Source organism: Pelophylax lessonae (assembly GCF_965119305.1).
Source record: "Pelophylax lessonae genome assembly, chromosome: 5".
Classification (NCBI taxonomy): Eukaryota; Metazoa; Chordata; class Amphibia; order Anura; family Ranidae; genus Pelophylax; species Pelophylax lessonae.
In genome coordinates, this window is record NC_138772.1 from 94857079 (window position 1) to 95119578 (window position 262500).

At 44.1% G+C, this 262500-nt stretch overlaps 2 protein-coding genes across 4 annotated transcripts in view; one reads left to right on the forward strand and one right to left on the reverse strand.

The window, feature by feature from the left end:
* Window positions 1-62374: 62374 nt before the first annotated feature.
* PITRM1 (pitrilysin metallopeptidase 1) lies at window positions 62375-196594 on the forward strand. The gene is made up of 27 exons (XM_082258265.1): window positions 62375-62522; window positions 74684-74786; window positions 83752-83858; window positions 88573-88724; window positions 89079-89193; window positions 89299-89395; window positions 93512-93672; window positions 104325-104451; window positions 105114-105202; window positions 108197-108325; window positions 108415-108528; window positions 109950-110046; window positions 125897-126031; window positions 127869-128007; window positions 139710-139826; window positions 142309-142438; window positions 150570-150690; window positions 152508-152584; window positions 153768-153933; window positions 164314-164414; window positions 166205-166325; window positions 174490-174546; window positions 178020-178132; window positions 178832-178957; window positions 179053-179198; window positions 191046-191148; window positions 196362-196594. The coding sequence occupies exons 1-27, from the start codon at window positions 62485-62487 to the stop codon at window positions 196453-196455; spliced, it is 3075 nt and encodes a 1024-aa protein (XP_082114391.1). The 5' UTR covers window positions 62375-62484; the 3' UTR covers window positions 196456-196594.
* A 17177-nt stretch (window positions 196595-213771) lies between these two features.
* Window positions 213772-262500, reverse strand: part of PFKP (phosphofructokinase, platelet) — a 166522-nt gene continuing 117793 nt past the window's right edge. The window contains exons 13-23 of one of the 3 annotated variants that reach the window (XM_082257731.1): window positions 261901-262047; window positions 258765-258835; window positions 254876-254963; window positions 249270-249422; window positions 238691-238843; window positions 225422-225586; window positions 223918-223979; window positions 223029-223140; window positions 219312-219411; window positions 216683-216788; window positions 213772-214508 (exon numbers count right to left, since the gene is read on the reverse strand). In XM_082257731.1, coding sequence (XP_082113857.1) covers window positions 214355-214508; window positions 216683-216788; window positions 219312-219411; window positions 223029-223140; window positions 223918-223979; window positions 225422-225586; window positions 238691-238843; window positions 249270-249422; window positions 254876-254963; window positions 258765-258835; window positions 261901-262047 — 1311 coding nt within the window. In that variant the 3' untranslated portion in view covers window positions 213772-214354. The remainder of the gene's footprint in view (window positions 214509-216682; window positions 216789-219311; window positions 219412-223028; window positions 223141-223917; window positions 223980-225421; window positions 225587-238690; window positions 238844-249269; window positions 249423-254875; window positions 254964-258764; window positions 258836-261900; window positions 262048-262500) is intronic. The other 2 variants (XM_082257730.1, XM_082257729.1) reach the window with 2 other exon arrangements.

The following is a 262500-nucleotide window of genomic DNA, read 5'->3' on the forward strand; positions in this document are numbered from 1 at the left end:
CGCAAGTCATCTCCAAATTGACTTCCACACCTTCCACAGTGATTTGGGATTTTTGGGGGTACAGGGGAAAATTTGGCTAAACTTTAGTCGAGCTTTTAGCTGGCGTGGTTTTAAGTCGCGCTCTGACCATATTGCATCTTAATGAATCTCACACTAGGCGCTATTTTCCGCCCGCCGTTCTTTGAATGCCAATTTCAGACTTAAATAATCGCCGCTTCGCAAAATCACGCCGATAATGTCGGAACCTAGAGTGTCTGGTGGGTTGGACGGTTCATAGGGTCATAGGAGTGCTTAGGAACACCAATCAACCAGAAGCCCTCAAGGTGGCAGTGCTTCACGTCTATATTACTTTATATTGCTCTCGGAGTGACTAGAGTTGCTACAACCTTGCTCTATTTCCCCTCAGTGCCTATGTTCAGTGTTTACTGCATCTGAATACCTTATAGGATTGACTTTTAAATATGTGTGTCTTTTCTAATTCTTGTTATGTACTGTGGACTGTGTTCTTTCTGTTTTTGTTCTTCCACATGACCTACCACCGCATCCAACTTTGAGGAACATCCATCCCACTGTATTGATCAGTATTTCTGATGACCACCTCCTGTCGGCCTGTGCAGAACTTATTGTAAGTTCCCAGTTAATAATTTTGGTCAAGTTTGTAATGGAATCCAAAATTCTATCTCTTAATGTTTATGGCTTAATTCACCCTGCCAAACGGTCTTCAATGTGGCATGAAGCCCATAACTTACAATGTGACATTCTTTGTATTCATGAAAGCCCATTTTGAAAGTAATGCCACAACTAAATGCTTCCACAAAGATTTCCCTAAACCAAACAAAAAAAGAGTCATACTTGCTATTAAAATTCGATCTCAGCTAGACTCTGACTCCAATGTAAAATCTGCAAAATCATCTCTGTTGAACAGGGATCTCTTATGTTATGTGGAGACTTTAATTTTACTACCCACTGCCAAATTTACTCTACAGTCCATAACAATAAACCTTTTCCCTACAATCCCTATTTCACATAGAGGAAGTATATGATGTCTGGAAATGCCAACATGACCATGAAAGGGATTTTACCTTTTTCTCCTCTAGCTAAAATTCATACTTGCAGACCGATTTGTATGCTGTTGGGTATTGCAATGAGTCTCCTCCTCCACTATCCATGATTTCACATGCCCTGACCATGCTGCTGTTTCTATATATGTAATGGAGAATGACATTTGTACACCTGTATATTTATGGCAATGTAACATTCACACAGTACTACTTTTCTCTCTCAGCTACTTCTGGAGTATTTTAATGTAGCACTACTCCCTTGGGAGCTGCTGGTTACGGGTTTCCCTGGGTTACCATTAGCAATGACATGACAGTTCAGCATTTTCAAAGTGTGTTGGCTCAGTCAGGAAACAGTCTAGAAGCTTTGATTTTTGTGTTTCTATTGAGAACTTGGATGGGAGAAGGGAATGAGTGGGATACTCCAATTTGACTGAACTAGTATGCATCATTTGCTGGGACAACTAGATATCGCTGATTGTGGCAAGGCCGCTGCTTCACCTTGTCAATAGCAGTGAAGAAGTATTTAATGTCCCATCTCTTCATATAATTCTTTAAATGCTAAATTATGGTACATCTTGGGCAACACAGTAGCTGGGAGCCGGTTGATGTTTTTCATCTCAAAATTCCACCATTGTCGAGGTAAAGTTTGACACACTGTCTCATGGGTATGGAAAGATCAGAGGGTTCACCTTGACGTTCATGCTTTGATGGAAACTTGTTTTGACTTTTGTACTTCTATACTTTTCCGATCACCGGATCTTTGTGCTGTTCCTATTGTCTCTTTGGCAGGGCTTTTTTTCAGCGGGAATGCGGAGGAACGCAGGTCTGGCACCTCCAGCACTGACTGTATGTAATGGCAAGGGGTACTGGGGTGTGCTGCAGGGTCTATTGATGCTGGCTGCTGGGGGATCTATTTTTGCAGGGTGGGGTCTGTTGTTGCTGGTGGTGGACCTATTGTTGCTGGGATTGGATCTTATATTGGGTCTTATATTGCTGGGGGGTCAGTTATTGCTGGGAGAGGTCTACTGTTGAGGGAGGGGTCTATATTTGCTGGCTGATGGAGAGTCTACTTATGCTGGCTGTGGGGAGATCTGTTGTTGCTGCCGGGGGTCTATTGTTACTGGAGTATTTATTGTAGCTGCAGGAGGGGGAGGGGGGCTAAGGTGGTCCATTGTTGCTGGGGGGGATCCATTGTTGCTGGAGGGGGCTCTATTGTGACTGGCTGCAAGAGATCTATTTTACTGCTTTACTTGTTATCATTAACCTATTCCTTACAAATTACTTATCACCACAAAATGATACTTGGTTGTGTGTTCTCCAAAAGGACAGTAATAGCAGGTGGGTAAGTGGAACAAAGGAACAGTACTCGGAGGTGGGTAGGGGTGGAGAAAAAAGGTCAGAATGGGAGAGTTCCTGCACCTCTGAGAAAAAAGGCCCTGCTCTTTGGGAATTTGAGCTACTTTCTTTATTGCACCATGTGTTTGATGTTGCACTGGCGATTGTCATCAGGCACAGCCAAGGCATTCTTTCTTCCTGGTGTACTTGAATAGCTTGGGTTTTGCTACTGATGGTTTTAGGATCTACTTCTTGTGAACATTGTTGCATGCACAGTTCAAGACTCAAGGACATACAAGAAAGTACATCTGCATCAATATTTCTTTTCCCAGGACTGTACTTAATATTAAAGTCAAAGTCGGCCAATTCTGCAACCCATCTATGGCCTGTTGCATTCAACTTTGCGGATGTAAGGACGTAAGTTAGAAGGTTATTGTCAGTGTATACCACAAATGACAGACAGTAATATAGGTAATCTCGAAATCTGTCACAAATTGCCCATTTCATTGCTAGAAACTCTAGCTTTCCTGAGTGGATGTGGTATTTCTCCTCAGCAGGTATAAGAGTTCTAGATCCATAAGCAATTACCTTTAATTTTCTCTCCTGTTCTTGTTATAATACAGCACCTGGTTCTTCTTGAGAGGCACCACAGTGAAGTACAAATGACTTAGAATAGTCTGTGTAACAAATGTGGGAACAACAAAATTTATATTGAAGGTATACTGGACAGCCACTGAAATATCTAGTGAATATTTAAAATGAACATACACACCAAGAGCAGTTTTGATAAAAAGCATAAAACAAAATTTTACTGGACATCAAAATACATAAAGTTCTTACACATAAAATTTACCATAAACATTACACAAAATAACACAACTTAGGCCCCATTCACACTGGGGCGATCCGACTTCCCGGGGCGACCTCACAGGTCGCGGCGCGCTGCTCGCACCGCGACCTCGGAGTGGCCGGCATGGACTTCATAACATTGAAGTCTATGCAGGTCGCTCCGGGTCGCCCCAAAGAAGCTCCGGACCCTTTTTCTAAGTCGGAGCGACTTGTGTCGCTCCTATTAGAACGGGTCCACAGCTTCTCTATGCCAGGCGACCTGACAGGTCGCCCCAGTGTGAACGGGGACTTAAACATACAGTCCTATTCCCAATATCCCAAAATATCAAATAATACTTAGCCTTGGTAGTTGAATGTCAACAGCTTACACTGGATAGCTAGAGGAACAGGACAATAAGAAATCCTGTCTGCATGCTAGGTCTTTCCACAGCTCCCAAAAAAACAGACTATTCCTCATGCTATGGACTCTTTTTAGAGATGTAGTCATTCCTCTTGACCACTCAGAGATCATTTTGTGAGTGAGGTCATCAACACATGGTTGCACTTCCCCCCAAAACCACATAATTGGATATTCAGCAGCCATCTTTAACCAATTCCAGACCGCCTGCCGCAGTTTTATGTCGGTACATTAACGTTAAAAACCGGGGGTTATGGCAGCAGACAGCTGCCATAACCCCAGTATTTTTTTAAACTGCCGGCAGTCCTCTTTCTTATAATGGTAGTCCCAGTGGCAGATTCGCTGTGGGATCACCATTACTGTGCGGCGAGAGAGGTGGCCCCCCCTCCCTTCCCGGTCGTTTTCCCCACTTACCGGACCTGCCAGCAGTGGGGAAAACAATCCGGTCCATGCTCCTCACAGACAGGAAGTCAAGTGAGGGCAAGATGGCCTCCACTCGACTCTATGGCCTTGGAGGACTGGAGCGATGTCAAACTTCGTCTCCTAGCAACGTATTTAAAGAGCCCATTTTTTTTTTCTTTTTTAGTGTAGATGTCAGATCTGAGGTCTTTTTGACCCCAGATATCACAATAAAGAGGTCCTGTCATGGTAATTTTGAAGCATGACATGTTGGGTATCTATTTACTTTCACATTATCTTTTGTAACATTATCTTTCACATTATAGAAAAAAATTGGGCTAACTTTACTGTTTTCTTATTTTCTAATTCAAAAAAGTAAAACATGTTTCCATTTGGAAGACCGCTGCGCAAATACGGTGTGATAAAAAATATTTCAACGATCTCCATTTTATTCTCTAGGGTCTCTGCTAAAAAAAAATTATAATGTTTGGGGGTTCTAAGTAATTGTCTTCCAAACACTCGGTCAACACTGCAAGCTGCTCCTTGAGCTCAGTTTGGGTATACCCCTTTACCACTTCATTTAGTTCATCACGAGCAGTATCTCGCAAACCATTCTCTTCACCATGCTCATAATTTATTTTCCTTTTTCTCTGTTGTGTGATTATTGGACGTGCCTAACACTTATCCAAATCATCACTATAATCAGAATAGGACACATACTCATCATCTGAAAACTGGAGCATGTCTTCAGGAGTCCATGTGGGATCTGCAAGCATTGCTCTCACTTTACACTCTTCCTCTAAGGCACCTTCTTGACATGAATTATTTTGCATACATTCTTTTGTCATAACCAACATTTCTTTCACTTCCTGCAACTTCTTCTCAAGCGTTTCATTCTTCTGCACCTCGCGGCAAAGAGCCTGCACGGCTAACCACCCAGTAGAGGCAGCAGCTTTCAGCTCCTTGTTAGAATATACACTCAAATCTAAACGCAAAACCTGCATACAAATTTCAGTACCAAGGTCTGGATAGATTGGAGCAGCATATTTAATCAATTCCTCTGCAATGGATTTCCAGTACTCAGAACAGACCCATGTTGGAATCGCTCTATACATAGAAGCTGATTTCTTCCCTCCCACTCTCTTGCTTTTTTTAAACAGAGTATGCATCTCTACTTAAAAAAACAACAATCACAATCTTTATGTATTCTTCTGGCTCAAAGTGACTGTGCTTAGGCCTTATTCACTAAACTGCTGACTCTAGCAACAATTCAATGAATAATACTCATACATTCTCCATAACACAATATTTCATCCAAATATTCTATATTTAGTGACCATGCAGTCTCCCGCCGACTACATCAGTTGTAATAAATGTGGGAACAACAAAATTTATAATGAAGGTATACTAGACAGCCACTGAAATATCTAGTGAATATTTAAAATGAACAGACACACCAAGAGCAGTTTTGATAAAACTGGCTCACAACTTCCTTATGGTGGTTAGTCCAATCTATTGGATGATGGGAGGGAAGTTGACCTTTCGATTTTGGTACAGGTATCTTTTTCTTTCTGGTCTGGTTAGCAGGTGAGGAAGTCAGAGTAGGTTTTGAGTCTGCTGACAGTAAGTCGTAGGTAGGCTTTTTAATTATTGAGGAGTTTTGTACGTAGGGGTGGTAGTAGGAGATAAATCCCAATAATTTCCTGAGTTGTTCAACAGTCTCTGGTCTTTTATCTCTCAATGCAAGTATAGGTGCAATCTCAGCTTATTTGTTGACAAATTGTCAAGGTCTTACCTTGCCCCCTGTTGGCAGCCATCTTGAACATGTGCAGACTGCTGCCTCCTATAAACTCTGATTGCATCATCACTTGCCTGCTGCCTGGGTGTCACAGAGTGATGATGCTGTACACCTGACTATATCTGTCTCCTGATGGGTTGCAGTCCTTGCCCTTGTGTTTGTGCTCCAAGATGCATCTCTGCTAGCAGTCTTCTGTTCTCCGTGTTCCTCCTTGTATCACCTGGCTTGGCTGATGACTCTCCTGGCTCTCGACCCAGCATTGGCAGATGACCCGGCATCAGAAGATGACCTGGCAGTGGCGGCTGGTCATGCATCCAGGCCCCAAATCTACGTGCGGGGCGCCGGACGCATGGAGTTCAATGGGGCTTTTTTTTTTTTTTTTTAGCCATGTGATTAGAGCCAAAGGCTAAAAATAAGGTGGGCTTGGGGCGCAGAGCAGTGCACCCCGAGCCCACCGAGTTGTGTGACAATAGAGAATGAAAATTCACTATTGTCACATGAATCCTCCTCCTGGCCAATCAGAAAGTGGGTTTTGAGACCCGTTTCCCGATTGGCCGAAAGGAGAAGCCATGCCATTGGGCATGGAGGAGGAGACGCAGAAGACGGGGAAGAAGCCGAAGCTACCACCGCCTGCTGCTGCATCCAGGCAGGGTCAGAGAGCGGGGAGGTCCTCTCTGTCCTCTCCTCTCCTGTCTCCCCTGTCTCCCTGTGGTCCATTGGGGGGTAAGGTGTGCGGCCTGGTGTGGTCAGGGGGGGTATGGTGCGGGCGGTCTGCCGCCCCCCCCGGCCCCTGGAGCACCAGCCACCACTGTGGCCCCGCTTCTGGACTCAACCCCGGCTTGGATGACTACCCGCTTCTGAATTTGACCCAGCTTGTTCCTGCTCTCACTTTTTCACTCCTGCTGTGCATTTATTGTTGTTTGCTCCAAAAAAAGGCTTTATTTTTTTTGCATCCCCGTGTGGTCTAGTTTTCTGGCACCCTGATACAAATCTAAAGTTGTTTTTAGTACATCCACAAAACCTGGAATGGATTTCTTTCCCTCTGCAGATGGTTCTTTGAATATTTCTTCAATTGCGCTATAACCAGTGATTGGCTTTTCTGCTACTTTATCATCCTCTGATACCACAAGTGGCACTAATATCTGCTTTGTGTTATTATGACTGGATGGTTAGCTGGAAAGTTAGATACATTAGACGGAAGGTCCCCACGTCTAATCACAGAGGAGAGATAGTAGGAGAAAGGGGATTTTTAAGCGCCCAACAAAAGAAAAACCATAACACAATTACATAGTACTACACAGATGCATTCCTTTCCAAAAAACATAATCCAATTTGTTAGTACAAAACATCCTTAAAAAACACGTGTATTTTCAATATGTTTAGAATGCTATATCAAACATGTATCATAACCACCCTGTGCAGAAAATGCATTGATAAGTACATAGGGATCTGGATCAACGCATTTCACCCAAATCTAGGGCTTCTTCAGGATCCACGTATTCTGGTTTTAATAAGCTAGTAAACAGCACACGCAATATATTATTAACATTATTCATAATTGTAAAGGGAATACATCCCAGAAAAAATAATTAATAACAAAACATAACACATTATATAAAATATGTTGGAAAATCATGTTCAAACAGCAACAACAATGAATAAAAGGAGGGGGGCCGCAGGGTAAATGAGACCATATAAAGGACATCATAGATACACCGCTTTGGGGGAAATTAAGGCACAAAGGGGGGAGGGGAAGGAGGAAAAAAAAGGAAAGGAAGAGTAAAATAAAAACACAAATGCAAAAGACAAAAATATATACACTATATATATATATATATATATATATATATATATATATATATACCTCAAATATAGATCATCAAAAATATGTCTTGTAAAGCCATAGTCTCAACCGGGCCGTGTATATTCACAAACATGTAGAGGTCTTTAAAAATCAAGCGGAGATGAATCGGTGGATAACCACCATTCGGTAAAAAGTGTGAAGTACCATAATTAAAAATAAAATAAATACCAAGCCAACTATACAAACATAATTTAATATGCCTATTGGCAAAAATGGCAAAATCATTAAAAAAAAAAAAAAAAAACACTTACCTCTCATGTAAACATTACTAAAAAGTTTTAAACTGACACAGCAATAAAGTGAACGTAACTGTGAAGACTGAAAACTCCAGATGTATAATATAAGCACAAAAGGGTCCACAAAAGCAAAATCTGGATCATGTAGGAGCCAATGAAGGAAAAAAGACTATCCCAGTTTCCTAAAGCAACAAATAAGACCACAGGGAAAAGAAAAATAACTTGTGTATAGATTAATAAAATAAGCCCCATAAAGGGCAGTGTTATATCAGTCTTCCAAAAAGACAATACTGAACACCAGAGTACTGGCCCATAGGTAATTTAATATTCTCATCTGTGATATAAAGCAGAGTTATTCCAGCGTGGCAGCCGCCGACATCAGCTGCACCAAACAGGTAGGGCTGGACTGAGTGAGCCTTAACCACTTAAGCCCCGGAAGATTTTACCCCCTTCCTGACCAGGGCCTATTTTGCGATTCGGCACTGCGTGACTGTAATGGACAATTGCGCGGTTATGCGACGCTGTACCTAAACGAATTTGGCGTCCTTTTTTTCCCACAAACAGCTTTCTTTTGGTATTTGATCACCTGTGCAATTTTTTGATCATGCGCTATAAACAAAAAAAGAGCGTCAATTTTGCAAAAATAACAAGATTTTTCACATTTTTTTATATGAAATTCCTCAAAAAAATGTAAAAATCTAAATTTTTTAACATTGTAGGCCAATTTTTTTTTACCATATGTTTGGTAAAAAAAAAATCGCAAAAAGCGTATTTTGATTGGTTTGCGCAAAAGTTATTGCGTTTACTAACAAAGGGAAAGATTTTTGTCATTTTTGTTGTTTTTTTTTTAACGCGTAATGGCGGCGATCGGCGATTTTTTTCTGCGGGACTGCGACATTGGGGCGGACAGATCGGACCCTTGACTGACATTTTTGACACTTTTGGGGTTACCAGTGACATTACTACAGTAATCAGTGCTATACATATGCACTGCTACTGTAAAAATGACACTGGCAATGAAGGAGTTAACTGTATTGGAGAGGGAGGGGTTAAGTGTGTCCTAGGGGCATGTTTCTAACTGTGATTGGCTGTGGCTGTGTGTGTAAGAACAATGATCAACGGTCCTACATAGTAGAACCGTTTGATCACCATTCTTACACAGGGAGAACTGACAGGCGGCTTTGTTTACACTAGCCGCCTGCCTTTCTCCTGCTGTCACAGACGATTGGGAGTGCCCGGCGGACATCGGGTCCACTGGGCACACGTGCGGGGGGTCCGTGACCGAGCGGGAGCGCACATCCAGCGGCGCGCGCTCGCTCCCAAAACCCTTACAGGCGTCGCTCTGCCTATGAGGGGCTGACTGCCGACTTAAATAGTCGTACGGCAGTCGGCAAGTGGTTAAAAAGACAGTAGAGGCTGGACATAGGGGAAACCCCTCCCATTGCCTCCCCCCCCCCCCCACGTCGCGTGCTACCGTCGATGAAAGACGGTTAGCGCGGCGTCCCCCTGGCCTGAGGACGCACTTCTGGTAAAAAAACGGAAGTGACGTCGGGCGTCATGCGCAGATCCATAGAGAGCCAGAAAGCATCACAGTGACAACTCTACAACAATCGGCAAATGGGGGCACCAAGCCCTCCGTGAAAGACACACCAAAACTAGCATAAAGATACCCTGCAGACAGTTAACGTCACAAGGAACAACAGGTAGCCTGCACATGTGCTTCCAATCATATATGTATCATATATGTATGTATGTGTTTTTATTTTTCCCTTTCTTTCCCTTTTTTTTCCCTCCTCCTGCCCCTTTTTGTGCGTTCATCTCCCCCAACTCGGTGTCTCAATGATGTTCTTCATATGGTCTCATTTACCCTGCACCCCCCCTTTTTTTTTTTTTTTTTGCTGTTTGGACATGATTTTCCAACATATTTTATATAATGCGTTATGTTTTGTTATTTAGTTTTTGTATATATAAAATGCTTTTTCTTTCGCTTTGGGATGTATTCCCTTTACAATTATTATTATATAAGATTTATATAGCGCCGACAGTTTACACAGTGCTTTACAACTTAAGGGTAGACAGTACTGTGAGGGTATTCACCGTCACTGGAAGTGAAAAAACAGATAATTAATGGTTTGAATTGCTTCAGATGGGACAGTAATATCTGTCAGCAATATCTCTCAGGAAATATAGGAAGATGAATGGTTTGACTTTTCAGATTGTTAGATAGTGAGATGGGGTGGGGTTTGTTATTGGTAAGTGTCTGTATTCCTTTGTTCTATTGTTCCTGTCTGCCTTAAGATAAACTTGTTATGGGATGTATATGTGTATGTGGATTGGCTGCTAAGGGGGAGGGGGGATTGTCCCACAGTGTATATCTCTTTGTGCATGTGTTTGAATAAACAGTTTGTTTTTACCCCTTCATGGAGTCTCGACTCATGATTGGGGGAATCTACTACAGGCGATTGCTATGCTCTTCATGCTCCCTTGAATAATCACTAAGCTCTTGTAAGAACTTGTTCCTGCTTCACTCTCTGGGGAAAGAGAGGTTCACCCACTGGAACCTGGAGCCTTGTCGTAGGTCCAGGGTAGGTAGGAGACGGCAAGACCCCAACCAAGCTGCGGCGGTTTGTGGGGTCTGAGGTGGTTATGGTGTCTGGTGGAGTGCTTGGAGCCCTCAGGAAGCACTAGGAGCATCCGTCAACGGAGGTACCCAGTTGGGGTGCCGGATGATCCGTTACAAGTACAAATACAATACCCTTTAATACAGTAGGAATCAGAGGGCCCTACTCATTAGAGCTTGCAATCTAAGAGTGAATAATGTTAATAATATATTGTGTGTGCTGTTTACTAGCTTATTTAAACCAGAATACGTGGATCCTGAAGAATCCCTAGACTCAGGCGAAACATGTTGATCCAGATCCATATGTACTTATCTACGCATTTTCTGCACGGGATGGTTATGATACTAGTTTGATATATCGTTCTAAACCTATTGAAGATACACATGTTTTTTAAGGATGTTTTGTACTAATAAATTGGATTATGTTTTTAGAATTGAATGCATCTGTGTAGTATTATGCAATTGTGTTATGGTTTGTCTTTTGTTGGGCACTTAAAAATCCCCTTTCTCCTACTATCTCTCTTCTGTGATGAGACATGGGGACCTTCCGTTAATGTATCTATCTATTCTGGGATAATGCCGTGGTATTTTTGATTACAGAGTCCCTCCCTACTTATCTATCCAACTTAGCTGGAAAGTTACTTCAACCCATCCAGAGAAGGGAATTTCAGTCTCATTGGCTGCTTTACTGTGTAAAACTATTGGTAATCCTTCCAATGATCTCAGCACTGTATGTGGCAAGAATTGTTGTCTTCGGCCCTCATTGATTATACTAACCTAAGAGCCTGTATCCCATAAAATATAGGCAGGAATGTTGTCTATTTTACAGTTCACATAGCACCTTTTCCTAATGAGATACTGCAACTTACTATGATGTTTCAAGGTACTACAGTCCATTGTTGCTTACTGCCTATCAGCAGTCTGCGATGATTGCTGGGTACTCATTGCTGTGTGGGAATTTGCCTTAGTAGTTTCTTTGGTACATGGAAGTATGGGACCTTGGGATGCAGGTGCAGCATAGGTTACTGTCTGTCCCTCAACAGCAACCCTCTCCCATTTAACTCATTCTGTTTTGTTGCTCTGCATGCTTCTTCAAAATGTCCAGACTGACCACATTTAAAACAATGGTCACATGTGGTTCCTAATCTTTTCACAATACTCTCAACCTTCTCGTTCTCAGCATTGCTGCAGGCCCTTTAAATACAAGGTCATATCTACCTCCTAGACCTTGAAGAAGCTTTTTTTTATTTCTAACATTTGCAATTTTGCAGTATTATCTTTTCAAGGTCAAGTTTAGACTTCAGGGTTTGCTGAGTTGTTTGACTACTCACTTGTGATTGAGGCAGTGGTACTGTCCAAGGTGTGTTAGTAAAAGCAACTAGTTCTTGAGTACAATGTAGAATATTAAAATGGCACTTGCTGAGATTCATCAGTTTGCCAGCCTGAGATTTCTTTTGCTTCTGTTCTCTGTCAATCTTCACGTTAGCCGCTTCATTTATTTTTTCTATGAACAACACATCTGAAACTGAAGGGTTATCTAAATATTGCTTTTGTTGAAACGTGATATGGTCACTTCTCAGTCCAGCACCTACTGTCATTAGGAATTTTTTTCCTTATTAGTTCAGTCCCAAAGTGTTCATCTGAACCGCCTCCTTGTGAAACAAACAAAAGACAATCTTTCAATTCAATGGCTCTAAAGAAAAAGTCTCCTTGCTATTTTGTGAGATGTTAATCAGCTGTTGGTACAAATCTGAAACATTTTCATCCTTGTAGTCACTTTTTTGTATTCTTTTCAGTTGCACTATAGTCAGCTCATTCTCCATTCCTAACATGCCTCTAAGACTTAAACCGGGACTTATGGCCTTGACTACAGCTTCCACAAACCAGGACTTATGGCCTTGACTACAGCTTCCACAATCTCAGACTCTAAGTATTCTCTCTGTAGTCCCATATCAAGCTGGTGCATGAGTTTAGTATAAGATAGTTTGTCTTTCTGTTCCCTTTCACCTATCTAATCACCAATTTTAGAGCCTTTTCTTATTATGACTTCTGGCAAGTTACTATGATGAGGCGTCTTAGCAGCTAAAACAGGTTCTGATTGTGAATGGGTTTCCCTTGATTTTGTATTTGTAATGCTGAGTTCTTTAATCTGCTCCTCCATCATCTTAGCTGTTTCTTGGAATTGTTCCTGCATAATGTGGTACTGTCGTTTTAAATCTTCTACTTGTAGTTGTTCAGTTTGGGAATCTTTATCACTATCACTTTGTGCTTCGGCGTTATTTATTTTCTGTAATTTAGAGATAAATTTCCCAGTTGCCTGTAAGAATTCCATTAGAGCCTCTGCGCACTAAGTCTCTACCAATTCATCCAGCACCTCATTAACTATCCTCATGTAATGACGACGGGTTTTACCTCTTGCCATACTTTCTTCTGATGCTTTAAAAATTTGACAGGTTTCGATCAGCTCAATGACTGTCATCTGAGTTAGAGATCGGCTGATTTCATCTAGTAAGTACACTCTCCATCTCCATTTGTAAATGCGATATTTCTGGAACCACAAGGGTTAATTTATTATATATCCTTCACAGCATCGTAGGCTGTCTTTATTCCTTGTCTCTGTTCGCCTTTGCAGACAAGCTGTCTCCTCTCTGGGCTCTATCACTGGAATTGCAGCAGTTTTCTTTCACTCACTGTAGACAGTTCACATGCATGGATCACTTCTGTGACTTTTCAGCCCTCTATTCACCCACGCCCCACGTTGGGCACCAGTTTTGTTGCAGAAATGATGAATAAATTCCACAGTGCTATAGAGGAGGGTAAAACTGGGGTGTTAAATAAATGATAACTGCAATGACACAGAGGACATATATTACTCTGGGGGAACAGGGTGCAACTACACAAAACAAAAATAAAATATAGCAAACATACATAAAACTGTGCACATGTAGTTCCAAATGCTTCTGAGTAACATTTCAGTAATGGAGTGCAAAAATCACATGTCCTGCACACTAGAAACATACAGTATATCAGAAAAAATACAATAACAATCATGCAACTTGTTCTCATATTACACAGTGGCAGTATTTACTTGTCACAGGAACATACACTAGATGATTTTAGTGCTAGGTATGGCTCTGGATTTGATTTTTCTTACTTGCAATGACACCAAGGACATATATTACTCTGGGGGAATTGGGTGCAACCGAAAGGAAGTTCCCACCAGAAAAAAGTTGTATTGCATTTTCCTTTTCACCTGTTGTGCAGGCAGTGTTCTAGGAAATGTTTCCTCTTTTCACAGCAGGATTTTAGTTCCAGGCTGCATCTGCTGGACATATTATCTAAACTACATAATATAAACTGTATTTTTGAGGGTTGTCTATTTTTACATCCTTTACACAAAGGAAGCAATACAAAGAGGACAGATTTTTTTTTCATATGAGTATATGGTGCAGAAGGCACATACCTGGAATATGAAATGTTGGGTTTACATATTCTTAATAATCTTCTGCCAGAAATATATGCTTTGGGTAAAATGAATAAGGAAGTGCCTGACCAGGCAGCAACCCTTCTATCTTGACCAAATTTAGGCATGAATTGTGCACATTATTGTTTGAACAGCACGACAAATTCTCCTGAAATGTAAAACTTAATTAATATGCCAGCGGCCAGCTTGAAAATTCTTGGCTCAGAGATTTAAAACCCAGAGAACCAAGATTAAAATCTCTCATTTTATTTGTCTTGTTGATAAACATATTATTATGAACCCTAAGGAGATTGTAGACTTTATAATCTGCAGGAAGACACTCAGACTCTCCAACCATTAGACGCAAGTATAGCAAAATTTTTACCTACACTAAACCTGCCTAAACTCTCTAAAATTCATCTCAGTATTTAGAAATCAAGGACAACCCTCTATCACCCTCAAGGGTACCCCCCAACCAAAATTATTCCTTATACCAGACTTCAATAATATCTCACCTAGGATACGTAGATTGTTTAAGAAAGAGTTTAAAAACACTGTATAAAAAAGCTCTGGAGGCCTCAGATGCCCAGGGCCAATGGAATAAAAGTAGAAGTTTGACCTCAAAATAAGAGTACCAGACTTGCAACCTGGGGACAGTGTATTGCTATGAAATCTGGGTGTTCCCATGAAACAAAAACTAGCTGATTGCCGGAAGTCACAAACTTATATTGTCTGCAAACAGCTGCCCAGGCTGCCGGCCTATCAAATTCACCCAAAAAGGAAGACAGGCCCATTAAAGATCTGGCACTGAAATCATCTCTCACCAATAGCAGAAGCAGTTTGGATGCTCCAAGAAGTTTGGATGCCACCTCCTCTCGCACGATTTCTTGCAGACCCTGTCCACTAACTCAATCTCAAGACGCTGTCTTAAGAACAGATGAAGAAGATAGTGAGGAAGAAGAGATGGGCATAAACTGGTTGTGGCTCTCTCCATCTGAAGAGAAAACGGTGTCTTCTCTAACCAAGGAAATAGACATGGTGGTTCCCAGATCTAAGATGCCAGAGCCCAAGCCCTCAAAGCCAGGCCCCAGAGGATTTCAGAATGCCATCAGCAGCAAAAGATATAGAAACTGATGAAGAGCACATAGAGTTGACAAAAGGAACAGAAGAATCTGAACTTAATGTATCGCAGGAACCATGAACCAAATGAGCCATTCGGCCCCCAAAGAGACTGACATATGGCACCTTGGGAGAAAGCTCAGAAGAAGTAATCTACACCAGTGTTTCTCAACTCCGGTCCTCAGGGCACACTAACAGGCCAGATTTTAAGTATTACCTTGGGGAGATGCAGACTAGAATACTGCAATCACTGAGCAGCAATGATATCACCTGTGATGTATTTCAGTTTTCTTGGAAACCTGGCCTGTTAGTGTGCCCTGAGGACCGGAGTTGAGAAACACTGATCTACACTACTCAATGGCCTAATGATAAGCTGACCTTCACTACAAGTTTGGTAAGAGTCTACATACACTTACTTTCTGACACATAATAGTTGGGCCATCCCTATGGTCTATAGACAAGACAACCTCCCCTTTTCTGATAACTGGTGGGAGGTTCCCTTGTTGAACTCATATGCTAATTAGAACTATTTAGGCCTTTGTACAAGTTACTGTGTTATATGTATTTACTTGTTTAAGTTAAGCTAGCGCCAGGGATTCTATGTGTTTGAAGGATTTAGTCCTATCTTTGGGGACCAAAGATATCTGGTGGGGGAGTATGTAACCAGGCGCTGGACTACAGAAAAGTTGAGAAGGAGATATTTCCCTCTTTACAATCAGTTTCCTACATTTTCTACTGAGATGCTGATGTTATGCTGCACCATCTTCCTCTGGCCAGTAGGGGGAGAGCTAAAGCCAAGCAAACTCTACAAACCTCAATGCAAGGTGCTTGGAATGCAAGTAGGTGTATTCCAAAATGGCAGCCATGTAATTCAGAAACTGACTTTCTGAACTACAGATTTCAGTGTGCCCTGTGCTACAGTAAGAGGAGGGAGGAGAGTTTCTTTTTTTTTTAATTAAACTGCTCAGAAAAAAGATTTTCCTCTTGGTGCCAAGGAGTTAGAGAGAGAATTTCTGTCTGAGTATTCACCTGCCAGCGTGAATGGGAACCTGACACTGGAAGTGAGGACACCCGGGGGCAGCACAGCACCCCACACATCACTGCTCCTGCACCACTACCACAAGGAGACTTAAGTGTCCCTTCACCCTCTGCTTCCCACCGCTGATCACCAAAGGCTTTCGGGGGAGAAACTGAGGGGGCCCCCTTCCACAGCAAGCATCCACAGCAGCATCCTCGGAACTGGTGAGAGGGCTATTCACCCATTATTGACACTGCTGGCAGAGACTAAGCCACTGAAAGCAGGACGCCAAGTGCACCCAAACCATACTGCATCTATACCAACCCTATACCGCATTTTTACCAAACCTCTTCTATACCAGTATTAACCCTATACTGTGGTTATACTGAACCATCATTGCTTTTGACATCTACACTACACCTGTACCACACCTTGATTGCTTCTTTAATGCAGCTTTACTGGATTTTTACTGCAACTATATTGCATGTTAGTTTACTAAGACATTAGGTGCACCACTACTTCTTAAAGGGCTCCAAAGATAGCCAGCAGAAGAAAAGCATCAAGGGCTGCCCCTCCAGCAAACCCATCCTGCAATTTCCTTTTGCTCCCATTTCTTTCATTTTTACCAACAGTGCACATCCAGGGCCTAGCATGATCACCATTAATGCACTTTGGCAGTATAGTATCTGGTAAATCAAGCTTTATTTCTGCCAACTGTTGCACTTTAGGTGACCTTTCTATTGTTTATGCTGTACTGGATGCCAAGTGTCATCCTATGCCTAGTCCTTATTACTAATCACTCCTTATGCTAAATTGTGTAATTACATTTGTTAATCCATTTTCATGCTTGCCTCAATTACATACTATATCGGGTAACAATATATTAAGTTTGCCTTTACAAAGTGGTTTAGTGCCTGTTTCTTGGTAATATTACTGGTTTCAAGGTATTACGCTCGATAATTTTCTGTGTTATTGCATGCTTTGTACACTCAACCTAATGTGTCAGAGGGGAGGAATTTCTTATGGAGGCAAAGAACACAGGACCCATCTTAAAGTGGAAACCCAAAAGTAGAACTTCCGCTTTAACCACTCCTTACCCCCTTACATGCCACGTTTGGAATGTCATATTTTTTTTGGGGGGGGGGGAAGCGAGTACCTAGTTTTGACATGTACTCGCTCCCACTTTCCCTCAGACTGTCCAGGCGACTTTGAGCGGAAGTTCTCCTCTCCCCCTCCCTCCCTGCAAATTTCTGGGACACGTCACAGGTCCCAGAAGATTGCCTGCTTGCCGCAAGCGGTCACAGCCTGTTGCCCACACTTGTGATGCCGGTGTTGGGGAAAGACGAGAGAGAGGAGCGAGGCTTTGGCTAGCCACATCACTGGATCCTGGGACGGGTGAGTGTGTGTTTATTAAATTTTAGCAGCTACACTTTTTGTAGCTGCTGACTTTTAATAAACCTAAAAACAAGTGAAACTCCGCTTTAACCAGCAGCTCCTATGGGGGTAGCGATACACACTTTTTATTTTTAAGTTATGTGATGCCTCACGCTTCATGCCCACAGGCGCAATCACTACTTCCCTCATTCAACCCCACTTCTATAGATGAGATTGCTAAACTACTTGCTAACGATTTGGGCGGAAGGACAGACAATAGCGGGGCGTCCCGCGTCATCCGGCCAATCATTGCCACCGCCCATTTCAGCACAGTCAAATGACCGTTCCCGCGTGGCCACGCCCTCTGTTGAAGTCACTTGCTGACGAAACGCGTCAGGGCGTGGTCACGCGGTCACGAGGTATGCCTGCGTCAGACGCCGAACCCGGATGCTCGCTCCAGCTAAGGTACCAGCGGCGAACACTCAGCACGGGGACCGGCTGCAACACGCAGGTTACACCTCATAAAGCTTTTAATGCCTGTATTTTATATGTTATGTGTAAGTGCAATTGCTACAGGGGAATGTTTGTTTTTTGGGAAATAAAGAGGTTTCGGACAAACAATACTGCTCTATGAGACCTTGTTATTACCACATGCACTTCCTTTGATCGTTTGGGACGTATTTGAGATCACCACACATACGGCTATATCAGAGACCAGTCAGGAGCTTGTCTGGTGGAGGTCGGTTCAGAGGAGGTCGGATGGTCCTTTCTCAGCTGGCGATCGGCATATGTGTTGGGCTTTCTTTGACCTGGTGTCTGGTGAGTTTATTACCATAAGGGTGAACACCGTGGTGAGGTGAAGGGTCCTGTGTGGTGAACTTCTAAGGATATCTGCTTGCTTTGGACTGCCATCTCTGGAGGTCATTCGGGCACTGTGCATGAACTTTCATTGATCGTATTCCCCAGTGATTTGGGTTGCACTTTATTTCAGCGCTGCTAGTGCGTTTTCAGTTTGTTGCAGTTGAGCTTTGCAATCTTTTTATGCACCTGTATTCATGTACTTGCTAACGTCCACTTAACCACCTGCCCTCTGGATCCTGTTCCTTCGCAAATGCTACGTTCACCCTCTGGCATTTCTACGCTCTCTAACCCACATCTTCAATCTCTCCCTCTCTTCTGGCATCTTCCCCAACTCTCTAAAACATGCACTAGTCAGCCCCATACTTAAAAAGCCCTCACTGGACCCAACTGATCTTAACAACCTACGCCCTATTTCCCTGCTCCCTTTTTTATACAAATTCCTTGAACGTCTGGTCTACAACCGACTGTGCGACCACCTTGCCGAGAATAGCCTCCTTGATCCCCTTCAGTCTGGATTTCGGGCTAAAAAAACTCCACTGAAACTGCTCTCCTAAAACTGACAAATGATCTACTAACTGCCAAAACTAATGGACACTACTCTGTACTCCTACTCCTGGACCTTTCTGCTGCCTTTGATACGGTTGACCATCCCCTCCTTCTCAAAAAACTCTACGCCTTTGGTCTCCGTGACTGTACTCTTCACTGGTTATCTTTCTACTTATCCAACCGCACCGTTAGCGTTAGTTACAATTCTACTTCCTCCTCTCCTCTTCCTTTTTCTGTTGGGGTCCCCCAAGGCTCTGTTCTCGGACCCATCCTATTTTCAATCTACACGTCCTCTCTAGGTCAGCTGACGTATCACTAATCTACTATCTGATATATCAGTCTGGATGTCACACCATTACCTCAAACTCAATCCGTCCAAAACCGAGCTTATAATCTTTCCTCCACCACGTGCCCCTTCCCCTGATCTCTCTGTCAATATTGATGGCATTACTATCAGCCCATCCCCGCATGCCAAGGTCCTAGGTGTTGTTCTGGACTCTGAACTCTCTTTTAAGCCCCATATCCAATCACTGTCCAAATCTTGCTGCCTCAGCCTCCGCAACATCTCCAAAATACGCCCCTTTCTAACCAAAGACACAACAAAGCTCCTAGTTCACTCCCTGGTCATCTCACGCCTCGACTACTGCAATTCCCTTCTCATTGGTTTACCTCTACACAGGCTATCCCCCCTTCAATCCATCATGAATGCTGCCGCCAGACTCATCCACCTTACCAATCGCTCAGTGTCCGCTGCTCCTCTCTGTCAAGCCCTCCACTGGCTTCCGTTCACTCAATAAATTAAATTCTAAATACTAACAACATCTTACAAAGCCATACACAGCTTAGCCCCCAGCTACATCACTAGCCTAGTCTCAAAACACCAACCGAATCGCTCTCTTCGTTCCTCTCAAAACCTCCTGCTCTCTAGCCCCCTCGTCACCTCCTCCCATGCTCGCCTCCAGGACTTTGTCTGAGCCTCACTAATCCTATGGAACTCCTTACCCTTATCTGTCCGATTATCTCCTACTCTATTAGCTTTTAGACAATCTCTGAAAACCCTCCTCTTCAGAGAAGCCTATCCTACCCACACCTGACAACTGTACCTCCCTTTTTCTCCATCAGCTCATCTCCCACAGCTATTGCCTTTTGTTTCACTTGACCCCCCTTCTAGATTGTAAGCTCTAACGAGCAGGGCCCTCTAAATCCTCCTGTATTGAATTGTATTGTAACTGTATTGTCTTCCCTCATATTGTAAAGTGCTGCGCAAACTGTCGGCGCTATATAAATCCTGTATAATAATAATAATAATAATAAAAGGTTCAGGTGAATGGTTTAATGCAGGGCAACACTTTCGGTAGTTGAGTATTTTTTTTTTTTTCATAGAGGTCTACACGTCTGTCCACAAAAAGAGGGATAACAGGGGAGAAAAGAGGGACAGAGAGATTAAGCTCCAAAAGGAGTACAATTGGGAGGTATGCAGTCTGCGTCTAGTATCTCCTGAGAACAGGAAACGGTCTCCTTTGTATGTAACCATTTTCAATCATTCTAAGATGATGATTATCATTCAGATGGTGGATTCCAATGTGCAAGCAACTAACAAAAGTGGTATACCCTGCCCAACAACCGCAATGCCGAGTTCTTTATTTCTTTAATCTGTTTTTCAAGGGTGTGCATTTGCCAAAGGCTAAAATAGAAGATACCATCGCAATCTTGGCACAGTGGAATTTTGGCACAATGGATTAGTACGTGCAGTGGATCAGAACATATTAACCTTTCCAAAAAGTTCAACCTAAAGTAGAACTAAAGGCAAACCTTTTTTACGTTTTGGATTGCGATAATAGAGAAATATAACCCCTGTCTGTTTTTTGTGTTTTTTGTGTCCCATTGTGGATATTTTCCTTCACTTCCAGTCCCGTAGCCAAAATAGAAAGTGAGAACAAAATCCAAGGAAAACATGCAAACTCCATGCAGATAGTGTCTTAAAGCGGTAGTATAGTCATTTTTTTTTTACTTTTACCTACAGGTAAGGCTTACCTGTAGGTACAATTAATATCTCCTAAACCTGCACCGTTTAGGAGATATTTGCCCTGCATGCACCCGCTGATGCTAGCGGCGCATGCGCTCTGAAGATCTGGCGGACCTTCAGAGTTCCTTGCCGGGCACTTGCCGGAAAGTGACTCCCACGCATGCGCGGGAGTGACGTCATCGCGGAACCGGCCACTAACTCATTATGCCTTTGTCTTGCAGGGTTTGTTTTTTTGTTTTTTCCGAAAGTATACAACCGCTTTAACAGTCTCACTGTCACTCCGTCACACTCGAGCCAGGCCTTTCATTAAAGTATATGTAAACCCTTACCTTGTAAAAACAACCCATTCAGTTTAAAATAGAAAAGCAAAACATTTGTGTTTACATTTAAAAAACATTATAAATACATTGTTCCCCTTTTGTTAAGTGATTGCATACCCTCTGTTCTCAGCTGCATAAGGAGTTCAGTGTGGAGAAGCAGCAGCACAATGACCTTCCCACTGAATGGCTGTGCAGAGGGCAGGAGCATGCCAGCACAAGTCTGATCATTGGAGGAGAGCAGGCTGAGTTCCAGCACAGTCAAAATACTGACTACACTGTGCTCTCATGCCTGGTGTGGCCAGTTTTTTATAGGAAAGCAGAGAGACAGGTAGAAACACCAGATATTTCACACAAAGGGAGTAATACAAAGAGAACAGGATATTTTTTTATACAAGTACATGGTACAGCAGGCACATATCAGGGATATGAAATGTTGCGTTAAATATTCTCAAAAAATAATCCATACACACCTACTACTTAAAATGCTTCTAAAGGCTAAAAGTTCTAAAGGCTGAAGGTTCTTTACCTTCATACATTCAATGCATGAAGGTAAAAAACCTTCAGTGTGCAGCTCCCACCTCGGAGCACGGGAGCCTTGGCTCTCCTCAGTCTTTCCCTCCTTACTGGCTGAGATGCAGTAGCAGGAGCCATTGGGTCCCTCTGCTGACAATCAGACCTGGGTGAGGGGGGGGGGGGGGGGCAAGGATAAGCCTCACAGAGAACAAGCTCAGGAAGTGGCTTGCTATGGGGGCACATAGCAGAGCAGTTAAATATAACATGTTTTTTTTCCTTTACAAACACACAAACACTTTAGTGGCCCTGTAATTTATTTTTTATGAAATATTTTCCTACTGTGTTTTTCTGCCTCCTTGTAATGTCCTCTGTGAGCTCTTAAACCCTTTCTTTTCCCCTCCACTTCAATTTGTTTGGAACAAGCAGTGAACATTAGTTGCGGTTATGTACACTGCTCTATGCACACTACAAATCCCATAGTACATAGTCCATAGTATATCTCAAGAGAGAGCAAGCGAAGATGGCCACGTTCCTACATACAGTTTGACCATGGAGAACGATCATAGCCAACCTTTAACAGGAGGAATACATTCTTGAATAAAATATATTGTGAGGTGAAAATATTGTGTGTGAAAATATAATGTGAGGTTTTTGAAACATTAAAGCGGGGGTGTCAAACTCAATTTAATCGTGGGCCGCATCAGCATTATGATTGCCCTCAAAAGGGCCAGTTGTATCTGTAAGACTAGATGTCAAGAGCATCCCCTACCCTTACATAAGACGTCAAGAGCCTCTCCACCATCAAAAGTTGAGTCCCCCACCCTCCCTTACATCACAGTGCACCTCCCTTACCTTGTGGTGCTGCTTGGAAGAAGCTGGATGCATTGATGGAAAGCAGAAAGTATAAGGTCTGGAGGAGGACTGGAGCTCTCCTGCAGCTACAAGAGAGGTGCGAGGGCCACATAAAATGGCCTGGAGGGCCGGATTCGGCCCGCGGGCCTTGTGTTTGACACATGTGCATTAAAGGATAAAAAGTTCTTATTCTACAAATTCCAGTCATCTGACTGTCAATACTAGTTGTCATAAAATTTCGCAAATAAGTAATTTTTCACTGATGTTCACTAATGAGGCTGCACTGATTTTCGCTGATGAGGCTGCACTGATAGGCACTGAGGAGGCTGCACTGATGGGCACTGATGAGGCTGCACTGATGTGTACTGATGAGGCTGCACTGATGTTCGCTGAAGAGGCTTCACTGATGGACACTGTTGAGGCAGCACTGATAGACACTGATACAGCTGCACTTTTTAGGTGGCATGAATGGGCGCTAATAAGCTGACACTGATAGGCACTGATAAGCAACATTGATGAGCACTAATGGGCACTGATAGGAGGCAATAATGGGCACTGATAGGTGGCACTGATGGGCAGTGATAAGCGGCACTGAAAAGCTGCACTGATAGGCACTGCTGAGGCTGCACTGATAAATAGGATGTAGCTCTGTCCCCGTAGGGCTTGCTGTGTGATGACTTCTGGGGTCTCCCTCTGATTACCTGCAGACAGTCACTAGGGGATTATTCACACATCCATCGTTACTCCCAGTTGCTTGTTACTCAATAAACAGTCCAGTGGATTTGGTTTTATATTTATTGTGGAACTTGGATGGGAGAAGGTAATAGTGGGATATTCCAACTTGAACTATTCACAGTTAATAAGGACAACTCTCACTTGAGCTCCTTGATGATCGTCTATTGGTCGGGAACGCGTTGGGCGTGTCCAGGCGTGTCTTCCGGGTACTGACACCGTCCTCTGAGTTGTATCTGTGATCCTCTGTCTGTGAAGGGTCGGATCTTATGGAAGGCGGAGTCCGGGCTGTTATTGGAGATTTATGATCCCTGGAGCGGCTCTGATCATCCTGGAGGGATTAACCCCTTATGTGCCTGCTTCTACCATTTACCGTTTTCTTTTATGAGGATACCGGGGATGGATCTCTACCTTCCAGCAACAATCTTTTTATTAATTGGAGAAGCTCTGTGCAACAGTCTATTACATGCCTGCTATTAACTACTTGGTGGTAAGTAGATAACCAAAGGGGGAAAGCACAGATCAAGCACTCAAGCACTTTATGATTATTTTGGAAGGATTCACCTTTTCGGAAGGATGGATTAATGGACATTTAATTTAAAGCACTATTTATGATCACATTTGTATTTGATGAAGCTTATGATCTTTTATGAATTTTATGAATTTTTGATGTTTAAGAATTAGTATTATTAATCACTTGAATTTAAAGATTATTATAATTAATTTTAAGCAGCGCTGCAATCACATCTTTCAACTCTCACTTGGCCTCACCAGGTTATTTGTGGAAGCAGACACACTGCTTTGACCATACTGCCACTTGTATAGAAGAATTAAGTCTTCTTGCTCTCTATAGCAGCAGACTTGATGCAACTACATTATCTTCAGGACACTCTCTAGCATCCCCTTGACTGACACCTGTCCATTGACTCTTCTAGCTGAAGGGATGGCCCTCACAGGACAGGCCCCATGACACAGATCTGTACTCACTGTAGGCCGAGTCAGATCCTTCCCAGTGTCTCTCTTCCAGTCAGTTCTGCAGGACCTCTGGGTTGAGCTCCTCTCTGGCTCTCAGGCCCTCAGGTCGACCACATAAGGCCGCATGGCAGCTTCTACAGAGGAGGGGCAGCCGCCCCTCCATCTGGGACCCTGCTCTCCAGCTGAAAGACTTCAAGCACATGTGCCCTTGGCATTTTTACAGTATCCCAGCATGCACCAAGGCACTTTCCTCTGCCAATCACCAGGGCTATAGTATATGCCTGTGCACTCATTTATCAGGTTTCCACCCACTGTCTAATATGCCTCCCTATTGGCCCAGTGTGAACCACTTCGGACAAACTGAGCTGCACCTGAGCACAATGAGCAGACCTCACCAACAGATCCTGCTCTCTGGTAGGCAGAGAACAACATACATTTATCTGGAAATCTCTCTGGTAAGCAGAAAGACCCAAAATAATACTCTCTGTTCTAGCACCTACCTAGGAGGGTGCTACAAGGGGCTACCCTGATTATCAGTGCAAAATAGTGTGCTGACTGCTTTGCCAGTTATCAGCACTCCTTTCCTCACACAGACACAGCATGTGAGGAGTGGACTGTCAGTAACTGGAAAGTCTGTTTACATGTGATCTGTTGTGATTGGACACAGCTGATCTCAAGATAAAGGGCCGCTGTGATTGTCCCTTTACCCCTACCTCTGATCAGCTGTGTCCAAAGGACTCTATGGTAACAGAGCGTGTCCCCGATGCATGGCCCAGGGGACGCAAATGGGGGGGGTTTTGAGAGGAGGTCTATGGATACTCTCCCATCCCAGAACTATATTACCGTGCTGTAGCCATCTTTCAGCTATAGCATGGTACTGAAGTGGTTATAGTGTATGCAACCTCAACATTGAATTTCCCTTTTTTGCTTTGTTTGGTCTGAAAATATAATTTTCATTCCTGTGTCTGGATACACTTTAATTCTGACTTTACTGATATGCATACTTGTTATCTTGTTATAGGTCAATGACTCATCAAGCACTGAAGCCAGAAGGTCAGTATAACATCCAGACAATTAGCATTTTCAGAAGGAGGTTAGCAATGGCAATTTCCAAATGTCTCTTTGGAACAGTTAAAAGCATAGATTGACAAGGGTTAATTATTGTATGTTGCATCCATAACAATTAAATCCTTTTTAAATAACTATTAAAAAAAAAAGAAAAAAAGTTTTATTTTTCAATTATTTATTGTTAACAGAACAAACAACATGTACATAATAAATAATCATCATATAAAACAAACCCTGAAAAAAAAAAAAAAAAAGGTGAAGAAATGTGGCAGGTGATGTGTCCTGGACTCCACATGCGGCCTCAATAGTTTCCTTTGACTGCAGTGACTGTGGCGTGGTATTTCAGGGAGCAACTCCATAGGGTTCATTAGTGGACGATTAGCACACACTGATTTCCTGCAGTAAGAATCTGCGGGTTCCTGCATGTGGAATGAGGTGTGTGCTAATAGCCGTGGCCACTCAACCCATACAATGCAATGACAGACTGATGGAGGCCGCAGCTATTCATGTACAGCCAGAGATTATCTGTGATGATTGTGGTTGGATGCAGACAGAATGCACCCAGCCAGGATCAGTGCAAATAAATGCTGGCTGTGCAAACAGTCATGAATAGCTGTGGCCTACATCAGCCTACCATTGCATTGTATGGGCTGAGTGGCCTCACCTTTTGGCACACACCTGTCATTGCTAATGAAGCAATCCACAGGTTATTGTTGCTGGAAATCGCAGGGTGGGCTAATTGCCCATGTGAATAGACCCTTAAAAATAGACCCTTAAAAAAAGACCCTTAAAAAAAGACCCTTAAAAAAAGACCCTTAAAAAAAGACCCTTAAAAATAAACACAAAAATCAGTAGGTAGATTGTCTATGACACATGAACCCTGTTGTGTGTTTTTCAGAGCTGGCCATACACAATTAGTTTTTCTTTCATTCAGCCACCAGAAAAAAAACAAAAAAAAAAACAAACAGATTCCTCCATCCACACAAATGAGGTGGACGAAGAAATCTTCTCAGCCAGAACATTGTATTCTGACAGAGGAACTTGCCGGCATATTTTATTGTGACAGTTGCACTTGCTGCTGTCAGAATACACTTATCAGTGGCTGCAGCTTTTTGGCTGCAGACACCTATCGATAGAAAACTATACGATATATCTCTTTGGAATCAACTTCTGTGAGGCAGGGTGGTCCGTACACTGACTGAAGTTCAGCCAGTCCCTGCTCAACTGACTACATTTCTATCAGTATAAGGCCACATTAATCTCCTTTTATCCTAATTTATTCCTCTTTATAGTCATATGAAAACCATTGGAACTCCACTTTCTTTTACGGACTGGCGACAAGTTTAGCTGTTGAATGTTTCACACAAATAGATTAAACTGCATTAACATTCCAGTTCAATTTATGTTACCCTTGTCACACTTAAAGACTATGGATAGGGGAGTGGAGGAACAGGTAGGTAAAACTTTGTTTTCCAGTGACCTAGACCTGTACCAGTATTTATCCCTTGCAAAGTAGGTGCAGTCCCACTGCAATTGAGGATTTTTGTTTCCCCTGGAGACAGGCCTTACCGCTTTCCACCCACGCTGTAGCCGTCTTTCAGCTATAGAATGGGCTTCCAGTGCCAGAAGGGTGTTCATAGACATCCTCCCATTATCACGCTGCTTGCGCGCCCCCTGCGGCATGCTCTTTGAATGTCGAGTCCTTTGGACTTAGTTGATCACAGAACAGGGTAAAGGGCCAACCATTGCCACCTATCAGTGCCTACCAGTGCTACTAATCAGTGCCCATCAGTACTGCTAATCAGTGCCCACCAGAGCTACCAATCAGTGCCTCATCATCGGTGTCACCTGTTAGTGCTGCCTATGAGTGGCACCTACCAGTGCCTATCAGTGGCCATCAGTGCCACCTATCAGTGCCCATTAGTTCTGCCTAACAGTGATGTCCTTCAGTGCCACCACTCAGTGTCCTTCAGTGCCGCCTATCAGAGCGCATCAGTACAACCTATTAGTGCACATCAGTGCCACCTATCAGTGCAGCCTCATCAGTGCCTCCTTATCAGTGCCCACCAGTACCGCTTCATCAGTGCCCATCAGTGCAGCCTCATCAGTGCCCATCTGTGCCACTTATTAGTGCCCATCAGTGCTGCCTCATCAGTGCCTATCTGTGCCCATCAGTGCAGCCTATCAGCATCTATCAGCACAGATAGAATTAATAATGACTGGCGAGGGAAGGGTATGCGTAAAGCAGTGCCACAAAATGAAACATTTTGGATGTATGAGTTGGGTACTCATACAGCAGTCACAAGGCATGAATATTGATTTTGATATTAATTGCTTTATATCTGATTATTAAAGTACATGCTGTAACGGATACACTTCCCTGTCTTATCTGGACTAATTATACATTATGCTAATCCTATCTGGACTAATTAGGAAATATGCTAATCCAATAGATTATTAAATGTTGATTGCTACTAGGTTAATTTTATTAGTTTTTAATTAATAGTGCCTAAGGTTGTCACATTGCTATCGGAAGAGTAATGATAACTATTAAATATTACATTTTGAGTATACCTATATATTAATCCCTAACTATATGTTTAATGTTAATTTTAATTATTTATTATATTAAACATAGGAATTTATACATTTGATTAGACCATTAATTTTAATAGAATTGATTGTCGGCCTATAACTGGTTACTGAAGTACTGATTATTGCCCCCTAACTGATTACTGAAGGGTTGAAAGATAGCAAAGCATGGATGAGACCGTGAGGTATATCCGCTTTTCTTCCCTGGTGTCAGTGGAGGAGGAGACTTAGAGGGGAAGGTCCACCGGGAGGGTATAATATGCAAGTGAAGTAGCACGCCGTCAGCTTCCGAAGACGTCAACGATGTGACGAAATGCGTCAAGCTGACACGACACGCTGCCTCGTGGAACGCACGCCGGTTCACCTACTTCCTGGAGCAGGTGAGCTTGCAGTGTAGAGACTGGTGGCCTCTATGCTACTTACGGAGAACCTGTCTGTTACCAGTGACCCCTTTGGAGTGTGAGCGCTACAAATATATGAAAACTCGAAAAGTTAGCGGCATTGGAGTGCTGCCTATCATTTATTTAGAGTGTACTAACCTGCACAGTGCCATGCTGCATTCCTCATATTTCTGCAAAAACAGACACTGATGACACCAGAATGTGAAGATTTACTGTACTATAAGCTGTGTGTACAGGCCAACAAATGACACCATGAAACTACATAACCTATTCATTTCTTATACAGGTGAAAAGCACAAGGTGCAGGTAGGAGGGTTTATAATGCCTTTAAACCTTTAATTGGAGGTCAGTGGTTACATACCTGACCACACCCTCCCAAGCTGTTGCTCTGCATATACCATACCTTACAACAATGAAGGCATAGAACACACCCCCAGCCACGCCTCCCTTAAAATAAATATTTAAGAAAAAATGATTAGTTAAACCCACAAGTGCTTTTTTTTTACCACTACTATTCCTTTATACTGGCTTTTGGAATTTACAAATGCAGCAATTTAGAAAGGTTTAGGTTTAGTAAACACTTTTTGATAGATAAATAATGCATTTTATATACAACTCTATAGATCAGACCAAAATGAGGGACAAATGAGAAGGAAAGAGGGACAGAATTACATTGTTCCAACTGAGGGACAGTCCCTCGAAATCAGGGACAGTTGGGTGCTATGCATATACTGCATACCTCCCAACTTTTTGAGATGGGAGCGAGGGACACCTATTAGTAAAAGTATGTGGGCATAGGACACAGCCCCTGCCATGCACACTTAAAGAAGAATTATACAAAAAAAATGGTTTGGTAAATCCACAGGTGTTTTTTTTACAACTACTATTTCCTTTATAATGGCTTTTGACATTTACAAATGCAGCAATTTAGATTGGATGAAAGGTTTAGCACTGGGAAACACTTTTTGGAAAGCTAAAAAATGCATTTTATATACAACTATATAGACCAGACCAAAATGAGGGGCAAATGAGGAGGAAAGAGGGACAGAGGGACTTTGCACCAAATCAGGGACGGTCCCTCCAAATGCTTCAGGAGTTCACTTCACTCTACGGTTATTGGTGCCATAACTACAACGCCATAATTATAATGCCAAAACTATCATGACAGTTGCGTTCTAGCACTCAATACCTGTGTGCCGCTCACTCTGCATGGGGTTCTGGACCTGCAGGACAGTCCGTGGTACATGCAAAGTGCAGGACTGTCTCTCTACTAGGATCTGGGATACTTGGCAACTTTATAGATTTTTTTTCTATGCATTTTGCACTCATTGTATGTGCTTTTACATGGGACACATGTAAGTCACTAAAACACAGAACCATAGCTCATTTCTTTTTTTATTACAGTGTTCTGTCCCCCAGGGGACAAAGTACATGTGGTACCTTGTCATATCTACAGTACTTATGTGTTGTGGAAGGCAAGCTACATTGTCAGACAGGATGCCCCCTATGGCTTATTGACAATGCAGCTAGCGAGTAGACGGCTTCATTGATAGCCAGCATTTACCTCTGGCTCCAGGCACTTTCCCTTAGACAAGCGCCGGCAAGAGGAATGCAGAGTTTGGTGTTTGGGAAAGTGCCAGAGATAAATGCTAGTTATCAGTGCAGCTAACTCCTTGCTAGTTGTGTTGTTGGACAGCTATGGGGAGAAGGGGGACATCCTATCTGAAAGTGTAACTAGCCTTCCACAACTGTAACGGAATGTACCCTGTTCTCCGAGTCTGAGGGACCATCCACAAGCCAGAGCAGATAAGAGCACTGGAGTGAAGAGTGAGGTAAATATTAGCCTTTTTGTAATCTCTGGAGACAGGCTTTAAAGTGTATTCTGGCAAAACTATTTTTGTTTAGCACGGGAAAGGGTTAGGACCCCCGTCAGGTTTTTATTGCTGAAAATGAGAGGCAAAAAATACCGTACACCCACCTTTGTGCCTAATATCTGGTCCATTACCCTCTATATTGCCTTACATAAAATATCTCTAATGGGATCAAAATTTGTAATGTCTTATCAATACAAAGTACTATACTGTATATCTATTATAAAAAAAAAATTAAAAAAATATACAAAAATACAGTATATACAAATAGCCTTTAATATAACTCATGTCAAAAATGGGTATACCCATCAATACAATAGGTATCAAGTTTAAAAACAATTAAAGTACCATTGCCACACACAGAAAATAACAAAAGATGTGCTAAAATATATGGATCAAGTAACATATGCATGCATAAATTCTTCAATAAAGATTCCTTACAACGTATAAGTGAGTGGTATTCCAAAGAGACATGTGATATTATACAAATGTAAATCCATCATGGCCATTTACTGATTAGCCTAACCCATTTATGATGAAGATAAAACAAATCTTATTGTCTGAACACAGTTTTGAAACTTTAAGTAACTTTAACTCTAAGTATCATCGCAACTACTTTGTGTATCCAGCTGAATTAAAACTTTTTTTTTCAGGACAAACTGGCCTTTCCTTTGGTGGCAAATAGTAATGGATATGTCCTGATTTATTTTCATTATCAAAGTAAAACTAGCACAAAACAATAAAAAAATTATAGCTCTTTAAATATCGCTGTATATGTCTTGCTAATACTATAGTCTGCCAACAAACAACAACTCAAAATACATTTTTCTGATGACCGCAGCAATACAATATACGTGTATGTTAATTGTTGCTTGTTCCCATAGTAGGGCCCAGAAATAATATTGTGCATTTTGCTTTTTTTTTATCCTACCTAAAACATACTGGCTGAAACTGGGCTGGGTTCAAAGGCATTAAAAAAAGAAAAGTGTATATAAAAACTGTGATTATTCTATCTTTGTGTAGAAGACCTTAAAGAGCAAAAAAGTGGGTCAACCTATCAGATTTTACATGCTCTATTTCTCCTTTTGCCAAACCCCCAGGTAAGAATTCCACACTTACACAATTTAATTTAGAAGATGGATGATACAGGGCGCTGGCTGACACAGGGGAGGTCGCATTATCAGATCAGAGTGGCTTGAAAATAGATATATATCTTTCCTTAGCACAGATTGGTAAACATAGTTTTATTTTTTTTATTTTGGGGGGGGGGGGGCAGTTTTAAGGCTAGTTAGATGTAAGCTGAAGTTCTACTTTATATAAAGTCACTGAAGAAGCCTAAATGCATCTTATTTCATATAAGGCCACAGACCATCAAAGCTGTCAAGCGAGCTTGCCAACCAATGTGAGCCACTTGGTTATCCTGCCAATATGGTTTGTACTGTATTAAATAGTAAGCAGAAATAAACTACATGATACTGTATAATCAAGCAACAGTCATGGCACTGATGACATCACAGCCTCCGAAGATCTCCAACAATGCACAAATATCCATGATACAGTATGTAGTTATGTTCTATGATCACCTTATATGACTGGATGTCCAACGGGCCAAAATAAATTAATAATTATTTTGCTCACCCCTAGTTACCCACCCCTTTATAAAATAAAGGGGTGGGTAACTAAATGGCAAATGAGGTTTAATATTGAAACATTTAAAGTAATACACTTGGGGGATAAATATATGAATGTAAGTTGCTTGCTAGGGAGAGAACCTTTGGGGGAATCCAGGATGGAGAAATATCTGGGGATCCTAGTAGATTACAGGCTAAGCAATGGCATGCAATGCCAAGCTGCAGCAAGCAAAGCCAGCGAACTATTGGTATACAATAAAAAGGTTATTTACTCAAACTAAAACTATAATTCTACCACTTTATAAAACTCTGGTCTGGCCGCATCTTGTGTATGCTGTCCAGTTCTGGTCACCAGTCCTCAGGAAGGAGGTGCTGGAACTGGAGAGAGGACAGAGAGGGGCAACAAAACTAGGGGACTAGAGGAACTCAGTTATGACTCGAGATATAACTACAAACATTAAACATGTTCTCCCTGGAGAAGAGATGCTTGAGAAGAGATATGATAGTGATATTCAAATACCCCAACAATGATTCTAGCTTGGGGAAAAAACAATTTAGTTTCATGGAGCTTAAGAAGACACGTGAAATTGGAGAAGTGGTTTAACCCTAAACAGTGTAGGAAGTTCTTTAGTAAGGATGAAGTAGGGATGGAGTAGTAAGGATGTGGAACTCCCCTCCACAATTGGTGGGGTCAGTGGGAAGTATCAATAGCTTAAAATAACTCTTGCATGGGCATCTTAGCAAACCAAATATACAGGGATATGGGAAAAGGTTTTGACACACACACACTCCCACACCCACACAAGTTGAACTGGTTGACTTGGTGCTTTATTCAACCTTACCAACTATGTAACTAAGTAAAATTACCAAACAGTCCTGATGGGAATATCAGATTATGTAATTCGGGTATTTTAGTAATTCTGATGCAAAAATACTGCATTATAATGGCTCTGTTATCGAAGGATAATCCAAACAAAGTTAATGAAGATATGCTTCACCCATAAAGACCTGTAGTAGATATGGTAGATTCATCTTGGTGATGGAACCTTCTGCAGAGAAGACTACTGTAGTAAATGTAAATGTATAGTTTCTAACACTAGCCTTTGATGGATTGAAATACAGCCAGTTCAGCAGGGAATGGGGGAATTTTGATCCATTATGGTAATTCCCGCTCAACAGCAGTTGATCTAACGATTGACTTTCAAATTGAAATGTTTGAAAATTTTCATTCAATCAACGGCTGCAGAGCTGATCAGTGTTTTCTGACAGCAAAGAACTCCCCGGTGTCATAAAACAAGAGCACAGAAAGAAGAATTACTGTATCCAATTCGCTTGTGTGGATGGGGGAATAAATTCATATTTATTTCAATCAGGCCACTGATCCATCTATGGGCAGTCAAAGAAAGGGGGAATCCAACATCATTTTTTCATGCATAATACTGTAGCAGGTTTTCCAGGCATTGGGATTGATATGGGTCTGCCATTGTTACCGGTTACCTCTCCAGCCCTTGTGAGCTGCGACCCTGGGTGTGAGAACTGAGAGATTGACAACTCCGGCATCTTGGTTTTTGTGGTTTTATTGTAGATAAAGGGGATGGGAGAAGGGAATGAATGGGATACTCCTTTAGATACTCCTTTAGCCTCAACTAAGTACAACTTGGGACTTTCTCAGAAAATGTCTGTCAACGCTGTCTTGATGCCAGCCGACGCTAGCCAACGCTCACTGACGCTCAGAACACAGTGTAACTTAAAGAAAGTGCAGAATCCCCAACTTAGGGTTCAGAAGATCCAGGACTAAATAATAATGAGCTTCTAACACTGCTGCACTACAAAGTCACTGACTACTTCCTCCAGCCTTGCACTGGCTTGAGATAGATTGATATAAATTCCTGTATGGCTGCAACTCTCAACTAAGACACTGTACACTGTCTCTTCAGGGCCCAAACTGCAGGTGCCCCCTTTAACTCTTCAGGGTCCCCTGGCTAGGTACCCCTTCTGTCCCTTCAGGGTCCTCAACCTAGGTACCCCCTTTTCAGCTAGCTGATATCTGGATCCTAGAACCTTTTCCGGAGTGGTCCCCTCTAACACTTCAGGCAGACCCCCAGGGGCAATCCTCATTACTCCCGACCTGTGTAGGCTTTCCTGGGACTGGACCCCTCTCGCTCTCCGTTGGTTCTCGGCACACCGGATCCCCCTCAGCTCAACTAAGCACTCTCTGGATTCTCAGGCAGCACCCGAGACATCCTCTTCCTCAAACAGGAGGAGAGACAGACGTTCTCTCCCTCCTGGGACTCTGCTCCCGCCAAAGACACCCAGTCACACACTTCCCACAAACTTATACCCACTTCCAAAATCCCTTGCGGCATAATCTGCCTTCTGGGGTAGTTACAAGCCTGAATGTGTCCCTTGATTGGGTTTCCTTCACCGCTCTATGAGAAGCCTCTCAGAGGGACCAGTGGGGAGACTCCCCTCTCAGCAGGCACACCTGGAAGTCATGACACCCTGGCAAAAAGAAATCATGGCCCTGCTGTTAGGCAGACAAGGCCCATTATACATTTGCCTAGCACCTACCTGCAGGGTGCTACAGTACTATAGAGAGTCTTTGAGCTCCATGTAGGCACATATGGGTGTGGTCATCAGCGCTTATGCACACGGGGGTACCTTTCGTGCAGAGCATGCTCATCAATGCCTAAGATCAGGTGAAGACTGCGGTCATGTGAAGAATAAAACATTAAGGCAGTTCCAGTGGCGTAGCGTGGGTTGTCAGCACCCGGGGCAAGGCAAGTCATTTGCGCCCCCTAGCACTCGAGTCTCTTCCACTAGATTAGTTAAAAAAACCCTTACCCCCTAAGCCCTATATGAATATATACACACACACACTTTTATAAATAAATGTAAACAAACATTTAAGCGGTATTAAAACATTTTTAATTAAATAAACAATTATCAATGTATACCATAGATCCCATTTAGAGCAGGGTTCCCATAGATCCCCCCTTTAGAGCAGGGTCCTTATAGATCCCCCTTTACAGTAGGGTTCCCAAAGATCCTACTTTACAGCAGGGTCCCCTATAGATCCCCCTATAGAGCAGGCCAGGATCCCCATAGATCCCCCTTTAGAGCAGGGTCCCCCATAGAACCTCCTTTAGAGAAGGGTCCCCATAGATCACCTTTTAGAGCAGGGTCCCCATAGATCCCCCTTTAGAGAATGGTCCCCATATAATCTATGGGGAAATTTCTCTAAAGTGGGGAATCTATGGGGACCCTGCTCTAAAGGGGGATCTATGGGGACCCTGCTCTAAAAGGGGATCTATGGGGACCCTGGCCTGCTCTAAAGGGGATCTATGGGGACCCTGGCCTCCTCTAAAGGGGATCTATGGGGACCCTGGCCTGCTCTAAAGGGGATCTATGGGGACCCTGGCCTCCTCTAAAGGGGATCTATGGGGATCCTGCTCTAAAGGGGGATCTATGGGGACCCTGGCCTGCTCTAAAGGATATCTATGGGGACCCTGGCCTCCTCTAAAGGGGATCTATGGGGATCCTGCTCTAAAGGGGGGATCTATGGCATAGATCCCCTTTAGAGCAGGGTCCCTATAGATCCCCCTTTAGAGAAGGCCAGGGCAGGTCCCCCATATAGATATCCCCCCTTACAGCAGGCCAGGGTGAGGTGAGGTCCGGACCCTGGCCTGCTGTAGGGGGGATCTATATGGGGGGACCCCAGAGTGACCTAACTTCACCCTGGCCTGCTGTAAGGGGGGATCTATATGGGGGATCATGTCCCCCATATAGATCCCCCCTTACAGCAGGCCAGGGTGAGGTGAGGTCCCATCCCCCATTTAGATCCCCTCCCTTACAGCAGGCCAGGTTCCCCATAACATAGATCCCCTCTGAGGATCCTCTATAAGTTCCATCTAAATACACTCTTCTGTGCCTTTTATGTCCACCACATATAGTTGCATTACTATTCTTTTCAGTGTTCTTCTCACACTCAGTCAGTCTCAGTCAGTCACTACTACTAGCACAGGCACAGCCAGCCCAGTACTACTCCAGTCCAGTCCTGACAGTGACTCCTACCTTTTTTTTCACTGTCCCGGACCCGATCACAGCAGGCTAGGTTTTCCTCCTGCAGCACCATCTGACATCGGCTCTCTCCTCTCACCTGTCGCCGCTGCCGGATTCTTCTGCTGCTGCCTGGCCTGATGGTTCTCTCCTCTCCCGTCCCGCGCTCAGCGCTGCGCTGGGCGGCCGCTGCACCTTAGTTCCCCCCCCCCAGATAAGCCAGGCGTGCAGGGACTGTCTCTCCAAACCCCCCCCTCCTCCACCACAGTGGGCGACCCGGCGGCTCGGATCGGATTCGGGAGCCAAGCTGCGTACAGCCAGTGAGAGTGAGTGAGCCAGCCTGGCCAGGGGCAGAGTGCTGCGAGCGCGAGCGGGCGGCGGCAGCCAGCCTAGGCTATGACAGAAAGAGTGTGAGTGACTGACAACTGAACTTCATGTGCGGAGCAGATGCGCCCCCTCCCAGATGTTGCGCCCGGTGCAGCGGCCCCCCCTGCACCCTCCACGCTACGCCACTGGGCAGTTCTCCAACTTAGAGATGAGCATTCACTGTGTGCAGTAGTAATACAGAGATTCTCTGAAAAGTTCTGTACCATGTCACTACATTTTGTAACATTAGGAGGGATGTACTAAGCTGGTGTCCACCCCACTAGTCCCGTGTACCTCTGTTACCTGACCTCCATTACCAGAATGGGGTCCCGCCAAGCACCTAGCGCGGACCTCATACGTGCTCTCACTTAACACTTCACTTCCTGCTTCATGACCAGGCCATGGATCTCCGTAACGTAGGTTTAGATCTGGTTGCTATTGGATGCTGACCACTAGGGAAAGAGCCAGAACATGAGAATCCCCTCGCTACCAGAGGACCTGTCACCTTTACCAGCTTTTAATACGCCAGAACCATCATGCACCCCTTTGAATAACTTCAGGTCAGGCTATTTATTCTAAAATGAATGTATGTTTAAGTGCACTAATGTGCGCTACTCTGGCAAGGAGTGATGGGTAAAATATTTTTTGACAGCACAACGCATGGCTGTTGTAATATGTGTTGAGTGTTATTCAGAATGAATAGCACCAGATATGCGTTGCCTCAATGCCATATTGCATTGCAGTAAAGCCTGCAGTAATGTGGGGGGATGGGTTTTCTGTCAGCTAAGCTGTATGGAGCTCAATGATTTCTATTGGCAGCCCTGTTCACGCCTATACGCAGTGGATGTCCAGTGAATTTGATTCCTCATCATTGGGTGGAGGTGGTGTTCCTATCACGTTTTTAGGCTCGGTTCACACTAGGGCGACCTGTGAGGCGACCTGGTCGCCTCACAGGTCGCCGCAGGTCGCCTCCCATAGGGAAGCTGCGGACTCGTTCTAATAGGAGCGACACAAGACCTAGAAAAAGGGTCCGGAGCTTCTTTGGGGCGACCAGGAGGCGACCGCCATAGACTTCAATGTTATGAAGTCCGTGGCGGCCGCTCCGAGGTCGCGGCGCGCTGCTCGCACCGCGACCTCGGAGGTCGCCACCCGAAGTAGCGTCGCGGTAATGTGAACCGGCGCTTAGGTTCTTAAAGTGTTACTAAAGTCAAATATTTTTTTTAATTAAAATAAACACTTTATACTTACCTGCTCTGTGCAGTAGTATTGCACAGACTGACCCGATCCTTCTCTTCTGGGGTCCCTGGCGGCTATCTTGGCTCCTCCTCTTCTTTTTAGGACTACCATAGCCAGCCGCTGGCTATGGGGAGAGCGTAGTCTGCATGCTCCCGACCTTTGTGTCTATGGAGCCACACTGCATAAACTTATACAGCGGGACTTAGGCACACCCCCCACTTTCTCTTCACTGCATCCTATAGCTCCTGCTGCTTCTAGAATTCTGTGTGTAGCACTGTCCCCATAGGGCCTGCTGTAAGATGACTTCTGGGGCCACCTCGGATTACAGCACACAGTCACTTAAGGAATAGTATATATATTTCTCCTTACTACCAATGGCTCGTCACATAGTGAACAGTCCAGGGGTATTGGTTTTTAGTATTTATTTTGGAACTTGGATGGGAGAAGGGAATAGTGGGATACTCCAACTGTAACTATTCACATTGGTAAGGTCCAACTGTAACTATTCACATTGGTAAGGACAACTCTCACTTGGCCTCAATGGGTTGCTTGTGGAAACAGCAGCGCTGTTTAATCCATACTGCCATGTGTATGGAAAGGGTTAAGTCTCCTTGCTCTTTTCTCCCCAGCAATAGACTTGGTGAACTACATTATCTTCGGGACACTCACTAGCATCCCCTTTACTGACACCCGCCCACCGACTCTACTAGCTGCAGGGGTGGCCCCCCTCAGGTCAGGCCCCTTGACACAGATCTGTACTTACTGTACTGGAGAATCAGATCCTTCCAGTGTCTCCCCTTTCAGCCAGCTTCCCTGGACCTCTGGGTTCAGTTCCTCACTGACACTCTCTGGGCCCTCAGGTCAACCACCTGAGGTCTCACAATCCCTCTACAGTGGAGGAGGCAGCCACCCCTCACTCCGGGACTCCGCTATGCAGCTGAAAGACCCCAAGCACATGTGGTCCTGGGTTTTTTACAGTATCCCAGCATGCACTGAGGGACTTTTCCTTTGTCAAATCACCAGGGCTGTATCAAAAGCCCATGCACTCATTCCTCAGGTTTCCTCCCACTGTCCAATGTGCCTCCCTATTGGACCAGTGTGAAACACTCTTCAGACAGAACGAGTTGCACCTGAGTACAACGAACAGACCTCACTAACAGATCCTGCTTTCTGGTAAGCAGAGAACAATTTAGATTTACCTGCAGTCCTGCAGACAGGACCCAAAACTATACTTTCTCTCTAGCACCTACCTAGGAGGGTGCTACATGTGTGAAGAGGAAGTAAGGGGAGAATAGATGCAGCCGTGCACAGCGCTGATCTCTTCTCCCCTCTCTTTACACAGGAGAAGGGGGGCACAGAGAAATTGAAAAATGTTTTTTTACCTTAATGCAAACAATGCATTAAGGTAAAAAACGTGTTTAGGTTTAGTAAAACTTTAATAATGTCACTCGCGTGATCGGCGGATCGATCCCCCGCTGAGCAGAACGAACTCTGTCTGGCGCACTGCCCGTGTGAAAGGACTCTCATGCCTCGTACACATGCATCGATAGTTGGCCGTGAATTTTCGGCCAATGTCCGATCGGCCGATTTTCGGCTTGTTAGTATGATGCTTTCGACAACCGACTCCGAATTTTCGGCCGAACAAAATCTGGTGTGCAGGCTATAAAATTTTTGTTGGCCGTCAACAGAACGGCCAATTTTCCATCAGTCAGTACAGATTTCGGCAGACAAAAATCTGATGAGCAAGACTGGGCATGCTCAGAGAAGAAAAAACACACGGAAAGTAAACCAGCACATGACATCACTTCTGAAGTTGGTTTTTGTTGGCCGAGAAAATTTGTGTGCAGTCTAGAGCACATTTCAACCAACACAACAACACTGGTCAAAAGACGGCCGATCGGTCGGCCGATAATCGTTGCGTGTGTACGAGGCATTACACTAATCAGGCCACTTGATCATCAGTGCCCTAATTATCAGTGTAGACAAATTAGTTCAGCATATCAGTGCCCATCAGTGCTGCTTATCAGTGCAGCCTAATCAGTGCCCATTAGAAAAATATTTATTTGCAAAAATTTTTAACAGAAACAAAAAAAAGTGTGTTTTTTTTCCAAATTTTCTGTCTTTTTTTGTTTGTTTAGCAAAAAATAAAAAACCCAGTGGTGATTAGTTACCACCATAAGAAAGCTCTATTTGTTTGAAAAAAAATGATGAAAATGTCATATGTCTAAAGTGCTGCATGACCACACAATTGTCATTCAAAGTGCAACAGTGCTAAAATCTGAAAATTGGCCTGGGCAGGAAGGGGAAAGAAAGTGAGAAAAGCAAAAAAGGTGACTTCAAGATGCACTTTATTCCAAAAAAGACATCTAACATCATTAAGGAAAATTTACAGTAGCATCATGACATGCACGGAGGAAAACAAATTTCTTCGCTTAATCATAACCCATCAGCACTAATAACATTTACTCTTGAATGGCAAAAATGCAGCTGAACAATGTTAAAGGGCTGATTAGCTCATTCAAGATAAACAATTGTTAGGCCCCTTTCACACAGGCGCACCGTTCAGATCTGCCTGTCCGTTTTCAGGCGGATCTGAACGGATGTCCCATGCATCTCTATGGGGCATCGGATGTCAGCAGAGACATGCCCGCTAACATCTGATCCGTCAAATCCGGACGGATGGAAACCCTATTTTCCATCAGTCTGGCAGATCGGATCGGATGAGAATGGACAGACGGCCCATTCTCATCCGTTTCCCCCATAGAGAAGAATGGGGACCTGACAGCTCTGTCTCCGCACACAGAGCGGAGACAGAGCTGCCATCCGCCTGCTCAGCGGGGGATCGGTGGATCGATCCCCCGCTGAGAAAAATGGAATGCGCCTGACGGACTCCCTGTGTGAAAGAGGCCTTACATTCAAAATATTTTTTTCCTTTTTCTTACATAAAAACAGCAATATAGATCAGGCCTCGACAAAACCCGGGCGCCAGGTCGCATTTGCGACTAGAATTAGCGACCTGGCGCCTGGGGTGCCCTGCAGAGGGTGTCCTGTCATTTTTGTATGGACTTCCGCGCACGGAGTGCACGGACTTCCGGGCCGTCCGAAAATTGAGGCCCCGGCTTTTCGGCCTACTTGAGATGAGGCTTCCAATGGGGAACTGGCGCCCTCTTGTGGTGGCCAGGAGTAATGACTGTTGTAATTACTGTTTCCACTGTTTGTTCACAATGCATTACCATCTCCCTGTCCAGTTAGATACCTTTGACAGGGAGTGTGGTTATTTATTATTAATTTAATTTATTTTTTTAATGTAAAAACTAAATAATATTTTTTTCTTTTTTTTTTTTAATTATTAAAAAAATATATATATTTTTTCCAATTATTATTATAAAAAAAATATATATAATATATATATATATATATAATATATATATTAATATATATATATATATATATATATGTATATATATATATAATCTTTTTTTTTCCCTCATCGCCATGCCACAGCCGAAGGCCCCTTTCACACGGGCTGTCTGATCAGGTCCGCCTGTCAGTTTTTCAGGCAGACCTGATCGGACCCTTCATTCTCCTCTATGGAGCAGTAATCTGCCGCCATCTGATCCTGTCCGCCAAAAGCAGACGGATGGTGGTTCTATTTTCTATCCATCCCGTGGATCGGATCAGATGGCATCGGATGGAAAGAGACAGACAGTCTGTTTTCATCCAATTGCGCTAGAGGAGAGTGGGGTTCTAGTCGTATTTATGTGTAAATTTAGTATCCGTTTTATTAAATAAAGCTTGGCTGTTAGTTTAAAAAAAAAACTGGCTCCTAACTTTTTTAGCTGGCTCCTAGATTTCAGGAAAATTTGTCAAGCCCTGATATAGAATATATAGAATATAGAATAAAGTGCCCCGTAGGCAAGTGGTTAATGTCAAGGTTAGGATCAAAAGGTCAATGGCAGAGTCAAAGGTCAGGGTCAGTATATTTTAAGTAGGGTAAAAAAAAAAACAGTTTTATCAGTGCCAGTTACTGTCAGTGTATTTTAAGTAGGATTAAAGAAAGGCATTTTTAATTTAGTATTTGTGTAAATCTATTTTAGGTAGAAACAAAATGCGCACTATTGTTTCTGGACCTTACTATGGGGACAAACAACAAATAAAATTCACATACTGTACGTGGTATTGCTGCGATCGTCAGGAGAATTTATTTTGGGTTGTTCTTTGGTGGTAAGTTATGGTAATAGCAAGAAATATACGGCTACATTTTCAAATACATTTTTGTATTATTTTGGTATAATTCACCTGCATACCTTAGTGATGATACCATTTACTAGCACATGTCAAACATTAAAAAATGGGTTCAGATGAAAGTGGAACTTTAGGCCTAAAATAAAAAAAGGGCGAACAGGCAGGAAATTTAAGGCAGAAAAGATATGCTTTGTCTCTTCAGCATTAAAGTTACCTACCTGTCTGTCCACCCCAGTACAGGGAGCCATACACGCACAGCTCACTGTACAAATCCAGCAATGCAGAATCTTATTGAACTCCTGTGCATGCGTGGGAGTGACGTCATCCCCCCGACCGGTAAAAGTGGCCGGCAGTCGGGACCCAGACCCCTGAATATATCAGCAGCCAGGCAGGGAGCTCCAGGACACTGCTTCACCAGAGCTGAGGTAGGTATAGTTCTGCTTAACCACTTCTTGTCCAGCAACGTACCCATAGGTCGCTGAAATTTCGGTGGTTATACCAGGATGATGCCTGCAGCTGCAGGCTTCAGCCCAGTATTGTTTTTTAAGAGCCAGCTGTCCGCTCTCTTGTAATAGGAATCAAATCGGCTATTATAAGCAGCGGAAGGGGAAGCCCCCCTTATGCCACCTTCTGCTGCTCTTTCAGGCTCTCTCGTCCCAGAAGGAGAGACCCAAGTGACCAGCCGGTTCATCTGCTGGCTGGCAGGACAGCCAAGCAAACCCAGGATCGGCTTAAGGCCCCTTTTTGTGCAACTTGTCCTGCAACGTGGGACTGCAAAGTCGCATGATGAGTCATACCTCATGATTTCCAATGAGTACCATTCATATTTGTGCGACTTCAATTCGCAGCGACTTCAGAGTAGTCCCTGCACTACTTTGGTCTGACTTTGATGTGACTTGAGGCCCATAGACCTCAAGATTACACAGGCATTGCTTCTAGTCGCGTCAAAGTTGTGCATCAAAGTCATGTCAAAGTCGTGTGATCTTCAGGTTGTACAAGTGTGAAAGGGGGCCTTAGTCACTGTTCGTAATAGTAAACTGAACCGAAAGCGATGACATGACTTCACTTCTAGTTTACTCAGAAACCATTGGCGTCATTTTTAAAAAATCAGAAGCATTCAAAAACAGTGATTTTTTGGTGTTTTGGATGCTTTTAAGGGCAGAGGAAGGGTTTGGGGTCTTGCAGACCCCAGATCGCTCCATAAAGAGGACCTGTCACATGCCCATTGCTGTCACAAGGATGTTTACATTCCTTGTGACAGCAATAAAAGTGATAAAAAATAAATGTAAAGTGCCCTTGTCCTCTATTGCTTGCACAAAAAGGCGGATGCACGATTTGGTCCCGAAGGCGATCGTTCCACACAAGTGAGGTATCACTGCAAACTTCAGAGAAAGGGCAGAAATTCTAGCACCAGACCTCCTGTCTAAATCTAAAGTGGCCTCTGTAGAGGCTTTTAAAGTGTTAGGTGTGTGCAGTTCTAAAGTGTGACATGTTTGGTACCTATTTACTTAGCATAAAATCATCTTTTATATTTTACAAAAAAAACTGGGTTATGTATTAATTAAAAATTAATTTTTCTACAAAAAAATTGCAAAAAAAAAAAACAAATTAAAAAAAACTGCTGCAGAAGTACCGTGTGACATAAAAAATTGCAAAACCCAACAATTTATCTAGTGTCTCTGCTTTAAAATATTTAAAAATATATTATATATATTTATAAAATATTTGGGGGTTCTAATTAATTTTCTAGCAAGAAATACTGATTGTTACATGTGAACAAAAAGTGCAAGAAAAGGCCTGGTCTGGAAGTAGTTAAAGCGGAACTTTTCCGATAACAACTTGATAAAAAAATATTGTTCTTTAGCAAGGAACATACATTCCACAATAATAATTACCGTATATACTCGAGTATAAGCCGACCCGAATATAAGCCGAGGCACCTAATTTTACCACAAAAAAGTGGGAAAACGTATTGACTTGAGTATAAGCCTTGGGTGGGAAATGCAGCAGCTACTGGACCCAACTGGACCACCACGAGACCCAAAACATGGGCTGCGGGCATGGTACAGGAGATGCAGGGCTGTGGGCATGGTACATGAGATGGTACAGGCATGGTACAGGAGATGGTTCAGGCATGGTACATGAGATGGTACAGGCATGGTACAAGAGATGGTAAAGGCATGGTACAGGAGATGGTACAGGCATGGTACAGGAGATGGTACAGGCATGGCACAGGAGATGGTACAGGCATGGCACAGATGGTACAGGAGATGCAGTGCTGCGGGGATGGTACAGGAGAATCTCCTGTACCATCCCCGCAGCACTGCATCTTCTGAGGAGATGCAGGGGCCACGGAGGAGTCTCACTTACCTTTTAAAAATGGCGCCGCCCGGCGCCGACACGTCACCGCCAATGCGCCGTCTGCCCGGGAATAGCCGAACGTGTACAGGCTTTCCCGAGCGGCGCATGCGCACTGACCGGGTAAAAGGTAAGTGAGACCGTGTCTCGAGTATAAGCCGAGGGTGGCTTTTTAAGCATAAAAAAACATGTTGAAAAAGTCGGCTTATACTCGAGTATGTGCGGTATGTTACCAATATTAGTGTGTGCTGTAAATTGTCTCCAGCGTTGCTTCTGTTTCTTCTTGCTGGAGGCTGCCATTTTGCTGAAGCCCTGAGCTCCAGCAGTAAATCATTAACTGGAACTAAACCCATCAATTTAACCATTTAAAAAAAGTTACATTCCTAGAATGCCGGGATTGCTAACTGTTACATTTGCTTGTGTCCTCCACTAAACTGTCAAATCATTAAAGGGCTGGCATTAAGACTGATTAAATGGGCAGCATCATGGCAGTTGCAGATTAAACAGAAGCAGTGTCCTTAGCTTTAAATGATAGGAGGGTTTAATTTAAGGCTATAGAAAGAAATATCCAGCGCTATGGGAAAAATTATTTAAAATGCATTCAAGCTGCTGCCCCTATCACAACTACCATGGTTAGTGGAGTCTGTAAGGTTTGTTACGGGAAGAAATAAGTGTGGCGCTGCTTGTTAAATGTGTGCCCTACATGTGTCTGTGTATAATCCAAATAAATTACCAAATAATTCATACATGAATATGTGCTAAAATATATATAAATTTGAATATGTATGTAGCCCTGCCCCCAAGGGGGTGGCTTGTTGCATGGGTATCCTCTTCCCTTCTTCGGCCCTGAGCCTGTTCCAACCCAACTGACACTATTTGTTCTGTCATTCTGAATAATTGAGACCACAAGTATGGCAGAGAAGAATCAGTTTACTGCTTTTGACTTTTGAAATAAACAAGAATATACAAACAAAATCAAAGAGATAATGCAAATGTTGGCAAGGAAGTAGATCCTGAATTCCCAACCAAGAATTTAGGTTTAGTTCAGCACTCAGGAATCAGGATCTGGAACACAAGCCGCACATACATATGCAAATAAATGCATATGTATGCTAGAGGATTGCGTTCAGCAACAGTAAAAACACATTGAATTGTAATAGTGTACTTAGAGAGTGACCACAGATTAGAATAACTACACTTAGCAACTTAATGTAGAATAAACAGTATAACAATGCTAGATTGCTATCAGAGTGCACTCTGTGTACTAACGGGGGCCCCCTTTATGCTGAATTGCAAGAGTCTCCTGGAAAGTAAGGCCTTACTAGTCTTCACCGGCAAGGAAATCCCAACAATCCAAGGAAAGCAATTGTAATCCAAAAAAAGGTAATGATGATGAACTGTATTCCCCAAAGCAATCAATAATTGTAATCCACAGAGATGTAGGTAAAACAGATCCTGATACGTCTCAACAACTAACAGCCTAGGACTGAATAGAGGGCTTGAGGCCTAGTTCACCCACCTCGCACTATATGTATAACTGCAGTGTCCAGTGGTTTAACTATATGTCAGTATGGCCTTGTTGAAGTAAACAGTTTGGTAATCCTGCCCTCACTCAGCCTAAATCTGTGATTAATGCAGATGTAGATACTGGATGTCTCTCACCCAAACTGGGACCTCCGCTCTCCACTGCAGCCAGACCCTGCTAGGTTCAGCGTCTCCTTCTGCCTGCCAGCAACCTTCCGCTCAGTCACGCGGCTGAGACTCCTCCACACACTCATACCGCCCGCCTCAGCTCCGGTGTCCGCCACTAGGCCTCGGCCTGTTCTCCTGCGCTCAGCAGCAGCTCTTCCCCTTCCTTCCAGTGCTCTGTCCTCGAGGCAAGAGAGCGAGAATCGATCCCGACCCCTTTATAAAGACACTTTCAGCAAGCTCCACAAGTCCCATTGCTCCCTGGGAAAAGAGTCTCTCTTACAGCAGTCTATGATCCTGGCTCCTCCCGGACTACATCTCCCATAATTCCAAAGTCACTGTCTTTGCAGAACTTTAATAACAAATAACAGTTTGAACAATGCCAGCCGTGTGACCCGGCTACATGTATAATAAAGTGACTTCGCTATATTTGCAAATATTTTGGTGAATAAAGTGACGTGCTAAAAACTTCACAAAAACAAAATCAAAAACCAAAATCAGTCCATAAAAGTTATCCAAAATTATTAGTGAGTCTATAAAGTGACAGGTGCCTTTAAGAGTTCCATATCCAGTGACAATAAAACTTTATAAAGGTAATTGGTGGTGTCCACTCATGTTCCCCCTTTTCCACCTCACTCACCAGAGATTCTCCCCTGTTTAGGGGCAAGCCGGCATTCACAGCACTGTGTACACAATCTCCAGATGTATTCCACTCCTCCAGCTGATTTGTATCCAGATCCCTCACATGCAGAGACATAAATCAAGCAAGCCCCATTGTGTAGGACACTTATTCACTTTGATGAACTTTATTCACTATATACGGTATATTTTTATTTATTTATTAAGGGGGATCCTTTTTCCCTTTTTATCAGTCTGAATGTTGCATCTTAACATTTAGCTGCTGTTTGCACTGTATCAATTTGCATGCAGGCACTTTAATTGCACTTTTCCGAGTGGGTGATATCAATATTGGAATTGCACAGGTTGAACATATGTATTTATTGTTTATGGAATTATTGTAGCATATTTTTCACTTGCACAATTTGCACACTTTTTATACATATATAGAGGGACACGCACAGATATAATTTAAAGTATGGCTTTGCACACCATTCATATATGGTAACACGTATATGTGATGTATTTTAGCATTTTTTGCACTTGCACTTTTTGCACAACCTACTTTATATAAACATAAGGACACGCACAGACATATACTTTTAAGCTGGATACACATGTAGCAACCTTCTAGGTAGGTACAAGGAAAAGTATAGGTGTGGCCCTGTCTGCTTATCAGGGGGGCCTGATCAGTTAGTTAGGCTGTCATGTGTTTCCAGGTGTAGTCTGTTGAGTCTCCCCACTGTGTCCAATGAGGACTCTTGTTGGACGGCGGAGGAAACCTGGCCAATAGTGCACCAGGGTTTATAGCTGTCCCAGTGGGCGGAGTTTGCCACAATGCACCCTGGGATTGGGTATAAACCTGGCGGGAAAATGTGACAGGGTGTCTTTAGCAGAAGAGACAAAAAAGAAAAAGAGGGGCGCACCGACCTAGTGCATTACCATAAAAACTTTTATTAAAATATTAAAAGGTGTACAAAATACTCACAAGACTGGTGTGGTACAACACACATCAAGAATAGCATATACAGTCTCCAAGGTAGCCAGGTCCCAATAGTGACAAATGAGCATGCAGATAGTCGCATGGGGCTGCTGTGGCTAGGCTGACGCGTTTCAGGGGCGAGCCCCCTTCCTCAGAGCCAGAAAAAATGCTGCTAGATCACAAGCCGAACGGCCAAAGACTAAATGGGAGTAGGCCCCACCTCTTCCTGCTCCGCCTCAACCCTAAGGGCGGGACAAAGGGGAGGGGGGAGGGAAGAAAAGGGAAGAAGAGGGGAGAAGAGAAGGGAGAAGAATACAACGGACACGACAGCAAGAAGGAGAAAGAAGGGAAGGAAAAGTGGGGATGCTGGGGCTCCCTTCTTTCTCCTTCTTGCTGTCGTGTCCGTTGTATTCTTCTCCCTTCTCTTCTCCCCTCTTCTTCCCTTTTCTTCCCTCCCCCCTCCCCTTTGTCCCGCCCTTAGGGTTGAGGCGGAGCAGGAAGAGGTGGGGCCTACTCCCATTTAGTCTTTGGCCGTTCGGCTTGTGATCTAGCAGCATTTTTTCTGGCTCTGAGGAAGGGGGCTCGCCCCTGAAACGCGTCAGCCTAGCCACAGCAGCCCCATGCGACTATCTGCATGCTCATTTGTCACTATTGGGACCTGGCTACCTTGGAGACTGTATATGCTATTCTTGATGTGTGTTGTACCACACCAGTCTTGTGAGTATTTTGTACACCTTTTAATATTTTAATAAAAGTTTTTATGGTAATGCACTAGGTCGGTGCGCCCCTCTTTTTCTTTTTTGTCTTTTCTACCAGTGGTTCTGGATACCCTTGATCCTGAAGGGGGCAGCAAGACCAAACAGCTCTCTTTACATCTGAGTTTGTAGTGCACCTCTTCCTACTCCATCAGACAGCACTTGAGCGCAGGAGGTTTTGTTTTTACTTGTCTTTAGCAGAAAGCAGAGTCCCAGGAGGAGGCTGATGGCTGTCTCTCCTCCTGTCAGAGCAGTGAAGGTGTCCTGGGAAGTTGGCCTGAAGGACCGGAGGTTGAGCTGAGCGGCAGAAAGGGATCCAGAGTGTTGCTGACCGAGTGGAGCTGCTGGGCAGGAGTTTCCAGGAACAACAGTGTTGTGAGTACTAGAAATCTGCCCAGGGGTCTGCCTAAGAGAGGGGACCACTGCAGAAAGTCAAAGGGATCCAGGAGCCAGCTAACTGGTAGTTGTGGCATAGAAAGGGGGTGCCAAGTGTTAAGCCCTGAAGATAAGGGAGTGAAAGAGGGCGCCTGTGTGGGCCCTGAAGCGTTCAGCAGTGCAGCAAAAAAGTGTACAAGTAGCTACCTCAGGAAGGAGTACCTAAGGCAGCTAAGAGAGGATTTCTTTAGTTGAAGCTCAGTTACAAGGAAAGTTCAGTGTTAACCGGCATCCAGCCAGCGTTAACCAGCATCATGTCAGCGTTAGCGGGCATTCTGCCAGAGTCAAACCAGAGTCAAACATTACTTCTTAGGCTCCATGCACACAGGGCGTTATAAAAACGTGCTCAAAAGCTGTTTACTTGACGCCGGGAAAAAGCGGCGTCAAAAACGCGCGTCAAGCCGCGTTTTGCATTGGCGTCATAGCGCGTTTAGGCGCGTTTAGGCGCGTCAGCGCTAACAAGCGTTTTTTAAAGTAAACACAACTTTTTACATAAATTCACTCACATATTACCCAGAATTCCATAAAATATGATAAATATCACATGACTATGCCATTTTGTGAGGAGAAACTGAGGAGAGAGCATTTGTTTTGAGGAAAATGGATCCTGTGATTCAAAAAATCGATGAGGCAATCCTTCTGATTGCTCTGCATAGGATGCGGCGGAGGAGACAGATGGAGGAGGAGGAGAGAAGCAGCAGACGGCGTAGATTCTGGGTACATCCCAGCGTCCTACGTTGGGGTACTTTCAGAGCATGTACACCCATCTTCGCATGCATCCTGAAAAATTCTTCAACTTTACAAGAATGTCAGTATCTGTCTTCGATGACCTGCTGGGGATGCTCAGGCCAAGGTTAGAAAGGATGGACACCAGGATGAGAAGCAGTGTGTCACCAGAGGAACGACTGCTCGTGACACTCCGGTAAGTGATATTTGCTTTGAAAGGGGGGTTAGTGCCTGTTCACACATATGCAATGTCACACATTGCATGACATTGCATGCATGCAATTTGTACCGAACTGCTATGCAAATCGCATGCGATGTCTGTTTATTGCGATTTCTTGCAAACCGATTGCATAGCTTATGTCGCATTGCATGTGTACAAAATGTATTGCGTTGTATTGTTTTGACACTCCCAATTTTGATCTTTTTTAGGTTCCTTGCTACAGGATCGAGTTTCGTGTCCTTACACCACCACTTTCTTCTTGGTGTCTCGACGATTGGCAAGATAGTCCGAGAAAGCTGTATGACAATATGGGAGGAGCTTAATCAAGTCGTAATGCCGGAGCCAACTGAAGACCTCTGGGAAGCAGTGGTTGATGAATTTTGGGAAAAAACTCAGTTTCCCAATTGTCTGGGCGCACTGGATGGCAAACATATCAGGGTCAAGAAGCCTCCTCACTCAGGTTCGTCATATTTTAACTATAAAAAATACTTTTCGGTGGTCCTGCTGGCATTAGCTGATGCGAATCTGCGTTTCATTGTGGTTGACGTTGGAGCATATGGCAGCCAGAGTGATGCCCGCATTTTTCGTGAGTCAGCGTTTGGACGTCGGCTAAACGAAGGAAGGTTCAACATTCCAGAAAGAAGGCCTCTACCTTGTACCGAGGAACCAAGCTTACCATTGGTCATGGTAGTGGACGAGGCCTTCGGACTTAGTGAAAATATAATGAGGCCATACAGTGGCAATTGTCTCAGCGACAGCCAAAAAATATTTAATTATCGTCTCAGCCGTGCACGCCGCGTTGTTGAATGTGCCTTTGGAGTCCTGACAGCAAAATGGAGAGTGTTACTCACCTGCATGCAGCTTGATGTGGAAAATGCCATTAGGGTGGTCCTGGCATGCTGTGTTCTCCACAACTTCCTGCGGGAGAAGGAGAGGAGCACCGTTGAACCGGAACCCCGAAACCAAAATCAACGGGTGCAATATTTGGACTTGAGGTCAACGGCACGGGTGATAGGCATTCGTAACCAGTTTGCCGATTTCTTCTTATCACCTGATGGAGAAGTTTCGTGGCAAAATGATTTTATTTAAAAAAAATGTTGTATCTTTCTAAGCTCTGCCTTCTTGTTTTTTTAGAAATAAAGCAATTTAAAATTTGGCAGTTCTTTTCATGTCTCCCATTTCTTCAGTTCAGCTGTGCCTTGTACCTTGTTGGGCAGAAGAAAAAGAGTCCTTTTCTTCTGCTTGAGGCAAGCGTATGATATCCCTTGTTGGGCTGCACTTACGCTTGCCCTAGGCAGAAGAAAAAGAGTCCTTTTCTTCTGCTTGAGGCAAGCGTATGATATCCCTTGTTGGGCTGCACTTACGCTTGCCCCAGGCAGAAGAAAAAGAGTCCTTTTCTTCTGCTTGAGGCAAGCGTATGATACCCCTTTTTGGGCTGCACTTACGCTTGCCCTAGGCAGAAGAAAAAGAGTCCTTTTCTTCTGCTTGAGGCAAGCGTATGATATCCCTTGTTGGGCTGCACTTACGCTTGCCCCAGGCAGAAGAAAAAGAGTCCTCTTCTTCTGCTTGAGGCAAGCGTATGATACCCCTTTTTGGGCTGCACTTACGCTTGCCCTAGGCAGAAAAAAAAGAGTCCTCTTCTTCTGCTTGAGGCAAGCGTATGATACCCCTTTTTGGGCTGCACTTACGCTTGCCCCAGGCAGAAGAAAAAGAGTCCTTTTCTTCTGCTTGAGGCAAGCGTATGATATCCCTTGTTGGGCTGCACTTACGCTTGCCCTAGGCAGAAGAAAAAGAGTCCTCTTCTTCTGCTTGAGGCAAGCGTACGATACCCCTTTTTGGGCTGCACTTACGCTTGCCCTAGGCAGAAGAAAAAGAGTCCTCTTCTTCTGCTTGAGGCAAGCGTATGATACCCCTTTTTGGGCTGCACTTACGCTTGCCCCAGGCAGAAGAAAAAGAGTCCTTTTCTTCTGCTTGAGGCAAGCGTATGATATCCCTTGTTGGGCTGCACTTACGCTTGCCCTAGGCAGAAGAAAAAGAGTCCTCTTCTTCTGCTTGAGGCAAGCGTACGATACCCCTTTTTGGGCTGCACTTACGCTTGCCCTAGGCAGAAGAAAAAGAGTCCTCTTCTTCTGCTTGAGGCAAGCGTATGATACCCCTTTTTGGGCTGCACTTACGCTTGCCCCAGGCAGAAGAAAAAGAGTCCTTTTCTTCTGCTTGAGGCAAGCGTATGATATCCCTTGTTGGGCTGCACTTACGCTTGCCCTAGGCAGAAGAAAAAGAGTCCTCTTCTTCTGCTTGAGGCAAGCGTACGATACCCCTTTTTGGGCTGCACTTACGCTTGCCCTAGGCAGAAGAAAAAGAGTCCTCTTCTTCTGCTTGAGGCAAGCGTATGATACCCCTTTTTGGGCTGCACTTACGCTTGCCCCAGGCAGAAGAAAAAGAGTCCTTTTCTTCTGCTTGAGGCAAGCGTATGATACCCGTATGCTAACATACTGCTGAAGTGTACCTTAACCCCAAAAAAAAAACATACAAATTCTTGTTTAAAGATTTATTAAATGAACAAGCTGGAGTAACAAAACAAAAAAGAAAACTGGAGTAACAAAACCAAAAAAGCTCAAGTTTATAACTGCTGATATTGAGCAGATTGGTCAGCAGGGCTCAGATGAGGTGATTGGGGACGGGGGACAGTGGATTCAGGGTGGGAATGGGTAGGTTGGGGCAGGCGCTCATTCCCAAAGTCCTGGGGATGGTAGGGTCCTTGGAAGGCAGGGGGTATGGCAAAATTGGAGCATGTTGCATGTCCTGGAGGAGGGGGAGGAGGAAATTCCGTGGGGAAATGTGGGGAGTAATAGGAAGGGTAGGAATTGCCAGATGGTGGCTGCCATCTAGGCTGCTGATATGAGGGGGGTGGTAGCATTGCTACAGTCCTGGAGGACATTGATAGATCCTGAAGAGCACTGGATGGATCGCTAGGTGGTCGCCCACCACTTAATTTTGATGTACGATATTGCATAGCAAAAACGTACATGCGATCCATACAGTGCCTCTCCTCGGGTCCACCAATCTCCTCCAGGACGTGGTACAGGTTCCGCAAGAATGAGGCGCGCGCATTCAAAGGATCCAAAAATGGGTCCACGACGCGCCTCTCCTGCCTCACTTCCTGCAGCAAGGCTACCACCCTATCCTCTGTTTCAGGGGCGAACATGCCACCCCTCTGGCGCTGATTGCGGCCTCTGCCACGGGTACTGCCATTGCCACGGCCACGAACTTCCACCTGGTATTCAGGTTCCTAGCGGATGCTGCTGGCAGGTGTAACCTGGCTCGTAGATTCCTGTGAACAAAAATGGGCATGTTCAGATTGGTACATAGACTGACAGACAGAAGAGACATAATGGACAGATAATTACCTGTGCTGGTGATGGGCTTTGGGAAATGGAGAGATTGGGGGATAGCACCTCCGCTTCTGTTACACTCCCACTTTCTATACAAGCTGCATCTGGAGCATCCACCTCCTCCTCGATAGGATCCCTGTGGTCTGAAATGTTTGATGTTGTTCTATAGAGAATTAAAACAGTGAATGTACATTTTTTAATTTTTGTTAGGGTATATGTGACATAAAAAAAAAAAAAATTAACTTACTCTCTTGCATTTTACAGCATTGATCGGCGCAGGAACGCTAGGTTGTTATGAAATAAATATTGTTTTCTGGGTGGAGCTGCTGCTCCACTCCGCTGAGATTTTTCTATTTCTGTCAAATCTCTCCTTACTCTGTCCCGTATTGATTTCCAGCGCCGTTGTAATGCTTTGGCTATGGAAAATTGAAAAAAGGGTTAATATGCTTTCTAATAAACATAGCAAAGGAATTAAAAAAAAAAAAAAAAAAACTTACTTCGTTCTTGTTTTGATGAATTGCTCAGCCGGGCCCAGTCTGGTATGAGAGCATTTGAAATTTCCCTCCAGATCTTTGTTTTACGTATTCTGTCATTATATGATGGGTGGGATAAATCCCAGAGCTCTGGATTAACTTCAATTGCTGAAATCAGCTCTGCCTGTTGAATGTCAGTAGCCATGCTTCTTTTCCACACTATCCACTCTTCTCAACAGGGGCAAAGGTCTCTTGGGTAATGTGGGCATGTATTTGCTGTTTTCCATGTGATTACAGTCACCAATCACATTTTTTCTGTATTTCCTGGTTTCCAGGTCATTACAATGACCAATCACAGTTAAAAAAAAAAAAAAAAACGCTTGACGCTGCTTGACGCGCGTCGTGCCGCGTTTAGCCGCGTTTAGGCGCGTTTAGTAGCGTCAGGCGTTTTTTGCAGCTTGACGCTGGAGCTCCTGAACCCACAGTTTCTGGGTTTTTTTTGGAGCTGTAAAACGCCTATGCCACTTGGAGCTCCTAAAAGCTCTATGTGTGCATGAGTCCATAGAATAACATGGATGGGCGTTCTGCAGCTGCAAAAAAAAACGTCTGACGCTGCTAACAGCAGCTCCAAAAACGTCCAGTGTGCATGAGGCCTAAAGTGTCTCCGCAAAATTGTGCATAGTTGAGTTAAAGGAGTATCCCACTCATCCCTTCTCCCATCCAAGTTCCTAAATAAATGAAAAACCCAAAGATACTGGACTGGTCATTGTCTCAGTGCTCACACTTGGAGAAACATGCTTAAATGTGCTGTTGTTGTTAGCGGTAACCCAGGGGGACCCATATCCAGCAAAACGGCTGGGAATTGTGCTACACACACTATACAACTTTTGTTGTTAGATTTCCTTTAGATTTACCTTCAACTATGTAGTGCAAGGGCCTCCCTGATTGCATACAAATTGAAAGTGCTTAGATTTGACCCCATATCATATGGTTTTGGTAAATCTAAAGGAAAACATCTAAAGACAATTGTATAGTGTGTATGGCCCATTAGAGTATGGTACCATATACCATTCATATATGGTGACATCCTTTAACCACTTGCCGACTGCTCAAAGTATATTTACTGCGGCAGTCAGCCCCTCACAGGCAGAGCGACGTAGTACTACGTCGCTAGCCTGTGAGGGCTCTGGGGAGCGAGCGCGCGCCACCGGAGGCACGCTCCCGCGCGGTCACGGACCCCCCCCCCCCGCACGTGTGACCGGCGGACATCGGGTCACTCGCCGATCGTCGGTGGAGAGGGAGAAAGGCAGGCAGCTGATGTAAACAAGCCGCCTGTCATTCTCCCGTGTGTAGAAACAGTGATTATACGGTTCTACTATGTAGGACCCTTGATCTCTGTTCCTACAACTCAAGCCACAGCCAATCACAGTTAGAATCACGCCCCTAGGGGGACACACCACCCCTCCCTCTCAAAAGAAGTTAACCCCTTCACTACCAGTGTAATTTTACAGTAACAGTGCATATTTATAGCACTGATTACTGTAGAAATGTCACTGGTAACCCCAAAAGTGTCAAAAATGTCAGTCAAGGGTCCGATCTGTCCGCCGCAATGTCGCAGTACCGCAAAAAAAATCGCAGATCGCCGCCATTAGGTGTTAAAAAAAAAAAATGACAAAAATCTTTCCCTTTGTTAGTAAACGCGATAACTTTTGCGCAAACCAATCAAAATACGCTTTTTTGCGATTTTTTTTACCAAACATATGTAGTATAAAACAAATTGGCCGAAAATGTTAAAAAATGTTGATTTTTAAATTTTTTTGGGGGGGAATTTCATATAAAAAAATGTGAAAAATATTGTTATTTTTGCAAAATTGTCGCTTTTTTTTTGTTTATAGCGCATGATCAAAAAATCACACAGGTGATCAAATACCACCAAAAGAAAGCTCTGTTTGTGGGAAAAAAAGGACATCAAATTTGTTTAGGTACAGCGTCGCACGACCGCGCAATTGTCCGTTAAAGTAAAATAGGCCCTGGTCAGAATGGGGGTAAAATCTTCCGGGGCTTAAGTGGTTAAACTAATAATAAGAGCACCCACTTTCACTCTCGTATATTCTTTCCAGATGCCACTTAGGTGGTCAGTTTTTGTAGGTGCAGCAGAAATTTTTATTTCTATTTTTACCTTTACCAGATCCATAGCGCGGAATACTCATATTCCTGTGTAAATCTGTTTGTGAACTTTAATTAAAATATGCCAAATTTGCACTTACATGTACATGATGCATAGCTCCCAGATGTCCCTAATTTGGAGAGACTGTCCCTGATTTGGAACAAAGTCCCGCTATCCCCCTTTCCTCCTCATGTGTCCCTCATTTTGGTCTGGTGTATATATAGTTGTATATAAAATACACTATTAATCTATGAAAAAGTGTTTCCCAGTGCTAAACCTTTCCTCCAATTTCAAAATGTTTTCATTGGTAAATTTCAAAAGCGAATATAAAGGAAAAGTAGTAGTAAAAAAAAGCCATTGCTGGTTCAACTAATCTTTTTTTTTTTTTGTATAATTCTCCTTTAAGAGGGTGTGGCGGGGGTGTTTCCTATGCCTACATTTAGTAATTGGTGTCCCTCGTTCATATTGTGAAAAGTTGGGAGGTATGCATAATGTAAGTGCATATTTTATTTAAAGTTCACATACGGATTTACACAATGGGGCTTGCTTGATTGAACGCATTTTAAATAATTTTTCTATAGCACAGGACATTTCTTTTTATAGCCTTAAATTAAACCCTCCTATTCTTTATAGCCAAGGAAGCTGCTTCTGTTTGAGCTGCAACTACCACGATGCTGCCCATGTAATCAGTCTTAATGCCAGCCCTTTGATGGTAAAACAGTTTAGTTGAGGATACAAGTGTAGCGCTATTTTGGTCACTCTTGGCGGCTACTGGGGTATGATGGCGCCACCTGTGTAGTATTTAGGAGCAGAGTATATAATCTGTGTGATCAGGACAGGATTTATAGTAAGCGCCAATGCCTCCACTCAATCAGGGCTTGTGATTAGCAAGTGAAATCCCAATTGAGAAAACATTTCCATATACACAGTAATCCACACAGCAGAGTGTTCAAATGTCCATGTATTGAAGAAATAACATTCAGTAAGCCATACAACATAAGATATTTTCCTCAGGAACATGAAATCATTAGCAGTGTCTCTGTGTGTCTCAGTGAGGGGATGTTACAGCACTTACAGTCTGTTCTCCAGCAGGAAAATGTCTGTGTCTCCTCATGTCTCTCTTTTCCCCAGTCTTACCCAGAAATCCTTGCTCTGCTCTTTTTGATGACCTCATCCTTCTTGCAGAGAGAGAAAGAGAGCACAGCAGCCATATTGACAAAGGGCAAAAACAAACACTGCATAACAGGAATACACACTTGAAAGATGGGCAAAGAAATTATCACATCACTACACAAGCAAATGTAACAGTTAACAATCCCGGTGTTCCGTGAGAATTACCTACCCCGTGAGAATTACCTACCCCTCGTCACTTCCGGCCAGAAAGAGCTGAGCAGCGCAGCACTGCGCATGCTCAGAGCCCCGGATACGTGATGGAAGAACAGAGGAGGTTACTAGTGCGCAAGCGCACTAGTATGAAACGATCACGGTGTACCGTGAGAAAAACCTACCGACGCGGCGCTTACATAAAACAGCTGTGCGGCAATACGAATCATCTCCGCTCCTGTCCCGGTCACTTCCCTGCTCTCGGCAAGTAAATATAAAAGCGGCTTTCGGCTCCGTGATTTATGTTTTCATACAGCCGCTGCCGCTTTTATATTTACTATCCGAGATCAGGGAAGTGACAGTGACAGGAGCGGAGATGATTTGTATTGCAGCCCAGCTGTTTTAATGTACCCGCTTCATTACATACAGTGCCGAGTACTGGAAGTGACGGGGGGTAGGTTTTTCTCACGGGTAGGTAATTCTCACGTAACACCGGCATTCTAGAAACGTAACTATTTTTTGAAACAGTTAAATAGACTGATTTTGGTTTTTGATTTTGTTTTTGTGAAGTTTTTAGCACATGTCACTTTATTCACGAAAATATTTGCTAATATAGCAAAGTCACTTTATTATATATATTCAAATGTATATAAATTTTAGCACATATTCATTTATGAATTGTTTAATCTAGGGCTGTTAGCAGAACGGCCTTTACAAACTCAGCAGTGCCTAAAAATGTTGAGCAACTGAGCATGTGCAGAGCAGGGTGAGACAGTATATTAATGCGTTTTAAACATTTTAGGCACTTATTTTTAATGTTTGACATAGCTATACCTGCAAAAGGGGCCAGCCTGAAGTGATCTAGCAGGACTTAAAGCGGAACCCCACCCAAAAGGAAAAGCTCCACTTGTTTGCTTTATCCCCCCGTCCGCTGCCACATTTGGCACCTTTTGGTACCCTCTCCCACTTCCGGGTAGGATCGCTGCAATCGTTGTGCGGCGATCTACGTAATTTCAGGCCCCTCCTCCTTCCCTTAGTGAAGATGACGGTGCCTGCAGCTGGAGGCAATGGACGGATCGGCTTGGGGTGCCGACATCGTGGGATCCCTGGACAGGCAAGTGTCCATATATTAAAAGTCAGCAGCTATCGTATTTGTAGCTGCTAACTTCATATTTTTTTTTTTCCCCAGAACGCCTCTTGAATTTTCTGATTAAAGTTCCACTTTAACCACTTGCTAATCACACGCCGCAGATGTACGGCGGCAGTCTGGCACTCCCAGGCAAAGTCCCGTACATGTACGGCGCTCGCCTGGAAAGGAGCTAGGGGGGCGATCGCGCGTCAGCGGGGAAGCTAGTGCGTGTGACAGGCGGCTCAGATGGCCACCGGCCACTCGCAATCCCCCGCCGCTGACAGAGAAGGATGGACGGCTGATGTAAACACAGCTGTCCGTACTTCTCCCTGAAGTGATCACAGATGTCATGTGATCCTGCTATATAGGATCACATGCCTCTGTGATGCCTTCACAAGCCATGCCCCCCCACAGTTAGAATCGCGCCCCTAGGGTCACATTTAACCCCGTGATCACCCATACTGTTAACCCCTTCCCTGCCAGTGTCATTATTACAGTAACAGTGCATATTTTTAGCACTGATTACTATAGTAATGTCACTGGTACCCCCAAAAGTGTCAAAAATGTCAGTTAGGGGTCCGATCTGTCCACTGCAATGTAGCAGTCCTGCAAAAAATCGCAGATCGCTGCCATTACTAGTAAAAAAAAAACAATACAAATGCCATAAATCTTTCCCGTAGTTAGTAAACCCAATAACTTTTGAGAAAACCAATCAAAATGCGCTTATTGCAATTTTTTTTACCAAGAATATGTAGCAGAAAACAAATTGGCCGAAAATGTTATACAATTTTGTTTTTTACATTTTTTTTGGAGAATTTCATATAAAAGAATGTAAAAAATATTGTTCTTTTTTCAAAATTTCGTTCTTCTTTTGTTTATAGCGCAAAAAATAAAAATCGCAAAGGTGATCAAATACCACCAAAAGAAAGCTCTGTTTGTGGGGAAAAAAGGATGTCAATTTAGTTTGGGTACAGCATCGCACGACCGCGCAATTGTCCATTAAAATCATGCAGTGCAAAATCGCAAAATAGGGCCTGGTCATTGAGCAGCCAAAAAGTGGTTAAGAACCGCCCCAAATACATTCACTGCGGCAGGGCGGCCCTTAAGCACAAAATCACGTACCTGTACATGATTGTTTCCTCTGGCTCTAGGGGGCGCGCACACCCCCCCCCCGGAGCCGCGCTTCCGCTGTTATTGGACACAGCAGGAGCCAATTGCCAGGCTGCGGCCACCCACGATCGTTCAGAGGAGTGACAGAATGGCGGTCTGTTCAAGGCTGTCTTTAATATTGATTGGAACCTGGGCACACATTTTCTTCGGGCCCACCCCCCCCGAATCCACTTATCAACTATTTGCGGGCAGCGTGGGCTAAAGGGGCAGCTGCTTGGGCCCCACAACAATGACTAGGCCTGGGACAGCTGCCCCTTTTACCCTGCTTTAAAGATGGCCCTGGGTGGGAGGGGGGTGGGAATCCTCCTGCAAAAATTATACCTAGATCGTCTGTCTATGTAAAAAAGGCAGGCTGTCATTCTGTCAGACAGCAAGACAAATCTTGTGTTCCTACTATTCAGAAACACGGATCTCTCTTCTCCTGCAGTCAGTCCATTCCCCCACACAGTTAGAAAGTACTCCCTATGAGCACACTTAACCCTTTCATCGCCCCTGATGTTAACCTCTTCCCTGCCAGTGTAATTTATGCAGTGACAGTGCATTTAAAAAAAAATAAAAATCACAGAGGTGATCAAATACCACCAAAAGAAAGCTCTATTTGTGGTTAAAAAGGGCATCAATTTTATTTGGGTACAGTGTTGCACGACCGCGCATTTGTCAGGTAAAGTAATGCAGTGCCGAATTGCAAAAAAAGGCCTGGTCATTAAAGCATTTGTATCCTCACCGAAACCCCCCCCCCCCAAAAAAAAAAAAAAAACCCTGCAGGACAAAGGCATAATGAGCTAGTATGCATTGCATACTAGCTCATTATGAATTACTTACCTTAAAGTGGAGTTCCACCCATTTTTAATAAATTGGATTACATAAATGTATGTAATCCCCTTTAAAACGACTTTTACCAATGGAAATTTTTTTTTTTCTTGTTGCTAGTAAATACCTTATTTTCTGCTTTATTTATCCTCTTCTCACTTCCGGGTCCGGTCGGCGATTACGTCATTCGGCAATTCGCAGTGTGTGCTGGGATGTATTTCAGGGCATGAAATCTTGCATTATTACACGGGAGATGAGCTGTACTGCGTGCTCTGCCCCACCTCCGCCCCGCCTCCTCTCAGTGAGCTCAGTGAGGATATAATGCTTTCAGTCCTCGCTCACTGAGAGGAGGCGGGGCGGAGGCGGGGCGGAGCACGGCCTCAATACACTACATACATACAGCTTACTGAGAGGAGGCGGGGCGGAGGTGGGGCGGAGGCGGGGCAGAGCACGCAGTACAGCTCATCTCCTGTGAAATAATGCGAGATTTCATGCCCTGAAACATCCCAGCAACCACACTGCGAATTGCCGAATGACGTAATCGCCGACCGGACCCGGAAGTGAGAAGAGGATAAATAAAGCAGAAAATAAGGTATTTACTAGCAAAAAAAATAAAAAAAACTTTCCATTGGTAAAAGTCGTTTTAAAGGGGATTACATACATCTAAAGTGACTAAAATGGGTGGAACTCCACTTTAAAGAGGAGTTCCACCCAAAAGTGGAACTTCCGCTTTAGGTAGTCCTAGCCCCCTGACATGCCACATTTGGCATTTAATTTTTTTGGGGGGGAGCGGGTACCTAGTTTTGACAGGTACCCCCTCCCACTACCGCTCGGAGCGCCGCGGTGCCCTGAGCGGGAAGTTCTCCTCTCCCCCTCCCTCCCTGCAATCTTCTGGGACATGTCAGAGGTCCCAGAAGATTGCTGGCCAATCAAGACATGCAGCGCAACTCGCGCATGCGCAGTGCGTACCCGGCTGTGAAGTCGCAAACTGTCACAGCCGGGTGCCCACACTAGTGACGCTGGCGCCGCCAAGACCAGAGGGAGAGGATCAAGGCTTCGGGCGGCCACATCGATGGATCGTGGGACAGGTGAGTGTGTGTTTATTAAAAGTCAGAAGATACACTTTTTGTAGCTGCTGACTTTTAATAAACACAGAAAAGGCTGGAACTTCGCTTTAACATGAAGCCCCCCAATGGTCGCCCGGACATCGCTGAGGGAGCTGTCATGTTCCCTCGGCGTTCGTCGGCTCCAGCGCTGTGAGTGGCCGGAGCCGCGATGACGTCACTCCCGAGCATGCGCGTGGGAGTCACTTTTTCCGGCAAGGAGACGGCAAAGAGCTCTGAATGTCCGCCGGACCTTCAAAGCGCATGCGCCGCTGGTTTCAGCAGCTGTATGCAGATATTAATTTTACCTACATGGCGTAGGTAAAAGAAATCTTTACCACTTCAGCCCTGAAAGGTTTTTCCCTCTTAAAGCGGAAGCATTGTCGCTTTTTTACCTTTTACCTACAGGTAAGAATATAATAAGGCTTGCCTGTAGGTAAAAAAGCGGCAATGCTTCCGCTTTAATCACTTGCCGACTGCTGCACGACTATTTACGTCGGCAGTCAGCCCCTCACAGGCAAAGTGACGTAGGGCTATGTCACTAGCCTGTAAGGGTTTTGGGAGCGAGCGTGCGCCGCCGGTCTCGGACCCCCCCCCCCCGCGCGTGTGCCCGGCGGACCTGATGTTCGTCCGTGACAGCGGGAGAAAGGCAGGCGGCTAATGTAAACAAAGCCGCCTGTCATTCTCCCCTGTGTAAGAATGGAGATCAAACAGTTCTTCTATCGCAAAACAGGCCCTGGTCAGGAAGGGGGTAAAATCTTCCGGGGCTTAAGTGGTAAAGATTTCTTTTACCTACGCCATGAGTCAATTAATAATACAGAGACTGCAAAAAACTGTCAGGGTTTAACCCCCTCCTTACTCTATCCATAAGTAAAGAAAATTTGGATTTAGAAAAAAAAGTCAGAAGAGAACCAACAGAAAACCAAACTGACAAAGAATCACTTCCAGCCAATCAGCTGCTCCTTTTCTTCAGTTCTTTAGTGTTTCATCAGTTTTAAAACAACTCAACACGTGATTGGTGGAGGGCAGAAACCAACTATCGGTCAGTAAATGAGTTAGATAACAGTAACACAGTATGGTAGGAGAGCGAAAAGGGGCGGGGTGACGAGGGCATGTGACGTTCAGAACACGCTGACAAATAAGCAGAGCGCTCTTCACATGTTCTGTGCCAAGTCCGGGAGGCCACGCCTCTCAGCCAATCAACACACTCGTAGGTCTGGCTCCGACCAGTGGTTATCCGGGATGGTAGGGGGTGGGGAGTTCATTCTGTAGAGTGAAGCCGGGCCGGCTGGGTGTACTGCCCAGAGATGATAAGGCAGTGCAAAGCCGGGCTGCTCCTAAGCAGGTGAGATAACAGCTTTTTATTGTATTCTTCTCTTCAAACTTTGTGTTCATGGGGTGCTGAGTGTGTGCTGCTAATTCTATTCATGTGTCTACACGTGCTGGACAGTGCATGCTTTATTACTGCTCCCATGCTGGAAAGGTAACCTCTCTGTACAGTGCCAGGCTGTAATGGCAGAGTCTGCTAGAACATGGGAAACTCTCATCTGTCCTACTATAGCAACCCTCACACAGCATGAGTCCAGCAAGGTCACCCCATAGAGAGAGAATCTTGTTTTCATAGAGAGAGTGAGAACCTAATGTCACCTAGAGAGCGAGAGAGAGACTGTCTAAGCCTACAGAACTGTGAGAACCTACCATCACCCAGAGAGAGAGAGAGAGAGTATGAGAGTGCCTGCTGTCACCGAGACAGAGAGAGACTGTCATCATATAGAGAGTGAGAACCTAATGTCACCTACAGAGCGAGAGAAAGACTGTCTTTGCCTACAGAGAGAGCGTGAGAGAAACTACCATCACCCAGAGAGAGAGGGAGCATGAGAGTGCCTGCTGTCTCTGAGAGAGAGAGAGAGAGAGAGAGAGACTGTCATCACCCAGAGAGAGAGAGAGAGAGGCTGTCCTCACCCGGAGGGAGGGAGAGCAAGGCTGTCCTCACCCGGAGAGAGGGAGAGCGAGGCTGTCCTCACCCGGAGAGAGGGAGAGCGAGGCTGTCCTCACCCGGAGAGAGGGAGAGCGAGGCTGTCCTCACCCGGAGGGAGAGAGAGCGAGGCTGTCCTCACCCGGAGGGAGAGAGAGCGAGGCTGTCCTCACCCGGAGGGAGAGAGAGCGAGGCTGTCCTCACCCGGAGGGAGAGAGAGCGAGGCTGTCCTCACCCGGAGGGAGAGAGAGCGAGGCTGTCCTCACCCGGAGGGAGAGAGAGCGAGGCTGTCCTCACCCGGAGGGAGAGAGAGCGAGGCTGTCCTCACCCGGAGGGAGAGAGAGCGAGGCTGTCCTCACCCGGAGGGAGAGAGAGCGAGGCTGTCCTCACCCGGAGGGAGAGAGAGCGAGGCTGTCCTCACCCGGAGGGAGAGAGAGCGAGGCTGTCCTCACCCGGAGGGAGAGAGAGCGAGGCTGTCCTCACCCGGAGAGAGGGAGAGCGACGCTGTACTCACCCGGAGAGAGGGAGAGCGACGCTGTACTCACCCGGAGAGAGGGAGAGCGACGCTGTACTCACCCGGAGAGAGGGAGAGCGACGCTGTACTCACCCGGAGAGAGGGAGAGCGAGGCTGTCCTCACCCGGAGAGAGGGAGAGCGAGGCTGTCCTCACCCGGAGAGAGGGAGAGCGAGGCTGTCCTCACCCGGAGAGAGGGAGAGCGAGGCTGTCCTCACCCGGAGAGAGGGAGAGCGAGGCTGTCCTCACCCGGAGAGAGGGAGAGCGAGGCTGTCCTCACCCGGAGAGAGGGAGAGCGAGGCTGTCCTCACCCGGAGAGAGGGAGAGCGAGGCTGTCCTCACCCGGAGAGAGGGAGAGCGAGGCTGTCCTCACCCGGAGAGAGGGAGAGCGAGGCTGTCCTCACCCGGAGAGAGGGAGAGCGAGGCTGTCCTCACCCGGAGAGAGGGAGAGCGAGGCTGTCCTCACCCGGAGGGAGAGAGAGCGAGGCTGTCCTCACCCGGAGGGAGAGAGAGCGAGGCTGTCCTCACCCGGAGGGAGGGAGAGCGAGGCTGTCCTCACCCGGAGGGAGAGAGAGCGAGGCTGTCCTCACCCGGAGGGAGGGAGAGCGAGGCTGTCCTCACCCGGAGGGAGGGAGAGCGAGGCTGTCCTCACCCGGAGGGAGGGAGAGCGAGGCTGTCCTCACCCGGAGGGAGGGAGAGCGAGGCTGTCCTCACCCGGAGGGAGGGAGAGCGAGGCTGTCCTCACCCGGAGGGAGAGAGAGCGAGGCTGTCCTCACCCGGAGGGAGGGAGAGCGAGGCTGTCCTCACCCGGAGGGAGGGAGAGCGAGGCTGTCCTCACCCGGAGGGAGAGAGAGCGAGGCTGTCCTCACCCGGAGGGAGGGAGAGCGAGGCTGTCCTCACGCGGAGGGAGGGAGAGCGAGGCTGTCCTCACCCGGAGGGAGGGAGAGCGAGGCTGTCCTCACCCGGAGGGAGGGAGAGCGAGGCTGTCCTCACCCGGAGGGAGGGAGAGCGAGGCTGTCCTCACCCGGAGGGAGGGAGAGCGAGGCTGTCCTCACTCAGAGAGAAACTGTCATCACCCAGAGAGAGAGGGCGAGAGACTATCGTAACCCAGAGAGAAAGACTGTCATCACCTAGAGTGGGAGAGCACCAGAGAGAGGGACAGTCTTTCTCTCTGTAGGTGATGACAGTCTCTGTCTCTGTGATGACAGTCATCACCAAGAGAGAGAGAGACTGTCATCACCTTGAGAGAGAGCAGGAGAGCACGAGAGAGAGACTGTCATCACCTAGAGAGCGAGCATGAGAGAGAGGCTGTCATCACCTAGAGAGCGAGCACGAGAGAGACACTGTCATCGCCTAGAGAGCGAGCATGAGAGAGAGAGGCTGTCATCGCCTAGAGAGCGAGCATGAGAGAGAGAGGCTGTCATCGCCTAGAGAGCGAGCATGAGAGAGAGAGACTGTCATCGCCTAGAGAGCGAGCATGAGAGAGAGAGAGAGACTGTCATCGCCTAGAGAGCGAACATGAGAGAGAGACTGTCATCGCCTAGAGAGCGAGCATGAGAGAGAGACTGTCATCGCCTAGAGAGCGAGCATGAGAGAGAGACTGTCATCGCCTAGAGAGCGAGCATGAGAGAGAGAGGCTGTCATCGCCTAGAGAGCGAGCATGAGAGAGAGAGGCTGTCATTGCCTAGAGAGCGAGCATGAGAGAGACTGTCATTGCCTAGAGAGTGAGCATGAGAGAGAGAGACTGTCATCGCCTAGAGAGAGAGAGACTGTCATCGCCTAGAGAGAGAGAGACTGTCATCGCCTAGAGAGAGAGAGACTGTCATCGCCTAGAGAGAGAGAGACTGTCATCGCCTAGAGAGAGAGAGAGACTGTCATCGCCTAGAGAGAGAGACTGTCATCGCCTAGAGAGCGAGCATGAGAGAGAGAGAGAGACTGTCATCGCCTAGAGAGCGAACATGAGAGAGAGAGACTGTCATCGCCTAGAGAGCGAGCATGAGAGAGAGACTATCATCGCCTAGAGAGCGAGCATGAGAGAGAGAGACTGTCATCGCCTAGAGAGCGAGCATGAGAGAGAGAGAGACTGTCATCGCCTAGAGAGCGAGCATGAGAGAGAGAGAGACTGTCATCGCCTAGAGAGCGAGCATGAGAGAGAGAGAGACTGTCATCGCCTAGAGAGCGGGCATGAGAGAGAGAGACTGTCATCGCCTAGAGAGCGAGCATGAGAGAGAGAGAGAGAGAGACTGTCATTGCCTAGAGAGCGAGCATGAGAGAGAGAGAGACTGTCATTGCCTAGAGTGTCATTGCCTAGAGAGCGAGCATGAGAGAGAGAGAGAGACTGTCATCGCCTAGAGAGCGAGCATGAGAGAGAGAGAGAGACTGTCATCGCCTAGAGAGCGAGCATGAGAGAGAGAGACTGTCATCGCCTAGAGAGCGAGCATGAGAGAGAGAGACTGTCATCGCCTAGAGAGCGAGCATGAGAGAGAGAGAGAGAGAGACTGTCATCGCCTAGAGAGCGAACATGAGAGAGAGACTGTCATCGCCTAGAGAGCGAGCATGAGAGAGAGACTGTCATCGCCTAGAGAGCGAGCATGAGAGAGAGACTGTCATCGCCTAGAGAGCGAGCATGAGAGAGAGACTGTCATCGCCTAGAGAGCGAGCATGAGAGAGAGACTGTCATCGCCTAGAGAGCGAGCATGAGAGAGAGAGGCTGTCATTGCCTAGAGAGCGAGCATGAGAGAGAGAGAGACTGTCATTGCCTAGAGAGTGAGCATGAGAGAGAGAGACTGTCATCGCCGAGAGAGACTGTCATCGCCTAGAGAGAGAGAGACTGTCATCGCCTAGAGAGAGAGAGAGAGACTGTCATCGCCTAGAGAGAGAGAGACTGTCATCGCCTAGAGAGCGAGCATGAGAGAGAGAGAGAGAGAGACTGTCATCGCCTAGAGAGTGAGCATGAGAGAGAGAGACTGTCATCGCCTAGAGAGCGAGCATGAGAGAGAGACTATCATCGCCTAGAGAGCGAGCATGAGAGAGAGAGACTGTCATCGCCTAGAGAGCGAGCATGAGAGAGAGAGAGAGACTGTCATCGCCTAGAGAGCGAGCATGAGAGAGAGAGAGACTGTCATCGCCTAGAGAGCGGGCATGAGAGAGAGAGAGACTGTCATTGCCTAGAGTGTCATTGCCTAGAGAGCGAGCATGAGAGAGAGACTGTCATCGCCTAGAGAGCGAGCATGAGAGAGAGAGAGAGACTGTCATCGCCTAGAGAGCGAGCATGAGAGAGAGACTGTCATCGCCTAGAGAGCGAGCATGAGAGAGAGAGACTGTCATCGCCTAGAGTGTCATTGCCTAGAGAGCGAGCATGAGAGAGAGACTGTCATCGCCTAGAGAGCGAGCATGAGAGAGAGAGAGAGAGAGACTGTCATTGCCTAGAGAGCGAGCATGAGAGAGAGAGAGACTGTCATCGCCTAGAGAGCGAGCATGAGAGAGAGAGAGACTGTCATTGCCTAGAGTGTCATTGCCTAGAGAGCGAGCATGAGAGAGAGACTGTCATCGCCTAGAGAGCGAGCATGAGAGAGAGAGAGAGAGAGACTGTCATTGCCTAGAGAGCGAGCATGAGAGAGAGAGAGACTGTCATCGCCTAGAGAGCGAGCATGAGAGAGAGAGAGACTGTCATTGCCTAGAGTGTCATTGCCTAGAGAGCGAGCATGAGAGAGAGACTGTCATCGCCTAGAGAGCGAGCATGAGAGAGAGAGAGAGACTGTCATCGCCTAGAGAGCGAGCATGAGAGAGAGACTGTCATCGCCTAGAGAGCGAGCATGAGAGAGAGGCTGTCATCGCCTAGAGAGTGAGCATGAGAGAGAGAGACTGTCATCGCCGAGAGAGACTGTCATCGCCTAGAGAGAGAGAGAGACTGTCATCGCCTAGAGAGAGAGAGAGACTGTCATCGCCTAGAGAGAGAGAGACTGTCATCGCCTAGAGAGCGAGCATGAGAGAGAGAGAGAGAGACTGTCATCGCCTAGAGAGCGAGCATGAGAGAGAGAGAGACTGTCATCGCCTAGAGAGCGGGCATGAGAGAGAGAGAGACTGTCATTGCCTAGAGTGTCATTGCCTAGAGAGCGAGCATGAGAGAGAGACTGTCATCGCCTAGAGAGCGAGCATGAGAGAGAGAGAGAGACTGTCATCGCCTAGAGAGCGAGCATGAGAGAGAGACTGTCATCGCCTAGAGAGCGAGCATGAGAGAGAGAGACTGTCATCGCCTAGAGTGTCATTGCCTAGAGAGCGAGCATGAGAGAGAGACTGTCATCGCCTAGAGAGCGAGCATGAGAGAGAGAGAGAGAGAGACTGTCATCGCCTAGAGAGAGAGAGACTGTCATCGCCTAGAGAGAGAGAGAGACTGTCATCGCCTAGAGAGAGAGAGACTGTCATCGCCTAGAGAGCGAGCATGAGAGAGAGAGAGAGAGACTGTCATCGCCTAGAGAGCGAGCATGAGAGAGAGAGACTGTCATCGCCTAGAGAGTGAGCATGAGAGAGAGACTGTCATCGCCTAGAGAGCGAGCATGAGAGAGAGACTATCATCGCCTAGAGAGCGAGCATGAGAGAGAGAGACTGTCATCGCCTAGAGAGCGAGCATGAGAGAGAGACTGTCATCGCCTAGAGAGCGAGCATGAGAGAGAGAGAGAGACTGTCATCGCCTAGAGAGCGGGCATGAGAGAGAGAGACTGTCATCGCCTAGAGAGCGAGCATGAGAGAGAGAGACTGTCATTGCCTAGAGAGCGAGCATGAGAGAGAGAGAGACTGTCATTGCCTAGAGTGTCATTGCCTAGAGAGCGAGCATGAGAGAGAGACTGTCATCGCCTAGAGAGCGAGCATGAGAGAGAGAGAGAGACTGTCATCGCCTAGAGAGCGAGCATGAGAGAGAGACTGTCATCGCCTAGAGAGCGAGCATGAGAGAGAGAGAGGCTGTCATCGCCTAGAGAGCGAGCATGAGAGAGAGAGGCTGTCATCGCCTAGAGAGCGAGCATGAGAGAGAGAGACTGTCATCGCCTAGAGAGCAGGCATGAGAGAGAGAGACTGTCATCGCCTAGAGAGAAAACATGAGAGAGAGAGAGGGAGGGGTGGTCATCACCTAGAGAAAGAGCATGAGAAACTGTAATAGCCGAGAGAAGCTGATCACCTAGAGAGAGCTTGTCATCACCTTGAGAGAAAAGTACGAGAGAAAGTGAGGCTGTCATCAGAGAGAGAGCATGAGTAATGAGAGGGACAGACTGCCATCACATAGAACGAGTGAGTGAGAGACTGTCGTCGCATAGAGAGAGAGATCAAGTGCGAGAGACTGTTTATAAGAGAGCGAGAGAGAGCCTGTCCTTTCATACATTCGTCACCTAGGCATCTAGAGAGACGCAGCTTGCCATCACCTACACATCTAGAGAGGGAGAGACAGCCTGCCATCACCTAAACATCTAGAGAGAGACAGCCTGCTGTTGTCTACGCACTTAGAGAGAGAGACAGCCTGCCGTCGCCTACGCACTTAGAGAGAGAGACAGCCTGCCGTCACCTACGCACCTAGAGAGAGACAGCCTGCTGTCACCTACGCACCTAGAGAGAGACAGCCTGCCATCACCTACGCACCTAGAGAGACACAGCCTGCCTGCACCTAGAAAGAGCCTTTTTGTATACAGAGAGAGTCTGCTGTTGCCTAGACACCTAAAGAGCCTATTATCACTTAGAGAGAACAAGAGAGAGCCTGCTATCTGTTAGGCCCCATACACATGGGCCAAATGTTGGGAGACATCGGCCAGTTCCTAAAAAAATAAAAACGACCGACATTCGACCTGTGTGTATGCCACCCTGTCCGAAAGAAGCTGGCCGAGCATGCTGGAAAACCAGCAGCCGACAACTCCCGATCAGGGCTCTGAGCCGGTGGCGGAGATCGCTGATCAGTGTTCTGATGGGGGGGGGGGGGGGGGGGGTCCTCCTCCCATCAGAACACAACAGCTCAGCAGGGAAGATCGCTATACTAACTTTGCATAGATGACAGTTTTTTTTTTTTTTTTTTAACCTAGTATTAAAAAATCTCATAGTCTGTACCAGGCTTAAGGCAGCTAGACAGAGTATGCCCGCTGTCAGCTCTTACCTTTCCTTCTCTCCATTGCTCCATTTGACTGCTGTCATATGAGAGTGGTGATGATGGGCTGCACATTCTCCTCTATACCTATGCCAGGTATTTTCTTCATATTGGATGGATAAATGTGGTGCTTTGTTAAAGTGGTTGTTAAGCCACTATGTTATCTTTACACCATCCCCTCCTATAGATTACAACCTGTATTCTACTTCCTGCTCTTATTTAAAAAAAAAAAAAAAAAAAATTTTCTACCTGTTTTTTACAGCTCCTGTCGGAGCTCACGTGACTCCCGGCTCTCTTCTCCCCCTGTCTGACATCTCCAGCAGACGGGGCCAAGAACTTCCTCTGATGTCAGACGGGGGAAAAAGAGGAGAGAGGCGGGAGTCACGTGAGCGCCGATAGGAGCTGTGAAAATGGGCAGAAATTTTTTTTTTTAAATAAAGCAAAGGAACTAAGATCCAGGTTGTAATCTAAAGCCTCGTACACACGCAACGATTGTTGGCCGGGAATTTTCGGCCACCGTCCGATCGGCCAATTATCGGCAGACAAAAATCAGATGAGCAAGACTGGGCATGCTCAGAGAAGAAAAAACACACGGAAAGTAAACCAGCACATGACATCACTTCTGAAGTTGGATTTTGTTGGCCGAGAAAATTCGTGTGCAGTCTAGAGCACAATTCAACCAACACAACAACACTGGACAAAAGACGGCCGATAGGTCGGCCAACAATCGGTGCGTGTGTACGAGGCATAACAGAGGGGATGGTGTAAAGATCGCATAGTTTTGTAGCAGCGGGGAGGGGAGCAGAGCAATGCTAGTCAGAGCTGACAGGGGGAGGGGGGAGGAACACACAGGAGACAGGGAGCAGGGCTGCGGATGACGGGAGGCACCTACTCTGACCACGGTGTCAGGGCTCAGCAACCATGATACACCATGGTCAGTGTACAGAGGGGAGGGTAGAAGCTGGCAGGATCAGCCAGGTTTTTTTTTTTTTTTTTTTTTTGCAGGCGATGCAGGGGGCCAAATTGCACAGCACAAGCACTGTGCTGTATATCCTGCTTTAGGGGACAGAACTTTTTTTTTGGATAACAAACTCTAAAACTGTTTTCTTTAAGAGCAGATGGCTGCCATCCTTTCCAACATTTTAATTCAAGGAGTCTAGTTTAGTATAGTTAGTATAAAATGCAGAATTTCAAACCCAATTTTTTGTATCCCATGCAGAGAACATTTCCTCTTAAACAAGTTCCTTTCATAGATGTGTCAGGAATGTGGTCAGTGGAAGGGGCTCTGATCTCTGCCTTTGTTGATCCTACTTGATGGAGGTATGGCAGGGGCACGATTCAAATGAATTCTTTGCTCAGTTAATCTCCTCCATTCACTAAAGCAAAGTGTTGGAGGCATTCCCCGCAGGCATGAGCTACCGTATATATGAAGGATTTTATCTCCAAAAAAAATCCATCCATGTGAAATTGTGCAAGTGCGGGTGTTGAGCGGAATTCTTACCTGCGGCCCTGTGATTTGTTACAGAACAATCAGCTTTTGGCTATAGAAGGTGTGTAATCTTGTAGGTTGATCCAGACTAAATATTGTGCTCTATAAGGCTCCATGCAAACTAGTGTTTTTTTTTTTTTTTTTTAGCTCCTAGAAGCTGTTGTTGGCATTTTTTTCCTGCCTCCTAGAGGCTAGTGTTATCCTATGTGTTGACACACTACCACACTGCTTTAGCGTCTTCGAGCAGAAAAAAAACGTTTTTTTTTTAGTTTTTATAAATGTTTTTTTTTTTTTTTTTTAGCAGAAAATAAACCTTAAGCGCTGCTAAGCAATGGTTTCCAGCATTTTTTTTTTTCTCTTAGCCTGCGGCCCACTGACATCCTTAAAGTGTATGGCTGGATCTACACCGGGGGACATTTTTTTTTTTTTTTTTTTAATAAAGGACTTGTCAAAAACTGTGTTGTTGTGTTTATTTTGTTTTTATGTGATAAGTAGGGGTACTATGTACCCCTACGCTGGCGGCCGTCAGCTAACTGCAAAAATGCTGAATAGCTTTTTTTATCCAGCCTTTTTTTCAGCGATTTTTTTTTTTTAAAGTGTCTAGTGTGCATGGAGGTCTAATGCACGTGGGCAGAAATTATTTTTTTATGGGCATTTTTTTTTCTTGTCTGATCACATCTGTATTTCAGCCAATGTGCCCAGGTTTAGAACTTGTGGCGTAGAGCAGTGTTCAGGGGCATAAAAAAAATGGGCCAAAAGGGCGTTTAGAGGAGCTTACTGGCATAATTTAACCACTTCTGAACCGGAAGGATTTACCCCCTTAATGAGCAGGCCATTTTTTTTGCAATTTGGTACTGCGTGACTTTAACTGACATTTGCATGGTCATGCAATGCTGTACCCAAACTAAATTTACTTCCTTTTTTTCCCCAAATAGAGCTTTCTTTTGGTGGTATTTGATCACCTCTTCAGTTTTTATTTTTTGCGATATAAACAAAAAAAGAATAAAAATTTTGAGGCAGACAATAACATTTTCTACTTTTTCTTATAAAAAAATATCCAATAGACTCAATTTATGTCATATTTAGGCCAAAATGTATTTAGCTACATGTCTGATATAAAAAAAAAAAAAAAAAAAAAAATCTCAAGAAGCCTATATTTGTTGGTTTTGCGCAAAAGTTACAGCATCTACAAACTATGGTGTATATATTGGAATTTATGCAGCTTTTACTTTTAAGTGCAAAAATGGCAGGGCAGTACACCCCTCCCCCCCCCCCCCCCCAAATTCCCTTTTTTGGAAAGTAGACACCCCAAGGAAATTTCTGAGTGGCATGTTGAGCCAATTTAATATTTTTTTTCATTCAAGTTGTCATTGAAATTATATATTGCTCACTCATGCCATGGGTATATGTGGAATTTCACCCCAAAATACATTCTGCTGCTTTTGAACATGGGGATACCCCATGTGTGAGACTTTTTGGCAGTCTAGCCACGTACAGGACCCTAAAAACCAATCACTTCTGGCTTTCTAAGGGCAGGCATTGTTGATATCACTCCTCACTACCTATCACAGTTTCGGAGGCCATGAAAAAAAAAATTGTAATTTTACCAAAACTTATGGCAAAATATAAACTATTCCATGGACTCAACATGCCTCTCAGCAAATATCTTGGGGTGTCTACTTTCCAAAAAGGGATCATTTAGGGGTTGTTTGACCTGTCCTTGCATTTTATGCCCAATATCAGAAGCTTATGCCACACATCACCCACTCCCTTGAAGACCAATCCTTTTCTGATACTTTTTGTTTACATGAAAAAAAATTTATATATATATATTTTTTAACCAGAAAATTACCTTAAACCTCCAAACATTTTATATATAATATATATATTTTTTTAAAGCAGAGGCCCTACAGAACAAAATGGTGGGTGTTGCATTTTTTTTTTTGTCACACGATATTTGCGCAGAGATTTTCCAAACGCTGAGTACATGGATACAAAACACGATATGCTTTAAAATTGCGCACGCCCGTGCAGCGGCAACAAACTACGTACATTTTTAAAAACCATTACAGATTACCACTTTAGATTTACAGAGGCCTACTGCAAGAATTACTGCCCTCAATCTGACATTCGCTGCAATACCTCACATGCATGGCGCAATTGCTGTTTGCATATGACGCCAGACCGATGCTTGCGTTCGCCCCTTTTCGCGCAAATGCGGGGGGGACAGGGGCGCTTGATTTTTTTTTTTTTTTTTTTTTTTTCTGTGTTACTTATTTTGCTTTTTTATTTTATTTTGGCACCTTCCCTTTTCACATGTATATTTTATATAACTTTTTTTTTTAACATTTTAATTGTTATCACAGGGAATTTAAATATCCCCTATGATAGCAATAAGTAGTGACAGGTACACCTTTCCAAAAAAAAAAAAAAATTGGGGTCTATTGGACTCTAGATCTCTCCTCGTAAATGCTCGTAGCTTTCCGGTATCTTAGGCGATAGAGATGATTGGAGCCATTCTGGTCTCTAATCAGCTCTACGGTCAGCTGACCGAACCACCGGCTGCAGTCTCAGGTTAACCCGGTGGGACAGGAGAGCAATATAGCGGCTAATTATCTGCTATGATTGCTTTTACATTAAGCTGAAACGACGTTGATGAAGTAATCTCTGCCAAGAAAAGTTTAAAAAAAAAAAAAAATATATATATATATATATATATATATATATATATATATATATATATATATATAGCTTCGCCATATATGCTCTTTTTAACTGCGGTGATGAAATCACCTCCTGCAGCGCTACAATTATTGATTACGTATATGGTGAGAGCAAACTATGTTGCTGTCAGAATAAACAAATTGACTGCTGTCAATCAAAGCCAGTGATGGGGGGGGGGGGGGGCAGGGCCAAGTCCTGCCGTCTGTGTTTATAGATGCAGCAGCAGGGCTTGGGAATGAGCAGGGACGAGTACCCCTAAAGGAAGCGGCTTTTTGTGGGAGCACTGGACGGAGAGAAGGAGCCAGGAGCGCCAGCGGAAGAGATGTTCATTTAAAAAAAAATTGAAAAAATCAATTTCAATCACTTTAACAGTTTGTAAAGGAAATACATTTTACAGGCTACAGAAATACTCTTGTAGTGTCTTCTGTCAAGCTTGGGGTGAGCTACACAGAGGACTGCATGCAGGGACTACAAAGAACAACCAATTTTATGTGATTTTTAGCACAGTTGCAGTGTTTACTAACTCACTGCTTGCTTGCATTTGCTTTCACCTAGTTCCTGGCGTATCACATGTAGTATGTGTAAATTGTTGGAGTTTTTCCTGCTGTCTAAATATTTAATGCATTCTACAAATAGAGAACCACTACCGTGCAATGCATAATTTTTTTTTTTCTTTTGTAGAGCTATAGTTGCGAATTCATGGAGGTGGAAAGCAAGCTCTGCATCCGAAAGGGCACTGAATTATAAAACTGGCCAAGTTATTCATGGATTCACGGTGAATGAGGTAATGCCGTGGCATTAACATGAGGCACAACATGTTTGTATCAAGTGTGTATTGTGTGTGGCCCTCTCTGTTATAGAGGCAAGGATAATATGCAAACTTCAGTATCCCCGGGCAGGCAATTAGAATAAAGTTTACTGATGTCATTTCTTTAAAATATATTTCTATTACCTGCATTCATGGACACAGCTCTCTTTTGTTCTTGACTATAGAGTTTATTGGGGCCATCTACAGGGTAGGACACTAGGCGGAAAACAAACTCAGCGTTGCCTATGGGCACTCCTAACTGGTATAAACCTCCTCTCTTCTATAGGTAGACCTGTTTGGGTGGTTTTTGTTTGCCCACTCCTCATTGAGACACTGCTTTGGGAAATACCTATGGTCAAGAATAGAAAAGAACTGTGTCTGTCAATGAACTTAAGCGAAAACAGGATTTCTCTTACGTCCTCCGACAGTCGCCGCCTCCTCTAAGTCATCACTGTTGGGTATTGACTTCCCATCCGCAGGAATAGCTAGGCATATAGACTTAGTCCAAAGACAAAAGGCATTAGCATATACACACCCATGGGGGCTGTCCCATCTGGTCAATACCCCCCCTGCATCACCACTCCCAAGTTTGGTAGCATAGCAGTAGGTAAGAAGAACCCCAAAAGAGGGGCGGGGGTGGCGACTGTCGGAGGACTCAGAGAAAGGAATTTTTACAGGTAAGATTTTACAAAAATTCTGTTTTCTCTTTCATTCACTGACTGACACAGCTCCATGTCTTCAGACCATTGGGATTTATGCTGCTCTCTCTTCAGGAGTAGGACTAGGAGGAAACCTATTTGGTTACACCCCTGGGGCAGTTCCAGTGGGTATACCATCACTTCCTGCTTTAGGACTTCAGTTTTTTCTGCCTAGTTAAGAGTAAGGACCTGGCTCAACACCCTTCTAAGCTGGTGGATCAGTTGATCCAGGGGTTACAGTATATTTGTGATGCATCCTTGGATGCGGCCCCCTTGGCCAGCAGGGTTTCTGTGACGGTGGTGATCCTTCGCCGCATGATATGGTTGAAGTACTGATTGGTCTACCAGGCTTCTAAAAAGGTGCTGACTGACCTTCCTTTTGTAGGTGACTGTTCGGTGCCTCTATAGAAGAGATTATTAAGGGTCTTACGGGAGATAAGAGTACGTTGCTTTCACAGGTTGCTAGGAGCAGGGAACCTCGTCGTAAACGTGGTCCTTTCTTCTCGGCTCACAAGCGGCCCTTTCATCCCTCTGGATCACAGGAAAAGGGTTTGAGATCCCCCGTAACTTTGTGGTAGGCTCCAATAGACACTGGAATGGAAGTCCAAAGCGGGCACTTCTGGTTCCGCAGACAAGCCTTCACCAGCCTGAAGTCGCCCTCACCTGCATCTGGGGTGGGGGGGCTTTTTTTGTCTTTTTCCGGATCCGTGGACCTTGCTCATTCAGAACAAATGGGTCCACGAGCTGATTCAAGTTTGGTTACAGGATCGAGTTTCGGTCCTTGCCTCCACCATGGTTCTTTCCTTCCAACTTACTCCTGTCTCGCGAGTGGCTATAGGGCCTCTACGGAGCAGTGCTGTACCTGTTGACACAAGGAGGTATTTTGCAGGTTTCAGAGTCGGAACGGTTTCACAGTTTTTATTCAGACCTGTTTACAGTTCCCAGGAAGGAAGGCAGGGTTCGTCTGCTCTTGGATCTCAAGGCTCTGAACCACTTTGTGCGGGTTTAGAAATTTCGGATGGAGTCCATCTGCACGGTTGTAGCTTTCCTTCATCAAGGAGATCTTCTGGCTTCTATCGATCTCAAGGGCACTTACCTTTTTCTATATTCCAATATATGTCGGGCATCAGTGTTTTCTTCGTTTTGCCAGGGGCGAGGAGCACTATCAATTTGTGGTGTTACCTTTTGGTCTCGCCTCAGCTCCTCGGGTGTTCACAAAGGTTTTGGCCCCAGTTCTGGCCTTGCTACGGCAGAAAGAGATCGCAGTACTGGGTTACCTGGACGATCTGCTTCTGCATGCAGAGTCTTCATCGGCTCTAGAAGCCGACTTTGACTTTACTGTGCGAACTTTACAGGAGTTCGATGGACACTGAATTTTCAGAAATCGGCACTGACTCCGTCCACCAAGCTGGACTACTTGGGTCTGACGCTGGACTCAGCTTCAGCCTGGGTGTTTCTTCCTCAGACAACTTCTGAAGCTATAGGATGCGGTTCAGCTCCTGTTGTCCAACCATCAGTCATCACTCAGGACTTGCATGCAATTCCTGGGTCTGATGGTTTCCATATTCGAGGCTTTTTTGTGTACGCAGTTCCACACCAGACCTCTGCAAGAGAGGTTCTGACCAAATGGAACAAGGATCCGCTGTCATTGGAAAATCTAATCCTGTTGAGTCGGGGTTCGAGGGAGTCTCTTCTATGGTGGCTCTGCTCCCCAGCCCTGCGTCTGGGAAAATCCTCTCTTCCCCTGTATTGGACTGTAATCACCACGCATGCCAGTCTGTCCGGATGGGGAGGTGTCTTTGGAGTGTGTTCGCCCAAGGTATCTGGACTCGGGAGGAGTCCAGGCTGCAGATCAACATCCTGGAATGCTGGAAAGCTTTGTCTGTCCCGTTGGACAGATCTGCAGGGACGCCCTGTGCGGACACAATCAAACAATGCTACGGCTGTGGCATATGTCAATCATCAAGGGGGCACAAAGATTGCCCTGGCAGCCCGGGAAGTGGCCGGTATCCTGAAGTGGGCAGAACGATATGTTCCGGCCCTCTCTGTTGGCAAGCAGACTATCTCTGTTGGCAGACGTTGGATCTGGGGAAAAAGGTCTCTTCACGCTGAGTTATTTCATCAACTATGTATTCAGTGGGGGACCCCTGATGTGGACCTGCTGGCCTCCCGTCTCAACAGGAAGGTGCAGAGGTTCGTGTCAAAGTTGCGGGATCCTCTGGCCGATGCTGCAGATGCCTTGGGGTCAGTATTGTCTGATTTACACCTTTCCTCCAATACAATTTGTCGAGACTGCTATGCAGAATCAAGGTAGAAGGGATTCCAGTCATTCTGGTGGCACCTGACTGGCCTCCCCAGTCTTGGTACCCAGGCCTGGTAAGGCTGGTAGCAGACGTCCCTTGGAAACTTACTCTCAGGGAAGATCATCAATCTCGGGGACCAATCTTCCATCCTGCTTTACGGTCGCTGGATTTAATGGCCTGGCTATTGAAAGCCAGGTGCTGAAGGACAGGGGGTTGTCGGAGTCGGTAATTCCTACATTGTTAAAAGCTAGGAAATCTACTGCCAGGAAGGTTTATCATAGAGTTTGGAATTACTTGGTGTGAGTCTCGGGGGGGGGGGGGGGGGGGGGATTTCTCCCCGCTCATTTTCTGTGTCTCGCCTGTTGGAAGTTTCTACAATTAGGTGTAGATCAACATTTGGCTCTGGGCACCATCAAAAGCCAGATTTCCCCCTTGGCTATATTTTTCCAAAGGCTGTTGGCGATGAAGTCCTTGGTTTACACTTTTTTGCAGGAAGTTTGCCATCTGGCTCCTCCGGTGCGATTGTCTGGTGCCTCTGTGGGATCTCAGTTTGGTACTGTCAGTGCTTCAAAAGCCTCCCTATGAAAATATGCAAGATCTTCCTCTGCTCACTCTTGTCGCAGAAGGTGGCTTTCTTGGTAGCTATTATTTTCGGGTGTTGGGAGTTGGCCGCGTTGTCCTGTCGGTCACCTTACCTGGTGATTCATAGGGACAAAGTGTTGTTGCGACCCTGTCAGTCGTTCCTTCCTAAGGTTGTCTCGGGGTTTCTTCTGAATGAGGATATTGTGTTACTGTCCCTATGTCCTAAGCCGAAACATACTAAAGAAATTGCCTTACGTTCCTACGATGTGGTAAGGGCTATTCGGGTGTACCTTGCGGTGACTGAACCTATTTGAAAATCGGATTCTTTGTTCTTATGGATGGACCTCATAAGGAACAGGCTGCGTCTGCTGCAACCATTTCCAAGTGGATCAGGTTCCTCCTTTCCCTGTTAAGCCGCATTCTACAAAGACACTTAGTGCCTCCTGGGCCTTCCATCATCAGGAGTCAGTGGTTCAGGTGTGTGGAAGGTGGCTATGTGGTCGTCTGTACACACATTCACAAAGTTTTATGAGGTGGATGTACTTGCATCTTCGGATGCGGCGTTTGGCCGCAAGTTTTGCAGGCTGCGGTTGCAGAGGCTTCTGCTTCATGAGGATGTAATTTTTTCCTGGTGGTGAGCTCCAGTTGTTCCTGGTTGAGCTCCTGTGTTTTTACCTGGTCGGCTATGTTTAGTCTTGTTGGGAATTCTGCGAATTGCTGTTTTTTCCCACCCCTCCCAATGGTCTGAAGACATGGAGCTGTGTCAGTCAGTGAAGGAAAGGGGAAAACTAGATTTTTGTCTTGACATAAAATCCTTTTCTCTGAGGTTCACTGACGGACACAGCACCTGCCCCCTCTGTTGGGTTGTGTTTTATATGTTCTTCTGACACTGCTTGTTACAAACTATGGTCCTATAGCAGGAAGTGATGGTATACCCTCTGGGACTGCCCCAGGGGCGTAACCAAAAAGGTTTCCACCTAGTCCTACTCCTGAAGAGAGCAAGAGCATAAAGCCCAATAGTCTGAAGACATGGAGTTGTCTGTCAGTGAACCTCAGAGAAAAGGATTTTACGGTAGGACAAAAATCCTGTTTTTTTTTTTTTTTTTTTTTTTTGTCACTCCACTATAAAATCCCTTTCTCTGAGTTCATCGACACACAGAACCCACCTGCCGTTGTATTGCTTTGTTAATAACTGGTTTGCCTATAACATAGAGGAGGTTTATACCAGCTAGGACTGCCCATAGGTGGTGTGAAGTTTCTCTCCTGCCTAGCGTCCTACTCCTGCAGGTGGCATTATAAACCCCTTGGCCAAGAATAGATGAGAGCTGTGTATCAATGAACTGAAATGGAAGTTACCTTGAGTATAAAAACAATCATTTTTTCTTATAATATTAGTCAACCCTACAGGCCATCTTTGGATTCAAACCGTTTACATATTAGAACACAGAGCCTTCACAGGTTTTAATTTTTTAATTTAGATGCATTCCTCAATAGCCACAGAGGATATAAATCCACTTTGTGTGTCCCACTTATTCTTTTAAAAGTATCAGTGACCTCATCACTCTGCTGTAAATAGACTGTGTAGAGAGCAGACATGTGGGAGTGGCCCATCAAGCTCCACCCACTACAACTTGCCTATAGTAAACTACAGAAGGAGACAGAGACAAGACTAGTTATCCTGCACAAGCAGAGAGAACAGCAGTAACTGTTCTTTATCACATTAAAGCATAATTTCACATTTTGGTACATGTAACATGTCCCAGCTGGAGGAGGGATCTTCCAGGACCCCTTAGCTCTTTTAACCATTTAAATCCGGCATGTTAAACCCCTTTCCTGTCCAGGCCAGTTTTCAGCACTGTGATACTTTTGACTAACAATTACTCGGTCATGGAACACTGTAAATTTCATTCATCCTGTAATCTGATCTGTGATTTGCTGTGTCCCAAGGCAAGTGGTTAACCTCCCTGGTGGTATTCCCGAGTGTGCCACGGGGTGGAATTTCAGTGCCATATGTATGTATGTATGTATGTATGTATGTATGTATGTAAAAATGTTATATATATAATTATAATTCGTATGGTCATAAAAAAAAACCTGGAAAAGTCATGGCAATTTCCAGGCATGGAAACGTTTTGGAAAATAATTTAACCCACAAAATTTTGGAAAAGTCATGGAAATTTGTTTCACAATCACTGTATATTCAAATATGCAGAAAAGAGAGAGAGGCGCCACTCAGTGTAGCAGATGTAAATTATTTTATTGACACATATTAAAAACTTACATGGAGGTAAGCGTTTATCTTCATAGCTCGGCGTCCTTCCGGGTCCGCAGTGTTTCCGTCCCTGAGGCTGGCCAGCAGCCGGGAGATGACACTAGGGGGGAAACAATCAGGGGATTCAGTCAGATCGAGGCAGCGGTGAAGCGCATACCTCACTGGAGGGCCGCACGAACGTGATGATGCGGGGGTGTAATGTTCTGGTACCTCTGGTACCCTTATTTCAATCGCCGGCTTTCTCTCACTCGTTGCTCGTTCAAACCGCATGTTGCCTTGTCTTGTCCAATGCTGCCGTAGCTTCAAGCTATTCCCCTTGCCTGAATAAGACCGGAACCTCGCTACCGATCCCGTATCTCGCTACCGGATTACTCCATTACTCTTGGACCTTGCTACTACTAACCCATCTAGTGATAAGTACCCCGCAGTTCCTTCCTCAACCTAACTTTCACTATCTACTACTGCATACTAAAGGGACTATTACTATCTAAGCTATTTCTATCATCTGCATAGATTGCTAGCTCTTGGGACTACCATCACCTATCCTTGCACTAGGTTACTCTCTCTTGCATACTTCATCTGCTGTCCCCTACCACCTGTTACTATACATGTTTGCTAAAACCTATCTGCATACTATCATCACCTACCACTCTCCTGAATACTACTACTAAATGCTCACCATTCTATTGCCTTTCTCTCACCTCTATTCTATCATATACATTCTATCACTCCAGGAACATCATATTGAGTGTATGTATATTTGCATAACAGGCTGTACACAGTGATGAAGTCCTGAGAGTTGGATATGTTGTTCAACACATTCTCTACATGACTACTGAGTGTAATAATTCTGCAGCTGCAAATCCATTCACTAACAAAAAAGGCATGAGCGTTACAGGGGGGGCGGTAACCGGTTTTGGAGCATGCGTGAATCGCTCCTTGTTCAGACCCCTAACAAACCCTTTTTTGCCATCAAAACAGCCCTGACCTGTTGAGGCATGGACTCCACTAGACCTCTGAAGGTATATTGTTTTATCTGACACCAAGCAATCGCTGGCTGATCACTGCCTACTCTGGCATGTCTTCTTCTCATAGTAAATCCTAGTGCCATCTCTTCCCTAGCAATGCACAGGCCCAAACCAAAAATAGTGCAATGCACATATCTCCTGCGCTCTGAGAGTTGACCTTCTGACCACCTCGAGCCACACACATGCGGCTACCACAGACCTTACGCTTGGCTTCTCCTGGATTCTTCGGCCTTGCAGCCCCTTCAAGACCAAGGTAGACTGGGACCACTGCAATCAAAAGACCAACAACAGGGCACACCGGCCTAGCGCATTTATCCACCATAAAGGCTTTATTAGATAAAGAGATAAAAAATACTCAGTTCTTGGTATGTGCATAACAAAATATGTTGCCGTCCGCGTCAGAAACGGAAGATATACCATCCTCAAAGACTTAAAAATGGCTCAATGCGCATGCACCTGGCCATTCACATGATGTAAAAAAACGTGACTCGCCAGGCCACCTTCTTCCATTGCTCTGTGGTCCAGTTCTGATGCTCACACTCCTATTGTAATTGCCTTTTGCTGTGGACGCGGGTCAGCATGGGCACCCTGATCGGTCTGCGGCTACACCGCCCCATACAACAGACTTCAAAGTGCTATGTATTCTGACACCTTTCTATCAGAACCAGCATTACATTTTTAACCGCTTAGCGACCGCCCCACGCACATATACTGCGGCAGGGCGGCCGCTCTGTGCAAGATTACGTACCTAGTACGCGATCTGACATTTCCGTGTCTGGGGCACGCGTGCCGTCGGGCAACCTGCTCCCGCTGAGATTGGACACAGTGGGAGCCAATCAGCAGGTCGTCTGCCGGGATCCACCGATCCTTCGGGAAATAAGCAGAGCGGCCATCTGCCTATGCAAATAAAGCCTTTCTGTCAGTAGGGAAACTAATGATCCTGTGTTTCTGCTAAGCAGGAACACTGATCTCTGCCTTCCCATAGCACAATCACCTCCCCCACAGTTGGTAAGAACAAAGTCTAGCCATTACAATTTATCCCTTGTCAATATTGCTCAAATCTTTACACTTGCCCATTTTTTTTTTTTTTTTCTACTTTCAAAACATCAACCTCAATGACAACATGTTCACTTGCTGCCTAATATATCCCACCCACTTTCAGGTGCCATTGCTACAAGAAAATCAGTGTTATTCACTTTACCTGTCAGTGGTCATAATGGTATGGGTGATCAGTGTATATTCTAGAGATGATCATCCAATCTGCCGGCACCAAATCGGCCAGGAATAATTGGCTACATGTTATTCATATTTATTACATATATTTTATTACACTTCTCTTTAGAGACTCAAAGAATGGTGACAGTTTCCACTCTGATTTTTACATTTTAGTGACAGGTCATAACTTTGTGATTAAACGTTCTTTAAAGGAAAAGAAACCTTTAAAAACTTTGGGGCCCATTGTCCTTCCTAGCTCTCCTCATCCCACATACTTACCTGAGATCAGCCTGCAACCTCCAGCAGTTCTGCGCTCTTTCAGTGTTGTACTTTTGGCTTTTTTTCCCATGAGCCCCTACTTTCAAGACTTGCAAATAAATGGTTTTGTTGTATGTTGCCCTGCTGTGGTTCTAGCTGTATACACCTAATTAGGTTTGATATTGAGCATACTTTTGATGAAAGGCTTTTATTGTGTGTTTTACACTGTTGTGGTTATGGTTACAACTATTTATATTAAGTGCCGGTTCACACTGCAGCGGCACGACTTCGGGGGCGACCTGTGAAGTCACATGCAGCGCGACTTCGGCACGACTTGCATGGACTTCATATAATGAATGTCTATGCAAGTCGCTCCAGGTCGCCCCGAAGTAGTACAGGACCCTTTTTCTAAGTCGGAGAAACTTGTGTCGCTCCTATTAGAACCGTTCCTGTACTACACAATGGACTGCGACGGTCCACGACTTGTCAGGCTGACAAGTCGCGTGACAAGTCGTACTAGTGTGAACCGGCACTAAGTCTCTTGTTATGAAAAACCTTTAATAAGAGTTTGTCATTATGTTACAGGTCACACCTGTTCCTGATTTTTATATGACCGCAGTAAAGCTCACCCATGGAGACACAGGAGCGAAATATTTACACCTGGCCCGGGATGATTCCGACAACTTATTCAGGTACATCATTTCAAATGAATAGATGTATCTACCATTGACATATACTGTAATACTTTTACATTTCGGTGTATATAAAAAATTTACTTTAATGTATTCAACTATACTTTGCCGACTAGGCAATTTTATTGAGATTTTCTTGTTGGCTTTTTTACTTTTGTTTGAGGGCCAGTTCACATCACATACAGTCTGGTGCGTGTTTTTTTTTTTTTTTTTCTGCATCAAAAATGCATGGAAAGTAGATTTGGTTTCCAATGGCATAGTTCACATCAGCGCGGTCAGTTCCAGGGCCTTCCAGTTCCAGAAAAAAATTAGAACATGCGTCATTTTTCCTGCACTGGACTATACTGGAATGCAGTAAAACACACTGAAACGCACCAGACCCCAGTACAGTGGGGGAAAAAAAAGCAGGAAAAAGAATAAAGCATCTGGAATGCATCCGGAAACGCATTAAAAACACACTGGAATGTGTCCCAACACACACAGGCAGATACTCAACCGGAATGGATCTGGAGTTTTTTTTTTTTTTCTGGTGTGAACCAGCCTTAAAAGGTGAAGTCTGAGGTTCTGAAAAAAATAAATTATGATACTCACCCACCAATGCTGCAGCTGCCTGTAGCTGGCTCTAATCCTGAGAACTGAGCAATCGCATGACCTCTGATCGCTCGTTTCTCAGTCCGCTTTGAGCAGAGATCAGTGGCTATAGGTCACCTGCTCTCTGGTCTGCCCCTCCAGTGCTCACTGAAGTACCAGGCTGTGGAGGGGGCGACAGAGGCTGGTTCAGGCTCTCAGCAGAGTGCTGTGAGGCTGAGTCAGCTGCCAGTCAGCTGCTGACTCAGATCCCGACAATATTACTTAGAGATATATATATATATATATATATATATATATATATATATAATCTATTACTTAGATCTTTTCAGAGCCTGAAGTGGCTCTGTGATATCAGCCGACAGCGGGCTTTAGCCCACCGCCGGCTGATTCTGAGTCACAGGAGAACACAAGTAAGTGCACTCCAGTGACCCACGAGAAGTATGACCACAAAAGCTGTGACCATACTTCTCTATTAATGTAGACATCCCTAGTACAGTCCCACTGGCGATGTGTTGCACTGTTGAGGTTTTTATTAACTGTGATAGGAAGCCTTTACTTGGCCTTCTCCTGATTTGAAGAGGCTCGTAAGGCACCAGCCTTATTACTACTAATGGTTTACACCAGTGAGCATTTGGACCAGTGCTAAGAAAATTCTCACAGCTGCTAATTGAATTCCAATCTTCCTTTTTCATAGCACAAGTTCTATAAAGTTCACTCCTATAACCCTTGTATTGAGCAGTGTGTGCGTTTTAGTCTGAAAGTAAGAACTCAGATCAAAGTGGTTTCTCTCGCCATTCTTTTATTATTTTCGTCCAGAGTAGAGAAGGGTTAGAGCCTACATAAGGTCTGTGCCCCTGTTGGTGAGATTCAGGCTTGCTATTTTGATGACCATTGTCACCAGGACAGAAATGATTAAAAATCCAACATTACAGAGGGCAAGAGACCCATCCTATGGTTGTCACCCGAATAGGTGTCACCAGTGCGAGATTTCCTCTCCATTTTGGAGTAATTTTCACTCTGTTCCTGTTGTGTCTCTGGGATGGGAAGAGAGGGGAAATTATATCCCATCTGGACTTTAACCACTCCTACCTGGCTGTACAATTTTGTGTCTGTCTGTGAAGCTGCTGTGTCTGCATCCACTTCTATAAGCTGCTTGCATGCAGCTCAGCAACAGAAACAAAGGCAGCCTGCACCCAGAAGAGGTTCTGTCACCCATCTTCATGAACCCTTATTCTGTTAAATACATTCCATGTGCGCAAAATGTGGAATTGTTAGAATGCAGCCATAGCCTCAGTAGAAAGGCTTGCTATCTGCCAGCATTCTTCAGGGAGGGACCCCAGTATAGAAGCAGCCAGTTCTCTCTCTGCAGATATGTACACATCTACTGCTGAATTATTCTTCCCCCTATCTATCTACAGGGAGCATTCAGACATTTGAAGAGGGCAATTGCTCTTCTCCACAGCATGCTGGCAGAGAACTTTTCATAGAGACGCCCTTTTGAGGTTAATTGACTAAATGAGTGAACTTTTTTTTTATTAAATAATATTAGTATCGCACTGAACTAAATATATTATCTGGCATACAGCGGGCAAAATAAGCGTTGAACACGTCACCATTTTTCTAGGTAAATATGTTTCTAAAGGTGCTATTGACATGAAATGTGTTCTACATGTTGATAACAACCCATACATTAAAAGAAACCAAAACAAATAAATTCAGAAATGTGTTTTATATGTAATAAAATGGAATGACACAGGGAAAAGTATTGAACACACAAAGAAGGGGGGGGGGGTGCAAAAAGGCACGGAAAGCCAAGACACCTGCTAAAATCAATAATTAGAATTCAATCCTGCCCCTTGTCAGTGCAAATTAATATCAGCTGGTTCAGTCTCAACTGATGGCCTATAAAAAGGTGTCTCATTACCAAGGTGTTACACAAGAAACATCTCATGATGGGTAAAAACAAAAAGCTCCCTCAAGACCTTTACAACCTTATTGTTGCAAAACATACTGATGACATTGGTTACAGAAGGATTTCTAAACTTCTGTTTCAGTGAGCACTGTTGGGGCCATAATAAAGTGGAAAGCCCATCATTTCACCATAAACTGGCCACGACCGGGTGCTCCTCGCAAGATTTCTGACTTGGCCAAGAGCCAAGGACCACTTGTGGAGAGCTTCAGAAAGATATGGAATTAGCAGGTACAATTGTTTCAAAGAAAACAATAAGTAATGCACTCAACCACCATGGCCTGTATGCACGCTCGCCATGAAAGACTCCATTGCTGAAGAAAAAGCATGTTTAAGCTTGTTTAAATTTTGCTGCACAGCATTTAGACAAGCCTGTGAAATACTAGTAGAATATAGTCTGATCAAATGAGACCAACATTGAACTCTTTGGATGCCATAATACACACCATGTTTGGAGGTCAGATGGCACTGCACATCATCCCAAAAACATCTTACCAACAGTAAAGTGTGGAGGTGGGAACATCATGGTGCGGGGATGTTTTTCAGCATACAGTACTGGCAAACTTAATTTCAGTGAAGGAAGGATGAATGGAAAAATGTACCAAGACATTCCTATTAAAATCTGTTGCCATCTACCAGGATGATGAAGATGAAACGAGGGTGGACATTTTTAGTAAGACAATGATCCCAAACACAAAGTCAAGGAAACTCCTCAATTGGTTTCAGAGAGAGAAAATAAAGCTGCTAGAATGGCCCAGCCAATCACCTCAATTGAATCCAATAGAAAATCTATTAAAAAAAAAAAAACTAAAGATCAAAGTTCATAGAGGCCCATGGAACCTTCAAGATTTGAACACTGTGTGGAAGAATGGGCCAAAATCACACCTGAGCAAAGCATGCAACTAGTTTCTCCATACTGGAGGCGTCTTGAAGCTGTCATTAACCTTACAGGCTTCTGTACAAAATATTCAATAAATTTCAGTTAGTGTGTTCAATGCTTTTCCCAGTGTCATTCCATTTTATTGCACAGTTAGTGTGTTCAATGCTTTTCCCAGTGTCATTCCATTTTATTGCACATAACTTAATTTCCGAAGCGATTTGGTTTCTTTGTATGTATGGATTGCATGGGTTGTTTCCATCATGTGGTAAAAAATTTAATGTCAATGGCACCTTTAGAAACATTTTTACCTAGAAAAATGGTGATGATTTCAATACTTATCGCTGTATATAAGAAACCTATATAGCAGTAATCTGGAAACCAATAAAAACTCTTCTTATACAGGTCTGGCTTTAGTACAGTGAATTCTAATTGGTTAAAGCGGTAGTATCCCGCTTTTTGACACTTTTACCTACCTTACCTATAATAAGGCTTACCTGTAGGTACAAATAATATCTCCTAAACAGTGCATGCAGCCGCTTGCGCGAGCGGCGCATGCGCTCTGAAGGTCCGGGGGACCTTCAATTAAGTTGCCGGGAGCTTGCCGGAAAAATCACTCCCGCGCGCATGCGCGGGAGTGATGTCATCGCGGCTCCGGCCAATCATCGCGCCGGAGCCGTCTCTTCCGGCCAATCAGCGCGCCGGAGCCGCCGAACCCGGAAGAGACGACGAGGGACCATGGCAGCGCCCGCAGCGATGTCCGGGGGTCCGTGTCGGGGCTTCGTTTTAAGGTAAGTTACACATAATGGGCTAGTATGCGATGCATACTAGCTCATTATGCCTTTGTCTTGCAGTTTTTTTTTTTTTTTTTATAGAGTTTACAACCGCTTTAACATGACTGATTTGTGTCTTTGTTTTTTTCTTTTTGTATAGGCCTGTAGGTTGATATTCTGGAAAATAGTACTCTGTAGGACTGGGGTGTCAAACTCCATTTCATGCATGCAGCATCAGCGTTATGGTTGCCTTCAAAGGGCCAGTTGTGGGGGAATGGGGGGCAGAGACCAGCCCCTCTGGGGCTGCAGGAGAGGTGCGAGGGCCACGTGAAATGGCCTGTGGGCTTTGTGTTTGACACGCATGCAGCTTCCAGTAAAGGATACTGCTATTAGGAAATAATGTGCCTGTTTCAGTATGAAAATAAAATCTGTGAATTGTTTTGTTTATATGTTTAACTTTGAAACCCTTTCCTGCACCAACACGATTTTGTGTCACTTATTCAGTGTGCAATTCCGGACAACGCCTATGGACAGCACCGGTGTTCCGCACATCCTGGAACACACAGTTCTGGCCGGCTCCGAGAAATATCCATGTCGTGACCCTTTCTTCAAGATGCAAAATCGGTCCCTATCCACATTTATGAATGCCTTCACAGGTAATTTATGGAATGCTACATACAGTCCGTTTAAAATATAATGTGAAAAGGCTATTTAATGAAATAATAGTTTAGATATTTACTGCCAATCTTCCTGGGATGCTTTCACAGTTGCATCGATTGGTCCACTCCTCTGTAAGCACAAAAACTAGAGGAGAACTGATTTCCCCCCCCCCCCCCCCCCACATCTCCCATGCACCCTCTGAAAGTTTAGTGTCCTTGGAAATTGGTTGCAGTGATTTCTCAGCAAGTGAGACTAGCCTTGCCAAAATGAATCTGGAGCAAGCACAGGTCAGGGCAGCACAGAGTCGTAACTTCTAGTCGTTCTGTTGAATTTCCAATTTTGTTTTTCAGCAAGCGATTACACCATGTACCCAGTTTCTTCTCAAAACCATAAGGATTTCCAGAATCTCATGTCTGTCTATTTGGATGCAGTGTTTTTTCCATTCCTTAGAGAACTGGACTTTTGGTAATATGTGTTTGCATACCAAAGTCATTTTATGCTTTTTATCTATAAATGTAAATGATGATTGTTGCTCAGTAAAAATTAGTTTTTTTTATTTTTTTATTTCAGGCAAGAAGGATGGAGATTAGAGCATGAAAACCCCACTGATCCCAAATCTCCCATTGTGTTTAAAGGAGTCGTCTTTAATGAGATGAAGGGGGCTTTTGTAAGTAATCACACGTTGTGTAACGTCTGTACCAGAAGTGTGTAACTTTTTTAACTACCTCCTGCCTGCCATATAGATAGATGATGTCGGGCGGGATCCTCTCTCGTTTTGGGAAGACGTTGCCCCAGTCTCCCCACGCAACCCCGATCACTGTAAAGAGCTGATGACGTGGCTTTTTACCCATGTGATCAGCTGTGTTCAATGACAGCTGATCATATGTAAGCAAGGAAATGCCAGTTATCGGCTCTCCTTGAATCGGACTGACAGAGTGTGAGGTGAGCAGAGCCGATCAGCGGCATGGAGAGACCTGTACAGATAATCAGGGCACTGATCATCAGTGCCCTTTTGATCAGTGCAACCCCAGCAGTGATGCCAGTCAGTTCTGCTTTTCCATGGCTGCTCATAAGTGCCAATCAGTTCCGCCTGTCAGTGTCTATTATCCGTGCCGCCTATCAGTGCCCTTCATTACAGTCTTTCCCTGCAGCCTCGTCAGTGCACATCAGTGAAGGAAAAAAATTACTTATTTACAAAATGTTCTGACCAGAACTAAAACTTTTTTTTTTTCCCCCCAGCAAAAAATAAAAAACCTATAGCGGTGATCAAATACCATTTAAAAAAAAAAAAAACAGTTGCATGACTGAGCAATTGTCATTCAAAGCGACAGCGCTGAAAGCTGAAAATTGGCCTGGGCAGGAAGGGGGGTAAAATTGCCCTGTATTGAAGTGGTTGTAAACCCGTACATATACCCAGTGAATTACCTGGCCTCAGGTGATAGAGATAAAACCAGTCAGGAAAAACTGTTAGAAGGGATTCATGCTGATAGCAGAGTTAATAAGCAACAGGGAGAAATTACACTACATGCGATTTACAAATCGTACCTGAGATGGCATCTAATGTAGTTCATGTATTACTTTTTCAGGACTTCAGCACGATTTCACTGCTATAGACTAATGTAAATCGTACTGCAAAATCGCACTACTTTGAAGCCTGAAAGAAGTTAAATATTAACCCTTTCCTAGTTAAACTTTTGTTCATAACATCACTGTTCCTACCTTTGACATGGACAGCCCCTCTAACTGAAGTAGCACTGAATTCTAAATCATTACAAATCTTACAGAAGTAGTATTAAATCGTGGTTGAGGTCGGGCTTTAAATCGCACTACTTTAAATCGTCCCTGGTGTGACCGCAGGCTTGGGGGTTGATTTACTAAAACGGGAGAGTGCAAAATCTGGTGCAGCTGTGCATGGTAGCCAATCAGCTTCTAACTTCATCTTCAGTTAAGCTTGGATAAAAAAAAAAAGTGGAAGCGGTTTGGTTTCTATGCAATGCTCCACCAAATTTTGCACTCTCCAGTTTTAATTAAGAACAGTAAGGGGTTGATTTACTAAGACAAGTATACACTATAGGGAGATATGCTTGTTCATATTTCATGTCTGAGGTTTATAACCACTTTAAAGTAAATCAGAAATATGGGAACTGACTTTTATTGCTGGTTCTAATGCTGTCATCCTGACCCTTCACCACCTGGGAATAAGTAGGCATTGTGCAAAGTAGAGATCCCTATCTCCTAGGCTTGTTCTTTTAGCCAGGTTACATACTGTATTTGGCAGAGATGGTAGGATCGAGTTGAGAGCCCTTCACATGCTATTCATTGGGCTGCTCTGGACACTCTTATCCAAGGAATAGACCATGTAGTTCTACATTGTCTATTCCTTGCATAAGGGTGTCCAAAGCAAATCACACAGAGTGCAAATAGTATAAATGCACTGTAATGCATTCCCATAAAAGCACAAAGAAGAAAAAATACATGCAATGGACATCGCATTGTAATACATCCTTTCCCGGGTATGCTAGCCAGGGAAAGTGACTGACAGGGTGACTCGAAAGTGACTTCATACACGTCGCTTTCAGGATCACAGCAAGAAAGGGAGAAGAGCAGATGTCTGCTCTTCTCCCTCCCCTCCACCCGCTGGCAACTGTAATGTTAGTCCCAGACCTGCAGATAAGCAAGCAGGGCCCGGAGTACATTTTTGGGGCGGGTAGGGAGGCGCCGGTACCAGGGGTGTGTAAAAGCAATCGGTTGGCAGCACAGCCGCTTGAATGCTTCCACCTGACAGGCAGGAGTCTGCCTGTCAGTTTTACACACAATCCCCATGGCTGCAGCCATGGGACCTGAAAGGATAACTCCAATTTTAGTGACACTGTCCCAGATATTCTAAGTCTTTTGCAAGGTGCGGGAGTCTTCCGCATGCGGGCTGCGGCTCCCTGACACCTGCAAGCGCCGCGCGATATCCCGACTGTCTGTTTTAGCTGTCGGAGAACGGAGCCGATGCTTCCTGTATAGTTCCTGCTCTGTCCTGTCACAGGTGGAGTGATATCAAATGCACTCCACCTGTGAGGAGACCAAGAGATACAGGAAGCATCGGCTCTGTATGTTTACTCCAGCGCCGCTCCTCACACTCTCCCCCAGCAGTACTAGCCAGCAGTACCAGCCAGCAGTAACCACCAGCAGTAAGTCACATGTGCTAGGGGTGAAAAGAGTTTTTGCAGTTGGGATGTCTGTTGTCCCCATGCGGCCCCCGCCCGCGGATGTGCGGACTAAGATGCCGCACCGGCCAATAATGGAGGCTTTGCGGCCTACTGTAGAGAGATGCTTACATTGGGGAACTGGTGCCCTCTTATGGTGACCGGGGCTGCAACCAGCAGTCATTGATGAGCTGAGGGTTTCCCCTGCCTGTTCTCACTGCTCAGGGAAGAGGTGGAAGATGTTGAGGGCTTGATCTGGCGCCCTGTCCTTACTGGTGAGTGGACAGGGAGTGTGGGGCAGCTGGTCGAAACAGCCTCCGTTCCATTTACAACCCCAAAAAGATGTAAACCGTGTTTTAATTTATTTTTATTTTTGCATTAAACATTTTTACATTTTTTATTTATTTTTTTTTTTAATTCTCTCCCTGTCACACAGCCGAAGGCCCCTTTCACACGGGCTCTGCTTAGGCAGACCTGATCCGACCCGCCAGTCCCCTCTATGGAGTGCCGGATGTCCGCTGACCACCATCGCCATCCGATCCTGTTGGCCAAAAACAGACAGATGGTGGTCCTACTTCCTATCCGTCCGATGGGTCGAATCAGATGGCATTAGATTGAAATGGACAGGCAGTCCATTTCCATCCGACTCCCCCCATAGAGGGGAGCGGGACTGTGTCCTCTGCATAGCAGATTAGTGTAGAAATCCCCGCTGAGAAAGCGGATTCCGCTTAGTGGAGGTTCATGTGTGAAAGGGGCCTAAGGTGACATGAGTTACTTGATCTTCTATTCCCTCCAACTTGCTAGTGAGCCACTGACTATCACACCATCAAGCCAAGTACACAAGGGTTGAAAGCCGGGTAACCTCACCAGTTCATTAAAAACTGGCCACCATTGGGCCAGTGTGTATGGCAGCTGGTCCGACAGAAGCTGGCCATTCGGCATGCGTGGAAAAAACTGGCTCCTAACTTTTTTAGCTGGCTCCTAGATTTCAAGTAAATTTGTTAGCCCTGACTTAAGTACTTGGGCCTCATGCATACAGGTGGTTTAGCCCTCAGCATCAAATCCCAGTGTTTTCAGGCACCCAGGAGGCATAGGTGCGCCATCCAACAACCTTTCAGGATTATATGGCCCTAAACAAGAGTATTGCTCTGTACAGTGTAGCCGCCCTGCATTTCAGCCTGTCACAAAATACAGATTGCTGACATCAGGGCTGGATCTGGCTCCTGTGTGCATGGAGTTCTAACACCTCGAATACTTAGTCCTTACACTGTCACCTTGACAGTTAAATATCCTAATAGCCAAAGTGTTCTCAACAATGAATGCCTAATGTATCAGTGGCCAAAACGTGCCATGCCACTAATGGTGTTCTATTAGGTTTGGAAAGTTTTTCCAAGGAATAGATACCAGTGCAGACACAGCTTGTTTATTATGTATTCCTTCTGAAGGCCATAGTAGTCCCATTGTCATCTGTGCCCTTTAGTTGTGTGTTTGACCTGCATCTTTGCTCGTTTGTCTTGCGTTTTTCGATGAGCATCTTGTGATTCTCTGTTAATTGTAACTGTTGTTTTTCTCCTACATTTTCCTTTTAGTCAGATAATCAAAGACTGTTTTCGCAGCAAGTACAGAACAAACTTCTTCCTGGTGGTACGTACTCGTTTGTTTCTGGAGGAGATCCGTTAGACATTCCAGATCTCACATGGGAGCAGCTCAAACATTTCCATGCCACCCACTATCACCCAAGCAATGCCAGGTACAGTACAAGAGGACAAATGTCTCGGTGCACCATTTTTATCTTTTACTGCCTCTTATCCTTTTCAGCTGTAAGACTTCTCTTATGTTGGAACAATTCCTCTCATAACTTTCTTTCCAAAGATGGCCAATTAAAACCTATTTCAGCAAACTGATTATGTAGATGTTCTGCAGACAAAAAAAAAAAAAAGATCATAGCTGAAATCATCTGTTTTTCTCTATCGTTCATTGACAGACGCAGCTCCATATTCTTAACCATTGGGTTATGCTGCCCCCTACAGGAGTAGGACACTAGGCAGGAAAAAAACGTTACCACGCCTATGGGGCAGTCCCTGAAGGCATACACACACTCACTCTGATTCAGTTTGTTTCTGCCTGGTTTAGGAGTAGGACCTAGTTCCCTGCTGGGACTTCGGTCTTAGCATGTTTTTGATTTAAAAGGGAACCTTTTTTGTTAAAATTGTATTTTCTCTATCGTTCATTGACAGACGCAGCTTCATATTCTTCTTGACCATTGGCTTATACTGTCCCCTACAGGAGTAGAACACTAGGCAGGAAAAAACTTTACCAAGCCTATGGGGCAGTCCCTGCAGGCATACACCCACTCACTCTGATTCAGTTTGGTTCTGCCTAGTTTAGGAGTTGGACCTAGTTCCCGGCTGGGACTTCGGTATTAGCTTGTCTTTTTTATTTTAAAGGGAAACTTTGTTTAAAAATGTATTTTTTTAGCTAGTTATGTTCCTAAGAGAACTGCAATCAACAGCCAGACTGGGATTTGGACTGGATATCCTAGATCCTTAAGGTCCCCCAGCCTGGCCAGCGAGCGTGTGCAGGTTATAGCCCAGCGCTAGGCCTCGCCACGACAGAGCCCCAATGGATGGGGGCTGGCCTGCGAGGTAAACGCCTCGCCGGGATGCATACGACCTGGTTCGGCCTGGGTCGCAGCATACTCCTTGGCCGTCAGCACCCCCACCCCGAGTGTAGAGGTAGTCTGTCGTCTGTCCAGAGTGGCGCCCACCCGATGTTGTTGGTATGGCGAGTAGTGACCCCCATAGCTCTGGCGGTCTCTTGTTGGACGTGGGCCCCTCATTCCCCCTTGCCTCTCAGTATGTACCATGCTCCCCCAAGGCCTTTCTACCCACAAGCATAGCGGTCCCTACCTCAGTCAGCGACGGGGGTCCTCGGTGGAGCGGGATGGGTGGACGCGCCAATGCCGCTATAGTGAATCCGATGGGGGGGGGGGGGGTTAATCCTGTTGGGGGTCTCTGCTGGGTCTCCCCTGATGGCACTAATCGTTTGGACCTCTTGGGGGGTCCTGGAGACCGCATGGCACGTCAAAGGGGCCGCCATTTTACTGTAGAATCTTTCTGCCTCATTTTGCAGAAGTTCCCATTGAAATGCATTTGCGGCCATGTTTTTGTGGTTTCCCCATAGGAATGCATTAGGCGGCCTTTTTCTCAGAGTCCGCAAATGAAGGGCAGCAGGGAGCAGCTAGGCTTTTACTCTAGTGATGACCCAGGTACTTCCTCTTCCTGTGAAGATCATTTTTCTCTGCACAGCAGATCGGTTTTCCTCCATATCGAATGGTGGTATGTCTATTGGGGTCCCTGTAGGTCTTTCTCACCCTGCTATCTGCAGTGCTAGTGGCTGGGACTTGTAGTACCGCTGGTGCAGCAGTGTGGGTTTGTTCTTTGCAGTTTTCTTAACCTCCCTGGCGGTCTGATTATGTCAGACTTTTTTTTCTAAAAGCGGTACATTGTTTTGCATGGAAATATGTTTTATATTTTAGGCCTGTAATTCTTAGGAATAACCCACTTAAATCTGTCCAAACAAAAGTCTAGTAGACATCCCGGGTATGATAAAGTTTGAAACCCTAAATTATAATAACCTCCCTAGAGGTATTCCCGACTGTGGCTCGGGGTTAATATAGAGTACCAAAAGCGGTAACCCCGAGCCACATTTGGGATTACCCCACAATAAAATTCACCGTCTTCCAGCCATCCTCCCACTGTCGTCCCGTTATGTGCTCGCCCAATGCCGGCACTTGTCTTCCGGTTCCCTTCCCTGCGAGCGTCGCGAAGCAGGGGGTTGGAACCGGCGGCAATTTCAAATATGTAAATAAACCAAATGACATGATACAAAGTTGTTATCCTAACGGATTACACTGTATCATGCCATTTCACCTGGTGGCTTTTAGTGCCCTGCCTGTGCTTTTTCCAGTTCTTTGTGCCTGGAAAATTGAGAACGACTATGGTGTCCAAAAAGCGTTTTTTTCAAAAAATCGCTTTTAGGCTAACTGATTTTCCCTCATAATAAAATATCTCCACTTCGAAAATAATGAAGAATTTGATGAAACTACTCATCCTGCTCCAAAATGAAAAAAAATTTAGGAAGTATACCAAATGATTCTTCAGAATTTCCAACGGAGCTATGTGCCAGAAAGAGACATCAGAATCGTAGCTGTAGTCGCTTTCCATACCTGATGACGAATTTTCCACAAATTTCTATCGTTCAGTTCTTCAAGTAACTCCGTTTTGCTGTCCCTGTTTTCCAGTTTGTCTAAAAGCGATTTTGCGCAAACAGAATGCATTTTGGACGCAATGGTCGTTCTCAATTTTCCAGGCACAAAGAACTGAAAAAGCACAGGCAGGGCACTGGAAAGCCACAAGGTGAAATCCTGTGGTGAAATGGCATGATACAATGTAATCAGTTAGGATCACAGCTTTGTATCATGTCATTTGGTGTATTTACATTTTTGAAATTGCCGCCGCTTCCACCCCTCTGCGTCGTGACGCTCGCAGGGAAGGGAACATAAAGGCAAGTGCCCGCATCTGACGAGGAAGGCGGGGGATCGCGGGGGAAGGTCAGTTTTATTGTGAGGTAATCCCGAGTGTGACTCGGGGTTACCACTTTTGGTACTCCTATATTAACCCCCGAGCCACATTTGGGAATACTGTTAGGGAGGTTAAAGTGACACTGCGCTATTCCAGGGTTCATATGGAGTCCCAGGAACAAATTTCACCTACAGATCCCCTCCTTGCGGTTGCGGGAACCTCCGGGTTGCAACCCCTGTCTGCTTTACCGGCGGTTTTGGAAAATTTGGTTTTAAAAAATACCACTAGTAAAAAGCGCCCTGCCTCTCCTGTATCCTCAGATTCTGAGGTAGATGTGGCCGCCGCGGACGCATGTCACCCTGAGGGTTCTGCGTCATCACACTCAGATGGCGAGGACGACGTATCCTCATCTGCAGCCACGTGGGAAAATGCGCTGGTGGAGGCACTTGGTGTCAGTGCGGGAAACTCTAAAAATGGCGGATGATTCTGCAGTGTCAATGACGCAGGTGTCATTTGGCACTCGCAAATCCCAGAAGTCGGGCAAGGTTTTCCAATGGGGGCGCCTCAAGCAGATGTTAGTGGTGCTGAAGCATTTTAAGAAACGCTATTTATTCGCGGATGCTGTATTTGCAAAATGGACCGTTCCATCGAAGGTGGACCATCCGGTCTCCAGACTGAACAAATCTACTGTGGTCCCGGTGGGGGGAGTCCCCGGTCTTTACAGACGCTGTGAATAGACAGATTGAGTCTGTTCCGCCACTTACTTGTGATAGCGGGTGCAATACTTAAACCGATCTTCGTGATCACTCTGGTGTCCCAGTGTGTCCCACCAAAAAGCGACCTAGAAACAGAACAGGTCCCTCCGGGCCTGGCAGAGTGAACAGACCAAATGGTCCAAGCCCTACTATTTATATGTGATGCGTAGCTTGATGCGGCCCCTCTTGTAGCCAGAGTATCCGGGATGGGGGTAGCTATTAGAAACATGGTGTGGGTAAAAAGCTGGTCTGCGGATCAGGCTTCAAAAAAGGCTCTATCAGAGCTCCCTTTACGAGGGACCGTTTGTTTGGATCCCCATTGGATGAACTGATCAAAGGTCTTACAGGTGGGAAGAGTACTCTTCTTCCTCAATCCTCCAAGGGCAAGTCACCACGTAATAGAGGGGGGCCTTATTTTACAGCCCACAGGCGGCCTTTTCGTGCCTCCTGCACGCAGGAGAAAGGATCAAAGCCATTTAGGTCTTCTGAGGGTTCCAAGAAGACATGGTCAGGTAAGCCAAGATCAAGCCAATCCAGATCTACAGATAAATCCCCGTCTGCATAAAGGGATGCCCTCACTCGTAACTGGGGTGGGGGGCATCTTCGCTTCTTTCCAGAACCATGGACCTCCTTGATTCAGGACAAATGGGTCCCCAAACTGATCTGATCGAATTACAAGATCAAATTCAGGGCTCGACCGTCGGACAGATTCTTCGCGTCCAATCTATGTCTATCTCCAGATCGGTTAAGGGATCTATTAGAGGCGGTACAAGATCTGCTGTCGCAAGGGGTGATTGTGCCGGTTCCCCCTCGGGAATGCTTTCAGGGGTTCTATTCAAACCTGTTCACTGTTCCCAGGAAAGAAGGCAAAGTGCGTCCACTCCTGGACCTCAAGGCTCTGAACCGATTTGTGCGGGTACAGAAGTTTCAAATGGCGTCCATTCGCACGGTAGTAGCGTCCCCTACACCAAGGAGACTGGCCTCTATCGATATTAAGGATGCATATCTACACATTTCTATGTATGCTGGACACCAGCTTTTTCTTTGCTTCGCTGTGGGAGAGGAGCATTATCAATTTGTGGTGTTACACTTTGGTCTCGCCTCCGTTCTCAGGGTCTTCACCAAAGTGTTGGCTCCGGTATTGGCATTACTGCGACAACGGGGGATTTCGGTACTTGGGTACCTGGACGATCTCCTCTTTAAGAGCAGACTCGCATTCAGTCCTGTTGGGCGACTTGACAGTCACTGTACGGATTCTGCAAGAGTTTGGTTGGTACATCAATTTTAAAAAATCTGCTCTGGTATCATCTTCAAAACTGGACTATCTGGGCCTGACTCTGGACTCTGCTTCCACGAGGGTGTTTCTTCCCCTGGAGAAGCTGCAAAAGTTGCAGAGGGTGATTCGTTTGCTGTTATCCAGCAACCTGTCTTCTCTGTGGACTTGCATGCGAGCCTTAGGCCTGATGGTGCCGACCTTCAAGGCGGTTCCATTTGCTCAGTTCCACACGACACCCTTACAAAGGGAAATTCTTGTCAAGTGGAACAAAGATCCAAAATCCTTGGCACACTATGATTTGGTTGAGTCACAGCACAAAGAGTGCTCTTTTGTGGTTGGTTCGCTTGTTGGCCCTACGCCAGGGCAAGTCCTTTCTCCCATTGTTTTGGACCGTGGGAACCACAGATGCTTGCCTTTCCGGCTGGGGAGGAGTGCTTGGGAAGCTGTGTCCAGGGGTCCTGGACCGTGGAAGAGTCCAGACTACCGATCAATAGTCTGGAACTCTGAGCGATAAAGCTTTGCCTGAGTCACTGGAGAAATTGTCTGCAGGGTTGTCCAGTTTGGATTAAATCGGACAATGCCACGGCCGTGGCTCAAGTCAATCATCAAGGGGGCACCAAGAGTGTCTTGGCAGCCTGGGAGGTGGCCGAGATCCTGAAATGGGCAGAAAATTTTGTTCCTGCCCTTTCTGCCGTGCATATCTCAGGACTGGAGAACTGGCAGGCAGATAACTCTTGAGTCGTCAGGTGTTGGATCACGGGGAATAGTCCCTGCAACCGGAGGTGTTTCACCTGCTGTGGATCTGGTGGGGGACATCTGACGTCGACCTGTTAGCCTCTCGACTCCACAAGAGGGTACAGAGGTTTGTAGCAAGGTCTTGGGATCCTCTGGCCAATGCCACAGACGAACTGGTGGCTTCTTGGGGTCAATATCGGCTGATCTATGCATTCCCTCCACTGAAACTCCTGCTGAGGCCTCTGTGCAGAATAGAGGTGGAAGGGATTCCAGTGATTCTGGTGGCACCAGACTGGCCTCGCCCGTCTTGGTACGCAGATCTAGTAAGGTTGGTGGCTAATGCTCCTTGGAGACTTCCTCTCAGGGAAGATCTGCTGTCTCAAGGACCGATCTTCCATCCTGCTTTAACGGCGTGGCTGTTGAAAGCCAAGTATTGAAGGATAGGGATATTTCTGACTCAGTGATTCCTACACTGTAAAAAGGCTAGAAAATCAACCTCCAGCAAGATCCATCATCGTACATGAAAATCGTACATCTCATGGTGTGAATGGCTGAAGGTGCATCCTCGCCTTTTTTTTCGGTGGCTAGGATTTTGACCTAGCAAAGAGGGGTTGAACTGCGGTTTAACATTTTCAAGGCTTTTATTCAAATCTGTTTACTGTTCCCAGGAAGGAAGGCAAGGTCTGCCCGATCTTGGACCTCAAGGCTCTGAACCACTTTGTGCGGGTTCAGAAATTTCAGATGGAGTCTATTCACACGGTAGTGGCATTCCTTCATCAAGGGGATTTTCTGGCCTATATCGATATCAAGGACGCTTACCTTCATATCCCAATATGTGTCGGGCACCAGAGTTTTCTTCGATTTGCAGTGGGCAAGGAGCACTATCAATTTGTGGCTTTACCCTTTGGCCTCGCCTCCAGCTCCTCGGTTGTTCACGAAAGTGTTGGTCCCGTTGTTGGCCTTGCACAGGCAGAAGGGCATCGCAGTGTTGGCATACCTAGACAATCTAATTCTGCGTGCAGTGTCTTCATTGGCTCTAGAAGTTGATTTGGACATTACTGTGCAAACTCTACAAGAGTTCGGCTGGACACTGAATTTCTAAAAATCGGCTCTGACTCCATCCACGAAGTTGGACTACCTGGGCCTGACGCTGGATTCAGCCTCGGCCTGGGTGTTTTTTCCACAGGCGAAACTTCTGAAGTTGCAAGATGCGTTTCGGCTTCTGTTGTCCAACCGTTGGTCGTCTTTCAGGACTTGCATGCAAGTGCTGGGCCTGATGGTTTCCACCTTTTTTGAAGCGGTTCTGTTTGCTCCGTTCCATACCAGACCTCTGAAAAAGGAGATTCTTACGAAATGGAACAAGGGTCCAACAGGATCCACAGTTGCTGGAAAATCTGATCCTGTTGAGCCGGGGTACGTGGGTCTCTGACCTGCTGGCTCCACTCTCCGGCGCTTCATCTAGGGAAGTCCTTTCACACCCTGTGGTTTCCACAGATGCCAGCCTGTCTGTGTGGGGAGGAGTCTTGGGCGTTTACTCTGCTCAAGGAGTTTGGACTCGGGAGGAGTCCAGTCTGCTGATCAACATCTTGGAGATTTGGGCAATCAAGCTTTGTCTTTCCCGTTGGAGGGATCGCCTGCAGGGGTGCCTGGTAAGGGTACAATCGGACAATGCCACGGCTGTATGACAATCAAGGGGGCACAGGAAGTGCCCTGCTGGCCCTGGAAGTAACCGGAATTCTACGGTGCACATTCCGGGGGTAGAGAATTGGTAGGCGGACTACCTCAGTCGGCAGATGTTGGATCAGGGAGAATGGTCTCTCCATCCGGAGGTGTTTCATCAACTGTATCTCTGGTGGGGGACTCCCGATGTGGACCTGTTGCAGAGGTTCCTATCAAGCTCCCGGAATCCTCTGGCCGCAGACGCCCTGATGGTCCCTTGGAGTCAATATCGTCTGATTTACGCTTTTCCTCCAATACAACGTCTGTCGAGACTGCTACGCAGAATCGAGGTAGAAGGCATTCCTGTCATTCTGGTGGCACCAGACTGGCCTCACCAGTCTTGGTACGCAGGCCTAGTAAGGCTGGTAGCCGACGCTCCTTGGAACTTTCCTCAGAGAGGATCTTCTGTCTCTGGCTGCATTGTCCTGTCGGTCACTTTTACCTGGCGGTTCCCAGGACAAACTGGTGTTACGACGATTGTGTTGACGTCTTTATGTCCTAAGCCGAAACATCCTAAAGAAATTGCCCTAATTACTTAGATGTGGTTTGATCAGAGTGTATCTGGCGGCGACTGAGTTGATTCGTAAATCCGATTCTTTGTTTGTCCTCACGGATGGACCCCATAAGGGGCAGGCCGCATCTGCTGCGGCCATTTATAGATGGATCAGACAGACAGTGATGCAGGCCTATTCTATTAAGGGTCAGGTTCCTCCTTTCCCTGTCAAGGCGCATTCTACGAGGGCACTTAGTGCCTCCTGGGCCTTCCGTCATCAGGCATCAATTGTTCAAGTGTTCAAGGCGGCTACGTAGTCTTCTGTACACACATTCACAAAGTTTTATAAGGTGGATGTCCTTGCATCTTCGGATGCTGCGTTCGGCCGCAAAGTTTTGCTGGCTGTGGTTGCAGAGGCTCCTGCCTCTTGAGGGTGTATTTTATCCTGGTACTGTATTTTATCCAGTTGTTCCTGGTTTATCTGCTTGGCTATGTTCATCCCTTGTTGGGAATTTTATCTAATGTTGTGTTCTTCCCACCCCTCAAATTGACACTGCTTTCTATCATCCAATCATGTGCAAGCAAAAATGCTGCTGTTTTTTATTTTCCTTGCATGTTCCTCTCAGATGAGACAAGACTATTTGCCTTTAGTAAATCAACCCCATTGTCTTTCAATTTGCTATACTCGTGTCATTGGCTGCATTGTATTCTCTGTGTACATCGCTACTGAAAAGGTTGGAGCTTACAATAATAAGGATTATCTGTCCAGCAGCTTATAAAATGTGGCAGTCATTGTCTCAACTAAGAAATCCTAACATCATTTCATGTATCTGTCAGATGCTTCCTCTCCTCCATGTATGTGTTTATCATAACTGGTCATCTATTATGTTTGGGTAGTGCCGTGCGAATGAAAAGGACTATTTTTACCTCTCTGCTTGTGTGTTTTTTACATGTAGAGAGAAAAAAAAATCAAACAGCCGAGCCAAAGAAGAATAAAATGTTGGGTTGATCAGTAAGAGAAAAGCTGGATAAAAATGTCAGAAAGGGGGTCAATGGATGGTATTGGGGAAAACAAACACGTGTCTGTAGGAATGCAACTTGTTTCCAATTTTACTCCAGCAAATTAGAGTGGCAGAATTCTTACCTGTGCGACTTCCTCACATTTTATATTCAGGATTTTTAGAAAAACTGTAAATGCTTAAAGAATTCTGCAAAGCGCTGCTTTCATTGATAATGACCGTATAACCTGACCCTGTTTTATACCTCTGGGACGACTGCAAATATTGCACCTCCGTTTTCACTCTTTTGTGAAAACAGTGCTTCTCAATCCTGTAACTGCCAACTACATGGGCAGGGATTTGAATTTATGATTCTTTATGTTGCAACATCTCCTGCAGCAAGTCAAGCTCTTATGAGCTCCCAGTAGGAGCTTCCACTTTGTTGGGTTAAGCTGCATGCTGGTTTCCAGGGTGTGGTCAAGTTTTTAGGAGCCAATAGGTTCTCTTTATTGATTCGTTATCTTGATGCTGAAGTTTAATTTGTTTTATTTTGCCATTCCTTCTACCTCCTTTCCCCCTCATCAACATGCCGACGACTATTTAAAATAAATATTTTCTGATTTCATCACTGAGTCTCTGCGCTGCTCTATGCAGTGTAGCAGATCATAGCTGGTGGTAGGGGGCAGCAGAGTGCTGTACATAGTACACTTCCCAAGAGCACTCTGTCCTGATACAAGAAGAGGGTTGGCTCTTGGGAGGAGTTATGCAAATATAAAATGCTTGGATGGGTGGGTGTCAGTCTAGAGGCGCTTTTGAAGCGGTCTCTATCTGACTTACTGTGGCTTAAAAGACACACTGAGAAGCTCATCGTATTCACTGAAATCAGAGTAAGCACTTTAACCCCTTGATGCCAACCTCACACAAATATGCAGCCCCACTAGACTGGGCTTTTTTTCTGTGGGGCCAGATATTTGCGTATCTCCTTTTTTGTGCTGGGAGCTCACCGCACATATTAATATCTTGATCTGGAACTCTCTGAAAACCTCTGATTGGCTACCACAGTGATCAGTCACTGTGATGCCCACCCCCCCCCCCCTCCCCCATGTTTTCTTTCTCTGTGAATGGAGGGGAGAGATACATTGTATCTTTCTTTCCTTGCAGAGAGGGAAAAACAAAATGCAAAAAAAGTGTGTGTGTGTGTGTGTGTACATACATACATACAGAGAGAAATGTTCTATCCAAGATTTTCTGCCGCTGTCAGTGTATTATACTGCAGTAACATCAGCTACATGCCATATCCAATCCTGCGTTCTGCAGCATTACAGGTGACTTCAAGTCTGCTTTTGGAATAAAATAGTCAGGCCGAGTGCTTCTCAACCATCCAGTGGATGTCTTGTATTTTTCAAAGAGCAAAATGTTTCTGCTGATTGGCTGAGGTAAAAATCATGACATCTGCCTGCCTCTCTAACTCGGCCAATCAGCAGAAGACTTGTGTGCATTGATAACAATACAAGGCTTCCTTTGAATGGCTGAGAGCCCTCCGAGTCCAATTTGATTATTTTTCCTAGCAGGAGACAGGAAGTCACCCATGCTGCCGGATCACAAGGAATTTGCTTGATATAGGTAAAATGGCAATCTCAGTGCAAGTAAATCAATGGCCCAAAAAGTTCCCCATGGACTGTGGCAAAATGGAAATATGGCTGTTTAGGACCTGTATCAACTATAACTCTATATTCTTCTTCTTTTTTTTTTTTTTTTTTTTTTTTGCCTATTTTTACATTGTATTACCAGAATTATTGAAGCAGAATTCATTCATAATAATAAATGTGTATTCATTTTCCAGGTTCCTTACCTATGGTGATTTCCCCTTGGAGGGGCATTTAGAACAAATCGTTAAAGAGGCCTTGGTCAAGTTTAAGAGCATAGACCCCCATACTGAGGTCCCTGCACAGAAGCACTGGGATAAACCGGTTAGTGTTTTCTTGGAGAACTACTATCAAAATATGTTGTGTTCTGATAACTGGATTTATGGAAAGATCGTATTCCATTTTTTTTTTTTTTTTTTTGGTGCTGTGAGCCTTGGTGCAAATCATGTAAAGTTAAAGAGGAAGTAAACCCTCCTCTGCAACTTGTACCTATAGGTAAGCCTATGATAAGGTTTACCTATAGGTACTGTAAATATCTCCTAAACATGTAAATATCTTCTAAACATCTACCGTTTTTAGGAGATATTTAGCTTGCATGCAGCCAGTGACATCACTGGCGCATGCGCTCTGAAGGAACGGCCGCTCGTGCCGTTCCTTCAGAGCCAAGTGCCGTGAAAGTCACCAGGGCTCCAGCCAATCAGATGGCCGGATGCTGCAAAGCAGAAAGAAGAGTGACCGAACATGTCCCCCGTGAGGGAGGTGAGCGATCTGCACTGCGGAGCTTCGTTCTAAGGTAAGTATTTAATAATAAGCTAGTATGCAATGCATACTAGCTCATTATGTGTTTGTCTTTCAGGTGTTTGTTTTTTTTTTTTTTTTTTAATTTCTGAGGTTTACAACCTCTTTAAGTGCTACTCTTTATTAAGTGCCACTATATTTACAGTTTGCTTAGAAACAGAATATTAAAATGACCTGTCTTTTTACAGAGAGAATATCAGATCACCTGTGCTGTAGACACTTTTGCACCAGATCCATCCAGACAGACCATGCTCAGCATTGGCTTTCTGACAGCTGAGTAAGTATCCAAATCCTAACTGGAAAATTTGGCTAAAACTGCTCAAACATTTTCAATATGAGAAATCACGTATTGCTTGAAAGCTGAACTCCAGACAGACAGAAGATATAAACCTTAACCACTTCCTAATGAGTGCGTGTATAAATGTGTATGTGTAATATATATTATAAAATCTTTGGGAAGTGGTGTTGATATCAGGATCATGGCATCCTGGCATGTCCCTGATATCATGGAAATGCAGTTTGCTGTGAAAGACTGCCAAGCCCAGAGGCCCAATACCTTCTAAAACCAGCAGATGGGGGGACCCCTCCGCCACATGCTGCTGTTTTCAAGCTCTCGCGTCCCACTCGGGAGCCTGGGGCTGCTGGGACAGTCGCGCCGGCTGACTATAGCTACAAAGAGGGAACTCGCAAAAATTACCGCGCACGCAAGTCCCAAACATGTATGTAAACAGTGATCACACAACAGGAGACCATCAGAATGAGAGCAATAATTCTAGTATCAGTCCACGAGCGCTAAGCTAGTAAGTTGTATATAAGGCTTTTAAAATGTAGCCCATGGATAAATGTAATGTGTCAGAATTGTTCGCCATTCAATAGGCATGCACATTTTTAGAGCGTGACATATTGAGTATCTGTTTACTCTGTGCAACATCGTCTTGTGTGATGAGTAGGGAAAAAAATGTCAGTAGCCTCTACCTGTAAAACCATTTCTTTTTTTTGGAGGTTGTCTGATTATTGCCCATCTAGTGCAACTATTGTTATTTCATTAACATCAAAGCAGCTGAAACTGATTACAACCTCTTTAAGTAGCAGAGTGCGTTGTTAAACTCATTAAAATGTTTTATTTTTTTTCCAACCTGAAAGAGAAACACAATGTGCTAATATGCATCGCATACTAGCTCATTATGAAATACTTACCTTAGAACGAGCCCCCGCCGTGCCGCCCGCTTACCTGTGTGACGGGCGACATGATCAATCACCCGTCTTCCAGGATCGCGGCATCCGGCCATCTGATTGGTCGGACCCGCGATTACGTCACTCCCGCGCATTGCGCTCGGGAGCCGACGGTCATGGCACAGGGCTCTGAAGGAAAGGCAGGCACCAGCGGCCGTTCCTTCAGAGCGCATGCGCCAGTGATGTCACTGGCTGCATTTAAGGTAAATATCTCCTAAACGGTGCATGTTTAGGAGATATTTACAGTACCTATAGGTAAGCTTTATCATAGGCTTACCTATAGGTAAAAGTTGCAGAGGAGGGTTTACTTCCTCTTTAACATTCCAGATCAATATCCCAGGGGTTTCATTGACTTGCTGCTACACTTGGATTAAAACGTATTTCGTTAAAAAGTTAAGAGCTGTGTGTGTGTATACATGTATATGTGTGTGTATATAATATATATATATTATAGTGTATATGTATATGTGTACATATCACAGATATGTGCATTAAGTGCTATTGTGCTAAATACGAAAATAATTTAATGCAGTATTATTATTCAAAAAGTGCTCAAATGTAGGCGCAGAAAGGTGCAAATAATAACAATGATCAATGTCCACAATACAACAATATGACCCAAATAATCAGTCCCTTTTTCCAAGTGAAACCGTGCTCAATAAGGTGCTGATGCCAAAAAGTGTTAATGCCAAAGGTGCTGTGGTGCTCCACAAGGTGGAAGGTGCCTCAATTCCCCCTAAGGCAATCCACTCACCAGAGCCTATGCATAAATGAGCCTTGGAATTATATGGACCAGTATTCCTCCAGACAGGAAACCCAGTAAATCTCTCTCCAGTGTCACTCAATGAAGAAATAAGCTAACATAGTGAAGCCCGCAAAAAAAGTTTTATTTAATGTAAGGTTTAAAAATACTCACAAGGAATATGAGATAATGGGCATGTAATTAATAAAAAAAACACATTAAACCGCAATCACAGGTCCTTCCTGGAACACAGCCGGCATGCGTTCCACGGGATCCAGGAAGTAAAACGTCTTGTGGTAGCCGTTCGCCGGAACTGCGTCAACGCGTTTCGCCGACCTACAAGGGGCGTTATTAGTGATAACGCCCCTTGTAGGCGGGTGAAACGCATCAACGCACTTCCGGCAAACGGCTACCACAAGACGTCACTTCCTGGATCCCGTGGAACGCATGCCGGCTGTGTTCCAGGAAGGAGCTGTGATTGCGGTTTAATGTGTTTTTTTTATTAATTACATGCCCATTATCTCATATTCCTTGTGAGTATTTTTAACCTTACATTAAATAAAACTTTTTTTGCGGGCTTCACTATGTTGGCTTATTTCTTCATTGAGTGACACTGGAGAGAGATTTACTGGGTTTCCTGTCTGGAGGAATACTGGTCCATATAATTCCAAGGCTCATTTATATATAGGCTCTGGTGAGTGGATTGCCGTAGGGGGAATTGAGGCACCTTCCACCTTGTGGAGCACATCAGCACCTCTGGCATTAGCACTTTTTGGCATCAGCACCTTATTGAACACGGTTGCACTTGGAAAAAGGGACTGATTATTTGGGTCATATTTTTATATTGTGGACATTGATCATTATTATTTGCACCTACATTTGAGCACTTTTTAAATAATACTGCATTCAATTATTTTCGTATTTAGCACAATAGCACTTTATGCTCATATCTGTGATTAAATTTTGTATTTAGCACCATTACACTTTATGGTTTATACTGTATATGAATTTATGTCATTTTATATATAATATCAAAATTATTTATATCTCAAGATCTACATCACTGCAAGTGCTGCTTTTTTGGCACATTCATTTTTTTTTTTTTTTTTTTACCACTTTGTTCTATAAAGTGAAAAGGATTCATTCCTTGAACTACTATAACTTAATTGAAAAAAATAAAAATTAAAATTTTTGGAAGGAATTGGTTATAGTATACTATGTGTGATATATAGAATGTGTAACTTATGCAATAATGGGAATTTTTAACTTAAAAATGGAATGTATTATGTGCTCCAGCATTACAGACGTTTTTGAAGTCTTTACTTTGGGCCTTCTGTCTATCTTGATGGTTGAAGGACCAAATTCCCCTTTCTACAAAGCCTTACTGGAAGCCAAGCTTGGGACAGCTATGTCTCCAGATGCTGGGTAAGCACATCAGTCATTTATAAGTGTAATTAGCTGCGTGTTGGGAACAAATTTTAAATGTAAGGTTTCCTTCTTTTCTTGATTTTTAGATTAAACCGATCCACTAAAGATACATATTTCACCTTTGGATTACAAGGAGTAGCTGAAGCGGATGTAAACACTGTGAAAGAAACCATTGCTAAAACCATTGAAGAGGTTGTGCAGTAAGTGTTTTATAAGGTTTTGTTGTAAAGAATGATGAAACGGGGGGGGGGGGGGGGGGGGAACTGGCTTATTTGGGATCATTTAATGCTGCAACACAGAGTATTTCTTCCTTTCTCAATAATCAAACAGTGCTTGGTGGACCAAAGTCTGACCACCAAATACAAAAAATACTATGTCTGCATTTTCCTACAGGGCACTGCTTAATGTAGGGGTCTGGAACCTATGGCTCGCGAGCCAGACGTGGCTTTTTTGATGGCTGCATCTGGGTCGCAGACAAATAGGGTCTCCTGCTATGAGTATATCATTATTAGCCCCGAGTCGAGTCCATGCCTGAGCACTGCGGCCACACTGGTTGCTAGTATGCCGCTTGGCGTCTAGCAACCAGTGATGTCACATGACGTCAGTGACGTCACGTGACAGCGGGAGAGCGAGGGCAATGGTCCGATTCCTCCTCCGCTCCTATTTGACTCCACCGGCCACCTCCCTCTTCTCCAGGCGGCAGCGCGGGCTCAGCGTAGAGCAGAGGGAGGTCCTGAAGCGACAGGTCAGTCAGTCAGACTCGTCAGTGTAAATATTTTGCATTCTGTGCTTCCCCTGTCTCAAGTAATTGCAAATACTCTTTGAGAACGAGTATTTGCAATTACTAAGTTGAGACAGGGAAGCACAGAAAGCAAAAAAAATATGAGCTAGCCTGCACCTTCTTTTTTATCTTTTATTCGCAGTTTATAGAGGCTCCCAATACCCTCACTGAAGAAGTGCTGCAGGCCTGCAGCTGTATATAAAGTGGAACATTTCCCCAGACATTGACATTTTGGCACATATGGGCTACACATCCACTTTCTGTTTACGCTAAAGGTCATTTCTCCTTTCCATTGTCGTGCCCTGCAAATCGCACTAGTGTGAACAGGTGAAGTCAACTTTAATACTTCAGCTCCTTTAACCACTTCAGCCCTGAAAGGTTTTACCCCCCCTTTAATGACCAGGCCATTTTTTGCAATTCGTCACTGCTTTACTTAAAGGTTCCCGACCCCTGAAATATAGTGTATGGCTCTCACGGAATTACATTTGAAAATATGTGGTGTTCGTGGCTCTCTCAGCCAAAAGGTTCCTGACCCCCTGGCTTAATGCATTTGTGAACTATGTTGCGGTGTGAACTGGACACAAAGAAACAAGTGTTTCCTATGTGCTCCAGCAGTGACCTGCATTGATCCAGTCCGGAAAACGCAAGTGTGAGAGCAAGCTTTAAGGAGATGGACCCTTTTCTGGAGTCTTCAAAATATCTGCTACTACTCCCTGAAGTAAACAGCAAGGTTTCTCTAAAGCACCATTAAAGGCACTTGTTGAATTTGTGCAAAAAAAAATATAGGGACTCTCAGTGGTCTGGCTGGTGGCCTGACTTCTTCAATACTTTGTTTTATAGGAAGGGGTTTGAGCCTGAAAGAATTGAAGCTGTTCTCCACAGCGTGGAAATCGAGATGAAGAATCAAACAGCAGGCTTTGGGATGAAGATAGCTAATGTAAGTTTTTTTTTTTTTTTTTTTTTTTTTTTTTTTTTTTGCATGTGTATATGCAGCATGTTCTACTTTTGTTGACTGTATTGAAATTCACAGCTCTGGTGTAAACTAGGCCATTTGATTCCATGGAAAACACTGTGCGTGCATTTTTGATGCAGATTAAAAACACACAGGACTGCATCTGGTGTGAACCAGTCCTTAGAGACAAAGTTTTGGAAACTGAGGGTGTACCAGTATCCAAATTGCATATCGGGGGAAAATGCACATGAACGCGTTATTTTTAATATGATTTGGCTGATTTAGGTGGATCACCAAGATCTGTATGCAAGTACAGGCTTTGCGTTGTGTAAACTAGAAGTATATTGCAGTATCATTATAGGGCTGCAACGAATGATTAGCGATTAGTTGGCTAATTGATTTATGGTTTTGATAGGTTAAATGTAAACCCTTTTAAGGCCCCAACCTGTAAAAATGAATAAACCCACTAACTGCTGTCCCTTTTTTAAAAGTGAAACACATAAGACATAAGAAATCAAAAAATAAAGTAAGGCGCCGTTAGAAAAATATTTTCAGGGTGGAACTCCGCTTTAAGCAAGGAGAGAGAGACCTCCGATAGTGTGATATCATTTAAAATGTATAGTTTAAAAGACGAAAAGCTACTTCCAAATAGAATCTCTTGTTACATGCAAAAAATCCAAATGCATACGCTGCTGGTGTCAGCATTTGCTCCACCTTACCCCGACCGACGTCTCATCTGAACAGACTTTGTCAAGGGAATTAGCATATTGTCTAGTTGTAAATATACATAACCAGCTGTATGGTTGGGGAACAAAATATCTAATCCACTCTGAGAATAACAGATATAATTTTTTTTTTTTTTAAGAATTTTTTTTTTTTTATAAAGACCATAATAGCTGTTTCTCTTGCGTCCTTCGACAGTCGCCGCCTCCTCTATGTCCTCACTGTTGGGTATTGTCTTCCTATCCGTAGGAATAGCTAGGCATATAGACTTAGTCCAAAGACAAAAGGCATTAGCATATACACACCCATGGGGGCTGTCCCATCCGGTCAATACCCCCCCTGCATCACTACTCCCAACTCAGTTTTAATTTGCCTAGCGTCAGGAATAGTCAGGCTTACCTTGTGCTGGGGCTTCAGTCTCAGCCTTCCTAATCTTTTATTGGATTTTCTTTGAAAATGTCAGTTTTTTTCTCTTACTTTACTAGCTGTTTATTTTGTCAGCTTCTAGTGTTAGTCTTCTCTTCGGATGAAGATGGATCATGCGGTGCTGGGATTCGGACTGGCCGCCCTGGTTCTCCAGAGCACAAGGGTCAGATGGACCCCCAGCCCGCCTTCGAGCGTTCAGCTATGGTTCGCCCTGGCATTACAAACGACCCATCCCTGTTCGCTGCAGGGATGCAGTCGTGAGGTGGCTACCTCACAGGACTCGTCTGCGGTGCTGCAGCGTCGTGTCCCTGGCTCACGGCACTCCCTGTCAGATGAGGACAGAGGTTTTCCGTGCATAGAGGCTCCCCACGCCATCTGGTACAGGTAAGTACTTTTCTGTGTGGGGCTTCTGTTTGGGGTGACAGTCTGTGTTGCTGTATGTTTCCCGTGTCTGTGCCTGTGTGACTCCCTGTGCGATCCCTGTGGGGTTCGCTTTTGTGCAGATCTGTATGTTGCCTTGGGGTCCCTGTCCCTGTGTCACCTTTAGGTGCATGTTGGGGGTGCAGACGTTTGTGCTTGTGCAGCGACCGCAGCGGTGCATTTTCGCGCGGTCTGCCATCTTTACTGTGGGCACACATGTATAGCTCCTCTAGGGCGATCATGCTTGTCATTTTGGCGCCATACGCCGCCTTTTTGTGGGCGGTGGAATGATTGGTTCGGCCGCATGTCTGCGGCCATTTTGGCGTAGCCTCCAATGCATCCCTATGGGGCAGCCATTTTCCCTGGGGTCTGGCTTATAGTCCAGCCCTCTCCAGCAGCACTTCCTTTTCCATCAGCAGCAAGGACACTGGTAGCAACACTCTGCGGGCTCTGCAGGTTATCTCTCTCAATCTCCCTCTGTATATTGCTTCTGGCTCAGTTTCTTTTCTCCTTTTGGGGGTCTTTCATAGCTGTGACAGTGGCGGTGGGCTGCGCACTCCGCAGTGCTATTTAAGGGGACAGTACACTGTTTTTTGCACTGTAGTTTGTTTTTTTGATAACTTGAGCCATGGATTCTCAGGAAAGCAAGTTTCCTCTAGCTTTAGTGGGGGGCCCCAGTTCTCCTGTGGCCCCGCTGCGACCTGATCTGGCTGCTGTAGTTGCGACTTTGGTGGCAAATATGGAAATACTGATGTCTGAACGGGCTGCGAGAAAGAGGCCCAGGTTGTCTCTCTCTTCTGATTCAGATGGGGATATTGCTGCTGCTGCTGCGAGCGTGCCCTTTTCAGGGTCCCGCTCATCCTTAGACCCCCCGGGGTCTGAGAGGGAGGCTGAAATGGAGGGTGTTGATACATCCTCCCCTGGATCACCTGAAGAACGGGCGACCATGGATGAGTTAATTGTTTCTGTTAAGGAAACCTTGCATTTAGTGGATGAGCCCTGTCCTCCGGGCGTTGTGTCCTCGTTTGGGACGCACAGGACCCGCAAGTCTGCGCAGGTTTTTCCCTGCCCAGCTGAATTTCATTACACTGTTAATGAAATGTGGCGCACGTTAAAACGTCCATTCCTGGTACCTAGTCGGTTCAAATTGCTTTATCCTTTTGCGCCGGCTACGGAATCGCGATGGTGTGTGCCTCCACAGGTAGATCACACTCTGGCCGTGCTGAACAAGGCTACCTTGGTTCCTACTGAGGATACCCCGGTTTTCCGGGGATCCCACGGACCGGCGGTTGGAGTCTCTTGCCCGCCATTCGTATACGGTGGCGGGTTCGTTGCTCAAACCCGTTTTCGTGTCCGTTCTGGTGGCTCAGGCGGTGGCTGATTGGACTAAGATGCTTAGAAGCAATCTCGTGTCTGATGACGTGCCGCCTGCTCGACTGGAAATGGTGGATCAGATCCACCAAGGAGTCATGTATTTGTGTGATGCAGCCTTAAGCCCCCTTGGTGGCTCGCCTCTCGAGTGTCGCGGTACTTAACCGGCGACTGATATGGCTGAAGAGCTGGTCGGCCGACTAGTCCTCACGGAAAACAGTTGCTGACTTTCCCTATGCTGGCTCTCGCCTTTTTGGCGAGGCGTTGGATACCCTGGTAAAAGGCGTCACGGGGGGCAAGAGCACTATGCTGCCCCAGAACCCGAAGAACAAGTCTTTCCGAGGCAAGCGGGGTTCTGCGCCTAGATCCAATCAGGGGTCCTTTTGTGCCTTTCGGAACCAATCCAAGGGCAAGCCCTTTAAGGCCCAGGGCAACCAGAAGAAACCCTGGGCGGGTAAGCAGAAGGCCGGCAATGCCGGCTCGGCGGGACAATCCGCCTCTGCCTGAAGGGGCGCCCTCACACATTTCAGGGGTGGGGGGACATTTGCGCGGTTTCCTCCAGCCTTGGCTGCTCCGGATTTCGGACAGGTGGGTCCAGGAAATCGTTCGATCAGGTTACAAGATCGAATTCCTTTCCAGGCTGGCGGACAGATTCTTTCCCTCCAATCTCCATCTGCTTCCGGGGCGTCTGCAGGACTTGCATCAAGCGGTGCAGGACATGCTTGCTCAGGGGGTGATTGTCCCGGTGCCTCATCGGGACAGGTTTCGGGGGATTTTATTCGAATCTGTTCACTGTGCCCAGGAAGGAGGGCAAAGTGCGTCCTATTCTGGACCTGAAAGCGCTGAACCGCTTAGTGCGTGTTCGGAAGTTTAGAATGGAGTCTCTCCGTTCGGTAGTGGCCTCCTTGAGTCCAGGAGAATTCCTGGCTTCGATAGATCTGAAGGATGCGTACCTGCACATCCCCATTTTCGAGGGTCATCAGCGGTACCTTCGGTTCGCTATCGCAGAGGACCACCACCAGTTTGTGGCGTTACCGTTCGGTCTCGCTTCGGCACCCAGGGTGTTTAACAAGGTGTTGGCACCGGTCCTGGGCCTGCTGCGGGCCCAGGGCATTGCGGTCCTGGGGTACCTGGACGATCTGCTTCTGAGATCGTGTGCCAGTCAGGACCTTGTGTGCGATCTGTCCATCACGGTACAGACGCTCCAGGAGTTCGGATGGACCATCAACGTTCAAAAATCAGCGTTGTCTCCGTCGCTTCGCCTTCCCTATCTGGGAATGGTTCTGGACTCTGCTCAGGCAAAGGTATTCTTGCCGGAGGACAAGCTCCGGACTTTGCGGGACGAAATCAGGTCCCTCAGGGACAATCCGTCCTCGTCACTCATGACCTGTATGCGGGGCCTGGGGTTGATGGTGTCGGCCTTCGAGGCGATTCCCTTTGCCCAGTTCCACACGCGGGCTCTCCAGACGGAGATCCTGGCCAGGTGGGACAGACTTCCTCAGTCCTTGGATCTGGATGTCTCCTTGAGTCGCCAGACCAGATTGGCTCTTCTGTGGTGGATCCAGTCCCCGTCGGTGGCGGAAGGCAAGTCCTTCCGCCCGTTGGTGTGGACAGTGGTTACCACGGACGCCAGCCTGTCGGGCTGGGGCGGAGTCCTGGGCAACCTGTCTGCCCAGGGCACTTGGTCGGTGGAGGAATCCTCCCTCCCGATAAATGTGCTGGAACTACGAGCGATAAAACTGTCTCTTCCAGTGGTCGGGCCGTCTCCAGGGCCTGCCTGTTCGCGTACAGACGGACAATGCTACCGCGGTGGCTTACATCAACCACCAGGGCGGCACCAGAAGTGCTCAAGCGGCCCGGGAGGTGACCGATATTCTGTCTTGGGCCGAGACTCATGTCCCGGCGATCTCGGCAGTTCACATTCCGGGTGTGGAAAATTGGCTGGCCGACTATCTGAGCCGCCAGACCCTGGACCAGGGGGAATGGTCCCTGCACCCGGAGGTCTTTCAGATGCTGTGTGCGAGGTGGGGATCCCCAGACGTGGCTCTGTTCGCATCCCGGCTAAATCCATCGAAAGGTGGGAAGGTTCGTGGCAAGAGCGCGCGATCCGTTGGCGGACGCCTCGGATGCGTTGGTGGCCCCTTGGCATCAGTATCGTCTGATGTACGCCTTTCCTCCGATTCAGTTACTATCCAGGTTCCTCCGCAGATTGGTCTCGGAACCACACATGGTGATTCTGGTGGCGCCGGACTGGCCTCACCGGTCCTGGTACGCCGACGTTGTTCACCTGGCAGTGGCGCCTCCGTGGCGTCTGCCTCTGCGGGAAGATCTCCTGTCTCAAGGTCCGATCTTCCATCCTGCTTCACAGTCGCTGGCTTTAACGGCCTGGCTGTTGAGACCCAGGTCTTGAAGGACAAGGGTCTATCCCCTGAGGTCATCCCTACCCTAATCAAGGCTAGGAAATCCTCCTCTGGTAAGATCTATTACCATACCTGGAAAGTCTATTTCACCTGGTGTGAGTCCAGGGGGTTCTCCCCTCGTTCTTACTCGGTGTCGAGAATTTTGGCTTTCCTCCAGTCTGGAGTGGATCAGCACCTGGCGCTGGCCACGAGAAAGGGCCAGGTGTCTGCACTGGCTGTTCTTTTCCAACGCCCTGTGGCGTCTCATTCCTTGGTGCGCACCTTCATTCAAGGTGTGCGACATCTGGCTCCTCCCAGGAAGGAGCCTTTACCTCCATGGGACTTGAACTTGGTTCTGTCCGCGTTGCAGCGTGCTCCCTTTGAAAATATCAGGGAGATATCGTTGCCTCTGCTGTCAAAAAAGGTTGCTTTTCTAGTGGCGATCACTTCAGCTCGCAGGGTGTCGGAGCTGGCGGCGTTGTCTTGCCGCTCCCCTTACTTGATCATTCACAAGGATAAGGTGGTTTTGAGACCACCCCCATCCTTCCTTCCCAAGGTGATCTCTGAATTTCACCTTAATGAGGACATTGTCCTGCCTTCGCTTTGTACGAAGCCAAAACATCCAAAGGAGATTGCGTTGCATTCCTTGGAAGTTGTCAGGGCGATCAGGGTTTACCTGTCGTCTACGGAATCCTTTCGAAAGACGGATTCCCTCTTTGTCCTTCCTGAGGGATCTTGGAAGGGCATGGCTGCGTCCGCAGCAACTATTGCCAAATTGATCAGACAGACCATTGAGCAGGCTTACGCCTTGAAGGAACGGGTTCCGCCCTTCCCTGTGAAGGCGCACTCTACCAGGTCTTTGAGTGCATCCTGGGCCTATTGGCATCGGGCCTCGGTGGCCCAGGTGTGCAAGGCGGCGACTTGGTCGTCGGTGCACACTTTTTCCAAGTTCTACAAAGTAGACGTTCTGGCATCAGCTGATGCTTCTTTTGGCCGCAAAGTTCTCAGTGCGGCAGTGCCATGATGGACCCTTGAATTTTTCTCTGGGTCCCTGGCTGTTGGCATTTGCTTTCCTGGGCTGTTGCTCCTGTTGAGCATTGTTGTTTTCTGTTGCCCAGTTGGTTCTCTTACGGTGCATGTAAGATTCCTTTCTCTGATGTGGGTACTGCGTTGCCTTTTCTACGGTTGCGTCTCCCACCGCTCATGTCTATACTGCTTTGGGACATCCCAACAGTGAGGACTTAGAGGAGGCGGCGACTGTCGGAGGAAGTAAGAGAAAACTGAATTTCTCTTGCATCCTCCGACAGTCGCCGCCTCTTCATATTCGTCACATATGGGGTATTAGACTTTGCTCCGAAGGAGTAGCTAGGCAACAGAATATGTTAACAATAAAGCTTTAACATATCCCACCCTCAAGGGGTGGTCCCCTCAGTCAATACCCTCCTACTTCCTGCAACCATATCTCAGTTTTAATGTCTAGCTTGTCAGGAGTGGCTGGCTCTCTCTGTGCTGGGACTTTCTGTCCCAGACTCTTTCTTCTTTTTAATATTTTGTTTGAGTTTTTCTCTCTACCTTTAATTAGCTGTTATTTTGTCAGCGTTAGTTAGTTCTTCGGACGAAGAGGATCATGCGGACTGGGTCTTGGGCTGATCCCCCTGGTCGCAGGTCGTGGGTCAGTGGCTTCCCAGTCTGCCATCGAGCGTTCAGCCAGGTAACGCTCCTGGCATAGTGAACGACCCATCCCTGTTCGGTGCAGGGATGATTGGTGAGGTGGCTACCTCACTGGACGCTGTGCGGTTTCTTAACCCCCATTTTGTGCGTCTTGAATTGCGACTCTCCCTGCCTCATGTGCAGCGGCTTGTTCGCCTGTGCGGGTCCCCCACGCCATGTGAGGTAAGTGTATCTATGTGGGGACCTGTCTGTCTGGGGGGGTGTCAGTCTGGGACTGTGTAACCTGCCTCTATTCACACTGCTTGTCTCCCTATCTCTCGGCTGCATGCTGTGGGCTGCAAGGGGGGGGGGGAGCTGTATGACACTGTGTGTGTCAGACTGGGCAGTGTGAGAAGCTGTGTGCTGTGGGGCATGTTTTTTTGGCATGTTTGGGCATATACAGCGATCGCTGCGGCGATCTGACATGTATTCTTATATTGGAATGTAATGTGTGTTTTAATGCACTGTGGAGCGGCGGTTTCGGCGCCAAACGACGCCATTTTGCCTACACCCGCTCCGGCCGCATGGTTTACATGCATGGCGGCCATTTTCTTGTAGCCTCCATAGGCTTACATAGAGCGCCCTGGCAGCATCACTTCCTCTTTCCAGGAACACCGATCGAGGCAGCAGCAGCGGCGAGGGTCTCCTCAGGTTTTATCCTTCTGTTCTTGCTATCCATTGCCTGTGTTCAGTTTGCATATTCCCTGTGGGGGTCTCATTGTGCTTGAGTGTGGTGCGGTGGGCTGCGCTTGCCGCGCTTGCTAAAAAGGGGCAGTTAACCCTTGGTTGTCTGGCATTACAGGGGCAATGGATTCTCAGGAGGGCAAATTTCCTACAGTATTGGTGGAAAGCCAGGGGACCGCTGTTTCCCCCCCAGGGGGGGATTTAGCCACTATTGTGGCTGGCCTTGCTGCTCAGGTGCAAATGCTGGTGGCTGCTCAATCTACTAAAAGGCCCAGAGTTGCTCTTTCCTCTGATTCTGACGGTGAAGGTGATGGGGCTGTTCTGGCAGGGGCCTCCTTATCGGGGTCCCGCTCCTCTCTTGCTCTAGTGGGGTCTGAGGTGGAGGCTGAAGTTGAGGGGGTCGATAATTCTCCCCCTGGCTCGCCTGAAGAGCTTGCAATCATGGATGAGTTGATTGCTTCCATTAAGCAAACGCTGCGTTTGCAGGAAGAAGTGTGTCCCCCCGCTGCCTTGGCGGCTTATGGGACGCAGAGAAAACGCAGGACGCCGCAGGTTTTTCCCTGCAATGCTGATTTTCAGCGCGCTGTTAAGGATCAATGGCGCGATCTGCGCAAACCTTTTGCGGTACCAAGTAAATTCAAGCTGCGTTATCCTTTTTCGCCTGCCACTGATGAAAGGTGGTGTGTGCCTCCACCAGTGGATCATGCAATTGCGGTTTTGAACAAAGCCACTGCGATTCCTGCAGAGGGTTCCCCTGTTTTCCGTGATGCCACGGATAGGAGACTGGAGTCTCTTGCCCGTCATACTTATTCTGTTACGGGTTCTATGCTTAGGGCTCTGTTTGCTTCTCTCATGGCGGCCCAGGCGATCGCAAGTTGGACGCAGATGCCTAGGCGCGTCCTAGTGGCCGATTCGGCCTCGCCGGCGACCCTGGATATGGTGGATCAGATCCGCCAGGGTGTCATGTATCTGTGTGATGCGGACCTGGACCTGATTCCGTTGGTTGCACGTGTGCACAGCGTGGCGGTGTTGTCTCGCCGCCTGGTTTGGTTAAAATGTTGGTCGGTGGACCAATCTTCACGTAAGACCTTAGCCAATCTGCCTTATGATGGGTCTCGCCTTTTTGGGGAGTCCCTGGATGTGTTGATTAAGGGGATCACCGGGGGTAAGAGCACTCTCTTGCCCCATTTCCCCAAGGCTAAGGGGGCTTCTGGGAAGAAGCATGCAAATTTTCGGCCCCCTCAGGGGTCCTTTCGTGCCTTTCGGCCGCACTACAAGGGCAAACCGTTCAAAGGTCAAGGCTCTCAGAAGAAGCCCTGGTCTGGGAAACAGAAGTCAGGCCAATCCGGACCTGCAGCCCATAACAGTTCGGCCTGAAGGGGCGCCCTCACCCAGTTTTGGGGTGGGGGGACGCTTGCTCGGTTTTCTTCAGCCCTGGTTGGCCCGTGTGCGGGACAGATGGGTTCTGGAAATCGTTCGATCTGGTTACAAGATCGAGTTTCTCTCTCGGCCGGAGAGCAGATTTTTTCCCTCAAATCTTCAACTGTCTCCAGAGCGCCTGCGGGACCTGCACCTGGCGGTGCGGGACCTGAGGGCTCAGGGAGTGGTGGTTCCGGTGCCTCATCGGGACAGGTTTCGGGGGTTTTATTCCAATCTGTTCACCGTGCCCAGAAAGGAGGGCAAGGTTCGTCCGATTCTGGACTTGAAGGCTCTGAACTGCTCTGTGCGGGTTCGCAAGTTCCGCATGGAATCCCTGCGGTCGGTGGTGGCTGCCCTGGTTCCGGGGGAATTCATGGCCTCCATCGATTTGAAGGATGCGTACCTTCACATCCCCATATTCGAGGGTCATCAGAGGTACCTTCGATTTGCCATTGCGGAGGATCACTACCAGTTCGTGGCGTTGCCCTTTGGCCTCGCCTCGGCTCCGCGGGTCTTCACCAAGGTGCTTGCACCGGTTCTGGCATTATTGAGGGCCCAGGGCGTTTCTGTCCTGGGGTATCTGGACGACATTCTGGTTCGGTCTGCGACCAGACAGGGTCTGGAGGAGGACCTGTCTGTCACAATGCAAACTCTGCAGGAGTTTGGTTGGACGATAAAATTTTCCAAAGTCGACACTGAGTCCGTCGGTTCGTCTCCCCTATCTGGGAATGATACTGGACTCGGTGCAGGCGAAGGTCTTCCTGCCGGAAGACAAACTCAGGACTCTCCGGGAGGAAGTCAGGTCCCTCAGGGACGTTCCGAACTCGTCTCTGCGGACGTGTATGAGATGTCTGGGATTGATGGTCTCGGCCTTCGAGGCGATTCCTTTCGCACAGTTTCACACGCGGGGTCTCCAAGCGGAGGTCCTGTCCAGGTGGGACGGGCGACCTCAATCTCTGGATCTTCAAATCTCGTTGAGTCTTCGCACCAGGGAAAACCTTCTGTGGTGGCTCCAGTCCCCGTTGGTGTCCGGGGGCAAGTCGTTTCGTCCGATCTCGTGGACGGTAATCACCACGGATGCCAGCCTGTCGGGCTGGGGTGGAGTTCTGGGCGTTCTGTCCGCTCAGGGGACTTGGTCGGAGGGGGAGTCTTCCCTTCCGATCAACATTCTGGAATTGCGTGCGATAAATCTCTGTCTTCATCGCTGGACGGACCGGCTGCAGGGTTGCCCGGTTCGGGTGCAGACGGACAATGCCACGGCGGTGGCCTACATCAACCACCAAGGGGGCACCAGGAGTGCCCGAGCGGCTCGAGAAGTGGCCGACATTCTGTCTTGGGCCGAGACTCATGTCCCGGCGATAACGGCGGTTCACATTCCGGGAGTGGAGAACTGGCAGGCGGACTATCTGAGTCGCCAGACCCTGGATCAGGGGGAATGGTCTCTCCATCCGGCTGTCTTCCAGACGTTGTGCGCGAAGTGGGGTCTTCCAGATGTGGACCTGTTCGCGTCTCGCCTCAACAACAAGGTGAGGAGGTTCGTGGCAAGGACGCGCGACCCTCGGGCAGACGCGTCGGACGCGTTAGTGGCCCCGTGGCATCAGTACAGGCTGATGTACGCGTTTCCACCGATTCAGTTGCTGTCCAGGTTCCTTCGCAGGTTACACTCGGAACGCAACACGGTGATTCTTGTGGCACCGGACTGGCCTCGCCGGTCCTGGTACGCAGACCTCGTGAATCTGGCGGTCGACGCCCCGTGGCGTCTGCCTCTTCGAGACGATCTACTGTCTCAAGGACCGATATACCATCTTGCTTTACAGTCGCTGGCTTTGACGGCCTGGCTGTTGAGACCGAGGTCCTGAAGGAGAGGGGTATCTCTCCGGAGGTCGTTCATACTTTAATCAACGCGAGGAAATCTTCCTCGGGGAAGGTTTATTACCGTACTTGGAAGGCCTATTTTGCCTGGTGTGAGTCCAAGGGGTTTTCACCCCGCACGTACTCGGTGTCCCGTGTGCTGTCTTTCCTTCAAACGGGGGTTGATCAGCGTTTGGCGCTGGCTACGATAAAGGGTCAGGTGTCTGCTCTGGCCGTTCTGTTTCAACGTCCCGTGGCTTCCAACCCATTGGTTGGCACCTTTGTTCAGGGTGTGCGGCATCTGGTTCCCCCGAGGCGGGATCCTCTGCCCCCTTGGGACTTGAATCTCGTTCTCTCTGTGTTACAACGTGCTCCTTTTGAACAGATCAGGGAGATCTCGTTGTCTATGTTGTCCAAAAAGGTCGCCTTTTTGGTGGCGATCACTTCGGCTCGCAGAGTGTCGGAACTGGCGGCTTTGTCCTGCAAGTCTCCGTACCTGGTTATTCATTTGGATAAGGTGGTCTTGCGACCTAATCCTTCTTTTCTGCCGAAACGAGTTTCGGAATTCCATCTTAATGAGGATATTGTCTTGCCTTCGTTGTGCACGAAGCCTAAACATCCAAAGGAGGTGAGATTGCACTCTCTGGATGTTGTTCGGGCGATAAGGGTTTACCTTAAATCGACTGAGTCTTTTCGAAAGACGGACTCCTTGTTTGTTCTTCCAGAGGGTCCTCGGAAGGGCATGGCGGCTTCGGCCTCTACCATCGCCAAATGGATCAGGCAGACCATTGAACAGGCCTATGCTTTGCAGGGGAAGGTTCCCCCTGTGCCTGTGAAGGCGCACTCTACTAGATCTGAGTACGTCTTGGGCCTGTCGTCATGGGGCTTCTGTAGCCCAGGTGTGTAAGGCGGCGACTTGGTCGACCGTGCACACTTTCACAAAATTCTACAAAGTAGATGTTCAGGCATCGGCGGATGCTTCCTTTGGCCGCAAGGTTCTTAGTGCGGCTGTTCCCTAGGGTCCCTTGTTGGGGACTCCTGGCGGTTGGGATAAGTTTTGTATCCCCTGTTTTTTTTGTCTTTTCCTGGGTTGTTGCTCCTGTTGAGCACTTATTTTTGCTGTTGCCCAGCTGGTTTCCTTCCTTTGGTAAGGTTCCTTTCTTTGATGTGGAGACTGCGTTGCCTTTCGGCGCGGATGCGTTTCCCACCCCTCATGTTTGCACTGCTTTGGGACGTCCCCATATGTGACGAATATGAAGAGGCGGCGACTGTCGGAGGACGTAAGAGAAAACGGAATTTTTGTAAAATCTTACCTGTAAAATTCCTTTCTCTGAGTCCTCCGACAGTCGCCGCCCCCGCCCCTCTTTTGGGGTTTGATTGTATACTCTACTGCTATTCCACTAAAACTGAGATATGGTTGCAGGAAGTAGGAGGGTATTGACTGAGGGGACCACCCCTTGAGGGTGGGATATGTTAAAGCTTTATTGTTAACATATTCTGTTGCCTAGCTACTCCTTCGGAGCAAAGTCTAATACCCCATATGTGACGAATATGAAGAGGCGGCGACTGTCGGAGGACTCAGAGAAAGGAATTTTACAGGTAAGATTTTACAAAAATTCAGTTTTTTGTAAAATCTTACCTGTAAAATACCTTTCTCTGAGTCCTCCGACAGTCGCCGCCCCCGCCCCTCTTTTGGGGTTCTTGTTACCTACTGCTATGCTACCAAACTGAGTTGGGAGTGGTGATGCAGGGGGGGTATTGACCGGATGGGACAGCCCCCATGGGTGTGTATATGCTAATGCCTTTTGTCTTTGGACTAAGTCTATATGCCTAGCTATTCCTACGGATAGGAAGACAATACCCAACAGTGAGGACTTGGAGGAGGCAGCAACTGTCGGAGGACTCAGAGAAAGGAATTTTACAGGTAAGATTTTACAAAAATTCAGTTTTTTAAGATTTTCAGATAGGACTGTATTATGATATGCATAACTTCCTTGTCATAAGCAGGTAGCTTGATACAAGACATTTAGTAGCAGCAGAATGCTTTTTGTATCACCTGTCATGATGGGGTTAAAAAACAAAAATGAGCTCTTTATAGTACAAAAACAGCCGATAACCACTACTATAGAGGGTTAATTTATACCGTGAAATGGTGAACATAATAATAATAGATATTGACTTGTATCATGTATATAATAAATATACCCAGAAGTCGGATATACAGGGTATTTTAACTTGGGGTCAAGCATGAAGCCACATGAAGGGCGGAGGGGGATGAAAATCTTTTATATTAAAGTAGTACTAAAGACTAAGACGTTTTTTTGCATGCATGTAATAATTTTAAATCGAATACACAAGACTGGTAAACTTTTACTTTACTTTACATTAAATTGTAATGGGATTGTAAACATTTGATTTTGCTTTTAAAAAACAAACCTGTCACACCTAACTGCTCTGTGTAATGGTTTTGCACAGTGCAACTCAATCATTCTGGGTTCCTCCTGCCCTTCAGAGTGCCTATAGCACGCCTCTTGTTAGTGGGGTACTTCTGCGGGCTTGATCCCAAGCTGCGCTGTGTGCTTCTCTTGACACACGCAATGCGTGACTCTTGGCTCCACCCCCTGCTCCCTCCTCACAGGCTGTGATTGATAGCAGCAGGTGCCAATGGCTCCTGCTGCCGCATCGAAGTCCTGTGAAGAGAGAGAGCAGTGCTGCTGCTCTGAGGTACAGCACTGGATCGAGTTTGGGATCAGGCAAGTATACAGGGGAAAGGTAGACACAGAAGATAGAGAGATAGATATAGAGATATATATATATATATATATATATATATATATATATATATATATATATATATATATATATTATAATTTTTTTTTTTTTTTTTTACCTTCATGCATTTCTGTAAAAAAAAAATCTGCCTTTAGAAACACGGAAAAAGGCATGGCTCTGCAGGACATCAATGTACGCCCTCCCGGCCGTAGCCGTCTTTTGGCTATAGCGTGGGTGTCAACTAGTTAAACCACTTTTCACTCCTGCCAAGAACTACATGTCCCATGAGGCATTGCTCCTCACACATTCACAAGCTCTCAGGCACTATGTGGCATAGGTCAGTATGTGTGCTGCACTGTATTTCCTGATATGTAAACAATAATGCATTCTGTATGCAGGTCAACTAATCAGCTGTATGCAGGTCAACTAATCCATTATGAAAATAGTTGACAACTATTTTTATAATTGAAAGAAACCTAAAAAATGGTGCTGCTAGCATTAGTAATAGATGGGAAAGTATGTAATTTTTGCTTGTTTTAACTTTTTTTTTACATCGTTACTTTCTGGTTTCTTGCCTAATCAAATGTCAACATCCTGGGAGTCTTCAGGAGGGGAGGAGGGGAGGGGTTTTCTCAGCTAAACACACTCTCCTGCATGCATGATTGAGCTAAGGGCAGCTGGATTCCAGCAAGTAAATTCCACATGATACAATTGCCCTTATTCAAGATAGCCAAGACCAGAAAGGGTTGTTTTTCAAAGTGATTTCTGTAAAAAATAAAGAATAGAGACCTGGATGGATAGAGGCGTTTTCTTTGAATATTAAAAATGAATTAAAAAATGTATTTGGTTTGTAGTGCTCAGAAGCAGTGAAGATCTGCTTTATGGGGTTTTAAACACCACCACAGTCCAGCACAGGTGGCTGAAGTGATTAGGACCTTACATGTGTCCATAGGTTCCCCCAAATAGTTACTATAAGGACACTTACCTGTCCAGGGTTCCAGCAACCCGGGCCGATTCTTCAATCGGTTTTGGATGCAGGCATCTCGGTGAAGCCTTACGGTTTCACAGCCATTTTCCTATTGCACATGCGCGAGCCACGCTGCATTTTGTGAATGGTCCCGTAGTCTTCTGGGACCTGTGATGTGTGCTGGGGAGGGAGAGGGGGAGCCCCCCCCCCCTGAACTTCCAGCTCAGATCACCACGTGGCATCAGACCTGAAGTGGGAACGGGTACCTGCAGGAGAATGCAAACAAGTGGGGCACCCCTTTTAGGTTAAGTTCCTCTTTAAATCAAAGTGCAGAGATAATGGTTTGTTAAAAATGGTTACCTGCAAAAAAGATAGTGACCACAGCTCTGTAATGCAGAATATCAGCACCTGAAGACTCTTCATAAGCGGACTTACCCAGGAGTGGCCATCATCTGGTCTTCTACTGTAAAACCAACACATTTAATCTCAAAACAGATGGTTTCTGAAGAGACTTGGGGCGATGATTTCCCAGTTACAGGGGCAGAGGGAGAGAGAAGTAATTATTTACTATCTTATCTCCGGAGAACATTGATTTTTACTGACAGAAGGTGCCTTTCCGTCTGATTAGGATGAAATGATTTTGAACATAGTTGCAGGATTTGCAGTACATGGTCAGCTTTTAACCACTAAGCTGCAAACTGTTCTCTGGTAATGCCCTTTGGAAATTAATTTAAGCCCATAGGGTGTTTCGAGCTTAGCCAACAATGCCGCCATTCCTCTGCTGGGCCTGTTGCTGCCATTCGTGTAGGGGCCAAATCCTGCTGTTTTTTATGGTCAGTGTAAAAGCTTGCTGCACGAATCATTTCAACAATATTAGGTTTAACAATGGTATGTAAAGGTTCAATATTTAATTTCATTGTGATGGGTAATGACCAGATTGTTGCCTAATCAGAAGGCCCATAGCTGGAATGTAAAAGTTGCTTCAGTCTACGAAGAGTAAAAAGGTGCAAGAGCTAAAGTGGTAAAAGCTTATATATGTGTGTATATATAAAAATATATAGTGGCTAATTTATGTGTTTTCTGTTTCAATAAGTACATAGCAGCCAGCTGGAATCATGATGTCGATCCGGTTGAGTTGCTGAAAATCGACGCGCAAATGAATCAATTTAGACAGAGCATTAAGGACAACCCCACTTTCCTTCAGGACAAGGTCAAGCAGTATTTTCAGGTAATTAAGTGCATGTTTGGAACAGCAATATCTCATACTATTTTATTTTATCTTTGTGTGGAAGGTGGGAAAAAAAGGTAAGTGAAATAGCTTGTTTTGTCTAGAGGAGAGAAGAAACTGTTTTACTTACCTGATCATCTGCTATTCTGGCAGGTGGGGCTCCCCCACAATCTGACCAGGGACTGTTCCTTGGTGTCATCAAGTCCAGAGTAGGGCTGAGGGCTCTGGTTTTGATAATGTCAGCACCCTAGCCGAGTGGAGCGTGGGGGTGCAGAAAATCCAGGGAGTATCAGAGAAGTAGATTTCTTTGTATTGTTCCCCCAGACATGAAAAAGCAATTAACTCTTACAGCGGGGCTTATTTATGCCCAGATTTCGGCTTTAATGACGAGTAGTTTTTTTTCTGCAGGATGGAAAAAAAATACTGTCTTGACATGCAGTATGTTACTTGCTAATGTGCATTGCTTTAAACCAGCAATTTTACCTTCACCATTTTGGTAACATAGCACATCAGGTGACGTGCTAAACAATAGAATGGAACCACACGTTCCATTCTACCAAAGTGACATGCATTGTATGTTGCGATGGGTTTGTGTTTTACCAGAACACATTATATTATATTTTTTTTATATATATATATATATATATATATATATATATATATATATATATATATATATATATATATATATATATAATATGTGTGTGTATGTATGTATGTATATGTATGTATATATATATATATATAATATATATATATATATATATATATATATATATATATATATATATATATATATATATATATATATATATATATATATATATATATATATATATATATATATAATATAATATAATATAATATTTTTTTATACATACGGTCACTAGAGCAGTAATATATATATGTACTGGTGACCGTATGTATAAAAAAAAAATATTATAGTATGTATGTATGTATATGTGTGTGTGTGTGTGTATATATATATATATATATATATATATATATATATATATATATATATATATATATATATATATATATACACACACACACAATATAATTTTTTTTTTTTTTTTACTGATTGCTTCTTGCAGTGATAATCACTGTATCAGCAATGATTTTTACACTGTGAATGGCATCCATTTATTTGCCATTGTTTACTACTGTGATAGCTGTGATTGGCCACAGCTATCCAATGGTACAGGTCCACTGTGATTGAACCTGTACAATGTGATCACTGACCAGCCGGAGACCACAGAGATGACAATAGTAAGCACTGGTTATGAATGTCAGTCATTGTTGTGATTGGTCAGGTCTTTCATTTTGTTCAGATGGCACCTGCATCCAAGGCTTAGTGAATGTAATCGATCAGCATAATATATCCTGCCTCCATAGTATTTAACAATAGGAAGAGGGAGGGAGAATAGTGTCATTTTCCACTGTGTATACGCTTACATGTGTTTTTAGTCATGTGGGCTGCTCAGATAAGAAAAAGTAGGAAATGAAGATTAGCAGGGAACTGAAACTGGAGCATGCTCAGTAGATGTGACAGCAGCTGGTCTACACAATCTCAGCCTGCAGTGGAAACACAAGAGAAGATAGGAGGGACAACTGAAGGCTGGATCAACCGGTTATATTTACTTCTACGCAAAACAAATGCTTTATATCCACATTGTGACTACGCACAATCGTTTACATAGCATGTCATGAGAGTTTCCATAGTATGGGTTTAATAAAACATCCAATTTGTTTGCGGCGGATATTAATTTGACTTCATTTGGAATTCCACCTTTTGTATTGTCGGTAATTCTCCTGTTTGTTTTTTTTTCCCCAGAACAACCTGCACAGTATGACATTGACCATGAGTCCTGATAAAGATTATAACCAGAAACAAGCAGAGCTCGAACAAGAAAAACTGAACCAGAAGGTCAAAGCTTTGACAGATGCAGATCGAAAAAACATTTATGAGAAAGGTTACCTAGCTAAATTGCTTGTCTATACACATTTTACAGTGCCTATCCACCCAAAAGAGATTTTAGCTGTAGATTTAACTTAATTGAATCTGCTTCTGGCTTCTTACAACGATCAGCCATAACGTCATGACCACCCATCTAATAGTGAGTCCCTCTTTTGCCACCAAAACAGATCTGACCTGTTGGGGCTAGGATGCCACTAGACCTAGAAGGTATGCTGTGATATCTGTCACCAAGCCATCAGTAACAGATCTGTTAAGTCCTGTAAGTTGTGAGGTAGGGCCTCCATGGATCTGACTTGTTTTTCCAGCACATACCACAGATACTTGATTGGACTAAGATCTGGAGAATTTGGGGGCCAAGTCAACACCTCAAACTCATTGTGGTCCTCCAAACTATTCCATTTTTGCAGTGTCTTAGGAGGCATTATCCTGCTGAAAGAGACCACTGCCGTCAGGGAATACCATTTCCATGAAGGGGTGTACATGGTCAGCAACAATGTTTAGGTAGGTTGTATGTGCCGCCTTCCCATACTGCATTATGGTGCCATCTCTTTTTTCCAAATAAACAATGCACACACATCCAGCCATACTCGTGAGGTAAAAGAAAACCTAATTCATCAGACCCAGACCATCCTCTTCCATTGCTTTGTGGTCCAGTTCTGATGCTCATGTGCTCATTGTAGGCACTATTGGCTGTGGGGATGGGTTATGAACACCCTGACCGGTCTGCGGATGCATAGCCCCATACACAACAAACTGCAATGCCCATTGTTTGAGACAACATTTTTCTTCAGAGCCAACATGTTTACTTACTGCCGAATATATCCCACTGACTTTAAAGAGGAAGTAAACCCGTTTTTAAAAAATGTGAAAAAGAAAAAAAAAAAACCTGTAAAGACAAAGGCATAATGAGCTAGTATGCATTGGTGATGGGGTCACTTTAACACGCCCAGGAAATCTGCTGTATCCTTTAGTGTGGGATAAGCGAAACGGGACTTACTGTACTCTGTGCTAATGAATACATCGGGGAACACGTCTACCCATTCCATTTTGGCTTTGCATGGTTACATTGTTTTTCTTGATCACTCTTGGGGCCCTTTTACACTGATGCATTTTTACCTTGCTAAAAACGCAAGGAAAAACACAATAAAAAGTCCCTTTTAATCCTATGGGACTCTTTAACACCACTGCGCTGCAAGTGTGGCGCATTTTGAAAAGTCCTGCATGCTTCATCTTTGGTGTTTTCAAAACTGCATCCAAAACGCAGTTCCCATTAAAATGAATGGAAAATGCGTCAAAGGTGCACCATGGCTGCATTTTTGGTGCGTTTTGAGTGGAATGTCCATGTTTCACAGGTGCATGGTTGATCCAGGGATCACCCTATAGCATCTTGTGGGATCAGGAAGGAATTGTTTCCCCTGCTGGAGCAAATTGGATCATGCTTTGCTGGGGTTTTTTGCTTTCCTCTGGATTACTGCGGGTAAAGGATTGTGTATATAAGTGTAAAAAAAAAAAAAAAAAAAAAAAAAAATTTTTTGATTTCCCCCCCCTTTTTGTTGGTTGAACTAGATGGACTTTGTGACCAGCAACAAAAACAGTGCTTACAATAGGATTAAACATTAATAATCATAAAATATTTTGAATAATGTTTATAAATGAGTATAGATTATTGTATACAATAAATAAATAAGAAAAAAAAATATATAGATATATCCATCTATATATAGATATAGAGATATATATATAGATATAGATATAGATATATATATATATATATAGATAGATAGATATAGATAGATAGATTAAAAAAGTGCATCAAATTGTGTAAAAATCCATAAATTGTGCAATGACTCTAAAAAGTGCAATTGGTTTTATAAAAGTCCATACAAAGTGCAATATATTTAATAATATAAAAGTGCTTGGGGTGCTTCAAACAGAACAGCCAGTGCGGGTGCTTCACTCCCCTACTGTATCCCCACTCATACCAGAACTGATGGACCATCAGCTATTTCAGTCTGAGGGTCAATTAAGCTTAAAATAGATACACAAACGAGATCCCCTTGATGATGGTACTCTGTTCCCATGGGTATCCTCATAACTTTTTTCAGGGGGAGGCATCATTTTAAGGTCACCAATGCTCCACCCCTTTTAACAATATCATGAAGGGGAGGGGCTTAGTCATTATACTTATTTTGAGTATTTATTTTTAAAGGGCAAACGGCAGCATTTATTTTTAAAACATTTGTTAACATAAAAAAAAAAATGACTCTGTTCCCTTAAAGCATGTTATACAGCACAGTGCTTTGCTATGTAATTTGGCCCCTTCTATCACCTAAAATACCTGGCTGATCCTGACCGGCTATGTCCTCCCCTCTGTAAACTGATTATGGTATACCATGGCTGCTGTTTATGTGCCTCCATCATCCGCAGCTCACCTATCCTACTCTGTCCTCTCTCCCCCCTCCCTCCATGCCTGTCTGTTCCTCTGTCAGTGCCCCTCCTGCTGCTGTAATTTCATTTTAAAGTTTCATATCCTGTCTACAGTCTGTTTAATAATCCTGTGTGCCCCTGTGTCTGCCTTATAAAAATAAGCCGTTCTTTACCATTTTTCAATCGCCGCTCACGTGACCCGCCGCCTCTCCCCCTCCCCTGCTCCTCCCCTCCCGACTGACAACAGCGAGGAATCCTTATTCCCACCCACTGCAGGCAGCTGTCAGACGGGGAGAGGAGAGAGCCGACGAGTCACTTGAGCAGTGCTCGGTGCTCTGAAAACTGATAAAGAACGCCTTATTTTTTTAAAACACATACACAGGCACACAGGATTATTAAACAGACCAGACAGGATGGTATAAAGTGGCTTAACAACCACTTTAAAGGGGAAGTTGAGATTCCGGGGGGGGGGGGGCATTTGCCCCCCCTTGCCCCTACCTGCGGATGGCCATGTCTGTTCCTAAGATCAGTTTGTCCCATATCTTGAGCAGCTGTGGTCTAAGATTACTAACTGTGGTTGTAGTCTGGCAATCAGAAAGCGCATCATAAACACATATGCGTTTTTTTTTTTTTTTTTTAAGTTTTTCCAATAACAATACAAAGAAAACATACAGAACATTGAATGACAACCAGGCAGCTCTTGACACACAACACTTAATACATACCTCAGCACTAGGCCATTAGTATAACTCCAAGGCTAATACAAAATCTGTATTAAAAGTGATCCCATTTAAACAGAGATAACAGATGTTAATCCTTACATTTTGGTACTGTCTGGCTCCCAGATTTCATTACAGAGCATATGTCAGTACTGAAGAACAACAGACCCTAGAAATAATACACAAATACCCAGTTCACATCCAGGGTAGCTCAATACACAATTCCAGAACACCCATACTTAATGGCACATATGCATTTTTGTAATGTTTTTTTCTTCAACGGTGCAATATGAAAGCACCCTTATTTGATAGTTCCCCTTCAGTCTAGTAGTGTCGCTAGCTGCTTAAAAGATAACTCCACTTTAGTGAGGAAAAAAATAGCGTGTACGTTTTTACTCAAACTATATTGTAATTGAACTGAATACCTTAAAACAGCGCCAATCCCATCAATAAAAGTACCTAATCCTGTAGCTGCAGCCTCTTAACTTCTGGCCTAAGCCAAAAACATTTTAAATTCATATACTAAAAAAGCGAAGGTGCTGTTACACACTATCAGCCGGGAATATATATCCCTCCCCTCAAAGGATGGTAGTAGTGGAGAGTCTAAACCATATAATAAAATTGGACTAATAAAATCTAATATTTTGTATAAATTGCATAAACAAAAAAAAAAAAAAAATCTATATATATTATATTATTTCTCAAACTCTTGAAAAAATAGTATTATCTGTACTATGGTCCTGCACATTTACCCACAAGTGTATATGTATATATATCTATGACTAAATAGCATCAACACACACTGTGCAATTTTTACCACAATTTCACATGTGTAACTCTCTGTAAAGAAATATTATGTGCCCATTTTAAAATAATAGTTCAGCATATAATTAGCAATGACGAAAAATAAATGCCTCGCGAGGTTTCATACGACCCGGTCTCGGCCCGAGACACTGCATTCCTCGTGAACAGCCCCTCCCCCCCATTTTGATGGCGAGGAGGCTCTTTCAGGAGGAGCGCCCACCTGGTTCCTGGTATGGTTAGTAGCTGTCTGTTCCCCCCCCCCCTTTTTTCCCCTCGCAGGGTTTTGGGGTGGACGTGGGCCCCTCCTTGGGACGGTCTGAGCCCCGGGTTTCCCTCGGCTGTGTGTGTGTGTGTGTGTGTGTGTGTGGGGGGGGGGGGGGGGGTTGTACCTGGTGGGGGCTCCTCCCTGGGCCTTTCCTTGAGGCCTAGGGAACCATACTGAGTCCCTGGGAGCCTTGTGGAACCGCCATTTTCTTGTAGTCTGTGTGCTCAATTCACGGCGGCCATTTTGCAGTGGTTTGCCATTGAAAATCGTGTCGGCCATGACAGTGGAGTCCTGTGGGCGACTATTTTGGCGGTGGGAGCCCCTCTTCATTCCCTGGTGCTGACCCCTGAATCTTTTCACTTCCTTATCACCGGGCGTGGAGTACACATTGTCCTGGTGACTGCAGGTGCCTGTTTCTGCAGGATAGTTATTCTGGTGGGGTTCTCTCCCTCTCTGCTGAGGATCGCTTGGTGCCTTGTGCCTGGCAACCGGGTTGTCCCTTTGCAGTGTTTTACACTTTTTGTGGGGTCCCTCTGGTGACTCGTGGAGTCTTTGGAGCACATCTCCCCACCTGATCCCCTCTCTGAGGCTGTGGGGCCCTCCGGGTCCCAACCATCCATGGATTCACTGTTGGAGGTCCTGGAGTCCTTTGTGTCCCGGTGGAGGTGGCTCTCGGGCGACGGGCTAGCAAAAAGCTCCCTCAGGGTCGACTGACAAGGGCCTTTCAGGGGATCCAAACAAACCTAGCCTGTCAAGCCGATAAAGCATGAAGGTGCGCCCTCAACCGCATCGAGTCCGGCTACAATATCGAGTTTTGCTCTTGTCCCCCGGCAAGGTTCTTTCCTTCCAACTTGCGCCTGTCCCCGGATCGCTTACAGGGTCTGTTTGGGGGCAGTACAAGACCTTTTTACTTCAAGGGTGATTTCCAGGTTCTGACCTTTCAGGGTTTTTACTCAAACCGGTTTACAGTCCCCAGGAAGAAAGGCAAGGTGCAACCCATCTTGCAGGTGCAAAAGTTCAGAATGGAGTCCATTCACACAGTGGTGGCATCCCTGCATCAGGGGGATTTTCTATCGACGTCAAGGATGCTTACTTTCTCATTCGAATATGTGTCAGTCACCTGTGCTTCCTCCACTTTGCCCTGGGAGAGGAGCATTATCAGTTTGTGACGTTAACCTTTGGTCTTGCCTCTGCTCCTCGGGTCTTCACAAAAGTGTTTGCCCCGGTGCTGGCATTGTTAGGCGAGTGGGGGATCGTGGTACTGGGCTACTTGGACGGCCTCCTTCTGTGAGCGGAGTCTCCTATTGCTCTGGTGAAAAACCTGGAAATCACCATACGAACTCTGAGGGAGTTTGGATTCTTAATTTTCCGAAGTCTGCTCTGGTTCCATCCACAAAGCTGTTCTAGCTGGGTCTGACTCTGGACTCCGCCTTAGCCAGAGTGCTCCTTCCTCTGGACAAACTCTAGAAATTACAGGCTGCAATTCATCTCCTGCTGTGCAGCAAATGGTCATCCCTCCATAGAAACATAGAATGTGTCGGCAGATAAGAACCATTTGGCCCATCTAGTCTACCCAATATATCTGAATCGTATGAATAGTCCCTGGCCCTATCTTATATGAAGGATAGCCTTCATATAAGGTTATTCCATGCATCCACTACTCTCTCAGTAAAGTAATACTTCCTCATATTACTTTTAAACCTTTGCCCCTCTAATTTAAAACTGTGTCCTCTTGTGGTAGTTTTTCTTCTTTTTAAATATGCTCTCCTCCTTTACCGAGTTGATTCCCTTTATGTATTTAAAAGTTTCTATCATATCCCCTCTGTCTCTTCTTTCTTCCAAGCTATACATGTTAAGGTTGCTTAACCTTTCCTGGTAAGTTTTTTTCCTGCAATCCATGTACTAGTTTAGTAGCTCTTCTCTGAACTCTCTCTAGAGCATCTATATCCTTCTGGAGATATGGCCTCCAGTACTGCGCACAATACTCCAAGTGAGGTCTCACCAGTGTTCTGTACAGCGGCATAAGCACTTCTCTCTTTCTACTGCTTATACCTCTCCCTATACATCCAAGCATTCTGCTGGCATTTCGTGCTGCTCTATTACATTGTCTTCCCACCTTTAAGTCTTCTGAAATAATTACTCCTAAATCCCTTTCCTCAGATACTGAGGTCAGGACTGTGTCAAATATTCTATATTCTGCCCTTGGGTTTTTACGCCCCAGGTGCATTATCTTGCACTTATCCACATTAAATTTCAGTTGCCAGAGTTCTGACCATTCTACTTTTCCTAAATCCTTTTCCATTTGGCGTTTCCCTCCAGGAACATCAACCCTGTTACATATCTTTGTGTCATCAGCAAAAAGACAAACCTTACCATCGAGGCCTTTTGCAATATCACTTATGAAGATATTAAACAAAATTGGTCCCAGTACAGATCCCTGAGGTACCCCACTGGTAACATGACCTTGTTCTGAATGTTCTCCATGGACTACAACCCTCTATTGTCTGTCACTCAGCCACTGCCTAATCCACTCAACAATATGGTAGTCCATGCTCAATGACTGCAGTTTATTGATAAGTCTTCTATGTGGGACAGTGTCAAAAGCCTTACTAAAATCTAGATATGCAATGTCTACTGCACCTCCACCGTCTATTATTTTAGTCACCCAGTCAAAAAAATCTATAAGATTTGTTTGACATGATCTCCCTGAAGTAAACCCATGTTGTTTTTCTTCTTGCAATCCATGGGATTTAAGATGTTCCACAATCCTATCCTTTAATAGGGTTTCCATTAATTTGCATACTATTGATGTCAGACTCACTGGTCTATAGTTGCTCGATTCCTCCCTACTACCTTTCTTGTGAATGGGCACGACATTTTCCAATTTCCAATCTTCCGGGACGACTCCTGTTACTCCTTAGCCAGAGTGCTCCTTCCTCTGGACAAACTCTAGAAATTACAGGCTGCAATTCATCTCCTGCTGTGCAGCAAATGGTCATCCCTCCATAGAAACATAGAAACATAGAATGTGTCGGCAGATAAGAACCATTTGGCCCATCTAGTCTACCCAATATATCTGAATCGTATGAATAGTCCCTGGCCCTATCTTATATGAAGGATAGCCTTATGCCTATCCCATGCATGCTTAAACTCCTTCACTGTATTTGCAGCTACCACTTCTGCAGGAAGGTTATTCCATGCATCCACTACTCTCTCAGTAAAGTAATACTTCCTCATATTACTTTTAAACCTTTGCCCCTCTAATTTTAAAACTGTGTCCTCGTGGTAATTTTTCTTCTTTTAAATATGCTCTCCTCCTTTACCGAGTTGATTCCCTTTATGTATTTAAAAGTTTCTATCATATCCCCTCTGTCTCTTCTTTCTTCCAAGCTATACATGTTAAGGTCGTTTAACCTTTCCTGGTAAGTTTTTTTTTTCCTGCAATCCATGTACTAGTTTACAATCTTCCGGGACGACTCCTGTTACTAATGATTGGTTAAATAAATCTGTTAATGGTTTTGCCAGCTCACCACTAAGCTCTTTTAATAATTTTGGGTGTATCTCATCAGGACCCTGTGACTTATTTGTCTTCACTTTAGACAGCAATCTTAGAACGTCTTCCTCCGTAAAGACACATGCATCAAACGATTCATTAGTCATCCTTTCAAGTGGAGGTCCTTCTCCTTCTTTTTCTTCTGTAAAAACTGAACAGAAGTATTCATTAAGGCAGTCGGCTAGCCCTTTATTCTCTTCTACATACCTTCCGTCCTTTGTTTTTAATTTAGTTATTCCTTGTTTTAATTTCCTTTTTTCATTTATGTATCTGAAGAATGCCTTATCCCCCTTTTTCATAGACTGAGCTAGTTTTTCTTCTGCCTGCGCTTTAGAAGTTCTTATAACTTGCTTGGCCTCTTTCTGCCTAATCTTGTAGATTTCCTTATCTTCATTGCTCTGGGTTTTTTTATAATTACAAAATGCTAGCTTTTTATTTTTAATGATTTGGGCCACTTCTGCGGAGTACCACAGTGGTCTCTTCCTTTTTTTGCTTTTACTGACAAGTCTAATGCAATTTTCTGTTGCCTTCAATAATGCACCTTTTAAGTAGTCCCATTTCTCCTGGACTCCATGTAATCCGTTCCAGTCTGATAAGGACTCATTTATGACTAATTTCATTTTTGAAAAGTCTGTTTTTCTAAAATCTAAAACTTTTGTTTTTGTGTGGTGTGACTCTTTCACAGTTCTTATATTAAACCACACTGACTGGTGATCACTAGATCCCAAGGTTTCGCCTACAATGACATCCTATACCGAATCCCCATTTGTGAATACCAAATCCAAAATGGCCTCCCTCCGGGTTGGCTCCTCAACCACTTGTTGCAGAGACAACCCCAGTAGGGAATTTAGAATATCTGTACTCCTGGTAGAACTTGCTATTTTGGTTTTCCAGTTTATATCTGGAAGATTCAAATCTCCCATAATGATAACTTCTCATTTCTTTGTCATTTTAGCTATTTCTTCAACTAGATCATCTAGTTGTTTAACTTGACCAGGTGGTCTATATATCACACCTACACGAGTTACTGCATGATTAGCAAACTGCAACGTAACCCAAACTGACTCTATGTTGGCCTCACCAACTTGTATTAGGTTAGATTTAATGCTATCTTTCACATACAGGGCCACTCCTCCTCCTTTCTTGCCTTCTCTGTCTCTTCTGTATAAAGAGTACCCTGGTATGGTTATGTCCCAGTCATTTCTTTCATTAAACAATGTCTCCGTAACAGCCACTAAATCTACATTCTCAGATGCCATTATTGACCCAAGTTCATTGATTTTTTTTTACCTAAACTTCGAGCATTTGTAGACAGGACTCTGAGCTTATCATTTCTTAACCTCTGTGCTTCTGATCTGTTCTGGCATTGTTTCGGGGGGCAATTGGACTCTTGTATTTTCACTCTTTTGCCCCCCCCCCCCTTCCTAGTTTAAATACTCTTTCGCAAATTCTTGGAGTTGTTCACAAAGTACATTTGTTCCTTTGAGAGAAAAATGCAAACCATCTTTTTTGTACAGTTCCTTTCTATTCCAAGTAGAGCTATCATGAGAAACAAAGCCAAATCCTTGCTCTTGACACCATTTACTAAGCCATATGTTGAACTCCTTTATGCGCCTCTGCCTATCATTCTGAACATTATGCACAGGCAGAACTTCAGAAAATGAAATGGTGGATGCAAAATCCTGTACGTCATTACCAAGTGTGATAAAAGATTTTTTCACCTCTGACACTTCATTGCAAGCCAGGTCATTTGTCCCTAGATGGACAAGAACATCCACGTCCCCTTCCTGCTTTGCTTGCTTAACAATATTAATAATACGTCTTCTATCTCGTCTAGCAGTAGCACCAGGGAGACATCTCACAAAACCATTTTCTTTAAGCTCCACACTTCTTATGATTGAATCACCCAGCAACAGCTGCTTCCTTTGAGACTTCACTTTATCTTTTTTGTCCTTGGTTGCAGTCTTGCATACATTAGACATAGGAGTCTATGGTTTCTCACCCTCTGTGCTTGAGTCCATATCCATGTTGTCCTTACATTCTGAGAGTGTTGCAAATGAATTATGGAGAACCACCAACTGTGGGACATGTCTTCTATCCACCACTCTAAGTCTTCCAGAACCTACAGTAACCCATCTGCCATTTCTGGGGGTCCTCTGTGGCAGTGGCATTGCAGCAGTCCCAGCTGGAGTTTGTTTAACAGATAATTTAAATATCTCTGATTTCAAAAATGCAATTTCCTGCTGCAGTAAGGAGAATTGTCTACAGATCTGACAGCATCCGAATCTCCAAAGAGTGGAACATGAAATAAATGCACAACAATTCCTGCACTGAACCAAATCTGCCATTTTAAAGAGGAGAGAAAAAAATAAATACAAAAATTTGTAAATTTAAGTCAAACAAATCTTACCTTTTTTTTTTTTGTTTCTATTTTTTTTTTCACCTTCCAGCGTACCTCCTGACTATCTCCTGCAATATCTCTTCACTGTACTTAAAATGTTGTACTTGAATGGTGTACTTGCAGCTAATGACTTGCATGCGGGTGCTGAGCTTGATGGTGTCTACCTTTTTGAGGCAGTTCTGTTTGCATAGTTCCATACGAGGTCCCTGCCAGGGAGATTTCTGGCCAAATGGGACAAGACTCCGCATTCTCTATACAATCAGATCCAGCTGAGCCGGGAAACGAGGGAGTCCCTGTTATGGTGGCTTTGTTTTCCTGCACTTGGTCTGGGAAAACCGTTCCTCTCCTTGTATTGGACATTGGTCACCAGGGATGCCAGCTTGTCCGGCTGGGGAGGTGTCTTCTGCAAAAATTCTCCTCAGGGGCTCTGGACACTGGAAGAGTGCAGACTACTGATCAATGTCTTGGAACTCCGAGTGATCAGACTGTGCCTGGACCATTGGACGGATCGTCTTCAGGGATGTCCAGTGCGCATTTATTCGGACGATGTCACGGCTGTGGCTTATGTCAATCACCAGAGGGGCAAAAGAAGTGTCCTGGTGGCTCTGGAGGTAGCCTGCATTCTAAGGTGGGCAGAACGGTTTGTTCCAGCCCTCTCCACCGTACACCTCCCAATGGTTAAGAAAATTAGGAGCTGTGTCTGTCAATAAACAAAAGAGAAAATGGGATTTTTGACTTGCGGTAAAATCCATTTCTCTGATGTTCATTGACGGACACAGCACCCACCCCTCTGTGGAGTTGTAATTCTGACACTGCTTGTAACAAAATTGCATACTGGGGGGGACTGTACCCCCTTGGACTGCCCATAGGTGTAGTCAGACCTTTTTTCTCCTAGTGTGCTACTCCTGTAGGGCGCAGTATAACCCAATGGTTAAGAAGATCAGGAGCTGTGTCCATAAATGGACACCAGAGAAATGGATTTTACCGTAAGTCAAAACTCCCATTTTTTTCTTTTCAGTCTGCAGCGTTGTAAATTTCTATAAATTAAATTCAATATGCCTACCTGGAGGTGTTCTGTACACACAGTGATTGGCTTACTGAATTTCCCAGAAGTCTGCACTAAGATACAAATCAGATTATTGGCATCCCCTGCAACAAAAATACAATTTTTGGTGTTTTTTTTTTTTTTTTTTTTGGTTTGTTAAAATCCTTGCAACGTACACAGATTACACTTTTTTTTTTGTGTCTTTCTTTTTAAATTCTGGGTTAATACCCAAAGGTTCTGCAGTATCCCATACTTTAGTCATTGTGAAACAGATCACAACGCGATTACACATAATCCCTGCAGTTGGTCTTTAGTTTACTAATCTTTTCTAACCGCAGCATGATGGAGGTCCTTCTGGTGTTTGTAACAGGACAAAAGTACTACACAGAGGGTACAGAAATTAGATTTGCCTGTTACATTAACCTGTTTTTTAGTTTTATGTCTATATTAAATGTCGTAATAAAAGCTTGATCTTTTCTTTAGGTTTAGAATTACTGCGCTTTCAAACTGAACCACAGGATGCTTCATGCCTCCCCACCCTCAAAGTGTCAGACATCGAGCACACTATCCCTCCCACAGAGGTGGAAATGGTATATGCAGGTTAGTAAAGTATCCTGATAATGATTGCTGTATAGTAGACATCGAAATTTGAAAAAGTTGTGAGAATTTAAAATTTCTATTTTTAGAGATTTTTGAGAAAATGTTGAATGTTTTTATTTTTACCTGGAAGTTTGCCCCCATCCCGCTATGGTTTGTTTTCACATAGGAATCTAAAGCCTGTATCATAACAGTGCTTATAGAAAACATTCAGGTCCCAATACCGGTTTTAATGCCTATATGTCAAAATCTCACTTTACGGCTTAAACATGTACAACTTCCATTGTATTGGAAAACCCTTTTAAAAGGTGCCTAAACCATTTACACCCCCTGAGAAATGCTGTTCAGTGTTTCTTTTTTTTTTCTTGTTCTTGTCCTGTGAGCTGACAATCGATTGTGCTGATAAGGATTTGCAGTAGGGACAACATATCTGCATTAAGATAGATGGTCATGTCCCAAGCAACCCCTGGCTCTCCCATACAAGGTGTTGCGCTGAAGGCTGTAAGGCCAGTTTACATCAGTGTGTTTTTTTATTTTATTTTTTTTAGATCTGGCCTCTTTAACATGCCTGACTCATCCTTGCTGTCGATAGGGAGTTTCCCACTGACAGCAGAATGTAGATGAAAGAGCTGACCTTAACTACTTGACCTCCAGAAAGTTTTGCTCCCTTCATGACCAGGCCATTTTTTGCCATTCATCACTGTGCTTCTTTAACCGCTTAAGGACTGCCCCACGTACATATAATGTGGTAGGGCGGCCCTTCAGCGCAAAATCATGTACCTGTATGTGATTTAGATCTTTGGCTCTGGGATGCATGCACGCGCCTCCGGAGCCCTGCTCCCACTGTGATTGGACACAGTGGGAGCCAATCCGCGGGTCCGGTGGCCATGATTGCCGCCAGGACCTGCCAATCATTTAGAGGAGAGGCAGAACGGCGGTCTGCCTATGTAAACAAGGCAGACCGCCGTTCTGTGAGGGAGGAAAATGGAGATCTTGTGTTTCTGCTAAGCGGAAACAGATCTGTTTTCCTCCAGTCACAGCATTCCCCCACCCCACAGTTAGAAAGCACTCCCTAGGAGCACACTTAACCCTTTGATCGCATCTGATAACCCCTTCCCTGCCAGTGTCATGCAGTGACAGAGCATTTTTTTAAGCACTGATCACTATATTGGTGTCACTGGACCCCAAAAAGTGTCAGTGTCAGATTCGTCCGCCTAAAAATTGCTGATCGCAGCCATTACTAGTAAAAACAATAAAAAAAAAATAAAAAGTCCATAAATCTATCCCATAGTTTGCAGACACTATAACTTTTTGCAAACCAATCAATATACGCTTATTGGAATTTTATTTTTAACAAAAACATGTAGCAGAATACATATTGGCCTAAATTGATAAAGAAATTTAGATTTTCTTTTTTTTTTCTTTTTTTTTTTTTTTTTTTTTTATTGGATAAGTTTTCTAGCAAAAAGCAAAAATATTATTATTTTTTTTTTTTTTTTAAGTCTCGCTCTTTTGTTTATAGTGCAAAAAATAAAAACTGCAGAGGTGATCAAATACCACCAATAGAAAGCTCTATTTGTGGGGGGGGGGGGGGGGGAAGGACAAAAATAGCTTTTGGGTACAGTGTCGCACGACCGCGCATTGTCAGTTAAAGCAGCGCAGTGCCGTATCGCAGAAAATGGCCTTGTCAGGAAGAGGGGGAAAACCTTCCGGAGCTGAAGAGGTTAACTGCCAATTGCTCTGTCATGCAAAGCTGTACCCAAATGAAATTTAGATCCTTTGTTCACACAAATAGAACTTTTGTTTGGTAGTATTTGATCACCACTAGGTGTTTTATTTATTATATACAAGGAAGAGGGGGGGTCACATACATCTACAGAATCTGGTGTAGTGGGGCTGCTCTGCCGCAGTATATCTGCGGTAGGCGTTAGCCAAGTGTTTAAAAAAAAAAAAAAAGTACAATGTGTAGGGTTCCCACCCCAATTTTGGGGGGTGGATTGGGATCACTGCCAGGCTGCATGCTCAAATAAGGGTCTGGTACAGATTTTGAGGGGTGCTCTCCCCTTTATTTCTGGCATAATGCCTCTCCCAAAATCCATACCAAACCTGGAGGGTGACATTCTGCTGTCCCCCGTTTTTTAGGTCTGCTGCTGCTTTTTAAACAGAACTAAATAGACACTTGTTCCTTTTTATAAAAAAAAAAAAGGGAAAAAAAAATGACCTGAACAAATGCAGCTGAATTCTGATGTAAACAGATGATCATCTGTTTACATCTGTTGCTCATAGGTGTTCATTGATGTCCGTTCTTTCATCTGTAAAGGGGCCTAAGTCACTGACACCCCAATCCCCCTTTTGTCAGTAGACTAAAAAAACAGAAGTGTCTTAGGTCAGGGCACATTGGCTGATGCTCTCAGATATATCTGCCCAATATGGTTTCAAACGTTGATGTTCTTTTCTCTGTGTTAAAAATGTTTGTACCCTGCAGGTGACGTTCCTATCCAGTGCTGTCCCCAGCCCACAAACGGCATGGTGTATTTCCGAGCAGTCTCAAGCCTCAATACACTTCCAGAGGAGCTGAAGCCCTATGTGCCCCTCTTCTGCTCTGTTGTCACCAAGTAAGTGGTTTTAGCTCTTCCCGCATTATGTTGAAGTTAAAGTGGTACTTAAAGTGTTACTAAACCCAGAACCCTGCATTCACTATATCAGGTCTCCCACAGTACACAGAACATGAAAATGTAATTATTTTAGTAAAATATAAACTGTTAAATACCTTTTTCTCATCAGCAGTATATAGCAATCTTGTGACTTCTATCAGTGTCTGGTTATAGCTTTAAGGAGGAGTTTTCATTCTGCTCTGACTGTCTTATAAAAAGGAAGTAAACCCACATAGAAAAAATGAGAAAAAAAAAAAAAACCTGTAAAGACAAAGGCATAATGAGTTAGTATGCATTGCATACTAGCTCATTATGAAATACTCACCTTAAAACGAAGCCCTCGCAGTGCGGCCCGCTCAGTGACAGGGTGGCCGACATGTTCCATGTTCGCGTCCTCCGGCTATCTGATTGGCCGGGGGCGCGATTACATCACTCCGGCGCACGTTCACGGCATAGGGCTCTGAAGGAACGGCACGGGTGGCCGTTCCTTCAGAGCGCATGCGCCGATGATGTCATCGGCTGCATGCACTGTAAATATCTCCTAAACGGTGCATGTTTAGGAGATATTTATAGCACCTATATGTAAGCCTTAATATAGGCTTATCTATAGGCAAAAGCATTTAAAGTGGGTTTACAACCTCTTTAAGAGGCTACAGGACCCCTGACCCTCTGTCTGGACAGTGCTGATCACATGCACCCTCCCAAGAAAAAAAAAAAAAACTCTCCAGCAACACACCAAACAGCATGTGCAGAGTGTCTCCAAAGGCTCTATAGTTTTAGGAGATGGATTGGGGACAGTGGAAGAAGGTGAGGATCAGAGAAGACAGGATCTAACTGCCTTTTTACACAATGTGCAAGATTAACTCCTTAGGTTCCACAGTGAGTATAACAAGCATGCTTTATTGCATATACAGACTGATTTTACTGTTGTGGGTTTAGTAACAGTTTATTGATCTATGCAAAAACAAAGCATTGAATAGAAGTATTGCAAGGAGGAGAGGAGAGATTGGCGCAATCAGATGATCAGAACTGTAAACAGTTTCTATGCATATAGCTAGGTATGGCAAGGTGGGCTTCAGTGTACAAAGTCCGGTGTGGCTTGCTGAACACTTCGATGGCTGCCTCCAGTAAAGGGTGAAGTAACCCTGTATGACCCAAAACAAGAAGAGAAAAGACCGGGCGCCGATCTAAGTGTAGCAATAAAACATTTAATAGCAATAGCAAGAGTACTACTCACAGGAGTATGTTAAAAACAGGCATCTCAATAGTGGGTGTGCAGAGTTCGTCCGGGGGGTCCTCCACAAGTCCTGTTGGAACTGGTGCTGCGAGGGATATGCAGCGGCTTCCTGGTGCGGGACGCGCTGATCTCTCTGTGTTGATCCGGCAGCGTGGGTCCGTAGGATGGAGGGCCGTGGTGTCACTTCCTGGTCGACTCTGCGTGCTTGAACGGCGACGCGTTTGCGGAGCATGCGCTCCTTCTTCAGGCCGTGCAGGGGCCATATTGGATGTGGGCTTTTATGCCAGTAGTGTGGGGAGCTCGGGTACGGTGGCTCAATATGGCAAAAAGGTACTAGCACTGCAGCGGAGCGCCTCGGGGATGTGTGACAGGCAGGGAACAGTGTGGAGAAATCAGGATGAAGAAAAGTGTATGTAGCTTAAAACTTTGATTGGCAACATATGTTGTGAAGTGTCCCGATAGTGTGTGGCATAAGTGTCGGTCTGTATTAGATTTGGGAAAGGGGATGCCAATTGCCGATGGGACTGGGGGTGATGGTGATGGTCAGGATTGCTGGATTAAAAATAAATATAAATAATTAAAGGTTGGAACTTAAAAGATGAAGATAAATGGAAATTGAGATATAAAATGTCACAGGTGTGAGAGAATGTACGGACCTGTAAAGCCACATACACATGCACTAGCTGCATATATATGCGCATATATATGCGCATGCTCACATGTTTACGCGTAAAAGATGTATGTATGGAAAATGTATATATAAAAAAATGAGTGTATATAAAAAAATCTCTACATATAAAAAATCTGTATATATAAAAAAAATCTATATATATAAAAAAAATCTGTATTTATAAAAAAATCCTGTATATACTGAAAATTCCTATGTGGAATGTACATAAGGATATGAAAATGGTGTAAATGAAGAGTATGTATAAGAAATATATATATATATATATATATATATATATATATATATATATATATATATATATATACACATGTTTAAAAAATGGTGTAACATATACACATACATATCATATATTCTATAAGTAAATATGCGAGGTGTAGAGAGAGGGGGGGGGGGGGTTTGGGGGGGGGGGGGTTTACGAGAAGTGTGAGAAAGTGTTATGAGATTGTAATGCATTGTATGTGGGACGAAAAGGTGGTGACCATAGTTGTCGGGTGTGGTGGCAATTATTGTCGGGAACCATGACAGTAATTGAGGATATTGGCGAATTACCATGGTGAAGCATAGACAGCAAGGAGTTGGATGTTAAGGTATGGGAAGTGGTCACGTTCGAGCGATAAACACTTGGGACGTCTCAGGTGGTGTATATATATATATATATATATATATATATATATATATATATATATATATATATATATATATATATATATATATATATATATATATATATATGTGTGTGTGTATTCTTAGCTCTAAAGACCTATATATGGGTACTTACTTTGGACGTTGCGCTGGGAAGGGAGTTGTAGTCGGTGGAGATGGTTGGATGATGGGATGAGAGGAACCGCTGGAAGAAGAGATGATGAACCTGGGCAGAAAATATTCACATTAATATGAGAAGACCAATTGGGGGTAAATGCACTGTAGGGGGAGGGAGATGGGCTACAGCAGCACATTGATCTCAATCTCCTCATTGAGGCCCCCAGTGCGCGTCCCGCACCAGGAAGCCGCTGCATATCCCTCGCAGCACCAGTTCCAACAGGACTTGTGGAGGACCCCCCGGACGAACTCTGCACACCCACTATTGAGATGCCTGTTTTTAACATACTCCTGTGAGTAGTACTCTTGCTATTGCTATTAAATGTTTTATTGCTACACTTAGATCGGCGCCCGGTCTTTTCTCTTCTTGTTTTGAATAGAGGTATTCAGTCCTTTTTTTTTTTTTTTTAGTACAAGTGGTGCGTGTAAATTGCCGTCACATGCACTTTTATACGCAAACCATATCTCCCAATATGCATTGCACTTGCAATCCTGCATCAGAATGTATTCAAACTGGTACCTCCCACAGGCATAATTGAGGACCAGCAATTGGCTGTTTTTCTTTCAAATAGTTTTTTTTTAATATAAAAGTAGAAGTACAAGTTAAGAATCTGGCAGTGGGTTACAGATATTACATATGAACAGTTTATGTAAACAGGAAATATCAAACTTGGTAACACATACCAAAATTACATCCTATATTCTTGCCATGTGTTCGTCAATGGACCAGTCTGAACTTGGAGCTCAGGTGTGCAAAAATTGTCTCACCACCCCTATTGGGACCTATCTGTGGTGAGGCTATACATGGCAAGTCAGATTAGACCATAAACAGTAAATTAAAAAAGTTATAGAATACAGGAGGTGAACTGCTTAAAACCCACCTTTGCCTCTGAGGAAGTTCCATATAGTAGTGGGGATTGTAATCTTCTCGCTAAGTTTATTGGAAGAGTGGAAGTGACTTATTTGAAAAGCCCTGTATCTATCATGCGGGAGGGTGCTTCTCTTCAGGGGACCTGTAAAATTGAGACCCCTAAGTCTACAGTCCTTGGTCGTGAAGTCAGGGATCAGCCATTCGTAAGTCTTGGAGGGGATGTCTATTGTGGATAAGCTATCTGTATGTATGTGTCTTATTATTGAGAAGGAAGCGCCAAGCTGTCAGGGCAGCTGAAATCATGGGGTATGTCAATTTAATAGCAGCAGTTGTGGTAAGCATGGACGCTATCAGTATAGGCAGAAAATCATGGTGATGGTTTGACGCTTGTTCCATAACAATCCAGAGTTTGTCGTCCGTTGGTCAAGTAACATTGCCTTATAGTATAACTGGAGCTCTGGGAGGCCTAGGCCCCCGCATCCTTTCGGTTTTTGTAAGGAAGTGATTGCCGATTGGCGAGTGGCGAGAACAGGTGGACATCATTTGGCGTCGACCTGGAGGGAGGAAGCATCCCTGCTGGCGTCATTAGGGAAAGGTAGGGGCACCAGTAGGGAAAGGGTTAAGTGACTTTTTTTTTTTTTTACAAACTTATTTTTATCATTTTCCCGAAACGTGTGGCAAAATATAAAATATTCCATGAACTCAACATGCATCTCAGCAAACAGCTTGGAGTGTCTACTTTCCAAAATGGGATTATTTCAGGGGGGGTTGTGCAACCTTGACATTTCAGGGCCTCTGAAACTAATAGGTAGTGAGGAAGTAAAATGAGCAATTTACGCCCTTAGAAAGCCTGAAGGCGGTGATTGGTTTTTGGGGTCTCGTACACGGCTAAGCTCCCAAAAAGTCTCACACATGTGGTATCCCTGTACTCAGGAGAAGCAACAGAATACATTTTGGGGTGTAATTCCACATATACCCTTGGGATGTGTGAGCAATATATCATTTAGGGACAACTTTGTGTAAAAAAGAAAAAAAAATTGTAATTTTCCTGAAACTTGTGGCAAAATATAAAATATATTCCATGGACTCAACATGCCTCTCAGCAAACAGCTTGGGGTGTCTACTTTCCAAAAAGGGGTCATTTGGGGGGTGTTTGAAATATTAGAAGCTTATGCCATCACCCACTCTTCTAACCACTTGAAGACCAAGCCTTTTCTGACACTTTTTTTTTTTAACTAGAAAATTACTTTAAACCCCCAAACTTTTTTTTTTTTTTTTTTTTTAAGCAGAGGTCTTACAGAATAAAATGGTGGGTGATACAATTTTTTTGTCTCACCGTATTTGCACAGAGATTTTCCAAACGCAATTTTTTGGGAAAGAAAAAACACTTTTTTAAAATATTGGTTGGGGGAGTCCCCTCCCACTGCCGCTAGGATTGCTTTTACATGAAAGCTGACCGCTGGCTGTAAAAAAAAAAAAAAAAAAAAAGATACCAAGATGATGCCTAAACCTGCAGGTATTATCCTGGTATGACCACTCAAAGTCCATCAACGTACCAGTACATTGCTGGTCCTTGTTGGACATATATTGTAAGGTTTTTTTTTTTTCATGCAGCCTGTGGGCTGAACGAAAAAAGAGAACCTGCAGATGTGGTGGGCTCCAAATCAGGATTTGCAAGCGCATCAGGAAGTACACTATGGGCTTTACGGACCGGTCTTCGAATTCTTGGTGGCTGCGGGCCATTACTTGTACTAGCCACCACACCAGCTTGAACTGCACATATGGGACTTGGTGACGTCACCAAGTGTTACTGCAGTGCTGGTTTGTCTACGACCAGGATGTACTAGGCCGCTGGTGCTTGCCAGTTCACCAGAAGGTTGAGCGGCACTAGTACCGACACTGCTGCATACAAGAACCATACAATTGTTGCACCTCGGCAACAGAAGAACGGGGTCGGGTACGCCTGACCTTACCAGGAACCACTACTCTGTTGTCAGAGCTATTGTTCAGGGTGCCACTGCTGTCTACAGGTTTGATTACTGAGACTGATTCTGACAGTGAGGCTTCCCTATCGCTCTCATCTATCATGCTCCGCATCGTGTAGACCTCATCACTAGTGTACCCCTGTTTGGACATTTTGACCGATAAATATATAGGTGCCTAGTGTGACTCACAGGTAAAAAAGCACCTGATTGTCAAGGACTGTTTGAACTTCTACCAAAAAACTGCTAGCGCTAGCAGAGATCAGGCCTGACTCTGCGAACACTGTGGTTTTGTGTGCTGTGTATCAGAAGTGACAGTGATCTGCTGATACTGCAATTCTTGGGGGCTGGGTGGAGGGGCTAAAAGCAGGTGCTGGCAGGGCTGATCCTGCTAATGCTGCGTATTGGGGACACTAGTATTGTTCTGATCGGATCATAGATATTGATCCGTTCAGACACTATACTAATAATGAAGGTGTTTAGTGTGTGTGTGCATCACTTACAATCAAAGGGTTAAAATGTATTATGAAATAGACAAAAAATTTTACGTCCACACAATCCCATTCCTGCACCATCACCCCAAAGAGTAATCAAAAAACAATTTTAAAGAGCAAAGGGCTATATCGGTGCTGGATCAACCGCTTTGAGACAGAAATCAAACAAAAGGTATAAAATAGAAAATACTTTAGTAAGAATACATCCAATAAAATACTATACAACAAGTACAGTAAACAAACAAGACTAAACAGATTGAGACCCAAAACAAATGTGGACCTCCCAATATACCCTACCCACATCCCGCCCCATACAGGTACATAAGAGAATGCCCTAGAGTTGCGCAAGGTAAGGGTGTCCAAATGTATTATGAAATATGTGGCGGTCAATCTGACGCTAACCTGGTTTGACGCTAACGTAAAGGCTAACTGACGTCACCTGTAATACAGTGATCAGAAAAAAGATCTGTACACTATAATCGTGACACACTGACAGGGCAGTGAAGGGGTTAACTGGGGGTGATCAGAGGGTTAAATCTTTATTAGGAGATAGGTTTAGGGTACCCGCCATATATCTGGGACTGCTGGTAACTACCACTAACTGCTGCTGACACTAACTGGCGTCACCAGTGACACTAATACAGTATTCAGTAAATTATCTGTATACTGTAGTATAGTGATACTGTGACAGGGAGTGAAAGGGTTAACTGAGGGTGATCAGTGGGTTAAATATGTGCGTATGTGTACTGGTGTCAGTGTAGTGCTTGTGTACTCACAGTTGATGCTCTCTCCTATCACGCTGGAACCAAAAAAAGGCTCCAGGAGAGGAGATTGCATCATTTCCTGTGCCTGTATTTACATTACACAGGCACAGGAGGTTCTGCCATTGGTCAGAATTGATCTATAGGTCCAGGCCATAAATCTTTGCCCTGGATCTGATGACTGATCGGTTCGGAACCGAATCAGATCACCGCGGAGGGGGGGGGGGGAGCTGCCCCCTACCCCCGCTTGCGTCCAACGTACAGGTACGTCGATTCGCGCAGCCAAGCCACCTTGCCGCAGTAAAACTGTGGTGGGTGGTCGGCAACTGGTTAAACAATCCAAATGGCAATATTGTATTTGTGATTATTTTGATAATAGTGTTAATCAGCATAAGGTCATACTTTGTATGTCTGATGTGAAAATAGACATTGAAGGATTGCCAGTGACTTTTTTAGTGTGGATTATTCCACTAAATAAATGGTTAATGGCTGTCTTTTGCTGAGCACTTATTGGTTGGTTGAGACATCAGAAAGTAAGCCCTGCCCCCTAAGAATGATGGACAATAAGCCGAAGTATCGCTCCTTAACTTATAGGCTCTAACACCCTGTGTAAGCAGGAAGAGCTTGATTGTACTTTGAAGGCTTTCATTCTGTGCATGAAGCTAAAAAACCTTCTCTGTGCAGCAGCCCCTCCTAATACTTACCTGAGCCCCATCGCGATCAAGTGATGTGCACGAGAGCCTCGGCTCTCCGGGGACACTCCCTCCACATTGGCTGAGACAGCAGCGGGAGCGAGAGATGAGTCAATCACAGCCAGTAAGCCAATGGGGGATAAGGGGGGGGGGGGGTGCGACTCACGACTGTGTGTGTGAATGAACACAAGGAGCATCAGCTTGGGAAGGAGCCTGCTTGGGTGCCCCCATTTCAAGTTGCTTGCTCTCAGGGCACTCAGCAAGAGGGAGGGGCCAGGAGCTCCAGTGGGGGACCCGAGAAGAGGAGGATCGGGGCTGCTCTGTGCAAAACCGCTGCACAGAGCATGTAAGTATGACAGGTTTGTTATTTTTTTAAAAAAAGTGCCTTTAACATCACTTTCAACATGTAAAATATGCATCAGTACACTTTTGTTTTGATGCTATGATGAAAAGATGGCACTGGGGTTTTTTTTTTTAATTCTCAGTGGATCCATATTTTGTTTTTTGTTATTTTGTTTGAGAACTAATTAATCTGTTTTCTGCAGGATGGGGAGTGGTGTGTACAATTACAGAGAGCAGGCCCAGCAGATAGATTTGACTACTGGAGGTCTGGGTGTCTATCCACTCGTTGTAACAGACGACTCCAATCTGGACACATATGAACAGGTATAAATATTGAAGAAAGGTATACTGAGCACTTTTATTCCTGATTACACTATGTGCAGTTACCTGTATTTTTCTTCATGGAAAAATGCTGGGAACTGCAATGATACACAGAAAACAATAGTTTTCTGTGTGTAATGTTCACACAAGCTGTGTTTTACTGCATTCCAGAGCTATGCAATACTATGTTTGCATAATATTGCACCACTCTGGTTGGCCCTGCATGTCACCACACAGCAAAGGCAGTGCACTACGTTGCTATGCAGTGGCATGAATAAAGTGTCACTTTGTATACTTCATATAAAGTTCAGTAAAAAAAAAAAAAAGGGAGCTGTGCAATGAGATACAATGCACATAACACCGCCCCCTGCCACAATGCACATAACAACGCCCCCTGCCACAATGCACATAACACCGCCCCCTGCCACAATGCACATAACACCGCCCCCTGCCACACAGCTCTGAAGCTCAAAACGCTTGTGCCCACACACCGGTTTAATGTGCAGGCAGCAGCATTTTAGACTGCAGGGTAGTATGAATGGGCCATAAAGTGAACAAGTTAGAAGCAACTGCAGTTAGGGATTTTCAGCTCCACATCAGACCTCTGTTACGCCACCTCCTTCCTTCCTCTGCAGGGACCTCTGTTGAGGAATGCACATTGCATGCCAACACTCCAAAGCTTTGAAAGACCTTGTTTGTGTTCAAGTTAAAAATTATAAAACAAATTTGCTTGTCTTGTAACACTCGCAGACCAAGTTACTTTCAATCCAAGGTTTTTACTGTATGTATGTGTGTGCACTCACTCCACAACATAAGTAGTGTTTATTCTTTAAAACTCTGTGATTGCCTTGATATGGGTAGTGATGAGCCAGGAATAACAGGACATTGTTGTGCTCTAGCACAGTGGTCCTCAACTCCGGGGCTCGGGGCCCACTAACAGGCCAGGTTTGCAAGATAACTAAATTACATCACAGGTGATCTCATTTGCAGCTCAGTGATTGCAGTATTCTAGTCTGCATCTCCCCAAGGTAATACTTAAAATCTGGCCTGTTAGTGGGCCCCGAGGACCGGAGTTGAGGACCACTGCTCTAGCATGCTGGAGTCTTGTTGGATGCAGCCAGCAATACAGCCAACAGGTGACCTAGTTCAGGGCTCCAAATTTCAAGTCATGAGCTACTAGCCAGGTCTTAAGAGTTACTCGCCACTTGTTGCCCCACCCAAACCCTACCCTGCTCCGCCCCTAAACACGTCCTCGTAAAATATCTCATAAAATTACACTGTTAAATGTTTTATTCAGAATTAAGTTACAAAAAAATATCAACAACAACTTTAGAGTGCCCACAGCGTGCCCCCTTTCAATGCAGAGTGCCCACAGCGTGCAGAGAGACCAGCGTGCACTTACCTGATGCGGCGGCTTCTCCTCAATCCTCCGTGTCTCCCTCCTCCTCCTCCTCCTCTTTGGCCTATGGCAATTGTTCACCTTTTGGCCAATCAGGAAACTGGTCTCGGACCCGCTTCCTGATTGGCAAGGAGGAGGATCAGGAGGAGGATCCGTGTGACAATAGCCAATATTCATTCGCTATTATCACGCAATGGTTGGGCTCAGGGCGCACTGCTCTGCGCCCCGGGTCAACCCTTTTTTTACAGTACAGCTCTTACTTGCCATCCTCATCATTCCACTCGCAAAATGCGAGCAGGCAAGTGGAATTTTTGAGGGCTGACCTAGTTAACACAATCAAGACCTGTTTGTTTGTTTTTGTTTTTTTTCCATTTGAGGTTCCTCTTTGCTTATGTGACTGTTTGTTTTCTTTTTCCCCTAGGGTGTTCAGTTTTCATCATCATGCTTAGACAGGAATACAGCTGACATGATGCATTTATGGAGTGAAATATTTAACAGGTATGTTGGCATATAATGGCAGAAAGCATTATTCCTTTCAGCCATGTTATTCCGTCATTATAGACAAGCAATTTTGCTGTGCTTTACTCAAGCAATGACCATATCCTCTTACAACAGAAAGCAGCTAACACGTGATCCTGAATACAAAAGCAGATCCCATAAAACAGTTAAATAAAGGTGTAGCGCTGATCTATAAAATTAAAAATAAAAGACCCCAAGTCCATATGTAGGAGGAGAGTCCCAGATGAAGTGTCCAGTCCACACCGAAAAAACTCCTTGAAAGTGGAATTAAAGAAGAGCCACCACCGAGTTCAATCACACCGACTCTTACCGGGTAGTCATGATCCTCATCACAAAGGTCATGAGTAGCAGAGATCTTAAATGCGGTAACAGAGAAGACCCTCCCAATGTTCCGTCATTGCATAGAACTGAATAATCTGTTTGGAGAGCAAGAAATGGCTTTGTTCATTGGCCCTATTACCTTTCTCCTATCATTTATTGCGAGTTGCTGGTAAGGCCGTTTCAGTGCTTTAGCATGCATCCTTACTGATTATCCTAATCTATTGAGTGAACTGTTTGTTTTTAAAGGGTTGGTTCAACCAATAGTGTGCCGTGTGTTTTTATTTATTTATTTTTTTTCTTAATGGAAGGACCTTTGTAGGTTAATTCTTAGATCTCTATGGTTAGCAACAGGATATCAGAGCCATATTTCCCAACTATGGCAGTACTCCGCCACAATGATTACAAAGCCAAGCAAGGTTGTCTTACTCCTCCTGCTCTGTTAGATAAATGGATACTACATATAATAAATACATGTGTTAAACATACTATACATGGCAGAGGATTGCATTATGTAAGATTATTGCAATTCTCATGTAGCGTATTGCTCAGTGTTAGGCTTTGTTAACACAAATGTGTGGGCATCTGGTGGCCATTTCACCACCTTCTAAGTGCCCCCAGTCATTTATTTTTTAAAGAATGTTATGTGCAGAAAAACACAGCACACACTTTTTAATCTTCAGATATTACTTCAAGCTGCGCCAACATTGCATACAATTGTGCCTTTTCAGCTCAAAGTGGACAGTGCCTGCAGTGCTTTTCTATATCCAGCAATCATATTAATTTAATTTTATTCTAGGATATTGTTTCATGTTGTACCTTTTCATTTTTTTTTTCCTCTTAGTCCTCATTTTGATGACGAGGAGCGACTGCATGTTTTAGTAAAATCAAATGCTCAGGATTTGTCCAATGCCATACCAGATAGTGGACAAGTGTATGCACAGGTCCGTGCAAGCAGGACACTCTCACCAGCTGGAGAACTGCAAGAGCTCTTCGGAGGAATGGATCAGGTATGAAGATATTTTACTACACCCACATTAACCACTTAAGCCCCGGAGGATTTGGCTGCTAAAGGTCCAGACCCCTTTTTTCAACTTGGCACTTCGTGACTTTAACTGATAATTGCACGGTCATGCAATGCAGTACCTAAACGAAATTTACGTCCTTTTTTTCCCACAAACAGAGCTTTCTTTTGGTGGTATTTGATCACCTCTGCGCTTTTTATTTTTTGCGATATTAATAAAAAAAGAGCGAAAATTTTGCAAAAAAATGACATTTTCAACTTTGTCTTTTAAAAAATATCCAATATACTCAATTTATGTCATTTTTTTTGGCCAAAATATATTTAGCTACATGTCTTTGACAAAAAAAAAATCAATGAGCGTATTTTTATTGGTTTGCGCAAAAGTTATAGCGTCTACAAACTATGGTGTAAATACTGAAATTTACGAAGCTTTAATTTCTGACTGCCTATCTCATTTCATGAAGTGCTAAAATGGCGGGGCAGTACAAAACCCCCCCAAACTACCACTTTTTGGAAAGTAGACATCCTAAGGAATGTTCTGAGGGGCATGTTGAGCTCATTGAATATTTTATTTTTTTGTCACAGGTGTTTGAAAAATGACAAAAATAATTTTTTTTTTTTTTTTTACACAAAGTTGTCATTGAAATGATATATTGCTCACACATGCCATGGGTATATGTGTAATTACACCCCAAAATATATTCTGCTGCTTCTCCTGAGTACAGGGATACCACATATGTGAGACTTTTTGGGAGCGTAGCTGTGTACGGGAGCCGGAAAACAAATCACCACCATCAGAATTTCAAAGGGCGTACATTTTTCATTGCATTTTCTCACTACCTATAACGGTTTTGGAGGCCCTGAAATGTCAAGATACCACAAAACCCCCCCAAATGACCCCATTTTGGAAAGTAGACACCCCAAGCTGTTTGCTGAGAGGCATGGTGAGTCCATGGAATATTTTATATTTTGCCACAAGTTTCGGGAAAATTACAATTTTTTTTTTTAATTTTTTTTTTTTACACAACGTTGTCACTAAAAGATAAATTTCTCACACATGCCATGGGTATATGTGGAATGACACCCCAAAATACATTCTGCCACTTCTCCTGAGTATGGGGATGCCCCATGTGTGAGACTTTTTGGGAGCCTAGCTGTGTACAGGACCGCGAAAACCAATCAACACTCTCAGGTTTTCTAATGGCGTAAATTGTTCATGTCACCTCTGCACTACCTGTCGCAGTTTCGGAGGCCCTAAAATTCCAAAATAGCACAAAACCCCCCCAAATGACCCCATTTTGCAAAGTAGACACCCCAAGCTATTTGCTGAGAGGCATGGTGAGTCCATGGAATATTTTATATTTTGCCACAAGTTCCGGGAAATATATATATATATATATATATATATTTTTTTTTTTTTACACAAAGTTGTCAGTAAATGATATATTGCTCACACATGCCATGGGTATATGTGAAATGACACCCCAAAATACATTCTGCTGCTTCTCCTGAGTACAAGGATACCCCATGTGTAAGACTTTTTTGCAGTCTAGCCGCGTACAGGACCCGGAAAACCAATCTGCACCTTCTGGCTTTCTAAGGGCGTAAATTGTTGATCTCACTCCTTACTACCTATCACACTTTTGAAGTCCATAAAAGGCCAAGATGGCACAAAACCCCCCCAAATGACCCCATTTTGCAAAGTAGACACTCCAATCTATTTGCTGAGAGGCATGGTGAGTATTTTGCAGCTCTCATTTTTTTTGGAAAATGAAGAAAAAACAGGAAAATGCATTTTTTTTCCTCTTTTTTCAATTTCCAAAACTTTGTGACAAAAAGTGAGATCTGCAAAACACTCAACATGCCTCTCTGCAAATAGCTCAGGGTGTCTACTTTCCAAAATGGGGTCATTTGGGGGGGTTTTGTGCTATCTTGGAATTTTAGGGCCTCCGAAACTGTGATAGGTAGTCAGGAGTGAAATCAACAATTTACGCCCTTGGAAAGCCTGAAAGTGGAGGTTGGTTTTCGGGGTCCTGTACTCGGCTAGACTGCAAAAAAGTCTCACACATGGGGTATCCCTGTACTCAGGAGAAGCAGCAGAATGTATATTGGGGTGTCATTTCACATATACCCGTGGCATGTGTGAGCAATATATCATTTACTGACAGCTTTGTGTAAAAAAAAAAAAAATATATATATATATATATATATATATTTCCCGGAACTTGTGGTAAAATATAAAATATTCCATGGACTCACCATGCCTCTCAGCAAACAGCTTGGGGTGTCTACTTTCCAAAATGGGGTCATTTGGGGGGGTTTTGTGCTATCTTAGAATTTTAGGGCCTCCGAAACTGTGATAGGTAGTCAGGAGTGAAATCAACAATTTACGCCCTTGGAAAGCCTGAAAGTGGAGGTTGGATTTCGGGGTCCTGTACTCGGCTAGACTGCAAAAAAGTCTCACACATGGGGTATCCCTGTACTCAGGAGAAGCAGCAGAATGTATATTGGGGTGTCATTTCACATATACCCATGGCATGTGTGAGCAATATATCATTTACTGACAGCTTTTTGTAAAAAAAAAAATAAATATATATATATATATATTTCCCGGAACTTGTGGCAAAATATAAAATATTCCATGGACTCACCATGCCTCTCAGCAAACAGCTTGGGGTGTCTACTTTCCAAAATGGGGTCATTTGGGGGGGTTTTGTGCTATCTTGGAATTTTAGGGCCTCCGAAACTGTGATAGGTAGTCAGGAGTGAAATCAACAATTTACGCCTTTGGAAAGCCTGAAAGTGGGGACTGGTTTTCGGGGACCTGTACTCGGCTAGACTGCAAAAAAGTTTCACACATGGGGTATCCCTGTACTCAGGATAAGCAGCAGAATGTATTTTGGGGTGTCATTTCACATATACACATGGCATGTGTGAGCAATATATCATTTAGTGACAACTTTCTGTAAAAAAACAACAAAAAAAAAAGAAATAATAATTTTCCCGACACTTGTAGCAAAATATAAAATATTCCATGGACTCACCATGCCTCTCAGCAAATAGCTTTGGGTGTCTACTTTTCAAAAAGGGGTCATTAGGGGGGTGTTTGAACAGTCCCGGCATTTTACGCTCAATCTTAGCCACACATCACCCACTCTTCTAACCACTTGAAAACCAAGCCTTTTCTGTGCCTTTTTGTTTACATGAAAAAATATTTTTTTTTTACTAGAAAATTACTTTGAACCCCCAAACATTATATATTTCTTTAAAGCAGAGGCCCTATAGAATAAAATGGTGGATGTTGCAATTTTTTTTGTCACACGGTATTTGCGCACAGATTTTCCAAACGCAATTTTTGCGAAAAAAATACATTTTTTTTAAATTTATTGCACAAATACACTATATAATTCCAATTTGTTTGGTAAAATTTAAAAGATGATCTTATGCCGAGTTCATAGACACCTGACATGACATGCTTTAAAAATTGCGCACACCTGCGCAGCGGCAAAAACGTACGTACATTTTTAAAAACATTTAAAAGTCTCTACAGGTTACCACTTTAGACTTACAGAGGAGGTCTACTGCAAGAATTACTGCACTCGATCTGGCGATCGCGGCGATACCTCACATGCATGCTGAAATTGCGGTTTACATATGACACTAGACCAACGCGTGCGTGTGCCATTGCGCGCAAGCACGGGGGAAAGGGGGTGGAGCTCGATTTTTTTTTTTTTTTTTTTTTTTGCTCTTTTATGTTATTTTGACACCTTTCCTTTAATTTTTTTTTTTTTTAAATCATTTTTATTGCTATCACAGTGAATTTAGATATCCCCTATGATAGCAATCGGTAGTGACAGGTACTCTTTTTTTTAAAAATTGGGGTCTTTTATACTCTAGATCTCTCCTCTGACCTTAATGCTTCTGACCACGCCAAAATTGGTGTGATAAAATACTTTCCCAATTTCCCAATGGCCCTGTTTATTTCTGGCGAAAAAGAAGTCATGAAATGCTCGTAGCCTCCGGCATCTTAGGCCATAGAGATGATTGGAGCCATTCTAATCTTCAATTAGCTCTATGGTTAGATAACTGAACCACCGGCTGCACTCTCGGGTTAACCGGTGGGACAGGAGAGCCCGAGAAAAACCACGGAAGGCTGCGGAAGGCGGCGGTGGGGGGGGGGAGGCCCCTCCCACTGCATGTAAAAGCAGTCTAGCGGCCAATTACCTGCTAGGATTGCTTTTACATGTAAGCCGACCGCTGGCTGTAAAAAACGATACCAAGATGATGCCTAAATCTGCAGGCATCATCCTGGTATAACCACTCAAAGTCCAGCAACGTACCAGTACATTGCTAGTCCTTGTTTGGCATATAGGTTTTTTTTTTTTTCATGCAGCCTGTGGGCTGAACGGAAAAAAAGAGAACCTATCAGAAATCAGCACAAGAATAATGCGTAGTATTACTCATCATTAACCGCCCAAACAACCACCCACTGAATTTAATGATGGGTATACACGGCACTATCCACGTATACCAAAATAGGATTTTAACTGCAGTGCTGAAATCAGAAAATCACCACAGCTGCTATCAGCAAAGGTATCCATATATGCTGAGCGCAAACGCTGTTTGTGTCAGAATATATAAAATCAATGCGTGGTAGCCGACGAGGGACCTGCAAGAGAAACAGGTCACAAAAGAATGAAAAAACAAAGTACATTAAAAAAAGTACATTAGGAAGAGTAGGACATATAAAATGACTGACAACAACAAAAGTTTTTGGATTCTCATCATTAACCGCCCAAACAACCACCCACTGAATTTAATGATGGGTATACACGGCGCTATCCACGTATACCAAAATAGGATTTTAACTGCAGTGCTGAAATCAGAAAATCACCACAGCTGCTATCAGCAAAGGTATCCATATATGCTGAGCGCAAACACTGTTTGTGTCAGAATATATAAAATCAATGCGTGGTAGCCGACAAGTACCTGCAAGAGAAACAGGTCACAAAAGAATGAAAAAACAAAGTACATTAAAAAAAGTACATTAGGAAGAGTAGGACATATAAAATGACTGACAACAACAAAAGTTTTTGGATTCTCATCATTAACCGCCCAAACAGCCACCCACTGAATTTAATGATGGGTATACACGGCGCTATCCACGTATACCAAAATAGGATTTTAACTGCAGTGCTGAAATCAGAAAATCACCACAGCTGCTATCAGCAAAGGTATCCATATATGCTGAGCGCAAACACTGTTTGTGTCAGAATATATAAAATCAATGCGTGGTAGCCGACGAGTACCTGCAGGAGAAACAGGTCACAAAAGAATGAAAAAACAAACAAAGGACATTTAAATGTACAGTAAGAAGAGTAGAAGGACATATAAAATGACTGACACAACAACAGTTTTTGGATCCTTTTATTTTTCTTTCTAACTGTTTCTTCATGTCTTGATTTGGGAGGGACTGCGATCTTCTGCGATCTTCTCTTCCAGCTTGGGTCTCTCAAAATGTCGATGGACATCCAACATCCTTCGAGACCCTGTGTTTGTGTGCCCTACACTGTGTCGTGCTGTACCCTACACTAAAACTCCACTAGTGTATGGTAGCGCTCAAAACATTCCCCGATGCAGAGACCAGGTTGGTCAGGACATTTGGGACAATAATAACGGGTGTCACGCCTAAATCCGCGCCTGCTACAGACACGACATCTTCTTTGGGGCCATCTTTGGGTAGGGGTACTCGGGAGGGCATAAGGAAAATGCCTCTCATGCAGCCGGCTCACTGCATCTGGAAGGGGAAGTTGGGCAGGCATGCCTCCTGGGTACAGGTAGGCAAGGATGATCTCTTCCTGGAATTCCCGCAAAGATCCAGTTCGTCCTGACGCCTTGTATAGGACAAAGGCGTTCAGCATCGCCAATTGGAATAAATAAACAGACACTTTTTTGTACCAGCGTCTGGCTTTACGGGCAACTAAATACGGCGCCAAAATCTGGTCGTTAAGGTCCACCCCTCCCATGTTAAGGTTATATTCGTGGACACAGAGGGGTTTCTCCACAACGCCAGTTGCCGTAGTGATTTGGATTGTCGTGTCTGCGTGAAGGGAGGACAGAACATAAACATCCCGTGTATCCTTCCACTTCACCGCAAGCAATTTGTCCGTTTTCAAGCAGGCTCTCGCCCCCCGACTAAGACGGGAATCTACAAGCCGTTGGGGGAAGCCCCGGCGATTATGTCGCACGGTGCCACATGCGCCAATTTGTAATTCGAGCAGGTGACTAAATAGTGGCACGCTTGTATAAAAGTTGTCCACGTACAAATGGTACCCCTTTCCGGATAAGGGTGACACCAAGTCCCAAACGATCTTACCGCTGCTCCCTATGTAGTCTGGGCAGTTGGGGGGCTCCACACAGCTATCTTTTCCCTCATAGACCCGGAAACTAACTGTATAGCCTGTGGCCCTGTCACACAATTTATACAGTTTGACCCCGTATCTGGCACGCTTGCTGGGGAGGTACTGTTTCATAGCAAGGCGGCCAGTAAATTTAATCAGGGACTCGTCAACGCAGACAACTTGTTCGGGGGTAAACAAGGCTGCAAACCGCTGATTGAAGTGGTCTATGAGGGGCCGAATTTTGTGGAGCCGATCGTATGCAGGGTCTCCCCGAGGACGACAGATTTCATTGTCGCTGAAATGCATAAATCGCAGAATTTGCTCATATCTCGCCCTGGACATGGAGGCAGAGTACATGCGCATATGGTGAAGTGGGCTAGTGGACCAATATAGCCGCAATTCACTCTGTTTAGTTATGCCCATGTGGAGGGAAAGGCCCAGAAAGATCTTAAATTCGGAAACCGTTAAAGGTTTCCAGCCGAATTGTCTGGCAAGGGGCGAATTTGGGTTGGCGGCGATAAATTGTTGAGCATATAAATTTGATTGATCCACAATAGATCTGAAAAGATCTTCCGTGAAGAACAGCTCATAAAAGTTCAGGGGCGTAAAACCAGCTGTCTCCACGTGGATTCCAGGTTGGGCGGTGAATGGGGGAAGTACTGGCGCTGTAGTATCAGTGGGTTGCCAATTAGGAAATGCCAGCGCATCAGGGAGGGCACTATGGGCTCTACGGGCCTGTCTTCGAATACGCGGTGGCTGCGGGCCACTACTTGTGCTAGCCACCGCACCAGCTTCAACTGCACTTAGGGGACTCGCCACGTCACCAGGTCTTACTGCAGTGCTGGTTGTACTAGGTCCAGGGTGTACTAGGCCGCTGGCGCTTGCCAGGTCGCCAGAAGGATGAGCGGCACTAGTACCCACACTCTGCTCCATACGAGCACCCTGCGATTCCTGCATCTCAACAACACCAGAATGGGGTCGGGTACGCCTGGGTCTAACAGGGACCCATCTGTCGTCGGAGCTATCTGTCAGGGAGCCGCTGCTGTCATTTGGTTCGTATACTGACCCTGATTCTGCCGGTGAGGCTTCCCCATCGCTCTCACCTGACATGGTCATCATACTGTAAATAGCTTCATCACTGTACGAACGTTTAGACATTTTGGTAACTAAATTTACCCGTACAGTGATGCGACTCACAGGTAATAAAAGCACCTGGTTGTCGAAGACTATTTCAAGCGCTACCAAAAAAACTGCTAATGCTAGCAGGGATCAGGCCTGACTCTGCTAACACAGCGGTTTTGTGTCTTGTGTTTTTTTGTAAGTGACAGTAATCTGTTGATTACTACACTTACCTGGGTGAAAGGGTTAAACGCAGGTGCTGGCAGGAATCAGTGCTGATCGTGCAAACACTGCGTTTTGGGAACCCTAAACTATGGGGGCGCTAGTATAGCTCTGATCAGATCAGATATTGATCTGTTCAAACACTATACTAGAAATGGAAGTGTAGGTGCGTGCGTGTGTGCGTGCGTGCGTGCGTGTGTGGCAATCAAGGGGTTACTTCTAAACTATGCGCTGGGGATCTGGGGGGGGTGGCGGGGACCCTAAACCTCCTTTGGGAAAGAAACTAGCTAGCTAGCACAACCTCAAGTCACAATGACACCAATACAAAATACAGTAAAAACAGTATATTATGTGTGTATTAGTGCTAATGTGACAGAGGGTGTAGGGGTTAACGGGATGTGATCAGGGGGGGATCAGGGGTTTAAATCTTTATTGGAAGGGGCTGGCGGGTATCCTAAGGATAAAAGGAACGGTGGCAAGCGCTAAACCTGGTCACAAGTCACACTTATACAGGTATATAGAAAATGCTATATACTGTATACAGTGTGCGTTGTGGCAGGGGGTGTAGGGGTGATCAGGGGGGGATCAGGGGATTAAATCTTTATTGGGCGGGTGGGGGGGACCCTAAACCTGCTTGGGACACAAACTTAGTCGCCTGCGCTAATTCTGATCACAATCACACTAATACAAAAACACAGTATATTACGTTTGTATTAGTGCTGATGTGACAGAGGGTGTAGGGGTTAACTAGCGGTGATCAGGAGGGGATCAGGGGGGATCAGGGGCTCAAATCTTTATTAGGGGGGGGTGGCGGGTAATTCAAGTGGAAAAAGGGGGGTCGCAAGCGCTAGACCTGACCACAAATCACACTTATACGGGTATATAGCAAAATGCTATATACTGTATACGGTGTGTGTTATGGCAGGGGGTGTAGGGGTGATCAGGGGGGGGTCAGGGGCTTAAATCTTTATTGGGCGGGTGGCGGGGACCCTAAACCTTCTTGGGACAGAAACTTAGTCGCCTGCGTTAATTCTGATCACAATGACACTAATACAAAAATACAATAACACCGTATATTGCGTTTGTATTAGTGCTGATGTGACAGAGGGTGTAGGGGTTAACGGCGGTGATCAGGGGGGGTTCAGGGGGGATCAGTGGGTTAAATCTTTATTAGGGGGGGGTGGGGGGTAATTTGAGTGGAAAAGGGGGGGTCGTAAGGGCTACACCTGTTCACAAATCACACTTATACAGGTATATAGGTATATGCTATATGCTGTATATAGTGTGTGTTGTGTCAGGTGCTGTAGGGGTTAATTGGGGGGGCGATCGGGGGTGAAATGTGCCTATCTAGCTGTGTGTGATGTGCTTGGTGCAATTACTCACAGTAAGATGTGCTCTCCTCTCACGCTGGATCCGAAAAGACCGTTGGGAGGGGAGGGCACATCTCCTCTAAGCCTGTGTTTACATTTCACAGGCTTAGAGGGAGATCTGATTGGGCAGGACCGATCAACAGGTCCAGACCAAAAATGATTGGCCTGGACCTGATGACTGATCGGTTCTGAACCCAATCGAGTCATCGGCGGCGGCGGCGGGGCGCGGGAGCGCGCACAGGGCCGGCAAAAAGTGCTGACGTAGGCCTACGTCAGTTTGCCTGGCCGGGGCTGAGCGCCGACGTAGATCGTCGTGCGCCGGTCGTTAAGTGGTTAAATCTACAGGGCTTTTCTTTGTATGTGTGTATGTGCTATTAAGGATGAAGTCCGAAATGTAAAATCATCCATTCTTCATTCTATTCCCTGGGGATACCACAGCATCATGGGTCGTATGGCTTTGCCTAACTCTTCCTTTTACATTTTAGTCCTATTTTAGTTTCTCAAAGAAGCTTGTTAGAGTATCTTATCTTCTATATAACTTGCCTAGGGGCCGGATACGCCCATTGCTTGCTTTTATCTGGCCCTTGAGGGTACCATTCCTTCTACCGATACGGAGCACTAGAACTCCTAAGACACCAACCATGGTGCATAATTCCTGCCACTGATATCGGCAATGGGGCACCATTCTTCCCACTGACACCGACGGGCCACTGTTCACATTGACACCAATAGGAGCATTATTTACTCACAAATACTGATGATGGGACATTATTTACCCCCATTGATGCCAGTCATATTCTACTCACCTTGGCTCTCTCCAAATCTGAAGGAAAGTAAACTGGCCCCTTATTTAGAAAGTTTGAAGACCCCTGTTCTATGGAAAAGGAAAAAAAAAAGATCTCTAACTCCACTAAGTCTTGTACATATTAAGAATGAGCCGGTTTATTTTGATGTACTTCTAGGCCGTAGGTTGGGTTCACACCTCTATTTGATGCATGTATTCAGGTGGCATTGCCTCTGCCCATTTCAAATGGTCACAGAAGGCAAGGTTTTTGCTGGTACAGTCAGATGGACTACATATTTCTTGTGGCCAGTATGCCTGCAGGTGACGTGTCCATGGGTGAACTTGCCAAAAATGGGATGGCCATCCCTAAAGCGAAATGTTACCTTATTGGTTTTGTTTTTTTACAGCGTGTTTGTTATTATATTAGATGAAAATGCTGCAAGTTACCACATGCAATGTTCTTAATCTAGGTCAAGTTCATGAAACGGATAGCTGAGATGACTGATTTGGGATCAGTACTGCGGAAGTTATCACGGATTCGCAAATATTTACTGTTGAGTGATAACATGAGGTATGTAAACCTGTTATATGTAAGAAAGCAAGCCTATATTGTATAAAAGTCACACAGCTGTTTTCTTTTAGAGTAATTGGGTGGAGGACAGTATAGAAATTAACAGTTCGGCCTACATGCACACCCTAATTTAAAGTGGAGTTCCACCCATTTTTGGAACTTTAGATCTTTGTAATCCCCTTTAAAATGGCTTTTACCAATGGAAACTTTTTTTTTTTTTTTTTTTTTTTGCTAGTAAATACCTTAATTTTGGCTTTATTCCTCCTCTCCTCACTTCCTGGTCCGATCGGCGATGACGTCATTCGGCGATCCGCAGTGTCTGCTGGGATGTATTCTACTTGCAGTAGCTGTATCTGTACTGAGCCGTGCCTGCCCCGCCTCCTCTCATTGAATTGCATTGTATGAATGTATTAAGGCCGTTCTCTGCCCAGCCTCCGCCCCCCCTCCTCTCATTGAATTGCATTGTATGAATGTATTAAGGCTGTTCTCTGCCCAGCCTCCGCCCCGCCTCCTCTCATTGAGTTGTATTGAGAGGAGGCGGGGCGGAGGCTGGGCAGAGAACAGCCTTAATACATTCATACAATGCAATTCAATGAGAGGAGGCGGGGCGGAGGCTGGGCAGAGAACGGCCTTAATACATTCATACAATGCAATTCAATGAGAGGAGGCGGGGCGGAGGCGGGGCAGGCACGGCTCAGTACAGATACAGCTACTGCAAGTAGAATACATCCCAGCAGACACTGCGGATCGCCGAATGACGTCATCGCCGATCGGACCAGGAAGTGAGGAGAGGAGGAATAAAGCCAAAATTAAGGTATTTACTAGCAAAAAAAAAAAAAAAAAGTTTCCATTGGTAAAAGCCATTTTAAAGGGGATTACAAAGATCTATGTATTCCAACCTATTAAAAATGGGTGGAACTCCGCTTTAACGTGATTGTAAACCTTTTTTAAAATAAAAAATATCTTATACTAACCTTTGTGCAGTGGTAATGCCTCCTTTTATGGAATCCCCCATCCGTGCTCTCCCCTCCTGCATGTGGCCCCATAGCAAACTGTGTGCTTATAAAGGCATGCGTGCAGGCCGCTCTCCATTCCTTCCTCTCAGGATTTGACTGATAGCAGCAGGAGCCTATGACCCCCGCTGCTCTCAATAAAGCCTGTGACTCAAAGAAGAGAGAGAAGCATTGCTGCAGAAGTTGAGCAGTGATTGATCGAGAGAGGACTCAGGTAGGTGTTAAGGGATGGGGGTGGGGAGCACAGGTAGTGGAAGGTTATTTACCTTAATGCAGAGAATGCATTAGGGTTAAAAAAAAAAAAAAATACCTTTTAGGGTTTAATAACCACTTTAAGGATGGGTCTTGTGAAGTTGCATTTTAACACATATATTCATAATATGCCATAATCTGTTTTTTTCTATGACTATATCATATAGTCATAGGTTTCCAAGTATGCATTGCTTAGCCTATAAAATTGCCCCAAAAATAGTATAACTAATATTCGGTTTTATATGTTGAAATTGCCCTTCAAGCTCTTGCATCTTTCTTGGACTCCAGCTGAGATCTATAGATGACACACATCCGTTTTCATTTATAAAGTGGTCATGCTCTTGTAGTTTGATTTCTCATTCTATTCTATTCTGGGGAATGCTGGAGTATGAGTGAAATTCAGTAGCAGAAGCTTGGATGAGGAAATATCACTGATGGTGTCAGTAAGATTCAGCTCAACCCTTTAACAGAGTATTGGCTACATTGTAGTTTCCTAAATACTACTTTTATTTTCCTGTCCATCAGGTGTTCCCTGAATGCCACCGCACAAGAGATGCCAGCAGCTTCAAAGGAGGTGGAGCACTTTTTGTCAGGAATTCACAGGAATAAAAAAGAACGCAAAGCTGTCCGACCGAATATTGTGGAGGTACTTTAGGGCTAACCTGAAAATCACTTCTGTTTTGGGCTTGTGTATAGTTGAAAGCGTAGCACACAAAGCATACGTACCCCTTAGTACAAGGTGTGAGGACATCTGACTTCAAAATCATGTGTATTTTGGATTTGTGTGTAGTGACGTTTTAGCACTTTCTCAGAAAGTTCATTGGGGGAGCAAGCAGACTACTGGGGTATTATCCTGCCACATAGGAGGATAGATGCTGAGCAAATGGCTATGCTTCAATTTTTGTGGGCTACCCCCCCACCCCATTACCAGACATGAGGGCTCATGTCCTCGAAATTGCTTCTGCATTGGGCTTGTGAACAATGGAATGTATAGCCAACAAGCATACTGCAAAGTAAACCTGTTGAGTATTATGTTTACTAGAATCCATTGAACCCATATTATAAGTACTAGGGTTATCTTTCATGGTTGCATCATTGATCTGTCTATAACAACTTATTTTTTTTTTTTTTTTACTTTAACCGCTTGTCCACCGTACTATAGCAGTTTTACTGCTACAGGGCAGCATTTGTGTGCAGGATCACGTATGTGTATATATATATATATATATATATATATATATATATATATATATATATATATATATATATATATATATATATATATATATATATATATATAATGTATGTATATGTATGTGACCCAGCACTTCCGGGTAGGGGACGTGAATGCACACCTCTGGCAGCTCGCTCCCGCTGTGATTACACACAGCGGGAGCTGATTTGCGGGTACTGGGGACGCTATCCACTGGCACCCGCTGATCATCAGGCAGGGACACAGAACTGCGATCTGCCTATGTACACAAGGCAGATCACTGTTCTAACGTGGTAAGGAATTTGTGTTCCTGCAAAGCAGGAAAAAAATGTAATCTCCTCCCCTAGTAAAAAGCACATCCCACACTGTAGTAAAACACTGGCTAGGCACCCAACATAACCCTTTGATCGCCTCTGATGTCTACTTCTTCCCAGACAGTGTCACTAGTACAGTAACCGTGCATGTTTCTCTTTCGTTCATTGACCGACACGGCTTCTGGAGTTCTTAACCGTTGGGTTATACTGCCCCCTACAGGAGTAGAACATTAGGTAGAAAAAGTTCTGGCTACACCCATAGGCAGTCCCAGGGGGGTATACTCCCTCTCTCTCTGCTATAGCCACCCAGTTTTTTTCTGCCTAGTCAGGAGTAAGGACCCAGTTCCTTGCTGGGATCTTCGGTCCTGAAATTTTTTTCCTTTTTGAATGGAATTTTTTTTCCTATCTTTGAATTCTTGTTCCTGTGAGAATCTGCAATCAACTGTCGGACTGGACGACTAACTGGATATTTTGTACAAAATCCAGAGGGTCCCCCCCAGTCTGACCAGCGAGCACGCACATGCCCCAGCGAGGGCTAGGTCGGCTGCGACATAGCCCCACTGGATGGGGGTTGGCCTGCGAGTTAAACCTCTCACGAGGGCGCATAGGACCTGTCCTCGGCCTGAGTCGCATCGTTCCTCCTGGCCGACAACCCCCCCCCCCCCCATTCCAATAGAGAGGTGGTCTGTCCGGAGCGGTGCCCACCCTGTTTCCATTGTATGGTAAGTAGCTATCCCCCTCTTCCCTGGAGAGTTTTGGGGTGGACGTGGGCCCCTCCCTGGGACGGTGGAAATCAACTTCTTGGAAGATCTACCATCGTACGTGGAAGATGTACATTGTGTGGTGTGAATCCCTTGGGGTTCCTCCTCGCTCTTTTTCGGTGGCTTGGATCTCAACCTTTTTTCAAGGGGGGCTTGGACAGAAGTTGGCTTTGAGTACTATCAAGGGCCAGGTGTCAGCCTTGGCTGTCTTCTTCCTTCAACCCTTGGCTACAGCTCTGGTGCGTACCTCTCTTCAGGGTGTTTGGCACTTGGTCCCTCCAGTATGGTCTTCTTTGTCACCTTGGGACCTCAATTTCTCCCTTTAAGAATCTTCGGGAGTTTCCCCTGCATACACTGTCCCAGAAGGTGGCCTTTTTGGTGGCTATCTCCTCTGCACGCAGGGTGTCAGACCTGGTGGCGTTATCCTGTCATTCACCTTATCTGGTTATTCTGGGATATGGTGGTGCTTCCCCCCCCCCGTCCATCATTCCTTCCTAAGTTGGTCTCTGACTTTGATTTGAATGAAGACATTGTGTTGCTTTCCCTGTTTCCCAGGCTTGAACATCAGAAGGAAATTGTCTTGCATGCCTTGGATATCGTTTGGGTAATTAGGGTATACCTGGCAACTACGGAGCTGTTCAGGAAGTCAGACTCTCTATTTGTGCTTAGGGATGGACCTCGTAAAGGGTTGTCCGCTTCCTCTGCAACCATTTCTAGATGGATCAGAGAGACAGTGGTTCAGGCCTATTCCATCAGGGGTCAGGTACCTCCTTTCCCTGTTAAAGGCGCACTCTACTAGGGCGCTTAATGCCTCCTGCGCCTTCCGTCATCAGGAGTCAGTGATGCAGGTTTGCATTCGGCCATCTGGTCATAGGTGCACTTTTTTACAAAGTGTTATAAAGTGCACGTGTTGTCATCTGCGGATGCTTCCTTTGGCCACAAGGTTTTGCAGGCTGCTGTTTAAGAGGACCTGATCCTCTTTGAGGGTGTATTGTTTGTTTGTTTTTTTCAGGTGGACTCCAGTTGTTTGAGCCCCTGTTGCCTGGTTGGCTAATGTTTAGCCTTGGAAATTTTTTGCTGTTTCCCACCCCTTGTGTTTAACACTGCTTTGGGATGTCCCTATGGTTAAGAATATCAGGAGCTGTGTCCGTCATTGAAAGAAAGAGAAAATGTGATTTTTGACTTACCGTAAAATCCCTTTCTCTCATGTTCAGTGACGGACACCGAACCCACCCCTCTGTGGAGTTATAATTATCCTGACTCTGCTTGTAACAAAACTGAGTGGCTATAGAGCAGAGAAGGAGTATAACCCCTGGGTCTGCCCATGGGTGTAGCCAGAATTTTTTTTCTGCCTAATGTCCTACTTCTGTAGGGTGCAGTATAACCAATTGGTTAAGAATACCAGAAGCTGTGTCCGTCAATGAACATCAGAGAAATAGATTTTTTACGGTAAGTCAAAAATCCCATTTCTCTATCGTCCGCCGACAGATGCAGCCTCATCTCCATGAGCTGAGAGGGATTATGCTCCTCCCATCAGGAGTAGTCTAGGCAGGAAATACACACGTCCATGGGGGCTGTCTCTCCAGGCATAAACCCCCACTGCACAACCCAGCACATCAGTTTGTTTTCTGCCTGGAGAAGGAGTAGACCTACGTTTCCTGCTGGGACTCCGGTCTCAGTTTTTTTTTTTTTAATTCTTTTCAGAATATTTTCTTTTATTTCTCTTTACTCACTAGTTAGCTAGTGTTCAAGGAAGAATTTCCTGGTGATCTACAAGCAACGATGCCGGCTGGGGCTTCACACTGGATAATCTAGATCCTTATGGTCCCCCCCAGTCTGGCCTACGAGCGTGAGCAGGTTATAGTTCTGACCTAGGCCTAGCCACGACGGTGCCCCCTTGCCTGGAGGGGGATGAGCCTGCGGGCAGATGTAATACAACGACCTGGAACGCCCTGAGTCGCAGCACTCCCACTTCGGGTGGGAGGCAGTCTGCCCGGAGCGGAGCCCACCCAGTCCATCGTATGGTGTGTAACTGTGCCCCCCTGCTGGCCTTGGGGGGGGGGGGATGTGCACCCTCCCCTGGGGATAATGGGATTGTGCCTCCCAAGAGATCCCTCCTAGGCTGCCCGGTCTGTGTGTCCTTCCCTCTCCCTGTCCCTTCGGGAGCTGTGTGTCTAGAGTGCTCTCGGGGGAGGGGGTGTGTGACATGGTAGCTTGGGCTTGTTGGTCCCTGTTGTGGTTCCTGAGGCCTTTGTGTCGGTCCCTAGCCGTATGGTGTGCCATCTTAGGTGTGGGCAATGGCATTTTTCCCCATAGACTTGTATAGGGCAGCCTTTTCCCTGTAGCTTCCTATTGTGTTTGTATGGGCATCCATCTTTGTGTAGCCCTGGTGCTATATTTGGCAGTGTATCCCTAACAGGCGACATCACTTCCTGTGTGGTAATTTCCTGCTGCTGAGCCAAGGTCACTTCCTGCTTCTCCCTCCATGCTGTGGAAGATTCAGGAGGCTGTGTGTCTGAGGTGGTAAAGTATTTAGGGTCCCTGCGGGCAAATCTTTGCACTTTCTGCTATCAGTTTGGTTTAAAGGGGCTCCCTGCAGACCGCTGCTATCGGTGGTGGATTCCACGATCAGCGTTCTTAAAGCTACAGTACTACCTTTTTTGCAAATTGCACTATGGGGTATTGGTATTTCACCATCAGACCCACTCTGTGTGACTCCTGGCAACTAAAGTTGATTTAATCATGAAAAAGGTTGATAGCCGTAAACAGCCGCTGCCTTCTCCATCTGTGTTGGTGTCTTCTGATTCAGAGGCTGAGGTGGTTGCCCCGAGTGCTCCCCTTCCTGAAGGGTTGCAGTCAGATGCAGCATGGGAACGTGCTTTGGTCAAAGCCCTGATTATTTCAGCGGTATACTTTAAACTTGGCTAATGAGCCCACGCCGGCAGAGACTGGCTTTTGGCTCCTAGAAGTCTCCAAAAGCTGACAGGGTTTTTCCTTGCCCAGACACATCTGGCGATATTGTGAATGACCAATGGCGGTGCGTTAAGCACGTGTTAGTGGTGCCAAAATGCTTTAAACACTGGTATCCTTTTTGCTGAAAAGGTTTCCAAACGTTGGACGATGCCACCTAAAGTGGACCATCTTGTTTCCAGATTAAACAAATCTACTCTTGTGCCTGTGGAGGATTTCCCAGTTTTTACAGAACCAGTGGACAGGTGGGTGGAATCCCTTTCCCGCCATCTTCACGTGCTAGCGGGTTCCATTTTGAAACCGATTTGTTGTGTCTGTGCTAGTCTTACAGACTGTGACGGAATGGATTAGGGGTTTGCCGGAGTCTTTGGACCCCGAGACTGTTCCTCAGGAACAGCTGGAACTGTTGGACCAGGTGATCCAGGCTCTGGTGTTTCTGTGTGATGCGTCTGTTTGCGGCTCCCCTGGGGGCCAGGGTCTTGGCCGTGGGCATTGTTTTAAGACGCATGGTCTGCTCCAAAAGCTGGTCGGCTGACAAAGCTTCTAAAAAAGCCCTAGCTGATCTCCCCTTTCTGGGAAACAGGTTGTTTTGCGACTCATTGGTTGAATTGATCAAGGGCCAGGTTTCGGCCTTGGCTATTTACTTCCAGCGTCCGTTGGCTACTCATAGTTTTGATTTGCACCTTCGTTCAGGGGGTGCGGCATCTGCCGTGGGATCTTAATCTGGTTTTGTCTGTTCTTCAAAAGCCTTCTTTTGAGAAGATTAGGGAGATTCCTCTGCTCTTTGTTGCAGAAGGTTGCCTTCCTAGGGGCTATCACTTCTGCCCGCAGAGCCTAAGTTGGCGGCGTTATCCTGTAGTTCGCCTTATTTGGTGGTCCACAGAGATAAAGTGGTCCTCCGACCTACTCCGTCTATTCTTCCTAAGGTGGTGTCGGATTTTCACCTGAATGCAGACATTGTGTTGCCTTCCTTATGTCCTAAGCCTAAACATCACAAGGAAGTCGCTTTTCACTCTCTGGATGTGGTTCGGGCGATAAGGGTTTATCTGACGGTTACGGAGTCTTTCAGTAAGTCAGACTCTTTGTCCTTCCGGACAGTCCTCGCAAAGATTTGGCTGCGTCCTCTGCGACCATTTCGAGATGGTTCAGGCAGACGGTTTTTCAGGCTTATTTGATCAAGGGTCAGGTTCCTCCTTTCCCTGTGAAGGCGCATTTTTCTAGAGCGCCGAGTGCCTCTTGGGCTTTTTGCCATCAGGCCCTGTTTTACAAGTTTGTAAAACAGCGACTTGGTTGTCTGTGCACACCTTTACCAAACTTTACAAGGTGGATTTTTTGGCTTCTTCGGATGCCTCTTTTCGCCGCAAGGTTTTGCAGGCTGCTGTTTCATAAGAGCATGTATGTTTGTACTTCTCTTCGGGGTCTTTTATCTGGGTGAGCTCCTGTTTGGTTGTGCTCCATGTTGCCTGGTTGGCTACGTTTAGCCTTTTGGAGTTGACGTTACTGTCTGGTTGCGTTTTCCCACCTCTCATGCCTATACTGCTTTGGGATGTCCCACTCAGCTCGTGGAGATGAGGCTGCGTCTCTCGACGGACTATAGAGGAGAATAAGATTTTTGTAAGATCTTACCGTAAAATCTTTTTCTCTGATGTCCGTCAACAGCAGCACCCGTCCCTCTGTTTGGGGTTGGTTCTGTTGTCTTCACTGCTTTTAAACTTAACTGATGTGCTGGGTTGTGCAGTGGGGGTTTATGCCTGGAGGGACAGCCCCCTGGGCGCATGTATTAAAATTTTCCTGCATAGACTACTCCTGATGGGAGGAGCATAAACCCACTCAGCTCATGGAGATGAGGCTGCGTCTGTCGACGGACATCAGAGAAAAGGATTTTACGATAAGATCTTACAAAAATCTTTTTTTTTTTTTTTTTTTTTTTTCTTTTAGCACTGATCATTGTATTCGTGTTACTGGTTCCCACAAAGTTTCAAAAGTGTCAGATTGTCTGCCTCAGTATTCCAGTCCCGCTATAAGTTGCCGATCGTCGCCATTACTAGTAAAAAATTTAAAAGAATTAAAATATAGTTGGTAGACGCTATAACTTTTGCGCAAACCAATTTAATATACGCTTATTGGAAATTTTTTTTACCAAAAATATGTAGCAGAATACATATTGGCCTAAAATTATGATGATCAAATACCACCAAAAATCTTTATTTGGGGGGAAAAAAGGACATACATTGTATTTGGGTACAGTGTCACACGAGTCCGCAATTGTAAGTTAAAGTAACAGAGTGCACATCACAAAAATGGCCTGGTCATAAAGAGGTGTAAATCTTCCAGAGGTCAAGTAGTTAAATAGGTTTTGCCAGTTTGACTTGACATTAAAAGATGCAAGCTCCAGGGCTAGTCCTTCCTGCATTGCTTTTTAAGTCACTACCCCTGAAGCGAGCATACAGCGAGAAGAGTTCTGACTTCACTGACTGTATACGTATCCAGGTCAGTGACTATATAGTGGAGCAAGGATGAAGTTAACTGCTCCCAAGCTTCTACAATAACCAAGCCATTAGTAGCTGCTTCTGTGTTTTTTTTTTTTTTTTTTTGTCCAGACAGGCATCCTTCAAGGTACATTCACACCTGGGAATGCAATCTGCCAGTAAATACATGCAAGAACCCCAGCCGGGTTCCCCTGATTAGCTGTAAGTAAGCAGCCCGAATGAAGCAATGGGAGGCTGCCGACACTTGCAGCTAATCTCTTCCATGTAATTGCTCATGCTGGGATCACATGCAAGGATCAGCCCTGGATGCAGACTGCCTGCCATGTGATTGCAGCATGATCGATTACATGTGAGTGGACACGATTGGCTGTGAGTGTCTGCAGTCTCCCATTACTTTAAATGGGGCTACCTACTCACAGCTAATTGTGGGTTCCCCCACAGGGGTTCTCATAATCACAACCAGGGTGCATTCGGAAGTGTGAATGCACTCTTAATCTGAACTAGTAAACTAAACACAGAAGCTTTTAAGCGGGGTACCCACTATACTTTTTTTTTTTTTGCCATTCGACTCGCATCGGCGATCTCCCCCACTGCTATTTTATTATGACAGGGGAACTCCCTTGTATTCATCCCCCCCCCAAAACAAACTGATCAGCTGTGGCATCGGCTGCCAGTACTGGTCGGATCTTGATTTTCAAGCATGCATGTTTAACAGAAGTCGTAAGACTTCTGTAAAATGGACTGCTATGCGCACAGGCGGAAAATTGGCGGGTTCCTGCTGAACTCACTGTTTTTGGCCCCTGTGTACCCAGCTTTTCTCTTTGCCCCTTACCTCTTCATAACGGAAGCTTTGTTGAATTTTCCTTCTTTTTTGTGATAACCACACTTCTCCTGACTCGCATCTCTATTGTTCTCTAGTTTTTGGCACTGCTGTAGTCTTCTCATATGTACATTAATTGACATCACAGTGAATGGATTTCAGCTTACCAACACAAGTTTATACTTTTCTATACAGCTTATTTTAGTGAATCTTAAAGATATTTTGTCTGTTTTTATTTTCTAGAGGCCATTAAATCCATCCTCACATGGAGATGAAAAAAGTTCCAGAAAGCTGGTCCGTGTAAGTGTTTTTAGAGTAAAAATAATTAGTATTTCTAAATGCAAAAATCATATATTTGTATCAGCAGCATAAAATAAAAGAATGACTGGGCAAAGTTATAATCTGAGTTTGTAGGTCTGTGTGAATCGCAGGAAGAGGAAAATCATTTTTTTTAGCTGTCTTTGCTACAGTTCATTTCCATGGGGTTTATTTACTAAAGCTGGAGAGTGCAAAAATAGGTGCGCTTCTGTACAGAAACCAATCCGCTCCCAGATTATATTGTCAAAGCTTAATTTAACAAGCTGTGGTTGCAGATTTTTGGGTGCACCAGTTTTAGTTTTAGTAAATCTCCTCCATGTGTCTCCAAACAGTAGAGCATCCTAACATAATCACAATTAGTCCCAGCTGAAAGGCTATGTGGTGTGTGTGTATATTTATAGATGTATGTGATGTGTGTGTATATGTATAGACGTACAGTGCCTTAAAGTATTCATACCCATTGATATTTTATACATTTTGTCATGTTGCAACCAAAATTGTAAACGTATTTTATTGGGATTTTATGTGATAGATCAACACAAAGTGGCACATAATTGTGAAGTGGAAGGAAAATGATAAATGGTTTTCAAATGTTTTTACAAATACCTGAACAGTATGGTGTGCATTTGCATTCAGCCCTCCTGAGTCAATATGTAGAATCACCTTTGCTGCAATTACAGCTGCAAGTCTTTTTGGGTATGTCTCTACCAGCTTTGCACATCTAGAGAGTGGATTGTATGCCCATTCTTCTTTGCAAAATAGCTCAAGCTCTTTCAGATTGGATGGAGAGAGGGTCTTTGAACAGCAATTATCAAGTCTTGCCACAGATTCTCAATTTGATTTAGGTTTGGACTTTTGGCCATTCTAACACATGTAAATTCTTTGATCTAAACCATTACTTTGTAGCTCTGGCTGTATGTTTAGGGTCGTTGTCCTGCTGGAAGGTGAACCTCTGCTCAAGTCTTTTGCAGACTCTTAACAGGTTTTCTTCTAAGATTGCCCTGTGTTTGGCTCCATCCATCTTTCTATCACCTCTAACCAGCTTTCCTGTCCCTGCTGAAGAAAAGCATCCCCACAATATGATGCTGCCACCACCATGTTTCACGGTGGGGATGGTGTGTTCAGGGTGATGTGCAGTGTTAGTTTTCGACCACACATAGCGTTTTGCTTTTAGGCCAAAAAGTTGAATTTTGGTCTCATCTGATCAGAGCACCTTCTTCCACATGTTTGCAGTGTCCCCCCGCATGGCTTCTCGCAAACTGCAAAGGGGACTTCTTAGAGCTTACTTTCAATAATTCCTTCCTTCTTGCCACTCTTCCATAAAGGGCAGATCTCTTGAGTGCACGACTAATAGTTGTCCTCTGGACAGATTCTCCCACCTGGGCTGTGGATTTCTGTGGCTCCTCCAGAGTTATCATGGGCCTTTTAGCTGCTTCTCTGATTAATGTTCTCCTTGCACGGCCTGTCGGTTTATGGTTTACATGGATGGCCATGTCTTGGTAGGTTTACAGTTGTGCCATACTCTTTCCATTTTCAGGGGATGGATTCAACAGTGCTCCGTAAGGGGTTCAAAGCTTGGGATATTTTTTTATAACCGAACTGTTCTTTATCCCTTACCTGTCTGGTGTGTTCCTTGGCCTTCATGATACGGTTTGTTTAGCGTACGGGTTCTCTAACAAACTTCTGAGGGCTTCTCAGAACAGCTGTATTTATACTGAGGTTAAATTACACACAGGTGGACTCTATTTATTAACTAGGTGACTTCTGAGGGTATATATATATATATATATATACATATATATATATATATATATATATTAGTCCTGCGAGCAACCAAGATGTGTAAAAATTAATGCTGCAGGCACTCAAAAGTGTAAGCAAATAATGCAGCGCAATAAATATAAATATAGGCTATATTTTAACTGTGCAATAAAGTGCTTGAAATATACGTAAACCTCCAACGTATAAATTAGTGCTAAATAAGAAATGTAGGATCATACATCTATATTACATATAAAAATGCTTAAATAACTATATTGTGCAGTGAATAAAGTCCATATGAATATAAAGTGCTGTCACGAACAATCCTTTCTCCAAAAAAGTGCCAGTAGTGCTGTAGAAGTGCCAATATCAAGCTCAAAAAGAAATACAAAGTGACAATGTGCTTAAACTGTGTTCCAGTGAAAGTACACATAGAACCGTGCACCCCCTCATGGCTGGGTCCTCACCTCAATTTATGCGATCTTGTGATTAAGCTTGGTCAGAAAACGCTTAGTGCCGTCCTAGGCTAGGAACAATCTTCCAATCCCCCCAAGTGGGGATCCTCTCTCAGGGACCACGGTTTGTAGCAAAATATAATTTGGGATTATATGACTTCTGAAGGCAGTTGGTTCCACTAGGTTTTAGTTAGGGGTATCAGAGTAAAGGGGACTGAATAGAAGCGCACGCCACACTTTTCAGATATTTATTTGTGAATCATTTTGAAAACCATTCATAGTTTACCTTCCACTTCACAATTATGTGTGCCACTTTGTATTGGGCTATCCCATAAAATTCCAATAAAATACATTTATATTTTTGGTTGTAACGTGACAAAATGTGGAAAATTTCAAGGGGTATGAATACTTTTTCAAGGCGATGTATATATGTATATGTATATATATATATATATATATATATATATATATATATATATATATATATATATATATATATATATATATGTATATATGTATATGTATATGTATATATATATATATATATGTATGTATATATATATATATATATATATATATATATATATATATATATATATATATATATATATATGTATATGTGTGTGTGTGTATATATAATATATATATATATATTATACAGGATTTATGTAGCGCCAACAGTTTGCGCAGCGCTTTACAATGTGGGGGAAGACAATACAGTTACAGTACAATTCAATACAGGAGGAATCAGAGGGCCCTGCTCGTTAAAGCTTACAATCTAGAAGGGAGGGTCAAGTGAAACAAAAGGCAGTAACCGAGGGGGAAGGCAGATGGATAAAATGGAGGTAGAGTTGTTAGGTGTGGGTAGGATAGGCTTCTCTGAAGAGGAGGGTTTTCAGAGATCGCCTAAAAGCTAATAGTGTAGGAGATAATCGGACAGATAAGGGTAAGGAGTTCCATAGGATTGGAGAGGCTCTGGTAAAGTCCTGAAGGCGAGCATGGAAGGAGGTGACAAGGGAGCTAGCGAGCAGGAGGTTCTGAGAGGAACGATGTGTGTGTGTGTGTGTGTATATGTATGTATGTATATATATATATATATATATATATATATATATATATATATATATATATATATATATATATATATATATATATATATATATATATATATATATATATATATATATATATAATAAATATGCTAATATCTGTGCCTTGTGTTTTTTTTTTTTTTGTTAGGATTCTACTTTTAAGCCTTGTCAAATGAAGACACACTTCTCTTTGCCGTTTCCAGTGAATTTTATTAGTGAATGTATACGGGCCGTGCCATTCAGTCATCCGGACTATGCCAGGTAAAAGACTCAATTGTCTACCTTCTTCTGATGTCTGAGGGTTTACTCATGCTAAATCGCTGCTTATAGCAATACATAAACCATGGCCCATTCATCTATACATTTCCGGTTGTTGTTATACATGATTTATATAGCATCAACAGTTTGCGCAGAGCTTTACAATATGTTTCCTAAATATGAAATTGTGTACTAGTGGTTTAATATTTGTCCCATTTACATATATCCCCTAATATATTCCACAGTGGTTCGGATTATCCTGAATGGTCCCTGAGGTCTTATGCCCCTGATACAGTTATAGAGATGGGCACAATTCAGATTGCGTGCCAAAATGTTTTCAGACTGGGGGGAGTTTTCCAACATCAAGGGAACACTTTTTATAAACCAGTTCAATAGGTGGAACATACAACCTCCATACAGAAAGTGTGATTTGAACTAGTGTGTGGCTATCCTAGATAAAAGCACATGCCATTATGGGGAGGGGCTAGGCTGCATTGTCCCCCCCCCCCCAACCCCTGTTTCTCTGTAGAATACGGCCGTTAATATCCTTTTTGAAAAATAATGAAATCCCATGATGTTACAATAAATGAATATGACTTTGCTTAGTGACCTAAAGTTGGGAAAGCTGGAAATAGGTGTTTACTTTTTTATCAGATGATGTTATTTTACTAATAGAAATTCTCTATTTTACCCCCAATCCAGCCTTCGTGTACTTGCACAGATCATGAGTTCTAGGTTTCTCCATCGGGAGATTCGGGAAAAGGGAGGAGCTTATGGTGGAGGTGCCTCTATTGATTTTGAAGGCATATTTACCTTCTATTCCTATCGGTAAAAATATTATTTTTTTTTATTGCATAATGATACCTTTTTGAATATATATTTGTTTATGGAAACCCAGGGCTAAACACGTTTATAATTTTTAGAGATCCAAATTCTTTGCCAACATTGTCCGCGTTTGATAAGTCAATAGACTGGGCGAAGTCTGGAAGTTTCAGCCAGCAAGACCTAGATGAAGCAAAACTCTCTGTGTTTTCAAGCGTGGATACACCCGTTGCACCTTCAGACAAAGGTACATCTAGCTTTCACAATTTAACGTATTCTTGTCGGGCCTTCTTTAAATGTATAAAAGTGGATGTGCTGTCTGGGAGCACACTCACAAGAATGCTTTTATTAGTCAGAAAATCTCTGGATTCTCTTTGTTGCTAAAGGCTCAGCTTTCTCAACCGAGTTTAAGCCCTGCCCATCTGTCATCACCCTTTGAGTCAATGCCTGGCCAACCTACCACCAGTCTTTGAGCTTAGAGGAGATCCAGTCTCCCCCAAAACAATTAAAAGTTAGCCGCTACAAATACTGTAGTAGCCCACTTTTAATAGAAGGACACTTACCTGTCCAGGGATCCCGCGATGTCGGCACCCCAGCCGATTCTTTAATTGGCTTCGGGTGCAGGCACTGGCATCTTCACTAAGGGAAATCGGTAGTGAAGCCTTCTGGTTTCACAGCCAGTTCTCTACTGCGTATGTGCGACTCGTGCTGCGTTTTTTGAATGGTCCCGCAGTCGCTGGGACTTGTGTGTGTCCCAGAAGGCTGCGATGGGAAGGAGGAGAGGCCGGACATCTTCGTAGTTCGCCGCGGCAATCTTACCCGGAAGTGGGTGGTGGGTACCTTTTTTTTTATTTTTTTTTTTTTTATTTTTTTTTTTTTACTGGTTACCTGCTCCCCCCCCAAAAAAATTGCCGCAGGTGGGGAAGGTGCAAACAAGCCAAGCTTTCCCTTTTGCGTGGAGCTCCAATTTAAAGTAGTAGTAAATGCATTGTTTATACCTACAGGTAAGCCTATAATAAGGCTTACCCATAGGTACAGAAAATATCTCCTAAATGTGCACCATTTAGAAGCAAAGAAAACAAAGAAAGGGCGCACTGATCTAGCGCATTATCCTCAATAAAAGGCTTTATGTGTAACATTAAAAAAAATGGCTACTCACAGACATAGATGTAAATATATCATATCGAGCTCATTTTGCCCAAATGTCCGGATAAGTCCAAATAATCGTCCATAACCGATGAGATGACGGCTGACGCGTTTCGAGGCTTAGCCTCTTCCTCAGAGCCACTGGTAACCCCTCCCCCAGATTTGAGAGTCCCCTCCCTCTGGGGAGTGGCTAAAAACATCACATAATTCCCTTTTGTGACACCCTTCCTAATGATCCTCCAATGGGGTTAGCAGGGGATCCCCATGGAGGATGCTCCACAGTCTAATCCATAGAGTAGCACAGATCGGTCAACATGGGTAAAATGCAATACAGCTACAACCGTTCATGTCCATTCAGAAAATGAAATAGGACTGCAATCATACAAGTGCAATTATATAAATACATATAGATAAAAATAGAAATAAAGATAAAAACATGTAGATAAAAACCGATAAAGGAATCATTATATACACACATATGGGCATTGTAGGTGCTTCATCATATTGACAATGGAGGGCTGCTGGTACACAAGCAGATCCATAATCGCCCCCTTGATTACCTTTAGAGATCCTTTATAGTATGATGTTCAGGCAAGGTCCTGGCCAAATATTTATCCATAGATGCTGATGGTCTATCCCATCCCTATAATATCCCCATCTCCTAGCGATTCGTATGGATCCGGATAAGGGGGGAGGCCCGATATGGCGTTTAATCTATGATGATGGCAGGGGAGGAAGGAGCCGATCGGATACAGTGAACCGCTACTGTAAAACCGATCGCCGGCTCCGTGGAACGCACGCCGCTGATCAACTTCCGGGTTGCCGCGTCATGCGTTCCACCCAAATGACGTCACTTCCGCTGACGTCACTTCCTCCGACACAGGATTGTGTATAACAAGGCGGTCTGTCTCCAGGTAAGCTAAGCCCAGCCCTCCATTGAGTATGATAAACACCCATCACACATCTTTTTATGTTTTTATGCCCAGCATACTGCTCTCTGTTCCTCCATAGATGTATCCAACGCTAATCAGCATAAGGGGTTTTAGCAATCTCACCTGTAAACCTACATAATGGACATGCCCCCTAATAGGTCACCAAAGCCCTCCATAGACTATAGTAAAAAACTATCTTATGTTTTTTAGGAAGTGACGTCATTTGGGTGGAATGCATGACGCGGCAACCCGGAAGTTGACCAGCGGCGTGCGTTCCACGGAGCTGGCGATCGGTTTTACAGTAGCGGTTCACTGTATCCGATCGGCTCCTTCCTCCCCACTGGCTCTCCTCCCCTGCCATCATCATAGATTAAACGCCATATCGGGCCTCCCCCCTTATCCGGATCCATACGAATCGCTAGGAGATGGGGATATTATAGGGATGGGATAGACCATCAGCATCTATGGATAAATATTTGGCCAGGACCTTGCCTGAACATCATACTATAAAGGATCTCTAATCAAGGGGGCGATTATGGATCTGCTTGTGTACCAGCAGCCCTCCATTGTCAATATGATGAAGCACCTACAATGCCCATATGTGTGTATATAATGATTCCTTTATCGGTTTTTATCTACATGTTTTTATCTTTATTTCTATTTTTATCTATATGTATTTATATAATTGCACTTGTATGATTGCAGTCCTATTTCATTTTCTGAATGGACATGAACGGTTGTAGCTGTATTGCATTTTACCCATGTTGACCGATCTGTGCTACTCTATGGATTAGACTGTGGAGCATCCTCCATGGGGATCCCCTGCTAACCCCATTGGAGGATCATTAGTAAGGGTGTCACAAAAAGGAATGATGTGATGTTTTTAGCCACTCCCCAGAGGGAGGGAACTCTCAAATCTGGGGGAGGGGCTGGTTCATTACATTGCTATTTTAACCAAGGAGCGAGTCATGAACCAGTGGCTCTGAGGAAGAGGCTAAGCCTCGAAACGCGTCAGCCATCATCTCATCGGTTATGGGCGATTATTTGGACTTATCCGGACATTTGGGCAAAATGAGCTCGATATGATATATTTACTATGTCTGTGAGTAGCCATTTTTTTAATGTTACACAAATAAAGCCTTTTATTGAGGATAATTCGCTAGGTCGGTGCGCCCTTTCTTTGTTTTCTTTTGCTTTTAGTACCGGTGGACTACCCCAGTCCGTTATGGGCAGCAAGACCTTAGCCATCTGAGAAGCCAGATGTGATTCCCGGGAGGAGTGTGGTCGGGAGGCTTGGATTCCAAGCGCAGGAGAAGGGTGGTTTCACCTTATTGTTTTTTGTGCACCATTTAGACTCCGACTATTTGTGCTCACTGATGGACCTCAGAAAGGGTTGTCCACTTCCTCTGCAACCATTTCCAGATGGATCAGACAGACGGTTATTCAGGCTTATCCCATCAGGGGTCAAGTTCATCCTTTCTCTGTCAAGGCGCACTCTACTCGGGCATTTAGTGCCTCCTGGGCCTTCCATCATCAGGCGTCAGTGACGCAGGTTTGCAAGGCGGCCACCTGGTTGTCGGTGCGCACTTTCAAAATGTTATATAAAGTGGATGTGTTGGCATCTGCAAATGCTTCTTTTGGCCGCAAGGTTTAGCAGGCTGCTGTTTTGGGGACCTAATCTTTTTTGAGGGTCTATTTTTTTATTTTTTTTTCAGTTGTTTTTGGTTGAATTCCTGTTGCCTGGTTGGCTTCTGTTTAGCCTTGGGAATTTTTTTTGCTGTTCCCACCCCTCATGTTTGACACTGCCTTGGGACGTCCCTATGGTCATGAAGATCAGGAGCTGTGTCAGTCAATGAATGAAAGAGAAAATGGGATTTTTGATTTACCCTAAAATCCATTTCTCTGATGTTCCTTGATGGACACAGCACCCACCCCTCTGTGGAGTTGTAATTCTACTGACACTGTTTGTAACAAAACTGAGTAACTATATCAGAGAGAGGGAGTATAGCCCCTGGGACTGCCCATATGCATAGCCAGATTCTTTTTCTTCCTAGTGTCCTACTCCTGTAGGGGGCAGTATAACCCAATGGTCATGAAGATCAGGACTCAGGAGCTGTGTCCATCAATGAACATCAGAGAAATGGATTTTACGTTAAGTCAAAAAGTCAATTTTTAATTTATATTTAATATTCAAAGCAAACACATCCATCCATTTCTCTGTACTTTGTTTTTCTAAGAAATCACTGTGAAAGACACCACCTAGCATTTCTGGCTGTGACCATCCTAAATAAGTGCAAATAATTCATGTAGCATTTCCTTCCTGGAATCTATCTCTCCCTATTTCAGGCATGCAGGTAGGATGGTGTTCTTAGCTGAGAAACCCCTCCTCACAGCCGACAACAGAAGCCCCATAGTAAGTCCATGGGTGACATCACTCCCCATTCATTTCACAGCTGTTGTCGGCTAGTTCCTCTGCAGAGCTTCCGCTGCTGGAGATCGGATTTGCTTCAAAAAAGGTATGTATAATAATCTATTTTTTACAGGGCTAGATAGGTTAGTCTTAGATCGTGGATGTCTGTAGATGTAAGGATTTTAGTGTTAGGATGGACTTACGTTTTAAGCCCTGTTGACCTGCTACCACCCCTTGAGCCTAAGCCCCATCCTCTGCCAATGTGCTGTGCTTCTAAGCCCCATCCACCTGCCATGACTCTTTGTGTCTTAGGTCTTGCCTACCTGCCATCCCCCTGTCTATTGATAGTCACATGTCTTGTTCACTTTACCTAGTAGTGCTAGATTGTGCCATGACTGCAAAACTATCACGTGGACAAAAACAACTGTCTCTATACAGTGTACAGATTTAATGAGAATGGTGCCTCCTACCAATAAATGCCAAAAATAACCGCTGCTGTCAGTTTTGGTATGTGCCAAAAATTATGTGTTAATTTGAGGCTCTGTTGTAGTTAAATAAAATAATTGCGATCTCCTATTGTGCTATGTAATAGTGCAGAAATCAAAACAGTTAAATAATAAAACGCATAAACTTGTAATAATTCTCAAAGTTTTAAAATGTCCATAACCACATATATTTCAAATCACTACGTGTGATAGGTGCTTTGTATTCTTCTCATAAATAGGTGCTCTTTGATAGTGCTGCTCCACCAATATATGAACGCATGCTGACACAGAGCGGTGTTTAAAATAAATCAGGCAATTTGAGTGGATGCTGCTTGTAGACACAAGGAAATGTGAGCTTACAACTTTTGTTTTTAATCCAATTCTTAATAACAAACGATATTGTGCAATTATTCGTTTTATTTTGGGAAACTTCTGGCATTTAATCCTCTGCTGCGGAATGGGTATGCAACCTTCCTGCTACTAAGCCCAGGGGGCAATCTTGGCGACTTGGCTGATCTATATTGGAGGATAAATAAGTTGACTTCTGAGACAATGAAGTCTATCATAAGTGGGCTGGGTCCTGGAGGCCCTCAGTTATCTGGTGAGTTACCCTTTCATATATGGGTGGAGCAGCACTATCAATGAGCACCTACTTATGAGGAGAATACAGAGCACCTATCACAAGTGGTGATTGAGCAATATGTGTTATTAATTTTAAAAAATTAGATAAATAATAAAAAACACATAAACCCATAATAATATTACAGAGTTTTGATTTCTGCACTATTACATGGCACAATAGGAGATCACGATTATTTGATTTAATTACAACAGCGCCTCAAAATTAACACATATGTCTCTATACAGTCACTAATAAACTAAAACCCATTAAAATGGCACTAAAGTACAATCTTAAACTGTGAGCAGGCAGGCTCTTTATTGCAGAAGAGACAAATAATGTTTGGTTGTGATGGCTTGTGTGAACTTTAATTTTAGGTTCACTTTCATATATATTTCTCTTACGTCCTCCGACAGTCGCCGCCTCCTCTAAGTCATCACTGTTGGGTATTTTGTCTTCCTATCCGTAGGAATAGCTAGGCATATAGACTTAGTCCAAAGACAAAAGGCATTAGCATATACACACCCACGGGGGCTGTCCCATCCGGTCAATACCCCCCCTGCATCACCACTCCCAACTCAGTTTTAATTTGCCTAGCGTCCGGAATAGTGAGGCTTACCTTGTGCTGGGGCTTCAGTCTCAGCCTTCCTAATCTTTTATTTGATTTTCTTTGAAAATGTCAGTTTTTTTCTCTCACTTTACTAGCTGTTTATTTTGTCAGCTCTAGTGTTAGTCTTCTCTTCGGATGAAGATAGATCATGCGGTGCTGGGATTCGGACTGACCGCCCTGGTTCTCCAGGGCACAGAGGGTCAGATGGACCCCCAGCCCGCCATCGAGCGTTCAGCTATGGTTCGCCCTGGCATTACGAACGACCCATCCCTGTCATCCCTGTCATGTCCCTGGCTCACGGCACTCCCTGTCAGATGAGGACAGAGGTTTTCCGTGCATAGAGGCTCCCCCACGCCATCTGGTACAGGTAAGTACTTTTCTGTGTGGGGCCTCTGTCTGGGGTGGCAGTCTGTGTTGCTGTGTGTCCCCATGTCTGTGCCTGTGTGACTCCCTGTGCGATCCTTGCGGGGTTCGCTTGTGCAGATCTGTATATTTGCCAGGGGTCCCTGTCCCTGTGTCACCTTAGGTGCATGTTAGGGGTGCAGACGTTTGTGCTTGTGCGGCGACCGCAGCGGGGAAAAATTTGCGCAGTCCGCCATCTTTACTGTGGGCACACATGTATAGCTCCTCTGGGGCGATTGTACATGTCATTTTGGCACCATCCGCCTCCATTTTGTGGGCGGTGGAACGATCAGTCCGGCCGCATGTCGGCGGCCATTTTGGCGTAGCCTCCAAGGCATTCCTATGGGGCAGCCATTTTCCTGGGGTCTGGCTTATAGTCCAGCCCTCTCCAGCAGCACTTCCTTTTTCCATTAGCAGCAAGGACACTGGTAGCAACGCTCTGCGGGCTCTGCAGGTTATCTCTCTCAATCTCCCTCTGTATATTGCTTCTGGCTCAGTTTCTTTTCTCCTTTTGGGGGTTTTTCATAGCTGTGACAGTAGCGGTGGGCTGCGCACACCGCAGCGCTCTTAAAGGGGACAGTACACCGTTTTTTGCACTGTAGTTTGTTTTTTGATAACTTGAGCCATGGATTCTCAGGAAAGCAAGTTTCCTCCAGCTTTAGTGGGGGGCCCCAGTTCTCCTGTGGCCCCGCTGCAACCTGATCTGGCTGCTGTAGTAGCGACTTTGGTTGCAAATATGGAAATGCTGATGTCTGAAAGGGCTGCGAGAAAGAGGCCCAGGTTGTCTCCTGATTCAGATGAGGATATGGCTGCTGCTGCTGCGAGCGTGCCCTTTTCAATGTCCCGCTCATCCTTAGACCCCCAGGGGTCTGAGGGGGAGGCTGACATGGAGGGTGTTGATACATCCTCCCCAGGGTCACCTGAAAAACGGGCGACCATGGATGAGTTAATTGTTTCTGTTAAAGAAACCTTACATTTAGAGGATGAGCCCTGTCCTCCGGGCGTTGTGTCCTCGTTTGAGACGCACAGGACCCGCAAAACTGCGCAGGTTTTTCCCTGCCTAGCTGAATTTCATTACACTGTTAATGAAACGTGGCGCACGTTAAAACGTCCATTCCTGGTACCTAGTCGGTTCAAATTGCTCTATCCTTTTGCGCCGGCTACGGAATCACGATGGTGTGTGTCTCCACAGGTAGATCACACTGTGGCCGTGTTAAACAAGGCTACCTTGGTTCCTACTGAGGATGCCCCGGTTTTCCGGGACCCCACGGACCGGCGGTTGGAGTCTCTAGCTCGCCATTCCTATACGGTGGCGGGTTCATTGCTCAAACCTGTTTTTGCGTCCATTTTGGTGGCTCAGGCTGTGGCTGATTGGACTAAAATGCTTAGAAGCAATCTCGTGTCTGATGACGTGCTGCCTGCCCGACTGGAAATGGTGGATCAGATCCACCAAGGAGTCATGTATTTGTGTGATGCAGCCTTAAATGAGGCCCCCTTGGTGGCTCGCCTCTCTAGTGTCGCGGTACTTAACCGGCGACTGATATGGCTGAAGAGCTGGTCGGCCGACCAGTCCTCAAGGAAAACAGTTGCTGATTTTCCCTATGCTGGCTCTCGCCTTTTTGGCGAGGCGCTGGATACCCTGGTGAAGAGCGTCACGGGGGGCAAGAGCACTATGCTGCCCCAGAACCCGAAGAACAAGTCTTTCCGAGGCAAGCGGGGTTCTGCGCCTAGATCCAATCAGGGGTCCTTTCGTGCCTTTCAGAACCAATCCAAAGGCAAGCCCTTCAAGGCCCGGGGCAACCAGAAGAAACCCTGGGCGAGTAAGCAGAAGGCCGGCAATGCCGGCTTGGCGGGACAATACGCCTCTGCCTGAAGGGGCGCCCTCACCCATTTCAGGGGTGGGGGGACATTTGCACGGTTTCCTCCAGCCTTGGCTGCTCCGGATTTCGGACAGGTGGGTCCAGGAAATCGTTCGATCAGGTTACAAGATCAAATTCCTTTCCCGGCCGGCGGATAGATTCTTTCCCTCCAATCTCCATCTGCTTCCGGGGCGTCTGCTGGACTTGCATCAAGCGGTGCAGGAACTGCTTGCTCAGGGAGTGATTGTCCCGGTGCCTCATCGGGACAGGTTTCGGGGGTTTTATTCAAATCTGTTCACTGTGCCCAGGAAGGAGGGCAAAGTGCGTCCTATTCTGGACCTGAAAGCGCTGAACCGCTTTGTGCGTGTTCAGAAGTTTCGAATGGAGTCTCTCCGTTCGGTTGTGGCCTCCTTGAGTCCAGGAGAATTCCTGGCTTCGATAGATCTGAAGGATGCGTACCTGCACATCCCCATTTTCGAGGGTCATCAGCGGTACCTTCGGTTTGCTATCACAGAGGACCACTACCAGTTTGTGGCGTTACCTTTCGGTGTCGCTTCGGCACCCAGGGTGTTTACCAAGGTGTTGGCACCGGTCCTGGGCCTGCTGCGGGCCCAGGGCATTGCGGTCCTGGGGTACCTGGACGATCTGCTTCTGAGATCGCGTGCCAGTCAGGACCTTGTGCGCGATCTGTCCGTCACGGTACAGACGCTCCAGGAGTTCGGATGGACCATCAACGTTCAAAAATCAGCGTGGTCTCAGTCGCTTCGCCTTCCCTATCTGGGAATGGTTCTGGACTCTGCTCAGGCAAAGGTATTCTTGCCGGAGGACAAGCTCCGGACTTTGCGGGACGAAATCAGGTCCCTCAGGGACAATCCGTCCTCGTCACTCAGGACCTGCATGCGGGGCCTGGGGTTGATGGTGTCAGCCTTCGAGGTGATTCCCTTTGCCCAGTTCCACACGTGGGCTCTCCAGACGGAGATCCTGGCCAGGTGGGACAGACTTCCTCAGTCCTTGGATCTGGATGTCTCCCTGAGTCGCCAGACCAGATTGGCTCTTCTATGGTGGATCCAGTCCCCGTCGGTGGCGGAAGGCAAGTCCTTCCGTCCGTTGGTGTGGACAGTGGTTACCACGGACGCCAGCCTGTCGGGCTGGGGAGGAGTCCTGGGCAACCTGTCTGCCCAGGGCACTTGGTCGGAGGAGGAGTCCTCCCTCCCGATAAATGTGCTGGAACTACCTGCGATAAAACTTTGTCTTTTCCAGTGGTCGGACCGTTTCCAGGGCCTACCTGTTTGCGTACAGATGGACAATGCTACCGCGGTGGCTTACATCAGCCACCAGGGGGGCACCAGGAGTGCTCGTGCGGCCTGGGAGGTGACTGACATTCTGTCTTGGGCCGAGACTCATGTCCCGGCGATCTCGGCAGTTCACATTCCGGGTGTGGAAAATTGGCTGGCCGACTATCTGAGCCGCCAGACCCCGGACCAGGTGGAATGGTCCCTACACCCAGAGGTCTTTCAGATGCTGTGTGCGAGGTGGGGATCCCCAGACGTGGATCTGTTCGCATCCCAGCTAAATCGAAAGGTGGAAAGATTTGTGGCAAGAACGTGCGATCCGTTGGCGGACGCCTAGGGTTGTGTTGGTGGCCCCTTGGCATCAGTATCGTCCTGATGTACACCTTTCCCCCGATTCAGTTACTATCTCGGTTCCTTCGCAGGTTGGTCTCGGAACCGCACATGGTGATTCTGGTGGCGCCGGACTCGCCTCGCCTCGCCGGTCCTGGTACGCCGACGTTGTTCACCTGGCAGTGGTGCCTCCGTGACGCCTGCCTCTGCGGGAAGATCTCCTGTCTCAAGGTCTGATCTTCCATCCTGCTTTACAGTCGCTGGCTTTAACGGCCTGGCTGTTGAGACCCAGGTCTTGAAGGACAAGGGTCTATCCCCTGAGGTTATCCCTACCCTAATCAAGGCTAGGAAATCCTCCTCTGGTAAGATCTATTACCGTACCTGGAAATGCTATTTCACCTGGTGTGAGTCCAGGGGATTCTCCCCTCGTTCTTACTCGGTGTCGAGAATCTTGGCTTTCCTCCAGTCTGGAGTGGATCAGCGCCTGGCGCTGGCCACAATAAAGGGCCAGGTGTCTGCACTGGCTGTCCTTTTCCAACGCCCTGTGGCGTCTCATTCCTTGGTGCGCACCTTCATTCAAGGTGTGCGACATTTGGCTCCTCCCAGGAAGGAGCCCTTACCTCCGTGGGACTTGAACTTGGTTCTGTCCGCGTTGCAGCGTGCTCCCTTTGAAAATATCAGGGAGATTTCGTTGCCTCTGCTGTCTAAAAAGGTTGCCTTTCTAGTGGCGATCACTTCGGCTCGCAGAGTGTCGGAGCTGGCGGCGTTGTCTTGCCGCTCCCCTTACTTGATAATTCACAAGGATAAGGTGGTTTTGCGACCACCCCCATCCTTCCTTCCCAAGGTGATCTCTGAATATCACCCTAATGAGGACATTGTCCTGCCTTCGCTTTGTACGAAACCTAAACATCCAAAGGAGATTGCTCTGCATTCCTTGGATGTTGTCAGGGCGATCAGGGTTTACCTGTCGTCTACGGAGTCCTTTCGAAAGACGGGTTACCTCTTTGTCCTTCCTGAGGGACCTCGGAAGGGCATGGCTGCATCTGCAGCGACTATTGCCAAATGGATCAGACAGACCATTGAGCAGGCTTACGTCTTGAAGGAACGGGTTCCGCCCTTCCCTGTTAAGGCGCACTCTACCAGCTCTTTGTGTACTTCCTGGGCCTAATTGGCATCGGGCCTCGGTGGCCCAGGTGTGCAAGGCGGCGACTTGGTCGTCAGTGCACACTTTTTCCAAGTTCTACAAAGTAGACGTTCTGGCATCAGCTGATGCTTCTTTTGGCCGCCAAGTTCTCAATGCGGCTGTGCCATGATGGGACACTTGAATTTTTCTTTGGGTCCCTGGCTGTTGGCATTTGCTTTCCTGGGCTGTTGCTCCTGTTGAGCATTGTTTTTTTCTGTTGCCCAGTTGGTTCTCTTACAGTGCATGTAAGATTCCTTTCTCTGATGTGGGTACTGCGTTGCCTTTTCTACTGTTGTGTCTCCCACCCCTCATGTCTATACTGCTTTGGGACATCCCAACAGTGATGACTTAGAGGAGGCGGCGACTGTCAGAGGACGTAAGAGAAAACTGAATTTTTGTAAAATCTTACCTGTAAAATTCCTTTCTCTGAGTCCTCCGACAGTCGCCGCCCCCGCCCCTCTTTTGGGGTTCTTATTACCTACTGCTATGCTACCAAACTGAGTTGGGAGTGGTGATGCAGGGGGGGTATTGACCGGATGGGACAGCCCTCATGGGTGTGTATATGCTAATGCCTTTTGTCTTTGGACTAAGTCTATATGCCTAGCTATTCCTACGGATAGGAAGACAATACCCAACAGTGATGACTTGGAGGAGGCGGCGACTGTCGGAGGACTCAGAGAAAGGAATTTTACAGGTAAGATTTTACAAAAATTCAGTTTTTCTGTCTTGAATGTGTTTGGCAATGAGGTGCAGTGTAAACAAAGCATTAAGATTGTAACTTGTACCCTGAATTAATTGATTTATTTATTTTCCTGGTTTATTTTAGGCAAGATGCTGTTTCTCAGAGGTATAAGTGATGAGATGAGGCAACTGTACAGAGAACGGATGATTGCTGCCACCCACAAAGACTTGGTTAATGCTGCTAGCAAGTAAGTGAAAAACTCACACTAGTTGATCCGTACAGTGCACAAGCACGTTTGACCTCCAAAATCCAGTTCATTTGACTAGTGTTGTTGTCCTGTATGAGCCCTGGCCTGCGTGAAGAGGGATCGGGCACGTTCAACTGGACTTGGGCACTGTACACATCTTTGTGAGGCAGAGGTGATGACGTAGGCATGCTTGGGCCTGGCATAGTGTTAGTGCAAGGGGATGGGGACAGCTGTGCTTGGGCACAGTACAAAGCAACTAATATTATCCCTTTTGCTGCCTCTGATGTAAGATATACGTTGGAACAAAACCTTTTCCAGCTGGCCAGGTCCGCATGCCTTAAATGAGCTGCATTCCCCTTCTGCTATAAGCTCATTGTTGCTTCCGGGCTCATGAACTTATAGCAGAACTGTCCTCCCAACTCTGCTGATTATAAAAATAACTGTGATCAGCAGCTGACAAGCTGTCGATCACTGCTATTATTTTAACCAAAAAAAATTTAATTGTAAAAATTTACAAAAAAAAAACTCTAAAAGATAATAAACCAATTTTAAGGTGTGGCTCATACAGCTTGAATGAGTGCATTGTGTATGCAGCTGAAGATGCATGCAGGCAGCCTATGTTACGCTATGGGGACACAGGTCTTAATTTGACAGATGTGTGGATGAGTGACCTGGAATGCAGCACACTGTCTGTGTTTCAGCGCTGCACACCTGCATACCTGTATTCATATAGCTGCTGTTGTAAGGACAGCCTGTGTATAACCTCTTTTCTCCCAAAAAGTCTCCGTTTTTAGCTAGTATATTTAGGTGAATGGGTATCTTCACTCTCCGCTAAGAGAACAAAACCATTTCCTTTCTTTTGCGGTTTTTTTTTTTTTCCGTTCTCATTTTTTCATCAGAAGTTTTCAAGCTGCAACATAACCACTATGGCTTCTTCCTTGCAGCTTTCAGGATCAGTTGACTCCCCCCTTGGTTCGCTGCAGGGAGCTATGCAGGTTTAGGGTCATGGTCCAGCTGGAACCCTGTACCTGAAGACCCCCCTGGGGAGTATGTCTATTGGGAGGACGAATGTTCTCAAACATCTAGAGCTGCCACCTGTGGCCTTGCATTACTGCACCACTGGATTAATGGATACACTTCACCATATCTCCAGAATGAGCCTCCTTTATGTCCATTTGAGAAGGCTCCTTTGGTTTAGGTGTTGGTCCGCAAAACTTCAGTGCAAGAAGCTCTTTGTGAGAATGCCCATGGAAGGGCAACAACTCTTGCATCAATGAGGTTACAGGAGATAAATGTACTCTCCTACCCCAAAAGAAGGCAAATAGTAGGTAGTCCTCAGGTGCCTGGGATGAAGTATCCCTTTTGTTTCTCTCGGTCCTCTAGGTCCAAACCCAAGCCTAGCTTCAATTTCTGCTGTAAGACTTGGATTTCCAAACCTACAAACAAGCCCTTTTCACAATGCGGGGGTGCCCCAAATCGTCAGCCAGGAATGCGAATGCTTGACCTTCAAATCTGACTGGGTCCAGGACATTTCAAAGGCTTGGGACCCGATCGGTGTATTCAGGAGCTGTAAACTAGAGTTTCGATCTCTGCCTTCTTCCTGCTTCATGCTGGCAGCTCCTCTAGCAGGCTGTTCTTTCCCCTGTCCCAGTAGAGGAAAGGCTTCAGGGGTTCTGCTTCAACCTGTTCATTGTCCCCAGGTCTCAAGAAGGCATTTGCCCTATTCTGGATCTGAAGATTAATAGCAGATTCCTTTGTGTTCAAAGATTACGTATGGAATCTGGTCAACCATCACTTCTCCACAGCCAGTGGATTTTTGGCCAGTGTGGACATCAAGATTGCTTACTTGCACCTTTTCATCAATGCTACCTGTGTTTTGCTGTTGGCACAATGCAATACCAGTTTGTTGTTCTTCCCTTTGACCAGTCCATGGCACCTCAAGTGTTTAGCAAGGAGTTAGCTCCTGGCCTAGGTCTGCTACTCTTTTAGGGTAATCTCGTGAGTTACTTTAACAACCTCCTGCTGAATGAACGATCGCTCCAGATTCTGTCAGCCAATGTCCATCGGACAGTGTACACCCTGCGAAGGTTCAGATGGATCCTAATTTTCTAGTCTAACCTGATGCACTGCTTGGAGTATCTGAGACTGATTTTGGACATGAATTGAACATATCCAGGGTTTTCCTTTTCCTGGATAAGCTTTTGGCTCGATGCCCTGATGTTTAAACCCTATGGTTCAGGAAATGGCCACAATTTGCATAGAGGCCTTGGGCTCGGTGGTGGTCTTCAAGGCAGTACTGTAAACTCAATCTCACCCATATTTAACTCCAGACCACTCCACTAACCAGCTTACAAAAGGTGTATATAACATCGTACAGCATGAGGCTGTTGAGACAGGGGGGTTCTCTACACCTGAAATATTGGTCATCTCTCCTCTTCACACTAGGTTTCAGGCTCTTAACTTGCTTTATCTTATACATTGTGTTTATTTTTCAGTACTGATCCTTTTTGGTGGTTATATTATAATTGTATATGGCTGCATTTCTCTACTATAGCTCTCTACTATCTTGATATATCGTATGATAGTATGTGCACCTGGAGTAAAATTGAATGTGTCTTCCACGGGTTAATATAACTTAATTGAAAGATTTTCACTCATGGTGTGCTTACTCTTTTTTCACTATAGTCCTGTTAAGATTGATACAAGTGTAGGGGTTTAAGCACCTGTTATATTGCTAATTATGTTTGTTCTAGTGAACTAAAGTAGAAGTGCAGACTTGAATCAAAAATTGGTGCTGTAGATATATTATGACTGCATTAAAATGTTACTAGACCCAGGTCCCTGCATTCACTATATCTGGTCTCCCACAGTACACAGAACATGAAAATGCAATTATTTTACTAAATATAAACTGCTAAATACATTTCTATTCAGTAGTATATAGCAGTCTTGTAACTGAGTGACAGACAACAGAGGGTTGTAGTCAATGGAGAACATTCAGAACAAGGTCATGTTACCAGTGGGGTACCTCAGGGATCTGTACTGGGACCAATTTTGTTTAATATCTTCATAAGTGATATTGCAAAAGGCCTCGATGGTAAGGTTTGTCTTTTTGCTGATGACACAAAGATATGTAACAGGGTTGATGTTCCTGGAGGGAAATTCCAAATGGAAAAGGATTTAGGAAAACTAGAAGAATGGTCAGAACTCTGGCAACTGAAATTTAATGTGGATAAGTGCAAGATAATGCACCTGGGGCGTAAAAACCCAAGGGCAGAATATAGAATATTTGACACAGTCATGACCTCAGTATCTGAGGAAAGGGATTTAGGAGTAATTATTTCAGAAGACTTAAAGGTGGGAGGACAATGTAATAGAGCAGCACGAAATGCCAGCAGAATGCTTGGATGTATAGGGAGAGGTATAAGCAGTAGAAAGAGGGAAGTGCTTATGCCGCTGTACAGAACACTGGTGAGACCTCACTTGGAGTATTGTGCGCAGTACTGGAGGCCATATCTCCAGAAGGATATAGATACTCTAGAGAGAGTTCAGAGAAAAGCTACTAAACTAGTACATGGATTACAGGAAAAAACTTACCAGGAAAGGTTAAAGGACCTTAACATGTATAGCTTGGAAGAAAGAAGAGACAGAGGGGATATGATAGAAACCTTTAAATACATAAAGGGAATCAACTCTGTAAAGGAGGAGAGCATATTTAAAAGAAGAAATACTACCGCAAGAGGACACCGTTTTAAACTAGAGGGGCAAAGGTTTAAAAGTAATATGAGGAAGTATTACTTTACTGAGAGAGTAGTGGATGCATGGAATAACCTTCCTGCAGAAGTGGTAGCTGCAAATACAGTGAAGGAGTTTAAGCATGCATGGGATAGGCATAAGGCTATCCTTCATATAAGATAGGGCCAAGGACTATTCATAGGATTCAGATATATTGGGCAGACTAGATGGGCCAAATGGTTCTTATCTGCCGACACATTCTATGTTTCTATGTTTCTATCAGTGTCTAGTTAAAGCATGAAGGAGTTTTCATACTGCACTAGCTGGCCTATCAGGATGTAGTACCCCTGACCCTCTGTCTGCACAGTGCTGATTGGCCCTGTGCTGATCACATGCACTCTCCTAAGAAAAAAATAATTGTCTAGCCAAACACCAAACTGAGCATGTGCAGAGTGACTCCAGTAACTCTGTCTTATCCGGATATGTTATGAGGCCAATGCAAGAAGGGAAGGATCTGTGCATGAGACAAACAAAGATAAAAATTCCCAGTTCAATTTGCTAACCAGTTTGCTTACCAACCAAATTAACCTGTCTAACAGTTTGCGTCAAAACAGGGGTTTACTTGGCACAGGTGACGGGGCAGGTGAGGCTGGAGGTGGCCCAACCCTAACTGGGAATTTTTATCTTTGTGTCATGTGCGTTGCCCTTCCATGTGTTCTTTGCTATAAAGGCCAGTTATAGGTGGGGGCAGAGGCCATTTTCTTTGTTGTTAATTTATACTGGTGAGTGGACATACTGGATGCCTTTGCTGTTGTACCATTGGCTGGGTGTCCCATTATGCCCCCAAGTACCTTTTTAGGAGGGTTGGGCCACCTCCAGTCTCGCCTGCCCCCTATCTATCCATTAGCTTGCATGTGGGGGCAGAGGCCATTTTCTTTGAGGATCTGTGCATACGGGATCAAACAGCTTTTTTTACACAATGCAGATTAACCCCTTAGGTTTCACAGTGAGTATAGCAAGCATGCTTTTACTGCAAATACAGACTGATTTTACTGTTATGGGTTTAGTAACACTTTCAAGGTCAAAAACCAGGCTATGCCCCCCTGCCAGATGTACTTGGATCACAAATATGGCTGGTCACATTTGGCTAGCAGGGTATAATAGCCTCTTTTAGAGACTCTAATACGAGGGGGTATACAAAACGTTTTCACACTTTTATAATTTCTTTGGAAAGGGTGAGGGCGGGAGTAGTAGTAATTGGTCAAGTCTGTGAGTGCCATGTGACTAGTGTGTCTGGCAAGCCGGCTGACCTTGTAGTTTAGTATAAGAGTTGTCACGCTGTAATGAAGGTGGCTGGGAAACTTATAAAAAAAAAAAAAAAGTGTGAACTTTTTGAAGAACTCTCGTAATATTGCTTAGATCTGTTTTGTATTTTTATCTTTCACCACTGGAATATTAATACATATAATCTCTTGCAGGTATCTAACTGCTGGGCACTCCACCCATGGAATTGCTATTCTGGGCCCCGAAAATCCCAGCATTGTAAAAGATCCATCTTGGATTAAAAGATGAAATTATTCTGCCGTAGGAAGATCAGAGTGATAAAATGCCAAAAGCTTACTGGTCCCTTTTTAAAGGATATTTATAAGGGCTTTACTGGGTTATTAGATATTGTCTTTTTAAACTCTTTACCATTTAAGGTCAAACTCTACTTTTGTTGAAACAAAATGTTCTGTGTCAGGTCAATGTGTGTGTGCATATGTGTGTGTAAATATATAAAAGGTTTTAGCAAACTTTACTATGGATCCTTACATGCTTCTGTTGTGCAGGTATTGTGATAAGCTATAAAAGCATACTCCTACTACAATATTGTCACATGATCAGTTCTAATGTTTTCATACAGGGCGCCTATAGCATTACCTAAAGTGTGCAGACTTCTTGGAAAATCGGTTGCCAGTTACAAGAGCAGAGGATAGAGCATTCCAATAACTTTTTTTTTTTTTTAAACAAACTGAGCACTTTTGCAAATAATTCAAAAGGGGTATTGAAAATTATGGTTTACTGCAGACAGTGATGGAAAGGAAACCTACAAAGTGCCTTTTGTAGCAATATTAATTTTCAGCAAAACTGGAGTTTTTCTTTTAATTCTACGCTAAATCATAACAAAATGAAAGCTCATGTGGTCTCTATTAATATGGTGTGTGTGTGTGGAGGTTTATAACTGGTGTAAAGGCCTGTTTGTTTGAACAGGGTTTTATAGATGACATCTTATTGTCTGGTAATATCACCATACATATCTGAACCTTAAGGGCTTGTTTACCCTTGCTTTAAAATGTGGCATTTTGACAAGTTTTTTAAAGCACGCCAAATGCCAATCAAAGCACCTGTCACTAAATAAAATATTTACCTTACAGTCCTGTTCACACGTGTTTTCTTTGCTTTGCTTCACTTCGCTTCAAAAATTATAGCCCATGTTGCTTTCTTGGTGCTTCAAAGCTTCCCCAAAGCCTCCATAGAAGTCTAAGACAACGCTCGCTTACAGTACCTGAAGCTTATGAGAGGCTTTTAGATTTGCTTTGTTTTGGCGGTATTGCATGTATAAGATATTCCAGGATACACTGGGAAACCAACAAGCGAAATGGAAAGACCTCATCAGCAATCACTTCCGTTCACGTTCATACAGTATATTCTGTAAGTGTTTGGTGCAGATGTCACATCTGGGGTGCAGCATGGAGCAGCAGGAAGGTGAGCAGGGTCAGACTGGAGCGGAGCAACTAGCAGACAGCACAAGTGGTGTGCAACATGGGCACGCTATAGCAGAAGGTGAGTGGGGACTAGGGAGAGAGGACTGAGTGGCAGAGGATCAGAAGAGCTGAGGGACCTGAGCAGGAGAAACTAGCATATGTTACAGGTGGTGAGCAGCGTGGGAGGCGAGCGGGGACCGAGGAGAGGAGGATCAGCAAACCAGAGGATGAGCAGAGTTGAGAAATACTACTGAGTGGGGAATCAGTAAAGCTGGGGATCTGCTGAACAAGAGTACTAATAAGCTGAGGACCTGCTGAATGGGGGTACTACTGAGACGGGGTTCTGCTGGGCCCATTTAAAACAAATAGAAATCAAAACGCACAGGGCATTTGCCAAGCTTTAAAAAGAATCTCGGGAGCATGAAAAGAAGCATGTTGAAGCGGTAGGCACTTTAATGTGTGTTAAAGTTGAAGCAAGTTTTAAATGAGCCCTAAAAAAATTGGTTGTTGCAGCAACTGGTTGTTTGTTCAAAGCAAAAAAAAAAAAACCACAATAGCGGCACTCCTTCAACATTGTGATTGATGTATATGATATACTAAGAAAACTAGCTAAACTAGCGCCCATTCCAAAACAGGCACTATTGTAGATGGGAATGACAGTGGACAGTGAGTGCAAAGTATGACCGCAGGCAGCATGTACAGGGGAGGAGTGCAGAGGTTATGATCGCAGGTAGTATTTGCAGGAGAGGAGTGCGGAAGCTGACAGCAGGCAGTATGTGCAGAAAGGAAATGTGTGGAAGTTATTAGGTGATCTGTGTGTGCAGGAGTGGTGTGCAGAGGGTAGGACAGCGGACAGTATATGCAGGAAAGGAGTGCAAAATGTAGGAAGGTGTGCAGTATGTACAGAAGTGGAGAGCAGAGGGCGTGAAAGTGGATCGTATGTGCAAAAGAGTGTGGAGTGTAGGAAAGTAGGCAGTGTGGTTCTATGAGTAATTCAATGGCCCCTGAACTCCAGCACTGCAGTGGCATGCACAGAGGCAGACACTGAACTGGCTGCAGAGTCTGGGGTCAGCTCAACCTACAGTGGCGTCTGCAGAACTCAGGGGGGTCAACTATCACTCCTGCCAGTCACTGCCTAGATGGTTTACACACTTGCTCCAATAAACGGCCATTAATGTCTAAACCGCTGGCAACAAAAGTAAGTACACCCCTTAGTGAAAATGTCCAAATAGATCCCAATTAGCCGTTTTCCCTCCCCCTTGTCATTTGGCTCATTATTAATGTTACAAGGTCTCAGGTGTGAATGGGGATCAGGTGTGTTAAATTTGGTGTTATCGCTCCCACTCTCCTATACTGATCACTGGAAGCTCAACATGGCACCTCATGACAAAGAACTCTGAGGATCTGAAAAAAAGAATTGTTGCTCTACATAAAGATGGCCTAGGCTATAAGAGATTGCCAAGACCCTGAAACCGAGGTGGCCAAGACCATACAGTGGTTTAACAGGACATGTTCCACTCATGACTTATGAGTGCTTCCAGCATTGCTGCAGAGGTTGAATGGCTGTCGTCCCAGAAGGAAGCCTCTTCTAAAAATGATGCACAAGAAACCGTTTGCTGAAGACAAGCAGACTAAGGACATGGATTACTGGAACCATGTCCTGTGGTCGGATGAGACCAAGATAAACTTATTTGGATCAGATGGTGTCAAGAGTGTGTGGTGGCAACCAGGTGAGGCGTACAAAGACAAGTGTGTCTTGCCTACAGTCAAGCATGGTGGTGGGAGTGTCATGGTCTGGGGCTGCGTGAGTGCTGCCGACACTGGGGAGTTACGGTTCATTATGGGAACCATGAATGCCAACATGTACTGTTACATGCTGAAGCAGAGCATGATACCCTCCCTTCGGAGACTGGGCCGCAGGGCAGTATTACAACATAACTACCCCAAACGCACCTCCAAGAGGACCACTGCCTTGCTAAAGAAGCTGAGGGTAAAGGTGATGGACTGGCCAAGCATGTCTCCAGACCTAAACCCTATTAACCATCTGTGGGGCATCCTCAAACGGAAGGTGGAGGAGCTCAAGGTCTCTAACATTCACCAGCTCCATGATGTCGCCATGGAGGAGTGGAAGAGGACTCCAGTGGCAATCTGTGAAGCTCTGGTGACCTCCATGCCCAAGAGGGTTAAGGTAGTGCTGGAAAATAATGGTGGCCACACAAACTATTGACACTTTGGGCCCAATTTGGACATTTTCACTTAGGGGTGTACTCACTTTTGTTGCCAGCGGTTTAGACCTTAATGGCTGTGTGTTGAGCGATTTTGAGAGGACAGCAAATTTACACTGCTACAATGTAAAGTAGTGATTGTACAGCATTTATAACAAAGTGTAATTTCTTCAGTGTTGTCACATAAAAAGATATAAAATATTTACACAAATGTGAGGGGTGTACTCACTTTTGTGAGATACTGTACATACATACACACACACCATTTTTGATACATTAATTGGACTCTACATCGAGAGGCAGGAAACACAATAGGAAGGACTTTAAAAGGCTGGTCCCAGGCCTAGCCCACCAGTGTTTGTGTTTCCACCACTGTTGGGGAACATTTTTTCTGTGAACTCTTTCTCCTGTGGTGTTCATTGGGGCTTATGGTGGAAGAAGAGGCTGTGGCTGGAGTATTCCTTATCTCCTAGGCATCCTATTGTTATGGAGCTCTGATCCGGCCGCATGGGCTGGTTCAAGTCCGGAGCACCCTGTTCAATTCTTCAGTCCATGAGGACTCAGGCTGGCTACTTGCTCGACTCGCGTGGAGAGGATGACCGCTTTGGTGGTCCCTGTTTCCTGACCAGTGGTGCAGGTATGTCCCTTCTGGTAATGGTGGCGCTAATTGCCAGTGATGGATCGTGTGAGTTCCAGTCCAGGAGGAGGGGATGGGCTACTTCCGTTTCCTGAAGGGTGCGAGGATGCCAGAAACTGGAGGCTCTTTTAAAATGGGGTGTGAGTGGTTGCTCCCCTTTTGAGACAAAGACAAGGCGCCTCTAAGTGCAGTAGGCTCTGAGTATTTATTAGGTTAAAAGTATAAAAGCACTCACATTTGGTAAATGTGACATGGGCATAGCAAAGATCTGTCTGGAGTCTTCCTATCCGCTGTGCTGAGTGGTTGCAATGAGGACATCCTGTGATCCGCTTCCTGTAGATGCGACAGGGACCACCAAAGTGGTCATCCTCTCCACGCGAGTCGAGCAAGTAGCCAGCCTGAGCACTCAGCACAGCGGATAGGAAGACTCCAGACAGATCTTTGCTATGCCCATGTCACATTTACCAAATGTGAGTGCTTTTATACTTTTAACCTAATAAATACTCAGAGCCTACTGCACTTAGAGGCGCCTTGTCTTTTTCTCTTTATCACTTTCAGAGCAGCTTCTCCTCTTAAGTGCTGCTGAAGTGCAGTGTCTCACTTAAAGCCTGTTGTATTCCATGGAAGTGCCCATACAACAAACCCTTGCTCCCCTTTTGAGATCCAGGCACTCTTGTGCATTCTGCAGGATGAACTCTGAGGACACGGCGGAAGGTGAAGGCAGGCATCGTTGCACCAGCATGGCTCGCCTTAATGGTTTATTCCACTAACCTCTTAAGGGCCATACACACTATCAGATTTTCCGAAGACTTTTTCCTTCAGTTTTACCTTTTCTATGTAGTGCAAGTGCCTGCCAGATTGCATACAAATTGAAAGTGTTTAGGTTTGACCTCATATTATCTGGTTTTGGTAAATCTAAAGGAAAAAGTCTTCAGAAAATCTTAGTGTGTATCGCCCATTAAGCATGACTTCTGCTATTCAGCAGTTCACAGGGAGTGAGAACTCCTTGTGAACTCCTGAAGTTTGTTTTTTAACCCATTACAGTCATCTTTGTGCTAAATTAGGTCTTGAGAAGATTGGAAATTAGAAAACCCCTAAGCAGGTTAACAATCTTCTAATCACATCCGGGATATACTACAATTATGCAAGTTGCTACCCTCAGAAGTAATACTTGTCTGAGAAGCATTCAGTGGGTGCTGCCATATCCCAACCCCATGCTACACTTGTTCTGTTATAAACTGTCCTGTCACTGGTAGTGCATGCGCCTGGATTATTCTACCTGGTTGATATGTGAATGGGCTCTGGATCCTATATAGTGCAGACAAATAAGTTGAGTGCTTTCAAACATCTTGAAGTAAAAAAATAAATAAATGTTAATTAGCGTAGTACTCGAGTTTTTTACATCTACAATCATTATAGTCTCTCTAGGCCAAATATAAAAAACTGCATAGTGCAAGTTTTCCTTTAAATGAGGTCAATGCCTACATGATCTCATAACCTATTGGTCATGCCATTCCCCTCATGTTCACGCCTCATGCCCACTGCTGCTCCTAAACTTACGTTTTAGGAGCTTTTGGATTTTTTTTTTGTTTTTTGCCAAAGCCCCTGAACAAAACTCAATGAATAATGTGTCCATGCACAAGTAGGCTTTTACCAGAGTTTAGCAGCAGCAGTGTTTAGAGGCAGTGAAAGCTCCTTCTCCTAAAATGCAGAAGAATTGCATTCAGAAGAGGAGCTTTTTGGTATAAGGGTATAAAAAAAAAAAACCCCAAACATGCCTAAACTCCAGCTTTTATTCATTTCAGTGGCCAGGATAAATATTTCTGGCCAATAAAATAAACTCCCAAACACCAAGTGCTAAAAAAAAAAACTAATAAACTGGTTTAAAAAAAACAAAATGCAGCTTAGGTGAGTTTCTAAAGCCTAGTACACGCTCAACGATTATCGGTCGTCCGTCTTTTGTCCAGAGTGGTGTCAGTTGGTTGGAATGTGCCTAGACTGCACACGAATTTTCTCGCCCAACAAAATTCTACTTCAGAAGTGATGTCACGTGTTGGTTTGCTTTCTTTGTGTTCTTTCTTCTCTGAGCATGCCCAGTCTTGCTCATAAGATTTTTCCCTGTCGAAATCTGTACTGACTGCATGAAAATCGGCCGTGTTTTGACGGAGGACAAAAATTTTATAGCCTGCACACCAGATTTTTTTCGGCCAAAAAGTCGGAGTCGGTTGTCGGAAGCATCATACTAACAAGCCGAAAATCGGCAGTTCGGTTGTCGGACGAAAATTCCCTGCCGATTTTCGATGCGTGTGTACGAGGCTTAAGGGTCCTTTCACACATGCTTTCTGCCCGGCGGCCTCTGTTTTGCTCAGCGGGGATCAATCCACCGATCCCCACTGAGCAGGCAGATAACAGGTCCGTCTCCGCTCACTGTGCTGAGACGGACCTGTTGGAGCCCTGCTCTCCTCTATGGGAGATCGGATGAAAACGAGCCGACTGTCCATTTTAATCCGATCCTGTAGGCAGATGGAAAATGGGGTTACTATACGTCTGGATTTCATGGTAAGGATCGGATAGCAGCCGGTATCAGCGGACATGTCACCACTGACATCTGCTGCTCCATAGGGGTGCATGGAGTGTCCGATCAGGTCTGCCTGAAAAACTGACAGGCGCACCTGATCAGAAAGCCCGTGTGAAAGGGGCCTTACGCTGATTTTCTCCTGTCAGGATAAACTGCGTTTACAATAAACCGGTGTGCATGAAGCCTAACAGTTTCCAGTATGATACCAAACAATGCTATTCAGCTGCCTTTGAAATGGCCCCCCAACATTATTGAAACCCAAAAACCAAACTGCTTCTTTTCTGTGCAAAAACCTGGTGGTGGCTTCCTTCACTTGTGTATACATTGTCAGCGGCACTGCTTAGCTCGGAGTGTCGCATACCATTCTTACATTCCACCCTCACATGGCCTTTTGCAGAGGACAGGGAAGGGGGAGGCTGAGGTGCCTATTCCTGTGCTGACTTCAGTTGCAAAAGAAAGCTCCACTTGCTGCTCACTGTATAGGGACAGAGCAGATGAGATCCTGGCTTGGGCAAAATGGCACATCACAGGCATGGGAACAGTCCTTTTAACCACCTCAATACTGGGCACTTAAACCCCCTTCCTTCCCAGACCAATTTTCAGCTTTTAGCGCTGTTGCAATTTGTATGACAATTGCGCAGTCATGCAACACTGTACCTAAACCAAATTTGTGTCATTTTTTCCCCAAAAATAGAGCTTTCTTTTGGTGGTATTTGATCACCGTCAGGTTTTTTCTTTTTTGGTGCACAAATAAAAAAAGACTGAAAAGTTTGAAAAAAAAAAAAAGTTTTTTTGTTTAGGTTATAAAATTTTGTGAATAGATACGTTTTTTTCATGCACTGATGAGCACTGATGATGCCGCACTGACAGGCACTGATGAGGAGACACTGATGGGGTGGCACTGATATGCAGCACTGATGGGCACTGATATGCAGCATTGGTGGGCGCTGATGGGCACTGATGGGCACTGATAGGTGGCACTGATGGGTGGCACTGATAGGCAGCACTGGTGGGAAATAATGGGCACTGGTGGGTGGCACTGATAGATGGCAATAACGGCACTGGTGGGCAGCACTGATAGGGAGGGCACTGGGGGGCTCTCTGAGCCCTGTTTGCCATCCATGGTGGGCATCCCTGGTGGTCATGGGTGGGCATCCCTGGTGGCTCTAGTGGCACCCCTCCCCCCCCCCAGGGCTGCACTGGTAATCAATGTTCTGATTACCAGCACAGACCCCCCCTGTGATCAGTGAGTAATTAGAAATACTCACTGATCACCCCCGCTGCAGCACAGATCATCCCTCTTCTCCTCACTGACAGGATCTGTCAGGAGGAGAAGAGATCGAAGCCATTACAACGGCTCTATTTGATTGGACACAGCCGTCATGTGATCAGGAGGGCCAATCACAGGGCCCTCCTGCCGAATGATGTTGCTCTGTGTCTGCAGCGGCGCGATCTCTCTCCTTCTGAAGGACGTTCCGGAACGTCCGATCAGAAGGAGGAGACTCCCACCCGGCCGTATATTTACAATGGCCCAGGTGGGAGGTGGTTAAAAAAAGCTAAATAGCATTGTCAGGTCTGGACCAGAAATAATACTATTAGTAGAGAAATAGCAGAACCATTAGGTATTACTTTGCAATCCCTTAACCCCCTAGCCTCCTCTGTCATAACTGCTTCCCCCTTCCTTGTCTGTGTTAATGTACACTGAGCTGCACATGCACATCTGCTCTGTGCCATGATGATGCGACACCTGTGCCTATGCCTGGGAGTGATGTCCTGGCGTTTTTCTTTTTTTTTTTTTCTAAATTTGTGTGTGGAGGTAAAAGAAAAATCCTAACACTTTGCAAAAGATTTGTATAGCTTAACCACTTAAGCCCCGGAAGATTTTACCCCCTTCCTGACCAGGGCCTTTTTTGCGATTCGGCACTGCGTGAATTTAACGGACAATTGCGCGGTCGTGCGACGCTGTACCTAAACTAATTTGATGTCCTTTTTTTCCCACAAACAGAGCTTTCTTTTGGTAGTATTTGATCACCTGTGCGATTTTTACTTTTTGCGCTATAAACAAAAAAAGCGTGAATTTTGCAAAAATAACAATATTTTTCAAATTTTTTTTATATGAAATTCCCCAAAAAAAAAATGTAGAAATCAAAATTTTTTAACATTTTCGGCCAATTTGTTTTCTGCTACATATGTTTGGTAAAAAAATCGCGTTTACTAACTAAGGGAAATATTTCTGTCATTTTTGGTGTTTTTTTTTTTTTAACGCGTAATGGCGGCGATCTGCGTTTTTTTTTTTTTTTGCGGTACTGCGACATTGCGGCGGACAGATCGGACCCTTGACTGACATTTTTGACACTTTTGGGGTTACCACTGACATTACTGCAGTAATCAGTGCTATACATATGCACTGTTACTGCAAAATGACACTGGCAGGGAAGGGGTTAACTTTATTGGGGAAGGAGGGGTTAAGTGTGTCCCTAGGGGCGTGTTTCTTACTGTGATTGGACATGGCTATTGATGTAGGAACAGTGATCAACGGTCCTACATAGTAGAACCGTATGATCACCATTCCTACACAGGGGAGAATGACAGGCGGCTTGTTTACATCAGCCGCCTGCCTTTCTCCCTTCACGGCGGACGATCGCGAGTGACTGGCGGACATCGGGTCCGCCGGTCACACGCACGGACTTCCCCGGGAATGATCCGGGGTGGGCTCCGCTATTGGCTCACAAGCAAGTGACAGGCTAGTGACGTAATGGTACGTCACTTTGCCTGGCCGGGGCTGACCGCAGCAGTATATGTACTTGCGGCGGTTGGCAACCGGATAACTAACACATGCAAAAGTTGCAAAGACTTGGTTGTACCCAGGTGTATTAGACCTTCGTCTTTTGTTTAGGACAAATTGGGTTTTCATTTGGTAGTAAATGTTAAGAGAGATCTCCTAGATTTTTTTTTGTTTACTATCAAAGGAAAAATGGCCAAAAATAGTAAAATATCTTTTTGAAATGTAGCTGTATATTTCTTGCTATTACCATAACTTGCAACCCAAAATAAATGTTACTTGTGTTTTATCGCATATGTGTATGCTTGTTTTGTGTACCTGTAATAGGGCCCAAAATCAATTGTGTGTATTTTGTTTTTATCCTACCCAAAACACACTGGCATTACATTAAAAAAAAAAAAAAAAAAAAAAACGTTTTCAAATTCAAAGGGCTGGTTCACACCAGGAATCGTACAGGAATTCAATCGCATTGGTTTGAATGGGATAAAATTGCAGTGCACCAAAAGTAGTGCATGCACTACTTTAAAAAAATGCACTGTGACCAGGTACTTCTTTCTCTACTGATGCAGTGGAGGAAAACACACTGCATTTGAGGTGTCATTAACTTATCACTGACACCTACTGCAGACCACAATTGCAGTGCATTTTGAACGCAGTGAAGGAACCCTGCACAGAAAACGGGCCCCTCTAAAATACTGCATGTTGGTACAGTGCATCCGGAAAGTATTCACGGCGCTTCGTTTTTTTACCCATTTTGTTTTGTTACAAAATGGAATAAATTCATTATTTTCTTCAAAATTCTACAAACAATATCCCATTATGACAAAGTGAAAGAAGTTTGTTTGAAATCTTTGTAAATTTTTAACCATTTAAGCCCCGGAAGATTTTACTCCCATTCCGACCAGGGGGTATTTTGCGATTCGGCACTGCGTGACTTTAACGGACAATTGCGCGGTCGTGCGACACTGTACCTAAACGAATTTGGCGTCCTTTTTTTCCCACAAACAGAGCTTTCTTTTGGTGGTATTTGATCACCTGTGCGATTTTTTTTGATCACGCGCTATAAACAAAAAAAGAGCGTCAATTTTGCAAAAATAGAAATATTTTTCACATTTTTTTTATATGAAATTCCCCAAAAAAAAAATTTAAAAATCAAAATTTTTTTACTTTTTCGGCCAATTTGTTTTATGCTACCTATGTTTGGTAAAAAAAATCGCAAAAAGCGTATTTTGATTGGTTTGCGCAAAAGTTATCGCGTTTACTAACAAAGGGAAAGATTTCTGTCATTTTTGTTGTTTTTTTTTTTAACGTGTAATGGCGATCTGCGATTTTTTTTTTTTGCGGTACTGCGACATTGGGGCGGACAGATCGGACCCTTGACTGACATTTTTGACACTTTTGGGGTTACCAATGACATTTCTACAGTAATCAGTGCTATATATATGCACTGTTACTGTAAAAATACACTGGTAGTGAAGGGGTTAACTTTATTTGGGAGGGAGGGGCTGTGTGTGTCCCTAGGGGCGTGCTTTCTACTGTGATTGGCTGGGGCTTGAGCTGTATGGACACTGATCAACGGATCTACATACTAGATCCGAGTGATCAGTATCCTAACAGCAAGGAGAATGACAGGTGGCTTGTTTACACAAGCTGCCTGACATTCTCCCTCTCCCCCGCCGATCGCCGAGTGACCGGCGGACATCGGGTCCGCCGGTCACACGCGCGGTGGGGTCCGTGACCACGCGGGAGCGCGCCTCCGGGGGCGCGCGCTCGCTCCCTAGACCCTCACAAGCTAGTGACGTAGCCCTACGTCACTTTGCCTGTGAGGGGCTGACTGCCGACGTAGATCGGCGTTAGGCAGTCGGCAAGTGGTTAAAAAATTAAAAAAAAAAAAAAAAAAAAAAAAAAATCACATCTACATAAGTGTTCACAGCCTTTACAATGACACTCAAATTTGAGCTCAGGTGCATCTATTTTCCACTGATCATCCTTTAGATGTTTCTACAACTCGATTGGAGTCCACATGTGGTAAATTCAATTGATTGGACATGATTTAGAAAGGCACACACCTTTCTATATAAGGTTCCATGGTTAGCAGTGCATGTCAGAGCACAAACCAAGCCATGAAGTTCATGGAATTGTCTGTGGACCTCTGAGACAGGATTGTATCCAGGCACGGGTCTGGGGAAGGTTACGGGAAAATGTCTGCAGCATTAAAGATCCCAATGAGCACAGTGGCCGCCATCATCTGTAAATGGAAGACGTTTGGGACCACCAGGACTCTTCCTAGAGCAGGACGCCTGCCCAAACAGAGTGATCAGGGGAGAAGGGCCTTAGTCAGGTCGGTGATTAAGAACCTGATGGTCATTCTGACAGAGATCCAATGTTTCCCTGTGATGAGAGGAGAACCTTCCAGAAGAACAACCTTCTCTGCAGCACTCCACCAATCAGGCTTGTATGGTGGAGTAGCCAGACGGAAGCCACTCCTCAGTAAAATGCACATGAAAGCCCATCTGGAGTTTGCCAAAAGGCACCTGAAGGAGTCTGACCATGGGAAACAAAATTCTCTGGACTGATGAAAAAAAGATAGAACTCTTTGGCCTAAATGGCAAGCATCATGTCTGGAGTAAACTAGGCAATGCTCATCACCTAGTCAATCCTAACCCTACAGTAAAGAAGCATGGTGGTGGCAGCATCCTGCTGTGGGGATGTTTTACAGCGGCAGGAACTGGGAGACTAGTCAGGATCGAGGGAAAGATGAATACAGCAATGTACAGAGACATCCTTGATGAAAACCTGCTCCAGAGTGCTCTGTGCCTCAGACTGGGCAAAGGTTCATCTTCCAACAGGACAACGACCCTAAGCACACAGCCAAGATAACAAAGGAGTGGCCACAGGACAACTCTGAATGTCCTTGAGTAGTCCAGCCAGAGCCCAGACTTTAACTCGATTGAACATCACTGGAGAGATCTGAAAATGGCTGTGCACCGACGCTCCCCATCCAACCTGATGGAACTTGAGAGGTCCTGCAAAGAAGAATGGGAGAAACTGCCCAAAAATAGGTCTGCCAAGCTTGTAGCTCCGTGCTCAAAAATACTTGAGGCTTTAATTGGTTCCAAAGGTGCTTCCACAAAGTATTGAGCAAAGGCTGTAAATACTTATGTACATGGGATTTTTTTTTTCTCATTTTATTTCTAATAAATTTGCAAAGATTTAAAAAAAACTCCCTTCATGTTGTCTTTATCGTGTATTTTTTGTAGAATTCTGAGGAAAATAATGAATTTAATCAATTTTGGAATAAGACTGTAACATAACAAAATGTGGAAAAAGTGAAGTACTGTGAATATTTCCGGATGCACTGTATCTTATTCCTTATTAAAGATGATAGAACACGGGTGGGTTGTATTGGTTTTGATCACTATTATAGGCAATCACAGTGATCATGTGATCGGCCAGTCCTCCCAGTTCCCAATCATTAGGTGGAGACCTGGAGCTGTCGGTGCTAGGTACATTTTGGGGTGTCCAAGTGGAGGGAATGGGACAAAGAAATGAGGAATTGATTTGAAATTGCTATGTTCGGAAACCAAATGGATTTTTATGTTAAATTCACAGAATCCCAATGTCCTGACTGAGTGAAAGCTTTACATGTCTGCCCTTCATGTAAATCCCAACAAGAGAAGGATTTTGTTAGAGACCCCTTCCCTGCTATACTTATAGTCTCGAAGATACAAATGAAAGCCTCTGAGAAGAAAAAGAAAAAAGTAGAAGAAAAAAAAAAAATTGTAATATTTATGTGATAAAATAAATTTAAATTATATAATAAACTCTTAAATTTTTACTTTTTTTTCAACAAAAATAAATACACACACAGGTGCATCTTATAAAATTAGAATATCATGAAAAAGTTAAATGATTTCAGTAATTCAATTCAAAAAGTGTAACTCCTATATTTTATATCGATGCGAGTAATACATCTCAAGCATTTCTTTCTTTTATTACAAATGAATATGGCGTACAGCTAGTGAAAATCCAAAATTTAGTATCTCAGAAAATTAGAATATTACATAAGACTAATAAAAAAAAAAAAAAAATTTAATACAGAAATGTTGGCTTACTGAAAAGTATGTCTAGGTACAGTATAGTATGCACTCAGTACTTGGTCTGGGCTTTTTTTGCATGAATTACTGCATCAACGAGGTGTGGCATGGCGGCGATCAGCCTGTGGCACTGCCGAGATGATATGCAAGCCCAGGTTGCTTTAAAAGCGGCTTTCAGCTCGTCTGCATCATTGGGTCTGGTGTCTCTCATCTTCCTCTTGACAATACCGCACAGATTCTCTATGGGGTTTAGGTCAGGCGAGTTTGCTGGCCAATCCATCACAGTGATACCATGATCAATAAATCGGTTTGGTAAATTTTGCATTTCATTTGGAAATTAACCACTTGCCGACCGCTGCACGACTATATACGGCGGCGATCAGCCCCTCCTGGGAAAAGTGACGTAGGGGTACGTCACTCGCCCACGAGCCTCTAGGGGGCGAGCACGTGCTGCCGGAGGCGCGCTCCCGCTCGATTCCTGACATCCCCACGCGTGTGACCGGCGGCTCCGATGTCCGCCGGTCACTCGCAATCTCCCGCAGGAGAGGGAGAAAGGCAGACAGCTGATGTAAACACAGCCGCCTGTCATTCTCCCTTAGATCATGACAGAGGCTATGCAATCCTGCTGAGTAGGATCGTATGTCTCTGTTATGATCTAAGAAGCCACGCCCCTTGACAGTTAGAATCATGCCCCTAGGGACACACTTAACCCCTTGATCACTAATAAAGTTAACCCCTTCCCTGCCAGTGTCATTTTTACAGTAACAGTGCATATTGATAGCACCGATTACTGTAGTAATGTCACTGGTACCCCCAAAAATGTCAGTCAAGGGTCCGATCTGTCCGCCGCAATGTCGCAGTCCCGCAAAAAAAATCGCAGATCCCCTCCATTACTAGTTAAAAAAAAAAAAAAAACAATAAAAATGACATACATTTTTTCCGTAGTTAGTAAACGCAATAACTTTTGCGCAAACCAATCAAAATACGCTTTTTGCGATTTTTTTTTTTTTTACCAAAAATATGTAGCAGAAAACAAATTGGCCTAAAATGTTAAAAAAATCAGATTTTTACATTTTTTTGAGAATTTCATATAAAAAAAAGTGAAAAATATTGTTATTTTTTCAAAATTGTTGCTCAGGTGATCAAATACCACCAAAAGAAAGCTCTGTTTGCATGGAAAAAAAGGACGTCAAATTCATTTGGGTACAGTGTCGCATGACCGTGCAATTGTCCGTTAAAGTCACGCAGTGCCGAATCGCAAAATAGTGCCTGATCTTTGAGCAGCCAAATCCTCTGGGGCTAAAGTGGTTAAGGTCCCAGAGTATGCAGGAAATCGAGAGACACAGAATCTAAGTTGCATGAGGTCCAGTGAGAAGTTTCCACAGTCAGTGATGATTTGGGGAGCGCCATGTCATCTGCTGGTGAAATTCTAGAGCACTTTATGCTTCCCTCTGCTGACCAGCTTTATAGAGATGCGGATTTCATTTTCCAGCAGGACTTGGCACCTGCCCACATTGCCAAAAGTACCAATACCTGGTTTATTGATCGTGGTATCACTGTGCTTGATTGGACAGAAAACTTGCCTGACCTAAATCCCATAGAGAGCTTCCAATTGTCAGGAGGAAGATAAGAGACACAAGACCCAACAATGCAGATGAGCTGAAAGCCGCTATCAAAGCAACCTGGGCTTCCATAACACCTCAGCAGTGCCACAGGCTGATCGCCTCCATGCCACGCCGCATTGATGCAGTAATTCATGCAAAAGTATACCGATACCAAGTATTGAGTGCATACTATATTGTACAATCACATAGTTTTCAGTAAGCCAACATTTCTGTATTAAATGTATTTATTTTTTTATTGGTCTTCTGTAATATTCAAATTTTCTGATGCTGAATGTTGGGTTTTCACTAGCTGTAAGCCATCATCATCAAAATTAAAAAGAGGTAAATGCTTGAAATATATCACTCTGTATGTAACGCATCTATATAAAATGAGTTTCACTTTTTTAATTACATTACTAAAATAAATTAACTTTTTGATGAAATTCTATTTTTATGAGATGCACCTGTAAATATCCAGTGCCAGGAAAATTATATATATGGACCCATGAAGGAACTTGTCTGTGGACTGTTAGGGTACTTTAATGAGAAAACAGTTGTCTAATAGCAAGATAAAAGTTTTAAAGGAAAAAGTAACTCGGAGGGAGTACATTTGTAACGTAATACAAGTTACTATTATTATCAACATTACCATCTCCCAAATACAGAGAAAAACCTAATTTGATTGTGAAAAGGAAAAAAAAAGTTGCTTCTATTTGATATGGGAGTATACTATGCAGCGCGCTCCCAGCACAAACGCAGGTACACATACAGCTGCAAGAAAAAGTATGTGAACCCTTTGGAATGATATGGATTTCTGCACAAATCAGTCATAAAATGTGATCTGATCATCATCCAAGTCACAACAATAGACAATCACAGTCTGCTTCAACTAATAACACACAAAGAATGAAATGTTGCCATGTTTTTATTGAACACACCATGTAAACATTCACAGTGCAGGTGGAAAAAGTATGTGAACCCCTAGACTAATGACATCTCCAAGAGCTAATTGGAGTGAGATGTCAACCAACTGGAGTCCAATCAATGAGATGAGATTGGAGGTGTTGGTTACAGCTGCCCTGCCCTATAAAAAACACACACCAGTTCTGGGTTTGCTTTTCACAAGAAGCATTGCCTGATGGGAATGATGCGTCGCACAAAAGAGCTCTCAGAAGACCTACGATTAAGAATTGTTGACTTGCATAAAGCTGGAAAGGGTTATAAAATATCTCCAAAAGCCTTGTTGTTCATCAGTCCACGTTAAGACAAATTGTCTATAAATGGAGACAGTTCAGCACTGCTGCTACTCTCCCTAGGAGTGGCTAATCCTGTAAAGATGACTGCAAGAGCATAGCGCAGACTGCTCAATGAGGTGAAGAAGAATCCTAGAGTGTCAGCTAAAGACTTACAAAAGTCACTGGCAAATGCTAACATCCCTGTTAGCGAATCTACAATACGTAAAACACTAAACAATGGATTTCATAGGAGGATACCACAGAGGAAGCCACTGCTGTCCAAACAAAGCTTTGCTGCAGGTTTACAGTTTGCACAAGAGCACCTGGATGTTCCACAGCAGTACTGGCAAAATATTCTGTGGACAGATGAAACCAAAGTTGAGTTGTTTGGAAGAAACACACAACACTATGTGTGGTGAAAAAGAGGCACAGCACACCAACATCAAAACCTTATCCCAACTGTGAAGTATGGTGGTGGGGGCATCATGGTTTGGGGCTGTTTTGCTGCATCAGGGCCTGGACGGATTGCTATCATCAAAGGAAAAAATAATTCCCAAGTTTTATTGTTGTGACTTAGATGATGATTAGATCAAATTTTATGACCAATTTGTGCAGAAATCCATGACATTCCAAAGGGTTCACATACTTTTTCTTGCAGCTGTACATGCTGCCCCAAGTAAGAAGACCCTCTTCAGTGAGGCCGCCTTTGTGCATACACATTAGAGAACAATAAAAATGTGATAGAGGGACCATTGGGGACATTGATTATGATATGCCATTCCATCTACTTTCAAATCTTCTTTGTAACGAGGAATTGAAAAACTTCTTTAGCCTTCCTTTAAAAATAAAGTCACACTTTCAGTCAGTTTACGTCAATAAATTCAGCTTTTGGTTTGCAATCTGTTCTTTATTATTCCATTTCATCCACAGACCATTTATCGCGTCACTGAGGGGAAAAATAGAGGTTGCACATATATATATATATATATATATAGATATATTTAATTTATATATATAAAGGTGTATCTATAACATCTCTGATACAAAGTGTAATAAATGTATAACTTAAAAATACACACAACACACAGGAAACAAATTCCACCATTGCAACTCATTTACAACAGTGGCCCAAATATTTCGAAAAAAAAAAAAAAAACAATGAATTTCAAAGTGACGTCAGTGATGCTATCATTCTCATACACTTTTCTCTACACTGGATTTTGTAAAGACACAATTCTAGGCTTCAGTCAAGACCTCAGAAGGGTATTGGACCTTGTGACTGATCACATTTGAAAGAGCTTTCTATATTGCCATAGTGGTCAATCAGCTTCTCCTTTTTTATTTTTTTAATATGTCTGAAAGAAGAAGTAGATTGGTTACTACAGGTGTGACAGGCGCATCTTTGACAGACTTGGAGTGGGACTTGTTATGTGGACATAAAGTGCTGGAACGAGACAAGTTAAATAACAGAAGACAAGTGTGGTAACCATTCTAACCTATGGCGGTAAAGCACACAATGAAGATGGTGGTAGGCTATGAAGACAGGAATGCCACTGGGGCTCATGGCTGTTAGATGGCCCCCACATCACAATGATTTGGTCGTCTAACATTAACGTGTTCCATCTGTCCAGCGTCTGAAATGTCGTAGCTGGTCTTGTACTTGGCCAGGATCTTCATCAATGGTCGCAGCTTCAACCACCACTGCTCTTTTGGAATTCTGTGTCTGTTATGAAAGAAGGGATTCTGCATTATAACTGTTCTGAAAACACGAATTCCATAAGACGCTAGCTTTAGATGCAACTCCAATTTCAACAGGATTCTGTCATGCAGCACAACTTAGAAATTGACCATGTAAATAAACTCACCTATTTCAGGACAGCATCCAGATAGGATATTATAGCTCAATATGGCTTCTTAAAATCATACAAATAAGAGGCTCAATAGTGAGAGTCCATAAGAACTTTTTACCAAAAGGGGTAAAGGCTGACTTAGCTTGTTGAAGCTATACTTTAATGGCCAAAAGTATGTGGACACCTCTCCATATACCTGAGTTCAGGTGTTTCAAATAAAGGCTATTGTTAATGCTACAGCATAAGCAGACCTTTTAGACAATTATGCACTTCCAATCTTCAATCTTCCAATCTTGGATTCAATTTGCATGACAAGGGGGTGCGTGGCCGACCGGGCATGTGAGAAGACATAGCTCACGGAGCTCCCGACATTAATCCTCTAATATTATCCTTTGCCTGGCCAGATTCCCTTATTTTGTGGTCTGATCTTTCTCAGGGGGTCCCTCTGAGCCTTCTGCTGCCTCTTGCTCCTGCTTACCTGAAGTCCTGGACCGTGGCGAGAGCTCCGCTCCGCCGGACCACCATCCAGTGCCATCCTGCCTCTGCCTCACACCATCGGGCCCCAGCTCACCTCCCTGAGGCTCTCTTACCTGCCTGCCGCGCAATCCTGCCTGTAGTTTTTGCGGGGGACCGCGAAAAACGAAGATCCGGATCGGGGCCTAGTTACAGGCCGAAGACGCGGCCTTTCCTGCGGCGGGCGGCCAATCGCAGCTCCGCCGGACCGCCATCCTGCCTCTACCTCACACCATCGGGCCCCAGCTCGCCTCCCTGAGGCTCTATTACCTGCCTGCCACGCAATCCTGACTGTAGTTTTTGCAGGGGACCGCGAAGAATGGAGATCCGGATCGGGGCCTAGTTACAGGCCGAAGCCGCGGCCTTTCCTGCGGCGGGCAGCCGATCGCGGCGGCGCCTCAGCGGACGTGGACCAGGTAAGCGGCTGTACCCCATCCTTTGCCCGCTATTCACCCTAGACTGATCCTTATTTTGGGCCCTCCCTGTCTATACCCTACATGTCCCAATTTGCATGACAAGAGACTGTGAACGCCTCTCAATGAAGCCGGTTCACATATCTCTGGGGCAGCCACGGAGCACACTGCAGAAGGGTCCTGTGAGTCTTTGGCTCCGTTTCAGGTCCAAATTCAGGCAAAAATTCAGACCTGAAGTGGTGATCAGGGGACACACCGGACCCCCTGCTGCGAGACGCGTTGCGTAGATAATGTGAACCCAGCCTTAAGGATAAGTTCACCTTATTTATTTGCCCATATTTAGGGCATAACACGTTACTCTGGAGTAGTCCCCCTGCACTACTCCAGTTCACCCCCTGTGACAGAGGGTGGAGATTCCTCGCCCCATTCCCCTGTCACATTTTAAAAGCAGCCAACACAGCCTTTTTTATTCATTCACAGAGTTATGTGAATGAATGAACTACAAGTCCCATATTCCACAGCGGCAGGTGGCTTGTAGTTCTCAATGAACTACGAGAGCAGTGATGAGCACCATTGTTCATTGACTCTTTCTGCACTTCAGTAACTGTCTGCCTGGAGGTACAGTCAGAAGGCTGCACTGAGAATCCGCAGGAGCCTTGCATTGATTGTGGTTGTAATGATTTCCAGGCTGCAGTGTAAAAAATAATAAATGCACATTTTGTGACCTGCAAAATCATGTGCATTTCTTCTTTTTTTTTTTTTTTTTTTTTTTAAAGTTGAACTTATCCTTTAATGTAAGAAACTCCTCAGTTATTTTTTTAATGGACGAAAGGGAAAGCAATAAAACAAGAAAAACAGGGGCTTCCATTGCTGCCCCCCCCCCCCCTTGTAGTAAATGCTTGTTGCCTGGCCTAATGATTTCAATACTTTTTGTAACTAGCATGGAGATAAGTGAGAAATTCCTCATCTGCACAAGGTCAGTGAAGCCTTTGCAGCAGCGTGACAGGTAAGGGAGTAGTATTCTTCAGAGAGACGGACAAGAAGCAAAATGACAGAACAAAAACAGGATCCTAGGAACCCTACACTAGTCCATCAGGATGTAGTTGGCTCTCAGTACTTACTTGAAGTCAGTTTCATCTCTCAGTTGCATAACTGGCTGGAAGACGAGGGCACGCCTGCGCATTCCTAGCAGGCAGACGCTGTCCTCTGTGTTAGCAAATACTCTTCCTGCAATGGAAAGAAAACATTATAAAGGAGCTGCAAACAGAACAAGGCCATTGCCAAGTCTGACAGTTTTATGCATTCTCACTACACTTCCATTAAGGTGGAAAATGTTCTATGGGGGGGGGGGGGGGCTGATCATCTATTGGAAAGTGCAGGGCTTAGTGATTAAAAGACATGATTATTGTTTTTTTTTATTACTGTTCACTCACACCACACAGTACTGGGCAAATCTAATGTATAGCACATAAGAAAATACGACAATCAGTAGACTTCATTTTGAACCACAGTTAGGGAGACACTGTCAGCCAGAAAAAACTTTTCAGCTTGTTCACATAAATGACATGTTCATGGTAAGCACCTACTGTGGCTGCTCTTGTGTATTAATTTGTGTCACTAAGGCCTCATTCACACTGGCATTCCTGCGTTTACCTTTTCTAAACGCAAGAGAAGTGATCTGGGGATTATAAAGTTTTATGCCTCCCAGGTCTTTTTTTTTTCCTGTATTTAGATGTTCCTGCTTTAAATCAGGCTTAGGCGCATCCAATGGTACACCAATGCAGCTCCCATGCACAAGTGTTGCAGCGCACCAACGTGCACAGTTATGTATTACCATGTGTTGTGGTGTGCTGTACAGAATAAAATGCTGCATGTCTGTTTTTTTTTGTCTGTTTTGGTGAATTTGAAGCTCATTTTTTTAATAAGCTGCATTAAAGCTGAATTCCACAAATTTAGCAACTCTGTAAAAAGTGCAGGTACACCACATGAGTTAAGTTCTAATAAGTGTCTGTCACTTGTGGGCTTATCTCCATTATTTACATCCACCAGGTTTATGCCTATAGAGTCTGTGGGAGAGGAGAGAAGCAAAGACAACAGGTATGTCCACCCCTTCCATTTGCTGCCCACTCACAGAAGCCTTTGGTCTTTGTGAATTAATTCACACAATACAAAGGCTTCTGTGAATGGGCAGGAGGAGCGGAGGGGCAGGCATAGTAGCTGCACCAACATTCTACACTTTAAGGGGCTAAGTCCAGTCAGAGCTCTGGAATCTATGCCGGTGAAGCACAATAAACTTGTCGTGTGTGTGTGTGTGTATATATGTATGTATGTATGTATGTATGTATATATATATATATATATATATATATATATATACATATATACATATACATATATATATATATATATTGTATATATTATATATCTATCTCTCGCTCGCTCTCTCTCTCTATATTCCTGCAGTCTTTTGGGACCTGTGATGTATCCCAGAAGACTGCAAGGAGGGAGGGAGTGAAGAACTTCTGCCAGGATCACCTAGGCGATCTGAGTGAAAGTGGAAGCAGGTACCTGTCAAACCTAGGTCCCTGCTCCCCCCACCTCCCCAGAAAAAAACAACATGCCAAACGCGGCAGAGGAGGACCTAAAGTGGAACTTGCCCTATTGGGTAGAGTCCCACTTTAACACATAGTACCTTTGCTTTTTACAAAGTTGCTGAATTCCTGGAATTCAGCTTTAATGAAAAATGCATTGGCAAAGTGTGAAGGAGCCCTAAAGGCAGTGAACTGAATCATCTTTCCAATCTACACAGAATCTTCTTGTAAATAACTAAAGTCCATGCCCACCGCATATTCCATTACAGGTACAGTAAAAAAAAATAATAATAATACAATATATATATAAGAATTGGGCTTATTACACATAGCATTTTGTGCATTTCTTTCCTCCAAGTGACTCTAAGATGATTGGTGCCTATCTAGTTATATAAATCTATGTTGAGAATATTAGTGATTTTTTTTCTTGGTTTGTGAATAACATACAGTACCAGCTACCAAACACTAAAGGGATGTTTTATTGTTGTACCATTGTATTTCATATACTGTATGTTACTTTGCAATAATATTATGGATATGATCACGGTTACACCAAGAAATAAGGAAACATTACCTTCCTCTAAGTATCCCGAGTAGCCATCAAAGTAAAGACAATGTAAAAGCAAAAAAGAAAGTATATTTAGCTAATGACTTTACTAGTATCTAGAAGCCAGCGGCATGCAATGTGTGCGAAGCAGTCTTGCAAAACATGGGAGGGAAGCAATGTGTATCAGGCACAATATATTCAATGTGGGTTCAGACAGTAAAACAGGGGATTATTCAATAGAAATTACAGTACAATTGGAAAGGGGGTTCCACTTTTATTTAGGAATAAAAAGCAGGCACATCAGACAGGCATTGTACTGCCCTGAAATGAGGACAACGTCAGGGAGGCCAGTGGCAGCCACTATTGCCGGCGCAGAACCTTGACTGTGACAGCTGATCTGATTGGCCAATGCCAATGTATAATGCAAAGGTCTATCCATTTCTTTTTTTTTTTCTTTTCTTTTTTTTTTTTTTTAGCAAAATAGGAAAAGACTGTTTCTATTAGGAGATAAAAGACAATACCAAAAAAAAGATACGGCATTCATTATGGCTAAAGGAAAGGCTGAAGAATATGTAGAGAAAGCTATTGCTAATCAGACCTACTGTAAGTTACCTTTTCTATAACAGTCTTTCAGCTTCCGTGAAATCCACTGGATGGCTTTGGCTGAGATTTTTGTGCCGAAGTTCCTGTCGAACGGTGACGGTGCTCCTCCCTGTAATCATTACATTCTGTGTCACTAAAGCTGTGATTGGTGTTTGAAAACAAAATGACACTCACATGTTCCCACACTGTACTACAACCTGCTGATCGGTTTAAAATTTGGTTTATTAATTACAAGCCGTGATGTGTAATTACCTTTATAGAAAGATTAAAGGGAGCCGCTGAGGACAAGTCACTAAGATGTAATATGCACGCAGGGCAGAAAAGACTTTCAGACTTCACTGGCTGCATGATTGTTCCAGGTGTCACACAACAAAGCAAAGAAGGATTAGTATGAAAGTCCCTGAGCCTTTCACAAAGTCAGTAAGCGCAGCTGCCATCTGTCTCTTTTAACTGGTTTAAAGAAGAGCTCTGGGCAATTTTTTTTTCTAATGCAGTAGGGCTGTGCCTGCACTGCATGGGTTAACTGATCGTTTTGTCCAAGAGTGGAAGGAAAAGATATATTTACCCGAATCCTCAATCCTCCGAAAAAAAGCACTCCTCCAAGTCCACTGGTGGACTGTTTCTGCATTCCTTACGTCCAGGAACACTCCATTCACAAGAACCAATCTTGTGCTCAGGGAATCTGAGGATTAGGTAAGTGTATCTCTGTTTTGCAATCCCCAAGACAAAAATAAGCAGTTAACCCATGCAGCGTAGGCATAGCCTCCCTGCATGGGAAAATAGAAACTTTGCCGGAGTTCTTCTTTAAAGTTTTCTGCCGAACATTTTCACCATATTAAAGTTTCACGGTGCGATTCCTGAGGATACAATAATAAATGTCCTTGATTTGAGGGCTTGCAGTCTACATTATGCACAATTGCTAGCTCACAAACCTGGCTGTTCCTGACAGCTCAGTACCCCAATGGGAAGTCAATCAAAGAGCTTCCACATCATGTGCTCACTCAGTCAACTATGAGCTAGTGATCACATGCAGGATATAGACTTGACAAAATAGGACTACAGCCTGCAGATGGCACTTCAGCCCGAAGGTGGCAATGGTCATCTGTTTTATACTGGAAATGTCAGACACAATTGCAGTATTTAAAAAAATGCTAAATCAACCCCTTGGTGCCGACGTCACACAAATATGCGGCCCCACTGCACTGGGCTTTTTGCTGTGGGGCGGCATATCTGCATACCTCTATTTGTGGTGGGAACGCGCCGCATGGTGCTCTCCCAAGACAGTGACTGTGGTCTCACCATGAGCCCCAGGCCCCATTCTAATGATTGGGACCCAGAACAACTGATTCCGGGTTATACCTGGTTGTACTGTCACTTGCACGACTGGTATGGCGTAGGTCCTCGGGCCCCCCCAGGAACTGCTCCTGGATGTAATGGGCTGAGGAACTGGATGGCGAGGGGTGGGCTTTCTCTCCTGGGTTTTTATCTGGCTTTTGTGGCGAGCCTGTCCCCAGTTGTAGGTAAGCTCTCTCTAAGCTGTCCAGGTTCTGATGTCTGCTGGTGGGGATAGGCTACACTCGGTCTGGCCGGGGGCTGAGATTGAAAAAGCCCGTAGTATAAGTGCCCCTGGGGTGGCAGCCCAGGGGTGCCTTAATTTCTCACTGGTGAGGGGCAGCTCGCTGTGAGTTCTTTTGGCACCTTGGTCACTGCACTATGCACACCTTTTTCACACCTGCCTCTTGGGACAGGCCTTTTGGCTTGCACCAGAGGAATTTTTTATTCCGGCTGGAAGGCCTGCCTTGGTTCCTCACATGGCACCATTGCACTTTCCCCACTTCCCCTTCCCCACTTCTATGTTTTGTTTGTCCTTTTCTTTGGAGTCCGTCACCTGCACTATCACCTTTGTTTTCTTTATTTGCACAGACTGGAGTGTGTGGGTCCTCGGGCCCTGCCTTAAGTCTTGGGAGGGGGTGGATATGGCCTTTTGGCTTAGTTCGCCCTCTCCCATGGGGTCTCCCTTCGGGGGAGCCCTACTTAGTACTCGGTGGGGGCTGTTTCGGCAGTCCCCCTGAAGAACGGGGTCTGTCTGGTTTCGGCCAGACAGACCATGAGTACCTTATGTCCCTGTCAGGAGCCTTGCGCCCCGGGGGATTGAGGTTTTGGGTCCTACCTCTTCGGAGGAAAGACCATACGTTGTCGCACACCCTGTGCTTTTTTGTGTTACTCACTTTGTGTGTGTGCACTTTTTTATGCACCGGGTGGAGTCTTTTGAGTGTGTTGCACACGCTACGGGCTTTAAAAAAAAAAAAAAAAAAAAGTAGGTCCTCGGGCCTGCCCTGAAAGTCTTGGGAGGGGGTGGATATGGCCTTCTGGCTTAGTTTGCCCTCTCTCATGGGGTCTCCCTTCGGGGGAGCCCCACCAAGTACTTGGGGTGGACTGTTTCGGCAGTCCCCCTGGAGAACGGGGTCTGCCTGGCTTCGGCTGGGTGGACCAAAGTGAGTACCTCAGTCCCCGTCAGGAGCTTCGCGCCCCGGGGGATCAGGGTCAGGGCCCTTCCTCTTCGGAGGAGGGCTATGTGTACGCCTTGTGCACTTTTTGTGTGTCTCACGTTTTGCGTGTGTGCACTTTTTTATGCACCGGGTGTAAGTCTTTTGAGTGTGTTTCACACACCACGAGCTTTAAAAAAAAAAAAGTGTTCAGTCACTGTGATCTCACCCCCGTGTTTTCTGTCTCTGTGAATGTACGAGAAAGATACACTGTATCTTTATCTGTCATTGCAAAGTTAGAAAAATAATAATGGTTAAAAAATACATATATATATTTTTTTTAAATACCTAAATCAATACCAGATCAGTATTTTTTTTTTAATTAGTATCAGTGTCAGTTATCGTCAGTGTTTTTTAGGTAGGATAAAAAAAAATGTGTACTATTGTTTCTGGACTGTACTACGAGTACATACCATAAGTAACTTAAAAAAAAAAAATAAGGAGATATCTATTACCATTTACCACCAAATGAAAGCCCAATTTGTAGTGAAAAAAATGTGGTTTAATCCACCTGGATGCACAAAGTAGTTGTGATGATATGTACAGTTATACTAATAGATGTCAAAGTTGCAAAATTAGGCTTAGGTATTAAGATTTTTTTAGGCGCAAAGCATTTAAGAATAGAAAAAAAATATATATATGTTTTATTATTATGCATTCCCCACCCTAAAATCAGTTTCTTTTTCAAACTGTGTACCAAATAACAGAGCCCTTATATGTCCTTAAAAATTTTGAACATTCAGGTATGCAAATTAGTGGTAGAGTTGTCAAATTTGTCGACACAAACTTATTCAGAAGTGGCTTAGAGCCGGTTTACAGGCATACAGGAGGAAAGACTGCCTCCTCCTGCACTTCTGTTTTCCAACCCCTGGGGGAATTTTTTTTATCCCAATGGGGAATTTACATTAAACTACCACAGCCACGTTTGACATGCAGTTGCAGTGTGGTCCTCCTGACTTCAGTGGGCTAGTTTAATAGGCAGTGCCACCTGTGAAAATTGACATGCTGAATAAAAATTGCCACATTGCGAAGCATCACGGCCATAGCAATGTAAACAGACCCAAGTGGCCGCTATGTCACACTGTAGGTGGACAGCTAAGGGGATGGTAAAAACTAGGAAAAATCAACTGTATTAACTGGCCCCGACTGCACATGTGTGCTTAGTCTGAGAGTACAGCACCTGCTGCATGTGTCCGAGTACATTCTTTCTGCAGTCAAAGACGCCTTTTCCCTCCTCTGAGTACAGCTGGTAGATGAAATCCGTGGTGTAGTTCTCATTGGAGTTTTCATTCCTTGTTAAATAAAACATATATATATTATTCCATGTGAGCACTACATAAAAAAAGAAAAGTTAGGACACTTTATTGTAAATATTGGAACAGATAGTGAGTCTCACGAAATGTCTGTATTGCCCATAGGAACAAATCACATTGTTGTGATTGTCTACTAGAAAAGTGAGACTTTAGCTGACCATAGATGGGTCAGTTTTTTCGTTTAATTTGTGAACTGAACAAAAAACTGACCCGATTCTCCCATCCACAAATTTGAGGTGGATGGGGGAATCCTCCCAGATGTGTCATTGCAATTTGACTATGGAGGGGACTACTTCACCTTCAGAATACACACATCAGCGCTGCAAGGTGTAGCTATAACCTGTAGGGCTGATCGAGAAGAAATATTCCAGCAGGGCAGTTGTACAGAAGTCAACTGGCAGAGCAACTTCTGTACAACCACAGTACCCATACATGGATCGAAAATTCAGTCAGACCTTGCTGAACCGGCCAAATTTCAATACATCTATGAGCAGCTTTAATTAAAAGGGTCCAGAGATAGCAACCCTGATGGGGAGATCTCAGTGCAGGTGTCAGAAATGTTAGACACAAGCAGAGGGCAGAATCAAGGTAGATCTACCCTCCAAATTTCACTTAGAACAGAAGAATCCATTTTTTGAGTAAATTGGCCCTTGAAATCAGCTTTCTTGACTCCAGTATAGACCACAACCTTCCCCACCACCCCGTCTAGAGTTTCCCACCTGCAGTCCCAGGTTTTTATGCTGCTGCTTTCTGTACCTTAGTACAAGGCCTCTCTGGATGGTTGTCTTCATCTTTTCTGTCAAATGCTCTACATTTGCCTAGAAGATTAAATAATAATGCAGATATAATAAAGAGACATTATAGGCAGACCTAAACTATATTTCTAATAATGTGCAGGTAAAAGCAGGTGACCCTGGGCCAGAATTTGTATATCACCGGTGTCCAACATCACTGTGATCTTATCTTGTAACCATTTTCCTGTACATTTTCATTCATTGAACCTTTATGTATGTACACAGTAATACATTCCCAGTCTTCCCAGTATACTGCCTAAGCCCTGTTAACACTTTTTACTTTCACCATCTTAATCTAAGGTATAAGAACCAAATAGGTTTAAATAACTGAAGGAGATCATATGTTTTTTGGATATCCCCGCCATAGTTTATTAAAAACAATGGGATGTATGGCATATTGGTTTTTTACTTTTTGGGCCGTTTAAAAGTGCCTAACTTGAAAGTAAGCCCAGAACAGTATGTTCTCTGATGGGGATATTGAAGATACTGCAACTCTATCAAAAAAAGTCCTTTATTGAAGAAAAGCCTCACCAGAATCTTAGATTTGGGCCAATGTTCCTCTTGAAATATTCCAGTTAGACCCAGTGGGAATTTCGGGTTGAAATGAATTTGAGACATCAGATCCCATAAGGATGAGATAGAGGCTGCATTTCATGCTGCTTAAATTTTTTAGATGGTGGTCACCACAACAGGTGTCCTCTCTTAAAGATCAACCTTCACCCCTTGTTTTAGTGCCAACTCTCAGTGCCGGTTCACACTAACGCGACACGACTTCGGGGGCGACCGGGGGCGACCTGTTAAAGTCCCGTGCACCGCGACCTCGGCGTGACTTGCACGGACTTCATATAATGAATGTCTAAGCAAGTCGCTCCGAGGTCGCCCCGAAGTAGTACAGGACCCTTTTTCTAAGTCGGAGCGACTTGTGTCGCTCCTATTAGAACGGGTCCTGTAGCAGTCAATGACCGCGACTTGTCAGGCTGACAAGTCGCCTGACAAGTCGCGGTAGTGTGAATGGACTCTCAGAGTATGGCCAGCTTTAGACGGTGGTCACCACAACAGGTGTCCTCTCTGAAAGATCTACCTTCACCCCTTGTTTTGGTAACAACTCTAAAATGTTGTATTTACCCCCACTTTTTATTTTGGTAACAATGGTCAACAGAAAAAATAGAGAGTGTGAAACTACCTAGTGGGAACACAGATAGCAAATTAAATTTAACCGGGGGTCTAATCCTTCCCTGATCTATTCAAAATGTAAAAAAAAAAAAAGCATTGGCTTTATATACACGTTGATTTAAACACTGCAGAAGAATTCAAAATATGCACTCTGTAAAAATACACTTATCGTTAAACTCAAACCCAACACCAAAAATTCCTTAAAATCGCAACAAAAACTAGTAATACAAAATTCTGTGTGAACAAACACAAAAAAATCCTGTAGGTTTTATAGTTAGCATATAGATAATTACCTGGAGCTCCCGAATATCAAATTGCTCCTCAAAAATGTAAGCAGCATCAGCGCCTGCGGCAAGGCCACCCATGTTGGCCAAGTATCCACAATATCCGCCCATTGTTTCAATGATGAAGACTCGCCTCTTTGTTCCACTGGCAGATTGTTTGATGCGATCACATGTCTGATGAAAACGTGGATGGGATTAATATCATTCTAGTTAGCGTGTACAGATAATGACCACATCATGCAATATCAGCATACACACAGAGTGTAAACTGTATAGATGGGTGTGCCTATGTAGGGAACTAAGGTAATCAAATACATATCACTGAAAGACATTGATCTGGAAGTATGACGTCTGGATGTTTGGACTTGTCATATGGTGATATTTGTGGGTGGATTGATTTGCAGTGTTTATCTGTTAACTTGCTATAGTATTAATAATTTTGTTCAGCCAATCTGTTGATTTGCCTCTGCCATGGTTTACAGCCAGCCTGACTCCATTTTGTGTTCTAGATGTGTAGCTTCCTGTGTCACCTACCATTAATAATCATTATCAACACAATGGTGATGTCCACTGTGTGCTCCTGGGGGCTGCTTCCCCTATGCCTACTATTCATCCCCAGCTGTTAGTGCCTGTAATTATATAAAAGTATATTACACTAACAGCACTGTGCATTGTGATGGAGGCTTACTGGCTTCTAATGTAGATTGTACAATGTCCCACTTGCTCCTGTTGGCTGACATCACTCATGACAATCCCAAGTTTACAGTCAGGATTTACCCAGATGCCTGGACCAGCAGCTTGCTCAGCCTCTCAGCGAACCACGCACCCTGCACAGCCTTGCGCTCCAGTGAGCGGTGGAGGGCAGAGCTGAGAACCGGTGACCGACAGTTACCAACTCACTGTAGACTGAGAACCAAGTGATCAGCAATCTTTGATCGCTCAGTTCTCAGTCTTAGAAGCTGCAGGGGACAGATGCAGCATTGGACTAATGCTGAATTTCACTTAGGTGAGTTTATTTTGTTTTTAAGAACCCCATAAATCTTTTTGAAACCACCATGTTAGGGAAGGTCAAATCTCCCCCTGAGAAAATAGGGCCCATTTACACCTAGCCAGTACAATGTGAAGTGTTTAACACTAAGTATACTTGCTTTGAGGCTGCCCATTCATTTGAATATGGTGGCAGGAAACAAGAATGGACTGAAAACTGAAAATGCACTATTTTTGGTAATGCAGCACATGGTAGTGCATTGCCGTGCACTGCAAATCAGGTCTGTTCCCTTAAGGCTGGTACACATTATGAGAAAATCACACCACACCTATGCCTGCCTTTCTATGTGCTATAGTAAGTTTCTGATGCTACCTGACGCAGAGCTTCCATTTTTTAATTACTTTTCAACTATTTTCAACCCCCCCCCCCTTTTTTTTCCCCATCCATTAGATTTTTTCAATTCTTTTTTATGTGTATTTACAGATTCACTCTAATGGGTAAACCATCCCTATTGCTATTTATGGTCCCTGCATATGCGGGGGTTTATAGCTAAGCTGCACCTGGTTCGGCTTGCTGGGTGTGCAAGTGCATCTGGTTGGAATACGCTATTATCTTACGTATGTTTCTCACATGATGATCCTCTGTAAGTATGTATTACATGTCTGTTCCATTGTGATATACCTGTTTTGTTTCAATGATTATATACCTTATTTCTGAATATTGTACAATTCTATTGTAGACCTTTGCGCCCTTCTCTCCCCCTGAGGAAGGAGTAAACATTTGCCTCTGAAACATGTTGGGCTGTTTGGCGAACACCTCTCTGAATCTGGCCTCCTACCACATATTGACCAGCTTGGTGTCCTAACAGATCCGAGTTTCAGGGTGCTCTACGTTCACAATGATATGTGTCATCATATTATATGGTTTTATGATGTTATTGTTCTATTACCCTTCAAGGTAATGTTTTTAGACAGTGTTACAATAAAAATTTGGTAAATTTTACTTTACATTTTGTTATACTCTCTACTACTCTTCTATCTACCTTTAAAGTCCCATTTGGGGGTAACAATTTATTCGATTTAGGCTTTCAGGATGTTGGTAGAATTATTTACTCTTGAGAGAGACCAGTACCTATTTGTCCTTTTCCCTCTATAACACTATGAGAAAATCGGGCAAACCTTCATCTGATTTTCCTCCTTGTTTTACAGCAAGTTAGAACCGAGGAAGGAAATAATGTACAAAAATTCTTGTACAACAAAGGCTTTTTTTTTGGTTATTGTTTCTGATCAGGCACAATCTTTTGTTTCTGATTTTTCTTGTATGAAAATTGTACAAAAACGGTACTTATTAAATAAAAATTGTTCGTTCTGTTCACATACAAGGACATTTTAGAGTTAGTCCCTTGGAAATCTTGCTAAGTCTGAATTGAATGTCGAAAGTTGTGTACACACTATTCGCAATTCGAACGATCGTACCTCGTACGGAATTTTTCTTCCGATTTTCTCATAGTGTGTACCCATCTTTAGTGTGTTGGGGTACCATTGAAAACGTGTATGTGTGTTGTTGGTGTGTTTTACCATAATACATATATGTGAATGGGCCCCAAGTGTCTAATACAAAAATGGCTGGGATTGCATTTTAGAATTGAATTAAAAAAATAACTTTTTAGGAAATGTTGCCAGTGATTTTAGACATGATTGAGCATAAAGGAATTTGTATATATACCTGGTTAAAAAAAAAAAAACGTGTTTATTTGCCTAAATGATTTCCCTGAGCCCTGCCTATTGCTTAAACTTTTCCTCTTCAATAAGGATAGGTGGAAAGTGTGAATACAAATGTAAATACTGGAATTAATAGGACCATTTAATGTAATCCCTTCTTACTAGGTGAGCAAACAGATAGTTTTGTATGAGATTATTAACCAGCTAGATGAATGTGTGAGCTGACATGACGTATAACATCTTTATCGGAGCTCTAGATGTCAGCCAAAGGAAATATGACTCATCTCTATGAAGATGATGAAATGTGTCCGGAAATACTTTTCTTTTCTAGGTCATTACTAAAACCTGCCATACATAGCCTACACGGATTATATATACTGTATATCCTCCCACGTTCTGTTGTATTTTACTCATTTCAAACTATTTCATCATGTCATAACATGAGTAGTTTGATTTATAATCAAGGAAGTTACTTTGACAGTGATCTTCCTCATGACAAATAGAAAAAACAGCTGAGTATATTGTAAACCAGGAACAATTACTTTAAGCATTAATTAATAATTAAGAATAATAAAAATGGGAAGCAATCCCGCCCTCCTACTGTGGCGATGTGGTTGCGTAAAGTAGCGTTTATTAATGAGATGGAGGACTTGCTGGCGGCCGATCGGGGCACTAGGGAAGGGTTCCTCAAGCGTTGGTTTTACTGGCATGAGTTCAGCTCGACCACAGAATAAAGGGGACCTTGTCGCATAGCTGACTCGCTCACACTGGATGGCCTTCTCCCCTGATCGCCCCCCTGCCACCCCCCCCTTTCCTGTGTTTGTCCTGTCTTCCCTCTCCTCCCTCCCCCCCTCCCGGTCTTCCCCCTCTTCCAAAGTGGCACTTCCTGCTCTTTGCTCTATCCTTCCTTTACCTGTTTTTTCATTTTTTTCTTTCTCTCCTTTTTTTTTTTAAAAAATTTTTCCCGCTCTTGTAAGGCATACATGACACTACGACCTCTTGTGGTTTCTCGGATTGGTGACCCCGTCAGATGCCCTCCGCACTCCGGTATGCCGGCCACGTGACAGATGCCGGTAGGAGTGTGGGTCTATCTGGGGACCTACCGTCCTGAGACATACTTTGATGCATTGTATATTTTCATTTCTCACATACGGCTATGTTTATATGATTTACGCCTCATGTTACGCTGTTTTCTTGTTACTCGGCTGTATTTTAATTCACTGCCTTAGTTGACTTGTATGCCTTTATCTCCTCAATAAACATTGAATTTGGAAAAGAATAATAAAAATGGATAATGTAATAAAATAATAAAAGTAACATCAAAGCAATACTTTAGGAGTACTCCAATTCTTAAAGTCCCTGGAGCACTGAGGTGCCTCCCTCCTGGATATTAAAATACAGTGCATCCGGAAAGTATTCACAGCTCTGCACTTTTTCTACATTTTTTTATGTTACAGCCTTATTCCAAAGTAGAATAAATTCATTGTTTTCCTCAAAACTCTAAAAACAAGGCCCCATAATGATAACGTGAAAGAAGTTTGTTAGAAATATTTGCAAATTTAAAAAATAAAAAAAATCCCATGTACATAAGTATTCACAGCCTTTGCCATGACACTCAAAATTTAGCTCAGGTGCATCCTGTTTCCACTGATCATCCTGTTTCTACAACTTGATTAGAGTTCATCTGTGGTAAATTCAGTTGATTGGACATGATTTGAAAAAGCACACACCTGTCTATATAAGGTCCCACAGTTAACAGTGCAAATTAGAGCACAAACCAAGCCATGAAGTTCAAGGAATTGTCTGTAGACCTCTGAGACATGATTGTATCGAGGCGCTGATCTGGGGAAGGGTGCAGAAAAATTTCTGCAGCATTGAAGGTCCCAATGAGCACAGTGGCCTCCTTCATCTGTAAATGGAAGAAGTTTGGAACCACCAGGACTCTTCCTAGAGTGGGCTGCCAGGCCTAACTGAGTGATCGGTGGAGAAGGGCCTTAGTCAGGGAGGTGACCAAAAACCCGATGGTCACTCTGACAGAGCTCCAGCGTTTCTCTGTGGAGAGGAGAGAACCTTCCAGAAGAACAACCATCTCTGCACTCCACCAATCAGCCCTGTAGGGTAGAGTGGCCAGACGGATGTCACTCCTCAGTAAAAGGCACATTACAACCCACCTGGTGTTAACTCTCAGACTGACTCTCAGACCATGAGAAACAAAATTCTTTGGTTTGATGAAACAAAGATTGAACTCTTTGTCCTGAATGGCAAGCGTAATGTCAGGAGGAAACCAGGCACGCTCATTACCTGGCCAATACCACCCCTACAGTGAAGTATGGTGGTGGCAGCATCATGCCGTGGGGATGTTTTTCAGCGCAGGAACTGGGGGACTAGTCAAGATCGAGGGGAAGATGAATGCAGCAATGTACAGAGAGACATCCTTGATGAAAAACTGGATCAGATTGCTCTGGATCTCAAACTGGGGCGAAGGTTCAACTTTCAACAGGACACCGGCCCTAAGCACACAGCCAAGATAACAAAGAAGTGGCTATGGGAAAACACTGTGAATGTCCTTGAGTGGCCCAGCCAGAACTCAGACTTGAACCCGATTAAACATATCTGGAGAGATCTGAAAATGGCTGTGCACCGACGCTCCCCATCCAACCTGATGGAGCTTTAGAGATCCTGCAAAGAAGAATGGGAGAAACTGCCCAAAATAGTGTCAAAGGTGCTTTAACAAAGTATTGAGCAAAGGCTGTGAATACCTATGTACCTGATATATATATATATATATATATATATATATATATATATATATATATATATATATACTGTATATATTTTTTAATAAATTTGCAAAGATTTTAAACCAACTTCTTTCATGTTGTCATAATGGAGTATTGTTCGTAGAATGTTGTGGAAAATAATAAATTTATTCCATTTTGGAATAAGCGCTGTGAATACTTTCCGGATGCACTGTAGTCTACCTGTCAATGCTCTGAAGGACTGCACTGAATTTTTATGTTAGGCAAAACCTTTGAATACATTTTTTAAGGTTCATTTATTGCATGCTAAGTAATGCATGTGTGTGACATTTTCTCAACAAAACCAAAGTATTGTCCCTGACAATACCTTTACATTTGTCCCCCACAGTCCCTACACTGTCTTTGCTCAGGTATCATCCTGAGTTATCATTTATTTCTTGGAGTAGGATAGATGACACAGTCAAGTAAATCCTGGTGCTTGCACAATAGTATGGATTTACTAGTGTGTGCACAGATTGTGTAACATAAATGCTGGCTCCTTCTGTTGCATTTTATCCTACAAGATGCCAGAAAGTGAAGCTGGCCATACAGCAGAATTTCCTTCGACTGTTCATACAGAAATTTAGAAAATTAGTTGGGGGATTCCATAGTACCATTATAAAATAAATACATTTTATATGAGCACCCTGAAAAATGTCACTCCCTTGCCATGCCAATGTTTTGAATTATATGTTCAATTTCTGGACACATATGTGCATTACAATAAGTATGATTTTTCCCAGCTGGAAGCCACACTTAGAGTAGAATTTTGTTCTTTCAAGAAAAGAATTTCCATCCTCCGCCTTCAATTTTTTATCACTATGATCAAAAGTTATTTGATTTGACACATTTACCTTTTAGAAAATTAAATGATCATTCCAAAAATTTTCTGAACAAAATTTTACCTGTGTGTGGCCAGCTTTAAATTATGACAGCCCCAGTGAGTAACCAGACTGTTGACATTGCATTTTGCAGAATCAGCCAAGGCATAAATATTGCAGTTTATTCCAAAAATTATGTTGCTGCAATCTAAGGGCCAGTAATTGAGTTTAAAGTATAAGTTCACCTTAACGAAAAAAAATAATAATAAGTGCACATTTGTTTGCAGGTAATAAAATGTGCATTTACTATATATCATTTTTTTAAGGAGCCTGGAAAGCATTGCATTAGCAATCAGCAGATCACTGATGCCATGCAGGTCTCCAGCAGAGTGTTAGTGTAACCTGTCTGGCCATACATCCCATATGGGCAGGCAGTTTCACACTGACAGGAAGAATTAATGAACTACAGAGCGCTCAACAGCGCCATGGTAATTGAGAACTACAAGCAGACAGCCGCAAAGGCTGTTGGTAGTTGTAGTCCATTCATTCACAAAACACCGTGAATGAATGACACAGTCTTGTGGGTGCGTCACAGCTGTCATAGCGAGAGCTCGGATTGCCAAGCCGCTGCGGGAGCGGGAACATGTTCCTAAAATTGGGTGGAGCATATAACATGTTCCCAAAGTTGAACTTATCCTTTAATGCAAATTAGACAGGTCTCTGGATGCCTCCTCCACTGACCACACTGCCAAATGCAGCTGTAATGAAGAGAACTGGTGTTAAATATCTGTGTCCCCTTCAGTGCTCAGTGGTTCCTCCCACTGGCCCATACATCACTACAGGACACAGTAATGACTTAGAGGTCAGTGGGAAGAACCACTGTGTGCATTAGGGGACCAGGAAACTGACACTTCTGATATATCACTTTCTGGAGAGACTTCACTTGGTGATTTCTCTTATTACAGCAGCTTTTGGCAATGTAGACATCGGGAGAGGTAAGTATTTACTGACTTCTTAGCTAGGAACTCTTTTACTGGTACTGGGATTGTAGCAATCTAGTTGCTTCAAAGAATAGCATTATGTTGATGTATGCTGTTGACATTAAGGCTCCATTCACAAACATAATCACAGGACGCCAGTCACCCAAAAGAAGTTCTTGTACTTCTTTTAGGCAACAGGTGACCTGCGATTTTGTTTGCACAATTTTTAAGCGATTTGTCATTGTGACAATAACGTGCGGCGATCGGGGTGCCATCGGAAGTGATGGGGATCGCACGGTCATCCCGTGATTAGTCCTGAGTAAGGATCGCAAGCAGAACTGCTGCAATTCTGCCCATGATCTGGGATGCCTAGATGTGAATGGAGCCTTATAAATGTCTGAACATCAGATTTAATAAATGGTTCCATTTATCCTCAAAAAGAAAGTACAAAATCTAAAATTAATGTTTATGTGTCTGAGACCACTCCTACATCACAAACTCATCCCTAACAAATATTTTTTTATGCTTTGTCTGGTACCATCCTTGAGAAAAGTACAATTAGATGAGACATATTTTGCTTCCCTTTATTGAGATTTATCACTGACCATGTGAATCTTGGCACCTAAAAGGCCAATAACCCTAAAATAACAGCTAAAAAAATGATGAATAACATATTACTGGAAACATTTCAAAAGGTTAAAGCCCAATTGAACTTTCAGTTTAAATTAGCTACATTCCAAGTATATAAAAACAAAAAATGTTCTTACAGTTTGTTTTCTTTCTAAAGCAGCCACAGCCTGAATAGAAAAGCCTGTCCACTGTCAGCATGTTAAAGAGGAAGTAAACCCTCCTCAGGAAGTTGTACCTATAGGTAAGCCTATGATAAGGCTTACCTATAGGTACTGTAAATATCTCCTAAACATGTACCGTTTAGGAGATATTTACCTTTAATGCAGCCAGTGACGTCACTGGCGCATGCGCTCTGAAGGAACGGCTGATCGTGCCGTTCCTTCAGAGCCCCGTGCCGTGACCGTCGGCTCCCGCGCGCGTGCGCGGGAGTGACGTCACCGCGGCTCCGGCCAATCAGATGACCGGATGCCGCGATCCCGGAAGACGAGCGACATTATGTCTTTCTCTTGCAGGTTGTGTAAAAAAAAAAAAAAAATTTTAAACAAGTTTACAACCTCTTTAAAGAGAAGGACCCATGCTCTCTGTGGGGAAGCAGTGGTGTCTCTGCAGAGCTCCAACACAACCCCTGCTGGGACCTCTGCCATGAGACCACTGCTTTAGCACAGAGAGTAAAGGCCCGTACACATGTACCGATTGTCGGCCGTAAATATTCGGCCGACGACCGATCGGCCGATTGTAGGCTTGTTAGTATGATGCTTCCGACAGCCGACAGCGCACTTTCGGCCGAAAAGAATCTGATGTGCATGCTTTAAAATTTTTGTAGGCCAACACCAGAATGGCCGATTGTTCGCCAGTCAGAACAGAATTCGGCCGACAAACAGCAGATTTGCAAGACTGGGCATGCTCAGAAAAGAAAAAACACACGGAAAGTTAACCATCACATGACATCACTTCTGCAGTCGGCTGCTGTTGGCCAACAAAATTCATGTGCAGTCTTTTGCAGTTTTCAACAGACACGACAGCCCTGGACAAAAGACGGCCGATCGTTCGGCCGACGATCGGTACGTGTGTACGGGGCTTAAGGGTTCCACTCTGTAGCATTTTGGCAGGGAGGATGCTTTTCTGCTCAGTGGGGTTGCTTTACTAAAGACAATAAAGCTGTTCACGGCAATGGAAGTTGCACATTGCAAGAGAGCTTTCGCCAGAGCTTAGTGAATGAGGTGACGCTCTGCTGACTTCCATCATCCAATCATGTGGAAGCAAAAATACTGTGTTTTTTATTTTCCCAGCATGTGATTCCTTATTTTTTGCAAAAAAATAATGTCACCACACTCACTAAATCAAACCCCTTTAATTTCGATGCAACTGAAATATATTTATCTGGTTTAAACTGTGGGTTCAGCTTGGCTTTAAAGCCACTTATTTGTGGTAAATGCGGTTGGGGGAAGGATTAGAAGCTCCAACAGGTTGTTATGTCCATGCTATGGCGGAGATTGCGCTCACTACCTATAAGTTCAGAATCTGTAGGAAATTCCCCAATTTTGGACAAAGAAGGCAATAACAATCTAATAGAGGTGATCAACCATTCCTAATTTTAAACAAATTAAACAAAAAATATTCTGCCGAGAGTTGAGTTCAAGTATTCTCCATATAGAAGGGATTGTGGGAAAAAAAAATATGTTCTTACTGCTAACTTCTTTTCCAACAATCTAATAAAATAAGAACTGTTTTAAGCAAATCAGGTCTTTGCAGAAGATCTTGTGGACTGATGTCAAGGTACTGTTCAGGCAGAGCCGTTGTCCTTCAAAGTCTTCCTGAACAGTCTCCACCAGGAAATCCCCCTGGCGCCAATATCTCATCGCTGGTCAGCTGGTTGGTCTGGACTGCAGGGTAACCTCATTACAGCAAACACCAAGTTCAGGCTCCCATAGAGATACCAGGTTAAGTATAAAGATAATTAAAGCAGAACTAGACTGTATCTGAGCACTACAAACTGAAAGCGCTATTTAACTCGTTTTTATTATTCAAAGCAAACTCCCCCATCCATCCATGTCTCCATGCTGTATTTTGTTGAGAATTCACTTAAAAAACACCCCCTAGTATTTTTAGCCGTGACCAGCTTGAGTAAAAGCAGATGATTCATGTAGCATTAACTTTCTGGAATCTATTTGCCCTTAGCTCAGGCATGCAGGTGGGAGGGTGTACCTAACTTAAATTGAATGCAACACATTGTGTTTTTAATACATTTTTACCACGTTTGCATTGCATTTTCCCCATATCACTTCCCACTATTCTAATGATTTTTGTCCAATTTCCAGTGCAAGTTCTCAAGCTGGGGTTCACAGAATTTCATGACAAAGGAAATCACATCATATTCTGACTTCAGTTTGATTTCAGCCCCATAGACTTCTAGGTTATCTCACAGAAGAGTCACATCAGCATAGATAAGCATTCATTTGCAGCTTTGCTTTTCTTTTTTTTTTTTAAAAAAAACCGTCACCTATCCTTCCTGGTCATCCTTGCTGCCTAAAGGCTAGGTTCACACTGAAGCGGCTTTGATCCTTCCTTTGATTGATCGAGGGATTGATTAATGAATCGAAAGGGTCAATTGATCGAAGGAAGGCTCCAAAATTGCAGCTGTATCAAAATCATGGATAAAGGATGACCAGGTAAGAGAGATTAGGGTTAAAAAGAAAAAAAAATAATTCCATAAAAGCATAGGAATACGGGACAGCATCTGCGCTGTGCTTAAACAATCAAAGATGTGAGGCAGCTGGCATTAGAGGCAGTATAGCAGGCCTATATTAAACCTGTATATCAAATGCAGCGTCAACAAATATATAAGTGGCAATAAAATCACAGTAATAATAAATTTAAACAACAAATGGATTCACACAAAGTCCAAAATAAATCCGTATGTGAACATTAAAAAATGAAAACTTAGGAAAGTCTGGTGAAGTCACTCCGGTGAGTACTGGTACAGTATATAAAACGTGTGCAGATAGTTGTCCACCACCTTCAGATAAAGTGCAAACCCACCAGAAATAAGCTAGAGACACTTATTTTTTATATACAGGAGAGACGACAAGACCAAATCGACCCCTTGATAACGTCCTATTGGTCGAAATGCGTGCGGGATATTTGGTACTGACGTCTCACCGCTGAGCGTTTCTGGGTTGTCAGCGGCTATCCATGCGAGTTTTTACTTGTGTTTTACACTGTTTTTATCTGGATAATACTCAAAGTAAACATACTACATTATGGAAAATCCACCTGGGCTCCTGGGGAGCTTTATTTATCCTTAGTGGGAGCCTGCCTCAAGGTACCAGTGGAGACGCAATGCTGCCATGTTTCCAGAGGGATTTCCTATATATCAAAAGGCGCAAATGCTGCTGTCATGGCAGCCATTATTTCTGGTGAGTTTGCACTTTATCTGAAGGTGGTGGACAACTATCTGAACAGGTTTTATATACTGTATCTGTACTCAGTACTCAGAGTGACTACACCAGACTTTCCTAGTTTTTCATTTTTTTCATGTTCACATACGGATTTATTTTGGACTTTGTGGTAAGTATCACATAATGTGGTAGTATGCGATGCATACTAGCACATTATGCATTTATTTTGCAGGGAAGAAAAAAAAAAACGGAAGACTTTACTTCCTCTTTAACCACTTCCGCACTGCTCACTAGAGCTGTACTGCGGCAAAGTGGCTCGATAATGTCTGGCGACATAGACCTACGTCACCAGACATTCTACTCTCTCAGCAGCACGCGCGCGCTGCCGGAGGCTCGCTCCCGCTGTATTCAGTCACAGCGGGAGTCGGGCCAGGTGAGGAGCGGCGGTGATCGCCGCTGCTCTTCCCCGATCGTCGGGGAATCGAGTCTGGAGATCTGCCTGCTTGTGTAAACAAAGCTGGCGGATCTCCTAAGTGACAGGCAGGGTCAGATTGCAGGGTTCATCATAGCTGAACCTGCGATCTGTCCTTGTGTCACATAGTCATTTCCCCCCACACATGTCAGTAAGCACCAGGCATACATTAACCCCTTGATCACCAATAAAAATTAACCCCTTCCCTGCCAGTATCATTTTTACAGTAACAGTGCATATTTATAGCACTCATTACTGTGGTAATGTCACTGGTACCCCCAAAAGTGTCAAAAATGTCAGTCAAGGGTCCGATCTGTCCACCGCAATGTCGCAGTCCCACAAAAAAAAATCGCAGATCACCGCCATTACTCGTTAAATAAAAAACACCAAAAATGACAGAAATCTTTCCCTTAGTTAGTAAACGCAATAACTTTTGCGCAAACCAATCAAAATACGCTTATTGCGATTTTTTTTACCAAACATAGGTAGCAGACAACAAATTGCCCAAAAATTTAAAAAAATTTTGATTTTTACATTTTTTTGGGGGGAATTTCATATAAAAAAATGTGAAAAATATTGTTATTTTTTCAAAATTTATGCTCTTTTTTTGTTTATAGCGCAAAAAGTAAAAATCGCACAGGTGATCAAATACCACCAAAAGAAAGCTCTGTTTGTGGGGAAAAAAATGACGTAAATTTCGTTTGGGTACGGCAACGCACGACCGCGCAATTGTCAATTAAAGTCGCACAATGCCGAATCGCAAAAAGTGGCCCAGACGTAAGACAGCAAAATCCTCCAGTGGTAAAGTGGTTAAATCTATTATTACTGTGATTTAATTGTCACTTATATAATTGTTGGCGCTGCATTTGATATACAAACATAAAAGAATAGCAATGCTTCTTCTGTGAGATAGCATAGAAGCCTATGGGGCTGAAATCACACTGAAGTCCACCAGGAACCTTTTCCAAAACGGCACTGTGCTGAGTTGATTAGAAGGGCACCATTAAATATAATGTGATTTCCCTTGTCATGCGATTCTGGGTTTGAGGACCCACAGGTGCTTTGCATTTTCCATGCGTTTTTAATGCAGTTCCTAATCATTTCAATGGAGGGATGTGTTTTTGGTGCAGTTTTCTTTACCAGACCAAACATGCACCAAAAATGCAGCAAAGCAGAATTTTTTGAACCGTAGCTAAAGCACAATGGGCCAGTGTGAAGAGCTGCATAGGATTTACAGGGATTATTTTTTTCCGCTTTTCTTATGTTTTTTTTTTTACTGAACAAAAATGGATCAGTGTGAAAGCAGCCTAAGGATTAAAAATCATTACTCTTGATTTTGAGTTTAGTTCCACTTTAAGTTCTTTTTTCACTTTCGGTCTAATTTATACCATATACATTTTATAGTTCATGTTTTTTTTTTTGCCTAGTGGTCCATAAAATACCTACTTGGTTTGAAAGTCAGCACCTTACCTCCACAATGGCATTGAGAGCAGTGTCAGCGCCAAGACTTAGGTCAGTGCCAGGGACATTGTTGCTAATGGTTGCAGGCACAACGCACATGGGGATGCAAAATTCCTCATAAGTGGATCGGGCCTCCGCTAACTCCAGCATACCTTCAAAAGCCTGAGGTGGTATTAGGAATATGTGTTTAGCGAATGGTTAAAGGACGCGGTGTTAGTGGCTCCTTCTGTGTGGTGGGAGATGTGGTTTCCCACAGGCTTTGGGTGTCTACAAGGCAATGCCCTCCAAATCTTGGCCAGTGGTTGGAAGTTGACTGTTGATTCCGCAGTGGCACACTTTACTGATGCAGAAGAGTTTGAGTGCCTAGACTAAAGTGCGTGGCATTGGCGCATTTAAGTTCTGAAGTGGTTTTAGAAACCCCCATGCAGAGCAAAAGTAAAAGTTAACCACAGTTATGGAAAAATCACAATGTTTTAAGCATGGAGATAGTCAGCAAAGGTGGAAAAAGCAATGTTAGTTTATTCTTTCCTAAGATTTCTTTTACTGTTATAATGGATTCATTAGTGCCTTTATTATCTAAAGTCATAGGGAAAAGAATTATTGCTGCTTATTATAAAATTAAAGTGCAATTTAATAGTAAGTGCAATGGAAGAGGGATAAACATTAATAGAAATTGAATAATAAGTGCAATGGAAGAGGGAGTAAACTAATAGGCATTAGTACCATCATAGCATTTATAATTGTTATTCAGCAAAGTGACATTTTCTTTTCATTATACTCCAATCAAGAGGCAATGTGCAGTGAGCAAAATTAATAAATGGTCGACATAACCTAATTATTTAATAAAGATACAAGGACTTAACTATATCTCCTCTCACTGATATTGTATATGATTAAAAACAACAGATTCCCTGTATGCTCTGTAAAGACCCACAATGCACTGGTAACCAGAATTTATAATGTTGTGTTCCTAAACCTTGAAATATCCAGGCATCGATCCCTAGAATACATAAAATAATCCCACAAGGGGAGGAGCTGGGGAGGATTGGTGGGACTATGCAATACCAAACAAACCTAAAAGTTACAATATTTTGTTAACTTAAACATGAACAAAACGGCGCCCCCTACGTGTAATTACTACCAGTGATTGTCAATCAGCTGCTGCCATCAATTCTTGGTTAACCCAAAAAACTTGTATATTGTTAATTGTCGAGGCGCTAGCTTTTAACTGCTTCCCGACAGATGTACTGTGGCAGGCAGCCGCTCCAGGCAAATAGGTGTACTTGTACGGCGCTCGCTCTGGGGAGTCTAGGGGGGAGCACGTGCCGCCACCGGCGTGCTCCTGCCCCCGCTCGTCAGCGCGGAAGCCAATGCCTGGGTCAGACAGCTCTGATTGCCACCTGAAACCCGCAATCGTTCCCCGCTGAGAGAGAAGGACGGTCGGCTGTTGTAAACACAGCTGACAGTTCTTCTCCCTAGGATGATCATAGAGATCATGTGATCCTGCTATGTAGGATCACATGTCTCTATGGTCATCTCAGAAGCCACGCCCCCCCCCACAGTTAGAAATACGGCTCACATTTAACCCCTTGTTCACCAACAGGGTTAACCCCTTCCCTGCCAATGGCATTATTACAGTAACAGTGCATATTTTTAGTACTGATTACTGTAGTAATGTCACTGGTACCCCCAAAAGTGTAAAAAATGTCAGTTAGGGGTCCGATCTGTCCGCGGCAATGTCGCAATCCCGCAAAAAAATAGCAGATCGCCGCCATTACTATAAAAAAAAAAATGACATAAATCTTACCCATAGTTAGTAGACGCAATAACTTTTGCACAAACCGAAAGTATGTAGCAGAAAAAAAAATGGCCTAAAATGTTAAAACGTTTGATTTTTACATTTTTTTGGGGGAATGTCATATAGCAGAATGTGAAAAATATTGTTTTTTTTTTTTCGAAATTGTCGCTGTTTTTTTGTTTATAGCGCAAAAAATAAAAATTGCACAGGTGATCAAATACCACCAAAAGAAAGCTCTATTTTTGGGAAAAAAAGAAGATGAATTTAGTTTGGGTACAGCGTTGCACGACCGTGCAATTGTCTGTTAAAATAACGCAGAGCCGAATCGCAAAATAGGGCCTGGCCAAGAAGGGGGTAAAATCTTCTGGGGCTGAAGTGGTTAAATATAAGTGTTTATGTGAAAAATACTCAAATGACAATAAATATATCAATAAACAAGACTGTGCAACCAATACTCTTTTGCAAAATGAATCACCAAAAAATACAATATAAAAGTCCCATGAAATAAAAATTCAGGCAAAACAATGAAATCTTCTTTTCCACTTCTTTTTTCCAACACATGTGAAATAGTGATTTGTGCTCTTTTGAAATTACAGTGCTCCCCTTACATATTGTGTTCCACCACCTAGTATAAGGGGGGGGCACTCACCAGAAGGCTTTGGGCCACCAGGACCCTCCCCGCTTTAATGCTCAATCCTTTGCTTGGTATGTAGTGTACATTCACTTCCTTGGTGTTTACATCCAATGCCACCAGCAGGATTGATTCATGAAATAAGAAAATCGATTCATGAAATTTGACCTGAGCACATATATCTGTACTGTTTTCTTATCTCTCTCCAAAGCCCTAAGTCCCGTGTCTTTCTGCTGCTCTGTTCTTCTGTTATCAGCATGATAATTTCTGACAAGTTCTCCAAAGCGGGAGGCTTCCTTTTTAATAAACGTATTGCACGATTACAGCGTTATTGTTCTGTCATTCTGGGTCAATCCTGCTGGTGGCATTGGATGTAAGCACGAAGAAAGTAGATGTACACTACATACCAAGAATCAATAAATCGGTGAGGGTCCTGGTGGCCCAAAGCCCTCTGGTGAGTGGCTGTCATATACTTTTATATTGTATTTTTTGGTGATTAATTTTGCAAAATAGTATTGGTTGTACAGTCTTGTTTATTCATATATTTATTATCATTGGAATATTTTCACATAAACACTTGCGTTTAAAAGCTAGCCCCTCAACAATCAACAATATACAATATTTCAAGGTTAAAAGAAACCTCTATAGAGGGGGGCAACATGATTGTTTTACAAAAGGTTTTAGCTAAAAACAATGCATTATGTTACAAAATGCCTGCTTGGAGACACAATGAATGAATATATGATGAACAACGCAGACGCAGGAAAAGCCAACGTGTTTCAACATTATACGTCTTCTTCAGGGGGTAAGCATCACCTGCAGATTTTTGAGGTTCTGTATAACATTTAAACTCATTGGGGTTCCCTGTGTCTGCATTGTTCATCATACATTCATTCATTGTGTCTCCAAGCAGACATTTTTAACATTATCCATTGTTTTTAGCTAAAACCTTTTATGATAACAATCATGTTATTGTAACTTTTAAGTTTGCACTACTTTTTTGATACATCATCCCTTCTTTGTTTGGTATCCCATAGTCCAACCAATCTTCCCCAGATCCTCCTATTGTGGGAATATTTTATATACTGGTGACCAGATCTGCAGTGACTGTTCTCAGTGGTAGCTAAAGATCTTTGTGTAAAGCTGTATTAAACCCAAAACCAAAAATGTAATATATTGCAGCTTACCAATCATTAGATGTGGAGACTGTATTAGTTTTCTTTTTTAGGCTATTTTCCCCTCTGTTTTCACCTGGTAATCTGGCCAGTAACACACCTCCTGTATTAGAGTGCCCCCATTCTGGAGGAAGGAGCATAGGTGTATCCTTGGACGGCAACATTGTCAGTCTTATGCCCCGTACACACATGCAGATTATCTGAAGACTTTTGTCTGCAGACTTACCAAAACCATATAATATGAGGTCAAACCTAAACACTTTCAATTTGTATGCAATCCGGCAGGCCGTTGCACTACATAGAAAAGGTAAATCTGAAGACAAAAGTCTTCAGATAATCTGCACGTGTGTACGGGGCATAAGGGTAGTGTTAATTGAGAAACCAGATGGATAGGTTCACTTAACCGCTTCCGGACCGCCCGCCGTAGTTTTACTGCGGCAGGCAGCCCCTCCTGCACGAACCGACGTAGGTATACGTCGGTCGTGCGCCTGCAGCAAGGGGGCAAGCGCGCACCATCGGCGGCGCTCCCGCCCCCATTAGTCAGCGGGAACTTCAATGCACGGGGCAGACGGCTCTGACTGCCGCTTGCCACCCGCGATCGCTCCCCGCTGAGAGAGAAGAACGGGCAGATGTTGTAAACACAGCTGACCGTTCTTCTCTCCGGAATGATCACAGAGTGCCTGTGGTCCTTCTATATAGGATCACAGGTCTCTGTTATCATTTCAAAAGCCCAACCCCCATACAGTTAGAATCACTCTTCTAGGCTCACATTTAAGCCCTTGATTACCCACAGTGTTAACCCCTTCCCTGCCAGTGTCATTATTACAGTAACAGTGCATATTTTTAGCACTGATTACTGTAGTAATTTCACTGGTCCCCCCAAAAGTGTCAAAAATGTCAGTTATGGGTCTGATCTGTCCGTGTGCAATGTCGCAGTCCCGAAAAAAAAATCACAGATTGCCGCCATTACTAGTAAGAAAAAAAGAAAAAAACTATAAAAATGACAAATCTTTCCCCGTAGTTAGTAGACGCAATAACTTTTGCGCAAACCAAACAAAATAAGCTTATTGGGGTTTTTTTTTTTACCAAAAAATATGCATAAAACCAATTGGCCTAAAATGTTAAAAAATTTTTTGATTTTTAAATTTTTTCGGGAATGTTATATAGCAAAATGTGAAAATTATTGTTTTATTTTTTTCAGAATTGTCGCTCTTTTTTTGTTTATAGCGCAAAATATAAAAAAAGCATTGGTGATTAAATACCACCAAAAGAAATCTCTATTTGTGGGGAAAAAAAGGACATCAATTTTATTAGGGTACAGCGTCGCATGACCGCGCAATAGTCCATTAAAATAACGCAGTGCCGAACCACAAAAAATGGCCTGGTCATTAAGAGCCGGTTCACACTGAAGCGACACGACTTCGGGGGGCGACTTGTGAAGTCGCGTGCACCGCAACCTCGGTGCGACTTGCAGGGACTTCACATAATGGAAGTCTATGCAAGTCGCTCCCAGGTCGCCCCAAAGTAGTACAGGACCCTTTTTCTAAGTCGGAGCGACTTGTGTCACTCCTATTAGAACGGGTCCTGTACTACTCAATGGATCGTGACATACCGTGACTTGTCAGGCTGACAAGTCGCCTGACAAGTCGTGCTAGTGTGAATGGGCTCTTAGGGGGCAAATCCTTCCGGTCCAGAAGTGGTTAAATAAATGCACATTTTTTTGCAGGTAAAAAAAATGTGCATTCATTTATTTCTTTATTTAAGCCTGTAAAGCATTGCACCAGCGATCAGCAGATTACTGGTGCCATGCAGGTCTCCTGCAGATCTTTCTGTGTGTCTGAATGCCCGTAAGACAAGCAGACACACTGGCAGGAAGTACCAGTGAACTACAATGGCACAGCGCCGTGGTAGTTCATTGAGAACTACAAGCCAACAGCCGCAAAGAATGTTGGGACTTGTAGTTCATTCACACACAGAGCTTTGTATGAGTGACACAGTCATGTGGGCAGTTAAAAAGTGACAGCTAATACGGGAAACTTCTTCCTCTACTGCTGCTACAGGGAGTGCGGGGATCGGGCAGCGGCAGCATTGGGAACATGTTACTTGTTCCACCCTAAAAATGGATGGAACATGTTCCCAAAGGTGAACTTATCCTTTAAATACACATAGAAATTGAAGCCAAACTCCAGCTAATACTATAGTTATAGCAGGGAGGGAGCGTTTACAAATCTGTATATGAATTGCAATATGGAAAAGCAACTTGGTTAAATGTGAAGCGTCAGAAATAATTCAGGTAAATGTTAGGAAGCCCAAAAGGGTTTTTTCTGAAAAAAGACTATGGCAGAACAGAGAGTTAAGCCCCGTACACACGTACTGATCGTCGGCCGAACGATCGTCCGTCTTTTGTCCAGGGCTGTCGTGTCTGTTGAAAACTGCAAAAGACTGCACACGAATTTTGTCGGCCAACAACAGCCGACTGCAGAAGTGAAGTCATGTGATGGTTAACTTTCCTTGTCTATTTCTTTTCTGAGCATGCCCAGTCTTGCTAATCTGCTGTCTGTCGGCCGAAATCTGTACTGACTGGCGAACAATCGACCGTTCTGGTGACGGCCAACAAAAATTTTAATGCCTGCACGACAGATTCTGTTCGGCCAAAAATGCGCTGTCGGCTGTCGGAAGCATCATACTAACAAGCCTACAATCGGCCGATCGTTCGGCGGCCGAATATTTACGGCCGACAATCGCTACGTGTGTACGGGGCTTTAGAAGTTATATGATATATATATATATATTTGTGTGTGTGGGGGGTACACAGTTACATCCTTGTAAAGATTATATTATTTAGTAACATATTCATATTTTTAAAATTCAGGTTAAGAAGCTTTGTTACTTTTTAATTTTTTTTTTCCTTTTCTTTTAATCATTCCATTATTGAAAGTGACCTAATGGTCAGCACTTCAGTCTTGCAGCAATGGGGTCATTGGTTTGCGTGGGTTCAATCCAGTTTCCTTCCAAGTCATGCTGTAAGGTTCATTGGCTCCTGTCTATATCGGCCCTAGTAGGTGTATGCTTGTATGTGAAATAGGGATTTTAGATTGTAAGCTTCTTGAGGGCAGGGACTGATGTGAATGTACAGCATGTAACTCGCTATATAAATACCTCTAATAAATACAGTCAGAAGAGGAAAGACAAGTGCAATCAGAGTACGGTGAAGGGAAAAGTAAGCTGTGCAGCTTCATATAGAAACCTGCATCCAATGAAGTCTGTACAGAAGTATAGTGTCTGTGTTTGATCGGACAGATTCAAGACTTCTTTTTTTCAAAACAGAATAGAAAAAAAATTCAGTCTGAATCCCAACCAGGACACTACCTGCATGGAGTTTACCTCTGGGTACTCCGATTTCCCCCCACACTCCAAAGACATGCTGGTAGGTTAATTGGGATTTGTCTAAATTGGCCCTAGTATGTGTATGTATGCATGCGAAATTGGGATTGTAGACTCCTTAACTGATGTTACATTTTACATGTAAAGTGCTGAGTAAATTGCTGGTGCTATATAATAATTTGAAATAAAATAAGACATTGTAGACAATTTTTACTTGCCCAATTAAAACAAACCAGTGTAGTGTCCACATAAGACAAAGAAACAGATTTGCTTTAAAAGAGAGTTATGGGAATTAAAAAAACAAACATACATACTTACCTCAGTGATACATCGATGCTGCATCTGTCCCCAGCCGCCTCTAAGACCGAGAACTGAGCGATCAAAGACTGCTGATCACTCAGTTCTCAGTCTTCAGTGAGCTGTCAGTCACTCATTGAGTGCTAGGCAGTGGAGGGGGTGGGAGGGGCTGGCTTAGGCTTTCAGCCTTCGGGTCCAGGCATCTGGATGGATCCTGACATTAAAGCGGAGCTCCACCCAAAAGGGGACGTTCCACTTTAAGGACTTGTTCCCTGCTCCTCCTAAACTTGGCACTTTTGAGGAGAGGGCGGAGCATGTACCCAATTTTGACAGGTACCAGCTTCCCACTTCCGTTCCGAGTGTCGCGGCTCTTGGCAACGGGCATTCTCTTTCCTTCCTCCCCCCGCAGTCTTCTGGAATACTGACAGGTTCCAGAAGACTGCATCCCCCACTAACAATGCACAGCACGACTCCTGCATGCGCAGTGGGCACCCCGCTGTAAAGCCGCAAGCTGTCACAGCCAGGTGCCTATAGTGAAGATGCCGGCGCTGGGGACCAAAGACAGCGGGTGAGACCGACTGGGGTGAGCTCCCCACCGGATCCTGGGACAGGTGAGTGGCTGCTTTTTTAAAAGTCAGAAGCTACACTTTTTGTAGCTGCTGACTTTTATTTTTTACCACAGGTGACTGGAACTCCTCTTTAAAGTCTGGGCCAACTGAGTCATGTCAACTGACAGCAAGAGAACTAAGTGCACCCCTGTGACCCACAGAAGTAGAGCCAAAAGAGCTTTCACCCTACTTTTCCTATAATGCCCTTAAGCAGCAGATACTCCATCTTTCCTTCACTCCTTCTCCACCTGTTATGCTTTATAATTTTTTTTTTTCCTTACAACCCATATGCTCACACTTTATAAATGAGCCAAAATGATGCCCACCTGAATGCTTTTTGGCCCTAGTAGCAATGTTTCAGGGCATCTTCAATTTCTAAATGTTAATACAGCAAGAATGAGTTAGAACATCTGCCATGTTTGTATGTATGTATGTATGTATGTATGTATGTATGTATGTATGTATGTATCTATCTATCTATCTATCTATCTATCTATCTATCTATCTATCTATCTATCTATCTATCTATCTATCTATCTATCTATCTATCTATGAGATGTGGGAAATGAGGGGAACTCCCCCATTGGGAAGTCAGACAGCAGTACATATCTAAGCAGTTTTATCCCCCCAGTCTATGATGTGTGTAATACATAGGAGAGCAGGCAGGCACATTAAAGACTGCTCTACATTCAGGTCTTTTTCCTCTTCCCGCAGGGGGTTCCTCTTCAGGACAACCCTTGCCAAGTACTTAGAGGAGCAGCTTTGGTGGTCCCTAAGGAATGGGGTCCACTTGGGTTTGGCCTAGGTTGACCGCACTGCTTTGCGCCTGTCAGGAGCCTTGTGCCCAGGGGGATTCAGAGATGCAGGCCTTTCCTCTTTGAAGGTTGGTCTTATTGTCTACCCTCGTGTACTATTTTGTGTGCTGAGATTTCATGGTTCAGCTTTTCTGTTCTGTTTCGGCAAGAACTGCTCTATATTACCATGTGAAATGACAAGTGCTTCCTTTGTACACTGGTGTTGTTGATGTTGCTTCTACTTTGTAAAAGAACTGGTTTTATGGGATACCACTGATGGAATGTTGGTTGGCAGCATTACAAAGACATGACAACCATTCAGCAGTTCAGTATGTCGCACTAATGAGCAAGTTAAGGTTTTTTCTCATGCCTAGCAGCCTAGAGATTTAAAGACATGCACTACAAGCAGCATGGAGTGACTATGAGCAGAGAAATATTGAAGGCAAGAGTGGATTAAATAAAGTGCGAAATAGCATAAGTGACAGAGATCATGCAGCATGCAGTACTTACCTGTATGGACAGTCATCTGTGTGTTTATTTATCAGAGCTTGTAGAAAATAAATCAGCCCTACAGAATCAAGGCGTGTTTATCTTCACTTGAACAACGGATATATATTTTAACTGTGTTAGCTAAAGGAGGTATACATTTAATGTATTAATAAAGTAGCACTACAGGCAAATATTTTTTTAATTTTATTTTGGATAGAGCAAGGGAGGGTTATAACTAGGGATCGACCGATTATTGGCAAGGCCGATATTGACTTTTGCCGATATATATCTGTATCGGCCCCGGAACTGGCCGATATTCCAAATATTGCTCATTTGAGGGTAAAATGATGTCACATAGCATAATTCCATTTACAAATGTTATTGAATATGCCACTCACATGTACAAATTCAAGATAAAAGCAATGAAGTGATGTCATGACATCACTTCCGGGAACTCGGAGCCAGATTCAAAAAAATGACAGCATTCAAAACAGCCAAACTTGGGATTTTGAATGCTTTTAAGTGCAGAGGATGGGTTTGGGGTCTTTTAGACCCCCAAGTGATAAAAATATATATTTTTTTTAAATGTACGAAAATATCGGCCAATATCGGCCGATACCGATATGCAATGGCCAAAATATCGGTATCAGTTTCGTCAACAAAAAACCAATATCGGTCGATCACTAGTTATAACCCCTGTCAGATTTCTTTTCACTATCTGTGTCCCATTGCGGAGATTTCCCTTCACTTCCTGTCCCATAGCCAAACACCAAGTGAAAGGAATTCACTGCAAACTTAGAGAGTTCCTTGGGACCCCCCAGGTCACCAGAACTAGTGTCCCTATTGGGCGATTTCCCCTCTATTACTTTTCTGGGGACAACCCAAAATGTGGGATTTTCTTTTACTTCTACTTTCAATGGTAATGATAAACAGGAGAAATAGAGAGGGTGAATCTCCCTAACAGTGGCACAAACAGCAATAAAAATTGACAGGTGTTCTAATCTCTCTCCACTTTATCCAAAGCTAAAAAAATTTATTGCCTTTAGTTATACTTTAAAGTGTAACACACTTCCTTTCATAGGATGACAACACTATGGTATCCACAGAGGAACAATGTTGTCACTCTAGGGTGCTCTCCTGATTTGGACTGCAGACACCTCCCCCTCTCTTTATCTCCATTACATAGGGGAAGGGTTTTTGTAGTTCACAGAAGATAGCTGAAAAAGCTGATAAAATTGAGATTTATGTCCAGAACAAAAGTTACAAGGACTCAAGATTTTGACTTTTTAAGAGTTGGCTTGAATTGTATTTATGAAGATCTGATTGGTTCACTCTGATAAATAAAGAGCACAGGGACAAGATCTTAGTGATTTGTGAATTAGGTGCACTCAAGCTAGTCAGATTAAACTTACATCCGTTATAGTGTTCAGAGCAGTATCTGCGCCAATGCTGAAATCTGAACCGGGGACATTGTTGGAGACAGTGGCGGGCACCATAACCATAGGAATACAGAACTCCTCATATTTCCCTCGGGCAACAGTCAGCTCCATCAGTCCCAGGTAGGCCTGGAATTCACAGGCGCGGTGTAGGAAGGAAAAAGAAGACACAACAGTCGTTGTATGGGTAGAACAAGATCTTAATGGAGCCATGAGGAGAGCCATAACTACCACAGCACACAGATAGACTGGCAAAGGAACCACTACACATACTAAAATAAAAGACAATCTAAAAAAAATAAAAAATTAAACAATCACATAATGTAAACAACAACATACATCACAAATAGATTTAAACAGATAAACTTGTAAAATTTGTATTCATAAAACAAAAAATGGCAAATGCTAAGTGCCCATTCACACTACCGCGACTTGTCAGGCAACTGGTCAGCCTGACAAGTCGCGGTCCATGCAGTGCTACGGGAACCGTTCTAATAGGAGCGACTCAAGTCGCTCTGACTCATAAAATAGTTCCTGTACTACTTCGGGGCGACATCGGAGCGACTTGCATTGACATTCATTATATGAAGTCTGTGCAAGTCGCGCCGAAGTCGCGGTGCACGCGACTTCACAGGTCGCCCCCAAAGTCGTGCCGCGGTAGTGTGAACCAGCACTAAGGAGCCTCTAGTTTAGAGAATAATTAAAAACATCAGAAATGGACATTTTCTTTATAAAATACGTTTTATTATTACAATGACTTATATTATGGACCAATATGTAGAATGTAGAAAATATGTATACTAGTGCGCTACCCTGAATGTAAAAGTGAGGTGAAATATCACAATCACACCTAATTCCTAAAGTTTCACAAAAGCAGGATAAAATGACAAGTGCAAGTACAAATATTAATGATAAAGGTGCTCGTGCTCTCTTATCAAAGTGATAATAAGTATGTATACATTATAAAAAGTGCATATGATAGACAAAACATATCACTTCCTGCATACATAAAGTGCACAGTGCTTGAATTATTCAAGTGTATGTGAGTTAAAAACTCAATAATAAAGTGCATACGATGAACTGAGAAAAGTGCACAGTGCTATGTGCAAAAAATATTATATAATAAACTTGGTGAAAAAAAAAAAAATAAAGTGCACTTTATATTGCTGAGCATTATCTCATAGCTGGAATCCCATTTTGTGTGTGATTGGGACGCCTGCATTTGTTTTACCATCACTGTTTTTTTCACCAAGTTTATTATATAACATTTTTTGCACATAGCACTGTGCACTTTTTTCAGTTCATCTTATGCACTTTATTATTGAGTTTTTAACTTACATACACTTGAATAATTTCCGTATTTAAGCACTGTGCACTTTATGTATGCATGAAGTGATATGTTTTGTCTATCATATGCACTTTTTATAATGTATACATACTTATTATCACTTTGATAAGAGAGCACGAGCACCTTTATCATTAATATTTGTACTTGCACTTGTCATTTTATCCTGCTTTTGTGAAAATTTAGGAATTAGGTGTAATTGTGATATTTCACCTCACTTTTACATTCAGGGTAGTGCACTAGTATACATATTTTCTATTTTCATTTTCCTAGTCCAGGGGTCCCTAGTTGCTGCTCCCAAGTGAGTTAGCGCTTCCTACACACTTTTTTACACAATATGTAGAATGTATTATATGTTGTATACTGATATCCCCATGCATAAACTTTCTGATATTCAGGGCACAGACTTTCCAAATTAAAGTGACTCTTTCCATTTATCCAATAGCTCACCTGTTGAAGAAGCGTGGATTTACATACCTTTCCAAAGGCCCATATATTTAAATGGCGCCATATCTCTGCTCCCCAGCTTTGGCGTAGTTCACAAAGGGATTATCAATGTGTATCCCATGTGAGATCCGTGTTTACCTACATGGTAATGCATAGGAGTTCGGTGCAGTCCCATTGATGTAATTTGGGATGCAGCGGCTGCATCTGCTCCCAATCTGACATCAGTGCAGGAAAGCAGACAGTGTGTGTTCAGGGCCTGTTATCTCCACAAATGTCAAATTGGCAGCAGTGGCTGTGTCCATGCAATAAAGGCTGGATGGGGAGAAAGTCATCCACACATCCGGCAATGTAAAATACTTGCAGCCGCTGGAGAGCAGCGATACTGCAACAAAGGCCATCAGAAAGTGAAGTATATCCACACTTCTTCTACAGGTGAGCTATTGAGTAAAAGAGACCTTGTAGTGACAGGGCCAATGTAAAGAAAATGTTTCCCGGGAAAATATGGCGACTGCCATTGCCGAGCTGTCATTCTGCAAATACTAATTGACTAACTTACTAGCTGTAGAACAAACCCAGAACAGGTCTGCAGATAAGGACATCTGACTATGCCAAGGCCTGGCACACATGGGGAGTCTTTCTTCATTCAAACCCAGCGGGCTGAACAAAAGAACTGGGAGATTGCTGTACTAACACAAGCAATATTAGTACAGCAATCTCCCCCCGTTGAGCTACTGAGTTCTGACAGGGGGGCAGCCCCCCATCCGCCAGAATTTAGTGATCAGTGCTTACAGCCATTGGCTACCAGCGCTTATCGGATCTTGTTTTCCAGCTTGCCAGATTGATAAAGCCTGTCCTTGGACAAGCTTCTGGCGGACAGGCTGCTGTACACACAAGCCGAATGTCAGCCAGTTTCTATTGAGCTGGCTGATACTGGCCTATATTCCACCTGTTTGTACCAGGCTTATGCTACATACTTGTTACATGCCAAGGACTATGCCTATCATATATTAGTTACCTCAGCAAGAGACTCACTTCTCAAATTTTTACAAGTGGGTACTCACCTACTCGATCCAGTGATGTGCATGAGAGCAGCGGCTTGCTCCGCTTCCTTCCTCCTCGTTGGCTCAAACACAGCAGTGAGTGCCTTTGGCTGACAATCACAGCCAGTGACAAGGGAGCAGGGGGCAGGGCAGAGCAGAGCTGTGCGCTGTGGGGTTGATTTACTAAAGGCAAATTTGCAAAGAGCAGTTGCTCCAGAGCTTAGAAAATGAGGTAAACAAAACAGCATTTTTGCTTGTACATGATTGGATGATGGAAGCCAGCAGAGCCTCTGCTCATTTACTAAACTCTGGAGCAACTGCACTTGCAAAGAGCAACTATGCAAAGTGCACAGTCGATTTCCCTTTATTAAATCAAACCCTGTGTTTTATGTTCATATAGTCGTTGATTTACTGAAGGCAAATAGACTGTGCACTTTGCAAAGTGCAGTTGCTCTCTGCAAGTGCAGTTGCTCCAAAGCTTAGTAAATGAGCAGAAACTCTGCTGGCTTCCATCATCTGCAAAAATGCTGTTTTTTTATTTTCCTTGTATGTAATTGGGTATTCTTTGCAAAGTGAAGCTTTACCTCATTTACTAAGCTCTGGAGCAACTGCACTTGTCAAGTGCAACTGCACTTTGGAAAGTGCACAGTCTATTTGCCTTTAGTAAAGCAACCCCATAGAGCCAGCTTGGGAGCGAGCATGCACAGCTGCTTGCTCTGGGAGCACTTGCCGTGGGGAAGGAGCCAGGAGCACCGGCAGAGGACCCCGGAAAAAAGAGGATCAGGGCTGCTCTGTGCAAAACACTGCACAGAGCAGGTAAGTATAACATGTCTGTTCTAAAAAAATAAGAATGCCATTATTTACCTCTCCATCATAAAATGCCAATTACCTGGCTGTCATACTGAGTCTCTTGCTTTAAAACTTTGGAGTCTTTTTATAAAAAATGTTCTGTACAAATGTGGCAAACATTCACAAGGAAAAGATGATAGATTTTTTTTTCTAATATGATTATTTTCTGTGATCATCTAGTAGCCATAACACAGTATTTTTCTTCATTATAGCCACTAGATGGTGCTGGCGATAATAATAGGAAATAATCATATTTAAAAAAACACCGCGATTTTTCATTGCAGTGGTGTGACTGTTTTTCACAATTGAACACAAAAAATTTATGTATAGCCAAAACTTTTCATTTTGTTTTTTTCTTTTAGTTTTTAAACCTTACTAGTTTATTTTTTTGTGGTCCTGTTGAGGAGATTTGCATTCACTTCCTGTCCTGGAAAAGCAACAAGAAGTGAGGACAATTTCCTATGTGGACAGTTGTCAGAGCATAAGGTGTCCCCACTGACTGGTAGATTCCCCTCATCTCTTGCTCTGGTGACAACTGTAACATTTTGATTAAAAAAAAAAAAAATTAAGCATAAATTTACCTAGCAGGACCACAAGCAGCAATAAAAAAAAAAAACTGATAGGGGCTTTAATCCTTTCTTTCTATATCCAATACTAAAAAAAAGAGCAATCATATGGACTAAAGATGGCCATACGCTATACCATACGCTATACCAGTGATGGCGAACCTTGGCACCCCAGATGTTTTGCAACTACATTTCCCATGATGCTCATGCACTGAGCATCATGGGAAATGTAGTTCCAAAACATCTGGGGTGCCAAGGTTTGCCATGACTGCGCTATACAATCCAATTGTACAATGTCTTTAGATTTACCATAACTATATCATAGGAGGACACACCTATCTGTCCAATCAATCTGTATCCAGGCCCTGGCATTACATGGTTGATGGTAGGTCTAAAGGAGATTGTATAATCAGATTGTATAGTGTATGGTGAGTTTAAGCCCTGGTTCACACTGATGCAATGCGGGAGACGCACAAGATTCGCTGCATTTCTCTGCCTCGCACTACATACCGATTACACAGCATTCATGAGATCTGCTGCGGGTGTCAATGTTAGATTAACGACACCCCAAAACAGATCGCAAAGCACAGATCCACACCATTTATGTGCGGATGTGGAGTGATTTGAGCCATACAAAATGCATGGCTCATATCGCACTGCACAGACATCACATGTGCAGTGCGGTTCTTGTGCGAATCACATGCGGTGGTCTGCACACACTGTGAACCCAGGCTGAGACTTTTAAATTGATTCCGGCTTCCTCAATCAGCAGTACTCTATATAACTAGCATTTCAAAATAAGCCTAACAGTGAAAGCCTCTGCATTTTTTTCATGATTGGTTTACTTAAAAAATAAATGCAATTAAATGAATTCTATGACTATAAAGTGAATGTGATGTCATAGGAAAGTTCATAAAGCAGCACTGTTGGAGCACAGCAGGTACCCCTCATCCTGCAGTCCCCGGGTGCTCCAGCCCCCAAGATCCTGACCCCACCCCCTTGCACCTATGGGCATGTTAGGGATCCAATTAGAGTGATGGACTAGTAATGGGGCATAGAAAGGGGTGGGTCCAAGCTCCTGAACAATGCTGGATCACACAGAGATATGGGGCTATCAGGGTGGTACTGGTGGGTTTAATATGTGTAGACGTGGAGGTGACAGCTCTGTTGTGCCAGTGACACTTTAGGAATTTTCATATGACAATGACTTTGGGTCACAAAAATAAATGACAGATGAGACAGATTATGACAAGCTATCATTATAGACTATAACATTAAACATGTTACTCAAGAGGTGGACAAGTACGAGAGTAATACCAGAGGTCAGATATTTACCTCAAACCCTCCGATGACGAGCAGAGCGTTGATGCTATGAGCACGTATCTGTTCAGCGATTTGGTCAAAATATTTAGCAGGAAGAGTTCTGAAATAAACAATACATTGATTGGTATAGGAAATGGGATAAAATATCCAGATAGACATGATTTGGAATTCTGGGGAGAGGCGGTTAAGCCTCTACAGCTAGTGGTGCTATCTATAACAGCCTATACAGCTACAATGCGTATTCACACCACCCAACACGCAGGAATACACCGGTCAGACATAACTTTATGACCACCCACCTAATATTAAATAGGTCCCAAAACAGCCCTGAACTGTTGAGGCATTGACTCCACTAGACCTCTTAAGGTATGTTGTTGTATCTGCACCAAGCTATCAGTAGTGGATCCTTAACCTCCCTGGCGGTATGATTTTTTTCCGATTTTAGGTGTTGAAAGCGGTACCATTATTTTGCATGCAATTCTTAAGAATGAGCAACCCAAACCAACTATTTACATATGATTTTTTTTTTACTGTGCGTTCTTCTTTATAACATCTCAGGTATGATAAAGTTTGAAACACAAAAACTAAAATTATAATATAATAAATGACTATGAATAAGTTAAATAATGTATGTATATATATATACACATATATACACACAGTATATATACATAAAACGTACAGTAAAACTGCAGGAAAGGGCACTGGGGGGCAATCTAATGTGAATTTATTTTGTTTTGCAATGTATCAGTGGGTTTGGTGTGTTTTACTTTTGAATTTGCCGCCGGTTCCACCCCCCTGCGAGCGTCACGTCGCAGGAGATGGAAGCCGGGGCATAGAGAGCATCGGGAGGAAGATCCGACGCCGCACACCGCCTGCATACATCGCTGGATCCCGCCGACAAGGTAAGTAACCCCTCTACCAGGATCCAACGATGCTTCTGGCGGTACCCCGAGTGTGGCTCGGGATTACCGCTTTTGGCATTGAAATTTAACCCCGAGCCACACTTGGAAATACCGCTAGGAAGGTTAATGTCCCGTAAGTTGTGAGGTGGGGCCTCCATGGATCAGACTTGTTTTTCCAGCACATCCCACAGATGTTCAATTGGACTGAGATCTGGAGAATTTGGTGCCCAGGTCAACACCTTAAACTCCTTGTGCTCCTCAAACCATTCCTGAACCATTTTTGCAGTTTGGTAGGGCACATTATTCTTCTGAAAGAGGCCACTGCCATCAGGGAATGCCATTTCCATGAAGGGGTGTACTTGGTCAACAATGTTTAAAAAGGTTGCCCAAAACATCGCACTGCCTTCTTCCCATTCTGCATCCTGGTGCCATCTCTACCACAAGTAAGTGACGCACAAACACCCAGCCAGCCACATGATGTGAAAGAAAACGTGATTCATCAAACCAGACCAGCCTCTTCCATTGCCCCATGGTCCATTTTTGATGCTTATATATCCACTGTAGACACCTTTTGGCTGTGGACACGGGTCAGCATGGGCACCCTGACCGGTCTGCTGCTATGCAGCCCTATACACAAAAACTGTGATGCCCATTTTTTCTGCTTTCAACACATCAACTTTAGGGACAAAATTTTTTCTTCCTGCATAATATATCCCACTGACTACCATTGTAGGGAGATAATCAATGTTATTCACTTTATCTCTCATTGTTCATAAAGTTATGGTTGTTCGGTGTAGAGCTTCCATTATGGAGCTATGGGGCTCTTCACATTAGTGTGTTGTATTACGGTAAATTACAGTGCTTTAATGAAAAATTGGCTTTACCGTTCAGTTCTTGAAAAATGTGCATTGCATTATAGCAATGGTAGCACAGTAATAATGGAGTATGCATTTAAATAGATCGACTTCAGTACTTTTAGCCTGTCGGATTTTTTTGTCAAGTGATCACTGCCGGCGGCTATTGCCACAAGCAGTGATCATTGTATTCTTAAGACTGGGAAACCTCCCACTATCCGAATACATTCATCCAATGGGGGGAATTTTATCATCAATGGCTGTGTTGATGGAGGAATAGAGCAATTGGTTAAGGTATGGCCTACCTTACACAGAACATGCTCACAGGCAGGAACAGCACAAAGATAACCAAATCAATGTTCTGCTGCTCCTTCATTGTCTAAATACAGCCTAGGGGAGAAGTGGTGACTAAACATTTTTTTTTCTATTGTCCCTCATCCGATGGATAAGTACCATTACCATTAATGTGAGTTGAGAAGGGTAGAGAGCTGTGAAAACAGAGGATTCTAGCAGCTTTAACCTCCCTGGCGGTATGATTCTTTTGGATTTTAGGTGCTGAAAGCGGTATGTATACATATATATATATATATATATATATATATATATATATATATACGTATATATATATATATAATGTATACAGTTGGTTTGGGCTGCTCATTCACAAGAATTACGTGTATATATATATATATATATATACATACATGTGTATATATATATATATATACATATATATGTATATATGTGTGTGTGTATATACATATATATATATATATATGTATGTATATGTGTATATATATATATACGCATATATATATATATACTGTATATATATATATACATATATTTACATAAAAAGTACAGTAAAACTGCAGGAAAGGGCACTGGGGGGCAATGTAATGTGATTTTATTTTATTTTGAATGGTATCAGTGTGTTTGGTGCATTTTATATTTGAATTTGCCGCCGGGTTCCACCCCCCGGCGGACGTCACGTCGCCGGAGACGGAAGCCGGTGCTCGCAGACGATCGGGAGAGAGCTCCGCCGCCGCATACCGCTCGCAGTCTTCGCTGGATCCCGGAGAAAAGGTAAGTAAAACCTCCTCCAGCATCCAGCGATCTTCCTAGCGCTACCCCGAGTGTGACTCGGGGTTACCGCTTTTGGCACTAAAATCTTACCCCGAGTCACACTCGGGAATACCGCTAGGAAGGTTAAAGGAAATTTAGACCATCCATAGAGAACATATAAAAGACAACTTGAGATTGGGAGAATTTTTTGCCTGGTGTTTTGCTTTAAAACCTCAATGTGATTAACTACTTAAATATGTAGTTTAATTAAAGCAGAAGTACATACTAATGCTGGCCACACACTAGCCGAAAAATTGTTCAAAAATCCGTAATTTGGTCTGTTTGTTTATTTTCTGTCCAGTTAATGGGCACAAATAGAAAATCAGTTTTAACTATTCAGAGCTGAAAAATTGAAGATACAGTTTGGAAAATTCTACCAAATTAGCGATAAATTGAAAGGTTAATGTTTTTCTTGCCTGAACTGTTTGCACTAGGTATATGTGACAAAATGAATCAAAAACGTATTCATTCATGTCAGTTGAACGATTTATCAATCAAAATTCGGTCATTACATGATGACACAATCTTCTGCTCTCACGGCCGAGTGCTCATTTTTCGAAAATTTGTTTGAACGATTTTTTTATAGTGTAAGGCCAGCATAACACTAAAATTCCTGCATCTAAAGACCTTTATGATCTAACACTAACCTATTTAGCCCTGAAAATAAGAAATCAGTATACATACCTTTTTTGAAGCCGATCCGACCTAAAGCTGAGCTGTCAGTGGCGGCTTCGCTGTGGAGGTGGGTGCAGAGGACACAGCTGACAAAGGAAGTAGTAAGCCTATGGGTGATGTCACTTCCCATTCATTTCCCAGCTGTTGTCGGCTGTGTCCTCTGCAGAGCTTCTGCTGCTGGAAACTGGATCGGATCAGCTTAAAAAAAGGTACAGTATATATACTGATTTCTTCTTTACAGGGCTATATAGGTTAGTGTTAAATTGTGGAGGTCTTTAGATGCAGGGATCTTAGTTTTTGGGTGGACTAACAATTTAATTTACTTTACTAAGAGAAAATTACCTTTTGGTTCCCAAAAGAGATCCACCTTGACCAGTCCAGCCTCCAACGTCTCCCCATTTTATCTCTTTCACCTGCGGAAAGAATATGAATTTTTATACTTAGTTTTATATTATCTTGCAACAATATGCAGAGATACACTGCATTATAAGAGGGTAGTGTGATCACTCAATGCACAAATATTACGAAGAGGGACCGGGCATACGGCGTACACCCAAGGTACTTTGTCAGCGTTTTAAGGGCATACAATGTACACCGGAAGATTGCAATTGGATGATAGCTATTCAACATTGGATGATAGCTATTCAACATATTCAGCTCAACGTTCTAATATTTCCTTTTTAATTCTAATTCATTTTTTAATCATTGTGAATCATAATATACGCCATTTCTTTAAAGCGGTAGTAAACTCTTGCAGAAAAAAAAAAACTTCTCCCTGCAAAGTAATGGCATAATGTGCTAGTATGCATTGTATAATAGCACACTATGAAAGACTTACCTCTTAGGCTACGTTCACATCTTGGCGTTGCTATTACAGGCGTTTTTATGGGCGTTTTTTCAGGCGTTTTTGCAGGCGTTTAACAGGCGTTTTTTGTGCAGGTGTTTTTAGATTGAATAGAAACCAATGGAAAACGCCTGTAATCTGCCCAAAAAGAAGCTCATGTACTTTTTTGAGCCTTGGGCGTTTTGCTCACAGCGTCAAAATGCTCAGATGTGAACAGGGGCCATTGAAATGAATAGGATTTGTCTTGTTGGGCGTTTTGAGAGCTGATCCTAGAGCAGAAAAACGCCCCCAAAACGCCTACATGTGAACGGAGCCTTAGGCTCCGTTCACATGTAGGCGTTTTGGGGCATTTTTGGGGAGTTTTTCTGCTTTAGGATCAGCTCTCAAAACGCCCAACAAGACAAATCCTATTCATTTCAATGGCCCCTGTTCACATCTGAGCGTTTTGACGCTGTGAGCAAAACGCCCAACGCTCAAAAAAGTACGTGAGCTTCTTTTTGGGCAGATTACAGGCGTTTTCCATTGGTCTCTATTTAATCTAAAAACGCCTGTAAAAACGCCCATAAAAACGCCTGTAAAAACGCCCATAAAAACGCCTGTAATAGCAACGCCAAGATGTGAACGTAGACTTAAAGGAAGCCCTCCGGCAGCGTGCTGTCACTGCTGACAGGGCTTCTATCTTCACCTAGTCTTTCTTCTGGGTTTGCAGCCTCCGGCTGTTCGAACAGCCGAGCCGCAATGAGATCACTTTCATGCATACTCACGGAAGTCACGGCTGCAGCACAGAGATCTGATGGGATGGCATAAGTACACCATTCCTTGAGAGTGCATGTGCCCGTGACATCACCGGCTGCAGAAACAGTGAATATCTCCTAAAACGGTGCAGGTTTAGGAGATATTCCTTGTACACACAGATAAGCCTTATATATGCTTACCTGTAGGTACAAGTGTCTAAGCGGTACACTTTAAATATATAATGATAATACAGGCCTGATTATCTTTTCAGTAGTTTATTTGTACAGTGCCTTGAAAAAGTATTCATACCCCTTGAAATTTTCCACATTTTGTCATGTTACAACCAAAAACGTAAATATATTTCATTGGCATTTTATGTGATAGAGATAGACCAACACAAAGTGGCACATAATTTTGAAGTGGAAGGAAAATGATAAATAATAAATGGTTTTTAACATTTTTTACAAATAAATATCTAAAAAGTGTGGCGTGCATTTGTCAATACTTTGTAGAACCACCTTTCGCTGCAATGACAGCTGCAAGTCTTTTTGGGGTATGTCTCTACCAGCTTTGCACATCTATAGAGTGACATTTTTGCCCATTTTTTTTTGCAAAATATCTCAAGCTCTGTCAGATTGGTTGGTCTGTGAACAGCAATTTTCAAGCCGTGCCACCGAATGGATTTAGGTCTGGACTTTGACTGTGTTATTCTAACACAAGAATATGCTTTCATGTAAAACATTCCCTTGCAGCTCTGGCTGTATGTTTAGGGGCATTGTCCTTGTGCCCCAGTCTCAAGTCTTTTGCAGACTCTAACAGGTTTTCTTCTAAGATTGCCCTGTATTTGGCTCTATCCATCTTCCCATCAACTCTGACCAGCTTCCCTGTCTCTGCTGAGAAACATCATTACAACATGATGCTGCCACCACCATGTTTTACGGTGGGGATGGTGTGTTCAGGGTGATGTGCAGTGATAGTTTTCCGCCACACATAGCGTTTTGCTCCATCTGACCAGAGCACCTTCTCCCACATGTTTGTTGTGTCCTCCACATGGCTTCTTGCAAACTGCAAACTGGACTTCTTATTGCTTTCTTTCCACAATGGCTTTCCTCTTGCAAGTCTTCCATAAAGGGCAGATTTGTAGAGTGGATGACTAATAGTTGTCCTGTGGACAGATTCTCCCACCTGAGCTGTGAATCTCTGCAGCTCCTCCAGAGTTACCATGGGCCTCTTGGCTTCTTCTCATATTAATGTTCTCTTTGCCTGGCCTGTCAGTTTAGGTGGACGGCCACGTCTTGGTAGTTTTTACATTTTTTGATGATGGGTTGAACAGTGCTTCGTGAGATGTTCAAAGCTTGGGATATTTTTTTCTAACCTAATCCAGTTTTATACTTCTCCACAACTTTATCCCTGACCTGTCTGGTGTGTTTCTTGGCCTTCATGATGCTGTTTGTTCACTAAGGTTCTCTAACAAACCTCTGAGGGCTTCACGGAATAGCTGTATTTATACTGAGATTAAATTACACACACAGGTGAAATCTATTTACTACTTAGGTGACTTCTGAAGGAAATTGGTTCCACTAGATTTTAGTTAGAGGTATCAGATTAAAGGGGGCTGAATACAAATCCACACTTTTCAGATATTTATTTGTAAAAAAATTGGAAAACTATTTATCATTTTTTACTTCACAATTATGTGCCACTTTGTGTTGGTCTTTCACATAAAATCTCAAAAAAATACATTTACATTTTTGGTTGCAACATGACAAAATGTGGAAAATGTCAAGGGGTATGAATACTTTTTCAAGGCACTGCATAAATATATATATATATATATATATATATATATACTATTAAGTACAAAGCATTTTATACAGAAATTAACTTCAGTTAACTCACTTGATTCTTGGCGAATCCTTCAAAGCCATCACTGACTGCAAACATCTTGTGTCCTTCAGTAATGCCAACTCTTACTGCAGAGCGCACAGCAGCATTCATTCCTGCGGCCGGAGCCCCCACATTCAGGACAGCCACATTAAAGTTACTCTGGAAAGAACAAACCGCATGATATAAACACAGAACAGCAAGACCTCGGCAGACAAGCACAGCATCAAGCAGGGGAGTCAAATAAACACAGCAAACCTACGAACTTGAAAGAAATTCCCATAACAGCAGCAACTCCAAACCGGCAAAGCATATTTTAGCTTTATAGTACACAGATAGGTTTTGGATGTCTATTTTGTGACAGCTGTCTAAAAACTGACAATATTAACTAGAGGGATTAAAACCCTTATCATGTGATGAGATACTGCTGCCAAACTATTAACTATACTGCTGCCAAACTATTAGGTTTGTTCTTTAAAAAATGGGTGACCCAATGCAGATCCATTCACTGGAAAAGAAGAAGTAGGGGAGGGGGGATTTAAGATTATTTTTATGGTTGAAAAACTTTGATCATACTAGTTTTAAAGCCTGCTGGATCATTGTTTTTACCCAAGA

Excerpts from the sequence above, each read along its gene's own strand:
- PITRM1 (XM_082258265.1), top strand. The coding sequence starts at position 62,485 with ATGATAAGGCAGTGCAAAGCCGGGCTGCTCCTAAGCAG. Across the intron at positions 108,326-108,414 it reads GCTATGTCTCCAGATGCTGG|ATTAAACCGATCCACTAAAG; the intron begins GTAAGCACATCA and ends CTTGATTTTTAG. Across the intron at positions 166,326-174,489 it reads TCCGACCGAATATTGTGGAG|AGGCCATTAAATCCATCCTC; the intron begins GTACTTTAGGGC and ends TTTATTTTCTAG.